This window comes from Odontesthes bonariensis, chromosome 15, assembly GCF_027942865.1.
Source record: "Odontesthes bonariensis isolate fOdoBon6 chromosome 15, fOdoBon6.hap1, whole genome shotgun sequence".
Lineage (NCBI taxonomy): Eukaryota > Metazoa > Chordata > Actinopteri > Atheriniformes > Atherinopsidae > Odontesthes > Odontesthes bonariensis.
Genome location: NC_134520.1, coordinates 27675330 through 27908958, shown reverse-complemented (window position 1 = coordinate 27908958; position 233629 = coordinate 27675330). Strand labels below are relative to the sequence as shown.

At 39.3% G+C, this 233629-nt stretch overlaps 5 protein-coding genes across 6 annotated transcripts in view; all 5 read left to right on the top strand.

Annotated features, from left to right (window-relative positions):
* alg6 (ALG6 alpha-1,3-glucosyltransferase) overlaps positions 1–6436 on the top strand; it is a 17810-nt gene extending 11374 nt beyond the window's left edge. Inside the window, exons 10-14 of the mRNA XM_075484440.1 lie at positions 445–529; positions 752–822; positions 1895–1963; positions 3349–3541; positions 5647–6436. Of these exons, the coding sequence (XP_075340555.1) occupies positions 445–529; positions 752–822; positions 1895–1963; positions 3349–3541; positions 5647–5844 (616 nt within the window). The 3' untranslated portion in view covers positions 5845–6436. The remainder of the gene's footprint in view (positions 1–444; positions 530–751; positions 823–1894; positions 1964–3348; positions 3542–5646) is intronic.
* A 12417-nt stretch (positions 6437–18853) lies between these two features.
* efcab7 (EF-hand calcium binding domain 7) lies at positions 18854–32075 on the top strand. The gene is made up of 13 exons (XM_075485808.1): positions 18854–19181; positions 20191–20402; positions 20636–20722; positions 21255–21444; positions 23164–23279; positions 26295–26436; positions 27045–27154; positions 27382–27545; positions 27785–27918; positions 28016–28164; positions 28299–28508; positions 29049–29156; positions 30007–32075. The coding sequence occupies exons 1-13, from the start codon at positions 19055–19057 to the stop codon at positions 30085–30087; spliced, it is 1830 nt and encodes a 609-aa protein (XP_075341923.1). The 5' UTR covers positions 18854–19054; the 3' UTR covers positions 30088–32075.
* Positions 32076–32769: 694 nt separating this feature from the next.
* On the top strand, positions 32770–40749 carry pgm1 (phosphoglucomutase 1). Its single transcript, XM_075485809.1, has 11 exons — positions 32770–33089; positions 34906–35068; positions 35223–35366; positions 35637–35762; positions 36152–36342; positions 36995–37149; positions 37266–37381; positions 37477–37612; positions 38012–38195; positions 38539–38673; positions 40159–40749. The coding sequence occupies exons 1-11, from the start codon at positions 32844–32846 to the stop codon at positions 40246–40248; spliced, it is 1686 nt and encodes a 561-aa protein (XP_075341924.1). The 5' UTR covers positions 32770–32843; the 3' UTR covers positions 40249–40749.
* Positions 40750–46666: 5917 nt separating this feature from the next.
* On the top strand, positions 46667–171506 carry ror1 (receptor tyrosine kinase-like orphan receptor 1). 2 transcript variants are annotated; one of them, XM_075485807.1, is made up of 13 exons: positions 46667–46849; positions 46940–47068; positions 129820–129882; positions 138373–138663; positions 138863–138896; positions 158749–158879; positions 160584–160901; positions 161282–161527; positions 162017–162231; positions 164980–165159; positions 166586–166813; positions 167468–167832; positions 167979–171506. In XM_075485807.1, the coding sequence occupies exons 2-13, from the start codon at positions 46963–46965 to the stop codon at positions 168679–168681; spliced, it is 2880 nt and encodes a 959-aa protein (XP_075341922.1). In that variant the 5' UTR covers positions 46667–46849; positions 46940–46962; the 3' UTR covers positions 168682–171506. The 2 variants fall into 2 exon arrangements, with proteins under 2 accessions (XP_075341922.1, XP_075341921.1); XM_075485806.1 differs by having other exon boundaries at positions 46667–47068.
* A 25164-nt stretch (positions 171507–196670) lies between these two features.
* Positions 196671–233629, top strand: part of cachd1 (cache domain containing 1) — an 80449-nt gene continuing 43490 nt past the window's right edge. Inside the window, exons 1-2 of the mRNA XM_075484549.1 lie at positions 196671–197223; positions 229595–229657. Of these exons, the coding sequence (XP_075340664.1) occupies positions 196975–197223; positions 229595–229657 (312 nt within the window). The 5' untranslated portion in view covers positions 196671–196974. The remainder of the gene's footprint in view (positions 197224–229594; positions 229658–233629) is intronic.

The following is a 233629-nucleotide window of genomic DNA, read 5'->3' as shown; positions in this document are numbered from 1 at the left end:
CCCTTGTTCGGGTAGGGGGTTATGAAAATATAGAGGGTGCCAGTGGTGGAGGAAACAATAAGTGCGTAAGGAACTAGGACGGAGCAGATGCTGTCCTAAGAGGGCGGATCAGGGTAGTGTTTCCTGAAGAGGTGGGTTTTCAGCCTGCGGCGAAAGATGGGCAGCGACTCAGCTGTCCTGATATCAGTCGGGAGATCGTTCCACCATCGGGGTGCCAGAACAGAGAAAAGCCGTGACCGTGTCGATCGTGCGCAGGCACCCCTGAGTGACGGGGCAGCCAGGCGCCTGGTGGCCGCAGAGCGAAGTGGTCGGGCGGGGGTGTAGGGCTTGACCATAGCCTGGAGGTATGAAGGAGCTGTTCCTTCCACTGCCCTGTAGGCCAGCACCAGTGCCTGCAGAGTCCTCCTGCAGTCACTTAATCTTACATTTTTATTTGTGTTTCAGTTTTGCCTTCACTCTCCTGGCAGCTCTACCGTCTTCTATCAGACTGCTGACAAGGCCCACCTTTTTGCACTTTAAACTGGCTTTGGTGAGTGTCAAAACAGCAGTCCCCTTATCGAGGGATGTACGGTAGTCTCTTTTACATTCAGTTATGATGTGGCCCATTAATTTTGCTTTTTGGAGTTTTTCATGTAAAGTCATTTCTAATCCAAGCATGTTTGATGCTAGTTGAAAGTTGCATTTGCATTTCCGTTTCCTTCTAAATAATGTGTTGTTAAGTGTAGATGTTTTATTAACTCTTTGCTCTTAGGTCAATTCATCTCTGGCCTTTTTCCTCTTCTCCTTTCAAGTCCACGAGAAGTCTATCCTGCTGGCTGCCCTGTAAGTTCAAAGTAGATATTAAAAAACTCCATGAAGTTTTTCTCTCTGCATGACAGATGTCTTGTATCTGAAATATTCATGAATATAGATTTAATTTCTACTCACAAAGAAGCCATGCTGTCCCTACTGCAAATCTCAGGTTATGCCTTGCAGATGGTAGATGATCTGAATATGTGAGCACTTTATAAAAGTGACGTCATTGCCCTGCTGTTCTCATAGAGCTGCAAAGTAACAGTTCTATTTAAGTTCAGACTTGCTAACGGAGAGGTTATTCACCCCTGTCATCACAATCGGTGCTGCACCAACACAAGCCCTGCTTCCATTGTCATGATATGCACTGTGGTATGTGAAAGTTATGAAAGTGCCATATTTACCATTTAACATTGCAAATATAGAACTTTCACACATGCCCATAAAGGCATGCATGTGTGTGGTTCATTATTGTTTATTCCCATATGTATAAAGCTGTAGGAATAGATTGAAGCCTGGGATAGACTTGACAGCGAGGGATTTGGTTCCTAGATCTGAGCTCATCTATTAATCTAGATTAGAGTAGATTGTTGCTTTATTAACTATTGAGTTATATCTCCCACCTGTCCCCCTTAATCAATCAGTAATGCATGTCCAGGGATTAGGAAAGAATGGTAGGCGGCAGCTCAGGGTGTTGTTTGCGCGGGATCAATTATTGGGTTGTAACAGGATCGCCAAAGAGCACTGACTGTAATTACAGGCTCGGGGACTGATGGAAAGTGCCCCTCTCAGAGTATAACATAGAACTAGCATCGATGCAGGCAACCTGATTCAATTAACAATAGGTTTATACACAGATGCATACAGACACACACATGAGGCAGGCAGATTGTAAATGAATCAGTGTAACTACTTAACAAAACATTTTCAGGTCCAATTAAGGGTTTACAATCATACATATCAGATGTTTCATACTAAAAGTTGTGAAGTAACTTTTTTCTAACTGCTGATACTTGATTCACGATGTAAACTAGGCTTGATGTTGGGAACTGAATAATGTGTTTAAAATTGAGTGTATTCTACTTTGTTCTTTTATTTCCAGACCAGTCTGCCTTCTCCTGAATGACTTCCCACTCATAAGCATTTGGTTTCTTCAGGCCTCTACATTCAGGTAATAAGACTGCTGGATTCTAACAGTAAATCATTAATTAAACACAACACATGTAAGAATAATAGCTGAATCGATGAATATTGAAGTCAACACTGCTGACCATTCTAGAAGATCCCCATCAGAATTTGATCCCATCCTCTACGTTCCCATTTATTTTATCAACATGGACATAACTATTCCACTTACCTGGTGTTTTACATCTGGAGGTTTAGTCATTTTTTAGTGTCTTAAAATAATCCCGTCATGAATGTAGAAATACAATCTTGGAGTTAAACTGCTGTGCAGCATCATATTTACTTTCATTACACTGACGGATTTTGCGATTTCTTCCTCACTGGACATGATTCGACCTGTCACATACTGCATGGTAGCTAATGTTGCTAGCAAATATTAGCAGAATTAAGATTTTTATTTATAATTGATATTACTTGCCACTTGTGGACACATTCTGCATCAAACGTTAGGAAGATCTATGGGATGCCCTGTTGACACATAAATGTAATACATAAATCTAGCATCTATCTCTTGATATTGTCAACTATGGGATGATAAAGACACAATAAAAAATGTTAAAACTCTGAATGATTTGGGTTGAGATAAACACCATGAATAGAAAAGACAAGTAGTGCTGCAAATGCTGCATCTAACTTTCACCAGCTGTTGTTAAATTCTTCCGGCAGCACTAATTGTTGTGCGTGTGGTTTAGTATAAGGATATCTGGGGATTACACGGCATAGTCTGCATGCCTGCCGTCTAAGTGTGTTGTGTAGGGACAGGAGGTCATTCTGTAGCTGCCTCCCAGTACAGTCTGACTTGGACTGGCACATTATCTGCAGCCTCTACAGACTCTGTCATTAAAAAAAATACATCTTTTGTTAGCATAATTGGCTGAATGAATGCTCGAGCAATGGCCATTTTACGAGAGAATGAAACCAGTCTGCTTAAATGGAGGACGTATGTATTTCTGAAATGTTAAACATTTATCTGCTGAATGGAACCTTTTTGTTGGAATAAGTAGTTTGTTGTCAGGGGAAAGGTTTTTATAAGCAGGGTGTTGTGTGATTTTACTATGAGACAACTGTTGTTCTTGCCTGTGTCTCTGTTAAACTAAGATAAGCTCTGCGTGAAAGTCAGAGCCATCTCTTCCCGGGGGATGAACCGCTCCTACAGGCCTATGAGATGAAAAATGTTGTTTACTGTTGCCCTCTCAACAAAGATACCACTGAACTGAATGATATAATGGCAAATATATGAAAATCTATCTTGTGTGTACCCTCAGCTGGCGGTGGGTTAGGATTCCCTGAATATTAAAGGTTGTGCTGTTTATTTCAATCTATCAGAATTCTATACTGTAAATGCATTATTGTTTCTGTCCCTCTGTGCAGCATGCTGCCTCTGTTCCTGAAGGATGGTCTGCTGGTGCCCTATGTTGTGACCTCAGTGGCCTTCCTCTTCCTTAGCATCTACCTGCTGTCTGCACTGGATCACTGTTCAGAGGACGAGTTGAGACTGGGCATCTACAAAAAGCTTTTTTTCTGCTTCCCCAAAATGGACCTGGCCCGTATAGTGAGATTGAAGGTCAGTGTGGTTAACGGAAGCTGCATTTTGACTTCCAGAGCATTCTGGTTGTTGACCTCATGCATTTCCACAGCAGAGACCAGGGCCTTGGAAAAATACAAAAGATATTTTACTCTGCAAAACAGGCCTGTTGGAGAGGCGTTATTGTAGAGAGTATCCAGTGCTTCTGGGTTGGGGCATGCGGCATGTACTTCTGCCTTTCAGTTTCACATTTCACAGTCAGTCGTCAGCATAGTTTGCAGCTAAAGCACAATTCCTCCTTTTCATTGCGTCTTCACTGCTATTACTATGCACTATATCTCAGAGCAAGTCAACAGACTGATTTGTCTCGTCTAAGCAGTACTTTAGGGATCTTATAGACCAAAATGACATGAAGAACCAGCAGCAACAAGAGGGCTCCCTGCTGGGGCTCCTCTGTCACCTGAATCTAGGCCAAAAAAAAAAAAATGGCACTTGCACACACAGCAAAGACCACGTCTAAGCTGCTTGTGTATAAGGACATGCATCTCAACTTTATAGTTCCCAGCATGGACTGATTTGGTGATTTGAATGTCAAGAAGTTCCATGTGTTCCATCCTTCTTCAAAGACATTTTGTTAACATGTTGTTACGACCTTTTATTTATAATTCAGCACTCCAATCTTAAATGTTACTTCTATCATTCAGAAACTTGCATGAAGTGCGTTCAGAGACAGAATTTGCAGTTGTGGAAAATGCATGAATGATGTTTTCAGCTGTTGGGACTGTTAAGTTTCCTCAAGTGCTGTACCTTGGTACACCTCTGCATGTTTTTCAAAATAGTTTGTGGTTTGACTTTCTTGTAAGTTAATTTCATTTTAACAATATTATTCTATATGTTTGAAGTTCCAATTGGTTGCTTATGAATAATAGCAAAGGTCATACAGGTTACTGTAGACCTTCAATACAATTGGAGATTGTAGTACAGTGTATATATTGCAGATATAAACCATTTAAAATCCATATATGTTGAATTTAAAGCTTCAAACTTAAAGTGTGATTTTCTCTACTTTAAATTAGGCACACTAAACAAAGCAAATACATGCCGCTTGATTAGATTAAGTTGATGTCTTCACAAACGGGGGAGTGTGGGAGGCAGCATAGCTGCTGTAGATAGGGTGCTGAGTTCAGGATCCTAGGTGCCTTGTATTTTCAAAGTGCCACTAGACCTAAATTGCAACCATGTCAGAAGATATACCCAACTGTATAAATAAATATCATGTGCTGCTGTAAGCTGTGTAAGCTGTCCGGGGATGAACGCTGCTGCCAACCAAAGAATTATTTATCACTTATTTAAGTTTCCACAGCGTCTGAAGTGGCTCCACTGCCAGCCCCTTAGCGACAGGGGCACCGGTAGGGTGTCAGAGATTAAGAGAAGGTGTCTTTTTATAGCACGTGTCATTAACACAGGTTTGCCTAGATATATTTATTTACACAAGCAGCATAAATAGCGAGCCCCGATGATGGCGATAAGGTTTCATGGGTTTTGGTCAGCGGGGTGGGTGTGGGCAGGAGGTGTTTCCTCCATAATACCCACAGACTTATATTCGATGTCATAAAGCACAAAGAGACACAGGAATGATCTCGCTCTCACCATCACATCAGTTAGTAACTCTGTAACACGATAAAAAGTGGTCACACGGGCCAAAAAATTTTAATTGGTTGTAATATGATATTGCAAGCCTGAATCGTTTCTTTATAGCACCTCTCAAATGACCAATTTGACGCACGTCTTTCAGTGATAAATTTTTTTATGTGATTCTAGAGCTTTTTTAAATTCAAATCATTGGTTTAAAATTATGTTTGCAATTAAGATTAAGGAAAAAGCCAACAGTTTGCCTGAGGTGCTCAGTCTTTTCATAGTTTCACTTGAAGTTCCTGATGCAGAATATGAAATTAATTTTCAATAATGTGGCTTCAGCAAAGATGGGTCCAAATAAATCTTTTTACACCAGCTTCAATCATCCCTCAATTTCCTCTGTTTATGAATTTACATACTAGGTCGCATCTTTGTTGTTAAGCAAGCTGCATTTATTAAACATTCTACTTCAAATGATCTGACAACTGTACTTTCTTTATCCGTTACAGTTTTACATCAGCATTGCAGCCATGGCTGTTTTGAGCATCCTGAGTGTAGTTCTGGACCCCCCTCCACATCTACCTGACTTTTTTCCTGTCCTGGTGTCTACAACCGCTTTCCTGCACTTCTTGGGAATATTTGTATATTTCAACATTGTTCAGTTTAGCGGGCCACCCAGCAGAAAGAGCCAGAAGAAGAACAACTGAGTTATGTTTCATTCCATTTAAGTCATTGGAGAATATTTGCTCTTAACGTACATGACGTTGTGTATCAAAAACAAAAGGGAACAAGTGCTTATTAAGGGCATCTTGTTGGTTGAAAAATGACTGTACTACACAATGCTGATTCAGAGGAGATGTGACTTAAAATGAAAGGACTCTTTGCTTTCATTGGTATTTCAGTGGTATTTTTTTCAGGAGGAACAAACTAATTTTGTATAATTCCAAGATGAATCCTCTTCATTATCAAAACTTGTACAGCCTGCGAATCTGACTGTGGATCTAACTAAGCCTGTATGCCAGCTACAGGAGGTGGCCCCAGTAATAATTTTACTTGTTATAATGTTGAATTATTGTTGGAGTTAAAGAGGGGTTGATTTAATTTTGCAGTATGGCTTAAAGCTATATTTTGTTTTGGTGTTATTTTATCCACTTCCTTTGGGTATGTGAGAAATGTGATCAACACAGCTATTGGACTCAGTTCAAGCTGTGTTGATCATTTTCTATTCAGATGAACTTTTCTCTGTAGCAGTTTTATACTGTGTATTTCTATGCATCATTAAAGATATTTTGTACAAAAGTAGTCTTTGTGAAAATAAATCATATTTCTCAAAGTGAATATCAGTTATGCTGCCACATTATTAAATTATTTGATTCAAAGCAGCTTCATATAAATTGTCTACATTAGCCAAATATTCTGGTAAATCACCCCAAAGCACTGGCGGAGACAGAGCCAATAATTGGGCAGAGATGATATCTTTCCAAGCTTTTACTCAACATCATTAAATATTCATTACGAGTCCTTGATGCTACAAGGGTCCTCCAAAAAAGACCTGCACATCTAAAACAAAACCATCGACGGGAGAAGCCTTAAAAAGATTTGAAAGTAGGTGACATCTGAACATAATGCTATAAAGTTGAAATACCCCAGAAAAAGGGACAAGCAATTTCTTTCTCCGGTCTCTCTGCCAGTTAATGATGGGCATAAAAAAATCCATTACAACTATAAATGTTATCACGTCAGTGAGGGGTGCCTGTACATCTGAGGCTGTGAGCCAGCGGCCAGTAATATGCTGCAGGAACAAATAGAAGGCTGTGATCTAACTTAACTGTTACTACAATGAGACATAAACACAGAGGGCTGCTTAGCGTGAAAGAAGTTGGCCTTTTTTTCCAAGTACATTTAACGTAACATTTAATTTGAAAGATTTTGCTTATGAATATGATCCAATTATAAAATGAATGTGGAGAAAGCAAGACAATAAAAACTAATTTCTGGTCCAGTTTATTCAACATTAACAGTGCAAAAGTCAAATCAAGTGAAAATTAGAAATTCTGCTTGGCAAGATTGTTTTACAATCAAACACTGGCACTCAATGGAAATAAACCTTTTTTGTCAACACAAGATTAAGATTAGGATTGCTTCGGTCATCCAGAAATTTTGAAATAATAATTTAAGCTTTTCAGAAAAGTTCTATCGCTTCAGTGTCAGCATTTCTGGGGGTTTTTTTGTTTGTTTTTTTAGCTGTAATAGGGACAAAAAGGTAATTTGAAGAATGCCCATAATAAATAAGCAGACACCCAGTACTATGCATAATTCAATTTTATACTGTAAGCTTGGTCCCAAACAGTACAAACTTGTGGGGCCATTTCTAGTTTTAACAGTTTTAGTTTTCAAGCCAAAGTGAAAAAGAATAAGAAATTTAAAAAATAGGAATTAAATAAATCATTTCTGTCACCAACTATCCATTAAATGGCTATACTTTTGAATACTTTTGGACAACCGGAATGCAGGTGACAAGAAGCGAATATTGTGTTCTTGTAGCTCAAATTTAGCTCTCACACGAATTCCCAAAATCACTAGCACACATATGTGCTTTCTAGAGGAAGAGCATTTGACTTTACACTGCAACCTATCATGAAAACCAACTGATATAGGTAAGAGGTTTTGTCATGTGTCTGGGTGATAAGAGGGCATTCAAAGCATCACAGGTCTTTCTGTCTCAAAGCGGCCTGCATCAAAACATTAGTTTTGTTTATGGACATGCTTGCTTTGTCCTTCACGTGGCCTCTAAGGGCGATAAAGTGAGAGCTACACGATCCACCTTCAGCAGAAATAGGAAATGTTGCTGTGAACACCAGCTGTTGCTTAGGTCGACTGGGGCAGTGAGAGGCCTCGGCCTTCCCAGGCGCTGCCAAATAAAGAGCCCACTGTGTTGTGTAAGACAGTTTGCCTACCCACACATTTACTTTTCAAAAGGTGTTAAACTGCGCAGGTGGGGAGGATTGCATAGCTTTAGTCATAAAGGGGATGGGGGTTGCCATTTGAAAGAATATTATTTGCACAGCATTGCAGCTTTGTGGTTAATGTAGAACCAACATTTGTCAGCTGCCAGAGCAAGGCTCCTTTGGAGAGACGGGGTCTAACATGTCAGAGGATTCACTCCTGCCATTTCAGACACTTCTCCTACAAATGAATGACGTATCGCAAGACATCTCAGCTGCACAACTGACAGCACAGATTCCACATTCATCTCCTGCCTTATCTCCGTGGGATCGTATGCACAAGAGGTGAAGAGCAATTCCATTAGCTGTCAAGTCAAGATGCCTCGCTAACAAAAATCTGGGGAATATGGGAGAAGAAAACATGATTGTAACCCCTCTGGCACCAAATGATATTACACACAGTGCGGTCTCTGTCAAGACTGACTGAACATCCAAAAAGAGGCATATATGCATAAACCCGGGCTATCTGTTAACAAAGCAAGATGTACATATGCCGTGGCAGTGGATTTATGCCAGTTTTTACTTTTCATCTAAAATAAGACTTGAAGTGGATTATTACACCTCAGTCTTTGAATGATTTCAGGTAGTTGTAGCAACTAAATTTTCCCAGATACCATATTAATGTACAAAATATTACATATTCAAGTAGCATTTGGATTGCAGGGACTTCTTCCAAGAACTACAGTTCTTTTAGAGGGTCCTTTCCTTTAACTCCACCATTTCTATTGCAACAACTAGGGGATAATCAGAGTTCCTGATGATATATTTCATCCCTAAAACAGCCCTGGTGATGGGTTTGTACTTAAACTGTTGAAAATGAAGTGCTTACTTTGAAATATTCTGGCCTATGATCAAAGCAGCGGAAGTTGTAGGAAGATGTAGAAAAGTAAATGCAAAGACAAATACTGTTCATCACCCACCCCCTAAAGATTTTACCCTCTAATGGTGCCTTTGGGTGTTTTAATCCAGTCCCCAGCCATATTTACTTTTCTGCTTTCCAAATTAAAATATTAGAAATAAAGAGAGTATGTTTTTACACCCTAAGAAAAAAATCATATTATATGTACCAGATCAGATATCACATCTTTAAAAAATGCATACTTAGCTAACCAAGCTGTCGATCGAAGGCCACTGGGTTCAGCTGGACCAAAACAGTCTAATATACAACTTTCCCCTTTAATTGCAACCATGTGTTCAATCATAAGGCATAAAACTCCTGGTGGGTAGGTGGCATCTGTCCATGAGCCCCCCTACGATTGATGTGCCACTGACTGGGAGCTGCCTGGGCCGACAGCCCACAACCTGCGACACAGTCCCATCACTTTTATGACTTCTTAAGGAATCTTTTTAATACAGTCCATTACTGCTGACATACAAATCTTCCCCAATGTGGCCCCATCTATGGCCTGATCAATTTTTACACTGCTGAGCCATACCCTTTACCCTCATTTTGTCATCTCAAAATTCATTTTATATAGGATTTCCTTATGGGAAAAACTGCAATAAAATGATGTTACCACTCTGATGATGTAAACAAGCCAGTGTTTGGCTGTTACTGAAAATCTTCAGAGAAGACCAAATTTGTTTCTGCAGTAAGCAGAACTGTTTAAATGTTATTTATTTTCACGTTCCTAAGAAAATATATTGTGAAGTGCAGTATTGATTTAGAACATAACCATGTCTCGATATGGGTTGGAAGGGCTGAATTTATGAATCCTTTGCACAACTCCTTTAATTGAATTTTCCAAATCTCTCACCACACACAAATAATCAATACCTACTGCTGAGGGAAACTTGCCTCAGAATTATTAGGGCCTTTCTTTTTCAATTTTGTAGTCATCAGCAAATACAGGCACTGCAGGTATTAGTAATGCTGTGACTATACCCAGAGGATTTATGCTCACCCCAAGCCTGATTGCTCACTGAAAGTGACTTCTTTAGAATGCTTATACAGAAACTTTTGTTAACCTTAAAAGGACACTCGTAAGCTCTTCCTAATCTCACTCTGACAAAAGAAATAGTTTTAACTATTGTAGCATAAAGTTGGACAAGGGTGTGACAATGCAGGAAAAAGAGAAGCAGGAGTATAAGTGTGTGTAGATCCTGGTCTTGGGTATGTTTGACCATGCAGAAAAGACTCTTGCTTCGTCACAGAGACACCACAAAGTGAGTCCATGTAACTTTTGAAAAGCAATGAGATTTAAGGAACACCTACAGCCTATAGCTCATGGTAGCTAATCTTAGCTGAGATTAGAAAACTTTAGACAGATATTTTAGTTTGCTTTCTTGCTGTTTTGATATCTTCCATTTGTGTCCCTTTAAAACTATGATTTGCCATGTACCATTATCCAGTAATTTTAAGTTGTGGCTACAGTAGCTATGGTTTAGCAACAGTAGGATAAACTGTGCTTACATGAACCACAAATCATCAGATTAAAAGTCCAATCAGAATAAAAGTTCAATGTGTGAACACCTAATTCAGAACAAATTGATCTAATCTGAATTAATTTTTAATCAGATTATGAAGAGTGATGTAATTTGATCAACATAAAAATGTAATCATGTATATACTAACTCTGTTTATTTATCTTTGGTTGGAAAAAATCTATTCCTCCTGTGCTTAAGTAAACCACAAGAGGAGTGAGATCATGTTCTGAAACTCCCGCAGGTTAGAGGGCATGTACAAGCTAAACAGTTACAGTATACAGTGAGATTTTGGGCAATTGGTTTGCAGCATGTAAATGCACAACTTCCATCCATCCATCCATTTTCTATACCCGCTTAATCCGTCAGTCGGGTCGCGGGGGGGTTGGAGCTATATGTTTCAGTTATGGGCATGAATGGGGAGGCTTACCTGTTTTTGAAATTTATCTCCTAGACTTTAATTTGGTTTCCTGACTTTTGTCAGTTTATTTATCTAAACTGCATTAAAGTCTATGTTGTGTTGTGAACAAAAAGCCAGAGAGTCACACATTAAAGGATAACATTGTAAATATTCATGTGAATTTGTCACAGTCATGTGTTGCTAATGTCTGATCTACTGCATGTTACCTCCAGAGGACCCAGATGAAAGAGCTCAGACAGTATTATAGTCAAGTTTTGCATAGTTTGTATGTTCTCGTTGTGTGGGTGCGTGTGCACGGCTGTTTATCTCATTTGTCTCTGTGTTGGCCCTGCAGGGGACCTGTCCAAGGTATACCCCACCTCTTGACCAATAGCAGCTGGGATAGGCTCCAGCCCCACCCTGAATAAGATTAATCAGGTATGGAAAATGGATGAATGGATGGATCATTTCTACATAGTTTATGTGCCATTGCTAACTCCATATCAGCAGGTAATGAGGTATTTTTTTGCTTGATCACTTAACTACTCCATCCTTATTCCCTGATGTCAACCAGCAGACTACATCACAGCAAACATTAAAAGCAAATCTTCAGAACCTGCCCAATAAATGTAGCATAACAATTTGATGTCTGGGTAGATTTCAACCCCATGCATGTAAAAAGGATACCAAACATTTCTCATCATATTACATGTATGTTTAATATGGGTTGTTTGTATTTATTAGAACATATTTTCACAGTTTAGCTCCTAAATTTACTGATGATCACAAACTTAAAGATGGATATGCTCAAGGGTAGAGGAATTGAACATTGCATATTAGTCTAAAAATGCCAATGGAAATTATCTCTGAATCAATTAGAATTGCATTGTCTCAGATAATCTCTGGAGCAGCAGATGAATAAGGCAGATCCATATTCAGAACATAAATGTTTCTGGTATGTAATTCAGATACTTTCAAATGTAGATAGAAACAAATACACACTTTGATAATAAGGTATCCTAATGATGGATATATAATCCTATGTTGTCAGTTTTATACTTTCTTGGACATTCAGCGTAGGAGCCCAGAGCTTAAAGACCGTATCAGCAAATCTGAACAAACACTTTACACTCGAAAAGAATCATGCTTCGAGATACCATCGACATCATCTGTCTAGATTTCATGCTCCCAGCAGATATAGGCCAGAGCTCTTCAGAAGCTTTGAATAACAGTTTGTTTACTTAAAATGTGTGTCTTGGTGCACATAGAGAGCCAATTCTCTCCCAAAGCTATCTGCCTTGGCATTGTAAGGTCTGTTGTTGTAAGGACGTTTATGTAAAACTGATAAATTTCACAGGTCCACCATGTGACAAAAATGTGACATTCCTGGGGTGTGGATCCACAATGTATCATGTATGTTTGGCTCCTTTACTGGAACAAATTAAAATAATTTCTAACAACCTTATCGAAAAACAAGCTTGCCTTCTGACAATACACCCTATTCATTTTCCTCAAGTTCCCCATTGTATGATTGAATCACAAGAATTGCTCTGCTGCAGGCATAATATGTGCCTAAAATAATCAAATTAATTCTTTCCCCAGGAAATCTACTCATTGACTTGTTTGTGTAACCATAACAAAATGTTGTTTTTCACCAAAGGTCGCAGAGCACACAACTCAAACAGGCATCCATTGATGTTAACACTAAATAGCAAAGAAGATGCAGGAAAAAGGCTAATCAAATCGTGAAGTAGTAGCACACGGGGATGTCCGTAAGAGTCAGACAGCCTTGTGACTACATTTATTTTTCTTCTGTTCCAAAAGTCAGACAGACAATTGTGGCAAAGATGCTTACTTTTAGTCTTTTACAGGTCAAAAGATACATAAACAAAATCAAAAAGTTCTAAATAGAGGCATTTTTGAAGACTGAAAAAAAAGGCTCCCAAAACAGTACTGGTTTAGGAAAAAAAGTCTGATATAAATTAGCTCGTTCTTTTTACCTTTTTACCACCAGTCAAGAACTTCACTCAGTTGTTGAAAAAATAGCCTGCACATAACTTGAGGTGTGACTTTCAGATGATTTTCAAAAACTAATGAAACATGCAAGTTGTCATACAGAACAAGTTTAGTGTGGTTAAAGAGAACTGTATTGCTAGTTTTTTCATATAAAGTATTCAACCGTCAGCTTCACATAGCACATGGCTTTAAAGTATTTCAATGATTATTGTAAAAAAACTACTGTGAAAAGCTATAGGTGTAAAAAAAAATAGCACATAAATGTTTAACAGATGAAGTTTGTTTACACAAATTCTGTGCCGTGGGTTTAAGGTTATCACCTGAAATTTTACCTTAACAGTGATTCTGGAGGTCTTTATTCCTTTCAAAGCAAACTATTATCTGGATGCTGAGAAGACAATAATCATTTAAAAAGTAGGAACAGTCATAAAGCCTGTGCAGACACTAAAGCCTAATCTTTGCTTTAAACAAGCCTAAACAAAGATTATAAATCTCAACCAGCGTTACTTATTTCACACTCACTTGGTTCAGTACAAATTAATTAAAAAACTCTCACTCAACCTCAGTTGAGACACAATCATATTTAACAATGAAAAGTGTGTGTACTTAGCTCTTTCTGCCTCCGAAGTTCAGCTTCAAATCAATAGAGGATCTAATGAGGCGTCCTTGTTCACTGCTGCCCTCTGCTGAGCCATTAGAATACAGAAAAATGAAAAAACGAAAAATAGCAACTCGCACAAAACAGAGGAGAGAGGTCGAACTGGAAATGAATGACCGAAGAAAAAAACCCACTCAGCTCTGTGAGCAGCTATTCTAAAAGGACAAGCCATGTCAGAAGTGAAAATTCAGCATGTGATAAAAACCACCATCTCTCAATCCGAGGATATGATAGAGACAGAGATATTTCCGCCTATTCTAAAGATTTAGAACCAAAGAAAAAGACTTTCTCACAAAGATTTCCTACAGCTCTTTCCGGACCTGGATTAATGCTTCCATTGATAGTTTCAGTTTAGATTGCAAGAAGTCCAGTCTGGTCAAAGCAGATGAGAGAGGGACAACAAAGCATCCCCTAAAGAAATGACTGATTATTATTTGAAAGCTAAGAGATGTATCTTAAAGATCTATAAAAAGTACAGCACATACTGTACATTAATCAGTGTTTGCAAAAAGATATCTGATAGAGCCTTATAGAAACCTACAGAAATATTGTAAACCAGAGAGAAAGACAGATCATTTAAGAGGATGGTACAATACATTATAAAATAAAGGTATGGTTCCATAGTTATAAAACTTACAAATAAGAATTACTTTTAAGGTTGTTGTTATGTTTTCCAAAATGATAATATTCTATAAGCTGAAACATTGTCTCCTCCTAAAGCAGGAACATTCCAAATCCCTAGTTTAAATCAGTTATTCATTTAATCTATTTTTTAAAAATCTATTAAAAACTATTTACTCCTACTTTTGCTGTTCAATGTGCATTTGTATTTTATTGATAAGGAAGTGTATATATTTTTTTTAACTATGGCTTTGTGGGAGTTCATTTTCCCCCCAAATACAATTCAATGTAACTTTACAACTTATAAAAGCCAAATTGCCGGTGTGCCAAAAATGACCCTTATGTGAGAAAATCAAGTGAGCCTTATGAATGAACTGTAAACTGACCTCGTGTTAGTGGTGGCACTATAAAATGAAATCTTAATGCTTGCCTTGATGGATTTGCCAGATACCAAATGTCTGCCTTGGCTAAGGAAATGGTTCTTGTGTTAAGTGACTCTTATACAACTATTTTTAGTGCTATGTAAATCACTGATAATTTGGCCAGTGATGAATCTCTGTCATTCCGTGTCTCCTGTCATTAAATTCTGATATGTCATTATGACCATCAGGAAAGTGTGGCAGTTGAAATATAGCAACGAGCAAGAAAAAAAAAGAAATATGGCAACTCCTTAAAGGGAGTTCTTTGTAAGTCTGTGCTTCGCAGACTTTAGCTTTTCACATGTTGACAGTTATCAGAAACTCGATTTGATTTTTAGCCTTTGGCTTATCAGGCTGATGTAATTTTTTTTTTTTTAAATAAGGTAAATGCAAAAATGGCTATATGAATACTTACTTTTCCAGTTGTTGGACTTTGTGCTCATATTTATAGTTTGTTGTATATTCGATAACACAATCTTGAATACACTGGGGTGCATGGTATGTACAAGCTTAGGTTGGTGTTGAAGATGCCATCATCTACCTGCTTCAGCAAGCCCATTCTCATCTGGACAAAAAAGGCAGCAGAATGAGGATCATGTTCTTTGATTTCTTTAGTGCTTTTAATACAGTTTATCCTGCAATGTTATATAAGAAGCTCCAGAAAATACAGGTTGATGCCTCCACAACCACCTTTATTACTGATTACCTGACAAACAGACAACAGTTTAAGAGACTGAAGGGTTGTGTGTCTGAGAAGGTGTTTAGCAGCACAGGAGCACCACAGGGGACTGTACTCTCACCATATCTCTTCACTCTGTACACCTCAGACTGTAATTACAACTCTCAGACCGGTATTCAACAGAAATACTATAATGACTCTGCAATTGTCAGGTCAATTGTCTATCAGTGATAGACAAGAGAATGAGCACGGGTAACTGGTCAATCACTTTGTGCCATGGTGTGGGAACAATCATCTCATCTTTGACACAAACAAAACAAAAGAGATGATTGTGGATTTTAGGAGGACCAGGAGTAGCAAAATGCTGTGGATGGAGGTGGTTGAGATATCTGGAGGGGTACCTGGACAGCAGACTGGACTGGAATTAAAACACTGAGGCTACAAGAAGGGCCATAACAGGGTGTACTTCTTAAAGGGACACTATGTAATAAATTAAGTCATTTATTAGCTCAAATCAACATATTCATTCATAAGTTAGTCCTCATTGGTGTAAAATGATCTCTGTCAAAAATCTCACTTATCCTCCTGAGTGAAGAATAACTTGTCTGTATCTACATAGAGCAGGTAAGCTCTATGGAGGCTGCCATGTCCTTCCGGTCTATGAAAAATGACGAAGTGCCGAGAGGGACATAAAGCACTTCGAATCGCGATTTCCCCACCAGGCCTACAAGCAGAAATGACGTCATTGTGACGTCATTTCCGCCAAATGGCTTATTACAGCCGCTAATGCTAAATAGATTTTATTCCTTGGCACATATGTCTTTGTGTTCATTAGCTTTCTTTTTGTAAGTGCATCATCTTCTTCTTTTTATTATTATTCCTATGCTCCCCCTGGATATCTTCTTTTTGGCGTTATGCTCACATTTGTAAACTGTTATTTTGTTGATTTACTAATAAAGTTAAAAAAAAAAAAAATGCTAAATAGATTTTATCTCGTAAATGATCCCACTAATAATGCATTGATTGTTACCAAACTTCTGCCGTAGTACACATAGGCTCTTAACTCACAAAACGAGGCATTAGAAAGTTTGTAAGTTTACCGGGAGTTTATTTACCGCTGCTAATGCTCCTATTGCTAACGCAGGCTAATGCTAACGCTGCGTCGACGTCACTTCCGGTAACTCCCGGAATATGACTAATTGCATTGCTTGCACACCAAAGGAGATGTTATGTTATCTGACATGTTATCTGTCATCTGTATTCATAGTGTTGTTGTATGTGTGTTATGTAATCCTTTGTACTGTGTGTCTTGATTTCTTTTTGTTTGTATGGACCTTGAGTCTGAAGCTATAGCTTCTTGAATCTTGACACATTCCGCTTGCCGTAGTTCAAGAAGTTGCAGCGCACATTTGAAAACGTGAGGCGCTAGAGAGCAAATTCATTCAACTTTGCAAAATAAAATTGCACCACTAGATGGGGGAAGAAATTACATAGTGTCCCTTTAAGGAAGCTAAGCTCCTTCAATGTCTTCAGCAAAATGTTGCATATCTTCTACAAGTCTGTTGTGGAGAGTACAATCTACCTTGTAACCATCTGTTCGGACAGCATTATTAGAGCCAGAGACTTAAATAAACTGAACAAACTGATAAAGAAGGCTGGCTCTGTGCTGGGAACCCTTGGAGCTGATTGTTAAAAGAATGCCGCACAAAGTTAGTTAACATTAAGAACAACACTGACCATCCTCTTCATTATATCCTGTTGAGGCTTCTTCAGCTCTGATGCAAAAAAGAAAGATACAGGAGGAGGAGGCCCTTCCTGCCAGCAGCAATAAGTGTTTATAATGAATTATAATATAATTTATTCTTGAGAGATAAACTGTGGCAAAGGATCAAATATCTAATTCTATGACCGTCAGTTTTTAAATTGTCAGTTACACAGAGTAAGTTCACTGAGTCCAACTGTGGCCTAGCCTACAGTCCCATATATTGTTCATAGTTGTGGAACTTAGTTCAGTCATTCCCCACTCCTCGCTCAGAGGAATAAACTTGTGATTTTCTGATCAAAAGCCATTTTTCTTACAGCACCTTTAGATATCAGTCTTTGTTCTCCTGTCACCCCAAACAGTTAAGACAGATGGTCACTCACCTTGTCACTTAGTCAGGTTTTGATAGAAGTGTCTTCCCATACAATGTCTCTTGCTGTTTTTTCTTCTTCTTCTTCTTCTTCTTCTTCATATTTTGAAGGTTTCCCAGGGATACAGGCTTGAGGAGGCAATGAGAAGTTGCTATAAGACAGGAAGGTTTTTGTTGCGACTGAGTCGTCAAAGCTCTGTAGTGAGCACTTCAAGGACGGGTGAGGTGTCAGGCTTAGAGATGATGCTTGCGTCATTTGTAGTGTCTGTATTTCACAAAGTAACACTGCACCACATGTGCCAGCATACGCAAGAATCTGTGCAAAACAGTTCTTTTTCAAGGGTTTTAGCTCCCCAGCCCCAGTTCCAAGCCTAACAGGGTAGTGTAAGACGCAGGAATGACTTGGAATTATAACACTTACTTTTCTAGGCCTTTAAAAAAAATGTACTGAGCTGGTACAGTATATATGTGTAATATTATATTACATATACTGCGTCAATGTTTACTTTCACCTTTCTTTTCCACCATTTTTAGAACTGTATATCTTTTTCTAATATATTTATAACTGTTTTTACTACTTGACACTTTATTTTTTTTTTATTCACAACACTTTATTTAATTCATTGTTGTTGTTTTGTCTGTTTTTCTTGAGTGCCAACAAAATTTTGCTGTAGGAATAAAAAAACTAAATAAAAAATTCTTGAATGCTATGTATGGGAGCTTGTATGTATGTGTGTTACAGAAGGGTCGTGTGTGTGTGAGAGAGAAATAAATTCAAATGAACAATCAAACTTATTTCTTTATTAAATTATAAAATGTATATTTAAATTAATTTATACATTTATCAATATGCCATAGTCTACCATATGTCTTTGTTAAAGAGCATAATACAAAGTTTTATAGCATGAAAGCACATATTTTTAATGTGTGACACCTTTTTGTATCATAACTACATTTCTGCCGTTTGTAACAAACCAAACCGTGTGAAAATCAGGTAAATATTTGGGGAGTTATGATTATTATAGTTAGGGATATACACCTTCCTCAGTCGAAATAAATGCAATGTGGGGTCATTTGGAGACCCATCCAAGATGGCGGCCGAGCTGATACGTGTCTTTGGAGCAAACTGCCGCCCTTCGTATACTCAAATACTTCGTGTAATATACAGACAGTTCTGAATGACTAGCGAAAAAATAAGTAAATGAACAACTAAATAAAACATGGAAATAATAGAAAGAACAAATGCAAACATTAAACCTATTCCTTCCTTATGCTCACTGTAATGGCAGGATGACACCATATCAAAAGTGACAGGAACGTTATTACATTTGTTTCCTCCGTGCCCTATTTAACGCGTACCGTTGAGTTTTTGTTTACCTAGCAACAGACAAGCGATCGAAACGTTGTGTGACAAAAGGAAATGCTAACGCGAATATGCAGATGAAATATTCAGCTGGACATTTACGTATTTGGGCTCGTTGTAGTTGTCCTCTCAGGGTATCGACTGTTCTCTTTCTGCTAAATGAACAAGCTAACGGCAACCAGATCTAGACTCTTCAAAGGATGTCTTTTCAGGAGTCACCTCGTCACTCTGAGGAGGAGGCTTTCTACATGCAGTGTAGAGCTGCATACCTAGCTGTGTTCAGGTCTAGTTTGACAAATATTACTTCAAAACAGCAGTTATGTCGTGGTAAGCGAAATGTTTGTTTACTTGCTAATTTTTTAGCCAGCTAGCTACAGGGCTCACATATATCAACTTCTAAGAGAAACACTGCCAAATTAGAATTCATCTCTCATGCTGTTTTAATAACATACAGCTTAGACACAAGTTGTGAGAATGAAGGGTTTACAGCGCAAATCCTTGCAATGATGTTCGGGTTTAACTTACATAAGAGAACAAAAGAGATAAATGCTGAACAAAATCTTGGACGTGTTCTTCGCAGAAATACCCTAAGTGCTATTAGTTTTTATGTTTAGCAGTATAAGGAGCAGTGAAAATCTAATACGGTATGGAAAAGCCTGAATTTACTGTTGAAGGGGGCCTGTTTTAGTTAACAGCTCAGCATTTAGTTGTCTTGTATTTTTATTTTTTTACTTTTTTTCCACTATACTGTACAAATACGTCTCAAAATGTTTTGTAGTCAAGATTTTTACATAACTTTGACGTGCAATACTGTCAGAAAAGGTGAAAACACAAATTCTGAAGGAAACCACCTTTTGGTTTTGTGCAAACATACCAACCTGTGCAGTTCAAAGACATTCAACAAGAAGTAGTGCATTTGTTGGCTGTACAGTTCTAATTTTGAACCTTTTTGGTCATTCAGCTCTGAGTGCACCACAGTGTGCTGATTCTGAGTGAGTGTACCCTGTGAACGGCACCAGTTGATGCTTTGAATTTTTTTGCAGTAGCTTTAGGTTTATTATTCTTATGTCAAAACTATTGGAGACTTTCTAGTAGCTTAGGAAAAATCCTTCAGTTTCTTAAGTTCTTTGAAAGTGAAGAACTGGCATAGAAGGGAAACATTTAAACAATTTCTGATTGTCCTTTAAAAAAAGCTTTTGCACAAGAGGAGTATTGTCTGATGACCCTGACTCATTAGAAGCTGCTGAATCATTATAGGAGCTAACAAGTCCCAAAAGCCAATGAGTCCCAGATAAGGTGGCTGTAACACTGAATGAACACTTTTTTTCTCGTGCAGTTCTCCAGCAGGCTGGTAGAAACCCATCCCGTGCCACTCTCAGTAAATACTGGACTGCTAAAACGTCTAAACTAAACTTTGATGACTTCTGTGAGATTCTCAAGTGTGAGAGGGAAACTGAGGAGGCTGAGTTGATGAGAGCTTTCAAAAAGATGGATGTAAATGGTGATGGCTACATCTCACACAGTGCACTGGAGAAGGCTCTAACCACTGTGAGTAGACTAATATTCCTATTTAAGACTATAATTTAAGACATCACTGATGTAGTTGCCTGAAGATGAAATGATAATAACCTGTAAATAGCTCATGCTCAAGATAAGTATATATATATAGATATATATATCTATATATCTATATATATAGATATATATATATATATAGATATATCTATATATATATTTAATCTTAAGGGTACATTCAATTTTAAATGTATTAAATCTTACAGAGGGGAGAGAAAATGACAACTGAGGAAGTGAATGCTGTTTTCTCTTTAGCTGACATCAACAAGGATGGCAAACTTGACTACGCAGAGGTAAGTGCACAAAAGCGTGAAGTAATTTGTACTGATCCTGACGCCACTTTGCTGTGTTTATTACATTTGCTATGTATACCGGTAATCTCATGTGTCTGAGTCTGGAAAAAAGAAAATGAAAAAAAGTTTTATGTCCAGTACATTTCTCTCCTCTTTGTGCGTCAGGTATTGACACTTTAAATCTATTTGGTCAACTTAGATATCAACTTGCATAATGCTGTAAAATTCAAAACTACACTGCAGTTCACAATTTTATCTAAAACCTTTGAAAAGGATTAAGTATTGTGGTATTTATACCAAAACTTTTCCAACCTTATTGTTACTTATTACAACAGGACATTCTTCTGAACCATTTAAAAAACAGTACAGCTGAGGATACAATATTTCGTATCTCTCTGTGGTTTCTTGCAAAGCTGCTTTGATGTGATGTTTAGTCTAAACATCTAAAATATAATTATTTCTGCCCCTCCTTGTAGGCCTAAAATATTGCACATGTGTCATCCTCTTCATACTGCTTCCCTGTTGCTGTCAGTTCTGCAGGTTGCTTTTGTCTACAGTGGAACAGTGTCAGAGGGCTGCTTTGGAGAAACTTGAGGCGGATGCCAAGCTGAAGAAGCAGAACTTTGGCAGCCAGTCATACAGCCCTTCAAAGAGCTCTGTGCCATCAGAAGCAGCAGTGGCGGCCACTCACGGTGCAGAATCTGACTCCACACTGAAGAAAGGTACAACGCGAGGCCTACTAGACTTATCTAACATAAGGGACAATATATGAAGCACATGAGTTTGCAATGAAAAAGTCTCATTGTGGGGCAGTAACTAAATGTCCAAAGTGGTCCTTTTTTATTCATACATCAGGTATATTCCAAGTTTCCATGTCTGGATGCACATCCGTGCACTCTCAGTGCCCCGGTATGCCTCTATGATTGGTTTTGATGAATAAATAATAGCTCAGTTATCGATCAATTTTTCACCACTAATATGACAAATCACCTCACTAAGGCAGTCCATATATCATAATAGCCACACAATTAGGTCAGCTTGTTTGGAGGGAGGAGACATCAAAGTGTTTTCATATGGGTAATCATTTCTGCCATTACAAAATTGACAAAAGCTCTGTCTGCACAAAAAAAAAAAAAAAATCGGCCTTTCAAATACCTGTTTTAGTTCCACTTGGATCCAGACAAGTTTCAGTTTTTGTAACAGACATGAGCAATCTGTACCACTTCAGCCACTTATCTCATTAAAGTGGACATAAAGCTCCACTTTTTCGCTTTAAAACTATAGTGGTGAAGAAAGGCTTTAAAGAACTGAGATCCAGGATGAGGAAGCCACGACAGGCCCACAGTGAGATGATAAATGGGGTTGATTTAAGTGGTCAGTCCATGTTCTTGTTATTGATTCAGAGGATTTCACCATTTCTCACTGGGGAGGTGATGAGGGATTAGAGAGGAGGCCCAGTCGCCCACCGCTGCAAAAACAAATGAGCTTCTAGATAGTAGTCGGGATTATCACATTATTGTGCCTCTCCCGTGTATTGATTTATACCTGTTACATTTTAACAAGGCTCTGACATGAGATGCTGCATGATCGCACATGTGGAATTGGTTATTCTTGGAGCTCAAAGACTGTTTTGACTTTTCATTTGGTCTCACATTTGTCTGCAAAAAGCAGAATACACATTTTACTGGTACTGGACTTTGATGCTTTGAGCGGATTTTATTTTTCCCAAATAAGTGATGAGACTAATAATGTTTTTGGTGTTTGCTTCATTGTGTTTCTAGATGATTCCCATCAGAAGGCAGAGAGATTACTCTTTAACGTTCAAAATAAATTCATATTAAAGATTTTGTTAGCCTGCGTTTCAGTCCATCTTTGTCCAAATTCACACAAGAGCAACATTTTGGTTCTCCTGATTAAAATACTGCCATCAATATAGAATAGATCCATGATTAAATACCATTGCACTGGGCCTATTTATTTCTATGCCACAGTAATTTGCTTATAAGCCTGTCAGATTACTTTGCTTCCTGATTTCCCAGGCTTAGAAACAATCAGACCCCTCATTAGTGAATTGATATTTTCTAGCTTCAATTAGTGTTCAAGGAAGAAAGTTGTGCGTGATAATGGATTTGAAAGGGCGCTATTATGCCATTTGTGACTCAAAATGCTGCTATAATTAATTAAAGGGAGCTTGAACTTGACATCACATTTTCTTAGAACCGAAATGCAAAGTAGCCATTCTTTCTTTAACTTTGTAATAGACTTCTTAGAAAACAGATTACTGTGTGAGCTATGTCAAGCATCTCATCTCTCTTTTGAAAGTGTTTAAACTGGATGGAGGGAGGGTTGGGCTGCACTTAATGTATCAGTCTTAAATCTAGTGTTTTCAAAAAATTTTGTGTCATGTTTCTGACAGGTGCATGTGTATATGTTTCTCTTAGACAGCCGCTCATCCTCTCGTCCTTCTTCTGCACGCAGCAGACGGTCGTCCCTGTCGAACTCCGTCACAATAAGCAGCAGTAAGACCAGGAAAATCCCAGAGCCTCCAGGTTTACAGGTGACCCCCTAAGGTCATTTTGACTTTCTAGCAAATTCTTATGATTAACTTCATTATTACATTATTAATTCATCTGAGTTTTTTATTCAGTCTATGGAACATTGCTGAAACAAATACTGTTTAGAAAAGCGGAACAAAAACAACAAATCGTTTAAAAATCTGCAGTTTGGCAAAGGCGTTTAAATTTTTGTTTCATTAGATGACCAAAACGGTTAACTGACAATCTAAATGGTAAATGAACTGTACTTGTATAGTACAGGGGAGGAACTGTACTTGTATGAACTGTACTTGTATAGCGCTTTTCTAGTCTAGCTCGCCACTCAAAGTGCTTCTAACACTTTGTGCCACATTCACACACACTCATACACACGTCTTAAGTCTGTACATAACCACGTGCTTTCTACCCATTCATACACTCGCATTCATACACCGATGGATGCATCGGTAGGCAACGTGGGGTTCAGTGTCTTTGACATGCAACCCGGGGAAGCCAGAGTCGAACCACCGACCTTCCTATTGGTGGGCAACTGCTCTTCCTCTTGAGCTGCAGCCGCCCACTAGTGATAATGATTGGCAATATATATATATTTTTTTCCTCATTTAATCATTTGAAAGTTTGACTTGCTATTTGTGCTCTACGTTAATAGAATTTGAATATTATAATATATTATAATTGATATTTTTCAGTTATCCTTCAAAAACACAGGTCAAGAACCGCTTTCACTTTCAAAACTAGTGGCTCTAAAACTCAGAGGCAAGCCGCTTAAATGAAACCTTCAAGGTCCAGTCTGTCGGATATAGAGACTTGTAGCCAACTGGATACTGTACTTCCCATATACTCCCAAACTAGAGTTGTCACGACAGATGTGAAAGGCCCTCCCTCGAGCTGTTGTTCGGCTCGTTGCTTCTGTGCAGCTGCAGTAACATGGCCATAGCGAAGCATGGTGTCTTTGACTCAAAATTGTTTCCCTAAGATAATGAAAAGACATTGATACTTATCATGATGCTGTTTTTTAAAAAAAAGAGTCGTATTGTATTTCTTTCAATGAGCTATGACAATGATACTTCCAAACCACTTTCATCAAAGCAGTAACATCAGCACAGCTGTAAAGACATAACTCTCCCTTTAGTATTACTTTGTTTGTGTCTATAAATGTCTTTATGATTATTTGAGGATTGAAAATCCAGTTTGTGCTTATAATCCTTTATCAGCAAAATACTGCATTATCGATCTTAGAGTTAAACAGTTTGTGCAATCGGTAAGTTACTGGATATCTTTGTATGTCATATCATCTGTGGAACCACTATCCTAAGAGGGACCTTGCATCCGCTCAGTGTCACTGTCGTGCAGTGGTTTTGATGGGCGGATTTGGCGCGGGATGTATAGACATGCACTGTATTGATCCCACAGTCTTTGTTTTCAGTCTTTTTGGCTTAACCCTGGCTGGTTTGCTTTACAGCAAGGAACAAAAGTACATAAATAACTTCATAAATATAGCTGCCTCGTGCTCCATCTCTAAGGTCCAAGCGCGAAAGTGTTGAAAATGAAAAGGGCCAGACATCATTGAGGTAAAAGAATGTGCGTCCAGAGATTACCTCAGAGGAAACTTCTGCTCACTATATTGTTTCCTGTATTGCCCAGGGCTAATAATGGCGATGTGGTGAGTGGAGGCTTAGCTGTGTAATTATAACAGTGGCTATGTGTCTTGTGTGATTTAAATACCTCCATGAACAGAAATCTGCATGGGAGGGATTATTCTTACTTGTTCTCAGCATTTTTTTATGCATAGATAGAGGCAGTAAGATAATTGAAAGTGTGTGCGTGTGTGGCTGTAAGTCCTACGACTCTCTGTGAAACAGTAAATCAGACCTGTGGCCGGAGTGGGTGACAGCGCCTGTATTAGTCTGCAGGCTGACCCTCTCTCTATGGGGGCATTAATTCTGATGTCCTTAAGCAGTGGATGGGTGCCCGTGGCATTTCCCTCATTTAATATTGTCTGGACAAACCACTGAAGTGTTATGGTTTGATCTTTTATGCCTCTCCCATACTTTGAGAAAATGGCTTTTCTCTAAAGGAGTGCCACGCTCCGACTTTATGGTAGTTTCTTTGTTTAACTTGGTGATTTATTTATCCACTAAAAGGATATATAGCCTATTCCAGACTCACTTGGGCCTCAATGTCCTCCCTCTGTGTGTCCACATCAACTGTGTTTTCATTTAATGTGTCTCCAGTAAGGGGAATGAAAACTTCCTTGCATTGATGTTCCTGTTCAATTTCAAATGATTACCTCATTTTAGTTCTGCTGCCAGACACAGGAACAACAGGATGTCAAAATGAAAGAAATATCAGGATTCATAAATATAGCCAAAGTAGCCCCTTGACAGTTCTGAATGACCGCTTGCTCAAGATTGAAAATGCTGAATTTATCAAAGTTAAATGGACTATTTGCCATATCAGGTCCAAGAGGGCGATTTACTTCAGCCCACAGCAGAAGCACAGTGTGACACTTCTGCCCTCTTCTGGATTCGCACGAGTATAACATGTGCTTTCACGCCTCTGAGCTGACATTGACCATGCAGTAATGAATATGCCCTCTGGAGATTGGAGTGGTAATTATCACAATGCCAGTTCCTGTTCATCAAGTGAGTTACTTCACTGTTATGAGAAACTGTGTAAGTCACTTTTTCATGCCTAAATATACTTCCTCTGTCACAAGATCAATCCTCCTTTAAATAGGAACTGCAAATTAGTTTTGGTTTCTGTTGAATGAATAAATGCATTTTGTTGTCAAATAACAAAAGTGTTTGTTGTAATTGTGCCATGATCTGCACAGAGACGGCACATAGAATAACATAACGAGATATACCTTTTTAACATGATTTTAAAGCCCTTGAATGAGAGAACATCCTAGTCTGGGTTTAGGTTGTTTTCCTGGTTTATTAGCCTGATTATATTGTTTTTTTATGAGTGCAACTGCTCTGTTAATTAAGCAGAAATATTTTCCACCGTTTCAGGAGTGGCAGCACAGTTCCATGAAGGGATGCTTCTTTGTGGAGGATGACGGAAGTATCAGCTCTCTGCAGTACCAACTCCATGTCTCTCAGACGACCGATGTCTACCTGACCGTTCAACCCCTGAGCCTCAGCCACAGACCTGGTTTGTTCAAGCACTATTATTCTGATTTCAAATATGAATAAAATGTGATGATAAAAATGTAAAAGAAGGTCATTATCTTGCTGGACTGCTGCCGCGCTATTGTTTTACCACTGTTTGTGACACTGGCACCAAATAAAGTATTGTCCCAGTTTCAGAATGTGAATTATAAACAAAAAGACAACAAAGAAGACTGAATTCCTTTGTGTACCATTTAGCTGTATTTTACATCATGTTACATCAGGTCAGACCTTGCTCCCTTTCAGTGAAGGGTAATTTATGAGGAGAGGGCAGTGTTTTTCATAAAATGGAAGCACGTAATCACAGAGATTGGATTGATGTACAGCACCTTTCAAAAGATATGGAATCAGCAGACTTGACAGATCCAGACTGTTTGCAGGCCATGTCATTGAGTTGATAAAGAACAATTACATCAGTCTTGTGAAAAAAAATGTGAACTATGTTTTATAAAGCCAGACTGTTCAGCTTTAAAATAAACATGCACATACATGTATATTGTTCTTATAGTATGTAGGTTGGAAGTATATTTAGTAAACTCAAAATCTAAACATGTTCCCACGGTCCTGCTCTATTTTATTTTTTTTTTTTAGACAAGTCTTCATTGTGGATGGCAGTGGACACGGCTCTTTTCGTCATGTCAGCTGGTGAAACCAAAGAGGACTCATCTTTAGTGTGTTTCACTGAATCAAAAGACAAGGAAGTATGTTTGTGTGTATAAAGAGAGGCACATTATGACATATGTTTAGATACCAAGTCAAATGATGAAAATGTTTGTCTCCTGGCAGGGAGCCCTGATCATAAAAGATGAAGCAACTTCTAATGCGATAACCGTGAAACTTGATTGTTCTGTACTGTACTGTTGTACTGTATCTTCCAGGATATTTACTTACTGGGTTAATTTATCGTCCAACTCTTTTGTTCCTGCAGAAGTATTCTTGGAAAGGAGAATTAAAGGCGGGGACGTACCACCTGCTTCCCTTCACCAGTGGTTGCAGATTGAAGAAACGAAGCAAAAAGAGCCTTTCAAATAAACCTGTGGAACTAGTCTACAGGACTGACACTGGAGAACTAGATCTTACCAGGGAGCTACGGTGAGCCTGGTTTGATCCATCAACAGAATAAAAACAACTGATAACAAAGGTTTACCAGATGTCACTAAATGTACATCCAGGCCTGGATAAAAGTTTGCCTTACTTCACAAGCTTTGTTGCTACCACAGTGGTCAAACGAAAGTCTGACTTTATGGATACATTTGATGTGTTGTAAAAAGGCAGAGGAATGGACCAAAGCGACGTGCTGGCATGTATCTAATATTTTGTCTCTGCCACAGGGAGGTGCTGTCTGACATCTTCGACATAATAGACCTGGATGGAAATGGTTTGCTCAGTCTGGAGGAATACAATTTCTTTGAGCTGAGGACGAGTGGAGAGAAGTGTGATAAAGATGCTTGGGCTGTGTGCAAAGGTAATCATCACATGAAAGTTGTTTTTGCAATTCCAATGTATTATGAAATGAAGGTGAATGATTAAAAAAAAACTCACAAGTTGTTTTGTGGGGGCAGAAAACTTTGATATGAGAAAGAACCAGCTAACACGGCAGGGTTTCATGGAGCTGAACCTGATGGAGGCCACAGAGAAAGATGGAGATCCTGCAGATCTGTGGGTCACCCTGGAATCCATGGGCTACAACCGTGTGCTGGAACTGGTAGAGGTGAGTTTGGACATCTGATTTCACTCAGAAAATATACAAGCTCACAGACTTTAGTTTTGGTATGATGTAACATGGTATAACTCAAATACGCTTCGTTTTACTCAATGATGGAACCTTCCTTCCCGCTCCGTCAGACGTGTCCGCTCCAGATAGATGTGTACTGTGAAGCCACACAGCCATCCATGCAGCCACTCATTATGGACTCTGGACCCAAGCTCCTGAATCAGGCCATCCAGAAGTCCATCACAGCTCGAACAGGGGCCAAAGCACTGAGAGGGCACGACAATGTCGTCATTTACACCTACAGAGGAGAGCACAGGATTTCCTCCCTCATCGCCAACAAGGTAGACTTCAAACCTAGTTTAAAATGATCTGACTGCAGAAAGGGTTCTTACATTGGGAAAAGTTGCACAAGCCCATATAGCATCACTGATTCCAAACAGGTAGTTGGTGAATAATCCTGTATTTGTAGGATTTTTAATAAGCTCTGAATCCTGATGCCCATTGAAAAGAAGTCAGTAAGGATAAGTGAAACACTTCCCAAGACCGAGACGCTAAGTCTCAATCCAGTCAATTACTACAGTCTGTGGCAGCCAGAGACCATTCATTTAATTGCCATTGATATGCAACAAGGATAACTGATCTCTTGGCAACTGGAGCTACTCTAAGAGAATGACAAAATGACACAAAGGAACTACAAAACAGTGAAAACATTTAGCCTGCTTATCTTGACTGTGTGTAGCTTGACTTGTTTTTCACTGGGTTGTTTGTTTTTTTTTCATAAAGAGCATTTTTGTATCCTCATTTTTGTTTAGTTGTTAAAAACTATGTCTGTATTTTCACTTCAAGTGATATAATCAGACCATTTCTCTTCGTTTTTTCAGACCAATCAGAAAGTGACCGTTCATGTAAACAACGAGCAGAGCAGGAACTGTTGCAGCAGCAGAGGCTTGACTGTGTTTGCTGTAGAAGTGCCAGCCAGGACAAAGATGGTAAACCGTTTTATGAGAACACTGCTTTTGGAGCATATCTGGTATTGTTTTTATACAATGCCCTTTATTGCCCTTTATACAATGGTAATAAAACATGCTAAAATCCACTAACATTTGGCCTTTGAGTGCTATTAGAAAGAATTTAACCAGCTTTCAGGCCTGTGTCAAAGAATGGGAAAGAGTGGGCACAGTTTACTTTTTCTTGACAGAAAAAATTTGTTTAACAACCATAAATAACACGTGGCTCTGACACTGACCAAAACAACTCCCACACAAAAAGAGAAGACATTGATCAATTTTACCTGTCTGCAGGAGAATTCCCACTCACAGTCTTGCTGTGTGGGACTGTCATCCACACTATAGTAAAAGTTACATAGTCAAATGGAAACTTACCTTGTATTATAGCTTGAATTTAATTCGCCACCAAAGACCAATTTGTGCGTGCTGTTATTTCAGTGTGTAACACAAATTTCCAGTAGTTTGTCAGCTTACTTGTGGTGGGGGATAGTACTGCTACAGTTTACAGATGTTCCCTAACTGCCTCACTCACTGCTAATCTGTCTTTGTAAAAGTAAGATGAAAAATATATATATTTTCAGCCAAATATTTTCAGCCGTGACATCTCGTTGCAGACTGACTTTAACCACTAAACTACTGTCTGCAGTAAGAACTGCACTCTGTGGCAGTTCTTGCTGCAGGAAGTGTCACCCGGAGCACATTTTGCCATGATGGCACACAAACAAGGCAAAAACAAGACCAGACTTGATGTCTCGGCTCATAAATATAGTGACACTGAATAATTATTTGGCATCTTGGATGATAATGCAAACATGAATATTTTTTCCTCTAGGTTTGTCAACATGTACTTCCCATCAATGAGAAGCAGGACTGGACATATAACTGCACGGAGACCATCCTACCCAACACATAAAGTTGTACCTCCGGAGCAGGTGTTATATTAGGTACTGATCATGACTGTTTCCCTTGTGGTAAAAGAGGGATTATAGCGTGTTTTGTTGTTATTTTATAAATGTAGAAATTATAAACTTCAGTTTTAATTATTGTTATGTTTAACTGACAGATCATTGCAATGTTTCATTTAGTCAGTGTAGCTGGTTACTCACGCTTCATTTGTCAGAACCGAGAGCTTCTGCCTGTTGCCAACAGCTTTATCAGTTACAGAGTTTAGTTCATAGAGGAGACAGTGTTGTTTTCCTCTTGCTGAACAGTTGTGCTATCCTTCTGTTGCCGAGTTGTCCTCAGATTTACTCCTGCTTGAATGTGCCTTTGATACATTGACAATGATTGCTTTAAATTCACAGGATGTTTAGACCAGGAGTTCAATTGCTATTATGATACTATTGTTCAAGTGATAGGTTATTTTGGTTTTTGTGGCACAAACAGTTATCTTATATTGATCAGTGCCTACTTTTTTTACATTCTTCAAGTTGAAAACTGTGATACTCATCTCATGTAAATATATTTAAACCAATATTGCTCTTACTTACTTTCTTAGACTTACTTGTTGCTTGTTGATTTACAATTTTGACTCAAGCTCATTATTAATGCCTCAACATCAAAATCTTTTTTTCTGATCTCTCCCAAATCGACTGTTTCCCTGTACTATCAAGCCCATGCAAATCATGTGGGTTTGCACTATTTGATCCTCTGGAAAGTTCCCACAATAGATTTGTATTACATTGGATTAAGGAAGAAATTCTGATTTGCAGCAAATGATTCAGATAAGAGAAAAAGAATGGTAACTTGAACATCAGGTTTATATTATTTGATACAGTGGCATGCCAGAAAAGTAAAGTGAGATAGAGCAGAGAGCATCTGAATGAATCCCATATCAAATTTTACTGTTGGATATGTGAGAATGCCAAAAAAAATTGGCATGTCGTTGGCTCTTGCATCACAATAAAATATAAGTTGGTGTCAAACAATAGGATTTTGGGCCTGAGAACCAGATCACACAAACGATTCAGCATGCTTTTTTACATTGTAGGCAACTTCTTATTTTACTTTAGGATCGTGTCAGCACTGCGTGAAATATATGTGCAGCTATTAGTCTCCAAATTTTTAATTTGGGAGTATCAGGATTTGGGTTGGCAATCATATGCATTCCTTTGCATTGCAGTCAGGTCTAAACTTTACGTGCCCTTGGACTTTCCAGTTGAGTATGGTCTTGACCCCCTATTTATATCTCTCGGGCCATTATCTGCCCTTTGACTTTCACTGCTGAAACAGTAGAGCCGGCTACCTAAATGTCACATGGCGTATGAGGTGTATTTAATGTCCTGAGCCCCATCTGCTCTTCTTTTCCCAACCCAGCTGTGTCACTTGACTGATTGCATTTTGTTTGCAGAGTTTTGTACCAGATTAAACCTCTACTTTGTTATTCATAAAGTCATTTTGATGCTAGAAGAGTGAGTTTGTTAATTGTGAAATTAAACAGATTTTCCATTAACCCTGGGAAGACTGGGAATTAGACATAATTTAGAGATTTGGAAGATGCTGGTTTGACAACTATAAAAGTGAGTGAGTTGCTGTTGTAGTTGAGCAACTTCCACACACACTTTCTCAACAACAGCTCTGATGGTAAACTTGCTGATGATCAAACACACTGATGCAACAGGCCATAACTGGACTGTTTCCCAACATTCTCCCTGCAGAGTTCACCTTTTATAACTGAAACAAACTGTTGCTCTATATGAACATTCTTCTGAATCTTTCTCGCATAATTTTGCTAAACTTGAGATGCTTCATTTGATTCTTTAATTGATTTTCTGTTTGTAAGTTGCTAATGGTGATTGTTGTTTGGAGTCTTGTGATCACTGACCCTTGTATGCATATTACTCCACCCTAAAGGAGCGCCAGTTTTGTCAAGCTTCAATTAAATGTGAAACATAATAAGCCCTACATCAATAAAATAGTTTTTTTTTTTTTCATTATTATTCTTATTATTGTTCCTGCATTTCTAAAAGGTCACTGTTGGGTTGTACTTAACTGTAATGACTGTATGAAGACACAAGAACTTCCAACAGGGAAATGATGTTAAGTACCATTTGGACCAGATCCATCGCTAAGCTCCTGTCTTCTGTCTCATTTTCCATTTTATTGTTTCTGTGAGAGTGGAGTTTTAAAACCTTTGGGGACCTCATGTTAAAAGTTTGTTTCAAACATGCATATATCCTGGAATCTTTCCATTGTTTCCAAAGATTACAACATATCTCTCATAATTACACACCTGACACCTTTTTGACCGCAAGCTGAATTCATTAAAAGTTTTAAATGGACACCTGCATCCTTACAAGATAGTTAATACAAACCAAGGGATCAGGAATAACCCATGTTGGCTAAAGTCTACTGATCATTTCTGTTTGATATATATTCATATATTATATTTGAGACAACAGAAAGCCAGTTCTGCTTTTACTAATAATGACCAAGAATGGACTCAAAATTGCAGGAGGCTACAGTACAATTATGTACCTAACATAAACAGTATCTTGCTTCAGAATGCCAAGAAATCCTCTGGGTCTCAACTTGCCCTTTAAACGTAGAGGGCGGGTGTGTGAGGAGGGGGGAGTTGTCCGGCGTGTACGTGCACCAGCGCCGCTTCTGCAGTCGCCTCCTTGACGGACCACACTGCGGATCACACGGGCTGCTTTCTGGGGGTTAAAAATGGTGAAAATCACGATAGTGAAGACCAAGCCGTACACGGACCAGAAGCCTGGGACGAGCGGTTTGAGGAAGAGGGTGACGGTGTTTCAGCAGAATCAGCACTATGCAGAAAACTTCATCCAGAGCACCATCTCTGTCATCGACCCTGCCGAGCGCCAGGCGGCCACTCTGGTGGTGGGAGGAGACGGAAGGTTTTTCATGAAAGACGCGATTCAGCTGATCGTTCAAATTGCTGCTGCCAATGGGGTCAGTTGGAGAAGCTAACGTACACCAGTGTTTGACAAGTGGGTGTAGCTAGCTCAGTGCTTTTGTTTAGCATGCTACGTAGCAAGTATACGTCGAGCTAACTGATAAGTTTATTAACTTTAATTATCTATATATCTTGAGCTTGGCACCCTCTGTGCTGCTAATTGAGGTTAGCTACCAGGGCAGAGGTTGAGGAACATTAATAGCTTAATACTAACGATAATAATAGCCCAGCTCTACCAAAAGAGCTCAAACTATCACTGAAATGTCATGTTTATAGACGTTTCTTACGTCATCATTAATGCTAAAAACGATTTGGCTAACTTAATTTCCTTTAGTGTTTTAGGAAGGGTTCCAACCCTTAAGTCCGTTTTTAACAAGCTGGTTCTTGTTGTTGCTGTTAATGCGATAAAATAGTTCCACTGCTGTTAGCTAACTACTTTGACACGTTGTTGCAGTCTCGTCATTCATTGTGGTAGCAGACAGTCTCTTGGAGCCAGGACGACATTCCTGCCCTCACTTGCCATGCTTTCATGTTGGCATGATCAACGTTTTAGTCTGTGTTGGTGGAAAACTACTCTACGAGTCTCGTTGGGTGCCGTGCATGTAGCAAACTGCAGACCGCGGTGATCTTTGGGATAAAAAAGTGCACGAAGGAGTCCTCTTGCTTATCAACCTGATTACCCTTGACATTTAAACACGCTGCAGCGCGGAGCGTTGTTTTATGCTCATTTTTAGCGTTCTCTCAGTCAGTCTTAGGCTTTCTCATACATTGTTCTTCAAATGCGAAACATTTGTTTAATATTGTAAAAGGATGCGTGTAAAAAGCTTAACGCTGTTTCATAATAAGCTGTGGTAAGACCACCGGGGGGCGTGACGTTTGGCCTGTCGCGTTGCTCTGCAAATGTTTGTAGCTTTGGGAGCAGACGCACGGTCACTTGCAGAAATGCATGACTGACATACAATATATTTTCTTTTAATTGGGATTTTCTGTCATTTAAGCGATCGATGCTCTTGGTTAGGTTGTGACACTGCTGACTGCAGACATGAATCAGCGATATTCGTCGCTGTCCAGACTGAATGTGACCTTTTCTCTCATGAGATCGCTCCTCCGCTCAGACGCGGATGGTGCAAAGCAGCATTGCTACATACAGGATTCGTAAATAATGCCAGTAGGTTTAACTTGCTCAAGAAGTCGATTTGGGTTGTTTTTGCAACTTGGGGTAAGGGTTAAGAAATCATGGGTAGGGAGGCTGTATTATTGACTTGGCTGCAAACACAGAGGTCCCATTGTTTACACGAAACGAATGGAGATAGCGGCATGGTTACAAACCTAAAAAGGGCGACGGTTCAATGTTTTTTTTTTTTTTTTGCATAACCTCCATTCCAGAGCTCATAGAGTACATAAAAAAGAAAAAAAGCAGTGTTTTTTTTTTTTAATGTGACGTTAAAACAAACCCATGATTTTTGGTGTATCTGCATTAATATGGCAGTGTAGGCAATCATTGTGTTTGTATGTCAGTCACAACTTGCACTCTGGTTTTTTTGGGATTCTTGAAGTTCATGAAGATTTGAATCAATGAATTGTTTGAGGCCAGGGTTTGTCAAATGATATGATTAATCAAAAACACTGCCTTTATATGCAGGCCCCATATGTTTAGCTAGGTCATGTTCCTATACCTCAAGTCAAACACTCAATGTTTTGTTACCTTTGTGGATTCTCTTTTTTCTTTGGTCAGAGAATGTATGTATGTGTGCATTAATTTGTTCATGTGCAGAAATTAATTTTTTTTTTTAAATCTTTTTTTGGCTGCAGATTAATCACCTGGTAATTGGTCAGAATGGCATTATGTCCACCCCAGCAGTTTCCTGTGTGATTCGCAAGATGAAGGCAGTGGGTGGTATCATCCTCACAGCCAGCCACAACCCAGGAGGCCCCAATGGAGATTTTGGTATTAAGTACAACATTTCCAGTGGAGGTGAGAAGGGTTTGGACTCAAAAGTTCAATCAGCTAAGAAAAAGCGGCGTGGTGTCTTTTCAGAAACACTTGTGTTTTTAGGCTTTTCGTATGTATTTGACCCAGTAGATCTCTCGGTGCACAGTTCCTCACCACTTATCTGCTTTGTCCACAGGACCTGCTCCTGAGGGCATCACAAACAAAATATTTGAGGTCAGCAAAAGCCTGCAGGAGTATCACATCTGCCCAGAGCTCAAAGTGGATCTGTCCAAGATTGGCAAGCAGACCTTTGAAGTGGACACTTTCAAGCCTTTCATAGGTAGAGTAGAATTCTGTCTTCACTGAAAATAAATTATTTTTATAAACAGTTTATTATAGTAATACCAGCAGCATGAAATGTGATTAAAAGATATGCACGTCTTCATGTCAAATTGCTACTTTTAAATATGATCTGGTCATTTGAAAGATTGAATGGATCAAATCTTTTATTATCTGAAGACTACCGAAGTCTGCCAAATGTCTCATTAAGTCCTCATCTTTACACCTACCTTGGTCTGAAATGTGCTTTTTTTTACTGTCTTTGTCTCAGTGGAGATAGTGGACTCAGTTGAAGCCTATGCTGAGATGTTAAGGGGTATCTTTGACTTTCCTGCTCTGAAGGATCTTCTCTCTGGAGCCAATAAAATTAACGTCCGACTGGATGCTATGCATGGAGGTATGAAACTGGCGTTCAGTTGATCATTCTTTGAGTGTTGTTGTGGAGAAAATAGGAGACGAATCACGCGTCGGTCAGCCGTCCATTGGGGAGTTTATTGAACAAACTGTCACAGCAAATATGCATACAGGATGTACAAAATGTGCGCTGTCTTCCTCCTGTGATACCTCTTTATGCTTGTCTTTATCAAAACAACCGTACGTGGCACTCTCTGGAGGCGCCTAATGTTAAACAACTCATTCTAACTATCAACAATATTCATCTGAACCAGTCAGCAAGGCACACGATGTAACTAGGCCAGATGTCATGAGAATGTCATGACATCCTTCTCCCACAGTGTCTGGAATGTAACGGCTTCTCTTTTTTAATGACACTCTCTCCCCCTCTAGTGGTTGGTCCTTATGTCAAGAAGATAGTGTGTGAAGAGCTGGGCTCTGACGCCAACTCAGCTGTCAACTGTGTTCCCAAGGAAGACTTTGGTGGCCACCACCCTGACCCCAACTTGACCTATGCTGCTGACCTGGTCAACACCATGAAAGGTGGACAATATGACTTTGGAGCTGCCTTCGATGGTGATGGTGTAAGTGGTGTAACTTTTTGTTTCAGAGAAATTGTTTTACAACTTTTAAATCTGACAAAATATCTGGGAGAGGTGAGAGCAGAACAGTGAAGTCTGAAGTTGAATCTTTGGCTCACATAAAAATGAATTAAATTCTTATCTAATAAGTTTTTATCTTTTCTTTTCTTTACTGGTCAAGAGTTTCTAATATAAAAATGCTGGGCTCATGGCCCAGAGGGAGGCTGAATAGATCAGTCAGCTGTTTTTTTTTTTTTTGTTTGGTTTTTTTCTCTCTGGCAGTCTCCTTTACGCTTATCTCGTGTGTCATGAATGCAACACAGCAAATATGCAACAGCTCTAGTAATATGATTAAAATAATAAGAAAAACTTTTGTCTATAATTGGTTGATTTTTCATTATTTTACTCACAATAATTTGTGAGAAATTATTTCACAGAGATGTTTGTTTAGGATTTTAAAATCCTATTGGTAGAAAAATTCCAAGTAGGTCAGCATCTTCTACATGTATAGTAGCATTTCCATAACGAACCAGCACTGAACTGTCCTGCTGCCTTTTAAAATACAAACAAACAGTTGTCACAGCTCAGGAGTTGTGGGCTGTTGGTGATCATTCCCCCTGATGTCTCTGTTGCCATGTTTTTCCCGACTGTTCAGGACCGCAACATGGTGCTGGGTAAAAATGGCTTCTTTGTGAATCCCTCCGATTCTGTGGCCGTCATCGCTGCAAACATTAACAGTATCCCATACTTCAAGAAGACTGGTGTCAAAGGTCTGGCACGCAGCATGCCCACCAGCGGAGCTCTGGACAAGTAAAAACCACACAAACACAACTGATATTTCAACATTTTCCTTGCTTGGTTGATTTTAGTCTGTCACCGAGCCATTTTTGCTTCTAAGGTTTAATATAACTTCCAATGTTTTCCAGTGTGGCTAAAGCTCTACAGATGCAACTATACGAGACTCCAACTGGCTGGAAGTTCTTTGGGAATCTGATGGATGCCGGTAAACTCTCACTGTGTGGAGAGGAAAGCTTTGGCACTGGTGAGAGCTAATCTTCAGCTTTGGGTAGCTTGGATTCCAGTAAGACAAAACGGTGTCCTTGTTCATCCCCTCTTGTCTCTCTGCTAATCTTCCAGGCTCGGACCATATCCGTGAGAAGGATGGCTTGTGGGCCGTGCTCGCGTGGTTATCAATCTTAGCCACTAGGAAACAGAGCGTGGAGGAGATCATGAAGGATCACTGGCAGAAGTTTGGCAGGAACTTCTTCACGAGGTCAGGAGTGGTGTCTGTGGAGAGATTTGTGAAATGTTCGTTTGAGTCCCAAAAGAGGAGAATTTCATGTTGCTAGTGGTATGAAATTTAAAAAATCATTGTTGCAATAGTGTATAGAAAACCTGAGAGGATGTGGGAATGTTGGGTTCTCAAACAGTGTTTTGCCATCATTCACTGGCTAGAAAGAGAGTGCAGCGCATGAGACAATTCAGACACTGTATGTTGGTTTAGTCATATATTTTTCTTCTGTTTGTAGCTGAGGGAAGATTCTCTTTACTCCTGTCACTTCAACTGAAAGTTAAAGCAGTTACCTTTATAACTTAAATTCCCACACCTGTCTAATGCCAGGTAGAAAGCAGTTTATATTCTTGTGTCAAACTCGTCCAATTTCAATTCCAGGTACGACTATGAGGAGGTTGACTCAGATGCTGCCAACAAGATGATCAAGGGTCTGGAGACACAAATGTTCGACCCATCTTTTGTAGGAAAGAAGTTTTCATCGGGTGATAAAACTTATGAGGTGGCAATTTCTGACAATTTTGCCTACACGGACCCTGTGGATGGCAGTGTGTCCAAAAACCAGGTAAGGAGCTTGCAAGATGGTGTCCTCTGTCTTCCCACCATCATCATCATCATCATCATCATCACAGCCCATTACTTAGACAATATCCCGCAAAAGTATTTAGCTCACACTCATATTTGAAAGGAATTTAATCTTAATTTTTTTTAGTGTGATCTCACCTTATTTTGAATATTATTTTTCATTACAAAATTCAGAAATTGGCCAAATACCTGTTTAAATCATCCCTAGCTGTCTTTGTGTAACAATATAATTAATGGCACCTCATTGATTTTACTTCCACTTACTGTATATTTCCATTTTTCTTAACAGCCTTTGTATTCTTGTTTCTCTTTCACTCTCTCAGGGGCTACGTATCATCTTCACTGATGGTTCTAGGATAATTTTCCGTCTCAGCGGTACAGGCAGTGCAGGAGCAACCATCAGGCTCTACATAGACAGCTATGAGAAAGATCCTCAGAAGATTTATCAGGATCCACAGGTCAGGGCAATGACGAGTTATCCCAGCTGGCTAGATCCAGTGAGAAACAGACAGTGAAGGCATCAGACCAATATAAACAGTCTGCTTTTCTTGTGAATGTTTTTGTATGTGATTGTTTAAAAATGGGGGGGGAGGCTATAAATCAATGTAGTTTCTCACCTCATCATCCCCACAGGTTACAACAATCGAGGGTTTACTTCAGAGTCACGAAACTGGACTCATCTGCACTATTCAGGAATTGCTTTGGGTGGAGCTGTCCAAAAGAAAAGTTGTAGAGATTTTATTCAGCTTTGGAGATGATGATGGAGAGATTTGGCCAAGTCATGAGTTGTGACAGCTTATCAGGCCTGTATGAAGAGAGGGAGACTTAACACTGGAGGGGAAATTGAGTGTGTATTCCAGCCTGACACTTCATAAAGTAGTTTTGACTGGTGTGGACAGGGAGTTGATGTTGGACAAAAAAAAAAAAAAAAAGAGGGGAGGGGTGTTGACTAAAAGTTTAACCAGACTGGTCTTTCCACCATGAATAAAGTGATGAGCAGAAACGTATTGCTTTACAATCCACCTCTGACAGAATACTGTCTAGTGTTTTAATAGCTCAGTGGACTGACTAGAGGGAAGATTTAATTCACACAAAATATGGACATTGTAATATATATATGTTCTTTTGGTATAAAATCTCCTTAAAATGATGTTATTAATCAAGTATTAGTACTCTGGTTGTACCATAATAGTTGGACTGTAGTATTTAACCCTTATTTGGTGACTTTTAAAGGGAAATACATGCGCTACTTCCTCCATAAGGCTACATATTTTTGTGCATTAGCTGGTCGTGGAATCTAGAGGGATATGAGACCACAGTCACAAAACAACTGTAGTGGTCGTTAGTATTCTGATCAAAGCTATCGTGCTATATAAAAAATGAAAAAAGAAAGCCAAGTGATATAGTGTCCTGAAACCTTTCTGACAATGATACCATTTGCTTTTACTTTGAGATGATGATCAAATTTAATGTCAGTCTAAGTCACTTGACATGTTAAGCTTTTTTCATATCTCTTTACTTAAATTAAAGACTTAAAGCAGGGAGAATCTGCTTATCTGACAATAAGGCAATTGCTCTAGTGTAAATTCAGTTAAATAATATTAACAAACCAGTAGTCTCTGTTTCATAAATGTGAGGTGAGGGTAAGATGAGTAATATGTTGGTTACAGTCTACAAAATCGCCACGAGATGGCACCAAATCTCAGCTACTTAGGGGTTCCATCCTAAAACATGGCAACACTCTGTTCTTTCAGTCTTTAAGCTAAGCTCATTTAACTTTTTAATACTTTAAGATATTTTTCTACTCTTAAGACTGTACATTAAATATCTTGGCACCTCTTCTAATAACAGATGGTAAATAGGGGCTATAAAAAGCCTCATGTTTTTCAGATTTTGTATAAATGGCGCTGATTCTTTTTCTCTTGTGATTTTTCTCTATCCAGGTGATGCTGGCTCCTCTGGTAGACATTTCCCTCAAGGTCTCTCAGCTCCAAGAGAAGACTGGCCGCACTGGCCCAACTGTGATCACATGATTCCTCTGCCACACTGCCTCCACTCACGAGCAACAGGATACCTCCACTCTCTTTAGGATGAAGCTGCCCCTGAATGCTGTCCTGTCTCTGCTCATTGGCCCCTCCTTAGAATAGAGTTGGATGAAAAAGGGAAACTCAAAATGCAGAATGAAAGTACATGAGGAGCACTTGATTTTGCTAAAATGTATTCACTGCCATCTTTTAGCACTAGTGTTTAAAAAAACGAGTTTAAAAAAAAAAAAAGACACAATCAGACTTGAGTGTGTTTCATGTATTTTAAGTAAACCTGTTACAGCTACATATCATTTAATGCAGAAACTGCTAAACTGAGCATTAACCTGCTATTTTGGGCAACTTCACCCTTTTGCCTCCACTTTCCCCCACAATGACCTGGTGCCTTTACCTTCTGTTTTCTTCCAAACTACCACATTAGCCTCTCAACCACAGCTACAGTCTTGAGAACCAACTCACTCATCATGAATAAAAGAGCCTTACATTAAAGGACTGTTGGTCCGTTTTATTTATTTAAATTTTCTGGTTGCACTATAATTGCTTTTCAGTTTCTTGTCACACAGAAGTATGTATAGATATTATATATTTATTTCCCTAAAAGAAACCAGCTGGTGTTTGAACCAGCAGTAATTGCTTAAATAGACCAGGATTAAAGAAATTGTACATTTTCTACAGAAACTGGAAACAAGATGATGTTCGGTCGGGTCTATGATAGCTTTTGTACATGCGGTAAATTACTCTAGATAAACGCAGTGATCTTGTTGGGCCATGAGTGAGCCAAGCCTTCAGGAGAACAGCCAAGCACTTTGAAAAAGTCAGTGCCTGTCCAAAGACATTCCTGAGGTAAACGAAGAAGTATATACTGATTAATTCTCTTCCTCCCTAAATCTTGTGTAATGCAATAGTCTCTGTAAATCTGATGAATTATTTAAGTTATAAAGTGTTTGGAGGTCAGGGATCACACAAGCTCTATCTACAGACATTCAGATGAGCGGATGTTGAACTCCGATGTTTGGAGGTGAATTGGGCAAAATGTAATTTGTTGTGAGGTTGGAAACTCGGGAGTATCGCAGCACAGGGAAAGCTCAGTGTTTTTTCTGAGCACATCATGGAAAATTGGCCTCAATTGCTGTTGCCACATACAGAAATTTCTGCCACATATGTCAGTGTCATTTACTTTAGTCAACACAACTAAATGTACCTGTTTGCACAGAAACACATGGCAAATAGTCCTGTGTTTCTGAGCTTAAACTAACTGGTAAATCATGTGGATTTTCTTGCAGATAAAGAACTTGATGTATGATGACTGCATGTTACAGCAAACTATTACAGCAAATTTACATTTCCTGTAATTTTACTTGCACAGGCTTTGAGACATATTTCACAAGGCATTGTTGAGCCTTACTAGCTAGATCTGATTCAAAATGAAATATTTTATCTTTGCTTAAATTGCGATTTCAGATAAGGCTTTTAAGGCAGATTGGTTGTCTTCAAAGGTAAAGTACCGGTATTTGCGCTCTATAACTGCCCTAAACAGTTCCTCTTTATTCCTCGAGGAGCTTGAACAGGGAGGGAACTTTTTCATGCTGCATTGTTCAGACCCTGTCAAGCTGACATAATGCAATGCATAACATTTGGCTCCTAATAGCTCACAGGCTGTATTTGGATTGGCTGTCATTACATCAGGTAATCACAGAGAGGCTTACATTAAACTGGCTTGGTCCTTGGCTATTAGATGTCCAAATGGCTTTCTCTAGTGCTGGCATGGAGCCGTGTGTTTTTAAAACGGCCTCTTCAGGACTCTACTGTTAAAAGAGGGCAATACAGGGGACAAAGACGTCATTCTCAAAGTCCTCAAATAAGGTCTGAGGGAAATAATGAGGTTATACTCCATTAATGTTGTCTGTATGAGACTTTTCCTCCGCTCAATCCCCAGTGATAAACTATGAGAATTGGTTGACCTTGATGAAACCGTTCTATCTTTACCCGTCTCTTACAAAAAAAATGTCACTACTGCTTTGATTACATAGTTCATAGTTTTTGTATCCTCGACAGCCATTGGGGAGAGCACGAAGCCGCCCCGCGACTTAAATAGATAGAGATAATGGATGGATGAAAGCCTTTCATTTTAGTTCTCGGTGTTCAATAAGTGAACATTTTATTATGATATTTTACACATTCAGTTTAACTGAATTCACTTTTTTGTCTGTATGCGCAACTCAGGGGTGCCAATGACTCTGATTTGTATGTCCTCTAGCAAAATTTAGTTTTATGTCACATTTGTCTGTAATTCATGTCCACTTAAAATAAAACCATTTACCTCTGCAAGTGAGGACACATCTCAACACTGTCATGTTTTTACCTAAAAAAGGTATTTTTTTTGCTTGACCATACTGCTGTCTATCTAGCTGTAAGTAGGGAACTTAAACTTGCCTTGCTAAAGCGTGACATCATCTATTGCTCATCCACCAGCAGGGAACAAGCTTTGACAGGTTGTGCAGGGTTAGCAAAGTCTCAGACAATCTCCAAAAAGGCTGACATTAATAGATGTAGAGGCACCACATGAATCATCACCACTTTTACACACTCAGTTTTCCAGGTCTGGAGCCAGGGTGTACAGATGATGTGTGAGGCTATAAAAACTGTTCAGTTACAGCGCATGATGAGTTGGAACATTTCTTTTCTGACCACTGGGTTGAACCAAGCAGGGTGGAATAGAGGCTGGATCCTGTCCAGTTTTCTTCTTATGTCTCTAAATCAAGAAAAAAACAAATACTCCAGGAGACACCACACTTATATGGTCCGTTGTCCTGTGGAGTGTTTGATGGAGAGACTACTGGATCTTTGTCTAGAATTAAAGACGAGAGTGGATATTGAGGCTTTACACTTTATCACAAATGCTCAAATTTGACTGTTTACATTGTCATCAGGCATATTTTTCTTCTTATTACATGATTTAACTCAAGCTGCTGCTTGAGTTATATATATATATATATATATATATATAAGTAAAGGAAAATGTATGCATAGTCAAACTTTTGTATGTACTGAGTTGCATGCTGTTATTGCTCTGCTGACTAAAATTCTACATAATTTAAGGCCCCATGGACAAGACCAGGCAATTTCCTTTTTTTTTTCTCCTTAGTTTTTGAGATGTTCTTAAATAAATTGCAGGGAATTGGATAATTTCACAATGCTGTTCCCTAGTTGTTCCCACAAGACATGGGTGTTGTCTACTTGTAGTGAAGATTTTCTTTCTTTTAATGCAAGAAGATTGGCCTTAAAAATGTCCCTACAACCCAGCCTTATATAGCACTCACAGCAATATGTTTCAGACCAAGTTACACTCACACTACACGGTTTTTACAGAGATGTGTGCTGGAAAGGAGAGGCTGTATTGAGACCTGTATTTTCTGTCAGCTATTATAGGATGCCTTAACCATGGCAGATACTGTTGGCTAAAATATTTAGCCTATATTAAAATTTTTAAAAGTCAGGGGAAACAAAATATAAGAATAATAGCTGATATTTTGGAATACTTTTTGTCCTTGTCATCTTTTCATTCCTTTATTGACTGAGACATCATTGCTAACTTAGTAACAAAGACCCTCCCTGTCCTTGTAGTGTGGTTACAGCATAAATCCTCAGGGATCTACTTTTCAAAGAGACCTTTTTAACCCTAATCCACTCTAACATTAAAGTTAGATGACTTTCACCATGCATGGTAGCAATTTTAATAATCTCATCCTACTTTTGACAGAATGAAGTTGATGCACATCAAGGGGCAGAAACAAGGCAGTGTCAGAAATGATCTCACAACTTGATCAGCCCACTGGTTAAGCCATCTGCTGCTGAATCCCCTCATTCTCTTTTGGGGCTCCTTATTACAAAGGAAACCATTGAAATTTCATATTGGGTTAAATTGTTCTGGGTGTGTTTGCTGAAAATCTAAATGGGGGAAACTAAGCTTACATATGATTACCATCATCTCACACATTTCTTCAGACTGCAATCAGTCATAGCCAATTCCTTTCCAGCTCGACAGGTTTTTTTGTTTGGATTCGCTTACTATGTTATATAACTGGACCAAAAAAAAAAGCTTTGTAGTGTTAAATTAAATGTGGTGTGAAATCATGTACATGGACATTTTTGATATGCCTCTTTTTTTCTGTTGTCATCTAAAAGCTCAGAACCATCAGAGGTTGAAACTCAAAACAGGCAAAGTTCTTGTGATGATGAATCAAATCTTGTGAAGATTTTCTGACACAGTCTACAGCATGAAATTCATCATAGAAGACCACTACAGCCTTACTCAGCACAACAGGAAACTTGAGTGGTATCATCTCTAGATTCTGGTTAGCAGCATCTCTCCAGGGATTACTAAAAGTGTACAGAAAATAGAGGAAAAGAAGGGAAGGGGACTACATCAGGTTGTAATGATATATGTCCTGGACTACTGGGCTTGGAAAAGAGCAGATATGTCAGTGACAAAGTCCTGCTGCTTATGAACAGCCTATTTCACCTTATTTTTCAATCCTCAGATGAAAAAAAATCTATTCTCGACCATTATTCTTTTACGCTGTTCCTTTATACTCAAACGGTTAAATCAAAACATACCTCAGAGGATGATGTTTCCCTCTAATGAGCAGATGTAGGTCACAATATGGGAGAAGCAGAGATACTAAATTGCTACCATTCTTGTCCTGCCTCCTAAAATGCCGGTATTATTCTTTGAAAGTGTTCTGTGTGTGCAGACACACACGCAGAGACAAAGCATGTGTCAGAATCCAGGAGTGAGTTGGGTAAAATGAAACAAGGTGTGGAGTTACAGAGAAGAAGTGAGGTGGGCTAACAATAATTGTAAACCCCTGGGATAAGTCTGTTATGGGGTATGTGTAACTGCTTAACATGTCTGCAGGCATGATTGTTTAAGGCACAAGAGACCTTTGTCTTTTCTCTACACTTCTTTTTTCCTCCATCCATCTGTCTCTGTCTCTGCAAGAAATGCATGGATGCAAAGTAGATTAGTTTCCGTGAGTTAAACATTTGGATGTGGTTTTAATATGTTGGGTAATTTATCTACATGATATGAAAGGGTACACTAAACTGCACCAGATGGATCATTATCATATGATTCAGATATCTAATTTCAGCTCCATTAACAGCTCACCCATTCAAATGACTCTATTGTGCATTTTATCAAATGAAAATGTGTGTGGCAGGCAGGAAACACTGTATGATAATACCTCGACTTAGAATTTTATATGTGGGTATATACTGTAAATATATATAATATATATGTGGGTTATAGATATTTGTGAATGTACAATTTTCAGTCCTTTCATGAACAGTGTTGTTTTTCTGCAATAAATTGAGCACAGGATAGACATATAGGAACATACAGAAACAAAAATATTAGTGCAGTAAGGAATTTAGAATATAGTTATAGCCATGTTAAATTCACTATTCACATACTCACTGCATTTATCGTTGGTATATCTTTGTGGCTTTTTCTTATTAGTGCATATTTTCCTCCCTGTAAACACTGATTTGTAAATCATGTGTAGCAGAGACACCCTGAACAAAATGGCTGCTCAGTGCTCCTCAGCCTGCAGACGACTGAGATGCTTTCTTTATATTATATGATATATTCTTGTTAATAAATTAGTCATTTAGAAATATTGACCTTGACTTAGTTTCAGGGTCAAGTATATCTTGAATTCCCATCGGATAAATTTATAATCATATTACAAATTTAGGGATTGCAGTCATTCAGCTTGGGACCGCCTGAATAACAAACTGGAAACTGCCGTTTGCCTAAAAAACATAGGGAATTCAGTCTCTGAGTAATTGAAATTGAACTTGTAGTTCATTGCTGCTCACTGGTGGATCTGGACTGCAAACCTTTGTACTTAGTAGGGAATGCACAGGTGGAATTAATGATGGGCTGAGTTCCAATAAGTGTCCCAGCAAGTCATGAGACCAGCCAGTGCAGGACCTCCGCTAAATGGAGTAAAGCTTTGATTAATACGCCCGTGCTTCCCTACAGTGGTGTAGCTACGTGTCTGAACTGAAGTTCCGTTCAACTTTACATTTATTTGAACTGTAGCTAAAAGTTTACAAGACAAAAAACACTCTTTGTCCTGACTTAATCGGCAGTTAACACATTTTATTTGGAAGCCCTATTTATTTGCTGTTCATGAGCTTGTGGCAAAAAAAATGTCCCCAAAATATATTTAAAAACAAAACCGAAAAATATCCGCAAAAACGTGGCCGTCCAAACGGTTCGGTGGAGAAAGTGGAAAGCCTCTGCTTGGCCTCTTGTAGTTCCTTTGGTGAACACACGGTGGCGAGACGCGTCTAATCAGAGCCACATGGCGGCTGCTGCTGTGAACACAAGTCTTCCACTGGAGTTTGTTGGAAGGTCTGCGCTCATTTGGGGAGAGAGACAGAGTCGGGGCAAAGTGATCCGGGCACTAGAGGAGGAAAAGAAGCAGAAACTGGGAGAGACGGAGACGTCTTTCCTCGCACGTTATTTTATCCAGAGAGTCCCCGTGCGCTTTGAAAGAGTGACCGAAGCAGCGCGCACGTTAGTAACGCACTGAATTTTGAGTCGTTAATTTCTTTTGGAAGGGCTTGAAATAAAATATTGTGCGTTTTGGATGTGAAAACCGTACAGGGGTTCAACGCAGATCCGGAGGAATGTATCCAAATCGGGTAGCGGTGAGCCAGCGTCATTGGAGATGTCCAGCCTGCGCTCTCTGGATCACCGTGCTCCTCCAAAGTGTCCTGGATCTGAGCGCGTCTGGTGAGTGTCGAGACCCTTTCCTTCCCTCGGAAATAACCCCCGTACTTCATCTGCCTCTCTGTTGGCTGTGCTCACTTGCGGTTCATCTCCATTCAACTATGTGCCAATCTTGACGAAAAATCACTGTATTTACTTCCAGCATGTTTCTTTTACGCTCAATAGGATGTTTGCATCGACTCTATCGCTCTTTAAACACAGTTTTAAGTCATCATGTTTATATATTTGAAAGACAATTACGTTTTTTTTTCACTCCTGAGATCATCCCATTAACTTCCTCAAACTTGTGTGGCTTCTTTATAAAGCAGAGCTGTTTGCCATCAGTCAGCTTTTCCTCTCATGCAAATGATCTTTGGTTTTTAGATTACCGACCTATTGTCATTCTGAAGTCTCGGCACGGGGAAAGACTTCACTCTATATGCTAGACTTGCGGGGGACTCTTAAGAAGTCAGCTGAATAGTCATTGTGCTCCTACCCCCCCCCCCCCCTTCCAAAATGCAAATAAGTTCAGAGATAAGGATGCATGCAGGGGCATTTAATAGGCAAACAACTTCTGCTTTTCACATTCAGCTCTGCGGCGGTCATTAGTGTCTGTAAAGGTAATAAGATGAGGATGGACATGGCATTTGAAAACGACACAATTAAATGTATCTTTCAAACCCACTGAGGCAATTCCCCCGTTTTGTATTTCGTTCCTTTTGGTTTAGACTACAATTTACTCTGTAGCCTACAATCTTCCACTCCCCCATCTCCACTGTGACTGTGTGGTATGGTGAGGTTGACTAATATAGTTTGATTGATTTCAGTTTGGATTAAATATGAATTGTTTATGAAGCTGCTCATGGAAGGCATTTACGTTTTTTCCCTTCACGTTTGAGTGTATAGTTTGTATCAAATGATCCTCCCAATCCAGATGGGTAGTAATGTGATTATCTGGGTTTATTTAGATTACCTCTGTCCTCCCTAAATGCCTCTGGCCTTAATTTACAATGATGCTATACAGTATATGTTGGATTGAGCTTTCATTTTTTGCTGTGGCTCTACTTTTCCCATCTCTTTTCTCTGTATCTTTTGGCCTCTTTTTTTGCCCTGAGGTAGAGAGGAATGTTAATCCACAATACTTAACAGGACGAGTTAGCTATGACTTCTTAAAATGGAGTTTCATGGAAGAATATGGAGTGGAGGGGAGCTAAGCCCCATGCTTATCGAGCTACTTGCGTATCTTGAAAGTGATTTGTAGAAACGACCACATCTTTTCCATGTTAGCTGTAAAGTTTAGCGGTAAAATCCACTCGGAAAATTTAATTTCATGTGCTAATACTTTCGTGTCATGAAGCAAAACTGATTTGCTTTGCATTCCCTTTCACTGCTAAATACAAACTACTGAATCACAAGCATCACTATCTGTCTCCCTGATATAATCTGCAGCTGATGTGAATAATTTTTTTGGTATTTTTTTTTTCTCTACATCCAAATAGATGTAGCTTCACTGTTAAATTAATTGTTATGGACAAGAAAATGACAGCAATTAAGAAGCTCTTTATTTTCATTATGTCCACAAACTCGACTTTTTCTTGGCCGCATGTGAAGCATTTCCAGGATGATAACACTGGAAGTCTTGTCTCCTCTCAGGATTGCTGTAATGGGAACAGTCAGAGGAACAACAGTGTGGTTCAACGGGAATCAAATGTGAGGAGAGTAGCTCAGCACCCTGTGATCAGTGGCTGTAATGTGTCTGTTCTGTGGAAGCAAATGAGAAGATTCTAAAGAACCTTGTTGTCTATTTTTCTTTGCTTGTCAGTCAAAGCTTCCAGTCAAAGTTCAGAGGTCATTGGTCTGTCACTGTGGTTAAGACTTCAGCATTTCCAGAAACAATCTGGGTTTCTTTTCTTGACCACAGCAAGGGAAAATGTTCCATGAATTAATAATAAAACACATACACCTGTACATATATGGACTTGTGTTTTTTGGGACACTGTATGCCCTCTCAGACCTTATTCTTTTTTGTACACTTAAATCCTTATACAATATTTGATTGAACTAAGTGAGCAGGTCATGGAAACACTTTGGTATGTGTTTGTTGGATTACTGCAAGACCTGAACTTGTGCCCCTTTATGTTCTTCCATAGTTGCCAAAAACAGTGGCGTAAAAATCAACTTTCTAAGGGCAAATCTAAACAAGGAGGGAATTCTGTGGAACAGATCTTGAGATTTTTTTTTTTTTTTTTTTCTTGAAGGTATTGCTTCATTTCACAAATGTCCGCACTTGGTGGTCCTTTTTTTATGCATTTGCTAACAACTGGAAGAGAAAAAAAAATCCCACACAAAGATTTGCATGTGCTTGTGCCTAATACGAATCCAGCCGTGCAACGTTGGTTTATTCCTAATCTGTCAACCTGACAGCCTCTGCAGCATGGAAATCAGATTTCAGCTGAAAGTAAAGGACTCTCAGAGCAGAAGTTGGGCCTTTTTATGTAAACATTAGGTAGGTGCAGTATATTCTCAGAATGGTCACAGTCACGCCTCTATAAGCCACTGCCTTTAGCTAAGTAATAATCTGTGACACATTCATAAAAAATAAAGTAACGACAATGTTTTCCATTGTGCCCTTTCTACATAAACTATGTTAGTGTTCCTGAACGCGATACATTCACCTCTGAACGTAAACGGTCCTCTGCAGGGCAGCAACTAGGAGAAATTTGTTTAGAGTTGCATTTAGCCCTTTAATAACACTCAAAACGGCTATAAATCATGTTGGGTGGAACTGCCTCAGTAATAGTTCTCAACAAGACACACTGTTGACAATAAAGGCACTTCACCCCTGTAAAGAACTGCCTTCCAGGCTGAGTATGAAGGAGCTCTTCCAGCTTTGCCTGCTGCTATAATATCCATCTGTATCGTCTATTTCTTCTGACATTTTCTCTGGTTCATATTTAGAAAGCACATACAAAGATAGCAGGATCCATTTTCCTTCATGCATCCTTTAAAAATCTTTGTGGACCAGCCTGTCGCTCTGGAGACTTCAGTTTGTACAGTGCTTTTCATTACTGCGATATTGCTACAAATTTCTCCTTTATATGTGGTCATCATTTGGACTATTTTATCCAGATGCTCTGGAAAATGTTTGGCTCTGTCATGGGCTGAGTGGTACATCTCTTTCAGATAGATGACTGCTGTGTTTAAAGCTTAACTCCCACTCCGCACGTTGCACACCACGCAGATTCAGGCCATCAAGTGCTGTGCATCCCTAAAAGCTTTTGGCAGACACAGAAGAATGTGGCAGGAGCTGTATGTGTGAAACAGATGTATGGGCTCTTTCTGGGAGGAGAGGGTTGAATTTTTCTTTTCTTCTTCTTTCGTTTTTTTTTTTTTTTTAGAAGGCTTGACTCCATTTTGAGTGTGTCAAATTGGAAGAAAATCATAAACGTTAATTTAATCAACACGTAGCCATAAATCATATGGCCAGAAACTGTTTTATGTCACTGATTTAAAACATTGGCGCGCAAACTATATATCTTACACTGGCAATTACCTACTTCCCATTTGTTATTAATCACATGTGTTTGCCAAGGTTCAGCGTGCCTCAGTGTTGCCACAGGGCAAACTATTTTTGAGAATATTGTGTGCTAATTGTTTAACTGATGTATAGCCAGCATGCAATTTGTTCTGAATAATATTAAAAAAGTCTTAAGATCTCAAATAACTAGTTTAAGTGATTTCTTTTTATTATTATTTATTTATTTATTTCATATTTTTTTTATTCAATTTTTTTCTTCCAATTTTTTATTTATTTTTATTTTTTTCCAATTTTTTTTTTTAATCCCTCTCTTATTGTGGTTGGTGTTTCCTAAACATGATTACCTCACTGATGGCTACTAACCACACAAATTAGGGATTTCAAAAATAGTCTCATGTTGTGTGATTGAGTTGCTGGTCTTGTCCTGATAACATGTTGTCAGGAAGTTTGAGAGTATGATCAGCTTTACTTCCCTGTAGAGCTACAGTCTACAAAGTCAGGAAACGGCCCTTCTGTGGATGGTAAGTGGTGTAAATTTCCAGCGTTTGCGTAATATTGGCAGAAGTATTCTGTTATTTCCACTAATCGAACTCGGTGGAGCATGCTTGTTTTTTTTTTTCTGTGGTCAGAGTTCTTTGGAGAGGCAGTGTTTAATCAAAGACTAAACGCAGTTCACTCAGATCCTCGTTGTGAGACGTTTGATAAAGTTTCTGCCACTGCAAACTCTAGCCAAGCGTGAAAACCTTTTTCCTGCAATTTACTGTCTGCTTAAGAGGCCAGTCTGTTTGAGAGAAGAAAACTGCCTGCACAGGCTATGGGGGAAATGCAGACCTTCATTAAGAAAGGAGTCAAAACAATGGTTCAGGTTTTAATGCCATTGTTGAGAAGCCAGTGCATAGGTGACAGTGTTGTACTTGAGGATATGGACTGAAAAGTTGTAAAAGGGTAGTGTTATTTCTCGCCAAAGTGCACAACAGGGTATATTTATTGGCCAAATAATATTTGCTTTTTCCATTGATTGACTTGCACTGTATATACCCAGCTACTCATTTAAAAGCTTTCTATATGTTGCACTCAATACCTTCTGTGTTGATGTCTTTTGACTGCAGCCTGGAAGACAAATTACTCCTGCCACATAAAAAATATTCTCTGCGTTCCTTTATACACGCGACACAATGAGTCCTTTGCTGCAGTTGTAAGGCAAGCTGTAAGTGTGAGAGTGTGCTGATGACAAAGTGACACTTTAATGAGTCTAATGGAATAAGCCACACATACAGCATATCAGTTTCCCATATGGACTTGGACCGCTGGTAATGAAAAACTTAAAGAGGTCTAAATATCATTGTTTTATCAAATTACTGAATTGCGATTGTCCTCCACTGCCACCTTTGCCCCAGCTTCATACGTGGACGTCGTGCGACATAATATTTAACAGGGTTTAGGATGAAACATGGTTTTTTAAGTTCCCCTGTATGTGTCGGAGTAAATCTTTTAAACCCTGTTTGCTCAGCATTAAGGACCTCAAACTCCCACTGCAAGCAGACGGGCGGATCTCCGTTCACCCACAGTTAGGTCTTTGTACAACACCACGCTCTCTCCAAGGTATTAAATACCTCCAACTTTATGGGATTCTCTGCCAAAAATATTTGAACATTTATTTTCCACAAAATGCGTTTCCACTTTATCAGCTTTTTTTTTTTTACTGTATTGCTCCTCTGTCTGTTTGATAGTCATGAAAAAAAATGTTAACCCCTTTTCATGAAAAGTAATCAAGTCTGCATGATGATTACTAATTAATCTGCAGATTTTTTGCAATTCACTCGGTTATTGACCAAAGTGTATCTGACGCTGTGGACTGAGTTCAAGTCATTCTGCTGCTTCTCTCTCTCTGTGGGAGATCATCACATGTAATTGTAATGTAATGTTTTGTCTGATGCTGCCGTTATAAAGTCATAATTTTATCATGTTTTATCATTATCATGCTTTAAATGAACACGTGTTGATAATGTAGTCTTATTTTCAAAAACAATTTCGTACCTATTTAGCCGTCGGACAAAAAAAACAAAGACGTGAACAAGAACAAGGAAGCTACTCTTTGCTATTTTTTTAAAGAGAGATGCAAAGAGATGAAACTTTGAAGCATGGAGAGTAGTTCATTGCATACATGCCCTAATTTTTTTTTTTTGCCCCTAGTGTGTCATGTAAACATGCTAACTGATAAATTGATTATTCTATAGAGCTAATTAAAAGTAGTGAACACCCATCACAGTTCAAGATATCTCATTCAGTTGTCTGAGTTTGTTTGACCACTGTTCAATCCCCAAAGTGTTCCTGTGTTCCACGGAAGAGTTGAGCAGGTGAAAGACTGTTCAAATTAGTACACGCAGAACTACTTTCAGCTTGGTGGAACTTAGAAAAGAGTCAACCCTCTGTCACCCCACCACCACGGGCATGACATCAAAACTTCTTGGCACTTCTGTTATCTGGCTGGCAAATGGAGAGAAATGCTGGCGCTCTCCTTTGTTTTTGCCTGTACTTTTCACACAATGTCTTTCTCTCTCACACACTGTGTTTATCCCTTTCCTGTCTTTACAGTTGGACCACTTAGTGGCTCCTCCACTTGGCCCTTCTTGGCCCTTCTTGGCCCTCTGACTGACATGCTGCTCTGGGCTGAACACTGTGCGTTTATTCAACAATAACTGTGAGCAGAGTGGCTCCTGCTCTCTGCAGAGACACAAAAACAACAACTAATACAGGCTTCTGGTAGATTCTTGTTGCTTAGAAACCTTTTAAACATGAAGCAAGTAGTATCTTTCTCAAGTTAAAGCAGAAACATTTTGTACTCCTAAGGATAATTATTGAGTGGATCTTGTGTAGATTTTTTTCCCCAAATAAATATATATATATATATATATATTTTTTTTTTTGGTAATTTCCGATAACGGTCTTTAAATATGATCGAGGCTCCGCTTTTTTTTTTTTTTTTTTTTTTTTTTGCAAATGTGGTGCTGTGGTTATGCAGCAAAAGCACTGGACCATCAGCTCCACAGAGACGTTTGTATAAACTCATCACTCTGCATTTATTAATAGAACATTATCGCATGTATTTTTTTCACAGTTGTATTTTTCCAAAATTGTTCTTGGCAGTTCCATCACTCAGCGCCCTTTTTTTTTCGTCTCTTTCTATCTTTGTTTTCAAAGCTTTCACACAAACACAAATGTAGTTCTGAGTAATGTGGAACTTCACTCCTCTCGGAATTTGAATTGTTAAACCAGAAGTGTCTGGACTCCAGGAAATTCAATTTTACGGGGCATCTAATGATTTGTGTTCAGATCGATTTCACTTTTTTCCTTCTCTTTGAATGTGTGTATTCTTCTTATTTTCTTGTCAGGGATTAGTATTAGTTAGTTGTGTTGTTCACCTTCTTATATAGCCATATTGGAAGTTATTTAGCTTGGATAACACAGAAAAGTGTGTTTGAATGTCTTTGGGCTTTCATTGCCTTGTAATTGCATTTAGCAGCTATAGGGAGTAGTGTTTAATCCTGTTGTGGCCTGAAGTTGAGAAGTGTTGCCTTTTGGGGATTAGTTCCTCTTAATAGGTTTTAGTTAAAGCTTCCACCTTAATAAGGCCGCTTGCCTACCTAACAGATTTAGGTTCATGCTTTATTATTGCTAACGCTGTGAATATCTAAGCCTTTCATTATTTATATAGCATTATTATTATGATTACACTATATATTTAGATATAAATGTATCTATAGATGGATATGGATATATATTCATTATCATATCAGAAAAGCAATTTGATTCTTCATTGATCCCGCTTTTATTTTGTTAGGTACTCGGACTAAAATTTTAGAGGTCAGCTATTAGCTATTAGTTTGCATGATTGCATCATGGTTTTTAATGCCTGTTTTGCATTTCAGCCAACAATCCCAGACCAGAAACCTTTTTCTCTTAATGGTTTTTAAGTATGGTATACTTTGATTGCAAATTAGTTCTACTGAAGTGTGAGAATAGAACGTCTTTATTGCTGCTGTGTCGAGGCAGGGACGTACTGCTGTGTGTAAACTGAGAAAGTGGGCTTCAATTCTGGTCATGCTGCGCACTCTTATGCCCTTGCTTTGAGGTATATTTTTATTTTTACCCCAAAAAATGCAACCTCTGTGAAGACCTCCAAAAAATCCTGGTTACTAGGAAAGTTCCCGGAAGTTTAAAAAAGATTGATGGAAATGGTGTAATCTGGAGGAAAAAAATGCACCCAGTTTTGAAAAAATCTTTTTTTTTTTGTTTGTTTTACACAAGGGAGGAAAGAAGCGATTTTGTGAATAGACTAATGTTGCAAACATTTTGCACACACAGCTGATCACACGAACAACCAGTAAACATAAACAGTGCCAGTACTCGCTGACATGAAGGATATCCAAATGTCTTTTCACTTTTCTCCATATTGCTGGGTGACCTGATCTGCAATCATTTTTCTTTGCCCTGTTCCTCGGTTTTATTTCTGGCTTGCAAGTGCTACTGTTTGTTACAACCTTGTGTAACATTGCCTGTGTTTGTTCACTCCAAACATTTACTGGAAACTTGTCTGAGTGACCTCTTCTATTTTGGAGCGTTTCAAAAATATCTATTCATATTTGCTTGATAATTGGATAGATTTGTTTTTCCTTGCACTACTGAAGAAGGGTGGCAACCCTGTTATGTAATGTTAAATATGCTATTTGCCTTTAGTCAAAAATCAACATGTATAATTACCAACAACTGAAATAAAAGCTTTTCACACTTGAATAGGATGGTACTTAGAGAGGTTATCATCATTTCAATAAATCTGGCTCTGAATTAATTTGGACTTAACCTGAAATGAAATAGTTTCCTGAGATATTACGCTACAGGAAATACACATGAAGTAGCTTACAAAGGTAAAGGGAGAACAATGCACTTGTCGGAGCTATTGGTTTAGTGTAGACATGTTCTCAAATAATGTAGAAAACTATTAGCATTAGCGCAGACATGGCCTTTGTGTGTTTGTTCAACCAAAGCCTTTTGTGACATTGTTCTCTGTGCAAACACCGCACTCACACCAGCAGCTTGTGTTTACCCAACCTCTTAAATCACACAAAAGACATGAGAGGTCCGCCTTGAACTAGTGGCAGTGTCCTGTTGTCCCGAGGATCTCAGACTTTCACATAAGACTGAAGAGCACTGCCTTAAATGTTGCTGACAGAGCAAACCAGTGTGGAAACAGTATTGCTCCAATTTGCCAGGATGATTTATGTAAACAAGCCCTGTTTGAATATCCTGTGGCAGTGACATTCAAGGGGACCAAAAGCTGTTGTGAGAACATGCAACCACAAATTAAACATGATGTAGCATGAATAGAAAAGGGCACCAAAAATCCTACCAATGTGACTTGAATCGAAAGTCCCTTTTTACCCATTCTAATCTTGTGTTGACCACATTGACCAAGGAATCCTGAGTTGAAGAACTTTGTAACTCTGAGGGTACCATTAGTTAAATGTCCATCTACCAAACCACTGCTGGTTTGGCTTCTGGCTACGTCAGCACTAGCTTGGAAATCGCTGCCTTCTCTCATCAATCAGATTTAGTGATAGCACAGAAGGAAAAATGTTTAGAGATGTGCGGTCATTCCATCCGTCGTTTTTTTCCGCCCGAAATTCTAGCTTGGTGATTTAAAGACTAAACAGTTGTCGTGAAATTGAAGCAAACTTTTGGTTTTAAGGGAATAGTTTAGGCAGCGTAGCATTGTTAGAAGGCGGCAGTAAAGGCTGCGATATGCATGGCTGTAGCAAACTGTAGTGCTTGCAAGAACATCAGAGAAAGGTATTGCTTATTCTTCTGAAATGGGTATGTAGCAGGTATTGTGTTTAATCTCTAAGTGAAAACGGCTCATAAATTATGTGAGTAAAATTTATTCTACAGCCTTTTCCCTTTTCGGCTTTAACTTCACCACAACCTCGAAAAAATGGCAACGTAAATATACCAGCAATCCTGGGTAAAGACTGTCACCATACTGTCATTTTCACTCACAAATCTATTAATTTGAAGGCCTCTCCATAGGGCAGCTTCTTCCACGGCAGAGTTATTGATGTCTTTAAAGTCTTACTACCTATATAATGGGTCTGTTTTAGACAGAAGGTGAGTGAAGTGAAGTGGATAAAAAGAGTGGAAGGATGTAGTCAGTTGTTTTGAGCTCCTGACTCCAGATGGGTTAAGCAGAGGTTTGTAGAATCACTAAGGTTCTGTGTGATGTCTAAACGACTGGGTTTTTGTGGTGAAATCTGCAGGAATGGTAATGGACGGGTATGGAAAAGTCATAGAGCAAGAATCCGCCTTTGCGTTGCTGTGGCAAAACTCATGATACCTTCTCAACTTTTGTCTCCCCCTCATTCCCTTCACTCATGAAGGGTGAACTCTTTTATTTTTTTCTTTAACCAGAGTTGGGATCAGAGAGAATCTCCACAACTGGGACACTTCTAAGAATTCATATATTTCTCCTGTTGAATACTGTACGTTGCCCTCGCCCTCTGCAAAATCTGCCCCAATATGAGGCAAACTTTAAAAAAACTTTAGTGTTGACGAGAAAATTGAGTCTACCCATTAAAGCAGCCCTCCTGCTTTTCATATTTTAACTTTGAACGGCTGTTTTAGAGATGTTTATCAAAGCTGACTATGACTTGGAACCAAACCTAGTTTAAATTTACTTGCTGGTATGATTGTGTTTTGCATGCCAGCAGTCCTCTCACACCTAACTCTTATTTTCCTGTCTCTGTGTATATCTGTCATAGGCTTTACTTCCCCTCTCCTGCTTTTCTCAGAGAGCATTGATTTCAGCAGGGCAGGAAATGAAACTACATTGCCCTGCAACTCCCAGTAGGAGGGGGAGACCTGGGGAGGGAAGGAGACAGATTTTCATAGAGTATAAGAAGTCCAATAGGAGTTTTTTCAGAAAAAGATGGAGAGATTGATGGTCTGAGGAGGTGAGTTGGGCCCGTGATTGACCTGGCTCAGCTCAGAGAAAGCTGAGAAGGCAACGAATGTTATTGAGATGAGAATATATTTTCATAGAGGCATGTGACTGACAGCAGGCTTGAACTGACTTTAGCTTGTATCATTCTAAAAGCTGAAAGAACTGACTTGTGAAACACAATAGAAAACTGAAGATAAACTAACAGCCACGGTGCTATTGTGTGAAAGAGGACTTGAGGTCCCGACCTTCATCCCTCTATCAGAAGTCAATGATCCTCTCCTCAGAGGGGCCTATATAAGAGGCTTAGGCCCGCGTGATTTCATTGCGTGTTTGTTTAACCTCTGCGTGGCTGCCTCTGCAGTGCTAAGCTTTCCCCACAAGAGCTCATTACTCCTCATCCTTCAATCTCTAAACCATTTCACCCAGCTATTGTAGCAACTGGAACATGTGTTTGAGACCCCATGTTTATGTGCATTGTTAAAGCCTTTGCACTGATGAATATTGTGCACAGTCTTCATACCTACAACGTAACCACTTTTACAGGGGTAAACCTGGAATTGTTGAGCAGTGCATACCAACATTATTTCCTAGCAGCAGAAAATAGAGTTCCAGCATTTGTCTCACACTAATCTTTGGTGGAACATAAAACCTGTCATATCCCTACAACCGTAATTGTAGCAAAGGAGAGATGGCACAGCTTCAACATCTTTCCAGACATTTACCCACAATCTCAGTGCACTTAAATACAGTATTTATTGAGCTTCTCATTGAGATTTACAAATGTTTATACTGTTGCATGCAATGTGTAACGATGTTTTTGCAGCAAGGTTGCAGCCTGGTGTGCACCACACTGCTGCAGGGCGCTGCCATGGGCATTGCGGCTTTCATGTTGAATTTCTGACATGCTAAGTTGACGCTTTGAGTCCACCAATCGGTGGACACGCCGATTCAAAATGGACTGATGTTAATTTGGAACGAGGCAGATTGTTGTGGGTGTGATTCATGACTGTTTGAAAGGGGGTTTTAAACAATGGTGGAGTCAGTCAGAAGTTTCCACTCCTTCTAGTGTTCAACAGCTTTGGCTGTCTGTCATTTTATGGCTTCGACTTCTGGTAGAGTTTGGCAAAGTAAGAGTTAGTCTAAGCTTCCCTCCTTTTCCCCTCACTTTTAGCTTCCATATCATCTTTTTATTAATGTCTTGCTGTCCTTCCTGAAAGCTCTCCAAAGTAAGGAGGCTGTTCTCAGAGGTGTTTGTGTACTTGTCATTTCAGTTTTATACTGGAGCATGTTATAATCTAGCTCAGTGTTATTTGTTTGTGTCCTTAACCAGACGGCCGTGACCCATTGTCCCCCCGCTGCCCTCTTTTGCACCCTTGAGATGTATTAGTTCATTCACTCTTTAATTTAAACCTGATTTAACTCCAGCCAGCTGGTCAGCTCAGGCTTCTCATGATCGCCCAGAGCAGGAATGGACATTGTCCTTTGTCCTGATATTTTTTATTTTTTCTGCATGCCAACATACATGTGAGTAAACAGATGTTCGCCTTCAAACATTTTTAGAATACTGAAATTAACACATTTCCCAGTTTCAGACTTGATTATATCATTGCTAAAATTAACTGCGATAATCAATTGACATTCTTTGGTTCACTTGGTGTCATGCAGACAGTGTTTATTTGACAGTCAAGTGACTTCTGTGTGATCAGACTTCAGACTAAAAATAGGATTTTAATCGACTGAAGGTGGATGAACTCTTGAGTGCTTATTGTAGGCATTGCCAGTTAATTGGAGAAAAAAACACGATATGAAAGCACAAAAACAGCTCTTTTATGTGGTCTCATGTGTTTATTCTGCCTCCGTGTTGGCTGTAGACCTGTGTGATTATTTGAGGAAGGAACAAATTTCCTGCCCACTGCCCTCCATGTTTAATTGGCACAAACAACCCATTGCTAATGAGTGTACTGTAAGCTTGTAAATGTGTTTAGGAAGTCCCGACACTGATGCTTGCTGAATGAGCTCCATCATTCTGTTGTGGCAAAAAGGGTCTTGAGAAATGTGCAGCAAACACTCCTAACTTATAATGCAAAGATTACTCATGGATTCCTTGCCTTAAATGGGATCAAACTTAAAGAAAAGCATTATTTAAAAGTTTCCCAGAAAATGGGGAATGGGAGTTTTTGCTGGTGTTGCATAGCAGGTAGAAGCCTACATCTATACCCTCAGCCTGGGCTTACACAGTAATGTAGCCAGTGCTATTGGTGGTATGTATTTGGAAATGTGCACACCCTGTGTCCCAGTGTTGGTGGTCTTGGAAAGTCACCAAGATCCACCCGGCCGCTCTGTAATGTGAAAGCAATTAGCAGCCAGTGGTTTTACACAGTGCCGATATGTGAGGAATAACAAAGGGGAATGTAGGTCATGAATGAGCTGTAGGTACACTGTGTGGCGGCTGATTCTCCAAGAAGGGTGTGAAATTACCTCAATCTATTAAGGCACCCAATTAGTTATAGATGTACAATAACCACAGACTTGCAGCAAATTATGATCATTTGACAGAGAAATGATTTTTGGATTCTTGTGAAGGCTCACAGTAGAATCTCTGAAAGGAATGGGTTGTAGTGAGTTTAAACCCAGATTTACTCAACTCCCTGCAGACCTCTTTGATGTAGTCACTCTCCCTTTTCATCATCTGACATTCACTTTAATGAGATGGACGATGCCTCTCACTCAAAGAGGGAATACAGTAAATCTGCGCCACACATATATTCACATCGGGTGAGCTTGAGTCTCTTTTGCACGTGAAGCTTTTGTTTTGCGAATGCCTGTTTACAGCGTGTGATGAGGGTCCATGCCCCCGTCACATCTGGCAGTTTGTGTGTTTTTTTTTTTTTGTTTTTTTTCATGAACTGCTAAATGAGGGGAAAAATACTCTCAGCTGCCCCCAGGAACACTCACCTGGAGTTGCCATCTTTGTTTTTTCCTCTCACTTTCTGTTTTTCCCATTGCTCTTTACAAAACATGCAGATACACACACTCACAGAAACACCCTAAGCAGCCTGCTGTGTTTTTTTTCTTTTCTTTTTACAACCTATGTCAGATTATGCCTGCCTCTTTTTCACCCCAGCAAGAACAAAGATAAAAACCAACATGTGATTTGGCCTTAAAAATCATTATGCTCCTATTTAGGATAATCTGTATTTATGTCTTGACATAACCTCAGAAGTCACAATGAGATGAGATAACGAGAGGCAGTTTTGCAAGGGTACATGCATAGCAGGAGAGACCGCAGCTTCTTCACATGGTAAAGTCATTTTCACCCTGGTTGTTTTGGGAAGCAAAGTCCAGGAGAAGCATCCACCTCACCACACATCACCTCAAACTCCCAAGTGACATATTTCGCCTATCTGAAGGGTGCAGAACTGGTACAAATCAACCCAGAGAGCTGAAAAGCAGCTTTTGTCTCAAGCGATCCTCCAAGACCTTTGCCTGCCCGCTCTATCGGCAAATCATAAACTATACAGCGTAACTAGAAACACAGGAGTGCACATCGAGAGGGGGAAAAAGACCAGAAGAAAAGGGAGGGAAAAGATTACATAATCAAAGACTGAAAAAGAAAAGTAAACAAAGTAGAGTTGTTGCCAGCTGTAGCTCGAACTCTTAACATGTATATCTATATGTGTGGACTTTACATTGTACATTAGGAGTGACCTTGATTAATGAGTAAAGTCATTAGGGATTGTGCCGCATGTTCAGTGTGTTTGAGAGACAGAATTCCTAACTCGTGCTGCCTTTAACTTCTTAGTCCTTTCCAGGCTGTGTCCAAATAAAGCATGTCTGCACACTTAATAAACAGAGAAATCTCAGAGGTGTCCTTGCCTGTATACTGAAGTGTACCATTCCGCTCTGACATCTGCAAATGTAAGACTCCTTTAACAGCAGCAATCTGCACCTCTTAGCCTGGTTTCTACAAGTTTTCACAGTTTGCCATTTACATTATAATTTAAAAGTCATTTTTATTCTTTCCCTGTTCTTTCTGTCTTCACCATCTTTTTTTTTATTATCTCACCAGGTACATGACAGCTGTTTTATGGCTTCCCTTTATACCAGTTTCTATTATTTTTCTTGCTCAGACAAGAAGAAAGCCTCCTTAGCCACCTAAAATAATTTAGGCAGAGCATCTATCAAAGCAGGGCTCAAAACTGAGATTTAGTTGGTTTACTGCCTTTCACTCTTAAACTCTATTTGGACACTGGATATACAAAGATACACTACTGTAACAGACGTATTAAATCTATGAGGAGCGTTAGACAACAATATAATCCCCCAGACTCTATGCATGTATATTAATATCTTACCCACAGCACAAAAAACAAGTCTCTTCAAGTTTCTTACATCACATGTTGCTTGCTCAACATCAACTGGGTTCCCATCAGGCCAAAAAGAGACACAAAAAAATTATTTGAAACTATGCTACTGAGCATTCTGATCATTTTTACCAACAGAATTATATAAAGTTAACAGCACTTTACATTTTTTTCTTTAGTTGTAATACTTTGTGATAATGGCGTTCCTTCCAAAGGGGAGTTTTCATTACATTAACTTCTGTTGACTTGTATCCTCTCACCTCTTACAACCTGGAAATTGCCCCCCCCTCACTCATCCTCCTGGATTTTCCAATTCCTTAAACGCGCATTAAGGGAAGAAGGAAGCAAGCAATGAGTGGGGAAATGCAGCCTTGCATGCAGAAATCTTTTATCAGGTGGTGTGATGTATAAATCCAGCATTTTGATATGTATGTCCCTTTAGACTAGCTTAAAGGAACCATGGAATTTTTCATTTGATGGTTTGGGTTCCTCGACTCTCGTCTTGCACATCTTTCCTCCTCATCATAGCAAGGAGGAGCCAAGATATAAGGAAAACAAGGAGATGTGTTGAAAAGTATGATAGGTCTGAGGGTTAGCAAATCATTGAAAATGAAGCTTCCAATTTTTTCTCTCTTCTTTTTAGTTATTTCTCAAGCACCAAAGTCATCTGTTCTTTGTCTGTATGTTTACATTCAGGCTGTTTTTGCCCTTTTTGGCCATATATGTTTTATGGCCTTTGCACTTGGTTTGTTAGGAGTTCAAACCAAATTATCCACAAGTAGCGTAGATCATAAGTCATGAGGGTGGTGTCCTGCAGTGAGGAGGTCCCCGTTTAACCACCAGTCTGTGTTGAAGAACCTGTGTAAGTGAGCATCCCACCCTTCATGTGTCCATAATTAAGATGGTGAACGCCTACCAGCCCTCTGAGAGGTCATTATTAACTGACACTGCTCTCTGATGTCCTTGCAGAGTGCAGAAAATGAAAGGGGAATGTTTCTACTGGGAAATATAAAGTAGCCCATGCAAATCGGCACACTTCCTCAAAATCTCTCAGACTAGTCCCACAAGTGCCACTGGACCACCAAGATTTCAGTCAGACATGCCTCTCAGCTGGCCTGAGTTTAACCATTTATTGTCTCGCTCTACCATTTAGTAGAATATATTTTGCTGTGACTATCCTATATTTTGTATTTAGGTATGTAAGGCACAAAAGAAAGTATGTGTTATGACATAACCTTTTCAAATTCAGATGCTTTTTACCATAAATGTCACCCCAACCATTTATGAAAAACGCATTAACTCTGATTATCATTGCCATAAAGTGAAATAGCAGTGCAAACGCTGTATCTCTGCTTTGGAAACCCTGAGACTGGGGTAAAAAAATTAACTAGCTCTTTTGTCCTCAGTACAAAATGTCTGATAAAGAAACGATAATTAAAGCCAGTGTTTGTCAGTATCCGTAATCTTACACACATGACGTTTGACACAATGTTGTTTGTTTGCCAGTTTTTGCCTGCTGCAATGCTTTTATTTTATGTAAAGCACTTTGAACTGTTTGTACATGAAATGTGCTATACAAATAAATTTGATTTGATTTGACACAACTTGAATCATTGACATACTTCCTTGTTGTTTAATCATGTATTTCTGTTTTCAAGTTTTAAACAGAGATTTGACCAAGGTTTACTCGTTTTTGTAGATTTGCTTAAAAGTGACAAAGGTCAAGAGTCAAAGACCAACACAAAAAGTTTTTGGGAAAAAAACAAAAAACAAAAAAACCTAGATCAGACTCAAAATACCCATCTAGAATATCTTGCTCTTTGTGCCTGTTTTTATTATCGGGTAACTATTTGGAACTGCAGTTGAATTAAATAATTCACTGTATTTACAGCTGAAAACGTTTTGATTTGCCATGATATCTCTGTTGTTTATAGGTCCCCAGCTTACACTTATTCATGAACACATGGCAACTGTTTTGTCTGTTTTTGTGAGTTCTGAGTTAAAATGGAAGAAGTGAGAAATTCACAGAACATTAAAGACTCCTGGAGCGTAAGCTAATGACGCATTCAAATGGCGAAAGAGAGATAGGCTGCATCTGTGTGCTTCCATTAGAATGCTGCATTAAATAAAGCACCTTTGGGAGACCTTTACAACATACCGTTTGAAGCCAGTAACCCCTCCAAGCTTACGTTTTGTCCATGTATGAAGTATGCGTTTTCGAGTCTTCGTATCCACTTTACTGAAAATATGAAACGGTGGAACAGGAAGTTCAGACCAGCTTTGCAGATATAAAGTTAATGTTGGTGTTTTCAGCTTGATGTTTAATTCGTGTTTGTCAATAGAAGTAGAAGATATGAGGCCAGAAGATGGAAAAAGGGGAGTAACTAGACAAGACAGGGAAAGGGTACATTGCAAATAATTTCTATCCTGTAACATCTGGTAATGTTACTGCAAGTGAATGGGATTTTAGGCAAAGCAGCAGATGATCAGGGTGGTATGTGAGGAACTTACTTAAAAAGAAAGACTGAATGAAGAAGGGAGGCTGGTCCAATAATAGAATGTAAGATAGAGGGGTAAAGCTTTTATGGGGCATGGAAATGGTGTGAAAAGAGAAGGGGGAGTTAAAAGCTGTGGCTGGTTTGAACAGAAGGACCCCAAGCCCCCCTGTTATGTTAAATGAATAACTGCTGATCTCACAAAGATTTTTAATTGGTAGAACCTCCAGTTAAAAGGAGAACTAAGTTGGTTGTAATGTGGGAAAGTGAGAACATAGACTCGCTGTTGGCAAATGTGTACGCACAGCACTGTGCACACGTTTAGGTTCTTAAGATGTTTAAATATTTGTCTTCAGTCGTGATTTTTTTTTAGAGCTTATTCAGGTGTGCTCAAGCGCCTCTGAAATTTAGTTCAAAACTCCTTCTGATTACATTATCTGGACTATTTGCCAGTTTTTAGAGAAATGGAATGCTTTTTTCATCGTCAACATCCCATAAAGGCTGTATCTGGAGAGAATTCAGAAAATGTGATTTGTTATCAACGTTACTTTTGGTCCAAGGTTGCTATCTGTCCAGTTTGCATGTGACAGATGCACAGTTGGAGGTGATGGTTTGATTTGACTATATATGCATTACATGGTGCGTCTCTCACTGAGTGATGACATGGTGGACCGTTTTCATGTGGTTCAGGGATGGGAAGTGGTTTGTATACTTCTCCCAATTATTGCATAGATGTAATCTTTTTGACTCCGACTTGTGCTTTCTTAGTATTGTCTTTGAAAATCATGATTACTCATGTCAAACAATTATTACCGTACAAGGATTATATGATGCAATAGTCATACTAAATTCACTTCTGAAGCTGATATACTGCTATATGAATATGTTTGGGGTTTGCCAAACTAAGATGGATATAACAACTTTTATTTTTACATTCACCTAAAATTCCCTCACGAGTAATATGTTGCAGTTTTAGGTGTACATTTTATTTGACAATAAAACATTTTTGTTAACTTGTTTTTAAGAATAAAATGTGCTCTATAAATAAATGTGACATCAACTATGGATTTATTAAAAGTATTAAGAGTGTAAATTAAAGTGCCAGGTATAAAAAAAAAAAAACCCAATTCATTATTGTTGACCTAGGAGAAATTTTTTTTTTAGTGAGCATGCACATATGCTAACATCAATATTCTGCAGTTTAAAAACAGATAGACATGTTTCTTCTCTTACAGCTCAACAGCACCAATGAAGCAGTGTGTGCGTGTGTTTTTCCAATGTAAAATGCATATTATTTCTGGCTATCCTGCCCTAATAATTACAGTGGCAACAACTTATATCGATTCAAACCTGTAATTTATCAGGGGAGAGTGAAAAGTTACTTTTATAGGGAAAGATTTAAAAGTCACCATTCTCATTAGCCGCAGAACACCCCTAAAGGTCAAATCCTAAACTCCCCCCAGCTTATCCTTCAAGCAGTACCACCAGGGAAGTGTCTGATCAAACCAAGATTTAGTCTGTGGCATGACATCTCCAAAAATACAGTGGGTGTCAGAACAATACAAAATTATTTAGCAACAATATTTTGGTGTTTCTTCCATTCTGACAACTAAGAACAAGAACAACTCCTCAGTGTCTGTAGTCACTGGATGTTGCGTACACACCATATGTTGAGTGTGTGCTCACTATGAGGGTCTCAGACGCTTAAACCAAAACAATCAGCCGAAAGCCACTACAACGCATGAAAAATGTTACTGACTTCTTGATCTCCAGACTAAAATGTATTTGGGTCAGTGTTCATATATACTGCTCAGTAGAGCTTCAAGAAATAACTGCTCACCGACAGACTGGGTGACTGCATCTGTAAGGTTCCCAGCCATGACTAAGGGGCCTTCAATGTTTTGGAAAAGAGGGAGCCTTGGACCAGTGACCCTGTGCATGAATAACGGGGCAAAAGGGCAGCAAGGATAGGTGGAATGGAGATAGCTGAAAGAGGCAGCTCAAGCAGAAAGTGAGGGAAAGGGGTTAAGTGGAGGCAGGTGTTCCGTGACAAACCTTAAAGCCCCCCACCTCTCCTTTTACTTCAGCTTGCTCCATCAACAGAGGTCCACTGAGAGTTCAGAAAACGAGCCCAAGAACAGACACTTGTTAGTCACTTTCCTCTTTCTCTTTTACTTGCTTTTGTCAGCCCTTATTCAATCACCTTATCCCCCTGATCTAATCTATTCCACCAAATTGCAGCCTATTCCTTTCATCCTAGGCTCCTTTCCATGGGTCTCCCCTGTGTACTCTCCAAGTTGCTGCAGAACCACCTGGCTTTGTGGTTTAAAATGGAATAAAACTCCTGTTGATTCAAGCTGATAAACAGCGTTCTCACTGCTTCACACTGTATGACCCAGCTGGCAAATTAATTTAGATTGGATTGACTTAGAAGTTGTGTTCTGTCATCGTGTTCCAGAGGTTATTAAAATCCAGCTCAAGAGTTGAGCAGAATAGTGCACAAATCCAATTCTGATTGATGGAAAAATGGGAAGCGCATGATTTATGCCATTTTGTAATTCTGTTAAATTAAATCAGTCTGTGATTATACATTTTTCCCTTTTAGTCGGCTTTTTATTTTCTGACCCTGTTCTATTTGACACTCTTTTCACAGTTCATGTCACAGATGTCAGATGCTATATCTTCGTCTTCTCACTGGGTTTTCAGGAAGTGCTGTAGAAGGATGTATTCGGGTTTTAGAATAGTACTGATTTGCCTAAGAGACTGCTATAAAGCTTACATTTATTTATGCCAGGCATTGGTAACTTAAAGCCTCAGGACATTTTCATGACTACACATAATTCATGTGGAAGGTGAAGATTTATAACAAGTTTGCGACAAGTATCCCTGCATTGATGAATCCAAATGGTTTCTTAATTGCAGACACAAAGCTTTCCTTTTAATCTTTTCCAAAAAAGAAAATGACTCTGAGGCTCTATTGTTTCAAATCATACTGGGTGCATTCAATGTTGCTCGCATACTTTGAAGTTGTTATGACAAGTGTGTATTTTTTGGTCTGCCAACACTTGTCATGTGTGTCTGCCTGTGCCGATAGAGGGGATGATGCTTAAGTCTTTGAAACTCTTGTTAGTTTTAGTCCTACAGCAGCAGATTCTTTGTGTGTCCTTGAACAATGTGTGACAACAGTTGGTGTCAGTAAAACATCTGGAAGTAAAACATGCTGCTTATTGGCCTTAATTACCATGCACGTGCCTTCGTGGAACCACTCTTACACATTTCCTGCCTTTTTCTTAATTATAACTTTGTTAAAATGCTTTTCTTTTGGTTGGAATTCCATTTCTTTTTGAATATGTTTCAGTGATGTAAACCAAAGGCATTACATGAACAGTCAGTCAGGGGTACTGTTTGGGACTGTCGGAGGCTCCAGTCTCCTCCAGAGGAGAGCAGCACTGATAGACACAAAAGGATAAGTGACAGACCCAGAATAGAAACAACCACACCAGTTCACTACTCGGGTACTGATAAAAAACTTAAGAATGCAGACCGTCTCATAGACGAGGAGCACTATCGTCTGCCAGCATGTATTTCTGTTGTGTTGATGTTTTGATAATGTCTAAAGCAAATTTAAACTGCGGCTCAGTGTCATTATCAGTTGATCTGATTTTATTATTCAACTGTGGTAATTTGATTTAACATATTTTGCTCTGAATCATCACAAGACTCTGACAATTGCGCATCTGGAAGCACACATAAACACTCTCAAAGCAAAATGCCTTTCTACCGAAACACAAATTAAGCCCATGATAGCAAGGTCGCCACTTCATGGCAGCTGCAGTAACTGGTGAACATTTGTGATAAAGAGCCTGCCCTTATCGTTATGTTATCAGCCACCGGAAAAGAGGCAACATGCCAGACAGCAGCATTTACTAAGGAGAGCTCAACTTGTTGCATTAGAAGTGGCTCACAATAGCTTTATCCTGCTATATTCCATTTTGATTGTATTTTGCAGGGCCCTTTGTGTCCTGAGGGTTATTACAGATCGTTTTTTGTCAAATGTTTTTGTTCAGTTTTCAATTAATTTTTTAGCTGGGCAAGCAATAACCTAATATGTCGTTATTCTTCTTAACAGCTTTAGATTATTATTATATATTTAGATCCCACAAAATTAAGAAGTGAGTTACTTAGAACTATTCAGGCTCAAGGCAAAACACTAAACCTCCTATGGCTTAAAACCTCATATTTGGCCACATGCAGGCTGTGTTGGACAACGCAACTAAAGCAATATATCTAAAACACTATATATCATGGAGTTTCATAAAAGAAGATTAGACATTATCTTGGATTTCTTTCTACTCTTGTTACTTTCAAACACACACTGCTTATGTTTTACTTTGTCTGTTGTCCAAAACATTTTTAGAGTAAGTCAAAGCTCAGTGACATGAGAAAGGAGACATACAGGCAAGAAAACATTACCCAAACATTAGGGTTAAAAAGTTATTCAGATTTCAGTCTGGCACTCCTTCCTAAGAGGGGTGTTTTTTTTAAATGGGTATATGACTATAAATGTAATTCCAGAATTGTTGTGAACTACATATTTGTATTTGTGTAAATGCTTTTCAGGTGATAGCATATCTTGTTTATTCATTTTTTTATTCCTGTCAATTCAACCCTATGGTCTTGTAGACTATAGAGTTATAATATTACTAAAAGCGGGGAAACAAAGGTGATAAGAAAGGAAGGAAAGTAATGAGGATACAAGCATGTAAGCTAGCATCCCAGGCTGTGATACATAGTTTGAAGTGTAAGAGAGAGCTGACAGGAGGGCAGGAGGTTTTTGGATTGCTCCATTCAGCCCCAGAAATGACTTTTCCATGACTCCAGGTATGTGATCTGAGCCCGGGGATATCCTCTGTTTATGCTCAGGCAAAAACCCTACAGATTTGGCTGCCTGGTGTTCACCTGATTGAAATGACCTTCTTGTGTAAACTAATCTGGCGGGCCGAGAGCAGTGTGCACACACACGGGACCTTTGGGGACCTGGACATTGTATGAAGAATTCTGTCTGTTTAATTAGAGCACGCATACACACATGTTGAGGGCACTGTGTGTTCATAACGCAGTGAAGATTTATTACCACAGTAATTACAAAGTAAAGCCCTGTAGAAGAATTAGTGCTATTAATGAAACTGTCATCTGTTTGGGTGTCAGACTTGGGCTGTTAACTCTTTATTTATCCTTTCCACCTTGTCTTAACAACTGTGTATGCACTCTTACTGGTGTTTGACATAAAAATATGATAAATCAGTAACTGGTCAAGACCCATGGCTACTTTATTGGTGGAACACTAAATCAGTCATGTGTCTCCTGTCGTCTTTACTTGTTCACTTTGTCTGTCCATTTCCTTTTTGCTACAGTATGTCAGAGTTTTACTTTCTGTCATATGCCCCCTCACTGGTTTTCCTCAGCCTTTCTCGCTGTTGTTCTTTTATGTTGGCTTTATGCGTTAAGGTCAACTAGCATGGATACACACGGATTTCAGCATGGATGAGAACATAAAACCACGATGCCCCCTCTCTTTGCTTTCCCGGGCTACATTCGCTTTTCACGTTTATGTAGGAGTATGTGTATTTGCAGTCAGAATCAAAGTGTATCCTGTAGTTGATAAATCACCGCTGACAGCCATCATATTGGTATAACGCAGCTTCTTCCTTGCAAGCAGCTGGTTCTTATACCTGTGGTCTCTCTATCCCCCTTGCAGCTGTAAATCCTTGCTTGTCTGAACCTCGCTAGCTGTCGTATCTTCTGAGTGCATGATGGTTGTAACAAACACCATGACTGCTTGGGTGATATTCCTTGCTTTACAAGGAGCTACATTGATCTAATGATCGAATGAGTTGTTTTTTTCTTTACTTTTTACTTTCACACAAAATAGACTTTTAGTATTTAAGCAATCTTTGTGTATGTTAAGAGTGTGCTACTAGAAATTATAATATAATTGAAGAAAGGTTAGGTAATGGTTACACTGGCTTGATGATGCAAAAGTCTTCTGGAAAAAATCCCCACATTATGCATGTGGAAAACCAGATGCCTCCGATAAACAGTTTCCCTGGTCTTAGCCCTGTCTCTGACTTACAAAGACCTTAAACATTATACAGTTTGCCTAAGTTCCTTCGCTAAGGGGAAAAAGAAAACATTTGTGAATTTGATTGCAGCCAAGATGTAGGAAGGTTGTGAGATTATAATATGCAACAATGAAATCTTTGACTTCACAGTGATGTCCTCTGACATTCATTGGAAGGGGTGTTTTTACTTGCATACCTTCAATACTTAGTTATTTTGGGGCTGAGAAAGAGATTGCATTTTTTGAGTTATGAAACTTCTTCTTTGCATTTGTTTAGATAAGCCTTAAATAGATTTGTTAATTTAGTTGGTGGTTATTAAAGCCAGTCGTAAGTTGAAACAAAAAAAGGAGATCATGTTGCCTAAACTCCGATACTGAGTTAACTATAAACACAGTAATAGGATTAGCACATGTCTGTAACGATATGCTGACCTTTCATGCAGGGCCGCATTGGTGTGGAGCACATATAACTCCTTTTTGTGACTGTGTATCAGTTATCTTACCCTCATACAAAACCTCACAACAGGTAGTCTACAGTGTGAAACAGACTCCAGATCAAAGTCCCTCACCCCCAACCTCGAGTCTGAATTGAGCACTTCAGCACTTAAAGGCATGGTCCTGTGTCAGTGTTTTGAAAGAGTACATTTGGCAATGTAGATCTCTTCACCACTTTAACATGTAGCCCACTGGTGTTTTAAACCTCTTGTGGGATCAGTCTCTTCGTTTTTTTCCTAATTTAAGGAGAAGCTGAAATTGATTCCAGTTTTTTGGGGGGGGAATGTGGTTAAACCTTGTGTCACCATGTTGAACAGTTGGTTTTCTTGGTGGGGTACAGGGTTGCAGAGGACACTGGGAGGAGTGGGAATGTCAAGACAAAGACGACCAGTAGAGAAGGAATGCTGGTGTCCTGCTGAGCTAATCCGAGCTTTAAGAAAGGAGAAAAATGTGGAAAGCGAAGGAGAGAGGGAGGAGACGAAAAGATGGCAAAGCAAGGTCCCAGGGTTTGGGCAAAAATGGAAAGCATTGTATGGGGAAAAAAAAAAAATCCTCTTCCCATTCATAAGTTTCTCACTAACTTTCACCTGCTTTCTCTCTATGGCTCCAGGGTGTTCTGTTCTGCTGGTGGTCCAACTGGTCTCTGTTGAGTTTTTGGGGCATTTGGAGTTGATGAGACAGCTGTACTGTTTGAGAGGTGAAGTCCTTTAGATTAACTTTGCCCAGTCTGCTTGGCCCAGCGCTTGTCGCTTGTCTTTTTAGTCCTGAGGGGAGTGAATATGCCACTTTTACCCTCGAGAGCCATTTATACTGAATTCAAACATCGACCTCAGCCCGCTTTGTTTATGACTGGATAGATGATTCTAGACTAGATCAGGTTGTTTAGTCAATTGAACCAATGAGGATTCCCTGTGCATATTTAGTAGATTGTACTGAACATTTTAAATCATGTGCAGGACTAAGTCATCTGCTACTTATGAATATTTGTCCTAAAGAGAAATATCCTGCTTTCTCTTGGAAGCTTTGCCTGTTTTGCATATGGGCATGTAACAACTATAAGAATCTGTCGGTAGACTGTTATACTGCCTTGCTAGTTTGTGTGCATGAGCAGTTATGTTTTCAATCCAAGCATGAGAAGAGACTGAGAGAGTCTGAGCCTTTTGATTTAAAGCAGATCTTCAAAGCCTGTGTGTGAATGCTGGCGAGGGCTGCAGCATCAGATTGACCTCCCAGATAGGAACCAGACCACTGGGAGCTTAGGGAACATGGACTTAGACTTAATATGACCCTCGACAACCAATGGCACGCAAAAACTAAAATTGTTAAAAAGATTTTTGAAAAGCTCATAGAACTTCAGAAGACGTGCGTCTCTCACTCTGCCTCCAAGTATGGTAGTCTTCATGAGCACTGTCTTACAAAAACAAAGGGGATGACAGTGCTACCATACATCCATCCACTCTTTTTCTTTAAGAAACCAGCATGTTGCCTTAGTGGCTGAATCCAAACCATTTCCTGTCAAACTTCCTGCACCAGGCCTCCTGGTTCTGTCCTGTCTGGTCCAAGCTTGAAGCAATTACAAGCGGCTCAAGGGAAATCACCTCCCTTTACTGTGTGTTCTGGCTCATTTTTCACAACACCGCAACTCTTTTAAAGTGTTGACAGAGACATTAAACACAAAGGTCTCCATCACCAACAAATAGTTTGAATGAAGGTGAGTTCATATCAGCTAAAACGATTCTTTAAAGAATCTAAAGCTACTTAGTTTGGGGAACAATAGTTAGTTTTGGCCTGTGTCATTGTATCACCAACAGTTGTGATGTCAACTGTTTAATATAATCTGTCAACAAGCCTGCTAGCACAATCTTTAACCTTATGTTTAGTTATAAAAAATACATACAATATGATCAATTCTGATGGAGGAATAATTTAAAAACTTTCAACAACTAGAACGTTGAGGAATGTGATTCACGGTCAGTTCAGCATTTGCTGTGCGGTGACTGGTGCAGACGGATTTCCACAGCAGTCGGAGACTGTAGACAGGGTTTTTATGATCCCCCTACTTTTCACTCCTCACAACTCATCACACACAAACAGAGGTCAGCCTTTCATTGTCCCCCCTGCCTCTGCTTTTCTTCTTTCTCTTCCCCTGCCTCTTTTTGATTTCTGCCTCTTTTACTACTTTTCCTTCTGCTTTATGGATCAGGAAATTTGTCTTACTCTGTTCCAGAAGGCCAGATGATTTAAAGCTTTCTACCCTGTTTATTCCAGTAGCACATTTTAACGTCTTGTTCTTGATTACATGCAGGCAGTTGAGGGTTTGTATTGTTCATTATTTGCAGGATTTATATATAACAAAACAACAGTTGGACATCGGCAACATCTTGCTGTATGGTTTGGTCTTTGAGTGTGAAGTACCCAGGCTTCAGCTCTAAATATTATGTTTTCAGAAATCAATTCCTTGACGAAACACACATTTCAGCAGCAGGAAATATCAGAAGAGAAAGCCAAGAAAATAAGGAAAAAGAAGGGGGGTTGTTAGAGGTTGGGAAAGGCTGCGGAAACATGGATTTCATTAGAGCTCCCTGTGTGAGCGTTCCTCCTCCAGGAGAGAGGGCATTGTTCTGCTCTCTGGCCCCAGCTCAGAGTTCCTGCCATGGGCAAGACTTGTTAGAGAGACAGCCTCCTGTAGAGGCGGCTGGACAAGGGTTATCAAAGGACAAAGGGGCCTTTTGGTGTGCTGACAGGCGGACAGGTCAGACGCCATGGTGTGTACGTCAGTCAGAGAGGGGGTGTGTGATGATGTGTGGGTTGGTGCTCTGGCACAAGAATCCTTCTCTTGTGTGTTTTTTTGCATGTTTGTTCACAGCAGTTGGGTCAGTGTGAATAGAATACTGTTGATGGGTACCAGACTGATTGGCTTCCCATGCTGCATGTGTGTCACGATGGGGCACTGATGAGAGCTGTATGTGATGAGGATGAGTGCAGGAAATGTTCGAGCAGAGCTTTATTTGTCACACTGGCAGCTGAAATAACCTTACAAATCTCCTACATTGAAAAATCTGTTGAAATGTTTTCTGTTGGATCTTACTTTGTACACAGTTGCTCAACTGCTTTCCTGTTTCAGAGAAAACAGAAGAGCAGCTGTAACCTTTCAGTGTCACTAAAACGTGTAATAACAAAACATGACAGGATGGAACAGAATTAAAATTTTTGCTTGTCCGGTGCACCGTATACAAGACTTAATGGTTTTCCCATCCTTTTTAATTACCTTTAAATGTAATTAGATGTGGGTGTAAATGTCAAGTTTGCATCAAATATCTAAAAGAATTTGTGATATTCTGTGATTTTCTGTGTTTACACTATAAAACTTCCGACAAGTTTGTTTAAAATCTTGGGCCAGCAGAGACCAGCTTTAATCAGGGCATTTAGAGGTCATGATTATTTAATAATCAGAATTGTTTTTGGTGATTTAGGTTAAAAGATACCTTTTCAGAGGTAGCGCTAAGTTTAAAAAAATAAAATAAAATACATTTTCCGATTTTAAAACGATGTTCATTTGAGAAATCCAGTATCGATTCATAAAATCCTTGAGTCTTTTTTTTTAATTATATGCCTTTTTTGGCATCATCTGCATTAGGAATCTCATGGCGCAAAATTATTCATGTGAACTAGTCTCGTAAGCAGCAGAATTCATGCAGAGGTGGGGAAGAACCTGCACTGTTTGTTTGGAGGTGGGAAGACATGAAGCAGCAACGGTGTCACACCTGAGGGCAGGTGTATGGCAGTGTTTTGGATATAGAAAGCATGCTGACAGAGGAACTTAACAAAGAACATATTTTTTAATATTCCTCACCAAAAAAGTGTATTTATTTATGTTTGCAATTTATTCTGGTGAAAACCTCTTTTACTGCCAAGCCAAATTCGTATTGGAACTGAACTAACTGAATCAATATTAAATCGCATCGGATTGAAATGCCACCTAATGAATAAGTTTTGAGTCACGTCAGGAAATCGGTAGCGATTCCAAGCCATATTCAGAGGTTGTATTCATGAAGAAAATGTCACCCGCTTCTAACCCTGTTTAGCAATCAAACTGCATTGTCCACTACTTTTTGTTGTCAAGTGAAGACATTTGGTTTTATGCTCAGGCGAGACAGAGCATGACTCTGAAACCCTTTGGTGGATCAGCAGGTCTGTCACATGTTTAGGTGGTGTGACACCGGATCTATCCTGAGATGGAATTTGGATCCTAAAAGAGAACTTATCTACTGACGAATGCCTGAGGTAGTGTGCTATCCTTATCACCATCTTCCACCTTTCTGCCATCCAGTGGGTGATATAAAGGCTTCAGTCTTGTGAGATCTGATATTAAAACCATCACTTCTCACAGCCCTCTCTTTCTGTTTGTTCCTGCCCCAACACAGGGTGCTTCACCTTCTTCAAAGTCTTTTCCAACATTATATTTCCTGTATTTTGTCCAAATTTCATTCACATGCAGTTACTTTCTTTTTTGCATATTTGGACTGCACAGAGAAAAGGTCAAATTTCCATCTGCCAAAAATGGGAGGCTTACATGAATGTTGTCATCCAAAAAGCTTCTCATGTGTAAATTTCCTTTACTCCTCTCATCATGTTCACTGTCCCTCTGCTGTTTGGATCCTGCTGCTTTTCACATTCAAGTCCAGTGGCCAGGAAGAGAACGGACTTTTAGTAATCTCATTTGTTTTTAATCATTAATTAAATTATTTTAATTAATTTGTGGGTAAAAGCTGCGTTTTTTTTCTAAAATATGTGCCAAGTGTCCAGTTTTTGGGGTTTTTTTTCAACTTCTTTTGGTATTGACTCTTTGCTTTTCTGTTTTTGAATGTTACCCACTGAAAGTTGTAGATTCCTATACATAGTTGTGTATTTCAGAGACAAAGATTTATTTAACCAATTAATCCTTGACGAACGAGCAATTCGTATTTGTAGCATATAAAAATATTCTATGGTGTGCTTGAGTCTTCACCCTGAAATCATTCCATGCTTTTCCATTTTGTTTATTTGTCAGACAGGCTGGCCTTTGTATCAAATATTTGAATTATAGAATATGTGACAGTAATGGGATTATATAGCAATCATGAGTCCAACTCGCCATGTGCCCAGCACTCTATATGTCTCAGTCTATAAAGCCTTCATTTGCCCCGGTGCTGTTTTATTAAACCATCTGTGTCTCCAGCGGTTGCAGCCCTAAGAGCCTGATGCCGGGGCACCTTGATGGATTTGGTATGTTATTAGGGGAGACACAGGGTGTTACACTTCTGCCTCTCTCACCACTGCATGTGTGTGTGCTTATGTATATGTGAATGAAATGAATGAGTTCACCCTGCCATATTTCATGCTCATTTCTGCCACATGTAGCCTGTGCTTGGTGTCTGTCTGCAAAGATCAAACGGCTTTTAGGAAGTTTGATACATTTGAAGTTAAGTCTCTGTTTGATTCTACTGCTATGGTTGTGTTCATATATATATATACACAATACACCCCTATTCTTTCTGCTTTTCTTTATAATAGTTTTAATGCATCATACGGCATGTTGTCGGTGTGTTACGATACATTAATCATTTATACATTACGATATTATACATTGCGATTGCGATTTATTCTCCCAGATGTTTGTTCTGATTCACATTTCTAATCTTTCTGTAGCCGCACATTTTTCTTTCACAAGGTTATTCTATCATATCTGACATTTTATTGCATCATTGTTTATGCTATAGATTATGAATAAATTAATGACATCTAGGGGAAAAAGTAGAAAAGTTTAAAACAACTCGTAGCCGTTACCAGGACCCTTGTGGCCCTCTGGTACCAGACAATGTCTTGTGGAGGCGCAGATACTTTTTCAGCTGTTGGCCACTTACAGGAGTTCAAACTGTCCCTTGTTTTAAGAAGACCTTTTTGGCCTTCTTTAATTTAGCTTTTTATTGATTTGATAGTTTTATGCTTGATGTCATACCAACAGTAGTTCTGATTAATCATTGGGCCAAGATGTGGACAAGCTTGGCCCCTTAAAAAGTTTTTTTAGTCATGGTATGAAAGGGGGAAAAAAAAAATCAAAGCCAGCCACTTGTGTATTTGGAGGTTGCGGGTTCGGTTAAGAGAGTGCTTTATGTTTGCAGATGTTTAGTTCAAGGGTGAACGCCTGTCATGATGTGAGCTGAACCTAAAGTAGAGGTTGACGTGTTTTTTACTCTATGTAGTTTTAATAACCCTAAGGAAAATATTCGACTGATCCAGAGAAGTCAAGCATTAGATACAACCTGACATGTAAAGTATGAGTACATTTTGATTATTTTTTTTTCTTATAGAAACTAATTCTTGTGAGTGAATAAATGAAACAAAAAGGACCACCCATAGTCTAAACGAACACCGTCTGCCTCACTGGAGCCATGCAAAGGATTTTCTCTTTTGGCATGCATATACACACACTCATCAACTGTGGCACTAATTTAGACAAGCATACACAGTTCGATAAGCCAGGCAGTATCCCATGCATACTAAAGGACATGTGCGATATGTCTTTTCACACATACATGATACGTGAAACCCAAACACAACATCGTATACTCAAACATACAATCCCTTATAAACACCTTGGTCCATATTTGTCAATCAGCTGACTGCTGCTTCCTAGTGACTGCTCAGCTGACCTATTGTTTGGCAGACTATGTGCACACTGTTGTTACATGACTGTTCATTCAGACATGCAGTTTGGGGTGCATTTTCAGCTGCAAAGCATTCAGCTTCACTACAGTCGAAATAAAAAATAAAAAGTCTTCAGAAAGGATTAACTTCTTTTTTTTTTTCTTTTACTGGCAATTAAGGGGAGTTGCATCTAATGAGCGTTTTTATCATTGATATATTTCTGCTATTTAAGTATAGTATAATTTAGGGTTCAATCAGTCCACTCTCAGTGCTTGGGAATAAAAAGCAATAAATCCTTGGAAAATAAGAAAGTGAAAGTCAGTGAGATTTTCATCGTACAAAGGAAGGAAATGATAATGAAGTACATTTTTCTTCACTTGCATGCATAAAGATTCTAGTGCTTTACACATACTCCTTTCCGTGTGTCAATAATGTCCCTTTTCCTCATGTTTTGTGGTACTTTGCTCTTTCGGTGGCCTTGGGTTACTATGGCAAACGTCTTTAGAGATCTTTATTCAAGATGCCTTTTTAAACTTTGCTTTGCAACTTGTTTTTTTTTTTCAAATGGTCATGATGATGATGGAAGCCATAATCAAATGCATACAATCTTTGATTAATTTAAACCATAAAAGGAAGTGTAAAACATTTTTCACATCCCAGAATATGTGGGTTATTTACAGGAGTTCATTGCATGGATAAACATTTGGTTATTTCGATAAATGTTTCTTATCATCCTTTTAATTAAAATTAGTGACACTGATTGCATTTTGTGTTATGACTTCCTGGCCTACCTTTTTCCACTCTGCTTTAAATTATTTTAACATTCTGGGAACCTCTTCAAAGTAGTGGAATTAGTTCGATTTGAGCTGCGTTCAACACGTTGCAGCAGCCTCATTTATCTTCATCTTGTGTGCTCTGCTTCTTCTTCTTCTCTTTTTTTTTTGTTAGGATCCACGCCTCCATATACTTTACTGTCTGGTCTCCTGTGTAAGTGGTGAACTATTTGCAGAAATTTCCTGACTGAGCTTTGTAACCTTTATGGACATATTAAGAAATGCTTATAAATGGCAATAAAGCTGAAAAGGGTACTTGCAAGATGTACTCCGCAGAACGCTTTGAAGCAACAACTGTCTCCAAGGTAATCAGTGGTCAAAACAACAAACAAATGCTTCATTCTTTTGTTTTGTGGTTACATTTTACTGTATACGTCTAACCACAAAAGCCCCAAACAGCAAATGAACCAAGAAATAATCGTCCAACATTGTTTTTATGCATTAACATCAATTATTTGCACACAGACAAGGACATTTAATATTATTGTATCGTACAGTATATGACAGCACTGACACTGTGACAGTCTTGTGAGCTGCTAGAAACTTGCAAGATTTTTAAAAAGTCAAGCGTCTTGGGACTAGAATTCATAATGTGCAAAGATGACCCTTATACAGTTGAGCTGGATATATTACAAATCTATAGCAAGTTTAGAAGATTAAAACTGCAATAACTTCGCTGTCTTGCAATTACCACGTCATTGTGTCTGTATTTGTCTTCTCTCTTAGTTTCTACCACAACCTGCCACTCATTGCCACAAAAGACTAAATATTGTAGATTAATTATTCCCACAAAATCTCTCAAGCCCTGAGAAGTGTTTAGGGCATTTTGGGAGGAGCCATGTTGACTGTCACTGTCAGTCGTTTATGCATGCGTGCATGCTTATTGTGTTACTGATTTCTTTCTAGTCTTGGCATGCTTAAACAAAGCTCAAACGAAGTTAACTTTCATGTTCTGTCTAGTTTGACCTGTTTTCATATTGAGTAAGAAACAATGTCAACTTTTGATTTTTGGTCAAACAGAAACATGCCTTCCAAATACACGTTCTTAATCTTATTACTTTTTTCATAAACAGCGTGTCAATTAATGCATCTACTTTTCATCCTACTGTTTTGGCAACAAAGCACAAATGATGTCAAATGACAACTTTCCTTAAGTCACAGTATGTGACAGTGGGTGTTTGGCCTGAGCGTTGAAGAAGCCCAGTCCTGCTCTGAGTGCTGTAGATGCACCGAACTGTAGATTCAGTCTAAGCTCTCTCTGTTTGGTTTTGCATCGTCTCAGTTTATTGACATTGCCGTGCATGCCTTGCACAGCGCAGCGTGCTGCACATTCACACACACAATGCTGTTTTTGTTGGATTCTGGAGTCTTAGACCTGCAGTGTGTCACTGCGACTGTGGACTGTAGAGGGAGAGACCAGGTGCATTGTGTCCTTGTATGTTTGTGTGGGAGAGAAGTAGAAAGCGCGATGGGCTTGACCTTGTATGTGTGTGTGTGTGATTTTCCATATTCCCATTCCTGTCTCGGTCACAGAGCATACTGAGGTCTCCCATTCTTTATCTAATTTCTTTGGCCAGAACTGTAGAAAAATGAGTCTAGCATTAATTTACCATTACAAAATCCTGTTTCATGTCATTCTCAGCTTAGTCATGGAGACACATTCACACACTGGGCTCTACAGCTTGCATTTCATTAGACGGAGTATGATGCAGAATAGAAAAAAGGGGCAGAGATGTGATGTATGTCACAAGATGGACTAGACATCGAATGGCACGGACACATCTTAGTCTGTGTAACTTAAACGTAGCCTCAGACTTTGCAGAAGTAATGTGCCCTGATTCACATAAATTATACATGACCACATTTACAAGCCACTTCAAAATGGTTCACATTCTCCACGCATTAGATGCTGTGCTATTTACTGCTACTTACAAGCACTCCGTTTTAAAGCCATCTCTTTTTTTTCTCCTCTTTTCGGTTATGAGATGCCCCCAGCTTTGAGACTATCGTTGCGAGGGTTTGTTGAAGAACTGAAAGTATGTTTTAGAAACCACAAGTACACAAATTCCACATGCATACAGTCACAAGTCATAATTAAAAAACACAACCCCTGTCCAAAAATGCATTTTCACTTTTCAGACTTGAGCAAAAAAAGTAGTTAAAAAAATGTAATGAGTGAGAGTGTGTTGTAAGTTTGCAGTTAAATGACAGGATGGCAGTGCAGGATGACGGCAGGCCATTTGATAGATGTGTTGTTAATGAGAGGAGAGAGGAACTAACACTTGAAGCAAACCTCAGAACAGAGAACAAAGAACAGAACTTTGAGAAACCTACCCTGCCTGTGAGAACTACTGCATAGCATACCAGACGCTCATCACAATTCACAAGTCATAAGAGGGGCATAACATGATTGATAAATAAGAAAACTAGATTGGTCCCCATATTGATAATCCTTTTAAATGTAAACAAATTTTAAATCAGAAATGAGGGGGTGCATAAAAATGGTCTGTTATGAAGCTTTCTTACAACTGATGTAAACCATGCAGGGAAAGCATACAGTCACATAACACAACAGAACAGAATAATGCTTTAATTCATTTGTATATACTCTGGTGTAATTTTCAGATGCTTGGACTTGACTTGAATATGTTTTTAATGTACCCATATTTAAACATCACATGTTTTATAGAAAATGAATTGCCTTTTTGTCCCCTAAGCATTTAGGAATGGTTGTTGCTGGCACTCACGTTTTTTTTATATCTCTTTTTCACAAAGGTAAAATTACACTCATATCTTCACTTTGTACTTACAGGGAAAAATTCTAGACATCACCAGGAAATCGTGTGTTGACCAAGGTCCACTATGTTTTTACGAGTCTTTTTTTAATGGTTCACTGTGAACATTTGGCTTTGCATTATAAACTTTAGCATCCCTCAGAGATTCCTGCTTTTCTACTCACCAAGCACACCTAAAGTGGATGGAAAAAATATTTTTGTTTCTAAATTTTATTTAACTGATGGGATCAAAACATTTGAAGATTTATGAAAAGTAGGGACCTTAAGGATAAATTTGGCTGTGGTTGGTGTTAATTAAAAACGTGCCTCAACAGATGGCTTCTCTGTCATTATAAGCTCTGTTACAATATCTCATCGATGAGGAAATGTATTAAAACTTATTTAAAACTATTAGTTAGGAAGCCACACTTGGGCCTACCTGTTGTCGGTTCCTCCTCATGACAAGAACAGAAATATGCTATCTTGGTTATGGCTCAGAAGCAAGAGAGGAAGTGTCTCTTTGTGGTCTCGGCCATAAAAAAATATATATAAAGCCCCATATTAAGAGGATAAAGGCTGTCTTAGCATGGTGAGAATCATACAGAGAAAGTAGTAAAAATAGTGTAATCTCATATCAACAATGTGTCACTTGTAAAAGCATTTTTAATAAATTATTTCCCACTATTTATTATTTGTTTCTTTTACAAGACCGAACAAATATTACTCTTGACTTACCTAAAATGTATTCTCTTACTGTAGATAACAACAGAGGCTGTTTGATTGCCTTCACAGTTCACTAAATTTACTAATTCACAGTTTTCCACTTCTTCAATAAACAAATCTCAGAAAGAGCTTTGGCATTGGTTTCAGGACTCAAATCCCTCCACTGTATTGTATGAAATTGTAAAATGTAGGGCCATGGTCAATGTTTGTGTTTTCCATCTTTGCAGGGGAAAACGATCCAGTCCCCGGTGGTTTGTATATGTTCCATGTCTGTTTTTTCTTCGGAGAGTTGCTCAGTGTGGCACAGAACAACACAGATGTTAAAGTCAGAAGCAGGGAAGCCTGTGGGAGGATGGGATCGCCGCTTGTATGTTTTCATGGTGTTAGTGGTTTTAGTGTTGACAGGGGTGTCATCTGTACTCCCAGGCTTCACAGGCCTCTTCTGGTCACATTTGTATTCGTTGTCCAGCAGAAGGCCGTTAAATGGCGAACAACTGCTATCTGTCAGTCAAATGATCCATTAAAAGCAAAACTTATGGAAAATACAGGATGAATCTGTAAGCATCAAGGTTGTGTGTCCATTTGATCTTTTATCGTACTGTATTACTGGAAAAATTAAGCATAGCAATCCAAGAAACAAAAACATGGGTGTAGTCCAGTTTAAGGTTAAGATGAAACCCTTTCAGTATTTATCTGGTTTCATATCTTCTGGTAAACCACATCACACCAAGAATTAAATGGATCGAGAGTGGCATTTTACCTGCCTTTTGACGCCTCCAGTAGCGGTTCAAAGGAACAGGACAAACTTGCATTGATAGACAGCTAAAGTAGGGGTAAAGCAAATTAAGAATATTTGTCCTCTCATTTTGTGGCCTGGATCTTGTATTTGCATGCCATTACTAACCCTGCACTCCACAAAGTGTTCATTCATGCATACTGTCCCTCTACTTACTGCAACGTTATTTCCCTACACCACTACTTTCCTTTAAGCCCCAACTCAAGAACCACCAGGCCCAAAGAAATTTAACTTGTTAACTTACCCGCTTGTTGTTCTTGGGAATAGATTGAGAATTTTAGTTATAAATCTTGAGATATGTTATTAAATTGTTTCATTGAAATTCTAGAAGGGTATTTTTAGGGGAGAATGTTGAAAGAGGCAGAAACTGGATAGAGTTGAAGTACAGAACAATTTGTGCATCCGTACAATGTTGACAGATGACAGATTATGTTGTACATCTCCTCTATTTTTTGTCTGATTGCTTTGCCAGCCCCTGAGACAGTTAGACCCAGAAGCCCTCTGAACCTAGCAGTCCATCCATTTATCCAACTTTATATTAACTCTCTTTCAAGTTTCTTGTAGTAAGTCTGTTTCCTTCATTGACTTCCAGCTATGTTTCGCTCCTGCTCTCAAATGATGGTGTATGTAACAGCTGTCATTAATGAGGCTAAATCTGGCAATGGGTTTGCCCCTCTCAGCAACTGTTGGCAGGGGGTGTAAAAGTAAGAGTGTCTAGTTAGCATGTCAGATTTAAAGTGCTGAAAACAAGATGGCTGAGAAATGGTGCCACAGATGAAACTCGACCCATTTCATACAAATATATACACACACACACATGCAAGTGGGTGAGTTTGCATGTCAGATAGTGAAAGGCATGTTAAATGTACGTGTGTGCATGTGCGTGCGTGTGTGTGTGTACTAAAACCTGCATGCTGACTTGCATCATGTGTGACCCACATTCCTCAGTGGTTGGCTCATTCAAACACACTGCCATTTAGCAGTTAGGTTTAGCACAGATGCAATACTTCAGCACTTAATGATTCACACAAGTCAAAATAGGATCTGAAGAATTCTTTAAGTATATTAAAATACCAATATTGGCATCTGTGTCTACAGTTGAATGTGACGAGGGCCCACGCATGGGAATTCCACATGGCTCAACACATTAGCTGGAGAAACTGATAGGACTAAAGTCAGATGTTGCATCAAACATGGAGCACACATCGGTTACTGTCCTACATTTAATCTCTTAGCTTGAATTGTCGGAGATGGGAAAAACGTGGAAACAACAAATTTCCAAGTTCTTCAGTTGTGAATTATAAGAGTGTTAAATGATAAAAAGTAAAACTGTTATTGTCTTTCGAAAAATGATAGTTAATATTAGAGGTGAACTGTTTGCAAAGAATTTATTTTCAACATCAACCAGTTCTGTTCAGTTTAAGAAAAACCATGTTTGATTCTGTATACTTTTCCAAATTCATTGCAACCACAAGGAATCGGATGCTTGAACGCAGTTATATTTGAATACCGCAACAAAGAGTGATACTTGTTGAGGATCACACCGCAAACGAGAACGGAGACACTGAGGTCTACAGCAGAACTAAATACAATAACGTTCAGAACGTAATAAAAAATACATTCAGATTGTTACCTTGTACCCAGTTCTCTTTGTTTCTGTCATCTGTACCTGAATAGTTCAAACAAACAAGCTGCCACTGTTTGACCCTGTCAGGTCATGGGCCAGTAGCACCCAGGGACTAATGAGATTTCAGTTTCCCACCCAAGATTCTGTAAACCAATCAATTAGAGCTCTCAACAAGCCAACCTTAACTGCTGCGGGCCAATTAGAGAGCTTCAGCAGCATGCATGGAACATTCCACGGGCAGGTGGCAAGAGAAGGACTGTGCCCAACATGTCGAGTCTTGGTTAAGGCCAGTTGGTGGTGGGGTTGGTTGGGGTGTTGGTTATTGTGTGGGTGTAACAGGCTTGCTAGATCTATTCCCTAGCATTAAGATGAGTCTCAAGTTTCTTCCGAGATTCCACTCACTGCGTGAATTTTATCAGTCTAAAGTCAACAAGCACTGTTTGTGCTCCATGTGAGTTTTGCTTGGATAAGTTCGCCAAGCTTTTTTTTTTCAAAGGGGTGCATCCAATATTGTCAGACTATAATTTGTTGTAACAAATTCAATTGTAATCCTGTGTTGAAGTTCAGCTTTACTTACTTGAAAATTTTGAGCTTGTATGGAGGTTTTTAGCGTTTTTTTTTTTTCATTATTATTATTTTTTTTTTTTACAACATTTAGGCCAGTGCCTAATTAAGCAGCTAGAGACTTATCAAGAATGTGCAAGGACTGACGCTGTAATTTGAATTTATGCCACGGTACATTTGTTTTTCTAAGCTGGTATTGGGGAAAGAAAAAAAGGAACAGGGCATTTATTGCTCTGCTGGAAAGTCGGTTATGACTGTTAAAAGTGGCTTTATTTCAGGGTACTTTATTTCCTGCACTTTTCCAGCTCCATATCTTTGAAACATGAGTCCCTATAGGCGGATATGGTGAACCGTAAATGTTTATTAAAGATGTGGGATCATGCAATTTTGGCAGTGTGATGTAATCCAATGAAAAAAAACCTGAAGGACTCGGTGCTTAGGTAAGCCAACAAAGTAAATCACAATGGATAGAAGCCCAGATAGATTACTTGGCCAGATTCAGCTTAAGGTGTCTGGAAAAATGGGCTGTAATTGTGTAATAATAAAAAGAATGACAGAAGATGTTAATGAAGTGAAACCTACTAAATCTACACAACAACACACCCACACACACACACACAATACAGTGCATTCAGGCCTGTACTGACATCCAAAAACTATCCCTGACAGATTTGAGTCAGCCACTCAACACCTTCCTTGGCATCTTTTTACCTTCTAATCTTGATATAATGTCAAATCACCATTCATCAACATGAACTTTAGAAAGGGTAAGGCTCAACGCAGCCCACAAATATTCTGGAGGGTGGAGGGGATGAAATGGATTGTGGGTAATAGGGTGTGCCTCATGACGGAGATGAGGATGCGCGGGAAAGGAATGCAGAAGAGAAGGAGGGATAGAGGGAGCAAAGGTTGTCGAGGATAACAGAGTAGCAGCATTTATCAGTTTCTGGATCTTCATGGGGGAAGGAGGGACAGGGAGATGGATGTCGGGAGAGTGGGAGGGCTTCTAATGTGATGGGTGAGTGGTCCTCACAGAGGTCAGTGTTCACTGTGAGAGTTGCAAGCCAAAGAAAACTGTGCTGCGTCTCCTGTAGATGAATAAGGTGCTATCAATGTTAGAGTTCCGTCAAGGGATGGTTGTCGTAATTAATTTACCCACTGATTATTTCATGCAATTCATCATTTGGTCTATTTACTTTTGGCTTTCTTTTTCTTTTAACAAAATCATGGTTTTCCAAAGCAAATGAAATGCTCGCTTTGTCCACCCAACACCAAAACTTTTGCGACATTCAGTATTTCATCACAGCAATTTGCAACTTTAATGATGTTTTCAGAAAAGTTGCAGATTAATACTGTTGACAAATTGGTTTATTTTAGGCTCCATTTAACATTTTCTTTAAAACAGTGATTGTTGAGTCCACTATATAAAATGTCAGACTCCAAAGTGTCATTCTGTACAGAACAATTCAAAATATTCTTATAAGGCTATGCGAGACCAATCAAAGCAGCAAAGTCTCACATTTTGAAGCTGTGCCATTGTGATGTTCATCAGGATTTCACTTGAAAAACCATTTGAATTATTGCCACTTTTTTCCAATTTACAGTCCACAGCTCAAGATATTTAGGATTAACAATTAGAAAAGATAGAAAAAGATTTGGATTTCACTAAGAAACTACAGCTAACAAAAGAATAGGCTTTTGGCGTAGTTAGTGATCCATCTCCAATGATGTTTCCAATCAACAACTTGATTTGATCAAATTTGATCATTTGAATTGGATGTGTTTATGTTGTATTTGGCAGCAGTTGAGCAGAAAAGGCACTTGATTAATGTTAATGAGATTGAAAAAAGAACTCTGCATTGAAGCATTGAATATAAATGGCTATAGAGGAAACGCTAAAGTGGCTTCTGGCATTGCAAGACCAAAAGAATGAGTACGTGGATGAGTTTGGGAATAGCAGGATGAGATGATGATGGATTTGGTGGTTTGAGAGAGGAAAAACGGTGTAGGAATGTGGATTCACGAATGAGGAAGTGGATAAGGGAGTGAGGGATACTGAGTGTGCCGGTGTGTTTTCCCAGACTTCCATGTGTCCCCTCTATTCGACCCTGTTTTATGGCTCTTTTACAGCCCTTGCACACTGTAACCGTCCAGATTCTCTTCTCCAGGGCTGTGCTCACCTCGTCAACCCAGCTCCTGGCCTCAGGCTGGGTCAACTGGCCCCTAACACTGTGCTGCTCCCCCCACACTCCCACTTCCCTCCTGATTTCCCTCTAATTCACTCCAGATCAAACATAAGTACCTTCACTTTTCCTCCATGATTTCAAGCAAGCATCTGCACAACATTTTCTCACACAGTCATTCATCAAAATTCAGGCCATTAAAAAGGAGAGCAGGTATTTCCCCATGTTTTGTGCATTAGGATGAATGAATTGTTCATTTTATACTTTTGCAATTAAATACATTTTATGCTTAACCTCTGTTGTGCTGTTGGATTTACATTATCATCCATTATTGAAGCCATGTTTGGCTTATCAAGATGCAGGGGTGGGAAGCAACAAACATGTATTCCAGTGCTACATTTCAGTAAAAATATGAGCTACCTGTACTTGAATGTATAACATTTTGCTGTTTTATACACCTACTTTACTAATTTGCTGCATCTGAATTGGCACCCCAAACAATTATTATTTTGACTACAGTATTTCAGGTTCACTCTTTACCTCTGCAATCTTTTAAGTTCCAGTGTGCAACATTTAGCACGATCTGTTAACAGAAACACAACATTAGCTGCACAACTGTGTCATTATAATCATGTGAATATGAGTGTTGTAGTGTAATTATTACCTTAATTTATATCACAAAACTCAGCAGGTTGACTTTTTGCTGAATTGCATCATCATGTTACCACACTTGCCCTGAACGTACATAACCAAAAACCACTTACAAAACAGGCCTTTCATGTTTTTTCAGTGGTTGGTTTTGCTGCAATTTGAGCTGCTAGATGTCCCTACATTTTACAGTCTGGAGTATTAAATATTTGGATTCACACACACACAAAAAAAAGCAATTTATTCCTGAGCGATTTTTCTTATTTGCTTTGAATGGGATAAAACATTTTTTACAATGACAAAGTACAGATATTTTGGGTGCATTGTTAGGCAATTTGTCAGCACCTAATGTGAACCATTAAAGTTTCCCCCCATCCAGTTACAGTAGAGTAGGCTGTAGTTTTCCAAGCTTCAGCTCTGCTCTCACTCACTTACTGATCATAATTTATGATTTCTTTTACTGAAAAACTGACAGAATGGACCTAGATCTGGAACAGTTGTTAAGCAATCCCCTCTTTCAAATGTTTTAAGATTGGTGCACTGATAAATATAGGTGCTCAGAGCCTAATTTGATCCAGCACAGACCTATGGACTGTCCAGCCTTGTATACAGTACATGAACTCATGTGGATGCATGTGTCAGACTCCAGTATCCCTGCCGTTTTGGCCTCATGGAGTTTCCTCTGGTCAATATGACTGGGGAGAATTACTAAAGTACAGCAACCTGGTCACTGTCTGAAACTTAACCATTTCACTCAATTCAAAATTTGGATTAAAATCAAAAAGGCGTTTTTTGTAAGAAGTGTTTGTGCATTGTACAACAAAATGGAAATCAACTTTACCACTCCAAAATTTCCCCTCACAAGTTTTTTCCAAGTGATCTTCCTTGCTCAATTACATCTAAACTCAGCCTGTAAATGGTGGAGAGGAAAGAACTCTATATTAAGGATCTTTCTTGAAGACATTGGGAGCAAATAGTAAATTGTGCTAACAAGGGGATTTAGCTCTCTTATCCATCTGTAAATCACTGCAGGCTGTATGGGTAGCTCTACAGTCTGCTCTGCCAGCTGCGTGCAGAGTTTCACCTCTACAAACAGGAACTCTTGGAACGAACCAACAAATAAATATGCCTCAGCGGGGAGATAACTAGTAGCAAGTCAGTGAGGAGGAGACACACAAGGAACCTCTTAGCTTCAGTTTATATAGGTGTGTGCGCAGTACATGTGGTTTAGAGAAATTCTGACATATTGGACACATTTTAATGTCATACGTCTATACATCAGCATTAAAGGACAATTTCGGTCGTTTACAACATCCAGCTGTATTGCCCAATCTACCCATGATTTAGCCATAGCAAAGACGCAAAAAAATGTCATCCGACCCTGACAGTGTTGCTTGCACGGAGATTTCGGACTGACAACATAGCCATGGGGGAATGGATTTATTTTGTGTTTTAAACGCTATTTTTAAACCTCTTCTACAGCTCCAAACAACATAACACTTACGTGGTAGTGAGTAGAGGGTCCCTAAAGCCAAACCGAAGTGTCCCGAGGTCTTCATGTGGTCGGATATAGAGTCCAGAATGAATTCAATCAAGCCAGTACCTGTTCTCAATCAGAGCCTCTTCCGTCAACAGGAGGCTATCTCACGCGAGACGTCACGTGAGTCCGTAGTTGATTGCCGAGTGTGGAGTAACTCGCTCTGGAAAGTCACAATTTCGTTGCCGTTCTATTTACAAACATAGTCCAGTATTTCTTTCGAAAGTGAAATGAAGTTGTATGCAACAGCAAAGCCTAGCTTACTAACAGGTTGGAATTTTGAAATGTCACGTGACGTGATGTCTCGCGTGAGATAGCCTCCTGTTGACGGAAGAGGCTCTTTGCTATGGCTAAATCATGGGTAGATTGGGCAATACAGCTGGATGTTGTAAACGACCGAAATGGTCCTTTAAGGCGGGGGGGGGGCGGGGGGGGGGGGGGGGGGGGGCATGAAACTTTAGATTATTTTTTTATCCATACAGATCACATGTAATACTAGCAGGAGTACCATGAACCTAAATTTAGGTTTCCAGTTGGAAAGTAAATGAACAAGAAAAAAGCAGATTGAGAGAGGTACTTTTAGAGGACTGCAGTGTTCAATGCTTAGGTCAGTGTATTTCAATAGTCTTGTGTAACTGAACTCTCAAATCAGTTTATTCCCTTGTCCTCCTGTTTTAAGTGTTGTTTTCTGTATTCAGTTTTCTTTTTACTTCTCTGTCTGACCGACTCAAACTTTAATCCACTCTGTCTCATTCTTCTGCTTTATCTCTCCAGTCCTTCCCTCCTCCTTGATCTTCTCTAACAAGTGAACTGCAGCTGACCTCGGTGCTCATGTCAGTGATTAATGTTACCCTGCTGTACAACTCTGCATCTCATTCAGAAAAAGGGCCACTCTTAGTGGTGATGGGACTGATGGCCTGCTCCACACCTGCTGAGAGATATAATATGTTGGGATAAGATTTTTTAATTGCCATTTGTCTCTTGTCATTTTGAATCTTTTGTATGCTAGTTTATCAAGTGAGCTGAATGCATTCTGACCAAATGCAGGCAGCTCTGCACTGCAGTTTCTCTGTTTTTCCCCCTTACAATAATTAAGTTAATCTAAACCTTACATTGCAGTGTCCCTATTCTTTGCATGATCCGGCCCCGTAAAAGACTCTTGTTTTTTTTTTTGTTTTTTTTACCACTACATTTATTGGCGTTAAAGAATCCCAGACAACCCGTTGGCTTCACTTCAGACATATAGGCTACCAAAAGATATGCGCACACATGCATAAATGCATAAATATCCCCATGATCCATTTTCTCTGGTAAAAAGTGGTGCAATAATAGAAAAAAATTATCATTCAGAAAAAATTTATTTAGGACCATCTATTCCTTTACATTGTTTAGTTACACTAAATAAATTTAGGTATGAATCTCCTAAAATAAAAACCGGTCGTAGAATTAAAGCGGGGTCTCTGATAAATAGCTGGAAACATGGTGGCCACTATAAAATAGGCCAGTGAAAAGTCTGCAAAATCTGTAATAGCAAAGCTTATTGATGTTTGCTAAAATGTTCTGCGTGATCAGTCATGAGGTTTTCTATTTCAGATGTTTATGCTAAGTTTCTTTTACCTTTATATTAGATTATAGATATGGTGACGGCATGAATGCAGTTGGTTGTTGCATTGATGGCGATTCTTGTGTTGATGTAAGGTTTTACAGAGAAACGCACAACTGTTGAGTCAGTGCTTTCCACAGTTTTAACAGCATGATGCAGCTCTTCAGCAGGGAATGAATGAGTTGGTCAAAACCGAGCTTTGTACTTGAACATAACCATTTATATTTATCATTTATAATTAACAAGAAGAAGATTTAGAAAATGGCCTACCTATGAGATAAGTCTGCCTGATACCTTCTGTACTGTAAATAAAGCACTCACTCACTATTTGAGGAAATTCTGCATTTTAGAGCACCCAAGGAGATCTGCCATGTCTGTAAAAATGTACAAACAACCAGATGATAAGTTAAATATATTAAAACAGTCAAATGTGAACACTGTTTCTGAAAATACACGGCCTTCATTTTGCAAGATATTTGTGTGTGACAGATGTGGAAGAGTTCTGTGCGGTGAACACAGTCCTATCATTCATGCTCTAAAGTTTGCATGCTTCTTGATTAGGGATGAGTGCCAAACCTCTAAATCTTTTTAAAGACTGAAGTAATAAGCTCTGATGTTATTAGATTGTTTCTTTTCATACCTAAACTAGGAAAATATTCTTCTTTTGCTGCATATCCTTTATCCTTGATGCCATTATCCTCTTAGCAATCCAGGAGAGTGAATTTTCTCAGAAGCTATGTGTGCAGAACTGTGTGCAGCTTTCTCTGTCACAAGTTGAATTAAAGACCGTTCCCATTGCCAGAAACACTACAAATCTTTTGCATGTATTCTGCAGAAACTTTTAGTACTTTTATAATCCCCGCCTTTTTTCATCTTCTGTTGCCCCATGTATATTTTGCCAATATGACAGAGCTCACTCATGGAATTAATTAACTTCAACAAACACAGACCAATTATGTATAGCAAAGGTAGCTATTATACATATAGGACTGCATTCACGAATCCATTCTGAAATGATCAGAGCATCATATAAAAGGTTTCTAAGACATTCAAAGTTTCTCTTTCAGAGCAAGAAGGAGGAGCGTCGAGGCGCTTTCTATCTTACCCCTTTTGACCTCTAAATGAAAATTGGTGTTGGCAGAGGAAGTGCTCAAACAGTTCTCAGCCTTTTATAAGTCAAAAATCTTTTTTCTAATTATGTAAAAATGGAAAGCACCAATAAAAGGTGTAATTGATATGTTGATTAGCAGTATTGGTAAGAGTAACAGTACAGTTAAAAACTGAACACGTTCTTGTTCATTACCTTTACTTGTGTTATTTTGGCCAGACGTCTGGTTTACTTTCAGCATACAGCGCTTCAGTACAAGTAAGCCTTTCAAAACAGGCTTTGATTTAAAACTGTGGGCATCTACTTTTGGAAGGCCTTTTTTCTTTCTCTCTGTTGACTTACAGTATATAGATCATGTCAGATCAGGATACTGATAACATGATTATATGTTTTTAAAAAAAAAAAAAGAAAAAAAAACCTGACCCTTTTTTTATTTTTTGTTTGATTCTATTTGAGGTACATTGAAAAACTGATATCTCCAAAAGTATCCACAAACAATCATCACCTGCACAGCATCCAACTCAGCTTGAGCCAAGCCTGAGGAGGTGTTGGAGGTGTAGGAAAATCTTTTCCTTTTCTGTAACACAGACTGAAGAGTTCCTCAGTTCTCACCAAAGAGAAGAGATGCCTTAGGCCTCAAACAAAAGACACCACAAACCAGGAAGTCTTTGACTTTTTGTCCCCCTGACCCCAGCTCACCTGCTCCCATCTTTGCCTCTGGCTGCATCTCCTCTCCCCCTCAGACTCCACGTCAAAGTGAACAAGAGGCTGCTGAATTTGTGAGTAAGAAATGTTTATCTGAGATTGACATCTCTTGAGGTAGAGGACAGAGATAGGTGACACAAACCGGGGCAGAAGTTAAAGAGATAGGGGAAGCAGAGAGGTCAACAGTCAGACAATCTGTGCTGTTAATAGGTAAGTCTTTGTCCAAATTTAGTTTTCTAATTCTTTTTGACCAGTTACATTTAAAAACTTGGTAAATGGAAACATGCTTACTGTTTTATTGTTAGAACTATTGCACTCTTTAAATGCATGAAACTGAAATCCTCATTCTGCTTCGCTCTTTAAGTATACATTTTGTTTTAGCAAACCTGCACAACTCATTATTTCATGTACAGTTCTGACTGTGCATCTGCTCCACAACAACAAAAAAAGATTAAGTTAACTGTCTTTGAATCATTTAAATCCCTTAATTAACTTACAGTCACAAGTGATTTAAGGTGTTTGTGCAGCTGCACATCTTGAAGGTGACCCAGGTTTTGCAGAGCAATGTGAGACTAAATGAGTTTCACAGTGTGATGAAGCGAGGGCAGGACTCTGAAGGTGAACAAGACTAATTTGCTCTCATAGGGGATAGATGGCTTGTCAAATCATGCACACTCACATGCACGCAAACACACTATCGGCACACAGAGTCAAATGGATGTTACTGAAAGCATATGGATTCACATACACTGCAGATGTAACCCCAATCTCTCCTCCTCCCCCCATCCCTCACTCCCTCCATCGTTATGCGTCTGTCACCACTAGAGGATTACACAGTGGGATACCTTATACCGCTTTTGCCCCTCAAAAAAAAAATAAAAATAGCCTGGAAAAGCTCTACTCTAAGCAAACAAAACCACAATCATTTATTTCCATATATCTTTCTGCTCCTGTGTTTCTCTCCTACAACTCCTCCTCCACCTTCTTTTTGTTTGTCCCCACTTTTCCTGGAGTAGCTCCTTGGAAAACCATGTCCTTTTTGGTTGTCCTGTGCTTACTTTAGTTACATGACCACTGAGGAATTTAAGATTAAAATAATCTAAGTGCATCTATAAAATGACCTGTTGGCTAAATTTTGTGTGGTCAAAAAAACGGTAGTGAAAATTTGATTAAAGGGACACTATGTAATAAATTAAGTCATTTATTAGCTCAAATCAACATATTCATTCATAAGTTAGTCCTCATTGGTGTAAAATGATCTCTGTCAAAAATCTCACTTATCCTCCTGAGTGAAGAATAACTTGTCTGTATCTACATAGAGCAGGTAAGCTCTATGGAGGCTGCCATGTCCTTCCGGTCTATGAAAAATGACGAAGTGCCGAGAGGGACATAAAGCACTTCGAATCGCGATTTCCCCACCAGGCCTACAAGCAGAAATGACGTCATTGTGACGTCATTTCCGCCAAATGGCTTATTACAGCCGCTAATGCTAAATAGATTTTATTCCTTGGCACATATGTCTTTGTGTTCATTAGCTTTCTTTTTGTAAGTGCATCATCTTCTTCTTTTTATTATTATTCCTATGCTCCCCCTGGATATCTTCTTTTTGGCGTTATGCTCACATTTGTAAACTGTTATTTTGTTGATTTACTAATAAAGTTAAAAAAAAAAAAAAATGCTAAATAGATTTTATCTCGTAAATGATCCCACTAATAATGCATTGATTGTTACCAAACTTCTGCCGTAGTACACATAGGCTCTTAACTCACAAAACGAGGCATTAGAAAGTTTGTAAGTTTACCGGGAGTTTATTTACCGCTGCTAATGCTCCTATTGCTAACGCAGGCTAATGCTAACGCTGCGTCGACGTCACTTCCGGTAACTCCCGGAATATGACTAATTGCATTGCTTGCACACCAAAGGAGATGTTATGTTATCTGACATGTTATCTGTCATCTGTATTCATAGTGTTGTTGTATGTGTGTTATGTAATCCTTTGTACTGTGTGTCTTGATTTCTTTTTGTTTGTATGGACCTTGAGTCTGAAGCTATAGCTTCTTGAATCTTGACACATTCCGCTTGCCGTAGTTCAAGAAGTTGCAGCGCACATTTGAAAACGTGAGGCGCTAGAGAGCAAATTCATTCAACTTTGCAAAATAAAATTGCACCACTAGATGGGGGAAGAAATTACATAGTGTCCCTTTAAAGAAAAAAAATGAGTGGAAGTCCACTTTTTTTGTGCTTTATTGTAAAGTTATTGCTTTTAATGGGGTGAGTTGCAGCCAATACATTTTGGAATCCCAAAGGAAAAGTTCTTTATCAACTTGTATTGAATGTTTAGTAGAATACAGTCTAACTTTTTATGTCCAACTCATTGCTCTGAATTGAATAGATTTGGTTGGGATGGATTAAGAAGAGTTTTTTTTTTTTTTTTTTTTAAATGATTTCTTTCATGGCCTACTAGGTGACCTTTTCAAGGCTCCAAATTTATGTAGGAATACTTGACTGTGTAAGGAAGGGGAAAAATGAATAAGATATAGTTTGAAAGCACCACTAATAGCTAGTTTCCTAAAATGCAGAAATAAGACATGAAGTCAACTCCAGACATCAGTGGTGACTGTGTTATGTTAAGCCCGGAGGAAATTTGTCCTCTCTAACAGCACACTTCCTAAACATCTGCAGCATCTGAAAATCTCAAACACCATGCAGGATATCTGGCATGTGTTCCTCGCCGAGGGCACCAGAAGAGCTTCCAGTTTTCTTATGTTTGCCTACATCTAAAAAGGCAGTCTTCAGTCTTTTTAAAAATCTGCGAGGAGAATTTTTGTATTGCCTGTGTAATCTGTTAAATCTGTTTTAAAGCAGTAAATCAGAGGTATGGGTGGGTGTGTGTGAGTTTGTGAGAAATTGTATCCGACCCTGAGGTGACATCTTGGAGGCATAACAGACAAGTCTCTGCTCATATCCCTCTCTGGCTCTCACACAAACATAAACACACAGTGTTCTTTACAGATCATCAGCTTTCTTTTGACTTTCAGTTTTCTCCTTTGTCACCTTGCTCTTACTATAAAATGACAGATGGTTTTGAAAAGTGCTCATGTAAGAGACAATGGATTCTTTCTCTGATGTTTATTAATTAATTTATTTATTTTTTAGAAATTGAATGCATTTGGACTACGCCTCTTTTTTGACCCAGTAGCTTTTAGACAGCCTTCCTCAGCATGCACACGCACACACACACGCACACACACACACACACACACACACACACACGTGTACACAGGAATTCCAGGTATGTTGCGTCCGTGCAAGCCAGAAGGGAAGAGCTCTGTGTATGTGATTGAAGCTGTCCTGCTGCTCTGGGCTGTGATATGATGAGCAGATAACAGCACTACTAGATGAAAGCTTTGAAATGTCTTTATCTCTTCTGCTTGTTGTCAGCATTACTAGTCTTTGTTCCCTTTTTCCACTCCGGCAGTGTGCTGAAAATTGTTCTGTCTTGACTTTGATGTTGATGTCATAATGGTTTTACATTGCAGTCTTTTTTTTTTTTTTTTCCTCTGTCATGTTTCAGGATCAGCAATACTTAGCATGGTCCTTTTAATTGTTGCATTGCTCCTTCAATTGTCATTGCTGAGCTCAGCCACTGTGGCACCATTTGAGCTCACCAAATAAGATGCAACGAAGGCATTTAATGGTTTCGTTCTGTTAGTGTGGCTTAGATGATATCTAATATGCAACAATAAACTTTCTCTTCACAAGTTCTTTAAAGGAAACATTTGACCCTCACTTTAAACTCATGACCCAGATTGAAGCACACTGTCATGAGAGAAGTTCTGTCACGGCTGTTGACTCTGGGCTTTCCCACATCATTTAGAAATATTACTTCATACAGCTTTCCAACCATGTCCACCTGTAAAAATATACCAATCTGAAATCTTACCAACAAAGTTTTCTCTCAAGAGAGCAACCCCTGTTTTACCCCATGTTTTTTCTTTTATGATTTAATCTAAGTTCATATTCATCCACATCTTTCTAATACAGTTTCATTTACTCATTTATCCACATCTACAAGCTCTTGGTCCAGCCCTCGGCTACCTGCTCTCTTCCCTTTTCTCATCACTTGCAGCTTGGCCAGAGAGAGATCCGGCGGCGATTAATCTTTAATTAATTGAACATAAGTTCTATGTTCAAATGCTCGCAGGGCTTGTTTTTCTGCCTCCTTGCAACCAGATGCTCTTTGACCGTAGCCAGCTGCTGAGAAAAGACCTCATTTCCTCAGCTGCTTTGTCCAACCAAACGATGCTGCGAGTGGCCCATGTTTGAACCAGTCATATGTTTTAATTATATGTCCGTTCAGGCTGTTTTTGTTTAGGTATTATAAGGTGCTGAAACTGTTAATGAAAAAAGTTTAAAACATATTTTCGAATGTTAGTGGGGGAATTTTTTATGTTATATTGGCAATAAAAGTTTAATTGGATTTTTTTTAAGCACATGTTCTTTATGAGCACATAGACGGACTTTCAGAGAAGTCAATACAATTAAGTCATATTTTAAAGAATTCAGTGCAGTCTATCCCCGTAGTATAACCTTTCTATTTCTAATATGTTGTTAATAGCACCGTTAATACACACTCGCATCAGGCCTGCACCCTGTAATACATCTTGCTCTGCATATTGAGATAAAAAGGCCAGACCTCTGCTGGTGGGTTCAAACCTGGTCTTATCTGGTTCCCTCCAGCCTCTCAGCCATTCAGACTGTGTGGAGTTGGACTGGTGAAGCCAAGGATTCAAGAGCAAGGGATTAAGGAAGATGGCTTCTATAAGGCCTGCCTACTGTATTTTAAGAATAAAAATTACAAATACAGGAATAGCTCGCAGTGTGTAAAATAAAGTTACTGCTGAAGGGCCTTGAATCTACTTCCCAATAGCAAATAGGGGGGTGACATCTGTCATATAAGAAAATGTTAGTTTTTGGAAAATTCCATGGGAAAATTACTCAAACCTCTATAAACTCTTTCTCAATAAGTTTTTGGCCTTGACTGCAAGATTGATATATTGTTCAGAGGTGTTGATGTTGTGAATTATGATCCAGTTAAGAATTAAATAGAAGATCAAATAGGCAGGAAATGCATCAGGGCAGGGCTTTCTTGTTATTGACAAGCCACTATCAAACAACAGTCCCTGGTTTCATTGGTTCTGAGTCAGATCCACTTGTCAGCTCACTTGTGATTTCCACCTTTTTATAAGACAATAAAGGTGAGGGCAAGGAACTTTAATGAAATGATTAAAGTTCTTGTGATGTATTGTACACAATGTGATGTATTGTGCAAACGTGGCCAGTAAATTGTGTGTCATATATTGATATTTTCTGTCATCTCCTTCATTTCGCCTCCCTTATCTCTGCACAGTTTGTCTTGATATTTGTAAATGCCAGTTTGTAAAAACTCTTCAGTGTAGCCCAACTGTTTCACCTAAATGACCACTTTGAGCCTGAGCATCTTTCATCCATGCCTCACTAAGATAAAGAGGGGAAATGGGAGGAAATTATGTGAGGAAGGCACCGTGGCAAGCCAAACCAAATATGGATCATGTGTGTTTGGATTTGATACTTGACCCATGTTGCATTATGACCTCAGCCTTCCACCTGTTCTGTGGTTGTCTGCTTAGTTCAAAATTTGTGTGCAAAGTTGTAGCACTCAGAGTTCCATAAAAAACTGAACGTTTTTCTTCTCTATTTAACTTTTTTTGTTCAGTTTTCTATTATTCGGCATAAGTAGAAGTATTGAAACACTATGAAGTTAAAACTATGCATGTCTTAGGGTAAAATGAGATTGAAAATTCTGGATTCCCGTCACAGGAAAACAGGGAACGTCTCCTCTCATTTTGCAGAGAGAGCACAGGAGCAGTCCATGCAAGGCTCACATGAACATTCATGCACACTTAATAAATGTATAACTCCTGTCAGAACTTGGCAAAGAGATGTGGATGATGAGCATAATGAAACCTCTACAAACACATTACATCTACATCAGGATGTGCTTGTGTGTAAACTGATCCTAAATCTGGGAGTAATTTAGAGCTGTAACAATGGGGCCTGTGCTGAAAAAGACGACAAATAGTACATGGCACAAAAGTACCACCAGCCACACTCATGCAGCATATACACTCGCAAGCTTGCACAGCTCTCCCTATTAATACGTTGCAATGTCTTCTGTTCATTGTGAACAGTCTTACCCAAACCCTAATTAAGTAACAAAAACCACACACACAGAGCTATTGGCTTCCTTATTTGTGTGGAATAGACATTAGTAAATATACACCATGTAGACGCCTTGCATTTTTCTCTAACAACGCCGCAACGAAATGTAATGTTTTAGTGTTGCAGCCAAATAACTGACCTCTCTGGGAATAAGGCTGACCCCCAACCACATTCTCTGTCGATGCCCATCTGTCCAAAGTTGACCTATTAAGGGTGACCTTTCAACTGGCTGAATGCTTGGATGCAGTGGGCTGTTTTATTAGAAGGTATCAGTGTCAGAATCTCAAGAAAACAGCTTCAGAAGCGGCTATCAAATGTCCAGAGTCATGAAGACTTTGGACCAGACTGTGTGCTTTCTTTTTCAGTCTGCTCCAGCTTGCCTTTATTATAAGAACTGTTACCACACTGCACTCAATAGGTCCTTTGTCTAGTGTGTGTGTGTGTGTGTGTGTGTGTATAGTGTTTAATGTGCTTGTTAGAATGATCCTCATCATTTGCACTGCAGTATTATTGTGACCCCGGAAATGAAAAAATGTCTTAATTGGCTGTCTTAATGTGATCGAACAGCAGTTCAGTCAAATGACGTTGCAGTAGGTTTTCCGTATGCTGCCATTTCTGTCACTGACAAGTTTTATTACATTTTTCCCTCTGTCTCACTGAAGCTCTCAACTTCATTGAATTAGGACGAACACGTGGAGGTTAGGGTCAGGGTGTGTTGATATTTGTTTTATGGCCACAACTGATTGAGTTAAATCTCACATGTAAGCAAGTTGTTTCCATGGTTGATTTAGTTTGTGTTTTATTGCGAGTGTTTTTACTAATAAAATATCAGGCGATAGTAAGAATATCCCGAAAGCCCAAAGTAACTTTTTGAACTAGTGTTAGCAGGACTGCAAAGTAAAGGTTTCCGTGGTTATAATACTGATATGTAAATGTATGTTTCTTTGTCTATCTTTATATTGATTTTGATGGACCAGTCTGGTCAGTTGATTTTCAGGTTTTACTGAGGTCACATTTGGTTGTACTATTGCATATAAGATTACTCCTGGGAACAGGAACACTAGAAAAACACAAGGACACTACATGTTTATAGGGTAGCAAAGGCCTGACTCCACTGCATTCCGTAAAAAAAAAAATTTGGTCTTACCAATTTGATGAAAATGATGGTGCTTCTTTTGTGTTATTGTCCACATGCTTCCTCCATCTCTGGTTAATTAAAACTGGAGACACAGCTGTGATAGACAATCCTGCACTGACTAAAGAGTGGATTGTTAGGATAGAGTGAATCCATAGACCCGGGTTCTTGGAATTTGAAGATCTATTACCTGGGCATCAGCTTAACTTAATTAGACCGGAGTTGACGTCACAAAAACTGCATTCAGCGTCAGTCCCCAGTCCTTCTGTCACCAGTCTAAAGAAAGCCTATTGTTTTTTTTCATTAGGAGTCATTCTCTACCTCCCAGATGTGAAACACCATCTTGTTTTCTTCTGTCTTGGAGAAACAAACACCCCAGGTTGACAGTTAATAAAAAGTTGCTTTGTCAAGACAACCATTGAGAGAGGAAAAAAAAAAGAAAGATAAACAGACGGATAACGTGGGTTTGTAATTTCTCTCACATTTGTACAATGTGTGTTTACGTTTGTGCATTTAAGGTAGCAGCAGGCAGAGTGAAAATGACAGAGGCTTAATTTGAAGGCAGCTGGATACAGAACTATTAGCAGAGAGAAGGTTGTAAAGCAAGTTGGAATTTTGCTGCTGGGTCCTGTGAAGTTTTCATCATGGTGGGAGGTGTCATACCAGTGAGGGGGGTTTCTCCCCAAAGGAAAATGGGTGGGAGGAGAAGAGAGAGCAATGACTTGCAGTTGAGAGTGGAAGAACTGACGTGAGATTTAGAGAATCTGCAGGTATTTTCTGTACTAAGTCAATGGAGGTGATCACATTTTGTCTGAATTTTGACATAAGTAGTTCACCTCGCACAAAGTGTGGTCAAAATTTACTTTACAGTTTTTAGTTAAGTGATTAGAATATATAACTGATACTCTAAAAAGTAAACTGGTAGATGCTCAGAAGGTAAAAGGCTATAAAGACTTTTTTTCAGGTAGCTGGTGTCCAAGTTTATAATTTAAGAACGAGTATTTGACAGGAGTGGTTGATCTCATATTAAGGTGAAAATTGTCATCATCATGAGAGCCAGAAATGTAAAGGGGTGCAATATGGTGACTTTGGTCCTGAAGGGAAGGCTGAACACAAACCAGCGTGAATGAGATGGATGCACTAGATTGAGGTAAATGTTTTGATCTCATTACCTTTTATTCACAATCATTGGAAGTCAAAACTCTATATTAAAAGAAGATTAATTGCACAGCCTTACCATTGAAATACCTCAAAGGAGCCCGATAACCCAACAACTTCACACAACTGAAAGCCTTTTGCATGACGGTGAAATTCCCCCGAACAACAAATGAAAGAACTTAGCTGACTAAAAGTTTAGTTTTTGGCTTTTCCCCATTCTGTCATTTTGAAATAACAAACATTAAAACATTTAAGAGTTAGTTTTCTCACTTTTAAGGGGTAAAGATCTTTCTGAAGTCTTTCAGAAGGATATAGAGCCAAACCTAAAAGAGAATGGGAATAAAATGGTAGAGCAAAGGGAAAAAGCCTGCCCTTTAGTTGGGGCTTCTTTTATTTTCTCTTGCTGTCTTTGCCTTTTACTACACTCACAGCATGTAGGAGCAGGGAGTGGTTAGCAAAAGCCCAGCAAGGCAGTAAATAACTCTGATTGGCTCTCTTCTGACAGGCTTAGGAGGTGTCAAGACATAGGATGAAAAGTACTTAAAATCTTGTCAATCTTTCAGTAAGCCTGTAATCTTCGAGGCTTTGTCTCTTCCTACTTGGTCTTATCATTCACAAAACAAATAAGACAGCTTAGTTTACACAACCAAAGCAAAATTTTTGGTGTTTTGTCACACAATAGCCGCATTCAGACTAAGAAGTTCTAAGAACACGGTTGTGTCTGTCCGTGTCGTATGAGTAAACATTTCAGCCGTTGTTCTACTGTTTGCGTTGAGCAGATTAGGAACATGAAGAAGCGGAAATCTGACAAGGAGCGTAGCTACCAAACACCTACAATGTATGTGTTCCTATAGAACCCAGAAAAGACCCAGCCTCAGAGAAGGAGCTAAAATGGTTATAGGAACTGAGGGCCGTGGTCCCTAGCTCCTGTCTGTTCGAATGCAGGAAAAAACGTCCCTATTCCTGAAAAGGTTATAGGAACTGCAAAAGGTTCCTACAGTGGGAATGCGCCTAAAGGTTGTTTTTCCCTCTGGAAATCACAAGGGGCTCAGAACTCAAACAACATTTGGAGGTGATGGAGATCCAAAGTTAGTTCATGTAGAAGAGGTCAATATCTTGTTAAATCATGTAGTGCCTGCCTTAAAACCTGCAAAAAAAGAGCTTTGTACATGTGTGGCCTGCTTGCCAACTCCATAAAGAAAAAAATAGTTTGAACCTAGTTTTATTTCTGGTTTCATTATATTCACAGGTCAAAGTGTCTCTTCAACAAGAAATTATAAAGGATAAAGGATTATAAAACTAGAGTTTACACAGAGCAACACAGAAACATGCACACGTGTGCAGCATGAGCTACCTGAATAGCAGACAGACGGTAGATCTTAGCCAAATTAGCCACATGCCAACCAGAACAACTGCCTGAGGGGGAGTAGGCTGAGAGTCTGCAGAGGGTGGAGGCAAAGTGAACTTTCCAGCTGTTTACCGTATCATGTTTTACATCAGCGCCTTATCCTCCCTCTACCAAAGAGCCCTCAGATTGACACTCACCACCAACAAACACACGTGTAGATTTATAAGCTCTGAATTGCCATGACTTTTTTTCCTGAATAAGCTCTTGTTCTATACACACGAAAAAGTGGTTGCACTCTGACAGCCATGCAAATTCACTGCGATGTACCTTTTTTTTGTTGCTTTTACGCACACTCTTCATATTCCAGCCAGTGATGCTCCCTATACTCTGATATCAACTTCAGGGCATGAAATGTTGGATAAAAGAAACAACTACTGAATTAGAATTATTTTTCTAAGTGAATACCACCAATACACACTAGAGAACGATTGTTAAGGTGCAAACACACGTCTCAATACTATTCCATTTCATTGCCAGACATCAAGTACAATAAGGCAGCAGAAGCCGACTGAGCTCACATCCTCTATCTTATGAAACCCCACAGCTCGCCAGCCACCTCACAAAATATACTTCTCTTAACATGCCTCCCCAGACACACACGTAGCTGTAAGAAACGCACTCTGCTCCCAAATGTCTGCTTACTGCAGAAGCGTGTCCAGTTTGAAGATAACAACACAGCATGAACAGATGAGTCAGCTTTTCGTGTACAGCATTTCATTTGTTATTCTAAACACAAGCTTTTGTGTTGACGCACTGTCACTAGAAACCCTTGGTAAAAGTGTTAAAAACGACACGTAATTAAAACTTGTTGTAGCTTATGCATAGTTTCTGCTCATGAATGGACCTGCCCCTTCTGTGATCCCATTATAGCCTGAAAAGAGTCGTGTGCTGCAGGAAGATGTGAGTGCCTCGGGCCTCGCTCATGCCCCGCTTACTCACCCGCTTCCCCGCAGCTTGTAAAAGTTACGGCAAGTGTGAAAATTAAAGAGATGCATGCTGCTTTTATGAGCTTTCTCTCTCTTCTTCACTCTCAGGGTCCCCCTCTGTCTTTTTCTTGGCTTTCTCCACCTCCTGCTGTGATGGTGAAAGTACTTTGTGACACATAGTTTGGTTTGAATAGTCATTGCAATTCTCCTTTTACGTTCCACTGTTTCCCATCCGTTACTCCTCCTCTTGTGTCCCCAGACAAGGTTAAATGTAAAGATACCTTAGTGGGGTTACATGGCACTGAAAGGATCAGATAATTGGCTAAATTACAATAAGATTGAGTTATTAAGTGCATGTAGACACCTTAATCTGACAAGAAATTGGATAAAATCGAGTTACTCGCGATCGAATTAAGACCCCCGAGATAACTCGGTTGAAAGTCAAAATAAACGTGCTTGTAGACGGTGAAACACATGGTGAATTAGACTTTGCGTTCTGCGCATGCTCGAGATTTTTTCCCGGGGTCGGGAACCGGAAGTGGGAAGTGATGATATTACTGTTGTGGTCACCATCGGAAAGAAACAAACAACACGATGGAGAATGCGCCGTTGTGCATCGCGTTTGTGCAATAAGCAGCTCGTCACAAACGAAATGTAGAGGGACGTACCTTCATCTTGCTCTTCATTCGCCATTTTCTCGAATGCCTGAGTTTGCTTTTGTTGTTGGTGTTGAAGGGGTCAACCGGAAGTGGCTCTATTAGCAATAGTTGAAATGGGTACATGCTTTGTGCCTCTGATCCGATTCATTCACCGCCATATATCTAAGGATAATTACCCTTGCTCAACTCATTCTAATTGTAATTTAGCCAATTATCTGATCCTTTCAGTGCCATGTAACCCCACTGACTGTCTCAATTTTCTGATCCCATTTTCAATGGGCCATTAAACCAAGATGGTTCACTCTGAAATACTCAACCTCGAGGAAAAGTGACCTTGTGATAAGCTTCTCTAAATGATGTGAAAAGATCCCATCAAAGAGCTACATTAATTTTGATTTTACCCCAGAGAACAAGAAAGATGTTTACAACCAACATGCTGATCAGCCAGAGACGTAGTTATTAATATGGCTATACAGTTACATTCAGATGGCATACACAGTCAACCACCATTCATAAATCATCATAGGATTGAGCAGCCATTCATAGCTAGTCCTATGTATTTGCAGTTATTCCAGGGTATGGCATTTCTTAAGCCCTCAGGGGATAATGACAATGTTAGTTGCATGCATAAACCCTGCAATTGGATCTGGCTCCATGCTGCACAGCATTACCAGGATGTACATCTGAGCAGTCGGATGGAGAGCAATGCCAAGTCGGTCTGACAGCAGCTTAAAGGAAAGTCCCTTTCCATTAGCAAGGGCCCAGGCCTCAGCTTTTTATAGCAGTTCTACTGAAGTGACACATTTTCAATCATTAATATCACTCAGCAGGGGCTCAAGTGTAAAGTGGCCTTGAGTACAGTGGCATCCAAACTGTATGTATAGTGTTTTATGTTGGTACAGTTAAAGTCTAGTTTCTGCTACATAAGTCTGTTTTGGTAATTTTGTATTGTTTGTGTTTGGAGCTGTAGCTGCAGCTGTATATTGAATATATTTTGTAATGCCATGGTTAGGAAAAAAAGACTGACACTCACAATACCTACCAACCAGAAAAACATTTTTTCTTTCTCAATAAGGAAGTTACTCAGTTTTCCATGCTGGGTTTAACATTATCAAGCCTGATCTGTACTCCAGTCCTGCCAGTTGAATCTTCTTTTCATGCAAAATTTTAATGCAGAAATGCTTTTCTCCAGCTAGAGATTGTTTCAGTCTCTCTGTACATTTACAAGAATGCTTTGATATCATTGGTCGTCAAATAGCGTTTACCATATAAGTGTCTTTGGTCTTATGGTTAAGTTACTGCTGAAACTCTTGCACAGATTAAGTTGGACCATTTTGGCTGGTGGTGGAAGCCAGGCTGTTGTCAGCCTGTAAAAGTTTAGGAGGCCTCTCTTTATGGGGCTGCACTGAGAACTGGGACTGTCCTTGTTGGAAGCGCCAGTCAGAGCTTGTTCCTGTCATACTTGTTACTGTCGCTACATGAGGAAAAATGACAAAGTTAATCTGTTCTGAAACTTGGAAAGGTTTTATGATGTTTATCCAAGTGTATAGTTAATAATGCATTATTTGCTGTGTAAAGAAAAAGACAGAAATAAAACGTGTGTGAATCGTTAAGTCTGCCAGCAGCACCAGAAAACATCTAGGGTACACTTGGGAGGTAACAAGAGGGCAGAAAGGTCCTTTGAGAAACATTAACAGCCTACAATATGCCCCATGGTCCCAGACCCTGCAAGCATATGCACTATTTTTATGGTCTCGCTACCTGTGTTCCCCAGCCACAAATCCATATTACCGACAATCATAGAGGGAGCCAAACATCTATTAGAACGTTGTAACATCTGGCATCAGCAAAGATACATAAATAGTGAGGTCAGTACCTAGCTTTTAAATGGTCCTGGTCTTCTAATGTTACTGGATGAAGAGTTATGGGTGGATAAATAATTAGGGGTAGATTACAGCCTCACCCTCATTATGGTTTCTACTGCCCACCTTGCCGTACATAGAGATGGAACCAGAGCCATATTACCTGCTCCTTGTTTGGCTCTTATCTCTAAAGTCTTGGGTTTGCCCAAATCTGATCTTGAGTGAGATTAGTCTTGGTCTTTTTGACTTGTAAATTTTCACTTTTCAGACTTGAGCCTTGTTAAAAGTTTTGCATATTTTCAACAAAATGTTCACTAGGCCATTTCGTATGCTTTGTCAAAGAAACAAAAATCTTTAAGAGGTAAAAATGTACTATTTATTGGGACACCATACTGCTCAAATGATTGGGTAGGCCTCCCGTGTTCAGAGGCTGTCACTTCTTAATGCAGTTCACCCGGGTTTGAGTCCCAACCTGGTGCTGTTATTTGCCTTTCTGCCCCCACTCTCTCTGCCCCCTTTCTCTGTCCTCATACTTTCAAATAAAGGCCAATAAGACCCAGAATGCCTTTAAAAAAAAAAAAAATACTTTTTACTGATATTTGAGAGCAATTCATTCATTGAGAAAATAATGCAAAATGAGTAAAGACACTTTTTTTTGGTCATCATCTGCACATGATATATGTGCTTAGATGATAGAGAGCTAGATATTTTGTTCATAATGAGACATCGGGACAATTTGTATCACTGAGAAAACAGACCGCTGCATTAATTTCAATCTTACTTGTATAGCCGTTTTCAAACGAATGTCAACCCAGTGTTTTACAGAGCAGAAGCAACACTTACAAACATATATATATACACACATAGAAACACATATACAAACTCAAAAGTATTAAGTTGAATATTAATGGCGCCCTAATTTAGCTTAGATCCATGGTGTGAAGCAGGGCTCAACAATAAGACTTTGTGGTAAAGTCCACTAAACTGAAGAGTGGAGGACTTTTTTTTGCACAGAGGGTAGACGGGTTAGAGATCAAAGATGATTGCTTTTATTACAAATGCTGTGCAAATAAGTTTTCAGTATTATTTTGTATTATTCTCCACTTGATGGCCATTAATGGTGCAAGTTCAACATTGTTTGTTATTATTAAGATTGGATTTTTCTGCGTGTCTGAATGGTGAACATTACAAGACCTCTGAGTTGTCTCAAATAAACATTAGGCTTAAGAACATTGGGGCAAACAGAAGCACAGTGCTTATTCAGAGGCCCTTATGAAAATCCCTTATCATATAAAAAGGGCATGTCAGATTTTCCTTCTTGGGTCAGCAAGAGTATTTAGTTTTGGCTGCCTTTTAGTTTTATTGGCAGAGAGACCCCTACTCTGGTTTCTGTTGGGCATTGAATGCACAGACAGGGTCATTTTTATCCATTTAGAATTACTGGACAGAAGATATGCAATGGCAGCAATATCACCACATTAGGTAATGATTCTTAGAAATTCCTGTTTGTGATAAACTGTACACATTACCTACCATTAAGCCATGTTTCAAAAGAAGAGGAATTAACAGCACGACTTTTTACCTATTTAAATGTTCCTTGTGTGATGTAAAAGTGAAAAGTAAGGCTTCTTGTAAAGATAATTTCCCCTGGGATTGTTCAGCATACATGCTGAAATCAGTCCTGAAATATAACTAAAATGGAGGAGAATTGTTTTTCAAGATGCTGGATTAGCTTTGTGCCGCACAGAGAAAAGACAACATAGAGCTGGATTTAGCAGCACAGATATCCATCAAAGGTGGGGAAAAGTTAAAGAGTGAGTGCGTGCAATGGAAAGTTGAGGCTGAATGTCTGAGATATTTCATGCGTCTGCATGTGTGGAGAAGATGAAAATCATTTTGTTAGCTTCAGCTGATGTGTTTAGTTTTTCATGTTCCCCTGCAGAATTCATCGCTGTGGCTGTTGCCTTTATGTCGGACCGATGTTATAAATTACAGTTTAGCACCTCCAGAATATAAAGTGATGATTTGAAAAAGTGCTGAGTGAAATATCCAAGATAATGAAGGAATAATGCTAAACAGAGATTTTCCCTCAGCGGATTACTCCATTGAGAAGGAACATACAAATAAAATACAAAGTAAGGCCTGAACGGTGCATGGAGAATCCCGTAACAAAGTAAAGTTATTATTACTCACTCTGACAGCTGTGCCACTGGCCTTAAACTGCATGAGTTTAAACTCATTTTACAGCACAACAGTATATGATATTGCTCCTTCATTTATGTTTTTAAAAGTACATCACGTAAACATCATTTTCACCACCTTTTATAGGGAGCAGCAGTCGATTTCTGTTTGTAAATTCACTAAAAAATCTGTAATTTGTTTGCTTTTGGAAGTGACTCGATCATCTCAACTGTCAAGTGTAACAACACATCTGCTCTAATGTGGACACGTCTTCCTTTATGCAGCTGCAAACATGTCGGATTTACCCTGTCAGCAAGACGCATTGCAAAACAAACACTTTTCTCAGTTTGAAATATTTCGTATTGAATTAATTTACTCCATAAATGGCATGACTTCATCACTGTGTCATGGCAAAGAAGAACAAAGAAGCTGGGCTTTGGACTGAAGTTTTAAGTAAATATGTTGAAAGATGTTGAATTACAATGAAATAAATGTCCCAGAAGGCTGACAAGATAACACTTTTTTAAAAGTGTGATTAAATAAACTCAAAGTGTGAAAATGAGCCTGATATTCCCAGCAGCGTTCCTGTGTTTCTTTGCTTATTATTTTTTTCAGTGTTGTTCTTGGAACAGATACAAGTGGAGTGTGCTAAGCAAGATTATAAAGCAGGAGGTCTTTGCTGTTGAGGGGAAAATAATCTCCTGAGAGAACTGGATTTATAGTTTGGTGTATTTAACCTCTGTGTATGGATTGTCAGATTTAATGCTAACAAGTTTACTGTTCAAAGAAGTGCTTGGGTAACACCTATTGATATTACTTAAGAGTGAGGACTGTGAGGACATTATTAGAAGGCGGGGTAAATTAAAGCATGTGGAAAGGTTTTGTGGACCAGGCGACCATGTGATTCCACTGGTGGCCTATCGGAATATGGTACCTTAAAAGCTCCTGATCTAAGGACCTCTCATTCCAGGCAAAACATAGATTTGTGCATAAACAAAACTGCTTTCACCTTGTTATTCAATCAAATGATCTTTTTCTTCCCCCCTTATTGTGCACACATCTCTCCTCATTTGGCCGTTTTTGTTGTCTGTCATGCAGTGCGTCTGCTTTGGTTGTCTTCTGAGTCCCCCCCAACTGTTGGAAAGCTTCAAAGAAAGAGAGGGCATCAAAGGCTTTGGCCCTGAGTGGCCTCCTCTTCTCATCTCTAGTGCTTCCCTGCTTCTTTGTCTGTGCGTCTCTGCTGCTTCAGCTTTGTTGTTCTTCCCCTCATGTGCAAGTGATTAGACGACAGGACTGAAGGAAAACACAAGTTTTGTTTTCCAGGCAGCAGGCACACTTGGAGTTCCTGTAGATTTATTGTAGTGAAGATCCCTCGCATAGTAACTGGTTAAATTTTACTCAGGAGAACCTTACTGCTATCTGCTGGCGCCATCCAGGTCACTCCTTTGCCTCGGTTTGCCTTCCCGCTTGTCTTCATTTCTTCTCTCCTTTCTCATTTTATCTCCCCGTCATCATCAATGCATTTTTCCTCTTCTTTGTTCTCTTTTAGACCTAAAAGATGACACAAAGCTCTATTCATAGCCTGATTGACTGCTTATTTACTTATTTCTGCCCAGCTGTCCTGCCTCACTGTCAATCCAGTTGTAATGAAAGGTCACAAGGTCATGGCTGGTATAGTTAGTTCTGTTGTGTTCTTATAGGCAGTGGATCTGGTTTGTCATCTGCTCTAAGAATAAAAGAACACTGAGGGTCTTACTATTTAATGTTTTGTCTGTGCAGTAAACTTGACAAAGACTGGATTCATAGTCCTGCCCCCCTCACAAATGTTTCAGGGACGTAATGGAGCCCATTAAGTAAATGAAGAAGAGTTGAATGTTCTTATTACACATATTATCTATACTACTACAGTGGCAAAAGTGGGTAGGAAGGCTTTTTATCTCTAAATCAACATTATGTTGATAGTTTAACATGTCAGATGTGGACTAAGAAGGGGGCTCACTTGGTAGAGTGCAAGCATCTTCCAGCACTGATGAGTTCCTGAGCAGCCCAGGTTTGGACATTTTTGACAAGACAGTTAGCCTTATCACAGGTTAGTTTGAGTTTAATACGCAATGAATAAACTCCTTAGAACACTGAAAGGTAACCTCAGTGTCTTTTCATTTTTTCAGCTAGGATTCACACTGATACTGATATACATATTTGCAAGGGCAAATGTTAGTAATTAGTTACACCTATCAGTAAGACTTTGCTTGAGGCTCTGGTGTAGAAATTAAACCAAATTCAGAATCTACAGAAAACTCTGCAAAAACTTAACATAGCTAAGACTGATTTGGTAAAAACCAAAGCATAGCGAAATTTCAGATGATTCTACTAGATGGAAAGGACCACTAAATTAAATGAGAATGCCAGCTCATCCTAGCCTGGCTGACGCGTCAACATCTCGATGAGATGGTGGTCTGGGAACTAGGTGTGCATTTTCTCGTATTTGAGGCGTGGTTTACGAATGCCTAGAGCCGTTTATTGGGCGCTACGAATGTCTATCAAATGGCGTCTGGTTCTTCCCATGCTGCTTTACGCATCCTTCTTGGCAATGAAATCTTTCAACGCCAAACGTTGCTCTTTTTTAAAAGTAAACTTGCGTTCTAAGCTACTTAAAACCTTAAAACACTTTCTAAGGCTGCATCGAACGGTAACGTTGTGTCCGCTGCCATGTTGGATTAACACTCTAAAAGCTTCGGTGTCGTGCATAGACGTTGTCATCGTCTTGCTGCCCCCCCCCCCCGTTCTGTGATTGGTTCCCTAACTCAGGCAAAAATAAGGGCGGTGGTTTCCAGGCTGCCTTTGCAGTGTGAATGAAATCGCTCGCAAAGCAGCATGGGAATTCCCAGGCTAAGCTCATCCAGTAATTGCTGAAATCCTTTTTACTCAGGACCTCAATTTTGAAACTTGTGATGACATTAAAGGAAGAATGAGGACATCAGCAAAATCTCACTCTGGATAATCATTGGTGAATATGTGCAAATGACAAATGTCAATGCTAATTAATCCAGCTGATATGGAAATATCTCACAGAAGAACTTTTTGATGGAAATCCACAGTCGGTATGTTATGGGATCATCTAACTGGCCAACAAGCCAACACTGCCATAACCATAATGTGACTTAGAATGCTTGTTATATAACAGGTTTTATGTCACTGAAACTATTGGAAGAGTGTGACATTCCTTAAACTAAAATAGAAATAATAAACAAAATCACAGTATAAATGAGGCTTCATCAGGCCACACATGCATGCTTTTGAAAACACCACCGCTTGCACAGACCCCTCCCACTTACAAAAGGCCGAGGCGTGCTGTTCCAATAGAAAAGTGCCTGTCATAATAGCAATTTCTACAAAAAAGAAATAATCAAAGTAAGTGAAGTGTGGATCATAGACTCTCTGGCATGCTTTTGTGTTGACTGGAGAGAAATGAAAGAATGTTGAACGGCTCAAGCTCAAATCTCATTTCATCAAACGGAGTAAGGCCATTTGGAGAAAACTCTCAGCCTGCAAGTGATTTAGACTCGGGGGTTGGCTAACATTACAGTGTAGTCCATGTCCTATATTAGTGCTTATATGACATTGTGTGCCGCACATGTGGAGGAATAACAGATCTCTTATACAAATTTGTGCGACTGAGCTATGTTTGTATCTTTGCATTTGCTTGTCTCAGCCATTCTGCAGCTTTTTTTTAAAAATGTATTTGTTTCCAGACCTGGTGGGGTAATTGTATGTGTGCGTGTGAACATACTCATGCAAAAATAAACACGCAATCGACACATGGTGCTGTGCAGTGGTCTGCGTAGAGCTAAAGCTGGAGCTTTTGGCTGGTGATATGTGACACATAAACATTTTTCAGTTTAATTCTGTTCAGCTTCACCTCCACATGTGGAAGCAGTGGTGTGACCTACCAGCTTATTCCAAACATTTTGCAGATGGGGTGTGCAGAAAACTAAAAGGTTTTGAATTCAGTCATTGTCTTTTCAGTTTTTACTTTTGATGTTTCAGGTTTTAAAAAAAGGTGCAATTTTCTCTTCATGATTTGTTCGAGAACAAATTTATTGCGTATGTGACAGGTTTGTTGTCTTTGAGGTTGACTCTGTCTGCTTCAGGTTTGGTAAACTAAACCAATCTAGTTTACCATACAATAACGTCTGTCATCGAATGTGAAGCTTTTTGTTTGCAATATATTATCTTCTATTTTCATATCATGTTGTCGTGCATCATTTTGATTTTCGTGTTTACGTGAGTGCAGCGTGGTCTCATTCCAACTTCTCTGTACGTGGATGCATTTTGTCTGGACTGAACTGATGGTGCGACCCCATATTTCATGGTTTTTCGAAGCAGTTGTTGGACCGATTGCCATAGCAACATATCCAAAAGGTCAAACCCACTATTGAACAAGTTTGTTTACAATAAACAAGCTTGGATGTTGGATTTATATGCCATTGTTTCAGGAAATCAACGCAACCATGACTGTCTCACAGGCTGCTTGATGAGCACATTTTTGCCAGTTACTCAGAACAAAAGAAGAGATTTGGCACAGATCGCCACACTGATGCAACAAGCAATGTATGGTCACAAGATGGACTTTGAAGATAATGGAGACACAGATTTTGTTATTTGAACAGTGCAATGTGAAGTTAAAGAATGTTGACTCCCTATGTCAGTTCTTTACTCATGTATTCCAACTCCATTTTCCTCCAAGATTCTTTTAAACATGGTACATGTCACGTTGTCATTCCTTGTAAACCCAAAGTTGGAAAGAACATTGTACATGCATTCCCAAGGAAATAATTTATGGAGAGCAGTATTGCTGCATAGTTTTAGTCTCATTAGAAGACTGAGAGGGGCTGAAAATGAAATTATTACTGTTCTGACTGTGGTTGTTTCTCTGCTTTACTGCATCACTCCATCTGAAGAGCCTTGACCCTGGCAAACCTCCACCTGGACATGCTGAAAAGCTCATTTATAGCACCAAGAATCTCAGGGAGATTTCAAAGAAATTTGTGAGTAAAGTGTGCAGCAAGACACCTTTTTTGTTATGGTCATGGTCTGGTTTTGTTTGGTCATGTGGCTTTGTATTACCTTTAATAATAGTTTAATTCCATCTCTAAGTACATACAGTGATACAGCCATCAATATGATTTGAAACTGTGTATTGTTAACATTATTAAAGAAGTCTTTGAAATGTTACTTGTGGGGTTTAAATTCCTTGTAAGCCTTTGTCTGAATCGTCAGTGGAGACACCTGAAGAAGCTAGACAAAACCCAGGCAGACTGTATGAAGAGCTGAATACTTCCATACTTTTCAGCTTGCTGAAAGCCACTTCTACCATCCAGTCTTACCACCTTTACTTTCCTGTTATGAAGTACTTAAGGTCTTGTGTATATCAAAATTAGTGTAAGTACTTTTGTAAATCGATCAAGGCCATACAAAGTGATGACAGGTGGACATTAAGAAAGAGTTGTTTGGTCCAGTTGGGCTGCCGGTTTTTGTGAAGTAAAACAGACACTTTCTTGTTGCCTCTGAGATTCTCTCAACCCTTCAGAAACAACTTCAGTTAAATATGGTTGAATGTTATGACTGTAGGAAAGAGTGGATTGTCTAAAACGAAACCGTAAACACTGTACATATTTTTCCTGAAATGGACATCTGATCTTCTAGGTTATCTGCCTGCCTCTCCTCCTACACTTTGCTATGACACTCCCTGAGGAAAGTGAACATGCAATCCTGTCTAAACAGCTTGAAAGAAGCAAATGCTCTCACATTTTTGTAATATTTTTAATCAGGAACTGACCTGTTGCATTGGAGTCTGTGATTGTCAGCAGTGGCTGCTCAATTCAAAGTCTTCATGATGTATAGTAACAGGCAGGCAGATGGAGCTCAGCTGATAGAGCCCATCCTCTTGATGTGAACTATGACGCACTCCAATGTCTGTGCCTTCTGTCTGCGGCCTCCAGCTATACAACAGAGACACTAAGAAGTAGCCAACCTGCAAATACACATAGATATGAAACTGTGCAACTAACAGCACCTCTCCATCTTATCATAGAGAACTTGAAGCATAATTGAACTTTTTCACAGTTTTCACTTATAAGTCTTATAAGTCTCCTCCATTTGAGTATCTAGGAAACACAACATCTAGGCTCACTTTATCCCCGAACTAGTTTCTTCTAGTTTACACATCAGTTTAATCTCTTTAATTAAACACTATAGGAAGAGCCATTTAATGAATTCTTATGTTGTAGAACTCTGTGCATCAATTGTATAATCAAAGACTTGGTTAGAGTTGCTTGATCTTCATTCATCTTTGTCGTAAAATCATGAGAAACTGTTTGGATCAAAGCGATATTCATAGTTTTAAAGAGTATAAACTATTTTTGTGACCACATTTGTCACTGTGCATCACAACTGAGTGGAGTTCCAGTAGCCTAGCAGCCCATTCCTCAACCTCTGTTTCTCTTTGCCTTTTAAAGTGGAGGGAGGATTGTTTATGTTAGCATGAACCAGACCTGAGCCCATCCTGACTTTATTGCTTTGAAAAGGACCCAGGACACTGCGTAATGTGTATAAAAGGGAAACAGTGTACAGCATATTGAATGTGAGGAGTAAGACAGACTCAGAAAATTGGTAGTCCTGCAGAGGTAATGAAGTTAAACTGCATGGGTGGTTTTTCGCCTCAGCAGAGAAGAGTATAAATAAGGAATAAGGCACAAAAACAAAAGTTTTTATGCACAAATAAAGCGCCATGGTAACATCAGGTAACATCAGGACCTAGATATATTTTATTCCACATATATACCCCCCCCCCGCCATCTTATTTGATTCCTTTCTCCTTTTCTCTGTTCTCCACTCTCTCCTGCTCGCTTGTTGTTTTATTGAGGAATGCTTCATCGAGGCAAGCATTTGATCTCACTGCCGCTTTGACCTTAAGATGGAAGGAGAGATGGAGGTGGGGGTTTAAGGCTGCATGTGTCCCCAATTACGGCAGTGAGATGGCAGGGTAATTCACTGCTTCACTCAGCGACTGGTGGACGAGCCTAATCAAGGCCAGAATACCCCAGCCTGCTGCCAAATCTAACACATAGACACTGCACACGCATGGACTCTGTCAGACTCACACATGACGAGAGCCTCTACGTAGCTCACCACATTTGAAGCTTATATGGGGCACATTTTCTCACTCCACCCTTCTCCATCCATACACAGCAGGATCATAAAAATCAGAAGTAACCTTCTAGATTTATTTGTCGCCCTTCTTGTGTTGGACTCTCACTGTTTTCAGACTTTTTTAATTAAGCTGGCGTTCATGAGCTGCTCATACAGCGACTCCAATAACATCTTTACATGTCTCAGTACTTTATATATGTACACATACAGGCAGGAGTGACTGACTCCCAGTCACAATGCCTAGGTGTGTTAGTCTGGCTTTGAGAGCTTAAATTTTGTACTATTTTGGTTGAACTAACATGTTTGTAAAAGTCCAGATTTGATTGGACCGACATAATAATTAGGCTTTTGACAAATGCTTCTATCCAAAGCAACTTAATGTACAAGTGATGATTAAAAACTTGTCAGGTTCAAATGTCAGGCACATTGGTGAGAAGTAAAGAGCAGAAATAAGTTTCTTAGCAGATGGTTCTGTTCATGCAGTCAAAGGGATCTAACAGAATTCACCTCTGTAAGCTTTGAGATCTGAAGAGGAAATGATGTAATACAATAGACATCTGTGTGCCTGTACTGCTACTTTAACACCACTTTTCTTTGTTTGCCACCATCTGTCTATACTCCTTTCCGTCATCTGGGGCAGAGGTGGATCAGTTATGAAGTGTGTGTTGGAGAGACTGGGGTTTATAGCAGGTGAGGTGAGGTGAGACTGTATTTAGAGTAGCAAGCAGGGATGCTTTACAAGGAGTGCTTAGCCACTCCCCGCACCAGTCATTTAGTGAAATGAAATGGAAATTAGCTCAGAAAAACAGAGTAATAATGTCAGAGAGACGGACCCTAAATCTGCCACAACAGATGAAGACGATCATGCCGACCCAATTAAAATCCAGGCTTTGTAAATACCTCATCATTTCAGTCTGCAATGATGGGTTTGGGTGGAAATGTTTTTGTAATCAGCACACAGTTGCACATCAAGGCTTCACTCAGTGTGCTTATTTGTTTTGGCTTTGTGTATCATGATTTATTGTCTTTAACTGGGGTTGGATCAGATTACAAACGATGGAAAACTCATTTTTACTTTTGCATAGGAGAAATTAAGCAGTTAAACACGATGCATCTCGAACAAGTAAAAAACTACACGGTAGATGTTTGCACATACTTTACAAATAAAGAATTAGCATTGACAGTGTCTCCACTCTTGTGCATTTTAAATGATCTGACATGTAAAACAAAACTCTTTCCTCACAGGTTTTTTTACCACTAGGCTGGTGTCTTTTTCTGCGCTGAGTTTGCCATCAACTATTCTTCAGTTGTCATCGTTCTGTACCCTTACAGAATCTTTTTCCTCCTTTGCTACTTTTCAGGATTTTTTTCCCTTTATCCATCCCTTCAAGCACTAAATATTCCCAACACACAACCACAATTCCCAACATGAAATCCTCCAGTCAATGTTTCCATTCCATGAGTTTCCCACATTACCATATTTACCTTGTATATCATCTACAGTCCCTGACAAAAGTCTTGTCACTTATCCATTTTGTAGAAACAACAGCTTATAACCTGACTTTTAATTAATCCATTGGTTTTAGAAATGGCTCATATGAAAGCTAAAACCCTCCCAAATAATGTTTAATATACTAAAATAAATTTACTTCACTGAAGAAAGATTGATCATTTAATGAACACAGAAAGGTCAGATTTTGACAAGACAAAAGTTTTGTCGCCTACAGATAGTAATGTGAAAATTGAACAAATAATTTACTTCAAATACAAAAATATGTTGCATAACATCAGTGAATTAAGTAGTGGTGCTGTGAGATCCATATTCAATATCTTGTATGACTTCCATGAGCTTGAAGGACTGCGTCCATGCGGTTCGACAAGGATTCATACAATTTATTTATGAAGTCATCAGGAATAGCAAAGAATGCAGTCTTACATGCCTCCCAGAGTTCATCAAGATTCTTTGGTTTGGTCTTCCATGCTTCTTCTTTCATTCTACCCCAGACATGCTTAATAATGTTCATGTCTTGTGACTGGGCTGGCCAGTCTTGGAGCACCTTGATCTTCTTCGCCTTGAGGAACTTTGATGTAGAGATGGAAGTATGCGATGGAGCACCATCCTGCTGCAAAATTTGACCCCTTTTATGGTTGGGAATGTAAGAGGTAGCTAGTACTTCTTGATATTTTAGGCTATTGATGTTGCCTTCCACCCTGCAAATCTCTCGCACACCCCCATACTGGATGTAACCCCAGACCATGATTTTTCCGCCACCAAACTTAACTGTTTTCTGGGTGAATCTTGGATCCATGCGGGCACCAGTAGGTCTCCTGCAATATTTGCGGCGGCTGTGATGTAATTCAACCGAAGATTCATCTGAGAAATCCACCTTCTGCCACTTTTCCAGCGTCCATCCTTTTAGCAGGCTGTGGGCCTTGGCAAAGGCCACACGTTTTTTTAATTGCCTTTTGTTTAGTGCTGGTTTCTGGACACTGACTCGACCATGGAGGCCATTTCGAGACAGAATTCTACAAACTGTTCTGGTTGACACTGGGACTTGAGGTGACCAGGCCTGGTGGAGCTCTGCTGCAGTGGAAAAGGGGCTGGCCTTGGATTTTCGAACCAACAAACGGTCCTCCCGAGCAGTTGTCTTGCGGGGTCTGCCGGACCTGGACTTGTCAAAAACATCTCCAGTCTTTTCAAATCTTTTTCTTATTCTTTGTACTTGACGCTGAGACACATTGAAGGTGTCAGCCACCTCAGCAGTGGATCTGGTCTTCAGCCTCTTGATAATCAACGCTTTGGTCTCAGGGTGAATCTTAGGCATGTTGTCAGAGGTCAAGTTGCAGTTGATGTGAAGGTCTGGTGTACTGGGGTTCTTTTTATAAACACCCACTAATTGATTGATCAATTATTGATCACAGGTGTGGCTGTAATCTAGGATCGGGGACATCATATGACAAGGTGACAAGACTTTTGTCTTTGCAAAAACTGACTCAGTGGGCTTTACCAAGCTGTAAACGTTAGAATGCTTTTCAGCAGTTTCATTTGGCTCCAAAACATTATTTCAAAAGCTGTTGGGATTGAAAGTAGCCATTTTTTTGTAAAAAACAATTGATTAGACATATATTTGATGGGCACTTAAGGTCAACTTGTACCTAAGCGACAAGACTTTTGTCAGGGACTGTACAGTTTCGCCATTTTCATATACCTGACAGCACTCCTTTGTTTTTGCCTTTTTTTCTCTTTTACACTATTCCTCTTTTTTTCCCCTTTTTTTTCCATGTCTCCTTCTACTCCTCCCATAAGAATATTCAAAATGAGAGTTAACATAGTCCAATACAGAAAAAGTGTTTCATCGTAGTAGAATCCTTTTTGACATATCTTCCCTATTAAATTAACCTTTTGAACTCCTGAATCACACAAATCCTCCTTCGTATCTTTTAGACTTTCAGAGGTATTTTTTTAGATTACTTATAGCAATAGGTTTGAGAGGGTTGATGATTTTGCACTGGTAAAATTACAGCATGCACTTTTCAGGTATCAAACAAAGCTCATTGCTCTACTATGCAACCTCTTATTTAACTTGAACTCCACAGTGTCACTGTCTAACAGCTCTTCTCAGGTTTGACATTAAATAGGAACACCAGGCATCAAGCCATGTTTGGCAGCCTTTTAGTCAAATTTGATTATTTTCATCCGAGCAAACTTGCATCCATAGATTTGGCAAATGTTCACTCTATTTACACAAATGTTTGGATGCAGACATGAAGCTGCTCATTATAAGACTTATGATCTACAATAGATCTTGCGTAGAACCTATATAACCTTTTTCACGATGTATTCCGTGGTGTTTGTGCTTGTATTTCATCATTTTTTTTAACTGCCATGTGTTGTAATTATTTCTATTTTTCTTAAATTGCATAGCTGACATGGTAGGACAGGACATTTTTTTATATCTCATTCTCAGATGTATGTGCAATTATTCTATTGTGGTAATGCTCTGATTCGATTTCCTGGCTCGAAGTACCGTTCCCTCGGTTGCGGAAAGTGTTTTGGATGCTGACACTGAGTTTGTCTTCCTGGCTGGATTTCAGTTCTCTATTTGTCCATCTCCTTCCCACTAATCATCTCTACCATTCTATCCTTTTTTTCCTCCTTGATTCTCCTGTCTTCCTCATTAGCTGGCTGCCTCTTTGTCCAAACAAGTGGAAGAATGCTTGTGCTTATTTTTGTAACCTGTGACAAGGAGAGGTTTCCTGTAGAGCATGTCTGTGTGACTGACAGGGAAGCATGCTGGAAAGACGCTCAGAGGTTCTCCGTTTGCCTCAGATCCTCACTGTGTGCAGCCAAGGCTTGGTCTCTGATATAGGGCTGGAAAGCCAAAGAATAAGAATAACACAGGATGCCTTTACCAAGTGCATATTTCTTGCTCACTCGACATTTTTCTCTCACTTTCATCGCTCTGTCTTTGTCTCTGCTGTCTATCTTCATGCCTCTCTGTTCTCCTACGGCTTGTTCTTTTCATATCTCTGTCTCAGTGTCTCCCTCTGCTCCTGTCATACTTTTCTCTGGCCCTGATTCAGATTTCTTGTGGCTGAGTTTATCCTTAAGCGTCAGCCGCTGAGAGCTGACTCAGCCATGAGTTGATGGAGACATGATGTCTCACACCCAGTTTCCCAGAAAGATCCAAGAATTATTTAAGCCAGTTTATCAGTGCAGCTATAGACGCCAGCAAGCAGAGGCTTGAATGACTCATGGGGTCAGGCAGCGTAGTACAGCACAGTAATAGTTAACAGAAAAGGAAGTTCTTGATGGAAAACCGCTCGCACAGACGTTGAAAGTAATGCAACTATTTTAGTATTGCAATGAAAATAACTGCAGCCACAATGAAACACTTCTGTTGAGCATTTGTCAGAGTTTCAGTTATTCTAGGAGCAGCTCGTATAGCTTTGAGCCACTAGTATCAAGCTGACAAGGTAATTTCTTTTCATTTGGACTCTACAGCCCAACAATGGCTCATCCCTTGAGCCACTTCATCAGATTTTAAGCAGCTCCCCCTAAAGTCAAAAATGTTTTCTTTTTCTTTTGGTACACCTTTTTTTTTTTTTTTTTTTTTTTTTTTTTTTTAAATATCGTGTAAAACCTTCCAATCCCTATAAATTATTATTTAACATGTGAAATTGGTGAAGATTTCCTTTTGAAACTCATAAGATGATAGATTTTTAGTTTTCCTCAACAAACAACAAATACAAACTAGGACATACAAAAAAAGCGGCATTCTTGCTAATAATACTAAAGTAATGTAATTGACGTGTCATTTCAATCAGACGCTCTTGGCTTGAAATGGTCACAGTCTGTATTTCATTAACAGCCTAAATATTCCTGTATCTCACTGATTCATGCTCTGCCAATAGTTTTCCGTTCTTATACATCACACTGACAGCAAAGAAGTCAGACTGACAAGTGAGGAAATACTGACACAAGTATAGAATAGTTTTGGAATGGCGCCAGGCTCAACTATGATCACATGATGTCTAAATCCGAGTCACGTTTGAAATCCACGAGCATTATTCTCATGTTCCCAGAGTCCATCTGTCGGGGCCTCTCCTTTGAATTTGTCACCCTCAAGGAATCTGGGAATGCTGACAGAAAGCTTAAAGAGTGTGTTGGTTTCCCTAGCCACACCTGAGCACTTATACACCACAGTATTTCTTTTCTTATTAACCACCACACAGGCAGAGGCAGGTATTTAACGTGGCATGTTTCTTATTTATACCATTCATACTGTTGGCATGCATGATATGGTATTTACAGAAAAGTCAGACTAAACATGAAGTGAGATGAGTGTCATTGTGTCCTGCACACAGACTGCCTGACTGACCTCAGGTCTTAAATCTTGCTTTCAACTCATGGTGCACGACAGACATAAACCTGCACGTTATTCCCAGTCTTATGTCTTATCATTACATGCAATGCTCTTTTGCACAATGAGCGGAGTTGCACCATGTTACACACTAACATCCAGGTGTGATGACTCTATTCACATTCCACAGACAGAGGAACAGGCAGAAGGCGACCATTGCAGATTACGTCATAGTCTGAGGGCTCAGTCTGTCTGCTTGGAAGTGATCAGGCCTTTCACAGACCTGAGCCTTTCTGCTCACACACTTGTACCAGACCTGTCAGGTGAAAACAGATGAGCTGCATGGTAGGTGGTAACACAGTGGTGTACATTCCTCACCAGTCTGCTTCCACCACTGGTAACTGGAGCTGAGGAGAGCCTCACCCAAAATGGACTCGGCAGTCCTTTTAGATCTGCGTGGTTTCCACTGCAGACCTTCATAGGAACAGCATGAGCTTGTACATCAGGCAGCTTCACTCATGAGGAAACGGCATGACATTACTCAAGTTTGTCAAGTTTCTTTCATGACACAAGTGTATGATGGAAAGATTAATATTAAGCTTCATAATGCAACAACTTTCTCATGAGGTGAGGCTGGAAATAAACCCAATCCTGTTATCAAGCTGCAGCACATACTGAATCAGGTTTACAAGCTGTGTGCTTGCATGTGCTTCCTTAATATGTTTGAAGTGACCCTTATATTTGACTTGCATTTTTGTGATGAAAAGCTCAACTGGTTGACTGAATGCTCCATGTTTGCTGAAGTCCTCTTCACCACTCGCCTACATTTAAGTCTCAAGCAAGGCAGCACTTTGCTGTATGCTATACTCCTCTCTCTCTTTTCCCACCTTCCTGACTTTCTCAAACTTTTTAATAAAGGACATGAGAGACGAACACAAATAAATGTTGATCCATTGTTTTTAAAATACTGGTTGTGTTTTGAAAAGTCTGAATGTGCAATAACTAGATAAAAATCAAAACCTCCGCTATTGCAGAAGGAAGTGGCTAAAAATGAGTCAGAATGATCTTATGTGCCACAATATGCCAAATGCATGAACAATGGCCGAATTCATTTATATTGAAGACAAAAAATTAACAGCTCAACTCCACAGAAAATCCATTACCTATAATATTGAACAGCATATCAAATTTAGTAATACTTTTTGAGAAAAAGGTTTATTTGCAAAAGTCATGGTGGCTTAGCAGACAACCATGCCTCTGTTTTCTGTTCTTTTGGTTGTTATTTCAAAAAGATGATAAAAATAAAAGGTCAATCTTCAATCCTAAACTGTGTTGCTAAAGTCATCTTTCAGCATAGTTCCTTGTTTTGACATATAGGATACAAATCGCTTTTGTGGTCAGCCCCTTGAGGTCAAAGGTCTTCTGCAGGTTGTAAAGATTTTTTTTTTTTTTTTCTGAGGCTGTTGCATTGCTCATTCTACTCTGCTTGCTCCATGAAGCACTGAGGAATGCTGGGCAGTGACAGTTGACCCTAGGAGCCTGATGCTGTTTAAAGGTATCTTTGCAGCACTTGTTGATGTGAGTGAGTTCCAGTTTGTCCATGATGTGCTCAAATTTCTCTGAGGAAGCTCTGCGGCAGTTGAACAAACTTCACGTGTGGTTTGAAGTCCTGATCTAGTCTTTTCTAGACACTTCTGTCAATTATGGTAACTTTCTGTTAAGCAAAATTATTTCAAAGATACCGTTTTACAAGTGTCACTCAATCATTTGGTATTGCTTTTTACTTCAGATTGCTAAAATAATAATGAATAACCCAAATATATTTTTGTTGTAAAATAAAAGTGTTTTTTTTACAACGCTTAAAAATTCTGGTCAGGCCCAGCAGTGCTTCTTTCCAAAACTTTTAACTTGTGTTAACTAACATTTAAAGTAGTTTTGATTGTGTTTTCCATACTGGCGCAAATATGTCTTGCAACCTGAGCTCCCCAGCTCTAACTTTTCCTTTTATCTAGTTCTGATCCAGAAAAGGCCTTGCCATGCAGCCTCCTGTCATCTACACTGCTCACACCCTCCCTCTCCCCCTCCTTCCTCACATTCACTCGCGTCTGTGGTCTTATAAGGTTACAGAGCAGGACTTTCTGGGGCGATGCAGGAGCAAGCCTGTATGTGTGTGTGTGTGTGTGTGTGCTGGTTGTTCCTGTGTTCTCTGGTCCATGATGTCTTCAGGTGAGCAATCCTGAACTGGGCCTGCTTTTATTCCTCTTCACGCTTCAGTTGAGCCTGGGAACAGAGTCCTGCACATAACCACACAGGTGCAGCTATACAGGCTTGCGCGCGCACACACACACACACACACACACACACTCATTATTTTTTTTTTTTTTCTAGCTGTCCTGTCTTCTCTTTAAAGAATTATTTTCACTTCAGTTTATTACAATTATGGCATTATTTTACCTTTTGGGACAGTTTTTTTTTTTTCTCATAAGAATCCAAGTTAGCATTATAAACAACCTTTTTTTTTTCTTTTTTGCATATCGTTAGGATTTTTTGCCCATGCCTAACAGAGTAGACCTTATCACTTCCTCAAAAATTAATACTCTAGAATGACACTTGTCATCATAGTAGTACATTATGTCACTATGGCCAAGGTGAACTTTGTGCTTATCTGTGAGACACCACGGCATTTGAACACAGATTGCCAAGCTATGTGTTTATGACCGCGATAACTCCTGAAGAGTTAAGGATATCCTACAATATCTTCAGTTATCATTTTTACATTCTTTCAGTGAAGAAATACTAATGCAGAAAGCTATTAATTTTTTTAACAAATAGCTTCACCAAGTCTTTTATTTTGCTAACTAGACCCACTTGATTGATCTGCTCAGATTGGCTGAAGCTGGCCTAAGATAACTCATGACTGACATTAACCTACTTCATTTTTTTTTTCAAAAGGTTCCTGCCTTTTTCTAAACACTTTATTTTGTAAAGTGTTTAGAAACCCACCCATTTTGTGTAAGAAACCATTTGATGCATTGGATTTGGCAGTCTTACCATTTTTAATAACATTTTGTAGTTTCAGAGTAACGTTATTACACAAACTGTCAAAAATTATATACATCCAACAGAGTTTAAACATTGATGTCCTTGTCCAGGTGTCATCTAATTTATAAGGCATGAGTTGTAAAATTTGAATGTTTTAAATCTTTGGTTGTTAAGTAATTGTAATGGCATTGCTGCATACCCTCAAATGGTCCCCTGACTGTGAAAAAAAAAAAATTCTCACTGACTCTTTGATGTCCAAATACGGATAGTCGTATACTGGCAAAATGTGCGATTATTATCATTTCCTTTTATTTTTTTGTGAAACTGCTATTGTTGGGTGTTTTTGGCTAGCAATAGAGGGGATGGCCAGAACTACAAAAATAAGAGCAAATCTGTAACTTCTTATTTTAGCGATCAATATTATCAGTTACTTACATGGTTGTTGAATTTGTCTTACTCTCATATTCTTGTTGTCCCTACGTTATGTATATATGAGGAGTTTATTACATCTCTTTCTGATGTGAATTTGCGCTCTGCTCAGAGGGGCCGAAGTACATTTCTTAAATAGCAGCTTTTAAGAGAATCTTCGCTGAGAACTTATTCAGAAGTTTCTCTTCTTTCTAATTTCCCTTTTACTGTCTTCTCTCTGCAAACTCACATTTTCCAAGTCATCTTACATCCATTTATCTTTAGCTCTTCTACTCTTCTAACGTCCTCCCTCGCCTCTCCTCTCTCCCTCTGTCTTCACCAGTTCTCTTCCTCTTGGCATGAAAAATCTTCATTCTCTCAAATTCATTTCCTTTAGCCATGACTGTAACTTTCCGCTCGTTTTCCTGTCTTGGGCCTAATTGCACTAATAATTCATCACAGCAGCTTTAACTTTTTTACGTTTTTTAAAGTTTTTCTTTTTTTTTTGTACCCCCAAAACTGGGACATGTCTTGGAATGCACACTTTTGAAAGTTAGATGGTAATGTAAAGATTTGAACTACTTCCCTTTTCAAAAGTATGCAGGATAGAGTTTAGAGGAGACATTTAAAGAGAAATCAAAGCATTTGTCAAGTAGAGGCATCTCCTTTTTATAAGTTAGAACAGAAAGAGTGTGGTAAAAAGATCTTGGATGGAAACTGGGCAGATGAAGACAGATTAGAGAAAGAAATCATTATCATCCCTAAATGTCTATGCATATGTATGTTTAATCTCTTCAAGGCATACATATTGCACTATGAAAATGTTGCGTTTTCCAATTTTCCAGATAACCTCTGAGTTAGATCAGTTTTCCAGCAAGTTGACTTGGAAGAAGACCTTGGGAGAGGCCCTAATAACAGAGTGGGAGAACTCATACATCAATCTCATTCACCACACCAACCACTCTGGCTCCACGCACATCCCCCTCAGACCATATAACACCATATTAGTTGCTTCAGTATGCATAACTACTCAAATTGAACATTTCTGATTTGGTTCAGCTTTACCCTCTAAGGTTCCCCTTGTCTTTCTTCCCTCTAAGCTTTTCCTTTTCCTTATTCCCAAGACTTCGCGTTCATAGCTCTGCTCTAATTTCCATATATTGCTGTCACAGTCAAGTCACACCAAATTCTGAAAGCTTTATAGGGGTTAAGCTTGTATCACAGCATGATTTTTATCATCATCAGCCAAATACAGCTGGACAGGGATCAGAGGCTGCTGTCATGCAACTATGTATGGAGATTTGATGTCCAGACTTCTCAGAGGCAACGTCAATTCATCCATTTATTTTATATTTTGCCACTAGGAGTGGTTGCAAATTAAATTCAACCAAAAAAAAAGTTCCAAAGCTTTGAGTTGTAGAAAACAGCCATTAAGGAAAAATGATACATCATCCACATTTTGCAGCTTACCCCATACCAAAATCCAAGAGAAATATGTTCACAGCTCAAGTATCCAGGTTTTATTGCTCGCCTTTGAAGGTACCGAAAGGGAAATTACGGGTTTTTCAAGTCGAGATACTCAACATTTCAATAAAAGCCTAACTTCCTTCCTGCATTTTTCTCTAATGGGCAGACATTGAATCAAGTAAGTCTGGAAAGCTGATCTGTGGTGGTGAAATGGGCTTTGTATATCTGTTAAAAATATACATTATGTAAAATGGTGGACATAAAAGGTAACTTGCTCTTTGCTTCAAGGAAACATGATTTTAGTAAATTATGAAAATTTCAAGAGGGAAAGATTTACAATACTTTACATGTGAACCTCATATACGCTACATAACAAGTGACAAAAGGAATACTATCTATGTCAGGCCTCCAGTTTTAGGTGGTTTGGCCCATTTGCAACCAAGCTGAATCAAGTAATTCACTGCCTCTTGGATGTCTGTAGGGTTGCTGGCATTTATAATGGTATCATCTGGTGAAAAACAGTTGATGAGATAGATTGGCCTGAGGGTATATTCCCTGAACATCAATGTGAATGTAATGACTTAATGATTTGTGTATATGTGCATCTGTATTTGAGCACGTTGTCAGCAAATTGTAGAACCAGCAATAAAACATGAGTGAGTTTCCCTGTCCCAGAGGACATTTATCATAAAAAAAAAAGAAAAACAGTGGTTTGATCAAAAACCATAAAATCTTTTTAACTATAATCTTCTATCTTGATAGTTTTCAAACATTTGTACATTTAAACTTATGGGTGAAGTATAACAGAGAGAGGCTGCTGGTTGTGAGTGAATGTTTTTTTTAACTTATAAATGTATATAATGTCCTCCTGCCATTTTCTTCATTTCAGCTGATCCTTTTAAGCCTTTCATTTCAACAGACGAGTATCCATGTAATACAAAGATTCCATTAACATATGGGTCCAACCATCAGAAATCAGGATTGTGATCCAGAAACTATAATCCCCAATCTTAACTGACAAAAGCACTATTTTCAGGCCTTCATCAAACACAATAGCTTCCCTCTGTTGCAGAGCAACATTAGAAAGCTAATCTTAAAATTGCTCTGCAATTCATTGCAGATATTCCAGATGATTGTGTCCGTGAAAGAGAGCAGATGTGGCCTAAATAGAAGAGAGATAAAGTAGAGGACAGATGGAGAAAAAAATCGAGTAACTGTCTAGTCTAGTTGTGTATCTGCTGGTATTACTGGTTGTTCCAGAACTAAATAAAGTAACTGCAACCGCACAGAGTGAAATTGGGAGGGTTTTTTTTTCAAGACGAATCAAAACCATAGCTGTGGGGATATCTCTAAATTTCCTGAAAAATGTGTGATTTGAAAAAAACAAACAAATAGACAAACTAAGATGTTACTCACTCACATAAAGGTTGCATAAATCTCGCAGGCTGCGGCTCTTTTGGCTTGCAGGGACTGTAAGAGTCCTTACCTCAGGATAGTGTTTATGTACACTCAAACTGTAGGATTAGCCTCTAAAATCATATCTTAGTTCATTTAAAATCTGACTGACCAAATTTGAAACGCATTTAAAGGTTTTACCCAGAATACAGATGGCTAAGCTCGTTTTAGCTCCTTAGTAATTTGTTTGTCCATAGAAAACAAAGGAAGATTTTCAGATCTAAAAACACCTTTTTAGGGATTTAAATTTTTTTTTATTCACCCATACCTTTTATTACAAGACATAAATGCCTGCAGTTTTTACTGTGTTGGGCAACTGAAGGCGCAAATGAAGAAAAAAAAAATTCTAAGATAGATTTGATGAGTGCCTATGGTTTCCAAGTTCAATATTTTACTGGTACTGTGCTGGTGTTGATATGTTCTTGACCTCCCAAAATCTTGGTCTTGTCCGAGTCTCGAGACACACTGGTCTAGGTCACGACCCCTACAAGTCTTGGTCTCGTCTCCGTCATGTCTTTGCATCGACTTGGTCTCGGGTCCCCGCCCCGCCCCACACCCTTGTCTTTTTTCACTTTTTCCCATGTCCAACCCCGACTATTGAACTCTCACCTGGCTGCACTTGGCCAGCTCTGCATTAGTGAAACTACTGAGCTGCAACGTCCCCTCTCTTCTGTCCTTTGTTAACCACAGAGCTCCAGGCTTCTTAGAGTCTGTCAGCACAGAATGCAAAGTCAATTTAGACACACTTTGGGCCCCAGACTTGCTATAATACACTGTCAATGTTAAAAGGGCCTCTTGCAGTCCCATACTACAGCACACTTTGTGAAAACTGGCAGCATGTGAAATTGAAAGTTTTCAACTGAAGCAACAAAACAAGATAAGATACGAGCACCTGTTTTTATTGTCTAGGCATCCTCTGAGTTTGCTGCATGTCTGTGACAATCTTACGCATGAAGTTGCAGCCTGTTCATGTGATCCCACTGCCAAGCTTCCAGATGCCCTTTGCTGACAGGTGCAGAGGCTTAAAGCGCTGTTCATTAACACAGCTCATTTCACAAGCACCACAACACAGTCGTTAGCATCCTGACACCACACGTGTGAAACAGCACATTATCACCCAATTAGTGTGACCCTCTGTCAGACTGTTTGTCTGGACACTTTCTCTCCATGTACAGTGCCGGCACCCTGCATATTACAAACATTACAAGAAAGTTGTTAAACTGTTACTGATCATAACACTTAAGTTTATTTTTAATCTTAATGTGCAAAACAAATTGAAATTCTAAAGGTAAAGTATGCAAATAAATCTCTATGGATGGGTACAGCAGGGCATATGCTTGCATTCTTGCATGTGTTTGTGACTGTACGATACTTGCCCTTTGTTGGCTGGCAGCCATTTGCTCATTCATCATGTTGAACAATCCCAGCCTGCACCAAAACACGGATACCCTGCTTGTAACTATCGGCCAATGTATGTGATTTGAGGGTTTGTAAAAATGTCTTTGTGCTTCAGAGAATCAGCCATGATGAAACAGTCTCAGGGTCCTTGTCAGTCCCACATGTTTGGCTTTTTAATTTGTGGGGAATCACCTATGACCTGCAGCGTGGCACACTAAACCCCACTTTCTGTCTCCTCTCTCCTGTAATGAGAAGCAGAGGGCGGCTCTGTCGTCAGCTGGTAATAACAGAGCATTAGCTCCACATGGCCTGTTGATAGGCTCCCTGTTGTACATTCAAACCTTTGATCTGCACCAGCACAATGCCATCACCATATTTGTTTATACACGTGTCTGTAGAAGAATCTCTGCAACTTTCGATTTTTATTAATAACATAAACGTATCAGTATTACAGTTACTACCATCCATATTTTCACCTTCACTTTTTCATGCACCCTGCAGTTATAAACATGCTAATGATAGTGTCCATTTTCTCTGTTCACAGGGTCTGAGCTTCCCCAGGATCCCAGTGTGCTAGCGGCCACTTCGTGGAACACCACAAGTGATGGTAAATGTGCTCACACACACACAGACAAAATGCAAATATGCATCACATCCTGATCATGTCTCTGTTTAACAAAATAGGCAACATAATAACAGTATGTTCACTGTGCAAATTAACACATGCAACGTTGAACTGAAACCTCACATGTGTTGTTAAAATTACATTCAATGATGTGTTAAAGATTACACATCCTCAAGAACCCACCCATTGTCCCAGTGTGGGCCACAACAGGATAATTGATGGAATGAATCGCACATTGATCTACTCAACATGTGGGCATGAAGCCACAGGTGTATTACATTTCTCTCATTTCCACTGACCTACTTTAACAGCTTCCTCATGCAGAAGTTCCTAGTGGAAACTTGAAATGTGCCTGTGCTTCTTGTGTATCTCCTTTGTGCTGTTTTTATTGAAATATCTTTATGTCTAGTGTCAGTATTTTCTTAACTTTGCCTCATTCTTGGAGAAGTAAGAACCTGCAGTTGTTTTCTGACGTGCTGCTGTAGCAGATCACGTGACAGAATGTTGGAACTGCGACAAAAAAGTTTTTGTAAGAATTTTCATCGCTGTCGTGTTCAGTAACATTTTTCCCTGCATGTCAAATGAGATCTTCCTTCCCACTTTATATGCACATAATCACATATATTTGATGCATGAATCTGACTCATTAGTAAGTCTGCTAATGACTTTACAGAAACTGACACCTAATTTATCATTTTGCTTCTCTGCGACTTACACAAAGAACATCAGTTAAGTAGACGCACTGTGAATATAACTCATAACACATTCAAATTTACTGTAAAAATATTGAGGCCATATGCAGACTAGATAATCTGTGAATGTGATCTGAGCGATTAGATCTCAATGAGTTCTCAGTGCTTCTTTGGTGCCTCACGCCTCAGTAAGTATGTATCCCTCTAACCTCTAACTGTGTGGCTATTACTCTTGATAAGATTAATCCACAGCATTTAACTCCAGTATGAGTTACACACTGTGACTATTACTACCAACAATCCCATAACAACTGTGGTACAACATTTTCAACTTGGCCCTTAAATCCACTGAGTACAAGTCTCTAAGCTGTTGTGCAGTCTCTCCAAAACCACGTTTCAATGCCATGTTTAAAGTTTTCTCTTTACAAAATCGATTCAGCTCTCCATTCCACTCTTCTCGTGCAATTGAAGTAAGCAGCTGAAATTCTGCAAATTCTGGTCTCCAGCGCATTTTTGTGTTAGAGGCTATAATTAACAAGCCAGTTATCAGACCAACAGCAAGGTTAGACAGTTAGGTCGAGGCTAATGTATCGTAGTTGGCCTATTGATGATAATATAGTGTTGGGGTGAGGTCAGGTTTCATTCGCCTTGAATATTCCGCTGTGTCACGGAGTCAGGATTTCATTGTTACCATAAAATTCCAGAACTGGAAAACTATTCAATGGTCTAACACCACAGTTCAGTACAACATAATTGTCAGTCTTTTAACATGTCATTAGCAGTTATTTGCTAATATGTGTAAAGTGTTTCCATGCAAACCTTTGAACTAGCTCTCCTCAGACTTGAAAATAAAAAACAACGTTTGTAGTTCAGCTTACAGTTACATCACTTTCTTGTACTGGATCTCAATGAGTGTTCATTCCAATAGCTTCCTTATTTGACAAAGAAACTTGCATGACTGTATGAAATTAATTATATGAAATTTGATTGTCTTAAAGGCTTGATCTTACCTTTTTACTCGTCAGATTATTTAGATAATTGATCTTGTGACGATAGCTGTCATGTCTCCTGGAGCTACCCGGGTTTTGTTCAGCAGTTCCTGCCAAAGGAAGCATTTCATTTTTTTTGCTCCCCTGTCAACACCGCAGCAAGAACTGAGTCAGATACACCAAGCATTGTGGATCTTTTTTTTTTTCAAAATTGTTGCCCACAGTAATCAGTCAAATCTCAACCCCTCTCTTTAGTTTTTCCTTGAAGAACCAACATCTGCCTAAAACCTCCACTATTACACCCATACTCGGAATCTCCACAGAATGAAACTTTGCTGAACTTGACCTTCATCTGCTCTCTCATTTTTCTGGTTAGCTTAATTCTTCTTTTGTAAAGCAAACACTCCCACAACATCTTTCCCACATCACATTACGTGTACACAAAAATGGGAATTGTCACAAAACACACAATAAAGGCCAACGGTAGCTTTTGGACATGATTGAGCCGTTTAGTGAAGATAATAATTATGGTGACCAATCGAAGACGTTTTGTAAAACATAAATATAACGAGGGGTGGATCCAAACAAATACCAGGGGCAGCTTCATTATTCCACAACATGAAATATGAAAACTTACTAATTTAGTGCATCAGCACCAGTTTGTGTGTCATTTTGAGCTCACCCACTCACTAACATCTGTTTCTTATCTGATGGATGGATGGTGATTGCACCAAATGTTTTGTCTGCAGGCGTAGAATGTTTTCGATTGACCAAACGCACACTATTCAGGTAGTGTGGCTCTATCAGTAAGCATCAGTAGCAGGAAGTTATCTTGCTGAAAGAAGCTCATAATTGGGTAGATTTCAGGTTGGTTATAGTTTAGAGAACTTTGTTTCTCTCTGGCTTTCTTCCACTCTTTCTTTCGTCTTTGTTCGTTTTTATCAATTTTCATGTATTTCTATAAATTTAGATTATGAAATTTATCCTCATTCATAGCTGGTAGTTCTACAGTTCAAACTTCTCAGCATATCTACTGAGCATGTTTAGTTAGCTGTGCAGCCAATCAGGTTTCTGAATTTTGCTGAAAGACGCCTAGACCAGCTTCACTGTATGTGTGGTATCATTTACAGACACATTCACTTATACTATACAGTTTTGCTGTTGAAATGTAAGGGTATTGTATAACGTGTCTTGGTCTGAGCATGTATAGTTTGGTGTGTTGCGGTTGTGTGGGTGTGTGTGTGTTTACATTTATGTGCCTGCATGCGAGCGTTTGATTGTACAAAACTACTGCGAGAAAATGTGGGCTGATGACAGGGCACCATTTAGTCGCCTGCCACATTAAAGGGACAGTCCGCACCGAGGGTTTGAGTTTCAACATGCTCCTTCTGCCAAATACCACAACACTCACCAAGAGACAATTATGTACAGAGTGGCTTTGTTACAGACATTGGCAGGACATCTCTCTCCTCGTCATCTCGCCTCTCTCGTCCTCTCCTCTTGTCTTTTTCTCCCTCATTTAGCTCCCCACTGCTTTATTGTCGGTTATTATAACAGCTAATGAACTGTGCAGACACACTGCTCCAAAAACCATTTTCTTTTCCATCAACTCAACTAATGAGATGGTGATAAAGCTTACTTGACCTTCATGTGTCTAGCAAAACACTTGTGATTTAAGACTATGTTTGCTGTTTTCTTTTAATTCTTTTTTAGCTACAAAACTCCTAGCCAACAAGGACATTAAGGTTAGGCAGGGGCATGTAGGCAAGATTTAGTCCTATAAGTGTATAAAAGCATGCACAGTGCATTGTATGCCAAGCAGTATGGTGGTTGTATCAGTGGTTTTCTGAGGAGATGACTATAGGAACTTGATCACGAACCTCTTAAGTTTGTGAGATTAACTGTTTTCAGGAGGAAGTACTTAAAGGGTTAAATGCCAATTGCACTGTCAACTGATAGATACTGCTAAGTCAGGATAATTCTATCTAAATGACAGAATAGGTAGAACAAGTCCAAGTAAATGTGAGTTAGGTGTGTTTGGATGTTGGAAGTGTTAGGTGAGGAGGTGTTCTCTGAGGAGATGAATCTTCACGAAATTCTCTAAATTTCACCACCATGAAAACCACAAGTGATAACAGTCTGGACTGAGACTGACTTGTGCGTGTAGATGGCAGTATCAGATGCTGTCCCAAAGAGGAAAAGAGTTTGACTGAGTTTAGATAGCTGGATGCAGACCCTGCAGTCACTCTTTAGGCAAGTATTTCAATAGGGCAGCTAGCACTGACTAAGAGCTCAGTCTTAAAGATGTTTAGTTGAAGATCGCATTCCTTCATCCATATGGATATGATAAAGAGACAAGTTGAGAGTTTTGCTGAAATTGTGGGGCCATCTGATGGGATTGATCAGTACACCTGGACATCATCTGCATAGCAGTGATATGAGAAGCTATGAATAGCCTCCTCTTGGATTCCTCTCTTGAATATTAATCCATGTGGCTGCAAGTTCAGCTGAGCTTACAGTTTGTTAGTGAGGTTTTGGTTGATATTTCTTTAAAAAAAAAAATGTATATAACGAAGTATTGAAGTTACAAGATTACAAAAGTACAAAAAAAGAGAATCGCTTCCCAAGACTGCCATCTTAGCATTCCAAGCCATAAAGGGATCAGTGAAAAAATGCAAATATAAGTATAGATACTTCATGAATTCATTGTACATATCAAAATGTTTCAACAGAAACAGCCACATTCTACATACAGCACAACGTTTGACTCATAATATAATCTGCAAGTCTTTCGAAGTGGCTCCTAGACTGATGATTGCCCTTATGAATTCAATTAGTAAAAAAAAAATTGTTTCCCAAAATTAAGAACAGGCAACTCCACACTTGCGGGCATTAAGTTTTTTACCTTTTTACCTAAACGTGAACTTGCTGATGTAGTCATTTTACTGCAGAAAACAAAGCAGAGTTAAATGAGAAAATATTGTTACTTAATGTGTGTAAAAAGGACTTTTATAGGAAAGGAATGCAATCATGACCACTCTCCTCCTTCATTCATAGTCTTCTTCCATGACTTCTAAAGTGATTACAAATGTCAACATAGTCAGACAAGACGAATCAAACTGAGAAGTAAAACAAGACTGAGAGTAGGAAACAGCTGACTAAACACTCAATGAGTGACACTCATGCAGAAGTTGACACAAATTGAATGCAGAAACTGCTCTAATTTTTTCATTCAGTTTTTCCATCTCACTGCTTCTGTATGTGAATCTGTGGTGTTGCTGTGTAGAAAAAATATCAGAAAAAGGGTTCACAGTTTTCTGCAAGCCCATAGTGTTTACATAATATTGTGCAAAAATCTCCCACATTCACACCTAAGTCAGATATAGGTTTTATATCTCAAAGTGAACAGCGCACTATTGCAGTGTAGAGGATGAGTGCTGTAATTCTAGAACAGAGGAAGATGAGATAAACATTTTCTGTTGCAGTAAATACATCAGAAGTAGTATTATTAGAAGTAGCAATAGAAATGATAAGAACAACTTGGCTTAAGGGGCTTAAGGACTGACTGAATGGAGCTGTTGGTCTGGCTGCAGTGCTGACAGTTGTGTGCAATATGCAGAGAACGGAGGACAGATAACAAGTGGGTGAGATGGAGGAAGATTGGTGGTGGGAGTCTCTTCATATTGTCACACATATGTTTGTACCACATAGCAGTGGTACATAAAGCCCGGGGCTTTATGTAAGACAGTAAGCGCACACACACGTGCACAAAAGGGGGCTCTTTGCCAAGTCAAATATCCATCCAAATACTTTTTTAACTTTCACTTCTTTCACCCTGTGCTTAACGTCTCTATCGAGTTTGCAGTTTTCATTCACACAATTGAAACGTTCCACAAAAATCTCCTTTATAAGATGAAGATGAAACAAAGTAGCAGAACACCCTGCTTGCATTTTTCATCTCAGCTAAGATAATCACCTGAGATTATGGAGTGAACAAGTGTTGCTTTTCTTCTACCTTTTTAGAATTCAAGCACTTCTTCCAAAGGTTTTCCAAAAAACCCTACACCCTAGCCTACATCCTGATTGATTTAATGTGTTCTTACTGAGGACACAGCAGAGCCCTGTAGAAAAAAGAAAAAAAATCAGGGAAAAAAAAACATGATATGCATATTTGACAAATATTTGTACCATCCTATTTAAAGACATTGATACTCATGCACTGAATAAATCAATCAATTGGCCACATTATGGATGCTCACATTTAAAGTGTCCTAGCTTGAGGTGACTTGGTTCTGTCATTTTACAGTTTCAGTAAAGTGCATTAAACAAGTATTTTTGGCAAAAACAACATGGTGAAATATAAAATCTTTTTCGTTTGTCAAGGTGTAATGGATAGATGAACTCTTTTTCCTCCTCTTCTACTGGACTAAGGTTAAGGCTCGATGCTAGTGACTCACTGGATGCAATCAAAAATCAAAACTTTTTCCAGCCTTTCCATTGCATTCCCTCTTGGCCTTTCCTGACCAAAACTTAAAAAAAGGTTAAGGGCTAGGCTACTCCCTGGTAGGCTGCTCCCTGGAAAGGTCTCCACTCTGTCTCATTTGTCTCTGTGTTGGCCCTGTGACAAACAACCATGTACACTCACACTCAGTCCTAGGGTCCTGATTAAGAATCCTCAATTAACCTAACATGCATGTTTTTGGACGGTGGGGGAAGCCGGAGTACCCTGAGAGAGCCTTTTGGAATACAGATACTTTGTTTATGGAGGCTTATGATACAAGTCATATAGTTTAATTAGATACAAAATATTACTTGGAATTCAATGTTGATCATTCAAATATGAAAAAGAAAAAGCCACAAAAGTGAAAAACGTTGTCATAGACTGTTCTCATGAGCTGCTCACTCCCACCCTTCTGCCTTCATATACATTTACATTAATCCCAGTTAGTTAGTACAATGGGATAAAATAATCAAGCAATTCTCTCCTTTCCTTTCAGAAATGATGGTCAAGTGTTACCTATGTATAAATTATATAATAAATGAAGCGTTCCCTAGAATTTGAAATATTTGACCAGCTCCTGTCATGACTGACACTTCCAGATCATTTCACTCGATTAGGAACCGTCCTTGACAAAAAAAAATACTATTCGGTCGTATCCACTGTACTGTCGTGAAGTACAAAGTTAAACATTGAGGTACAGCATGCTGGCAGCTGATTAGCAACCTCAGCTACTCAAAGAAAGACAAATTATTGAATTAGAAAAGACATAGTTCCCATCTCTGTCAGGTTGTATCTCAACAGTCCATCACTCTCAATCCCGTGGTTTCGTACACACATGTCCTGGCAGTCTGATGTTGATAGGGATCTACAGTAGAAGCAGCTACACTGAGTGTACTGTTATGTGATGTCTCACATGGTTCTGTCAGCTTCTACCTCCAATTTAAAATTCTATGAAATAGAATACAACATGAAATACAATTTATTTACCAATTTGTGAATGGACAGAATAATCAGAATTTATTTTGATGGTTATTCGTTTCAGCAATTTATTAAGAAAAAAAGCCAATTAGTTTTCTATCCAATATAATAATTTAATCATTTCCTCCCTTACATTGTTATACAATAATAAACTGATTGTCTTTCATTTGTGCATTGCTGGTAGGGGAATAAGGTAAACTGATGACATCACTTAAAGAAACTTAAGATAAACTGGTTTATTACCCAAGTAAAAGAGAAAGCAGTGAAGAAAGTAGCAATGGCCGTTTTGGGAAAACTCCTCTTAGGGAGCAGAACCAACTTTTAAATGTTTCAGTATTTATTTATTGATCCTCTAACATCTCTTCAGAGTTACCAGGTTTGCTACTTTTTATATCATACAGAATATAGAAGATTTAAAGGTGTGGGTGTCCTCGCTTGAAACGGTGTGTGCTTCTATTTTTGCTCATCAACTCCTGTTCACAAGTACTCATGGTTCATCTGACGAGTGTTTAAGATTCCCCTCCTTGTGGTTTTCCTCCTCTGTTTGTTTTGGACGTTTTCTAGTGACCAAAGGCATTTCTGCATACCTAGGATGGGTTTTTGGGTTGAGGGAACTTTCCAGAAGATTTTTTTATGACATTGACACCAATGTTTTCCTGCACATAAAAACTCTTAGGTGGCCCTCCAGCTTGCTTTTTTCTGAACACTTTAATGACAGATATGTTCGTATGAGTAATACCCCACAAACTTCACAATTTGTGAAGTTGGACATAAGTGCACACACTTGATCAAGGTTTATTTACTGTTATAGTAACAGTTAATTTTATCCACTTTGAGACAAAATGTTACGGTGGTCCATTAGTTATTATTTTTTCCTCCTTAGAATCTCAAACGATAACTTAGGTGCCATCCTTCTTAAGCTCATGCAGCAGCTTTAAAGAAAACTTTTTGGCTTCATACAACCTTGGTGAAATGTCAGATTAGGTGTCACAACTGGGGCAACCACAGAATAACTTTCAAAACCAGGTTCTGAACACGAGCTTCTGAAAACACCACATTTTTTACCGCATTCTTTTCACAGAGCAGCATCTTTTATTTAACGTCTGGGCCTGATGTAGTACAATAAGTGTTGTTTGATTTATGTCCTGGCCTAGTGTAATACAACCTCTTTCCTCTCAGTTTTTCTTTCTCCTGAATTTCTTCGCAGTTGGTCTGTTTTTTTAATTTTAAACTTATTTTCCCATTTCTCCTCTCATCCGTCTTTATTACCCGTCTCTTTTTTCATTTTACACACAATCTTTATGTCTTCTAGGGCCCTACTTCATCCATCTTGAAGCTCCCATGAACAACATAACAACCTCACTGGGCCAAACAGCCGAGCTTCACTGCCGTGTGTCCGGCAACCCACTGCCCGCTGTGCGCTGGCTGAAGAACGATGCCCCTGTGGTGCAGGAACCACGGAGGGTCTCCTACCGTTCCATGGTGTACGGTTCACGCCTTCGGATCCGCAACCTGGACACTACTGACACAGGCTACTTCCAGTGTGTGGCCACCAACACTAAGGGTACCGTGTCCACAACAGGAGTACTGTTTGTCAAATTTGGTAAGAAGATTCAGTGGTCCAATCTAGCATTTAAAAGACAAACGATATTATCCTGCTCATCTTTTTCTACTGAAGAATTGGCTCATTGCAGCACTCATCCCAGCTGATTCCTCTTGTATCTGGCAGCTTGTACAAAGAAAAATCTGGAAGCAATATTGTTTATCCTGTAGTAAAAAAATCCCCTTGTCTCCTTTTCCAGATCCACTCCCTACACTTCAGCCAGGAAAGCCCCAGTAAGTTGCTTTTCCTTTATCCATTTTTCTTTGTGTCAGTCTATTCATACTGTAGCCTACTTACAAAATTGAGTGTAGGGAAGTACTTCAAAGGAGTGCTTAGTTGGGGAACACGGATTGCAAATAGCAGGAGTCTGTTCTTTGACCAATTTTTGCAGTCTGAAAATTGCTGGAAGAATTGGGAGTACTTGGGCAGCTTTTATGTTTTTACTATTAAAATGAAATATTTATAAATAGTCAAATTCGTTCGATTTAACTGTCTAGACGGAACTAGACTAAAAAGAAATAAACTTTTCAATATGTAGATTGAAGGGCAATTAGCAACGTTTTTAACGTATGATGACATGCTGATACAGTTGAAAAACTGGAAAACCTCTACTGTAATTTATTGCTTGTAATCAGAGAGCTACTCTGAGAAATAAGGCTATGAACCGTATTCATTGAGACATCAATCACTTTCTAACTTTTCTGGTCTGTAATTTTCCATTTACTGGTTCAGGTCTCTGTGTGACTAAAGGATTTTTTAATATGAACCTTTACATCACAGTTATTGCTTTCTGTTTTGTTCTGAAAAGCAAACCAAACTGTATTTGCACGTTCTAACATAATAGCATATTGCACTCTTGGTGGAAGCACAATGTGTTCCACAGCGGGTGAGCAATTTCAAATGTGTAATCCATAATAACTTCAGTATGTGGATAGCAAAACGATTAATTGTCATTGAAATGATTGAGACATTTCCAGTTGGATTTTCCCCCATTTATTAACATCACATGTTCAGTTTAGATTTATAAGAAGGTGGAGTGATTGCACTCAGTGAAAATGTATTTTATTTCATGTCCTTCCCAGAATATCAGCCAAGGCTAATGAGTCTCAAGTTAAAGAAATAATTTATTGTATCACTTTCTTTTAGTTAACACTGAAAATGGGTTAAAGGTAAAAAAAAAAAAAGATATTGCTAATCAAAACCAACGCCTGTCCAGTATAGAGAATTGTAAGACAAAACCATTAAAAGCAGTACAAAATAAAATAACTTTTAAAATGAGTGAATTAGTTACGTGGAAGAGACAGTTAAAAGATTATATTTTCAGCTGAGTTGAAAAGACAATCACACTTGAACATGCATACTGTGATAATGATGGAGCGATTTGCATTAATACAATTTAAAAGCTACCAACAACTTATCCACGCAGACTTGAGGTAGAACCAGGCGACTTGATCCAGACTTGAGTGGTCCGGCTTCTTCAAAGCCCACAAGCATGTCCAAATAAAAAGTAGTTGCCAGACCATATGCAGCCTTCAAATCAAGCATTGAAATTTTAATACGGTCTAAAATTTACTGGAAGTCAGTAGGATGTCCTCAGCACAGACCTTTTATGGTTGATTCTGATTAAAACTCCACATTGTGGAGATGCTTTTTGAATATTGTGAGCAGCATGTTACAGTTGTAGCCAACTAAGTATAAAAGCAGGAATGAGTTTTTCTACTAAGACATTGAAGCTCACATGGTTCAAATTTGTATTTGGACTGTTTACACTCAGCTACAGTCGGTATGTGGATCAAGTAGACTGATTGGTGCAAACAGATCTATACACCAGTAAAGACAAAGTCACTCACACACAAATCTATATAGCATCTTACAGACTTATCTTCGTAGTATTAAGGCATACATGTGAAGCATGTGCTGATCATTTGATTTCAGGGCAAGCGTGAATGTTCATCTGCCATCAAAGTTATAACAAAATTATTATAATTAGGAGAGATTACTTCCCTAAAGTCTCCATTAAATATTGCTCTGAAATGAGCAATAAAAAGATGAAAAAATTACCCACATATGTCTTTGTGGTTTCTGTTATATAATCTTTAATAGTTACCCAATTAGTTGCCAGTTGTCTGAATGTTCAGCAAAAGCAAACCACACACTGATCTCTCTGAATGAACATCGAATGAAGTGGGTCTTCGGGGTACCAAATAAAACCACATGATGCTAAAAGTTTTTAAAAATGTAACAAAAATACATTCCACCGTAACATTTTCATGTTTTTTGTCCATAAAAACACTGCTGTCCATAATAAAATTTACTTTGAGTCTGTCAAGCTTGCTTTGCTTTGTTTTGACGTCCCTCCACTGTTACTGGCTAAAACTCGATGGTCTTACCCTGTACGTTTTGATTCTCAAAGGATCAAAGAACTTAGGCCGAATGTTTTCCCCCAGTGACATTATGGCAAGGCTCACTGCCATTTTCCATGCAGTGTTCTGTGACTCAAAACAGCTGGCATCAAGAGGATATCACACACTCACTAAATCCACACATGCTGATACAACTCAGTTTACAGACGTACATGTGCACACTCTGGAGGATGTATCTACTCAAACATCTGTTTCTGCCTGTCTTTCCTCGTCTTTGTGTTTTTGATTTTATGTTTTTTTTTTCCCGTCCAACCACAGCTTTGTAGATGACAGTCAGCTCTCAAAGAAATCAAAAGAATATCAATGAAAGGAAAAATGGGTAACATTAAGGTTGTATGGACTGCCATTTACACGTGCAAATCTAAAACTTTTGTTCATTGAGTTTTCTGTCAAATAAATAACATTGTGCATCAGTTCATTTTTTGGGGTCCTTAAGCTTTAGGTTTTCATGATTAAAATTCAACATGTCAGGCACCACTGTTGGAAATTTGAATGAATTAACATCTCTTTGTTTTTTGTTCCTTTTTAAAAAAAAAAACATGTTGTAGTGAAGCAAAGACTGTCGTGAGCTCCTGAGTCATTACATCATTACAGACTTCACTTTAATAGACAGGGGCCTCCTTTGACAGCAATGGAACTGCAGTGGCGTTGGGCTGATTGTCACTGCTGCTCATCGTTAGTGTCACTTCTGACTCATTAGCTGTAAAGTTGAGGTGGCAGCCATCAAGAAGACAAGGTCACCTAATGATGACAAGTGATGACCTGCGCCTGCTTACCTCATACTGCAGCTGTTCTAGCATCAAAACTTCTATACTTTGACTCCAAGTTTTTGGAAAGACATCTGGTGCAGACACTTGTCAGTCTTCATCAAAAATACATGTTTGCCTTGCATTACTCTGTCTTTTTTTCAACTTCTCACCTCCAATCTAGCCAATGGAGTCCATTTCCTTGGGATAAATTCTCCACAAATATCACTTATAAGTTTTGGGGGGAAAATGTCTTGCCACCCACCTTGTGGAACCCGAACACAGGATGAACTTCAGGTCCACTGTGTTGTCTTTGCTTCGGTCTGTGCTCTGATTTCCATCCTCTCCACACTAAGCTAAAGTATACACTCTGCGGTGCACAGAATATCACTCTGTGAGTGTGCACGTGTGTGTGTGTATGTGTTTTCATATATATACTGAGGGTATGGTTTTTGAAAGAAGCCACAGGCTAACTGAAAGCCGACAGCCTGGAGGGTTCACCTCACAAGCCAGGCAGCTTGTGTTCAAAGTAGCTGGTATGTTCACGCAGATATGAAATATGGGAAGACAAAGGCACAGGGATGATTAAGTTATACAGGGAAAGAGTCAAACTATTACAGAGAGTTTAAAGCATGAACCTTTCCCATCGCTTTTAGATTTTTTGACACTTTTTATCTGAACTCTTGAGTTGTTTAGGAGTGCAAGTTTTACTATTCCAAGTGAGGTAACATTTTCATTTTCAGTCTATGAATAAATGGGAATCGCACCAACTTGAGACCAGGTTCTGTCTATGTAGAAACTGAATAATTGAATATTGAAGGCATGTGACGATGCAAAGCCTTCTATTTCTGCTGCCTCTCCTTTTCTTATTGTTTTGGGATTTTAAAAGGGCAAGTCTTGAAGACCTCAAAGCAAAAACATTCCAGTGAAGTCAATTCTTAACTGAAGGAAATTATTTGACATTTTGGGAAATATATTAACTTGTGCGTTTGTCACAAACGAGTCTAAGTGAAGTTACAAAAAACGAGAATCACACATGAGAAAAGGTTAAATGCAGCTGAATAGATGGCTGTGTTATTCAGCGGGGTCAGTTAAGAACATTTGAACGGCTACACAAAGACAACCGAACCAAACTGGAGACCTGTGAAGACAGAAAGATATTAGTGATGAAACCCATGAAATAGGGTAATGCACAAATTATTCAGGTGAACATTATTTCCTGATTTAGTCGTCTTTCCCGACTTTGCTCACTGTCTTGTGAACCAGAACCAACTGAACACGCAGCACATATATAACACAGAATGTAACAAGTTGGATGGCAGAAGATTGAGACCAATGTCATGTCAGAATATTATTTGACAGCTTAGCTTAGCATACGTGCAAAGATTGCATACTAAAAACTGCAAACATGGGAAGCCTTGCATCCAATGCTGTTTCTTAACCCTGTCAGCAGCTTGTAATTTTTTTATTTCTCACTGTTCCAAAGTTGTAGGTCTGTTTCTGTGATGACAGCTTCTTGCTTGCGCACCAGTATTGATATGTTTTATATCATCCAGCAGTGACTGGTTTGCCAGAGCTGGAGTGGTAAGCAACTGAGGCAAAGTATGGCACATACATCCAGAAAGCATTTAGGAGTTCTGATGCTCAAATTGAAAAATAGAAAACTTGATTCCTAGATTTACAGTCGAGGTTTACGGTTTAGAGTAAGAAGGGGGAGTCCAAAGTCCCACTCTGATGATTTAACTGATTAACAGCTTGTATTTTGTTGTTACACTATTTTCCTGGCAACCTGTGCTGGCTTTTAGCAGGAAATGTGTTGATATACTAAAGCAGATAGCTCGCCTCTAACCATTCTTTTGGAACTTTATATCTGAGTCATGTCAAATTATCTGTAATACAGCTCAGATTCAGTTTATATCACCAGTCATCATTAATCAAGAAGCACATTCGTTTATAGATACTCCTTCTCTAGATTCTCCATACCTTCAATTCTTGCCTCCAGGGAGATGTTTTCTTAGAGCCAAACTAAACACAGCGTCGGCGAGTCGGAAAAGTCTCATCGGCCAATGTTGCTTTTTCTCTTTGTGCTGCCATACTTTGTTCATTTAAAAATAACAGTGCGATTGAGACAGTGGGAGGGTGCAGGGAGTGAAAGAAAACAGTGTTAGCAGAGTAGAAGGAGGATGGTACCATTAACACCCGGGTTGCATGTTTTTCTTTGATTCCCAGGTCCTGTGGGGTCGGCGGTGCTCAGGTGTGATTAGCTGTATTAGCTGACGGGCGGTTTAGCCTTAAGCTCAGATCAGAGGCAGCTAATAAGTCCCACAGTGTGACAGAACAGCCTAAAACTGTTGCTGATGAGATTCTACACTTTTTAAATATATATATATATATTTTTTTTTTAAATCTTTTCTATATTGTTTTCAGTTAAGTACCCAGGTTATTTAGTTTGATCAGAAACATTTCAAGCTTGAAGGTGAGACATAACCTGAACTGTACAGAATTTTAGTTTAAATAACTTTATTTTAACACTGCATTGATGTATGTGTTGCCCATAAGCTGCAAAAAATATTAGAAGTGTTCGAAATGCTGTTAGAAATATTAAATATAAAGGCAGAGAAGGGTGCTTATAGCACCAAATCCACAAACTGCATTTCCCCTTTCCTGAGTTTTGACCCACAATTTGCTGTCTTTGTTCTCATGGACACAAGACCTCTTTATACAGAACTTGCTCTGCATCAAGCAGCAAACAGACAAAGTTAGCAACTACCTGGTGAACACTCTGAAGTATTTAGCAGCTAAAATGCTGCATATTTCCCTCAGCTGTATGAGAGCAAATAGGTGGTATTACATACCTAGATGAGTAGAAACATGTCTCCAGATAAATACTAATGGTGTTTGATGGCGAATGTATGATGCTTACATTGGATAGGTGTTGTTAGTTTATTTCTGTGTACTGTATCTGACCCTCTCAAATGTAACTTTTAAATAAATCAATCAGCAGGATCAAATTTAAAGGTTATGATATGTTGGAGTTAGTTTCTGCTGCTCCCAAAAATGTTGATAAACTGCACATAGAAGCTCTTAATCTGACAGCAGCCATAAACAGATTTTATGCAACAGGGCCGCTGATCCTGGAGTCTCTGTCTGTGTTTATAATAGTGGGGTTTTCTCCCTGTTTGAAAAGATTAATACTGCTACACCCTAGCTGTCGAGGCTGTTTAAATTTCTCTAAACTTTCCCCACCACTTTTCTCTCAGCACTTGCAAAAAAAAGCAATTACAAAAATAGCTGCTTTTTGGTTTTTCCCTGCGCTGTGCCTCTTTTCGCTCTTCAGCCGACCCTGTGCTGAAGAGTAAAGACTCGGCAAGTTTAACACAGAACAGATCCTCTATTTCTGTTTTTATTGGCATTTTCTGTGTTCCTTGCTCATCCTCAGTCCTCTTGTTACTGACTTCCACATTTTATCCTTTTTAAGAAATGGACGGTTGACCGTTAGATAGAAGATGTGCTCTGCTGTGTTTTTCATTAGTGTGCTTTAAACACTTTATTTGTTTGATATTAAAATGCAAGGTGCCAATTCAAACCTAATTTCAAGAGCAGTGGATTGTTAAATCTTGTGTATTCTAAGTCCAGCACCAGTAAAAGGTTTTGATATTAGTACTCATTCATTTTGCATGAGTGCGGGTGTTCAAACTTTTTACTAGTATTGTATATCAACATCTATGTAATGCAGTAAGACCTCCTATTTACTTTTTGTGAGTTTGCAATTAATTTGCCAGTTGAGATCTTTTTTGGATGTAACTTGATGATTCAGAGTGATTACTCCAATCAGATGTGTTTAACTTCAATTTAATATAAACACACATTTGGTGTAAGTTCTTCCTCAAATTGTGGGTGAATGAACATTGGCCCTGCATATCAACATGGGACTGTGTGGCAAGAAAACAACCGACAGACTGCAGATGGCTCTGTAATTAGCCAGCTGTCAACACACTGGATTAAATTGACCTTGGAACAGATGTGTGTAGCTCCCCGACAATCCAATTATACAGTTCAAGAATCAAAAAGTTAAAAACAAGGGACTAGTTTGGCTTTGTATAGACAGGACCGTAGCATGTGCGTTCACCTTCTGTGATGCTGGCGTTGATTGACAAATTAGTTTAAGGAAGTAATTTCACTAATGTGTAAAGATTTGAAGATGTCACACAAAGTTTATCCTAAATCTTGCTCAGGCTTGCTTAAGTATAATTAAAATACATATGTGAGGCAGTCATAATATTATTGACTGATTTACAGTCTATTTTTTTATATACCCAGTGTACTGAAGCTGGCAGGCTTGTACTTGCAATGTCTGTGTAATTAGCATAAGAATTATTAAGACTGGTAATAATGCAAAAAACAAGCCCCATAGGTGCATTCTTGGATTGCGTTCTCTAAAGAGACTCTGTCAAAGGATTTTATTTGGCAAAGATTTGACCTCTATCATGACTCAACATCTAGACCTGGAGGCAAAGCTAAGTTTACTGACTTCAGTTATACAACGTACCACAATCGCACAGGTTTAACAATATAATAGAGCACCTTCAATATATCAGGTGCTCAGCAAAAATTCCTTTCATGTTTATTGAGTACACTGGCTCATAGTAATGCCTTTTTTCCTTTATTCCTACTACCCCCCCTCCTCCTGTGGGTATTATGTAGTGCTTTCATGTTTCATGTTAGCTTTGAGGTTTTTTTTTTTAAATATTTCCATGTATTTTTTTTTTTATTTGTAGCCTATTGATCCCCACTGCAGTCTTAAAAAAAAAAAAAAACACTATTACTTGCTTTTTTCCCCCCTTTTTTTTTTTTAAGAGATTACTTTTAAAAGGTGGTTAAACCTGCTTGCTAAATGGATCCACAGCAACTAGTTAGCTTAGCTTAGCACCAAGACAGAAATGGAGAGATGTCTGTTACCAAGTTCTCAAGCTCCACCTCTACACTCACAAAGTAATGCGCTGTATCTTATTACTTTAATCTATACAAAAGTGTAAAAGCATCAACTGCTTCCATGGCTCTCAAAAGTGACTGCAAGACTGGGCTTTTTATATATCAGGTTTTTGTACATAATTCACAATCAAGATATATCGTTTGAATCTCATCTTTAGAACTAGTGGACCTTTTATTTTTTTTTAGTTCTTCTTTGTTTTTTTACTTTAGACACAGCCAAAGCTTTACAACTAACTTTTGATGATTCATGATTACAGATGCCATGTGGTAACAACTTTCCTAAAAAGTGATCAGCACAAAGATTATGACAAAACAAAAAAAAGACTCAATCTTCTCATGTGTGCAGAATTTGAGATGAGACACCAAAGTGTCCTTTAGGGACACTTTAGTCAGAGAGTGATGCAGTTGAAATTCAAGTCCACCTTTTTAAAAAACAGCCTCTTCATCCGCTCAACAACCTCTTTGCCCACAGTGTAGAGTGTGTGCTGGTCACAATAGGCCCTTAACTCAGACCTAGAACTTGTGTGTGTTGTATTGAGAAACTTTGGATTTCGGTTTCACTCCTGCTAGCCTCAGTGCCAGGGTCAACACCGCTGTGGTTCTCAGATGTTGGCCAGGACTGATGATGATTTGCTCCACACCACAAGCATCACTCCATTCAAAGTGAGGGGGATGACAGGCCCACCCCATTACTGAATGCACTTCTCTGCTCCATGCTGATCAACTTAAGCACTGCTTTAACACATCAAACTAACACACAGGGGTTCTCCAAAAATGATTTAACTTTTGGGTTCCAGTTGAGGAAATGTTTCTTTCCTTCTGAAACCCTTATTGTTCGAACTTGCCAACAACAGCCTTTCAACCCATAGTTTAACTGAGAGCAAAGGCAGTAGCTTTTGCAAGATCCCCAAATTGTCTAGGACCTGTCTGCCAAACATGGAAAATGAAGTGATGAAACCTACTGGGCAAAATCTATAAAATGACGTTCTGTTCATGCTTGCATTCATTTCATGCAGAGTTTTTAAGTTGTTAATAGTTTGTATATCCTAAAACTGTGAAAGGCAAAGGCATAATACTGGCGCTTTTTTTTACCATCCGTCCTTTACTTTGCACATCCGGAGTAGACTGCAGCGTCTACCCACAAGCAGTTAGACATAAAACACTGAGTCAAAGAACTGCACACACAGTTACTCTTACAAGCCTTCTCTCACACATGTTTAGTTAAGTCCTCTGTGGGGCTTAATTGCCGTCTTGTTGTGAATTCTTTTTAGGGTGGTGCTGATTGATTGGAGATCAGGGTCCTAATATGGCTCATCAGGGACGGGCCCTTTGACATGGCCTGGTCTCAGGGCACTGGCACTGTTTGAAACCAGAGATCCCACTGCAGCCCCCACCCACTAGATTGGTGGCCTGTCTGCTAAATGCTGCCTGGTGGTGGTGGGGTGGGGGGCGCTTCACATGCATGCAGGCCGACACATGCAAACACACACACTCGGGGACTGTCAGGATGTGAGGAGGGCTTTAACCATTAAAGCAATTTACATTATTAGTCCATAGTAACGCCGCAAGTCTGTCTTAACACGCTTTGCCACACACAGCGAGTTTCTTACACAACTCATTATGAACAGAGCTTTCACTCTCAGCTTGGACATGGCCCACTTCCTGTTTCCTGTTTCCCAGATTCCCTTGTGTCAGTCTGTTGGCGATCCTGTTGGCAGGTCTGGTCAAGGTCAGGTCTGGTAAAGTCTGTGGTTTAAGAGAGAGTGTGTGTGTGTGTGTGTGTGTGTGTGTGTGTGTGTGTGTGTGTGTGTGTGCGTGTGTGTGTGTGTGTGTTTTTTTGTAATTCACAGTTTCTCCCTGAGGGCTTCAAGGCCTAGATTGGATATGTGGGGTTTCCCTGAACTCTGCCCTAAACCTCTCACGCACACACACTCTTCTGCTCAGAAAAGAGACATACACATGCAGATATGTATGCACAGAAAGTGTTCTTTCTTTTCCCGTAGTGGTGGTGTGTGACAGAAACAGACAGCTACAGTGTACCTTGAGTATTTCAAGGTATAAATAGAGGCTTTTGTTTGCAGTTGGGTTCTTTAACCTGCATGCCAGAGGATATTTAGTAATTTGTAGAGCTTAACAGGATCAATGCAGTTTGATGTTGAGAGAGTTGATAAAGGATGCCCTTTTCCTCCATCAGTAGGAGTCAGTTTATCAATCAATTTTGTATTTATTAGTCCTGGCGCCCCCCAAATTGCATGCATATGACTAGAGGGCATTTTGCAATAAAACCACTTTCTTTTCATTCGGCTTCCTTTTCGCTAAGAATACATCTGAATGTGAAGCTGCAACAACCATGGAATTGCTTTTCTGAGTGATATTACCACAGATTGACACACTCGCACACCAAAGAAAATAAAAAGAAATGATTACTGAGATGCCCATAGATTAAATGACAAAAGCTAACTTTTAATCAATAAAATGTCATCATTTTTAACCCGTCCTTTAACATTGTAAACACCTGTCCTACCCAATTTATCCAGTATGTTTATCTTTAATTCCCCCAAGACCATTTCAACAGTCAAATTGAATCACATCTGATGGCCAGAAACTGAAGTATATGGATGTGGCAAGGTACAATATGAGCTGCCAGAACTTGGTGACAAATGGGATCACATTTTAATTTTTTTTACCTTATGTGTGTTTTCAGCCACAGATAGGTTTTGTCTTTACAAAAACTAAGTATTTATTTGCATAGATATCTGTTCTCAGTGTAACCTGAATTGGTCCCTAGAGGCTGGCATGTGGGTGGGCTCTTCTGGTCAACCGGTCAGCTAGGAAGAGAGATCGGTGTGTATCGGTGGGTTTAACTGAGTGAAAAAGAATTCTTTTGTTTCAGAATGGCTTCAAAACACAGACATTTAGAAATTAGAGCTGTACCCTGAAAAGCAGCAGAGAAGTTAAAATCTGTTTCCCTTTGAACATGCAAAACGGAAGACAGTCACACAAACCATATTGACCCCCACTTAAAATATTGGTGACAGTGTTGTGAGAGTGCTTTTCTGGCCCTTGTACAAAGTTAAAATTGTGCTAATCAGTCACATTTGTTTGTAATAATACAGTCTCCTCTGTAATGAACTGCTTTAAATTTACTGCAGATTTCCAGCAATTTATATCTGTATCCAGCTGTGTTTCATAATGCTTTTACATTAGAGCTAAGTATCAATCCCTGCCTTGTAAAGTGGTAATTGTGGTCATTTTTACAAGTAATTATAGAAATTTGTAATATATTAGCATGAAACAGTATGTTCTGTGAAGTTCCCCTCCTACACACTGAATTGGTAAAAGTAAATTGTTAGATGTCATGATGCCACACAAAGTAGCGTTGTTACAGAAACACGTTACTTGTTACTCTTCTTTGCTGCTATTTTTTGTTAATTATTGTCTTCTTGTTTGTATATTAGTTGCAGATTTTCTTACTTTATATGTAAAGTAGCTTGTTGATAAAAATTGTGAAGTTACATAAAACCTAGTCATTCAAGTACAAATGTGCACCTGTCGCATGCTCCAGTTGTAGTTCATTTGAATTAGAGTAGATGTGCTGCAACAATGTAAAACAGTGCAGTTCTGTGCTGCCTTTTATTTCACTTTATTTCGTCTTTATGTTGTACAAATTGTCTTTTTTTAGGCTTTTTTAGTTCTCCCTGTAATCCTTCCACAAAAGTATCACTTGGCGCACACAAGTTGTCTTTGAGTGAGAGATTAATGTCACTACCGTGGCTGACTGAGATCTGTGGTGTACTAAATGAAATGTTTTCTGATGACATATTGGGATATACTTATGGTTTGTCCACAAACCTTTAGTTTGGTTTGTCTGCTCAAGTTTCATCCAGAGATATTCGTACTACTTGTCCATAATCCGTATAAATTACAGACACCATGCCTAAATTCAGTTCATATTGCTTAAGGTAAGTTTGTCCAATCAAGAGAAAGTCATTAGTGTTCATTGGCCAGGTTTCCACTGCTGTCACATTTAGAAGATGTGAACAAGAAGAGAAAAAAGTTTCACTAATGCACAGAAAAGTTTATATGCTCGCTTGACGTGGTTTTTGTTTGTTTCGAAGACTTGAATGCATTAGGGGCATTGAAACATTTTTGCAATTTGCATCTGACCTGGCAAAGATTAAAATGATGCTACTCACCAGCTGTTTTTGGTCTGATGTTGGCAAACAAGCATGACTGACCCAGTCATCCCAGATAAAGGAGGACGTCCTCCTGTGGATATCCACTGAAGTTGTTCTTGTTGTTTTTCCTCCTCATGGTTTGTCTCCAGCAGGGACAACTTCTTTTTCTATTCCTTTCCTGAATTTAACCATGAGCAATGTAGTCTAAACCACCACCCTTTAGCAACACTGCAAAGCCTACTTTGTTTATTTCAAATTGGTTAAATGCCCCATTTTGGACAATTTTAGCTGCAGTTTACCCCGGTGAGACAAGAATTCTGTCAAATGGAAAAAGTGAAAAGATTTTGCATGAAAACCAGACGTCCACCAGACATAGTCATACAGCCAACAGCTGATCCACAGCTTTGTTTAACTACTGTATGAATCTGTTTTAAGGTGGATATTCTTTAAACAAACATGAGCCCCTTTTGTTTGTTTTCTTGTGTCCTACAGACACCTTTGACAGCAGTGGGTGTAAAAAGGGATTATTTAGGGGCCCCAGAGTACAAGAATATTTTCCTTCTCCTCAGTACATGTCTTTAGCGACTCTTAATCACACTCATCAAGGATTATTCTGCTTTCCTCAGGAAGCCTTGCTCATGTTTAAACTTGTGCGTTCTTGCTCCTGAAGCCTGTTCAGTAGCCAGTCAGCCAAAACATGTGTCCTCCTGTCTTTTTTAAGTGTCTGCCTTTGTATGTTGAGATTGAGATCTGTGATCTCTGCAATAGGCTGTCGTAAATCATGCAGGAAAATGTGAGTGAGATTGCGTTGAGGGGTGTATACTCGCCGTCTAAATCATAGAAGGAGCTTTGCTCATGGCAATTGTGTTCAGTCTTTTCTACTTTCTTTGCTTTTGCTGTTATTATTTCCACACTGATGTTTTCTGCTATCAACACAAAGCTGAGTGAAGGAATTTATACAGCAACAAAAATGGAAAACAAGTCGAGTTTGCCATCCAGGGAGTAAAACCTTCTTATACTCCACTTCTAGTTCTGAAGAACATTTCTTTTTCCCTGTTTCTTTCTCATGAATCCCTCCTGGTTAACTGATGTTAATTATCAGGTTCTTTTTATGGAGACATAGTTTTTGCAAGACTAGTTATCAAGTCCTGCTCTCTTTTTTTTATCCTCCATTGCTTATCTCTGTGACATCTCACGATCATGTTTTTTTGTGTGTTTCCCAGATCTTCCCTATCAATGTGACTAGTCAAACCAAAGCTCCCCACCCTCATCATATTTAGCTCTTCAGAAGTTGATTCTACTGTTTGACCTTCATGCTCCATTTGTTTGTATGTGTCCGTCTAAAGACCACTGGGTTTATGTTAGGGTTTTTTCAGAAACGTATTGCCTCCTATCCTAATTGACAGGCTGACTGACACCCTTACTCCCTAAGTCCACGCACATTTGGACCTATGATTCCTGGCAGTCCTCGGGGGAAAGTGATGTCACCAGGTCAGGAGTTTCGTGAGGATTGACATGACTGATGTAGGGTCCCTTCCTGCATGTTGAATTACCATGTATGTGGTAACCTTGTTATTAAAAGCCCTCTGCTACTTCCACAGTCATGACTTTTAAGTCTTATAACAAATCTTTAGTCAAACACATCAAACACCAGCATCTATATCTGGAAGTCATTTTGTGTTTTATATTAGATCGGCATTCAAGTTACATTAAGTGAAGTGTTGGCATAAATAAATGTTTACTAGAGTAATTCAACTATAGGCTGTTTCATTAAAGCTTTAGATTTTACTGCTCCAGTGCCTGCAAGAGCCTTTCTGGGAACATACCTAAGACTGACTTGAGGTGACGCACTTTACGTTTCTGGCAGCAGGAACATTTGCTTATTTGAAGTAGATACAACAACAGTATATTCATCATGATCAGAGATTACGATGTATGTAGGACATGTTCAGACTCACTGTAGTTGAGAATGAAACTGGCTCATTAATTGGAATGAGGCAAGCCTGAGTTGAGGTATCCAAGGAGAAAAGGTTGAGCCTGATTCAACTCTGGGAGAATTTGGATTCCACATCTGTGCCTTTTCTACTTCACTGTTTATGTGACATTTGATAATGTGATAACTTTCTCGAGAAGTAAGTTCCTTTTTCATAGTTTTATGATAGCTTTTGCAGTTTTAGCAACTGATAAAACTCCAAACTGATGAATACATGAGTCAAACTGGAATTTATTATTCCAGTACTGAAGAAAAGGGATTTTTTTTCTCTTCTGAGCTTAACATCACACATGATCTTTTTTTTTTTAATGAGAAGAGAGTACAACGCCTCAGATCAATCCCTTATTCCTTTTCTTGCCTTTTCTTAGTTTGCCTTGAAACTCCTTCACTCTGACAGAAGCCTCCATTGTTGCTGTCAGTGAGCAGTAGTAACATGAGGACCCAAAGGGGCTTCTCTTTCTCCATTGTATCTTAATACAGCGCCTTAGTTGCCCTCACTCACTCTTCATTTCCAGTGTGGTCATGGGCCACTGGCAGCCACAGATCCCAGTCAACCTCAGCCTCTGGTGGCCGTTTTGGCTGCCTGTCAGTGAGAGATCTTTACAAAGTGCAACCACACGGCCAGGAGTTGTACTGTGAGTGAATGTATGCCAGTGCAGGGGGAGCAGCACGAATCACTGCCCTGCAATTATTGTTGGTTGCTGCAAGGTGTGTGTGTATGTTTTAGCAATTCATAAATAAAACAGGACTAGAAAGTCTTTCACAACATTCTAAATTATCTTTGTAACTCAGTTCAAATTCTGCGATACCTTTCAGGACTGTAAAGAGAATTATACAAAACAGATCTTGTTTTCTTTTCATCTTTTGTGTTTGTCAGTCTCTTGAAAACAGTCATTATTGTTTCTGCAGTTCATCCATGAACTGAAGTTCTGCAAGTGTTTTTTTAATTTGTTGTTGATTACAACACGCCATCATGTACACAGTCATTCACCCTCAAATTGTTACAAATAAGTAACAGTTTGACATGTGCAGTCCATCAAAGTGAACATCTTGTCTGCATTTGTTTCTGCTATGGATGAAGCAATATTATTGCAAATTGCTGGAAGTTTTTACTTTGAAGACCATTTAAAAGTGTGAATTGTTGAATAAGCAACTTCCAAGAGTCCGTTGGTAAATTTCCCCCTGCTTGACAATGAATGGAAGACCACAACATGGAAACGACCGGGTCAGTTGCGTATTATGGGACACACTTCCTGAGTTTGGCATTGCTGAAAAGCCCATTTAAAGCTCCCTGTTGTTTCAAAATTGAACACACTTCACAGAGATGGAAAGAAATTATAAAAAATTTGTGGTTGCCGTCATGCATTTAAACCGTATAAATTTTTTAAACTTGGGAAGTATTTTTGCACATGTTGAGGGGCATCCCCAGTCAGGATTCAACAGCTGTGAGCTCATGCTGCCTGCAGCGCATCTCCTCTTCACTCAGCACCCACAGCAGCTCCTGGAAATGAAAACCCTAAAATCTTAAATGTCATCAGGATCCACCCCTCACCCTTAAATCCCATCCTTTCTATATTCCCCTCCAACAAAGAGCATTGAATTTCACAATCCTTAAACCCCCAAATTCAACACAAACCAGTCATCACTGCCCACAGATTCTTGATGAGAAAGTTAACATCCTCAAGACGTCTTTTCTTTATCAAAACCTAAACCAAAGAGGAGACTCAACAAAGCTTGTTTGCTTGTTATGGAAAAACAGAGTGATGTCACACACTTTTTAAGGTGTCTTTATAGATGTTTAACATTAGAAACCATGTTCTCATTTTAAATCTGTCTTACTTGCATGCCTGAAGTTTCACAATAAAACTACAAAACAGACTCAAGTCCAAGTGCTTGATTTGTAATTATCATACAAACCAATATTATATACCAATATACCATATTAAAACCAATTCTGCCAAATGACTGATTCTCTTGCACTGTTTGATCACTTAAAAAAATAAAAAATAAATAACTAGCAGGATAGGAAAAACAAAGGTGATCATTTATAACATCTTTCTTTCTCTTCTTTTATCTTTTGTCCTATACCCTGAATCTTTTCCTTTCAAGTTGTTGGTTTTTTTTCCCCCGTGTCTCAGCGCAGCATGAAAGATATGTGTTGAAAGATTGCAGCAGCTGAAAGTGAAGCAAAGTCTCTGCGGGAGAAAGGTGGCATGTGGGTGTTTGCTGGTCCCACAGACAGAAAGAAAAAAGGAAGACTTGACATTTTGATCGATTATGAGTTTGAAAGAATCCACATGCTTTGGCTTTGTTGCTGAATTCAGCTTCTCCTCGAGGATGATCAAGTGCAGAGTCACTTCTTCTATTTACCTTCTCAACAGAAAACTCCCTTTCCTGCCAACTTTACATTTGTCATCAACCGTTAACCCTTGCCTCTGAGATCAAAGCTGCGCCTGTCTCATGATATTGATACATCTGCGTCTATACAGTAAGAAATATTTTGGTCAAGGATCAATCAAAAGACACCTAAAGTAGCCTGTTGTGATCAGTTTCTGTTGTATAAGCTTTTGTCTTCAGACGTGCGCATATTTCACAGTGAATAGAGTAACACCCAACCTGGTCTCATGGCAGTTTGTGAAATTGTCCTCAGATGTGATCTAAAGATTTTGTTTTCTTGAACAAGCCTGTCTTTCAATGTAAATGGATCCACAAATTATGTCCATCTGCACAAATGAAGAAAATGAAATAATTTCCATCTTTTGTCCACTTCATAATTTACCATGAGGCCAGACTATAATGCCTGCATATATACTGGTATGCCTGTTCTTCTTTCTTTGGTCTTTGTTATATATGTATGTTGTCACTATCTTGCAGCCTGGCTGCAGAGAGCAAGTCAATCTAGTGGTTGGTTTGCCGCTTTTGTCAAATTTAAATATCTCAACAGTTAATATATGCAATTATCATATAAAGTCACCCAGTGCCATTGATTATTATTAATCTGTACATCCCATAGCATTACCATGGTGATTCTAATTTGATAGTTTATGTTGTCTTGACTAGATAGTGATTGCTTTGCACGCTTGCTTTTTTTCTGCATGTGTTTGGTTGTTGATGGCAAAAAAAAACTGCAGATAGCCACAATTTCTTTAACAGCAAACGCTTACCCTGCAACCAGAAAACCCTAGTGGCTAGTGCGAGAAAAAGAGCAATCACTCCTTAACAAGCGCACTCCTAAATGAATAAGAACATTTGAAAAAATTTGCTTGGACAGTCGGTGTCCTCAGTACCTTGTTGTTCACATAGGTTCTGTGGTGAGGCTCTCCTTTCTTTTTATATCTCTGTTGTAGATTGAGTCTCAGCGGAAAAATCTTTCCTTGTAATTAACTGTTATAAAACATTACATTGAGCGCCCGTGGTGTTGGTGTGTAAAATGAAAGGCCAAAAGCTATCCACTGTTTACACAAATAGCAACCGCACTTGGCTCTTCATGCCTGGGATAGCTTAGACATGCGCACACAAATAAATGGTTAGAAGACTGACGAAAAAGTTTCACAAAACCTCAGATGTCTTAAAGAGGTCTTTTTTCCTAACCATTTCTCTTTTTGATGTTATAAGTCATTTACAGACAATTTAATCGGCTCATAGGCAAGGGTAGGAATCTAAGCTGATTTGGAAAATAGGGAAAGAAATAAAACCATAGAGAGCCGTGCTGGGCAATTCGTGATTTGGGCTGAGCTGGTTCGGTTGAGGGCATTCAGACTGGCCAGACTTATAATTTCCCCACAGGGATCTGGCTGAGTTGTGGCGGATCGTCTCCTCTCCCTTGTCATTTACTTGTCTGTGTGTGGCTTCATGTTAGTATGGATGTGTGTGTCCACCATCCTCTGTGACGCACTAACCTCTGGGCTGCCTGGACACACTCCAGCCCTCACTCTTTATCCTGTGTTTGTGTTTTCTCATGCTTTAGCTGCCTTTTCATATTCTGGCTCATCACAAGTCGAATAGTCACGACCAAATCAATCATAGGTCCCTCAAAATATTCAACTGGTTCTCACAGTGGTAGCTTTTTTTATTACAGGACTCTCCTTTTATAGCTTTAAGGTCTGGTGGGATTTTCACCTAAGGAGACTGCGCTTTTTGACAAATGAAGAATATTTGAAGATGAAGCTGTCTGTGGTTTGTTGAAGGGGTGCTAAGCTTTCTGCAGGCACGCCACAACATGAAATCACTTTTACTTATATCCATTTTTTGGTAAGAATTCACATCTTAACATCTGCTTAAACGTGCAAAAAGAGTAACGTTAAGACATATCTGTGGATTTGACGGTATCCAAACCATTGCTTTATAGCCTTATGTGTGTATGTGTGTGTCTCAATGTCTGGAAAGCCCATTTAGATGTGCACAGTAAGGGGTAGGAAGGAGCTGACCTTGGCCCTTAAGTCACTTAACACTCCTCAGAGAAAGGAAACCTAATGACCCCTGACTCACACCAAATGTACACACCTTTGATGTCACTCAGGCTGTGTGTGTGTGTGTGTGTGTGTGTGTGTGCTAGTTTTGTTCACATGGACAGTCATGCATCTGTGTGTGCTTGCCTGAAGCTTTGTCACCTTGTTTTTGGTTGCATCTAAGCATTTTGAGCAGTTTTACGTTCTGTGGACTACTAATTGGTGTAATTCACACACTGTTACGTCCCTTGTAAACTACCTGAACCTCGGCAGCAAAGCCAACAGGCTTGAGTGGAAGATCAAGCATGAAGCTTAAAGAAGTGAGGCGGTCTGTTTGCGTTGTGGAAGCAGCAGTGAATTATAGAAAAGGAAAAGTAGCCTTGGTTGAATGAACATGTTATTTTTACTGTATTACTATTTAGAATAGAACTTTTTTACAGTGAAAATGTGTAATGAGTTTTTTTATTATTTAATTCAAGCACTCACAGCTGAAAACTGTGAGTGCTTGATCATTTATTGCATTTTCCAGAATTTTACAGTCTGGTCACTTTCACAGGGAGTGCTTCTGTTTACCATTACTCAAGCCGCGGTGTCTGAAGTATGAGGATGTACTTTACGTCAGCCAATAATGTGCGTCTATGCGTGGTGGCATCATGTACTCCCCTGTACTATGTACTGTGGTTTTGCCTGGTCTTAAAGTCCCATATGGCATGACTTAAAGCACAAGACTGAGTGATCTCACACTGAGAGGATAGCCCGCTCGTGGGCGAGTGGTTTGTGTGCGTATGTGTCTATGTGTGTATATATAGAACAAGAAAGGTGAAAGCTCAAGGCACAATGAGAAAGGTGGAGAGGGATAAGTGGGTTTAAAAAGGGCAAAAGTTTCTGTATTCACAAGGAAATTCCCCAAATGAAGTAAAAGTTGAATAGTTGTATAAACATGATTGCGCTGTCTGCATGCGTTTCAAATAACGAACTATGATGACATTTCTCGGCCATAAGAGGAATCATCTCACTCAACGGCCAAATATTAATCCCTCCATCTGTGTTGTGAGCTGTGATTTGTGTGAGTGTTTAAAATCTCTGCCTCTGACACGAGTGTGACTTATCTTTAGTCAAACAAAGGCAGCAACAAGAAACAGCCTTTCCTCAGACAGAAGTCTAACTAGTTTTGTGCACAAATAATCAAACATGGACTGACCTCTAGTGGCCATTTCTTAACACTGTACTATATTGTACTATACTATGTTTTCACTGCCTTGTCTTAAACTTTCAATGTTTCTCGTCTCATTTCTGTTTTCCTAGTAGGGAGGATTTTGATGAAGAGGGATTCTGCCAGCCGTATAGAGGCATAGCCTGCGCCCGCTTCATCGGTAACCGCAGCATCTTTGTCGACTCGCTACAGATGCAGGGTGAGATTGAGACCCAGATCACAGGTGAGTAAAATCCTCCTGCAGTTTTAGTGGGCTGAATCTTCCTTCTGCAGAAGAAAAAAAAATTTATTTTTTTTTATTTAGACTTCTACATCATAGAGGTCACGTATTCTTAATACGCATGTACTTTCATATCACAGTGGCAGTTTGAATTCAAGTATCTTACTTGTTTTATTAATTTTTTGGAGAAATGTTGAACACAACTTGTGTCAACAAATGAAAAGGATATTTAAAAAAAAATCTAATTTAGACAGACCAAAGTAAATACTGGATCATCTAGTTGTTTTTGAGTGAATGCACATTCTTCATTGGCAGATTGAGAACTTCATTGCAAAGTCATTTGGAATCTGAATTTTATTCTGTGTCGTTTGTTTGTTTGTTTGTTTGTTTGTTTGTTTGCTTTGATATTTTTATTTTTATTTTTAGATAAAAACTGATCAAATCACTAGGCACACTTGTGATTTACTAGCCCTCGTTTCCTGACCCATCCTCATTATGGTGCAGCTTAAAACTGCATCAATGTATTTCCTCTCTGTAGGAATAATTATACTTCTACATGTTTTAATTATCAGGGGTTTTTTTGTATTTCCTGCTATTTCAGTAAAGTCTTATTGTTTTTATTCTCAGGTGTTTTTTGTCTGTCAGACCGCTTTCATCAAGTGAATCCACCAGCTCAACTATTAGTGCACACACATCTTCCACAAGCTGTTTTATACTTACTAAAGCAGCCTCTCGGCATATCCTAAACCAATGAAAGCCTTCGGAATTTTTTTATTCTTAATCATTATGCATGAGGAAGAAAGCTGGACATCAGAGTTCAAAGGAAGTTCACCATAGTCTCCACTCTGTGAGGAGCACACATGGCCCACACACTTCCATAACGTTATAAATGTGTCTCTGCTTCTGTGTTTTGTGTATTTGCATGCGCATATCCTCAGAGGTCAGTTTAATGTGAAGGTTACTGATTACATCCATGCAGCTGTCAGCTTATCCCCTAAACAAAAGCTCCCATGAACCCACACTAATCCAAAACATCAAGGACAAGGGATACTTAAGATTTATGCCGCCATTGAATCATAATAAGCTTACAGGAGGACTGTTAATCATAAATGCAATAGCCAGGACATCCACATTCAGCATCTTGAAATGAATGCCATCTTTATTGATCTTTATGATCATTTTATTCAAGCAGTATGTGCTGCAGAAAAGTTTGGATCGTTGCCAACTTGACTTATCCACCTTTTACTCGCCTGTCTTCTTTTCCACCCTGCATATATCTGCCTCATTGATAATGACAGCCAAAGACAAGCATGTGTTTACAATAACTTTATGCCTTTGAGTCATACATTTGAATCTACAGTTTTCTTCATCAGTCTTTATTTGATTCATATGCAGATGGTCAAAGAGCCCAAATGAGTTATGGTGGGTGTGGCTTGTAAAAACAAAACTTGTTAACCTTGGCTATATTTTTCATTTCAATCTAATAATTATGATTTATCTAAATGGGGATAACTTAATGGAACACATGTAATATTTTTTTTTAAGTTATCCTTGTTAAACAACATTTTGAGGGTAAATTCAGAAAGATTTGGATGTCAGACCATCTCATTTGCAAAAAAGTATTTTTTTTTTTAAGCCAAGTCAAGAGTCTGTAATTATATCCTTTCTCTTCTAACACTCAAATCTTCTTTCCTCTTTTGCTCCCAGCTGCCTTCACCATGATTGGGACATCTAATCATCTGTCCGATCGTTGCTCCCAGTTTGCCATCCCTTCCCTTTGCCATTTTGCTTTCCCGACTTGCGACCGCAGCTCAGGCACTGACAAACCACGGGACCTGTGTAAGGACGAGTGTGAAATCCTAGAGAATGATCTGTGTAAGACGGAGTACATCATTGCCCGCTCAAACCCACTTATACTGAAGAGACTGAAACTGCCAAACTGTGAAGACTTGGCTGCTTCTGACAGTCCACAGAGTGCCAACTGTTTGAGAATCGGAATCCCCATGGCCGAGCCCATCAACAAAAGTAAGACCTTTTCTCTTCTTGACTAAATGTTTTACCGAATCACTGCTGCTGATAATATGTCACTGTTGTCTCAGCAGAGCTATTTTAAAACTGCTTTAGAAAATGTTTTATTTTCCCCAAAATCTGTTCATGTATTAGATCTCAAATATTTATTTCAACCTTGATTAAATCATTGTTGACCACATTAGAGAAGCAGAAAAATGAACATTTAATCATTTAATATAGGGAATTTATTCCTTATTTATGCATTGCAGACACACAGTATGATTATCATTTACTATTACCCCTCATTTGTGCTCTTTCAACTCCTTTTTTAGTTTTAAAATGACTCATTATTGGTTCTGGACAGGTAGTTTACCCCTGAATTTTTTCCCCTCCAGATCACAAGTGTTACAACAACAGTGGCGCAGACTACAGAGGGACAGTCAGCAAGACCAAATCGGGGCGTCAGTGTCAGCCGTGGAACTCCCAGTATCCTCACAGCCACACCTACCTGGCAGTTCGTTACGCAGAACTAAACGGGGGCCACTCATACTGCCGCAACCCAGGAAACAAACATGAGGCTCCCTGGTGCTTCACGCTGGACGAAGGGGTCCGCATGGAACTCTGTGACATTCCCATCTGTGGTGAGTATATTTTTATGTTCTCAATTTGTAATTTTGGTATTAATTCAAATGGGTTTGAGTGTTTCAATGTGAAAAATGTGTCATACTTGTGTATAGCTGAAGCACCTCTTGTCACCCTCTGTCTGGAATGGTCTCAGCTCATATAGTTTCAAAGCCCCTTTCTCAAAAAGCCCATTTTTCTTCGATATCATTAAGTATAGGGAGACCAGTTTTCACGATAAATTGATAACTTTTTTTGCTGAGAACTCTTTCTTTATGAATTTGCGGACCTTTGATATATAGAAAACTATATGTGAGAAAAAGGGAAAAAACCCAAACTACAAAATAAGTCTGTACATCTGAGAGTCATGGTATGCAAAGCTGTGTTTGTGATACTTTGGGCACATAGTTGGTTTCCATTATTTGAACAACAGTAATAGTAAAGGTAATGAATTATGGTGGTACAGTAACCTCCAATACTGATGTCATATGATTCATCTGTCTTCATAGATTATAAGGAGAAGTCAGGCGGCAGCAACATGGAGATCTTGTACATCCTGGTTCCCAGTGTGGCTATCCCCTTAGCCATCGCTCTGCTATTCTTCTTCATTTGTGTGTGCCGCAACAACCAGAAGTCCCCGAGGCCTCCCGCACCACGCCAGCCCAAACCAGTCCGAGGACAAAACGTTGAGATGTCCATGCTCGCAACGGCATACAAACCAAAGGTTTGTCATAATATACTGCACTGTGGTTAGGAGGAATAAATGATGGGCCTTTCTGTTCTTTCATCCATTTTGGCCAACATAAGAAAAACACTTGAATGCACAATGCAACACCTCTCAACTACAGTTTAAGGAGCCCTAACAGGATTTATTGCAGATAGTTTGTGTTGGACCACAAAAACATCCATTTCAACGACAGCAACTTTTCTCTGGGACTACGGACCTTTGGAGAGTCCTCCTCCTAACCACTTCTGTTTCCATCACAGGAACCAGGGGCCAACAAAAGAACTGGGGAGATCTATCATCCCGAAAGCAGACATTATTGGCTGTATAACTTTGTATATACTGTATAACTAGAATGCTTTCAAAATGGAGCATGCAGCAATGAGCGTTTTTTGATTGGTCAAGTACTCTTCTTGCTTTATGTCGCAGACATCTCATAATTTGCCTTATAATTATCTTTTTGATTCCTTAAAAGTACCTGGTGCTTTTGATCACAAGATAACTTTACTTTCAGTCAGGTCTGCCCAATAAACTGTGTTTATACTCAGCATTATGCGCTGTCCTGCAGTGGCCTTAAATAAGCACCCCTTTGCTGGGTTTGTCTGTATAAGTCTTGAGAGCAGACTACAGGAGTCAAAACACTGGCACAGCATGCTGTTTGTTAACTGGGATACGCCTCAGCATGCTGGGGTTACAGGGTCGAGTGTGTGGAAGTGACCCGTCTCAGGCAAAGCCTCAGATCTCTATCACCACATCACAGCAGGATCTGGAATGTTCAGCTGCAGCTCTTTTCCTCTGTTTATTTCTCTCCCACTGTCCCTTCTTCCACACCTCTCCCTTCCACTCCTGCTTTCACTTAATCCATCTCTTTAGCTGCTTCTCTTACTTCTCTTTCTCCATCCTATTACTTGTGGTGCTCTTTTTCTCCCTCCTCATCCCATTACTCTTTCACAGAGCTTCTTTGTAATGCAGATGATCGGGCTCCCGCTTTGCTTGCCAACACATAACTAACATTAGAATCTGTTTTATGTTTCCTTCAAGGTTGCTTACTCAGTCGCATCATTATCTTTTTCTGCACAACTTATAGTGGTTCAGGTGGAGGCAGTGGGGTTATCTAGAAAGCATCTCTGCTTGGGCAAAACAGAGCTGATGCTCAAGGTGCTGTGTATTATGTTTCCATCAACAAGTGTAGAGAAAACCGCAAAATGTCAAAAGCATCAGAGTCCATTAATATTGCTGTTTTTTTTCTCATTTTGTACCTAAATACCACTAATGCACAAGATCATTTGAAATTAAGACTTAAAACCTAAAACCGAAATATGAGGCATGTCTCATATATTTGGATATATATTATTTTTTAAACTGATTGTCTTTCTTTCCTATCGTCATTATCTAAAACCTTTTCTAGGCTTAGGATAATGCTGCTACCCTGCAGGCATTTTTTTCAGGGTCATCAAGAGGCCGAAGTCTGTAACAATCAGTTTAGACACATGTATGTATACACACACATAAACCTGCGGCGTTCTGAGGAGGATCTGAGGTTTTGGGTGTGGGGAGAAAAAGGATGGGGTGAAGGGAAACCCATAACTAAAAACATCTGTGTTTCTCATAATATTCAACACACACTCGCCCCCCTCAGAGCTCATACCGACCCGTGTGTGTGTGTGTGTGTGTGTGTGTGTGTGTGTGTGTGTGTGTGTGTGCTACTCACAAAGGAATTTCATTATTCATCTCAGAGTTCCTGGAATCTCAAAATCTCTGCCAACCTCTCTTTACTTTTTATCTCCTCCCAAACACAACCACACACTCCTCTAATGCACATATGCATCAATTTCATCAATTGTCAATGATAATGTTCATAAATGTTCATAAATATTTTACAACCATAAATGTTCATTGTAAAATAGAGATAAGTGCAGAATTAAGATGTCGCAGTTTTAATTTATTTGTTGAACATTTAAGGGGCATTTAAGTTGATACCAAACTGAATTATAAAACATTGTGAACCTCTGCCTGTGATTACTTGCCTGAAAACACATAGATCATTCACCATGGTGAAGGGTACTGTTTCAAGTTGCTTGAAAAATTGCTAAACCTGTTGAAATAGCCATTTGTGGTCAAGTCTGATGTCAATTCTTATCGAAAAGGGTCACATAATAAGGATGAGGTGAATCATTTTGGGGAAATTTAAGAATAGAACTCAATCAAGAAAGGAGAGGGAGTTTTCTTAGTATTTGTCATAGTGCAAATGCTCGGTATAAACATAGAAGTAATTCATGTGGACTGAAATGAAAATGTGGTACATAGAAATATATTGTTATATAAATTGTTGTTTACACAGCTAATGCAACATTTCACTAGAGAATTCATTGTCTCAAAATGCTTCTTAACCTGAGAGCCAAGTGACATTTCTAAACTGAGATTTTGCCAAAATTTCACAATTTCAGTTCCCCTACATTGCTTTCCAAAGCTGCAAAGGGAGGCTATTAGAAGCTGATGTAATGGATTAAGTTTGATTATGACAATTATCAATTCTCTGGGCTCTAGTTTTAGTTTATTTAACAATTTACATGTGTATATGGTGTTATATTAGGCAGTATGCCTGCTTTGAATTAGAACCAGACAAACCTTTTGTCGTAATTTCTTCCCTCTATACAATAATAATGGTGAGTACTGCCATATAAAAGAAAATAATGATCACATTTTTCTGCCCATTAATGTCACTTCTTTCCTTTCTTCGCTTTGCAGAGTAAAGCCAAAGAGCTTCCCTTATCAGCGGTGCATTTCATGGAGGAACTTGGACAGTGCACTCTGGGGAAGATCTACAAGGGTCACCTGTACCTGCCGGGTATGGACCAGGCTCAGCTTGTGGCCATAAAGACTCTGAAAGACATTTCCAATGTCCAGCAGTGGGGAGACTTCCAACAGGTACAGAATGGATTACTGCTTCCAAAGTTTTTTCAGTCCATTAAAAATGTTGAAAATGTTCAATAAAGTTTTTATGCACCTTCATTGCGAATTAGCTGATTCTCATTAAACACCCAATAGATTTCATAACTCTTGAAAAAACAACCTGTATAGCAGCTGTCCTGTAATGTTATTTTCTGAAGCCAACGTCTGTTCATTTTTGTGCGGATTGGTGAAGTATACTGTTACTGAAATAACCTACTGTTATAAACTACAAGAGACTACTTTCTCAGTGGAAAGGGCTCTCTTCCCACAAGATTTGAGGCATGTCTTGTTATATTTCCACAGTAAGTAAATGTAGTGGATGACTGGAGACTGCGTATGGCCAGAAATCACTGAACTGTAGATGAGTTCAGTGGAAATAGTTCCAAAAATAAACAGTAACTGCTGACAGGTTGTCCTGATTGGATGTTAAGGAGGATTCAAACCAAAGAAAGTTTAAAACGTGATCCTCTTTCCATTCAGATAAAATAAGGCCGACCTGTCAGCATTTAAAGAGATGCTACGCCAAATGTCTTTTTAATTCATCACTTTTGAAAGCTAGAGATGTGATGAATTAACTTCAAATTCAACTCAAGCTAAATTTAATTTGTGCATCTTTAGATCTTGAGTCTGTAGTAAATCCAGTGGTTTCTAATAAACCTTTCAATAAATGCATACAAACTGAATCCCTATCTCTTGCTCCATCAAAGGTAGCTAGAAACTTGGCTGTCATGATTGATGACCGGCTGACCTTTAAAGATCATGTTGCCTCCGTTGCTCGATCGTGCTGCTTCGCATTGTTAAACATAAGAAAGATTAGGCCGTACCCAACCCAACACGCTACCCAGCTCCTGGTGCAGTCTATGGTCATCTCCTGCCTTGAATACTGGAATGGAACGGCTCCCATCTACTTGAATGCTCTCGCAAAGGCTTATGTCACAACTCGGTCACTCGTCCAAGGATTGTCGTCTAGCAGTGCCTACACTACGCTTAAGACAATCCAGACTCTTTTCATGTGTTGTTCCACGATGGTGGAATGACCTACCGAGTGCTACAAGAACAGGGGCGTCCCTGTCTGTCTTCAAGAAGCTCTTGAAGACCCAGCTCTTCAGAGAGCATCTCCTATCCTGCACTTACCCTGTACTTCCCTAACCCCTCTACTGCACTTTATCTTTTTGTACTTCCCTCTATGCCTGCACGCTATTTCTGCACTGTGACCCCTATCAACAGAGTCTGACTTGTGGTTTTCCATCTATGTAGCTTATCGTTAGCTTTGACGTAGCTGTAATGTTATACCCTCATTTGTAAGTGGCTTTGGATAAAAGCGTCTGCCAAATGCATAAACAGATAAATGCAGTTAGATTACGCTTTAAACTCATCGTCATTTGTTTGGCTTTCCTTAAAGGAGGTTGCAGTGCTGAGTGAGCTGCAGCACCCCAGCGTGGTGTGCCTGCTGGGTGTGGTTACCCAGGAGCAGCCTGTGTGCATGCTGTTTGACTTTCTGCCACAAGGGGATCTCCACGAGTTCCTCATCATGCGTTCACCACACTCTGACGTTGGCTGTAGCAGTGATGAAGACGGCACCGTAAAATCCAGCCTGGATCATGGGGACTTTCTGCATATGGCCATACAGGTGGGAAAACTTTTAAGGGTTTGCGTGTTGGATACGTGTAAAATTAATATATGTGCAACATGATTAACATGTATATATTATTTTGATTGTATATTATTAATTATTATGGTTACATTTTTAAAAGCTTAAAGATCTTTGTCTATATAGCCAAAGTTTTGCATATGTTTACATGTCACGACACACTTAAAACGTCTGAACCAATCACAATACAGTTCCCTGCCCAGGGACCACAGATGTAAATTAGCTTTTTAGCTAACTCTGGTACTAGAACTGTCGTGTACATGGCCCCTGTCAAATAAGCTAATAAACTAAACTAAACCATCACAAAAGGTTCCTCTCCTGCTGGGAGAAGACCTACTCTAAGATACAGGCTAAAAAAGATACAAACTGAGTTTATTTTTGGTGGGTCTGTGTTTGCTGAATTCAGCAACCCTGTTGGCTCTCAGTGCAGTTGTGGTTAACAGATACCTTCATATTTCCCATGTTAAAGACAAAAAAAATTGGATCACTTTAAAAAAACTAAAAAGTTATCAAAGATAGATACAGTAAACCTTTTAACTTTTTGATTTTTTTTATTAGGACTGTTTCAACATAAGATTATCCTTCAATTATAAGTTGATCCTTCAATCATTTTTTTCTCATTTTTCTAAATAGATGGCGGCAGGGATGGAGTATTTAGCCAGTCACTTCTACATCCATAAAGACCTCGCAGCTCGGAACATTTTAGTAGGTGAACAGTTGCATGTAAAGATTTCGGACTTGGGTCTCTCAAGAGAGATCTACTCCTCAGACTACTACTGCATTCAGCCCAAAACTCTGCTGCCAATCCGCTGGATGCCCCCTGAGGCCATCTCCTACGGCAAGTTCACCTCAGACTCGGACATCTGGTCTTTTGGAGTCGTGCTGTGGGAGGTATTTAGCTACGGCCTGCAGCCCTACTACGGTTTCTCCAACCAGGAAGTGATGGAGATGGTGAGAAAAAGGCAGCTGCTGCCCTGCCCGGAGGACTGCCCACCAAGGTTTGTGGCAGTCAAGTTTATTGAGAGGGTAGTAACTCTAACTCTGGCCTCGTGTTATTAAACCTCCCAAACAACTGTATCCTACCTTTGTGTTTAAATCCATCATGGCTTCAATGATTATACAAAGTACCTCTGCTGTCTTCCAGGTTTTATGGCTTGATGACTGAGTGCTGGCAGGAAGGGCCAGCACGCAGACCCCGTTTTAAGGATGTCCACACCCGCCTGCGAGCCTGGGAAGGGCTGTCGTCCCATGCCAGCTCTAGCACGCCCTCTGGTGGAGGAGGGAATGCCACCACCCAGACCACCTCACTCAGCGCCAGCCCTGTTAGCAACCTCAGCAACCCTCGTTACGCCGCCGCTGCCACTGCAGGGTACATCTACCAGGCACAAGCTATTCCCGCGCCAGGGCAGATGGCTTCAATTCCAGCCTGGACGCCCATGGCTGTGCCCCAAACCCACCAGCGCTTTATCCCCGTCAATGGATACCCCATCCCACCAGGATACGCAGCTTTTCCAGCTCATTTTGCGCCCCCAGCTCCACCCACTAGAGTAATCCAGCACCACCTGCCACCTCCCAAAAGCCGCTCACCCAGCAGCGCCAGTGGCTCCACCAGCACAGGGCATGTCAGCGGGGTGCCCTCCACCACAGGCTCCAACCACGAAGCCAACATGCCGCTGCTTTCCCACTGCATCATGCCAGGGAGCGGCGGAGGGCAGGGTCAGATGTATGGACACATTTCCCAGAAAGGGGTGGCACAGCTGGAGCACATGTCACAAACCTCAGCGCTGCTCACTCCTGACTCTGACACACTGATCTACAACGACTCTGTCATCACCGCAGACCTGTAGATGCGCAACAGAATGCTCACTTTCTTTCTGCTCGGGACCCTTAAATGAGAAGTGTAACCTCTCAGCCGGGGAGGCAGTATCACAGTTTTACTTTGGTCATTTTGAGACCCAACAGAAACGAGCTTTTATGTACATCTAGTTGTGCAAGAAACTCTGTCACGGCTACACAAGTATTATAAACAGCTGTCTGTATTTGTAATGGCTTACTGTTTAAAGCAAGTGTACTCACTATCATGGTTTGAAAGGTATTTTAACCTCTGTAAATACAGTACATAAATATATATTCATAAAAACTTTTTACGGAGAGCATTTTAGGTGAAAAAAGTAGTAAGTCCGCCCTGTGTGCTTATAGAATGGTTTCCTGACAAAGAGTTCCTGTGCCTGTTAACAGACTGTTTAACACAGGATTCTATTGAGACATGTAAAGTCATGTGACCACATTAAGGTGCCTTTCAGCAATGCTGTGACTTGCTCTTTGATAGATGTACAGTACAAACACAAAAAAAAACCCAGTCTAGCAAGAATGGAGACACCAGGTTTGTTTGTTTTGAGAAGATCAGCACTGATTTGCTCATTTGTCATAATTTGCCCTTTGGACCTTAGAAATACACTTTAGCATGTTTGGTTGCATTGCAACCAATCATCCAATAGCTATGTGAATGCTCCGTAGTGAAGCAGCTGAAATTCTGATGGGTTTGTTTTTTGGGGGTTTTTTTGTTTTTTTTTCGGCAAAAGTGTGTACTGAGATCTGGGAGAGTGCAGCTTCATTTTCAGACAAAATCGCTATTGAAAATTACAGCCAAATCTTGTTGTTTTTTTCTCTCTGTAACCTCAACATGACTGAGGCTTGTCCAACAGGTACACAGTCATCCTCAATGTGCTCAAACTGTCTTCAAAGCTGGCCACACAGAGAAGCCTGGCGTTCATCTGACTGAACAGTATACTCCTAACCTTTCTCTTATTTCATCTTGCTCCTTCTATTTTCTGTCAGATTCACCATCAAACTTCAAAACAGAACCGGTCTCAGGGTAAACACTTTATCCACCACAAGATCTTCAGTCAGTGACTTTTACTGTCTGTAATCTAAGCCTAAATTTCAGCTCTCACAAAAGAAAAATTATATTACTGATTGATTAGATATATTTTGTTTTGTTTCTGTTGTTTTATTTGAAGGAAGAGTTTTCCATTTTTTTGTTCTGAGGACTTGTTCTTTATGTGTTTTTGTCCACTCCGGTTCTTTCCGTCAGTATCCTGCATAACACACCGTGTTTATAGTTGATAATGTTAGTACGCTACTTTTTAAGGTCTCAGCCGTGTACATAGACAAAACAAACAAAAAAAAGAAAAGACAAAAACCTTTGTTAAATGTCCTTAAATGTGAGTCTTTTGTGCCTGAACGGAATAATGTTTCACCTAAAAGAAGATTGATTTCATGAGTTTGGATACAAATTGGCCCTGTAGATGTTTCATGTTTTTTTTTTTTTTTTATTATGTTTAACTCCTTGCACCAACTGTCATGAACACCATATTTGGTGTGAAAAATGAACAAAATCACCTGTTCAATTCTTCGTTGTTTGCCTCTCTAATTACCGCTATATTTATTTATCAACGTGTCCAATACCGAGCAGCAAAGCAGTCAGTCTAGGTTACATTTACTGTCAATTTCTAAAATGAAGAAGTATGTGTTTGGTAAAGGGTAAACTCTCATTTTTCTCTGTTATTATTTGAAGATGATGTTGATTAGATGTTAGATGTTAGCTTTTTATATCTGAGAAAACGGTCATGAAAACAGGAGTGAAAGGAACAGTTTGTGATCTTAATTTGAAATTTAAACCTTTTAATTGTAAAAGCCAAACATCCAGTTCAGTGCTCATGTAGCTGACAATCATCAGAATTTAAATGTCCACACAGGTGCTCTTGTTTGTTTGTGTTGCACTACGTTGTTGCACACCATCATGCCATTATTTAGCTGGATTTGTGGATCATACACATCACACAAAGGCTCCCCAGCGGCTTTTCACTCGGAACGTGCAGCGCAAAAGACAAAAGCCTTTTTCTTTAAGTGCATTTTGTTAATTATAAAGTTTTTAAGTGGTGAACATTGATAGAAGAGTTTAGTTGATCCATGCAGCAAGACCAGTCAGTACCTGGAATCAGTCCATGAAATCAGCAGCTCAAATTACCTTCCCTTCATGAATCCGATTGTTTGCCCCATGAAGAATACTTCATCTGAGCATGGTCATCAAAAAAAAAAAAAAAAAAACTGATGGTCAGTCTTGGGTTTTATGAAGGGGAGCTCTTGTTTCCATCTGCACATGAGATTTTGTTTCTAGGGTCAAATCAAGTTCTTGTAAACATTTGAAGTACATTTTAACCATGCATTTTATTCCACAACTCCCTTTTCTCTGTTTATAATTGTGTTTTTTTTTCATCTGAAGCAGACTGAGCTACCTAAACAAAGCTTGTTAATATGACCTCTGGCATGTGTGTATGGACAAATGAATATTGACATAGCAGAGCAAAAACCACTTGTACACAAGACTGTGAATCTCAATCAAGTGTAGGAATTTTTGTATTTGGCAAAAGGAGACGATAAACAAAAAAAAATCATAAATGTGCCTTTTTTCTTAAAGATCTTTTTTTTTTCCCAAGAGACAATGTTCAAGTAAATTTATAATTCGAGAAGAGCGCTTCCACTTCAGAAGGTTTACATTCACATTGACCAAGAGAGGCCTTGTCTTTGTATTTTGTCTGAATATTTTTGCACAGATGTTTTGTATTGCAAAATCATGTATTAAATGATGACGTTTGGTTAACTTGATCTGATCACTTTTTTTTTTTTCTTACAGATTGTAATAACAATGTGAATCCACTGGGTGCCACCAAATCTCCGTTTGTGGGTTGTCTTCAGTTTCTCTTGCAGTGATCATTGTTGGCCAGGCGGTGGTGCTGTTTAGCTGTTTGATAAGTGTAGTCCTCAAAACAGCTGGAAAAGAATTAAGCCAGAGATGAAAAATTTACCCTGGAGTTCTGCTGTTCTTGTGCTTTTTAGTGTACGTCCTTAATGTTCCATTCAAACTCAAATTATACTTATTAAAAACCAAAATGAGTCAAATAAATGGATTAACTGAATAAATGAATAGGTTTTAATCATGCATATACTTGCCAAACAAGATAAACAGAATTTATTAGTTACCACATACACCGCTAAAAAAAATCCTGATTCTTTAAAGTATTCTGATTTAGTTTATTTTGCCATTTACTTTGTTTGGTTTGATTTACCAATGTCTTAAGACTATTTTCTGACCTTAAAAGGTCAGGCGTTCCTTAAATTTTTTCATATATATTTCTCATTTCAGAGATATTTGGGCGGCCGTGGCTCAGTGGTTAGAGTCGGTCGTCCAATAACCGGAAGGTTGGCAGGTTCGATTCCCACTCTCGCCACTCAAAAAGATTGGTGGAACTGACAGCTGGAGGGGTGTCAGTCCACCTCCTTGTCACGGCCGAGGTTCCCTTGAGCAAGACACTGTACCCCCATGCTCCCGCTGTGAATGGCTGCACACCGTTCCAGGTTGGCATCTGTCTCTATGAGTGTGTGACCCTATGCATGTTTGTGTCAACAGGTGCCAACCTGGACGGGTTAAAAGCGGAGGACAAATTTCATATGTATGCATGACCAATAAATCTGATCTTAATCGTTTTTTTGTTGGAACACCATAAATTCACCAAAAATACTTTCTGTTTAAACTGTTTAAAATGTAGTTTTGTGTTGGTGTGGAGGAGTGTGAGCCCGTCAATACTTCTCATGCTTGTCCTAAGAGTGAATCTGTTGTTTGCTGTGATGGACATTTCCTGATCTGGAGCGGTTTTATCTCCTGAACTTGTTCTGTGAGTAACAGTAGCATAGTAGTAAATCCATGCAACTTCTTCATCAGAGGCTCAGTGCATTGCAACTTTTGGATGTTATCTTATCCAGGGCAAGGACAAAGTCATTTGCCAAGTGCTGGTATACAGAAAGTGAGTGGAGGAGGGTAATGGAGATGGGGAAGAAAGGAAGCATCTGTGGTTGATAGAAATCAACATCTGTGCTGATGTGAGAAGCCAAGATCCTGTCGAAGGCAGTGTTGCTGACATCATGGAAGGCAGTTTGGAGTTTGACGTTCAGCACTGATGCTTTGTGTGTGTGCTGCTGCTTTGTTGCCTTGGTTATGCAGCTTTTATTGGTCAAAAACAGTATGAGATTTACCCTTCCTCACATACAGCGGTTAAACAGTTTATCAAATGATTACGCAAAGGTTACATTGAGTTGCTTTTATTCACAGCCTATGAGGGTGGAAAAAATTCTCAAAATATCACCAAGCACCTGGTCATAACTTCAATTTTGCTTGTTTTTTTACAAACAACAGTCCAAAATTCAAAACCTGTTGGAAAAATCTGCAATGTTTTGCATTTCCAAATTGGATGAAGCTGAAAAAATGAGACGAACAACAAATTATGCAACATATATATCAAAATTGCTATTAATATAAAACTTTTTAATAATCATTTCAACCCTACATTGTTTCTCATTTTCTAGTTACAGTAGTCCTGGCTTCTGAAATAAAAATAAAGCAACAGTTATATTTATGTGAAAATAGCATTGACTTTACAATCAAAATCAGGCAATTTTATGTCATATATGGGATAAAATGTTCAAAACTTCTCATAAATTAAGTATCTTCCTCTGTGATTTTTTTAGCTAAAAGAGTTTCTCTGCCATTTGCAAGTGTTTGAATATTTTTTTTAAAAAGTTAGGAAAAAAACCAACTAATTTTTCAAATTTCAAATTTTGTCCAATTTTGACCTAAATGTATCAAAACTTTTGTGCTTGCTATTTCCTACCAATAGAAATAGGGGGTGGGGATATAGAATGTGAAGTTGTACTGTTACTTATTCACAATGATTTTAGCCTAACAGACCAAAATGACCCCGAGCTTTTCAGCAGAAGAGATCTGCGGTCACTGTACAGCTGGAACATTAATGAACTCTCTTGTGAGTTTTAGTGTAATTTTCTCTCTTTTAACTCTCACATTGTTCCTAAGGGGAACATCTTAATAGCTTGTTGCAACACTATAAGCATTTATAGAGCTAAGTATGTCCAAAACAACTGGCATAAACATAAACAGGCTAGACCCACTGTCTAAGTGATGAATGGGGGATGGGTGTATCCCACCCCAATGTTAAAACCCCTCTGGTTCAAAGCCAGAGCGGCCACTTCCTCCGGCCAGACTGTGTAACTGAGGACGACCACTCCCTGTTTTAGACAAGCCTTGAGGGCACTCTCTGCTAAAGGAGCCTCATTAGACCCATTGAGTATAGCATGTAATAGGTTGTAATGGGCTTTGAAGGTAAAGGAGAAGCTGGAAAAGAGAATGGATGTGCAACTGGCTTAGTTGTACAGGTAAAGCACACTCAATGACTGATAGAGTACACTAGCGTGCAGCAGAGGGCTCCACATAATGAAATGTGTATCTGCTTACTGTGTATGGAGGACTTCATTGAGACGGCAGTAAATGTTGAGTCAAAGGGCGTAAATGGTACCAGTTACTATGATCTGGATTAATCTGAGCTCACTGGGAGCACTGGGAGAGAGAAAAAAGTTCAGGGGTACAAAGACTAAAGTCAACTTGAAGGTGTATTAGAGCTCTGATATGGTTATCTCATCAAATCAATGCTATGTACTGTAGGTGTCATACAGTTAAGAGTTGGCAACACAGTTACAAGCATAGACGAGCATTTTTGTTCAAACGTAAAAGTTGGACCAAACGAAACTGAACGTTTCCAATTTAGCCTCTAGTAAAGTATGTTTGTAGTTTTTTTCTGACATTTTTTTGGATCACAAAGCACATTGTAATAACACTCTTTTCATCAGTGAACCACATGAGTTACAATATGTTAAATAGTTGCTTTCAAATATCCAATGAGACAGCGGGTTTTAACAAATGAGGGCTTTTGCTTTGACAATGTGATGACTTAGAGGATGGGCTGCAGGGAGAGAGAAGTCAGAGGGATACAGTTTCACCACCGCCTCAGTCTGTCATGGCACTGGTGGAAGCTTCTAACAAGTCGCTGATTGTTGGGGAACATGAGCTGTTTTTCTTGAGGGGCTGACAGGCGCTTGACCTCCGCTGTCCGTGCTGCTACATGCTGACCTTGGAGAGCAGAATAGAATTGAAGCCTTTGAACACTGTCAAGTGAACTATCAGTGCCTGGTTTAATTTCCCCTGGGGCTTCCACAGACCTGGAACGTATCACGACGCCTGCTTTGTCATTTCCTGGTGCCATGCTAATTATTTCTTCTTTGTTTCCTTTGCACCTGCAAATTCTTGGTTTCTTCTGTTTATTAGCAAACGACTAACATCTGCAATTTAAAAGAGAGTGAAAGAAATAATAACTTGAATCGGTTCAACTTCAGTCCCTGACTCCTTGTCAGTAACTTTATCTGCTGCAGTGCTGGTGCATGGTGCTAACTGTGTCTGTGACAGCTGAAACTTCTTGTTCAACTCTGCATTCATCCATCTTAGAGTCCTCGTCTTTGTCAGACAGATACTCATATGTCCTCTGAGTGGGAAAGACGGAAGAAGAACAATAGAGTGAAAGATGAATTCATCTTCCTTCTCCTGTCTCACCAGTTTGAGATCCCATAACCTCTTCCAATAAACCTAGCACACCATGATAATGCTTGCCATCACTGGCTTTGTCAAGAAGATTTCCCTCAAATTTGTGAGTGAGGAGCACCTTCATTTTATAACAATCAGAGTTTAAAAAGTTTGAAATAATACCATGATGACAAAATCTTTAAAAGGAGAAAAAGAGAGCACTAAAGGAGACTTAGCTTCTCCTGACTGGACACAAGCTATCCTGAATACATGCTTTGTGAATGTTTAGATAATGTGTCTATGTTTAATGAATCACGGGTAAAATCAACCATGAAGGGTAGCCTATATACAGCCTCCCTTTCTCTGTTTCTCTCCGTCTTCTCTCAGGACCGCCTGGCAGTCGCAGCACTTCTGTGCTTCATTTGCAAATCAGAAGTTCCCCAACAAGCCTCCTGTCGACGTCAAGGTGGAGATCCTTTGACATTAGTTCTTGATATATAAAAACGTACTAAAAAAGTACAACTCACACAACTAATTCTTTGGCCCAGTTACAAATCTAATCAGCATATAGTCCGCCAAAGCAAACAAGACAGAATGGCCGTGATTATGACAAGGCAATGGAAATTGATTATATTAGGTAATACATAGACGAGGTGTACACATAAAAAACATGCGTACACCTTTCCCAGCACAAAAACTGATCAGTGGTAAGAATCTGTGTGTGCAACTCAAACATTCTTTAAACAATGTTTGCACATGTTTTTAGAGCAATGTATCCCAGATTTAAGGTGGAAATGAAAAAAATTTAAGTTTTTAATATGAAAGAGAGTTTAATTTGTATAAGAGAGATTTTTGTTCCTGACTGTTTATTTTTGTTATTTTTCTTATAATACTCACTATACACAGTGTATTTAACAGCAGCTGTGGGTCACGGTCTTGCATGATGGCTATGGAAGACATGACTAATGAGGCTGTAAAAAAGGTATTTCAAGATTGTTTTGATTATATCCAGCACAAGATTAGCTCATACCCTTCTATAGCTTTCATAAGCCTGTTTATGAAAACAGCAAATATACCATGATCCATGTGTACATCTGTGTGTCCCTTATGCTCATTTACAAGCAAGGCTGTATACTGTACAAGCGATGCGGTCATCTGCTGCAGATTATGCGGACCACCGCTGTTCTTGTGTGGGCAAATGCTCATTTTTCTTCAAATTTGTAATTTGATCATTTCTTTATTTTTTACCTCTGCTGGGTCCTTTCTCTGTAACAGCAGTGATTTGATCCCTTTCTTCTGATCTTTTTCTTTCAGCTGTTTTTGATCTGTCCATGAATTCAGAACTAAGGCCAATGAGTATCTCTTTTTTACATTTGGTAAAACTGCGTGTATCAGATGCTGTGCAAACAACATTTCTGAATGCAAGTGACCAATAAGGGGAGCGTTTGCTTCCGTTCATTTTTAGATATGTGAGTGGAAATTTGTTTTGTGCACGTGAGATTTATCAAAAGAGAACCAGATGAGGGCACAGCTTCATAACGCTGGTGGAAGGAACACATTTGCACATTTTTGTCTTTGTACATACAGTACTGTGCAAACGTTTTAGGCAGGTGTGAAAAAATGCTGTAAACAAAGAATACTTTCAAAAATGGAAGTGTTAATCATTTAATTTCATCAATCAACAAAATGCAGTGAATGAACAAAAGAGAAATCTAAATCAAATCAATATTTGGTGTGACCTCCCTTTGCCTTCAAAACAGCATCAATTCTTCTAAGTACACTTGCACACAGTTTTTGAAGGAACTCGGCTGGTAGGTTGTTCCAAACATCTTGGAGAATGAACCACAGATCTTCTGTGGATGTAGGCTTTGCCACATCCTTCTCTCTCTTCATGTAATCCCAGACACACTCGATGATGTTGAGATCAGGGCTCTGTGGGGGCCATACTATCACTTCCAGTACTTCTTGTTCTTCTTTACACTGAAGATAGTTCTTAATGACTTTGGCTGTGTTACTACTTTTTGAAGGCAAAAGGTAGTAACACCAAATATTGATTTGATTTAGATTTTTCTTTTGTTCGCTCACTTTGCATTTTGTAAATTGATCAAAATAAACAAACATTATTTATATTTCTGAAAGCATTCTTTGTTTACAGCATTTTTTCTTACCTGCCTAAAACTTTTGCACTGTACTGTATAAAGTTTTAATCACTGGACAACACAATTCTATTAATCTGACCCTTGGTGTCAGAGAGTAGAGTGACAGCTTAAGACTCTGCACCACTTTAGCAGCACTATAAACCTCACTGTTCCAAGACAAACAGAAGTGAGAGTCCGTTGTTGCTGCCCTACCTGCTAGTAAGGCATAAATCACAGATGTACTTTCGCCCCCAACATTGTGTTTGCATGTTCTCCCTGTGCTTGTGTGGGTTATAAAACATGCACATTCTGTTAGTTGGTGATTTTAAAATTGACGCTAACATAGGTGTGAATGTGAGCGTGCATGGTCATTTCTCTCTGTGTGGCCCTGTGATGGACTGGCGACCTGTCCAGGGTGTCATGTTCTCTCTGTTGTAGTTTAGGTTATGCACCATGATGCAGCACTTTTCCATTTTCATATGTCATGGCTGACTCCTCCTAATATTTGTAATACGTGACTGAATATCCCTACGGGGATCCATAAAGTATGTTTTTTTTTATATCTGATTTTATCTTACTCCCTGTTGTACATGCTGAAATCACATGTGCTGAAGACCATCAAAAAAAAGCTTTTTCATCAGATCATTATGTATGGTGGCCCTATGGAGCAAAACACAAAAACAATAGACAAATTACAGCAACACATCAGAAAACACAACTAAATTGCCATTTGGAATTGCTTCCCACCTTGTTTAATTTTCCCCACCTGTGTTCGATCAGTTGATTGCCCCACACGTGTTTCAGAGTCAAGCTTCTTTGCCATTATTGTTTGGTTTTCCCAAGGCTTCTGGTTTTCCTTTTTCTAGCTCGTTCTGTTCGCGCCATTGGCCGTCTCCCTGTGCTTGACCTCTGCCTGGTTATTGAATTTCGGACTTGAGCTGCTTCGTGTACCCTGTGTTTGAGTCTTTCCTTTAGAGAACTGTTTGAAAAAAGAAAAGTTGTCTTTTGTAAAGGTTGGCAAATGGCCAGGGGGCTGTTGAACTGTGTGTTCTCTGAATGATTTTATAAACCTTCTTTGCTGAAAAGGTTGTGGTATTAGAGATTAAAATTGATCTTTTTTCATCTCACAATTTGTTCAGCTATATTGTTGAGTGCAATGACCTTAGAGAATTCTGAAAAGTCTCATTCTGACTCTCCCTTACTCCCCTTCTCACCCTGAATTAATGTAGATAAGTAGGGCTTCCAAACCATCAGCATGTCTGTGGGACCCTATCCCAACTGTTTCAGGATGTTATCCTTCTTCTCAACACATCTGTACTTAGTCAGATAAATCTATCTTTATCAAATGGCAATATACCACAGGCCTTTAAGTAAGCTTTTATTGAAACATTGCTTAAAAAGCTCACCCTTGTTTCTGACGTTTTGATACTGTTCCCACTTTGGTGCTGGATTCAAACTGCCTTTCTGCTTTTAAGACTAAACTAAACATGTAATATTTAATAGAGCTTTTACTTAATTTGAAGATTTTGACTTTTGCTCCTACTGTTTATATTTACTATTTCACTGTTATTGCAAATCAATTTCATCAGACTTATATTCAACCATATTCATCTCTAAAATGTATGAAAACGGAATGAATAATTTATGAAACAGCTCACTTGCAGAAGGATATGATTCACCATAGCACCAAAACAGCTATAGTTATCGTAACACATTACTTCCTCTGACAACGGTCTTATCTCTATGTCGGCCCTGTTAGATCCCACTGCTGCATTTGACACCATCTATCATATCTTATTACAAAGATTTGAGCATTAGGATCAAAGATTCTGTTTTAGATTGGTTGAAGTTTATCTGATGGATTTCAGTTTGTGTAAAAAAAAAAAATGTCCTTTGCACTTAGCAAAGTTTGCAATGATGCACAACAAGGTTGTGGATTAATTCTGTTTTATGAAGCACTTTGGGTTGCGCTTCAAATGCTTGAGAGATTCATTTGAGTAAAATGATGTGATCTGGACTTCGGTGCCACCATAGCTATGTGCCTGATACTTTTCAACATGAAGCTAGCCTATCACAGTGAGTTTTGTCATTTTAGACAGGCAACCAATAAATCCTAAATGTTTTGTCTTTACCTCAGGCTGCGGAGGGAAAAATGCTGGCAGAAGCCAGAGCACAAAAGTTCGCTCTCTGCTTTTAATTTGTACTTCACATTATAAATTTAAAAAACTTTAGTTGTGCTTGCAAACAGAGCAATTTCGCTCCTTGTAATCTCTATAATTTCCCTTAAATGTTTTGAGTAAGTGTAACTACTTTGTCAAACCTGGATACAGAGCAAGGTGCCCTTTGCAACTTAAAACAAAGAATGACCTAATAAGATTTAAATGTCTTCAGAGATCACAGTTTGTTAAATTGGGTGTGTGTTAAATGTCACACACGCACACACATCTGGGGAATAAACTGTTAAAAGTTTCAGAGATACATAGATTAAGACATTGTACAAATAACTAATAAACAAATAAAGGGAATGTGTGTTATTCGTAGTTATAAATAGCTCCTGGACATGGTAAAAACATACACTGAGGCAGGCTCTCAACAATATGCATCTACTTGAACCACTACCAGGATTTTGATAGACAGTCTTGACAAATCAAATCATATAAATTATGTATTTTGGATGTTTTAGTCAGACAATTAGTGTCTTCTTGATGAGAGGTTATGAACTTGAACTTATTATGGGTCTCACTAAAAGAGATTAATTACAAATGCCACAGACGGTGGCATGCTTATAGAAAATGCTGATAGAAAATAAGTTACTGTCACAAACACTGTCTGACTGGGTGGGGATTGTAAATCTGTCCTCTATTTGCAAAAGTGGATTTTGTTTACTTGGAAAATTCAGTGTCATTGAGGGCACACCCTAACTTTCTGAACTGTATAAGAAACTTTGGCTTGATTACTGAATAATGTAATTATTATTCTTCAGGATGCATCATGAATGATGATGGATAATTACTGAAAAGGTGTGTATGGTGTTATTTCTGCTTCGACCCCGATTGAGACATTCCTGTTGTGTCAAGCTTTATTTTCACATCTATGAATAAAGACCATGATTATACGAAGAAAATAAACGTAAGTATTTCCCTTTCAGTCATCATCTCTCCTCTCAGATTCTCACCCTACAGTCTTTCCCACTTCTCCTTTCTCCCCTCCACTGGAACTCTCTATCTAATAATCCATCCATCTTTGTGGTGGAATGGAAGTCTAATGTTTTCCATCTGTGTGCGTCAGTGAAGGGGCTCCAAGGGCAAGGCCTGCCACTCTTTATTCACTCCCCCTTCTCCACTTTAACTCATTTCAAACAAAACCCAGAGTCTGGTTCCACTCAGCCCTAAAGTCTAAGATCCCGCTCCATGCAGGGGCCCCTCCTGGCCTCAGGCAGCAGGGGGAGGTGGGCCAGGGCCCTGGATCTTTTCTCTGTGGATCCTGGAGATTCTGGGTCACGCTGAACTGAATGAATGTGTTGATTAATCATATTCACAGCCAACTTTGATTCACAAGAAACAAAATGTAATGAGTAAAACACACACAAATCCTAATCATGTCCAGATTTTATTTAAATGTTAAAATCCTTGGACCTTGGTGGAGAGTTTTCTTTCTTTATTTCTCCATCTTGGCTCTCATCTTGAAAGATAGAAACTACACATGAAATTTCATTAAACTGGTAAAGAGGTGAAGCAGCCTCAGCAGAGGACTGCAGTCTTTAGTATGCACTCTGTAAGGCTTCCAAGGCTACAGCTTGGTGACAGTTCTAAGGTTTCTTCAGACAATCTAACATTTATGAGAAATATTAAAGTTTTATTTGCAGAACAAACTAAAGTTTGAAATTGAATAATTAAAACCTATAAATTTCAAACATTGTTAGGAATCTGACAATTCACAAAATTCTGGGTGATGTGAGGGATATGAATCTGAAACTCATCTGACCATATTTTCAAACCTGGAGAGTTTAAAAACTGCAGAATTATTCAGCACATTTAACTTTTAGATGAAATGTAAAACATCTACATGCCTATGTTTTTATTTTTCAAATTAAAAAAAAAATAAAAATAAATAGTGTCTGAGCAATCCCCTTCTCTTATCTGACTAGATCAGAATAAAAGTCAAACAAACAAATTTGCAGTAGCCTAGGCAGTATTCATCGAGATCACATTCTCGGTCATGTTCTTGGACTTTGACTTTGTGCCAGATTTCACATGCTCTTAAATTGTTAATCTGAAGCTCCAGATTATTGTCTCTTGGATGTTATGTTCTGTTACCATTAATTGGAATAAACCAATTCATCAATCAGGTTTTGGAATTCCTGCTTCCTGAGTAAGTTTTGAAGGTCAACATCACTGCTTTATATCTGGCTGCTGGAAGGATTTATCTTTCGGTGGATAAGGGGGTTACTCATAGACCACAACACAAACTTCCACACACTCGCATCACAGTACACCTTACACACACACACACCTGTCATTGTCTGTTTTCTGTCTATTGTCTTTATTCGTAATGTCCTTTTGTGTTCCACTGTCGGCGATTCTAGTCCTCTCTGACTAAATCAAGGTTTTTTTTAATCAATTAAGCTTGTTAGATTAGATGGTCAAAGAGGGCTTGTGAAGGACACACTCACCATCACTTGCACCTATGCACAAGAAAAAAGTGCAAGATAAAATTGCAAATGTAAGAAAAATTGTTTCTTGTCAGCATCAACCATTTATATATATATATATACAGACAGTGAAAAAATAAGTAAAAAAATAATAATTCCTGCTTCCAAGTGTGCTTTTTTCAGGGCAGAGACAATTATTCAGTCAATTTTTTCAGTTCTACAATCCAAAGAATATTAACTGACATCATTTCCAAAATGGTGTCCACTATTACTTTAAGTCATTGTATTTCTTTGAAAAGGTATATTTAGTGCTCCTTTAAAACAAGTATAATAATCATAAAAGACTTCATTAGAAAAATAGTGTTAGCATTTTTATTCTTATTCATTTTTGGCTTCTCAAATCTACATAATATGTACAATATGTAGTTTAAGACCACCCAGAAAAAGCACACATGGCCTGTGGCCAATGATGTTTAAAGAGACTCACTGTTTAGAGTACAGTCAGTAGCCACAGGAGATTTTACAATATAATGACATCTTTTCATGGCAGGGAAATGCTTTAATGCATCAACGGGAATTTTCATCACAAAACATAAATATAGTTTCAGTTGCTCCTCTGATCTTGGACTGTTTAGTAAAATTTGAATCACAGTTTCTGAACATTAAGTAAATAACCTGAGCGTGAGTTGCTTCAGAAGTAAATGCATTACATCAGTCTATATTCTAAGATAAATATTGAAAAGAAGTTCCTTTCAAGGGTGAAATTCTTTGGAAAGAAAAGCCATTCATTTAGCAAATTAATGGAAGAAATGGTTTGAGGGAGATTTTGCTTTGCATAGCTGGCAGTGATGTATACAGTCCTATGTTCTGAGTAAAGCTTCTTTTTTATCTTCCCTCTTTTGCTGTGACCAATTTAATAGTGCATTCTCAACAAAACTGGCTTTTGTTGTAAAGTCCTGATTTGGATTAAGAGCACTAAGGGTGCTATGCACATTTGACTCAAGGTCTCTTTTAACCCCAATGTGTAGGATCACTGTTGAGATCAGATGATGATTGCTCTCCCTTTCTTTTTGGTGATAAAAGCCTTTAATGTGAAGCTTGTATTGTGAGAAAAATGTTGTTGTTTTTTTCCCCTGATGAGCGTTGATCTCATGTCTGAACAATAAAAATAAAAAGCTGCTGTCAGCAAACAGTTAGCCTCATAGTAATGACCATTTTCACACTTCACATCCAGTTGCTGTCATGACCTCTAGATGTTGCATGTTCTTGAAACATCATTATGTACTTTAATTTGCTCCACGAACAAACCGCCCATTTGGGAGGACAGCACTGAAAAGTGCTTCTTTTTTCTGTATTCCTGAAGATTTCTGTACGCTAAAAATGAAACTACAACCAGCTAGCTCAAATTAGCAAAAAATATCGAAAACAGCTAGCCTTGGTTTGAAAAAATATGGGGGAAAAGAATCTGCCAGTTAACACCTCTTAAGTTTCATACTACTAAAAAATTCTGTTCTAATTCTAAGGATTCAATAATAAATTAAAGAGGATTTACGATAAACAGAAAACTAGCTTTTCAAAAGCAGTCCTGCAGTCCAAGTTCAAAACAGTTTAGGACTGATTGGAGAACTCACGCAAACCACCTTGACCAAAGTTACAGTATGACAAGCAACGGTGACTTCTACACATTAAGGTATTAAACTCGTAACTAATATTTAATAACAACTTATGTCAGAGGTGTTACTGCAAGTGTTGTGGGATCATTTTCTGGGTAGTGCCTCCTCCTGGTTAGGAAAAAAAGCTACTGTGAGTCCAGCATGCACCAAAGCACAGGTATAAACAGCCAGACAGGAAGCACATGAACATGATAAGTTAAAGTTTGATAAGTCATGTGATAAAACACACACTAGCCAGGTGATTTGATTGGTTAGTGCCTTTGCTCCACTTGAAATGGCTGAACTTTCCACCATAAGCTACGTTTGCAAACCAAAGCTATAGACCCAAAACCTTTTTGCAATGCAGGATGTCACCACCTTCATATTAGCTAAGAGGTGAGAGCTCAATATGTCTGGAATACATTACATTAAGTCCAGCCTTGGTGTTGTGTTGACATCACAAGGCACTCGTGTTATGAACAGTGAAGCGAGCATAGTTGCAGCTTTATCCTCCTTCTCTACCATTGTGTTCCTCTCAGGACGTTGTCTGGCACTTCTATTCCTATCCTTAAGACACTCTCAGTCTAGTCTGTTTTCACTGTTTTCACTACCAACTAAACCCAATCAAAGTAGCTTCATCCCTCCGCACCATCTAGAATCTCTAAAAGACTCATTTCCTCAGAGAGCACCTTCTCTCATAACATTTCTAATACCTTAACACACTTAACACGCACTCACTTGTAAGTCTCTTTGGATATAAGTGCCTGCTAAATTACTTTAAGTAAATGTGTAGCCTATGTGCTAACATGTTATTTTAATCTTTGTACAGAACCAGTCTGGAGCCTGTCTTCCTTGAAATCAACTAAAAACTCTACAGAGCCTGTGCGGCAGCAATTTCAAGCAATAAACTGTAATATCTGTGAGCTAAACAGCTATTAGCAGCTGTTTGTGCTTTGCTAGAAGGTGAGTGGTATCTGTTTTCCAGCATCTTGTATGATATACACTCATAAATACTTGTGATTTTAACATCAAAATACTTTGTATCTGAAGACAGTTTATAGGATGTTTTTGTGGCCTGCAAAAACAAGAACAATAACTGTTAAAAAAAGGCTGCAAATGAAAATATAAAAAGAATTTGGTTGAATGCATATGTAATACCGGAAATAAGGGGAGGCAGCTGGCTCTCTCCACAAGTGAAAATCTTCCAGCATGATGTTTTACCCTTTGAGTTGCAGTTTTTGTTCAAAATATAATACGAGTTATAATATAATAGAGCTTTGCCGCAAGGCAGATTTAATCAACTCTGATGAAAACTAGGCAAGCTTTCCCCCTTTTTTTTATTGCATTTAAGCCATGCAAATGTGATGCATACAAAATTGGTATTTTTGATTTTTGAGTAGCAAAGAAGCTAATTTTCAGGAGAGTTGAACAAATTCCTATAAATCTGGAAAGCCATAGCGTTTTTGCACTTCACTCAAGCATTGAAGCACCTAAACTGTTTTCAGAATAAGCAGGTCCAGCATTTACGTCAGACCTTGAAATCCACATGTGTGTGCAGATAATGGCGTGAGCAGTAAGTGGAGGGCCCACTCGATGTTTTATTTAGAATTATATGAGAGATAAAATTAGATACGTAATGACAAAACAGGGTGTGTTTTTTCCCTTCTTCTATCTTCCAATTTCTGTCATCCTTTTATCTCTTCTTTGATTCCTCTACTCCTCCCATCCTTCTCTTTTCATCTTTTAAAATCTTAATGAAGGTCTATGTCTGTACTTGCATGCATCACGCACACTAATACACAAACGTTCAAATACAAGACTCATTATCAGTCATGAGCAGCAGGCAGCTTTGTAATCGTGTTTGTTTGCTTGTTGTGTGAACACGTACAAATAATTATTTCCTAAGGTTTTCCTCACATTATTTCATATAAAAGCACACATTTTCCATCTTTGATTCACACAAATGTCAAACACAGCACTGCACAAAGCCACAGCCCCATTCTTGAATAGAGTCAGAAATAGCGCTGGGTTTGACTTGGAATCAGCTTAAGTCTTCAAAGAGAGAAATTTTTGACGCCGCAAAAGGAGTGAGAGAAAAGATGGTGGAAGAGGGGGTGAGAAGCGGTGGGGAGAACAGAGCAGATTCAGCTCTAGAAAGGGGGCAAAAAAACTTCAAAGACATATGTTGCCATGGTAACTGTATGGTGCCTTCTTTAAAACCCCACCAAACCCACACAACCCCCTGTTCAAACACACATACATAACAAATGTATTCATAAAAACTGATATCAGCAGAGGAGTGGAGTGCGTAGTGGTTGCAGACTTACTCTCTAATCACTTATTTCTCTATCCCCATCCCTCTCTTCTCTTTCATGGATACTGCTGCTCTTCGTTTCCAGCAGAGATCACACTGATGTGTTTAGTGATGGATTCTGCTGCAGCTAATTAAAACCCAATAGGGTTAGCAGCTAATTCCTCAGTTTCCCTATTGATGTTTGGGGCTTGCTCCCTGTAATTATCATGACATGCTATCATTTCATAGTCAGTGGATCTAAATTCCATTTGTAATCACATTTGTCTTCCACTCTGTCATTGCTTCTTCTTCATGACAAGGGGTTTTGCTGTGTAGCTGCTCTTTATCTTTTATTGACTTAAAAAGTTTTTAAGCACAAACTAAAATCCTTATCATTTAAGAAATAAAGTACTAAGAGGGATAACTTGATATATAAACAGATCGAATTCTTGTTTCAGTTCACTTGATCTGTTTTGATCAAATTTTTTCATTGGTTAGTATTGTAGCTTCATGGTCTGTTTGTACTTTGTTGTGTGAGTTAGGACGTCTATTATCCTGCAAGAAATATCTGAACAAATATTAGATTTATTACCACAATACTTGTTCATGTCATCCACAGTCACCGTTTCAATTAGGATGATATGGTTGATACTGAGCCTATTATGAAAATGTATAACAATGCATCAAATTTATTATCCACTAATAGAACCAATATTGTGATATTATACTCTTAAAGTTACTTATATCTTATATTGTTTGGTTGCAATCATATTTTCAGAATTCCTAAAAATGAATTGTAACCCTGGAATTTACTCTCATGATATCCCTTAGATGCTGTTCTCATCCAAACTTTATGGGATTCATTAAAAAAGAGAAGAAAAGAAAAACAGACTTTTGACTAATTATAGTTTAAAAAAGCTAAATAATTAGTTGACAAACAGAATAAACGCAGATGCTCCCACACAGGTAGGCTGCATGGTACAATTAAGCAATCAGTTAAAATATATATAAAAATATAAAGCAGCACTGTTTGACTGTGCTTTTGTGTGAAAATCAAACAAAAAGGAACAGTGACTTATGATAGCTATAAGGATATAGCTATCATAGTGATGCTCGAGCAATTGTAAGACATGCTTGGAAATGGGTGGCTTTGATGAGTATCATATGCTATGGTTTTTACAATTTCACAGCACTCCTCACCACTATCTTCAAAACACCAAATGATCAAATATCTAGTGGAAGAGTACATCATACCTCTCGTTTGAGAGACTTGTGGAATAAAGAAGGATTGCCTCAGATTTACTAATTCAAGCAAATAAGCCTTCGGTTGCAAATAAGAAACACCGCCGATGGGAGTTTCTTTGATTTGGGTAAAGGTAAGACTTTTGGTTATGTGGTCTACTTTGATATATAAACTCCTACTTTTGCATGAATGTCATAAGATTTTATTTCCCAGTATATATACATTTGAATGGGCCGCAATGTGCTGTGGTGCTTCTTACAGCACGAGGGAGTTTGCGTGTTCTCCCTGTGTATGTGTGGGTTCTCTTCGGGTCTCCAGCTTCCTCCCACCCTCTAAAAACATGCCGGTTAACTGGTGACTCTAAATTGACCCTAGGATTGAGTGTGAGCGTGACTGGTTGTTTGTCTTATTTGTCCCTGTGTGGCCCTGTGATGGACTGACGACCTATCCAGGGTGTAGCCTGCATCTTGCCCAATGACAGCTGGGAGAGGCTCCAGCTCCCCCACGACCCTGAGTTGGATTAAGTTGGTATAGAAAATGAATGGATGGATATACATTTGAATGTGTTATTGGTATTTTATGGGTCAGGGTTAGACAGCGCACATGAATGAGAAAAACTCATTCCAGCATAACATGAAGCCAAATATCAATACTAATGGAATCTTTAAAGATAATCCACATCATTATGTCACTGTGCCCTCCCCATGTAGCAAAGTTATTTTCCTCTATAATATACATATAAAACAGGAAGAGTTGTGTGAAGTTTTCTAAACAGATCTTGCCTGACTCTTAGTTGAAGATTCCAGGTTAGATTTTCTCCAGTCAATTAAAAATAACGTGGCCAAGTTTCCACTTGAATGGATAATCTTTTCCCTTACTAAATCACTATGATCTCATGCAATGCAACAAATAGCACACCACTTCAGACGCTTTTCATGTGCCATTTATATGCATACTTATAGAGGCATGTCATTTTATGCCTTCAAGATAAAATACATCAACATCATGACATAGTCTCACTGTGCATAACGTGAAATGACAAACAAAACTCACAAAACAACACACAACATTGTTAAAAAAAGGTGGGGGAGGGGGGTTCGGTCAACTTCTTCATGTCTGTCTGTGACCCCAAAACGGCGCAGTCCTTCCTGCCTTGTTGATCTGCTCTCCTTTCATGGCCTGGTGAAGCGCAGGCGTCTGTCATCCATTAAGAAAAACTGGGTCTGGCTGGTCCGTCCCCACAGCGTTTCCTGTCTACAGATGTCTGCCTGAAGACTCTGAAGCTGAAGCATTGGATCTGCCAGTGAGTCCACATCAGCTGGGAACAAGGAGGTTGTTTACATGTAATATGATTTCTGTTTTCACTTTGGAGTGATCACTCAGGCGCCATGGTCATCAGGACAGAAAATCAGGTTAGTCAGTCAGGATCATTCTTCTACATTATCAAATGTAATTGGTGTCTAGGGTTCTTGAGAAGGTCATATTAATTTCTTTCTTTCTTTCTTTCTTTCTTTCTTTCTTTCTTTCTTTCTTTCTTTCTTTCTTTCTTTCTTTCTTTCTTTCTTTCTTTCTTTCTTTCGGCTAAATGCTGTGTAACAGGCCGATAAGACATAGTAGTGCATTACTGAAATTAGTCTAACTCATTGGAAAGAAGCATTGATTCTAAAACTCCTCAAAGTTTCCTCCGACGTTTTTGTTCTTGTCTCTGACAAGGCTTGAAGGGAAGATGAATGATTTTTCTTAACAGGATGGTGTTGTCTAAGTGAGAGAGAAGCATTAGGAGCAGCTATACCAAAATCATTTCCTCCAAGTGGTTCGAGACTGACCTTGGACCAGCTGAAGAGAAAGAGCTGTGATGAGGACACCATCAGTATCATGCAACCTCCAGTCACCATACCATAATTCATCAAAGCAGGCTGACTTTCATGTCAGCAGAAATATTGTACACCTAGTTTTACTACCATTGATTGAATTGTGTTATTAGTTAGTGTTGTAATATGGCTGGTTTATCGGGACAGTGCATACAGAGATTTCCTCCTGGTGTAGAAAAATCTCAAGTTGGACAAACAAGAGTAAAACAAGAATTCTTTAGCTCTAATTAAAGTTTGTGTTCAGGAATACCCCCTTGCTAAATTATATTTTGGAGTTAATTGACTGGGTGTTCAGAAACATATTTAAACCCTATTACTGGAGCTGATGTGCATTAGCCTACATTCTGTAAACGTTATTTAATTTACCTACTTCCCAGCATTCTTTCACTGCTGGGAATTAGTGGTAGCCGAGTGCATGCCCTATACTTAAAGAAGGGAACCCATATTGATCTAAATTATTAATACATTAATAATTACTAATACTGGTTAGAAAACAAAAACCCTGCCAGCATCACACTCATGAGTGCAGTGGGACAGTGTTTAATTGGTGCTTTAATTGGTGCACTGTATATTATTGAGAGGTATTAATCGACTCTGGTTCCAATCAGTATTTATAAAATTGCAACACCCAGGTGTGCACGCTAATTTTTGGCTGCAGTCAGGGCTGGAAAGAGGGCAGCATTTACTTTTTCTTTAAACAAAATATGCATTTGCTGACTACTGTAAAGTCTCATGGAGGCTCTGAAACTGACAGACAAAAATACATAAAGCCAGTGCTGCTCCATCCCCATCTAGTTGTGCTGCTGATCTCCATGGTTCAGTAAAAAATGATGAACTAACTAATTATCTGAGAAATTGTAATCTAACACAGGGAATACAGTGTAGTACCATTCTTTCACTGCTGCGAAGCAGTGGTAGCTACGTGACTTAACTCAGAGCAAACGCCTCTGGCAATGGGAAAGGATTTAATCAGCTTAAAATTTAAAAATATTCTACCAAGCCTCTCTGTCAGTAGCGACTTCTGTGTTTGCAGTCGGATATTATTGCAGTTAGGAACTGTTGTGCTCGGTCAGTTACATTTGGTTCTGGCTTCATTTTCACAGCAAGAGGAAATCCAACTGTGGCATTGTCTGTTTCCTCCACAGAGACACATGTACCCTGCAGAACACTGTTTTTATATGAATAGCTGTCTGTCCCCACAAGATATTGCCTCTAATTAATTTCGGGTTTCATACTTTCAAAAGTTGCAGGTGATATAAAATCCTGAGCCATTTTTGTGTTTTCTCATCAAAGAAATCTCAGTTATAGTCTTTGAAGCCTGATGTGAAACTTTGCTTTAATTAAGACCTTACTGCATCTCATCCCAAATGCCATTTAATATATTCACAAATCAAGTCCTGCACTAATCAGCCTCAAACTCAGCTTCTTCTCCACTTTATCATCCCAAACCAGGTGGCAATGTGGGTCTGTGCTGTAATTAAAAAAATGCAAATGGGCTAATCCTGTAAAACAAATCCTTCTGGCTCTGTTAATGAACACCTTTAAATGCTTTCTTGAAGGGAAATAATTGTCTTAAAATGAACCAGAATTGTTCCACAGAGGAATGCCCATCAGACAGCCAGTCAGGATTAGCTGTTTTATAGCCACACTACTCAGAGAGGATCCAAGAGACAAAGTAAAAGGCTGTGGGTATTGTGTTTGCGATCTTTCTATAATTTTGTTGCCCATTAATACTGCAGGCAATTAATTGCAGTACATTGCAGTATTGAACACACTGTACTAATCCCATATTTATTTATTTTTTTATAAAGATGAGCAAATTGGTGATCTGAAAGACATGTGGACCTGAACTTCTCACCAAAATGATACCAGCCAAAAGAAAAATGACTTTTTACAAAGCTAGTACTGAAATTGAATTCTTTTCACATTTTTGAGATTACTGGTTAAACCAATTTGAACATTTGATACTGATTACTGCCACTTATTCACCTCTTTTTATCTTTTGCTACCTCTTTAGAAACAGGAGGCCTTTGCCGTCATCGCATTGCACAGAATAAAATGCAGTTAGGAAATTTACTTCATCACAGTCACAGTTAATTGTAAGGTGGTTGAAGTGGCATTCCTATCACTAATTTGTATCTGCTTTACACGTGTATGCTTTAAGTGTAAAATAGATTTGATCAGAAATAGAATATTTTAAACCTTGCATAAGTAGTCCATACTGTTAGAATAAAGTTTGAATTCTTTAGCATTGTGCAGACATTGTTCATGTGCATCTCTGTTTCCCATTCTCAAGCTGGAAGGATGATCTGCTGTGATCAGTTCTTACATTGTTAGTGACTAATATGGATGGGTCAGGTGAAGGACAGCAAACTGCTGTCCATCTTTTACACTACTATTATGAAAATGGCCTTCTCCTATGTTCCATAACACAAAACAACTCAAAAGAGTATTCTTTTTTTTGTCCTTATTTGGCAACTTGCTAAATTATAGAACAATCAAATAGGTGTGACTGAGGATCAAACAATTATCCCCAAAATACTGCCTGAGTCACAGTTGGCAAAATACCAAAGAAGTCAATGTTGCTAATCTATCATTATCTTTTCAGTGTCTAAAAATATAATAACCCATCACAGCAGAGTGTCTCTGATCTAATAAAAGACTACAGGTATCCTCTTGGGCCGAAGACTTGCCACCAGGGGGGAAAAAGTACTTCCCTGGATTCTTGAAAAGTTCTAAAGACTCAAGATGCTACAGATTTAAAACTCAAAATAGAGTGAAAAACAAACTTGTTTGCATTTTGAAAAGTTCTGTGAACAGTTTCACAGATTGGTGTGTTATAGTGGCAGTCCACAAACTGTTAAAAATAAGCAAAAGGGGAAGCCTTACTTATTGTTTTTTCCCTTTTTCTTTTTTTTGTACAGAGGGGAAGGCACTTTAAAAGAAATACTATTTGATGAAGCATCCCTTTATCACCATCTACCATGAGTTCATTTTAACCAGTTGGACCAATGAAACTCCAACCATGGAGCTGGTGAGGTAGACTGCGGTCACACATAAAACTGCACCTGTGATGGTGACTGGGTCAAACCTTTGTGTTTTGTGTTCAAATTTCTTTGTTTTGCGTTCAAACTTTTGTGTTTTGTGTTCAAATTTATTTGTTTTGCGTTCAAACTTTTGTCTGAAAATGGATAGCTTATAACCTGGGAAGATGGATTGTTTGTACTACCTTTTAATATGTAAATGTTACTTTTATTTTATTTTATTATGTCACATTTACATAATTATTGTGCCACACAAAGAAAAACTTTAATCTCACAAAATGTTGACAGTAAGCAATGGCTCTGGTAAATATTTTTCTACAACCTACGTCAGAAGTGTGAAATAACATCTATTTTCAAGGCTGGGAGTAGATATTTTTTAAAGGACACAAAATATGACCAATTCTTCCGAAATGTTTTGTTGATGTTGCTGAATGGAAAGATCTTAGTTTCCATTACATAACCAAATAGCAACAACAGTCCATTGTCCTCATGGAAGTTTGCAAGAAAGCCACGAGATGTGCCCGAACCTTTGCTCTGAACATCTCTGCAACCGCTGCAGCTGCACACACATGTAGGTACATGAGCATTAACAAGTCCACTAAACCACACACACACACACATGCATAACAAGTGTGGGAAGTTCAGTAAGTTTTATAAACCCTCCAAACTCATTAACACTTATCTTCCTTTGATGAGGTGAGCTCTCCCTGTGGCTGAAACTAGAAGTAGAGAATCTTAACTATTTTAAATGGGTCTGGAATTTAGATTATGCTCTTTAACTATTTAAGTCAAGTTATACTAATTTATGGAATTGGTCCAATATTTTCACATGCATTTTTGTGTACTGTCTATTTTGCCAATATTGAAAACGTTTTGGGACATGTTACACTGCACTCTAACCCCACACTTTTACCTGTTATGCCAAGGATTTTCAGATGGAGCTACATAGTCTCTGGGAAACAGGCCTTTTTTTGGAAAATGACAATTACGTGGTGCCCACACTGCATCTGACCTCTGAACAAACATCCTTCTGTTTTCAAGTGTTCAAAAGCATCCGAAACCCTTGCAAACATCTGATGGAGTCTGCAGCCAGCGACACAGACAGATGACCCATTCAGGAGTGCACTGCTGCCTGCAAAGCTGTGTGTTCAGCCGCTGAATTAATTACACTTGCTTTTAACAAGCAGAGCAGTCCATAAGAATAAAGTCATCTGAAGAGGTTCAAAAGCAATGGAAATGTTTTAAAGCAATAAAGAGGCCAACACGATGAACATATTACCTGAAAAACACATGTTCATTAGAAATGACTGATTGCTACTCATATAACAATGGGAGGTTGACGTTATTTTTCTTCCCCTGAATACCACAGACTAAAAATATGTCTTGATTTGAGGGGAACTTCAGTTATTTTGGCTGCACTGTGAAATAATCATTATGGGAAGGTTTGCCTGTCCTCACTTTGATCAAAACTGTGACTAAACATAGCTGACTGAGAGAAAGATAAAATGTGTATATATTTGAAGAAGCTAGCTTGCCTGCAAGTGACGCATCATTAAGAAACCTAAATTTAAAATAGAAAATAGACAGTCGGTGTCAGATAGACTTAGAGCTCACACGTGTCTGTACAGTGGTGCTCGAAGGTTTGTGAAAATATTATTCTCAGTCATCTGTCTGGAAATCTGCTGTTTTAGGACACCTTTAGGCAAAAAGAGTATTCCAAAATCTTTCAAGTACCTCATTTTAGGGGCTTAAATCAAACTTAACACTCCAGAAAAAGCTTTTTTTTTTAATGCTAAAAAACAGTTGTTTTAGAGCTCAAGTTGAACATTGCTGTTTATTAGTTTAGCAGGAACCCATGATGGCTTATGATGATGATTTACAGCAGTCTGTGGGATCAAGGCAGGGTACATCCTGGACAGGTTGCCAGTCCATCACAGGGCCACACAGAGACAAACGAGACCAAACAACCTTCTACACTCCCTCTCCCTCCCCCATTTTTTGGGCAGTGGGAGGAAGCCAGAACATGCAAACTCCACACAGAGAGGCCCCAGTTGGGATTCGAACCAGGAACCCTATGGATAAACTATGGAAAAAAATAAAAGCGTGTAATTACTTCTGATAGAAAATGAGGAAAGTAATGTTTAGACATTGTGCAATATGACATTTTAGTGAGAAATGTTGCGTGCAAAATATTGTTATGGTTACGAAAAAAAACAAATATGTAATTAATTCCATGTAAAAATCTGCAGTTCTTGCTCCTACCGACTTTCATTCCTCCTCTCCAACAAGCATTTTAACTGTCTCTCTGGGCTCTTTTCATCCTCTCATCTGTGAATGTCAGATGACTCTTCTGATCTTAACCTTCTTGTGCACAACACCGGCTTTATTTAATGTGACAGTCAGCAAAGCTTAGCTTCATCGCACTGGCAAGAAACCCTGGATTACATGGTGCTGCAGCAGGTTCAAATTAATCGTGAAGGATTTGGGCACAGCATGTTTTGTTAGAATGTTACCAAAGCTTTCCATTTAAGAGACTACACAAACAATAGGAGATATAATAAGAAAGATATCAAAACAACTTGAATTCAAATGAACAAAGCAAAATGTTCAAACAAGCCTTTGACATTAACCCGCTAAACGAGCTTGTCTAAAGTAAGTATTCAAGGTGAACTTGTTTTTCTATTTTTCTATTTTCCCAATCAAGCAACCATGACTTTGTGCCTGAATGCAAAGTTGGTTAACCAGAAAATCCCCAACAAGTTCCACGGAGTGCTGAGAAGGCTGGGAGGCCAATTGTGCAGCTGCAAATCAAATCCACTCTGCAGTCCAATGAAGTGGAGGCAGACTGAGACAGAGAGAGAGCACTGATTAAAGGTCAGCTGTTTAATGGCTTGGAGTGCCGTTGCACTTCAAAGCCTCACAGCGTCTGCCCTGACAACAAGATTCTTTAATGAATAAACTATCTGCCGGCCCATACATCTTTATTTTGCAGTCACCAATCAAATTGAGAAATGCCCAATTCCACCAAGTCCTTGCGCCGTCTTGAGGCTGCGATGAAAACAAGAAATGGATTTTTCCAGGAACGGAGGTTCTGCCGATTTTGATACCCAGGCTTTCATGTTCATGCAAATGCTGTGGTTTTACTATACATTCCGGTGGTTATACCTGCAGCAAGAACCACCCCGGAGATGTGGAAGCATCCCTGTGCGCTCTTACCTCAGCAGCACTAGTAGGTATAACCAAAGGGATAAAGATATTTTTCACCTTTAAAGAAAAAAGAAAAATATATTTTGATATACTGAAATGGAAACCAGACTACATTGCAAAAGGCAGTCAACATTATTTCTTTAAGGACACAATACCGTACACTGAGCGTACAGAAAAATCTATCACAGTCCTATCATCATAAAAACTGGAGGCCTCTCCATGTATTAATGCCCAGTCAGTAGATTCATCTAATATTTACAAGGTCAAACAGATCTTTGGCTCCTTAGCTATTTGCAGTCTGAATGACTTTATCAGTTCATGTAGTTATCATCACATGAAAATTAAAAGTTAATGTTTGCTTTGAAAGCTGAACAGAGTCGTTCAGATCGAAGAACTTGGACTCTTGACCGTGACCATGTCAAATTATATGACAGAGAGGCAAAGTCGTCTGCTTGTTTGTGCAATTTCAGGTCGACTTGTTCATTTTCTCTGATGAAGTCTTCTGTTTTTTACGACATTTTTTTTTTTTTACATATCCAAACTGAAAGCTAAGAATCACCGGTGCTGCTTGCTGAGACTTTTCAAAGCACATGTTTGATTTTTGGGCTTTTTATGTAAAACTCACTTGACGAAAGCATGGATTGGTTATGAAACAACAGGCCCCCTGGGCAGAGACCCCCCCCCCCCCCCCCCTTATCCCACAGACGAGCAAGACACACAGGCAGCGAGAAACATAAAACTACCACGGATTTGATTTGTGGTTGTTTTGTATATCCAGATGTGTATCTGACAGACGTTTCATATTATTTATGCCCCTTTGCATGTCTTTATGGTAATTCTTCCACTTTGATCAATTACAACCTCATTCATTTATCCTGCTTTCTTTCTCACTTTCATATCTCCAATGGATTGTTTTATGTCACATTTTTGGCAAATTTGCACCACGGTATTCTATCTCTGTGTGGTCATTTAAACTCACGTTCTGCTTAGCCTATTGATTTAAGTCTACGTCTCAAATATTTTCAGTGTGCTAAGACCAAAGATTGATTTCATACACAGGCCCCTAGACTTCAAGAGGCCCTTAATAAGTGTAAAATATTTCTTCTATTTTGATTCACTCATTCTTGTGTAAGAAGCAGCAGTGTTAAGACCCCGATCCATTGATCGAGAGATCCAGGCGCCGGTCGGACTCCTGGCTGTTTCCACGCCTCCCACTTTCACCCCCACTGTGGTGAGTCTCCGGTTCACACACACTTTGCCAGACTTCTAGGAGTTGGAGCGAGTGATCAAGAGGGAACGCCGACAACGCTGTGGGGAGAGAAAAAAGAAAGGAACGAGGCTGAAACATATTTTCTTTTCTCGCATGGATCTGCTTCTTTCTGCTCAAGGAGTTCAAGGACCTGCGATGATTTGCGTTGCTGGATATTTTGGAGACTCGCGCCGGAGAGAAAGAGCACACGCTGAAAAGTTGTAAAAGTAGGTCCCTTGAAGTTCTTGTTTTTTCCGCCACCAGCCCAGACTCGGCGTTTCTCCAGCCTGTGATTCTGCTAACCATCATGGCGAGACGGACGGCGGAGAAAGCTCTGATTTTGACGCCGACGAGGCGCGCGGCTTCCCGGGATGAACACCTTCCCTTTCACGGGGGCTCGAAAGCTTTTCCGTGGAGCTTCGTTTTAATCTGCTCGGTCCTTTCCTGTGGATATTGCCGAGCAGAGACGGAGTTTTCGATCCTGGAAGAAGCGCAAGTTTTGGCTGAGCAGATGAAAAAGCTGTCCTCTCAGGAACTGGGAGTCTTTACTATGCAGGTAAACATGCTCGTGATGTGCTTTTATGGGAGATTCAGATGGTGGTGGCTCCACTTGGGAGTTGGAGCGTATTTTTTATTTATTTAAATAACATCCCCTCTGACACAAACAGCAGTGACAAACCAAAACATGTTAACAAACACGGGGAGAAACTTTGTCGCCGTGTGTTATAAAACAGAAAGGCTCTGGTGGCCCCTCGCTCAGCGTTCCTGTGTAACAACAGGCGCTTTGAAGTTGGGACGCATTAATCTGGGACATCAACATACTGGAGTTGTGATTTTACTGTCTTCTGATTTCATTGAAGGTAGCCTCTCGGGTGTTTTGAACTCGCTTAGTAAATATGCTCGTGTCTGCATGTGTCTCAAGAAAAGGCGAACAAAATAAAATGAGGGGGACATGAAGCAAGTCATTGAAAAATCCAGGTCCCCAGTCCCGAATTATGTGTTTATGTAGCTCATGTAATCCTTAACTGGTTGTGTAGGTCTGCTCGTTTCATTGTGCACAAGAGGACAATAATACACCTTCTTTGCACCCGTCTATTTCCCTCACAAATGAAGCTATGAGTCAGTTCTATCAGTCAGTTCTAGAAAATGATTCTTGACGCGTCCTGCTAATACAAGTGATCAGATTTCTGCTGAACGCCATGTGGATGGCAGCAGCAGTAAATCACTGCGGCTGTGCTCGTTTTCCCCCCCAGTAAAATCTTCCCCCGCTCGAAAATATTCAGTCATGTTCAAAAGAGAGAAGCACTTGCAATTGTGTTGTTGTTGTCAGTTTTTGCACAGACAGATTGTCAGAGATGATCAGCCAATTAAGGAGTTCATCTGTTGTTCTAACGCTCAAACTGCAAGTGAGAGCTCCCCTGTTTCATTAGGTGTAGTGGTTGATGTTCATGTTAGCAGGTGAACTGCTGATTTATGGAGCAGTAAGTTGTTTAATTCGACGTATTCATTTGTTCACAATGATACAAACTCTTAAGTATTTTAGGTTTTTTGATGACTCAAAAGGAGAATTGAAGAGAACTGAATGTGTTAAAGGACAATTGAGTCTACAGCTGTATAGAAAATTAAAGATATTCCCTTTGCGCTAAAATACCAAACATTCCCTCTATATTATCAGGATTTCCTTTTTTTGTTTGTTTAATGTGATACTCATCTGGCAAATTGAGTATATCTCCACCTTTTGGTTGAATGTGATGGTGATGGACAATTTCCATTATGTTTTGACAATTTATAGGCCAAGCAAACCACTTTCCACTGTGGAAACAACCACACAATTAGTCAATAATGATAAGAATTGTGTGTTGCTGCCTTAATTGGTTGGAAATCGACTCTATAAACACAGTTGAATCCATACTCTGCTATGTCCGTTCAGGCTGAGCTGCACCGAGCCACCAAATGGCAGGGGATGCAGTGGTGCTGGGGATTTCAGAGAGATAGGGGGGTGTTTTGCACTTCAGAGGCAGAGGAGCTCACAGGCCCTGAACACAGAGGCAAGGCAGCAGGGGGCCCCAGGCCCCAAATGGTGTTTCATCTTCTCTGCCTCCACGCTGAGCTGCCTTCATCCCAGCACTGGGAGTCGGCTATGAGGGCTTCCTCTGATCCCACCGGATCCGTCGTTGTCACAGCTTGTCCCTCACTGAGCCCGGCCTGTGCTCTCACTATCTTATTCCTGCCTCTTTCCCTCATTATCTCTGCATTTCTTTCCTTATTATTCTCCTTTTTGCTCCCGTTGGTGTAACGACTGGGAACCGATAACTGTTTTCTTTTCTCTCAAATGAGAGTTCAATGCCTCCATCAGCAACAAAGATGTAATTTACTCGAAATAATTTCAGCTTTTGTTATTCTCTCTTCAGTTTTTATGACTAGCTTCGCATTGATAAAAAAAGATGCGGTCATTGTCATTCTGATGTGTTCTGGGACTTCTTCTCTGAGTTGTCACGGTTGTTGTACAAGCTGGGAGAGTCTGCCACGGCAATGAGCTGATTTGAGTGTTTTTGATACATTCCACGGATTTGTCAGTGGCTTCCAAAAACAGTGCATCCAGTAAAAACATTCTGCTTTAGTGCAAGAAAACTCAGTGCAGGAATCTGTTGGCCATGCTGGCTGTGTGCACATCTGCTCTGGAGCTTGCTTGAAGACTGATTTATTATTATTTTTTTTAATCTGCAGGTGTGTCAGTTGAGCTGGATCATCTTGACTCTTTGGTATTTTCTTCTTTTCTTTCCTTTGTGCTGTGTAGGGGGTCGTTATTTTTTCCTGCTTTTATTAGATTGATGTTTTCTTCCCTGCAGATTGTTATCTGAACATCAACACTGACTTGAGCTGTTTCTCACATATGCTATGCAGCCCTGACATATTAGCCAGAGGAGCTTGATTGTGACAAAGTCATCAGCTAAGATGTCTGACAGTAGAAACGATGAGATTTGGAAATTGTTTTCTTTCAGGACTTCTGCCAGAATGGTCAAAACAATGATTTATATGACAAAATATCGAACAGACTACTTGACTACAGTTTACTTCTTACATTGTGTCCTACCTGGTGCATGCTCTAAGTCAGGGATCCGCACACCAGAACCAAATGAATTATTTCCAGTTGTAAGAATGTGTTTCACATCAATCACCTCCAGACAGTGTCTGAAGGATCATGTACAGATAATGTTTGGAGGTTATGTGCAAGAACAGATTTAGATTAGAATTGCAATCTCTTAAAGTCACAGTTGGCAGTTGTAATTTTGTAGGAGAAGCTCTGTGCATATTGACAATGAGGTGTCAATATGCAGAGTTTTGACCAGCTCTGAGGGTTTTGTTAGCTCGTGAGGATCCCAGCCTCTCCGCCTGAAAAGTAACTGTAGTCGTCTCCACTCCACCCCTCATTCTCTGGCAGATGTGTAATTTGAGGCAGGCCATGTCACTGCTCCTGAGTCACTAGGTCAGCCTTGTTTAGTCTGTCACCAAGTTACTCAGGGGACCTGAGGGTGTACAGTTGACACTTTGCTTAAGCTGAGAAGTTATTTTTCAGATTTGTGATGTGATACTTATCTCCAGGGTAAGTGTATTTCTTTTGTCAGGCATTTTCCTACTCCGGTCGTCTACAGTTGCTTTCAGTCTGATAACTGATTAGCTGTAAAGTGGCCACAGGACAAATGAGCTTAAGTTAGTTTAAAGGGCTTCATCCTATAGAGCAGAGAAAGTCATTGTGCGGCTCGCGAGCCACATGCGGCTCCTCAAGTTTTAATTGGTGGCTCGCACTTGCATAGTAACAAATGACATTCAAATAACATACAGCAGATACTGCACAGTATTAAGTATTTTTATTAAGTATTAATTAAGGCTTAATGGTGTTTTCTAAAGGGGGTACTGTTAAATCTGGCAACGCAGCCCGCTTAAACCACCGTCACACTTGACCGCAGTGCACGCTAGCTCCTTTAACCAGCGCGAGATGCAGGCACAATGGATCGGTTTTTAATAAAAAAAGGGCAAAAACCAGCACAAAAACCATGCTCATCTTCAATGTCTCACTATGATTACAACAACAAACTACAAATACAACATGAAGAAAGTCAAGGACATGCATGCCAGGTTCCGCTTATCCCAGTATTAAGGTAAATATGGTCTTAATTGAAAATGTATTGGCGTTGTTGTTTGTTTTTTGTGGGATGTTTTATATGTAGAAATGCATATTTGCAAAATGGGACTTAGTATGTTGTCGTAAAAGTGGCTCTTCCCTTGATTTTGCTCTGCCAATGTGGCTCTTGTGAAAAAAATAGTGAGTATCACTGCTCTAGAGTATCCTGATTTGATATTGAGGTCAGCTTGTCCAGCATCCTCAGTTCCCAGATCAAACACTGATAGTGTGGTTTAGGGTGATAGTATGTTGTGTAAAAAAGAGAATGAAGGAAGTTCTTACACTGTCTTAAGTCTGATTTTTCTGGTTTGGGTTGGATACAAAAACAACAAAGCTCCAGACTGATATTACAGTTTATTTTAGCAGACATGCGCTGCCCTGGCCTTTCTCTTTCTCCCCATGCCTTTATTTCAACTTCCATCTCTTTTTACCACTTTCTTTTTTTATTTGCTTTCAGCTGAATAAACAGTGTTTCTTTTCCTAACTTTGTATTGAATCAGTTGCAGAGGGGGGGATGGGGAATGAGGAGGATTTGAGGATATGCAGCAGGACATCAGAATTCCTGCTACGCTGTCTGCAGTACAGCTTCAAAGCCTTCTTGCCTCCTGCTGCACTACTTGCATGCAGTGAGCTCAGTCAAGGTTACTTTTAGGCTACGGCTACACGAAAACGAAACCAGGTTTTTTTTTAAAACGGGTACGAAAATTCTTGCGACCACACGGCAACGCGCTGCTGTAAAGACTCAGGTCCAGACGAAAACGGATGAAAACGATGAAACGATGCAGTACACACGCCACTGTGTCACGCCACGCTGTGAGACAATAGAGAAGTGTTAAAATTGGCTCACAGCGTCAACGTTTGACGGACGCAAAAACGTTTTAGCTGTAACAATGGAAACGAAACGAGGCCGTTTTCAAACTTTCCCACTCTGGAACCCGTTCTCAAAAACTATCGTTTTGGGGTAGTGGGAACGCCGGCTCCGTGTGGCCGCGACAGCGAAACGATAAGAAAAAGTATCGTTTACAGTGAAAAACGTTTTCGTGTAGCCGCAGCCTTAGTTTCACACACCTTCTGCCTTTATCTGAGACCATTGCCGTTTCTCATTAATCCTCTTTTTTTTGGCCCGGTGTATATATTTTTCTCGATACGCATGTCCAAGCATATTCTTCAATTAATGATGAAACTCATTCCAGAACTACTGCACATCTAACCTCCTACACAAAGACTTTAGATTGGCCTTGCAGTGTTTGACTGCATCTGTGACAGAAGAAGACATAACAAGACATTCATAACACTTTTTATCATAGTAGAGCTCACCCAAAAAAAAGCGAATGGTCTTCAAAAGAGTAGCATGGAGAGAAGAAAAAAAATTTGACCATTCTCACAACAAGGCCAAAACTACTATATGAACATCGAGGTATCTTCTAAAGCCTGGTTTATAGTCGGTAACGCAAGACGCAAGCCGCGACGCAAGCCCTTGCGCGGTTGCAAGCTCCCCCTTTGCGTGCTTGCGTGTGTCACCTCAATTTTCTAAACTTCACGCAAGACGCAAGCGCAAGCCACTGGCTGTGGTCGAAACCGCCTACTACTTGATCGATCTGACAGTATGCAGAGCGTTTACACACAGTGCACTTCACTCCTGCCCGAGCCGAAATCAGCCGGCCTGAAAAGCTGATTTCCCTTAAGCTATAGGCTAAACTCTGTAAATATATAACTTTAGCAACATTTGAAACATTTTCAGGCGAGAAAGTAGTCGTTTAGACCCCCAAGGTGTTGAAAATCTGACAAAATACCGGCTATTTACAAGAAGAAGAAGCTGGAGTAAATGTACATCAAGAATTAAAGTCGCATCTTATCTGCTTGTTATTTGTTCTTATGATCAAGTATCCTCATAACTCAAGGAACAAGCTCAAAGTCTTCTCCATTAACTCATGTAGGGTTTCCTTTGGATTATCAAGCGTGTGATTATTTCCCTACCAAACGGTCATCATCGCCTGATTTCAACTCTTAGGGTTCAGGATTTGAAGCTGAAGTGGATTTTAACTTGGTTGCAGTATTGGGAACCACTGTTTTCCTTCTTTTTTTTTTGGTCTCATGTTTATGTATGGATAGTGTGTTCAGGTTGACAGAGCTACAGGTGCTTTGCATTAGTCAGCCGTGCACTGCAGTTCAAGGGCAGAAATCTTCTCTTTTACACCTCCCATAAATCGTGATGAGCCTCCGTGATTTACAAGCCCTCGGAGGATCCGCTGAACTATATGCACCTCTGTTCTTTTTCCATTTTAACTCTTGGCTTTTTTTTTCTTCTCCAAGCTCTTGTTGCAGGGAGTTTTTTTTATTCTTTTATTTCTTTATTTTAAACTTCCTTGTTTTCACAGTTATTGGATCTTGGTCCCAAGTTGCTGCTTATACACGAATACTTCACAACTCCGAACTGCACTCATTTTATTGTGTTTTTGTGCTTTATATTCCAGTTTTATCCAAGCTGAATTGCAAATGAACATGGTAATTGATGTGCTATGCTTTGATGTGTGTATGGCTTTCTTTTCTCTCCCAATTCAACTTCTATAACTAGTGTTTTATTTTTGGTTACATTTACATTCATTTTTTTCTGGGGGAAAAAAACCCCCCAAAGGTTTTCTGCCTACAGCTGCAAAGTCCCTCAGCGACTTCTGCTGTGTTTTAAAACTTGGAATAACTTCCGCGTAAGCCTTGGAAATTCTTGGCTTGTCAAACACCCAGGGAAAACAGCTCAAATCTGTTGATTCTACCTTTATCTTCCCATCACAATGCTTAAGAGAACAGCGCAAAGAGCAATTTTATTAAATGTTGGGCTGCTTGTTTTGGCTTGAATCCAGAGAGGGGGGTTCAGGAGGCCCTTAAAACCCAACTGCCTTTCACTGGAGTGTCTCCAACGTCCACACTGAACATATACCAGACACGGTGAACTCCTCAGATATGTTGGATGTTAGACTGAGATAGGTGTTGCTGTCTGATGGTAACTTCACTGCTTCTAAATGTAAGAAATACAGCTTATATCCTGACCCTGAGTTTTGATCTTTAAGTGTTGAATTTTGAATTGAGGATAAATACCTCTGAAATAATGCAGAAGAACCAACAACATGGAGTGATTGAGTTCAACTTAGGATTTCATGAAGTTTCCCCTTTTTGAATGGGACTCTGTTGGAGCCAGCACCTTCTGGCCATTAGGAATATTACAATTTAAAGTAATTTGGATGGTTACTTCTTTATTTTTGTTTTTTACTGAGCACAGAAAAAGTTTCCTCTACTGGTCAATGAATGTAGAATCAATGGGCTAGTACCAGACTTGGCATATTACATGTAAAATCTTCTTTAAAAAGATTTTCTGTTGACATGGCCGTGTTGTAATTTTCCAGAGCTTCAGAGGCCTAAAAACTCCACATGTATCATTTGGAGTCTAATTTAATCCTTTTTTTGATCTGCACGCTGCCATTCAACCTTGCTTGGCAAGAAAAATATGGGAAGGAACCTTTTTCCGAGATTTTCCTTGAAATCTTTTGGATGACACCACTCCCACTTATTTCAGTCAAATCCCTTTATTTTTTCCCCAGTTTACAGCCCAGTGCACTGGCTCCTTCTGGATGGTGGTCAGAATAGAGTTTCAAACTGATGTTCTTCCTCTTCTGCTCCAGCTGTTGTGGTTTAAATCTGTCTTTACTGTCATGGCCAGATCATTTATCTGACCGCTTTTTGATCCGTTTCCCACATTTCTCAGTTTGGCCTCGACTGAAATTGGTTTTGGAGTGTTTCAGCAGCCTCCACTGCCTTCACATATTTGTATTTTCCTTTGTTTGCTCTCTGTCTTTTCCTATTTGCATTTCGTACTGACCTGCCCTAAAATGCCAAACTCCTGTTAAGGATCAAGACTGAATGTTGCCCTGGCTTACATCAAAGTGCAATAAATGTAATCACGGTCAGATTAGGAAAAATAACATTTTTGCCCAGCTGTAAATATGCCATCTTTATCAGTTTTACCTGATAAGCATCTGGATTCCACTCGGAGGTAGCACGCTCATCTGTGCTCACATCTGCTTTGTGATAATCATGTATGCTAATCAAGTTTTATTTTCAGTCATAGTTTTGGCATCCAACAATTCTAACATCAGATATTCAAAACAAAAACAGTCAATGCATGCATCCTGTTTTGCAGTGATTTTTTTTTTTTTCTTATTTTGTTGTTGTTATGAAAACAACGTACTCTTTTTTTTTTTTTTTTTTCCCCCTTGCAGCGTTGGCTCCTCTAAGAAATATATACCTTAAAGACAGTTTTTTTTTTTTTTTTTTTGTTCATAGTTGTCTTTGTGCTGCTGACAGGAATGCTGATGTATGGTAATAACTGGCTGGCGGTTGGTTGAAGAGTTAAAATCCAGTTTTAATTTAATGATGTTGATGTTTAACCAATGTTCACATGTCTGTTTGTTTGTTTATTTTTTACCTATACGGATTGGTGTTATGTTCACATGGTAGGCCAAAAATATGCTCACTGAAGTTTGGTTTGCTTGGCTGTTACTCTGAGGTAACAACTGAACATTTTCCCACAAACTTTGGTAGTCCTCAGTTGCAGCGGCGAGGACACAGTGAAGGAGGAACCTGTTCTCCTTGGTCTTTACGAAAATGATAATTCATGTGATTTTTACAATAATTCAGCAGACCTCATAGTTGTACATACTTAGTCATATATTGAACCGAAACAGACAGTTGGCAAAATAGTGGTTTTTAGATAACATTACTTTAATTTCACTGGTTTCGAGTTTCTTGAATCTGTTTAATCTTTTGTACATTTGCTATTCTCATACATATTTAGTTACTGTTGGATGAATTTTTATTTAAGTAATTCTTTTCAGTGTGTTGTCCTGTCCAAATGCAGCCAGGTCTCTCCATTCTGTTTTTTTTTTTTTTTGGAAAGGTATCTACCTCCATCAACCCTTTATCTCCCTTTGACTATTAGTCCCTTTGTGTCGTCTTTCTACTAACGTTATCTCTGCTGCTCACACGCACCAAAATCGATAACAAATGCATCCAATCGGAGTGAGTGAAAGTATATTAATTGGTGATCTTAATTGGTGGTGATTGCTGAGTGGTTCTTTTTTCTAAATTTCTACCAGTGTTTCTTAGTTCGCTCCAACAGGCCTGACCTGGTAGTTTGACCCAAAGGGACCCATGGCCACCCTTTAGCAAGTCAGCTCCTTCATTCGCCACAATGGCCACAACTCAAAATGAACTCTGCCTAAAAGAGAGAAAGGGGGAAAAGGAAGGGGTAGGGATTTTGTGGAAAAGGCAAAATGGGGTAGTGAGCAAAATACCCATTTGGGAGGGGAAGGAGAATATAGGGTCCAGCTCCCTCCCCCAGAGAAGTAGGATTTTTAAGGGCCCCATCCCCCTCAGTATGCACACACATGCATGCACACCCTCCTGCAGAAGAGGCTTTGCATTCTCGATGAGGAGAGAGTTGGAACTCCTACTGTGGAGAAGCAGATCAGACGTTTTTTTCATGCCCTTTTTTTTCTCTTCTCTTCTCTCTTTTTCTGCTTTTGCGCCTCTCTTTCGGGGCTCTGTGTTGCATACATAAGCTTGGAGTAAACTCAAACTTCACAGTTTTTGAGTGCTTTTTTTGAGGTCGTCTCAAATTTCTATCTGTGTTTTTATGCCTGTTTGCAGCTTTTCGTGTGCGTGTTTGGATAGCTGCATTTCCTTTGGTGAAAAAAAAAATCTCTCTTTGCATATGTAACGGCAGGCTTTGGGGTTCTTCCCCACAGCAGAAAGCCGTTAAGAGTGCAGGAGAAAATGCTAAATAAGGTGCAGGGGCTTGGGATAAAAGAAGAGTAGAAGAGATGGTGTGCAGCAGTGCCAGGCAAGAAATGGAAGGCTCTCATGTTGTGTAGTCTCAGACACACACACACACACACACACACACACACACAAAGCACAGTTACAGCAATCTGCTCTCAGTTCGTGATGAATTATTACACGTCTCAAGTTCTGGGGTCACAGAGTCACGAAGGTCGGCTCAGCTAGTCTAACTTCTTTCTTCACAGCCATTCATAAGCATGAGACTGCTGCAACTCAGAAATCTTGTATCATCTCATTTTTAAATCACAAGTAGCTGCACAAATGTTTTCTTTTTCTGACATTGGCCAAAGAGCGTCGATCGCCGATCGCTTGAATAATGTGAATGAGTTGGTGGATTTACAGTCAGGCAGCGTAAAGCATAAACTGTGAAGGAAGGAAGAAGACCAAGGAAATCAAAGGTCTTTTTTCTTTAATGCAGCATTAATGTCACACTTGGCCTCGTAAAGCCAACTGAACCTAAGGCTGTAGTGAGAATTGTTTTTAAAACGGAGACCTAATAAAATGGTGCGCTGCACTTCTACAAACAGAAATGGCCTATCACAACAGAACAACAGCCATGCAGAAAAACAAGAATGAATTCCAGGGGCTCTCTGACCTAAAAACCATTAAACAGCAGCCTAATTAGTCTTAACAGTTAGTTATGTCTGATGGTTGGTTGGCACCAGTGCATGAGAGTTTTCATTTTGTTTTTTACTTGGTACCTCAAGTAAGACCTTGTGTAGGCTAGAAAATGCAAAAAAAAAAAAAAGATAGTATGGCAGAGGAACTCCTTCTGAACAAATGAAGGGTATTACATTTGCTGCTGTGCTGCAAACTTTGTGTGTGACTCTGGTAAAAGATGACCTCACACCATTATGTCTATTTTTCATGCAATAAAAATCACATTCGTGACTAATGAGCGAGTTAAAAAAAGAAGCAGCAAAGATGGACAAGACGGAGCAGGCAGCATTTTGCCAAAGTGAGTTATTCCGTGTCTGTTAGGACATGTTTTATTTTTACGTAAGAAGAACTTGGATAAACATTTCATCCCTTACTGATGGAAATGGCCTTTATCTTACGATGGCTTTAATAAGTTTCTCTCAACCTTCATTTTGTGTTAACTTAGGAAGTTAAACAAAACGCTGGGAACAGATTTGCTTCTTTTAAGTTTTTGTAACATATTAACAGCAGCTATTTTCAGCCTTGCTGCAGCATTCTTTAAAAACTGTGGTCCTTTCTTAAACTATGGTTTCTTCTCATCAGCTATCTGACAAGATTCTGTCTGCCCCACTATTCCTAGTTCTTTTTTTTTCTTTTCTTTTATGTAGTGTCTTATCTTTCTAGACATCTTCATCTTTTCCTGCCTACCGGTGTAATTGTGTCTGTGGGTGGTGGTATGTGAAACGGTGTCCTGTGCTTTTTGGTTGCTGCTGATTCGCTCCCTTTGATGATGAATCAGGAAGTGACCTGAGCTGATGAGTTGAACTTTGGTCTCTCTGCCACAGTCTCTGTAAGACAAGGCTGATCAGAAGATGAAAAGAGATGCAGTGTTTTCATTCTGGTGGAGGAAATGGCAAGAGAGACAGCCTGATACAGCCTGCTAATTAGGTGGCAGGGAGGAGTGTCGGGGCTTTGAATGTGAGATGAAACATGGGGAGACTCTGAAATGATGCTTTGAATGCTAGCAAACGCATAAAAATCGAAAGTCACACTTTGACACCATTGCTATTTTTACCAGCATACACACCTACAGTACCTCACATGGACGGGGACATGTATAAAGCTGCATGCACTAAGAGGCTACAGCTGCATTTAGTTACAGTGTCTCAAACTTCAACTTTTATTTGGATTGAAGATAATCAAAGCAAAAGAAGATCCTTAAATCCAGTCCTCTGCTGACATGTCAGCATTATTTTATATACACTTCTAGTTGAGTTTCCAGTACCATGTGTTTGTTTTGCAGTCAAAGTGGTTTCCATTTCAGGGATTTACTTCCCACTGGGATGTAAATCCAGCAGAGGATTAAGATTACTTACATTATTGTACATACAATAACTGAGGTCTTTATTGGGATGACTCATGCACAGTCTGTGACTCAGAAAAACGTATAGTATTTGTTCTTGCTGCATAGAGACCATCTTGAAATCATCTTGCAGCGGAAGCGTTCAGCATGTTTGTTTCTTGCTTAAGAAACCGGATCATTTTACCATGATTTTTCTCTCCGGCTGTCTTTACTTCGTCTTTGTGGTTTGCCTGGTTAGATTGAACTTCTTAGTTACAACAAAAAATTTATTTATTTGGCTTGGCAGCAAGTTTTCCAACCTAAATATCCATGTAGGTCATTTGTCCTTATGGTTAGAGAGGACACGTGAGCATATATGACTGTTTCCACTTTTTAAAGGGGGAAAAAAAGCTACAAAGTCTGTGTAATACAGCTGGAAGGGTGGAGGAGGTATAACTCCAGACATACACTCAGAAGGGAATGTTTTATTTTTGCCCTTTAGGTTTTGTTTTCACTTGTTTACTTTGACTCTCTGAAGTTTATAAAAAAAGACCCTGGTTTGGCTTGATATGAACCTTCATAACATTAACACGGTCTTTGCATTTATTATTTTTTAGGTTACCTGGATGAGGCTGCCACTGGAGATTTCTATATGCACCTACTGTCATGACATCTACATATTGACTTCTTAATAAGAATGAGAAATGTATTACTTGTATCGTTCATTTTCGGCGAGGAATACAATCCTAAGGCCTGATCACAGATAACTTTAAGCTTTGTTCCACATTGATGTCGTATGTGGGAGTACAGAGGAGTCATCTGTAGTTGTTATGCCTCTAAGCTGGCAAACGAGGTAGCCACAGAGGAAAAATAGGCTGTATGTGTGTAAGGGAAAGCTTTAACCAATAACATTTTTGTGACTTATTGGTTCAGCAATGCCAGCTTCATGTGTGTAAGCATACATTGATGCAAGGCTGAGTTGTTCTGTCTGGCAGGTGTGAATTACCAAAGAAGAGCAGTGGCAGGTAAACGTAGATGTCCGTTTTTGTGCCGATATGGCCCAACAGATATTTGGGAGCCTCCAGTCTCCATTGGGTGAATCCCTTCAAACAATTCATTTTCCCTGTTGAGCTTGAATTGAATTTTACCAGATCCTTCCCAAAAGTTTTATCAATATCATTTTTTAAAAGTCTTTTGTAAAATCAGTACTGGCAGTCGATTTGAGCAGTCATCATGGTAAGCAAACGGACCAGCAAGTTGATCTGTTTCACCACTTAAACTTTTATTTGTATTTTACTCTTTTTAACTCGAGCTACATTCTCATTTGATCAAGTTTCAACCACTCTTTTTTGATCTTTTCAAACTTCCATGTCTTGGAGTTTTCTTTCCAAAAGAGCAGTTTGTTGCCAGGTTTGGCCCTTTCTCAGCCTGTCTAACCCCGACACTGGTGCAGTCAGCCAGCTGGGGTTGCTGCTGGCATCTCCTGGCAGCCGAACAGGAAACAATGTGCAACCTTCCGGTACATTTTTCTGGGACTTACCTTTTTCAAATAAATTACACATTTACTGACATTTCAAAAAACATGCTATAGGTCTGTGTTGTTTTAAGACATTTTTCCGTTGGTCGCGTTTCTGCTCTGTTGTCACTGGCTCTGCTTCACAGAGATGCAGGAGAAAAATCCAAGCATGAAAGAATTATTGAATTAGTTGTAATCACAAAAGCACACCAAGTATTAGCTGGGTGAAAACCTTTTGAAGGTCAAACCGCAGATAAAAAGAAAATTGTAAAAAAACTGTATGCAAAACTCTGAAACCTTGTTGGCACACGATATCTGATAGTGTTTGGCACTGACTAGATTTAAAAGAAAAAAAAAAAAAAAAAAGAAGCTTGAAGTGGCCTTAAGCCTGCTCTGTTTTCATTGCTTCCTTTCACAAAGGTGTAGCCAGATTCCTTACCTTTTTCCGGAAACGTTCATCTGCCAGTGTTACCTGGTCTGTGTGTGAAATGTCTTTTAAACTGATACTGAGCTCTGTGGGAGCGGTACCCTCTGAGAGTTAATTCAGTCTTGTTTTTCCCCCTGTGCCTCTACCACTGTATGCTGATTTTTGAATTACTTATGTATAGGGTTTGGTCTTCACAATATTATTTATGATGAAAACCATAGGTTTTTCTGTATTCTCCAAGACCTTTTTGCTTAATGATACCCAGCAGGCCATTACAGACAGCATTACAAATGAAAAGATTATCAGGGGAATGCTTTATGGTGCCAGGGCTCTATTGAAACATAGCCTGTGGGGGTGCATGGGCCGTAACAACAGAACTTTTGCTTCACCGACACATTTCTTTGATATTTCTGCAGTTAGATTCAGAGAAAAAATTATAGAAATATCATGATATTTAATTATATCATATCTATAATAATAAAATGTGTGATCGTGCTTATCAGAAGTGGTAATGATATGTGTACTGTCAATAATGAAGTCAAATAGAACCAAGAGACAAATGTAACATGCTGTATAAACAATTAACTGAACTCAAGTGTTAATGGCAGCAATTTCAATCTTAGCAAGAAGCTAAAGCAAGAAGGCAAATGTGTTCATAGTCTGTTTAAATTTCACATGCTAGCCTTGTAACCTTGAATGCAAGTATATAGACAATAGTTCTTGATGGTACTTTTTTTATGACACAGATGATTTTTCACATAGTCCCGTGTCATGGTATGTGCAGCACAGAATCAAATCTATAATGCAAAAAAAGAGGATTAGATAGAGTCCTTTTACATCGCTCACTATCAGAATATGAGTTATACTTTGGTATAACAACAGGAATGCCAAATGGGAGAATCTGTCACGTCTTTTGCATACATCATCACAGAATTACCGCTCCCTCTCTCCTCACATTTACGACAGCAAAGCAATTCATCATTTACATTCCAGAAACTTGTGAATGTCCTTGGGGAACTCTCTTCCTCCCTTTTTAAAAGCACTCACACACCAGATTCTGCACATAGCAATGAATGACTCATGAATTTGAATAAGAGAGGTTTAAATGTTTAAACAGCACAGAAAAAAAGGAGAAAAAAACCATTCATATATTCAGCTGACATCCCCCATATTTGACGTGTTCCTCAAACAGGCACAGTGTGTGTGTGTGTGTGTGTGTGTGTGTTTGTGCTTTGCTGACATATCAGTGAAAATCTATTTTCATAAGATTTTTTTCTTTTTTTTTTTTAAGGGTAGTTGTTGCCTATAAATTTAAAGTAAAACATTTTGAAAAATTTAGACTGACTCTATGCTGTACTGTGTGCACTTAATAGTGAGATGTTCAATGAGGGAGCGAGAATGACGCTCAGGGAATTTAGTCTCGTCTCGCGTTGTCTGTAGTGTTGATGGCTGAAAGCTGCATACTCACAGTGATACAACATGACCTTACAAGTCATGCATCTTTAAGTCATTGAGTTTAAAAATCTCTCTATGTGTGTTATAGCTGCAAGTCTGAAAACTTCTGATTTAATCTGTTGGTGGCCAAAGTTTTTCTTCATTCAGCTGGTCCTGGACACATTTCTCCCCGGCAGGTGTGCTCACTTACAAGGATCCACCTACCCCTCAGGGATTTTTATTTTCACTCTCCAAGTCTAACATTATACTAACAACAAGCTGGAATGTTTCTGTATATTTCAGACATTTCTTCCAGCAGGAATGTATTGACATTATCTAGCTACATTTACTTTCCTCTGAAAGTCGATGGCAACACTGAAGACTTGCGATAACGTTCCCATAAGGGAAACAAATGATAAATGTACCTGGAACAGGAATAATGGTTTTACCAACCAAAAAAGTGTTGATTTTAGCATTGTAGTGAATGGGCTGAGTTCATCAAAAGGTGGAAACGCCTGTATTTCTTTATGCGGAAAGACTTCCTGCTGGGCATTTGCAATAGAAATGTATTGCAATGTGTCGAAATGAAAGGTTTTGTGTAACTGAAAGACCTGATCACACCCTGTAATGAATAGAATCATTTTGAGACGGAATCAAAGAATTGTATTTACTGTAGCTGCACTGCTCAGCAGGGTTTGGAACAGAAGTTTGTCTAAAAGTATTTTTATACGCACTTACTGTGGGTTGTGTTTCCAGCAAAAGTTCTGTATTGGAGTTTATGGCAATATCGACCATGCCTCACCTGATCCAAAACCAACAGGTGCACATTTTTTCTCTCCATCGTTTACCTTCGCTGCCTTTTATTTCTCCAGAGACCCTCAACCCCAAACAACGGCTCTACCTATTTCTTTAAACCAACAAGTCCCTTCATGAAAAGGTTCAGTTGTCAGCAGAACGATCATCTTTAATGTCTTCCTTTTCCTTCTCGTCCTCATCCTCTGGGTTTCCTTTGTGTATTTACTCCTGACTTTCTTCTCTTCTCATAATTTTTCCGTCCAGCAGTTTTGACACTTCTCTGAGACAATTTTTGCGATGCAGGTTGAACTCAGAAAACAGAGATTTCCGTCTGGGTGGAAGTGTGTTTTACATGTTTATATTGGCATTGTGGTCTTCCTGCTGCAAATGAGGGTGAAGAGTCCAAAAACTGTCCTCCTTTTAATTCACTTGCTTGCATTAGCAGAGCTTTGCTGATGTGTGCAGGTTCGGTGTCAAAATAGGCTGAAAAAGCTCTTCAGTGTGTGATGTCGGCAGCTGTGTTATTTGTTCCATCTTAATGTGTTTGTCTTTATGAGTATGCGTGCATCTGCTTATATGTGTATTTTTGTCATTTAGCCAAGCCTGGGCTGAGGTTTTCATTCTTCCCCGCAGCTCCCAGGTTGACCGTCTCTGCCGCTAAGTAGCCAACACAAATCCTGCATCCAGTTAATCATCATGTCCTAAAGACTAATGCTGTGTCAACTATGATTAATTTTTTAACGTAACGTCTATTAAACAAGATAACGGTTGATACGTGCCATCCTAGATCTGTCTCGATTGACAAACACTGAATATTTAGGAGAAACTGTGTCCAAAACTATGGTTGACAAGGCATTTGGATAACTTTTTTTTTTCTAGAAGTGAGACCTAGATAGGGCTGGGCGATATGGACCAAAAGTCATATCCCGATATATTTAGGTTGAATTTCGATATACGATATATATCCCGATATTTTTTCCGCAAAGTGAGAGCTGTGAAATTAAATGCTCAGTCAAAGTCAAAGCCAAATACGAGTAGATTTATTGAAAACTCACTATAAAATGTAAACATAAACACTGTATAACAAAGCTCCGTAAGGTGCACATTTAAATAAAAAAATATCTTAAATAAAATTGGCCTATAAAATAAGATAGGTAAATATTTTTCTGAGGGCAGCATTTATATATAAAGAGATAACAAAATAAAGTCCTCAGTTTAAGAAAAACGTTTTTAAACATCAGCTTGAGATGACCTGTTTCCGATATTTGAACTATATCGATATATGCGATATGGTCTAATTCCATATCTTATTTAAAAATAAATCGATATATCTTAAATATCGATATATCGCCCAGCCCTAGACCTAGATACAATATTTTTAAACCTTAGTACAGCAGCAAATGAATATGTGAAGATATATTGGTGTACTGATGCTGCTATCAGACCATGCAGCCTCTCTTCTTCTGCATGTCTTGTATTTCCTGCTCATAAGCGCTTTTTTTTATGCTCAGTGATAGCTGCACATGTGTGTTGGAACAAACAAGCTAAGTTTACCTCCACTGAATAAAGCGTTCTCTTTGGTTAAAAATACGGCTGCAAAGGGAGCGGTACCATTTGGGTCCATATAAGTTGTATTAAGATCTTATAGTAGTCTGCTGCTCTAGTGCAACACTCAGTGCTTTTTCCAAGGTTGTACAACTTTTAATACTCGTTGTTCAGCTGTGAAGTATGGTTGCTGTGACAAATGGCAATGGCTCATTTTAAAGCCAGTGTTTGTCCCTTCAGGACCACTGTAGTAATATCGCGGTGCGGTGCAACATGGCTGACGAGCAGAGACAGGATTTTAGGATTTCTTTGGATTTAGGTAGTTCATTTTAATGAGAAGGAAGTCGGATCTATGTGTTGAAATGAATTAAATAAAAATCCTGCTCATCTGTCTTGATGTGTCTAGATAACACAGAACTAAACCCTTTGATAGAAAACATTGTTCATGGATTTTTCTTGATCAGTCAGTATGATTCTTAGATGATGAAATATGGGAAAACTGGAGTGGGAAAGCAGTATTTGTGGTGCTTCAGACTGCTTGTTTGCCATTCAGACAGAACTCCCTCGATGCTAGTTTTGCGTCATACTTCATCATGATTTGGCCTACTTTTTGTTGTTCTGAATGAGTTGGGGATATCATTTGGTCAAGTTTGGTTCAATCTCTGTCAGTTCAGTCTTAAAGTGAAAGACTTAAAATGACTCCGAATTGAAGAGACATTCCTTTGGTTGTTTTATTGTCATATTGAAGTGTCTGCAGTCCAAACACCTCCCTCTATTAATGGAAGCTCTTAGAAGCAATTTGATAAGGCACCCTGAAACTAATGAAAGTTGCTTAATAAATCAGTCCTTAATGAAGGATGACACTCAGCTTTTGTTCAAACGTTGACTTTAGTACCCAAAATAAACTGGTAGTTTATGTGTTTGTATACCTGTATGTGTGTATCTTTTACTCACTTTTACAAGGTAATTCCAGTTTACTGTCAAATTAAAAACATCAGGCTTTTCAACTGCAGTTTCTTCTTAAGTCTTATAACTTCCAAACTGTAGCAACCACCACAACACTGTGGCATCATGTCTAGGTTTCAACTAATGTATATTGTTATACAAGACATTTGTTTCTTTAGGGTTGGGTAATAAAATGCCAACAGGGGTCATCAGGACAAGACTGCTCCAGATTAGCTTTGCAAAGTCAAGACCGGTATCATATGTAGTTTAATCCTCCCTCCAGAGCAACCCCTGCCTTTAATAATCAGTGCATGTAACTGCCTTAAGAGTACATGAGTTAGAACAAAGCGCCTTGTCTGTGTAGAGACCTTACAGCAGTGGCCAGACATGATCTCACATCTTGCTTCGAAACTCGAGAAGGAGACCACCCCAGGAATTCTTTTCCCCTTTCTGTCCTGTGTCCTTTCTTCTTCTTTATCTCTTCACCATCTCTCCCTTCTGTTCCTCTGTCTGCCTGCTTTCTTTCTGCTACCCCCACACATTTACCTGCTTTATGATATATTATTGTTCTCCTCTAGTTTTCCTTATTTGTCTCCTCTGACTCCTTCAATGAGAGGACGATTATTCATTTTAATTCCATCCATCCAGCATGAACTTCTTAGGCTGCATTTATTTAACAAGAGTTTGACTCAGGATTTATTGATTGAGTTAGTGATGGTTCAAAATGAAACGCACTATGAAACGCCCCTTTTTGTCTACTTCTCATGGTTACAACATTTGTACAGACTCTTATATTCCTTTAAACGGATGCTTGAGAAATACATGTGAAAGCTCTTACAGATGAGTCCATAGCATAGGAATGTGAAGATAATCCAGGATATTTGTGCAGACAGTGCAGGCGCCCCATCTGAACATCTTTTCACTTGGCTGAGAGCAGGGTTCCCGCGGGGTCTTAAAAAGTCTTAAAAGCATTGAATTTATGAATTTGGAAATAATACCTTAAAAAGACTTGAAAAAGTCTTGAATTTTGATATCTGGGTATTAAAATTTGTGCAGTAACTTCTCCGTATCGCATTCTCCTCGAACGTTTCATTTGTCAACTAGGCTACTATTATTTTGAAAAGCCTAACTAACGTAGCCTAAATGAAGAGTGGCGGAACCAATCATCGAGAACGCTACCGCTCCGCCCCGGGTCCGATCACATTGCTACAGCACTGACACAGACCACAGCAACAAGCCAAGCAGAAGCGTGAAAAATCAAGGCAAATCTCAGCAGAAAACAAGAAAGTTTAACTTACGCCGTTATGTTGTTTTTCAACATTTGTTTGCGTTTCCTTGCTTCCCATTTCTTGCTGGGATTATGGGGAAATGTCGTAGAGTCTCACGCCAAGTCCTTCAAGCACATGAAAAATATCAAAGCGAAGGATCAAGCTCCTTCCATCGCTGGGGTGTTTCAACCGGCCAACGCTAGCCAGTTAGCTATTAATGTATCTGAGCTAGCAGACACGTTAACTGTGAGTAGATCTGCAAACAGCTTTTGGGTCCACACCAACCATGAAAGCAGAGGTGTTGTGGACTCTTAACACAATCGCCAAACACCATTCATATAATGGAAACAAAGGTATTTCAGAGTTGTTTAAATGCATGTTCCCCGATTCCGACATCGCTGCCACAATTACTTGTGGTCCCGACAAAACGGCGTACATAGCCAAGTTTGGTTTAGCTGTGTATATTAAAGAGGAACTGGTGTCCATGGTAAACAAATCACCATTCGTTCTTATGTTCGATGAGAGCTTCAACGAAACGACAAATTTTTTAGTTGATTTTCATTATTTATAGTTCTCTCTACTCCCCATATTCCCAGCATGGAATAAGTAGCTAGCTAACATAACCAATGTTAAAAAACAACTTAGCTGTGTCAGTTAAACTTTTTTGTGGTCTGCTGAAATTTTCTTTGATTTTTCACACCTCTGTTTGGCTTGTTGTCTGTGCTGTGGTGTTGTAGCGTTTACTACTACTATGCTGCAATGTTTCATCAATGCTTTACACAGTCCACACTTTCATTTGTTTGAGAAATAAATGAACAAATTTAAAAAAAAAAAAAAAAGTTTTTCTTTGCCGGTAGGTCTGTGAAATAGGCCGTGAAATAGGTATTATTTTTTTATAAATGGTCTTAAAAAGGTCTTAAAAAGACTTAAATTTGACTTGAAGAAACCTGTAGGAACCCTGTGAGAGGGGCGCTCTCTTGACAGGAAGCATATATCAAAGTTCTAGGTTTTATTGGTGTATTTTAACTCTGCCCTTTTTGGACAGGGGTTACGGTATGAGTCTTAGTATGTTCACACTCTCCACTCTTTCTAGTACATTTGATTTTCAAGTTCTTCTAAAAGATTCAGAACAAGGTTTTGGCCCTGCCAGGGTGTACCACTGGGGTGTGATTGGGACTTTTGGTGCCACAGGCTCCCGGCAGGTTGGCATCCAGCTTCAGGGGGGTGAAACCCCATCTTGAGATCAAGTTGTGGAGACACTCGGCTTTCTATTGCAGATTTGTTGTCTATTAACTGAAAGCTGCTGGTCTATATGACCCATGTGCATCTGGAAATTAGACTCTCTCTCCCAGTTGTAACATTATAATCCTAAAATATAGATCTTTGCATTTTATTGGAGTATTTAAAGGCAGGGAATTCAATTTAACTAATTATCTTCATCCATGTTTATTTACAAATTGCTTAAATCACTGAAGACCTAAAGTCATCTGCACTTTGCTTACTGGCTTAAGCTCAACCATTTCAGGTTCATGTTATTTGAACAGAAACTCCATCATTTATGGGCCTTTTGATGGAGAAAAATTCAAAGATCCTATAAAAACACAATTTTCTCATTATGGTGCATTCCTTTGTTGGACTAGTTTGACCGCTGTGTGTGAGGTTTTGTTTTTTTTCATCCCGTTTCGCTGTTAGATTTTATCACCATAATGGAGGTGCTCAGGTATGCAGCTTTGATCAGTCTTTGGAACGTTTTCACATTGGCTCCACTTTAGCAGCAAGTTGTTATTCCCATAATGCACTGCCGGCCTGGCGCTACTGCAGATACATACTAAATAGATGTCACTGCTGTCAAGAAGGGTAGTCAGATATTCCACTGGAAGCTTTAAATGAGTGTTAAGATTTATTTTATAAAAAAAAACAACAACTGGATTTTCATGCAGAGCTGATCACTACTGATGTGTGTCTTGATATCATTGCAGCAATCCAACTGAGCACTGTGCCACAGAACTTGAGACTGTTTGATTGCATTTGAGCAGAATATCTGTTTGTCAGCTTTACTTCATTTTCCTTTCTACCCGCAACTGACAATACATGATCTGAGTACCATGTGCACTCATGCCTGCTTCTGAACACCAAAGTAAAGATGGAGATAACCAAAAACCGGATTTACTTTAGTTGCTTGATGTCTTTCTTATTGGATTCACAATGCTTCAGTTTTAGGTGCCACTTATACTAATCTGTTTCTATATCGTTTCTATCGCGGATGCACTGTCCATTTACATTAAAATACTGGAATACGACTTCATAGGTGGAAGGATTCAAAGACGCCGGAGCCCACGTAAGCATTCGCATACGATGCTGATTTTAGCAGTTGTAAACGGTGAGAAACGAGGATCCGCAGTGCTGAGCTCTAGCTACTCGGCTTTTATGATGAGAACCCAGCCACTGCAGCAACGCAAGCCGTACATGGAGCGCCGCTTTTGGGTTAGACCGGGAAGAAGCAGCGCATGGTGGGACAATTTCGTGGACCAAGTTGTTGTCGCCGAAGAATGGCGCGAGAACTTTCGAATGTCCAGAGCAGCCCTGATAAATCTGTTAATATAAAGCAGTTGCGCATGCTCCAGATGCAAGGGCGATCATGTGATGTGATGGCTGATTAGTCATGTGACAAGCGAATCAGCCGATCCCCGTTTCAGCAACTTTGTGTGTAAATGTAAATAGTTTGCAAGACGCCGACACGAAGAAATGGTGAAATGAATTAATGTAAACAGTGCCTTTAGCCCCTTTCACACTGCCGAATAACCCGCGTTTAATCCGCGAATTTAGCGTGTCCGCTGTTGCGTTCACACTGCCGACCCGGGCTGCCGCGTCAACTCCACTCGCCTTTCGACCCGCGTCGGACCCTAGTCTTTTTGCCGAGCCGAGTTTGATGTGAACGCAATCGACGCGTGTCGGACGTGGGCGTGGCGTGACGTGAGGAGTTTAAAAGACAGAATGGACAGCTGATTCAGAACAACAGCGACAGGTGAGGACAAGTTTTACTCTGTTTTAGCCTACATCAAGTTCGAGACATTTTTTAATATGGCCAACTGGGGAGACAAGGAGGTCCGCGAGCTCCTCAGCCTCCGAGCAGAGGACGTTATTTACCGCCACATTTCGGGGACTATAGTGCTCTTGTATTCTCCGCATATGTTCTTCGGCGGCATCTCACGTTGTAACCATCCACACCCTGTAAAATAACATCTCCATGAACTGCATATACAATTGCAAAAAAGAGTCCTCAAGGTGTATTTAACCCTACCTCCGACGCATGGCTTGTGCCTACGTCATTGTACACGCCCAGCATTTTATGCGTTTCGTGTGACGCTCTGCCACTAGGCAACGCCCCCTGAACTCGGCTTCAGGCGACACGGGTCACCAACACGCCAAGCGTTCACATTGCTCGACGCGGGTCGAAGGTGCAATTTGGACCCGCTAAGGTAGCGGCTCGCAGTGTGAAAGGGGCTTTAGACTGTAGCAGAGCCTCAGGTCAAATGGCTCATTACTATCTATTGTCCTGCAAATGAGGCGGGTGGTAAATGGTAAGTTGTCTGCTCTCTTTTAGCACCTTTAAAACTGAGCTAGATCCCACAAAGTGTTTTCCATTGCGTTTCTTGAGCCTGATTTATGGTTGTCCGGGAAAGTCTACGAAGAGCCACGGAGAGCCCTCTCCGTCAACGGAGACCGTCCCGGAGACGCTCTCCGTCGCTTGCGTGCGTTGGCCTCTGTGTGAAAACGGAGTCAGATTGACGGATAGCGATGGAGTAGCATACCGAGGCCTTTATTCACCCATCAAAACACATTCACACACAAATAATGGCAAAAATGCTTTGGAAGGTGCTCACCTGCTGTGAGTGGTAATTTGTGGTTCACTGTCTTGCCCAAGGACTGTTTGGTCTGTGGAGTGGGCAGGGATTGAACCATCAACCTCACAATAACCCACTCCAAAGGTGGCTCAATGTGTAATTTTAGCCATCTTGTGAGATAACTGTAAGCAACACAGACATCTAATGAACTTGGCGACCTCATAGTGCCTTATGTATGCAGCCGGTATGATGACAATACCTGCTGAACCTGTGAAGAGCAATGCAGATTCCATATTAACGTTAAGCAGGTTTTATGAGCTGATAAACTAAAGAGTAACTGCACTGTTGTTTACTATGATGCGTGCTAATACGCTTGCTGATTTGCAACTCACCTGGGAACTGCAATTCCACAGTTTATTTCCATGCTGCGGCCCACTTTGCACAGGCATGGTATGAACTGGCGGAAACATCATACATACAAGGCTTCTGTTGCCACAACTCAGCCAGATTTGCTTTTCTAGTTTGAATTTATCAAATAATATGGCTTCCATCCAAACAGTTTAGTTTAGCTTTGGTTTTTGCTGCTGTCGCATTGATCAAAGCATTATTCCATGCTTCATTCCTGTTGGTTGGTTTTGACATTTTCCCCCAGCTATCTTTGGTTGCCAAACTGTTACAATGGCAGTCTTTGAACTTCTCTGGCTGTCTGACGTAGGTCTGCTGTTTATAACCACTATTACAGCCATCATCACAATGATGTTTTTTGTTGCTCATCATTTATCTGGAATGGCCAAGAATTGTACAGTATTAACAGGCTTCACAACTGAGTCACAGCCACCCACATAAGTTGTGATTTGATTTGCTAGAATTGGATTAAAGGAGAAGAAAATAGGCTAAGCCTTTTTTTTAAACAGTGTCAAAGCTGTTTTGACACTACCAACAAAACTGCTTGATAAGTATGATATAGAAAATGTCAAAGACTATTTGATATTACAGTCTCATTAGTAACTTGAAGTAAGGAAGGTTTGAATCCACCAAGTGTTCAAATAGCTCCAAGTAAACATCTAGGCTGGTTTTGAGATGGATACGTTTCTTCCAAACCACAGTTCTGATATCCTTCTCTTCCCTTTTACTGTTCACATCTGACCCCGCCCCACTTTTCTACACTTCTCTCATCTCCCCCTTTTACTCTTTTCTTCTGTCCTCCGCCCACTACTCCCTCTTTTTTTTTTTTCTCTCTTTCACATGTGGAAAGCATTATATCCTGTCTGGTGGAGAGGGAGAGCAAACATCCCAGGCTGAGACTCTCTGGGAGGTGTCAGGGAATGCTGGGGAGGCTGTTAGAATCTGCATGCTGGTGACCCTCCCTTGGTTCTGATGCTGCTTGGACAAAAGGGGGTCTTGTTATTTCAGAACCACAGCACTTGGTAGCTGACAGGCTTCACCCTCCCACTGCATTGGACAGGAGGAGACCCAGGATGAATGGGGTGGAAGGAGATGAAGTCCAGTTTTAGTTCACCATGGAACAGACTCAGGGCCCCTTTGCTCACCAGTGTATGTGGGGCGAATAATATCTGTTTCATCTGTGGTTATAAATTTAAGGCATTTGTTTTAAATCCACGTGTTTTCTCTCTCCTTTCCATGTTTAATAAGTAAGACACCAACCTCCGTTTTTCTTTTTTTACCGTACCTATGAAAACCAATTTAGACCAAAGGCTTTTTCTAAAAATGCCCAGTCAAAGAAACTCAGAGTTTTAAGAAACTCTCCACAAAAATTATTTACTTTTTAGCCTTTGAAGAAACTTAAATATTAAACTATTCAGCTTTAATTAGACATTAAACTTTGTCCTAACTTTGTCCATATGTTGAAACATTAAAAAAAAAAAAGTCTACAAATGATAATGTGATGCCCATGTCATAATTGTATATGAAGCATCAGATCTGAATGGATTTATTGTTTAGGGATAAAAAAAACTTTTTTTCAACGTCTCGTCAGTAAAAAGTCAAAGAATTTTGAGTGGTCACTGCTCATGAGAATTAAACTCGGGGACTCTGGTGGAAATGATTTTAAAGGCATTCTTGTGTGTTTCTCTTTATATATATTTCTCCATACTGAAAAGCCATCATATGTGGCCTTGAAGTTGTCAGATGTTGAACAGATTCCCAGTCTTCACTTCCTGTCCCCAAAGCTGGATTCTCTGACAGCAGAGTGGATTAGCCACCACACCCTTCAAAGTCTCCATTGATCATTGTGTTAAACTCTGAAAAGTCTGTGGAGGTGCATCAGAATCATAGTCTGTGATTGCTCACAGAAGATCCAGTCACATTTCTCTCTGCTTAAGCTTGACTGAAATCCAGTTCTGCAGAAGCTCTTTGAGAGTGACGTGTAGCAGAAGAGGATTCACATGAGACTTCAGGCATAGCTGCGTAACTGTCCAGTCTTTCTTTGAAGCACCGAGTCCAGTCTGGGTTTTAGGCTTTGTCTTTTAAAAGAACATTGAACTGTTTTGTCCATTACACCATAGTTATGACAACCGATTCATGTTTTTATGAAGATATTCAATGGACGAGGAATCGTTTCTACATGTGGCCTAATCCACCCTGTTCTCCCACTATTCCAACAGCAGATAGACATCAGCAAGTACACAAACAAGGGCTCGACACACACGTCCACCCCCCACACTAACACAGTGTGTGGGCTGGGGCTTTGGAGCCATTGCTCAGGTTGTCCGTTAGTTGGATTCAAGCAAATTAAATTGACCCCCAACACCCTCTAAATGTAGCAGCAAGCAGTTGGCAGACACTGACAGCCAGTCATTTAATTAGCCAACCTGCTTCACTTGGTTGAAATGGAGGCGCACTTAATTAGCAAGGGTTTGGTTCTTCTATGGCCATTATAGTGACATTTGCAGATCCAGCTTTGACATGCTTTTTCTACTCAACCCCTCCCACTTTTTTCCTTCTTTTTTTTTTTTTTTTTTTTTTTTTCTTTTTTAATTATACCATGGTCAAAACCTTGACAAGTTTAGATTTCTTTTTGCAGTGGCTAAAGCTTTGGAAATCTGTGCAGAAATGATCTGTTGTGTTGTATTTTAAGCACTCTTCCTTTTTAAGAGTTTATGGAACAATATAATATTTTTTTGCTTGTGTTCTTTCCCTTATATCTGTTTACAGTGAAAATAAAGAGACATTTCAGTTTCTCTACTCAGATTTTTACCAGCAGTTTAGAGGTTAAGAATTAGTTTTCTCTGTTTTGGCAGGTTGTGATTACAATCCAAACTCAAACCTTTGCCAAGTTTGATATCAGCTTTTGGAAAAATGGGTACTGAAATGGCTCCCACTCATGGGCCAATGTTGACATCAGATGCTGGTTGGTTCATTTGCACTGTAAAAGTATACACCGTCTCAACCCAAACCATACATTTTAAATGATATACTGTTTTCCCATTATGAGTACACATGTGTTAAAAGATGAAGCCTCTGTTAACATAGTTCATGCATAAAGAGATGCATTTTTTATGTGTAACAATTTTCATAAGAACATACTTATGATGAATGTGGTGCAAAACAGCTGTTCATACACATATCAAGCAGAGAGAGATCAACATTTATTTTGGAGTTGTATGTATGTCCATCTGATGAGTGCAAGTCCAATGCTCACTATTCCTCTGTTTCCTTTTGAAAATCTGGAAGCTCACATGATACAGTAGTCACATTTCTCTGTTTCGCTCATTAAAAAAGGCATTTAAAACCTTCCCTCAGCTTCTAACTGAGCTGTAGATGTGTTGCAGCAGGTTATAATTAATATGACAGACATCGATTATAACCTGTATAGCACCTAGTTTTCTGCTAGTTTAGTGCACCAGGTTTATCCTCATGGGTGAACGAATACAAAAACCTTTTCCTTTTGTTGCTCTGTTCTGGATGTTATGGAACTGTAAAATGCAGGTGCAATTATTTCATCCTTTTTTTGTTGCATTGCAAAAATACACAAACCCCCTCACTATTCCTCTCCCAGGTGACTGTTTCCTGACTTTGCTTTGTAGAGTTCAGGAAAAGAAATGTGAGATAGGAGGCAAGGTTGGGGATGAAGACATGACGAGGAGAGTCGAGGAGAAGAAGGGGAGAAAAACAACGTGCACATCAGAGATGAAGCTCTAATGCTGCATCCCTGTCTCCCAGTCCTTTGTAGTGCAATGAGCAGAGTTGGCTGGGGGCAGATAGGGAGGGAGGGAGGAGAAGCCAGAGAGGGGGTTAACATTTTGAAGGAAGGAGAGGGGCTGGGCTCTATACCAGTAGCATGGAGGAAGCAGTAGTTACTGTCCCTTGGGCTTCAGGCTTTTATCTGTCAGTTGTGTAGAAACCCGTCTCCCAGGCCCTAAAGCTCCAACACATGTGCAAACCAGCCTAATGTCTGGATGTCAAATGTGTGTGTGAGACCTTCATAAACCTTACTTATGCACTAGGTATGTACATTTCCATAGTTTGCATAGCCCACATACTCATTTGTATGTTTGAATTTGGATCCTCATGAGTTGCTCCCATTTTTGTCCTCCACTGTGTTCACAGATCAACATGAACCCCTAAAGACAGGATTAAACTGTGTGTTCTTTTGTAGGTGTGTGTATTTTTTTGTGTGTTTGCTCTGCTGTCCAGTACAAATTTGTGTGGCTCAATGACGCTCCATGCTGGCCTTTGAGGACGGGTGAATTGCTAATAAGATAAAATTAACCCAGCCTTAACTTCCTGTATCCCTCTTTTCATTTCCTTTCCTTTCCTTTTCTTTTCCCATTTTTTTCCATCTTCCCCACATTCATCTCCTTTATCCCCCTTTACCTGTTTTCTTTTTATTCTGCATCTTTCTGCCCATTCCTCCATTTCCCCGACTAAAAACAGAACCAAGTGACTCTTGGTGTCTCTGTCCTATGACTGCTGTCATCAGTCATCTGTCTGGATTTTGTCCACTGCTTTGCTGGGAACTAAAAAAAGTACACTTTAAAGGAGAAGAGCCTCTTGGGGTAGTTTACAGAATCCCCAAGAGATCCTGACAGAAGAGCTTAAGTGGCACATCCAATTAAATGGATGCTGTATACATAGAAAGGAGTTTAACTGTTGATATAAGCTTCTAGAACATGGCACAAGGAGAAAAAAATCAAATTAAGCCTCTTTTTCCATAGACTTTAGCACATCAATAGAATAATCTGATGAAATTTTTTTTTATGCTGATTTAATCTCAGTCATTCTCCTTCCCCAAAACTGAGGTCATGTGAGTCTGAAGTTTTAAGGTTGAGAGTAAGCTTTAATGATCAGCCAGTTGTCCTGCATATGAAAAAGTATTTCAAGGAACATGCCAACAGTCAGGATCTCAACCCCAAAATCGGCAAAGGATTGGAAAACTTTTGGTATTTAGCGTAGTAGCTCACAAATTGAGATTCCACTGAGATTTAGCCATTCCTGTGAACCACTCGGCTGTGGTCAGGATTAACCCCAAGGTGGATGGATTTAAAAACAGGGCTAATGAGACAAAAGGTTGGTCTTCTGTGATCAGTGTCTGAATGCATTTCTTGGGAGCTTAGTTGTGAAAAAGCTACCGATTTAGATCCAGTGGCTTTTAAGTCTGCATTTTATGGTACTTCTATTGACTTGGTATGTGAGACTAAACAAAATTGGGATATTTTGTAAAAAAAAAAAAAAGTTTGCTTCCAGGCTCTTGTTACAAACTGATTATCTTGTAGCTTCATAAATTAGTCCAAGGGTTCATCATTTCCCTATCTGAAGTGTAGCTGTTGACACGGTTATGTCAGGGGTTATACAAATAATTTCTTTCACCAAGAACAGGAAAACATGCACACTTCATGTTCTGTTGTTGAATTTTAAAAGCTGTAAAATTTTGAAATAGTCGTTAAAAGGAGACAAGTTAGTTTTTGTTAATATTGTCGTGCTTGTCTTCATGATACTCTTATTGTATGGTTGTGCATTGTTTAAATTTTTGAATGCTTTAGGAACATTTTTCTTTGATTTTTGATTAAGGTATGGCTGCTAAAAACTAGCTTGGGCAATTACTTATTATGGTGTAGAGCAAGAGATCATGCTGTGCCATTGTCTCCTTTAAGAAACAGCTTTTGTTAAAAAACCACAATCAAAATCTACATTTAAAGGAACAGTTCACTATTTAAGACCTTGAGTCCCAGTTCCAGCTTGTTTATCAAGAATAAGAAATGAGGAGACCATTTTCACAACAATAGCTCATTTCTATCCATTTTGGCTGTTTTCGCTGGTCCATCCTGCTGCTACAGACAGGGTTCCATTGGGCACTCTGTTCAATGTCCTTAAAACAATACTAATGTTAATTTTAAAGAAAAGGTCAACTCACCGGGTGTTTAGTGGATATTAAAAAAAAAAATGTCGGCGCATTTTATGGTTTTCCATCCGTGTTATCCGTGTTCTTTGCTGTTCAGGAACTATTTTTCATGCTAAATCACGACGCACGTAAACATCCGCTCTATATTTGAGTCTGAGGCTCTAGCCCTGGCGCAGTGATCTGACAGTGAAAGTGAAAGTGAAAAGTCTTCCAAACGGAATACAATTGGATTACAAAATGCTAAATAAAGCAAGAAATAACTTTTATTTTGCAACGCAATTTTTTTTGGGACACACAGGAACATCCACGAACCACCCGGTGAGTTGACCAATGAAAACAGCCAAAATGGATAGAAATGAGCTATTGTTGTGAAAATGGTCTCCTCATTTCTTATTCTTGATAAACAAGCTGGAACTGGGACTCAAGGTCTTAAATAGTGACCTGTTCCTTTAACGTATTAACAAATTCAAATGTCTGCCAGAATCCTCTGTGAGGACAAAAAATGTGGATTTTAGCCTTCTATTCATTAGCTGAACATTAGCTGGGCTACTTAAATGTACACTTGTCATTTCCAGGTCTTAGAATACAGTTTTGTTCCGTAATGGTGATCGTTACACAGAATGGACAGCAGTGAGGTGTGTAGGGAAGTCTCAGTAAGCCCCGAAACGGTGTAGTTTTGTGGGTGTGCTTGTGTATGTGTGAGTGTTTGATTATGGGTCATGAGAGGCCACAGGTCCACGGTGGCCCAGGCAGCCTCAGGCCTCTCTGGTTTCAGAGCTGAGCATTCCTCCTTGACTGCTCCATAGCTGTGAAAACCGCAAAGCAGCTCCAACAACAAACACTCAAGGCACTGAGGGAAAGACAGCTAACCTGTTGCTAATCAGCAACAGGAGTTGTCTCACTCTTCAGGAGGATTTGTTCCTGATTTTTCAGGATTGCTGGTTCAATGGAAAGTGGAGTTCTCCCATTGCAGTGACTGTTTCTCCCCAATTTCCCTTCTTTCTTTAGTTTGGGTTATCTTGAATCTAAAAGCACATGATTCTCAGTAGTGTCAGCTCTGTTTGTGTGTGCTTGTTCGTGTTTATTTGACAGCTCCACATCTTGGACCTTCTTTTTTTCTGCTAAGAATGGTGTGGAGCTGTAGACTAACTGGGGCTTTGCAAATAACTCCGTTGTGGAATATGCAGCTGTGCGTGTGTGTGTGTGTGTGTGTGTGTGTGTGTGTGTGTGTGTGTGTGTGTGTGTATGTGTAATGAAAACTGTTTGTACGGCATGCGGCCTGTAAGATAAAATTAATATTCACTAAAACAGTAAATCGTGACAAAGACTGACTCAACTTAGACAGTCCGGATTAAGCACTCCATAATGTTAAAGTCTTTGTCTGGCTGTTTATGGTCGCCTTTGTTTATAGACCACGTTAGACATAACTGAAATGTCAGACTCATACTCAGTCTATTAGATTGTAAGCTAACTGCCTAATTACGAGTGAGACACGAGCATTGTAAAGAGATTTTAGTAAACAATTGCTTATGTTTGTTTGGCACTCCCTGAAAAAGGATGGTTGTGTATTTGTTTATTTTGAGGAGATATTGTTCAGTTAGAGCTGCATTGAGATTAATTAAATAATTAATTTATCTACAGAGAAGTAATTATTACACGTGTATTTGTTTTGTTCCTTTAATATAAAGAATTCTGAATCAATTTGGTAAACAGCCAAATAAAAGAGGACCTATAATGGCATCAGTTAAGGTTCCTATAAACTGGTGTGGAATGTGGCTTACAAAAGGTGTAGACAGACGGCAGGAAATGTTGCAGTGCAGAAACCTGGCAATTTAAGGCTTTGTGTGTGATGTGGGAGCTTACAGTGAAACACCTGCCTACCTGCTGCCACAACACAAACATTAGTTTAATTCTGTTTGTAGCTGCCACATAGCACCACTGCCCGTGTTTGAAAAGTGTGCGTGTGCTGTGTACATAATTACTCAAAAGAGAAACTGTTTAGGTGATAGGCCTCCAGAGACCATCTGAATAAATGGTGCGTCTGTTGTCTGTGTGTCACAGCAGGTTCACGTTAAGGCAGCTCTGGGGCTCTCTGAGCACTGAGGTCACACCACTTCTCATTTTCTCCATGAGTCAACGTATCACTCCTTTTACTGTTCACTTGGTATAAATCTGAGTCTACCGAGATGTTTTTGCTTGGAAGGTGAACAGGGAAATGTAACATCAGCTTGTGACCCTGGTTGAAAAAAAAAAAAAAAAAAACCTTTGCTCCGTGTTATAGCTGGCGTCCTCACTTAGGTGACACATTTTCTCTCAGAAGCAAGAAATTGATGCAAAGAACAGGACTGTACCCTCTGAGTCTGTGGGTTGGTTGTTTTGGCAGCTAGTCAGGGTTATCCTTTTTTCTGGACTGCTAATGAAATATCTCCAGATGCCGTCGTATGAGCAGAGAATTCCACCAGCACTGCTGCTGTTTCATGCTTATTCTGTAGCATGATCCAACAAGGGGCTCTAAAAAAAAAAAAAAAGAATCACTAAATGTGGGAGATTTGAGGTCGGACAAGGAAAAAAATTATTGAAGAAAATGTTTCCGCTAACGACATGCGAAACAAAATGTGTCCCCTCACACAAATGACCGGGTCACAGTTTTTTTTTATTTTTTATAATTGGATCCAAATCTTGAGGATTCCTCCTGATCAAACCTCACTATTTCTGTTTCCTCTTTTTCTCTGCAGAGGATTTTCAACTCGTTTGTGTACACAGAGAAGACATCAAACGGGGAGACAGAAGTGCAGCAGGTGAGTAACAAAGGCCTCTGCTGTCCGGTGTGTGTGTGTGTGTGTGTGTGTCCGCACGCACGCACGTGCTCATACTTGTTGGTGCATGCATGTGCCATGAAGGATGTCTGTCTGTGGTCGTATGCAGTGCTCAATTCAGTAGCACTGAACACATACACCAGGGGGTTTATTAAAATTCTGTGGCTGCTGTCTCATTGGCTTTGAAGTTCTATCTTTTTTCCACTCATCCGGCTCTGTATCCCTTCCTCCCCTTCTGCTCATAATGTGAGTGCAAAGCTTCAGTTAGACACAGTAAGAAGGCTGGAAGGAGAAAAATGAGCAGACAGAAATGAAAATAAATAAATAAACGTCTTAAAGGACTCCTAATCAACAATTCAGAATTTATGTGTTCAACTTTTGTTTTATATTGAAAAACTACGTACTGAATTCCCGGCATTTGGGTCGTGTTAAATATGGTTGTGTGCAGGCATGACGTATAAGTGTGTGTTTGCACTTGTGCGTCAGGGATCTTGGAAGAGTGACAATAAACAGCAGCCTGGTAAACAGCCACCAGCAAGAACAGACAGGTTGATGTTTGTTTGCTTTTCTCCTGTGACTGTTTCGTGTGTGAGCACTGGTGTATCCATCTGTGTCAACGTGTGGATTTGTGTGTATCTTACACCTTGCAGGGATTTAGTATTTAACATCCATCTCAAATTGGCCTTGAAGCATTGTTTTCTCCTCTTGTCCATACAAATGTTATTGTCCTGAGCAGAAAATCAGGGTAAGATGCATTATCACTGATTTAAAACCCAACCAGGAAGTGAGCTTGGGTGCCTTAGTTGAGGATTTTAGGGTCCTCCTCCACAGAAATTCCAACTAAAACTTTTAACTCGGAGCTTTGAAACCAGCATCTTTAGTGGGTGTTTTTTAATAAGCCTCAATCCCAGAGTGAGGTTGCTCATGTTAACCATTTTATTTCAGTGACTAGCTGAAATAGTGCCCAGAATTCAAACCATAACCCTCATAAGGCAGGCTCCATCAGATTATAGCTCTTGCGTAGTTGGCTTATTTGCTCTCTCTGGGCAGAGGGGCTGTGTCCCTGAGCCAAGGCAAGGCTCAGTTAGGAGAGCATCAGCAGAGAAAGCAGGGGGACAGGACAAGGAGCTACAGAGAGGAGCCACCGGTTACCTCAACAAGTTTTTTCTGTAGATATTTATTATTCAGAGAGACGTGCAAACATCTGTCTCTTTCTAGTGACACAAGCCCACTCTTTCAGTGCCTGTCTCTGTGTCCTTGTTTTATTCATCGACGTGCTGTCAGAGGGGTTATCATTAATTTAAACTGCTAGCTTTTATTAATATTTTTACATGGAGTGAAGTACACCAGAGTGCTTTTAGAGGAGCCTCTGCACATCTGGTCCAAAAACACACTATTAATCTGTTTTAAAGCAATGAAATTCTCTTATTGTTCCACTTTGCACCACGTTTTATTCTGTAGAAATGATCAGCCGAGAATGCACTTGTAGGGTGATGGTACTACTACCATCAAGTTGTTAGATTCTGTGTGACACATACTTTGACTAATCAGAAATACGGAAATATGACAGCAGGCCGCCTGTTTTTAAAGTGTGAGTCCTTAAGATGAACTAAAATCAGAATTCACACGAGCTGGAAATGCTCCAAGTTTAACTTTAGTTCTGATTCCCGGTAGTACTGCAGTTCAGTTTGGCTTTGTGATGGTGTTACAGCTGTAAGTCTGGGCTCAGGCACATCCTCATTCACATGGTGACTTTTAAGAAATGAAGTAAAAAGACAGTTGAAAATGGTTCCGTTTAAGTCAAAAATTAGATTTGTATTATCTTCCTGTTTCTCAGGTTGGCACTGCGGGACAGTTCATTCGCTTACTGCATGATGTCCCACACCGACAACAATAAAAGATTGTTGATAAGAGTATATTGGTATTGAGAACCTGACTGATCTCTTTGTACTTCTCCAGATGTCTTATCAGCTTTGGTTTTAAAAATAAACGGTAAACCACAATCTCAGCTTGATTATTTATAACTTTTATTGGGTAGAACCGTGGTTTGATGTCTTTACACAAGCTAGTTTGTCATATTAGTGTTCTCACACAATTCACATTTCATGTCATAGTTTTCCTCCATTTTTATTCAATGACATTTCTTAAATGAAGTCATTCTGAAAATCTACGTCACTGTGTTGAGAGTGAACAAAGTCGGCAGTATAAAAGTCCTTCTGACCCTTATTTGAAGGAACATTTCCGTTTTTCAGTTCAGTGGTTGTGCATTAATTTAATAATGCCTAAAGTTGATCCAGGGAGAAGCAGAGCGTGCGCTGTCATGTTTCTGTACCAGTGTCTTAAATACAGACCTGTGTGCTCCTCCTTATTTTAACCTCATCCCTTTCACTCCAAAGTTAAGTCTGCCTCTCCATAAACTCCTGTCAGTGACTGTGTTCGAAGGCTGCCTGGCAAAGCTCAAAACCCCAACCCAAAACTTCAGGGAGCACCCTTTTACGCTGACTCCCCTTCTGTGGCTGAACCCGCCCCGGTGGGTGCTGCAAGCCCCACAGGCTGGTCGGATGGGTCAGAGGACGTAGAGAGGACCCCTGTGTTGGAGATTGTGGTTAATCTACAAAGCACAGGTTGCTTTTGGCTGCTCTGTGGCCGACTGTAACATAAGCAGTAACTTGCACAGCTAGACGTTTCTGGTTTCAATGAAGTCACTCTGTTAAAACTCCAGCCATGCTTTCTCTCTTCCTTTCTCTCCCTCCCCCAGCCGCAGAAACACCCCTCAGCTGAACACTGGCCCATTTTCACTCATTTGATACAAAGTTGAGTGCAGCTAATTGCCATGCAGTGACAGAACTGTGCGTGGAGTTTGACTTTGTGTACGATGTGACTCTGTACACATCTGTGTGTTGGTGTGTGTGCTCCTTGTGGTGGAGCAGCAGTAATTGTGGGCTGTGCCTCAGGCCCTTGTTAAAACCGTAATAGGAATGGCGGCCGGCTGATTAGGTGTACAAACGGTCACTGGGTCGTGGTACTTCTTCCTGTTCCTGGCTTCAATCACAACCTTTCTGCAGGCAGCAGTGATTAGGGGATGTGAACAAAGGGGGTCCAGTTACTGTGGAAATAAGCCTTTTTCTGTATTCATGAAGGCTAAGGAGGTGACTTACAAAGGCTACAGAGAGTTTTTATTCCTTGGATTTTCTCCCTGACCGTGTATATGTTTCCTCTGTGACGGTAAAACATGTTAAAGGAGCCATCACAAGCCCCAGCAGGTTAAAATGGGGTTTCTAATACTCATTAACTCTCAGACTCTGTACAAACCAGTTTAAAGTTGCAGAAAATTCAATGTTATGTGTCTAAATCATGTCACTTTACCGTTAAATACTTTGCTTTTTGGTGTCAACAGCTACTGCAGACCATGATACACCTCTTAGCAAGATTAAATCAAACATTACTTCCTTGCCGTTCAGTTCTAAAAGTGGGCCAGCTTGTTTATAATGTTCGAAAGTGGCAATAACAGTTTGGTACTCTGGACCCAAAGCGACATGCAGCCCTGAAGAAGTGTACCTGCTTGTTTCTCATGATAAAACATTTCCTTGTACTCGAGTTTCTCAAATTCTCCAAAAGCTTGTTGTACACCACACTGCAATTATGGAATAAATTCATCACATTTTTCTCAGTATATCATCTCTGAGTTCTTTAAAATTTGATCAGGCTCCACTTAAGTTGTATTTAGTTTAGTGAACTTATATGAAACTGGTGCTGGAAGAACATATCACTGAGGTGATCCCATGGTCCTACCTGATGACTCTGCTAATTTTGTTAGCTGGATATGTAAATAGGATGTGTAAAACAAGCCGTATCTTTTGATCATCATCAAGTAAAACACACCTGTTTCAGCTCTTAAAGGAAAACACGTCTTGAAAACAACATGTCGACACAGTTTTGTTTTGGGTCACTGTT

Bases quoted from the DNA above. Each gene is read 5' to 3' on its own strand.
- efcab7 (XM_075485808.1), top strand. From the start codon at position 19,055: ATGTCTTTTCAGGAGTCACCTCGTCACTCTGAGGAGGAGGCTTTCTAC. The intron at 23,280-26,294 runs GTGACCCCCTAA...CCACCGTTTCAG, and splicing joins CAGAGCCTCCAGGTTTACAG to GAGTGGCAGCACAGTTCCAT. The intron at 29,157-30,006 runs GTAAACCGTTTT...TTTTTCCTCTAG, and splicing joins TGCCAGCCAGGACAAAGATG to GTTTGTCAACATGTACTTCC.
- pgm1 (XM_075485809.1), top strand. From the start codon at position 32,844: ATGGTGAAAATCACGATAGTGAAGACCAAGCCGTACACGGACCAGAAG. The intron at 35,367-35,636 runs GTAGAGTAGAAT...TCTTTGTCTCAG, and splicing joins CACTTTCAAGCCTTTCATAG to TGGAGATAGTGGACTCAGTT. The intron at 38,196-38,538 runs GTAAGGAGCTTG...TCACTCTCTCAG, and splicing joins GCAGTGTGTCCAAAAACCAG to GGGCTACGTATCATCTTCAC.
- ror1 (XM_075485807.1), top strand. From the start codon at position 46,963: ATGTATCCAAATCGGGTAGCGGTGAGCCAGCGTCATTGGAGATGTCCA. The intron at 47,069-129,819 runs GTGAGTGTCGAG...CTCTGTTCACAG, and splicing joins CCTGGATCTGAGCGCGTCTG to GGTCTGAGCTTCCCCAGGAT. The intron at 138,664-138,862 runs GTAAGAAGATTC...CTCCTTTTCCAG, and splicing joins AGTACTGTTTGTCAAATTTG to ATCCACTCCCTACACTTCAG.